Here is a 288,358-nt window from a genome sequence, read left to right as displayed (position 1 = left end):
TTTCAGTTACACACTATAGTATTATCACCTGTGGTCATCACATCACACTTTAGATCTTTAGCCCTCATTCATCTTATAGCTAAAAGTTTGTACCCTTTTACCAACCTCATCTCTCCCTGTTTTCCCCAACTCTCAGCCCCTGGCAACTAACTTTCTATTTTTTAAGATTCCACATATAGGTGATACACATAGTGTATTGCAGTCTTTCTCTTCTGGTTTATTCCATGTTGTCACAGTGGCTGGATTTCCTGTCACAAATGACAGGATTTCCTTCTTTTTGAAGGCATTTATCACATTTTCTTTATCCATTCCTCTGTTGGTGGAAACATTGATTGTTTTTGTGTCTTGGTTATTGTGAAGTCCTTTGATTGCCTTTTCATTTTGTTGATGGTTTTGCTTATTGAGCAGGAGCATTTTAGTTTGCTGTAGTCATACTTATTTATGTTTGCTTTTGTTGGCTGTGCTTGAGTGTCAAGTCCAAAAAAATCATTGCCAAGACCAGTGTTAAGGAGACTACACCTTATATTTTCCTCTATGAATTTTATGGTTTCAGGTCATGTTCAAGTCTTTAATTCATTTTGAATTGATATTTTTGTATAATAAAAAGTTTTGTGTCCAGTTTCATTCTTTTACATGTGGATGTCCAATTTTCCCTCTACCATTTATGAAAAGACTGTCTTTTCCCCATTGTACATTCTTGATGCTTTTGTCAAAAATTAATTGACCATATATGCATGGGTTTACTTCTTGACTCCCTATTCTGTTCCACTGATCTGTGTGTCTGTTCTTACAGCTTGATTGCTGTAGTTTTGTAATACAGTTTGAAATCAGGAAATGTGATACTTCAAGCTTTGTTCTTCTTTCTCAAGGTTCTTTGGTGCCTTTTGTAGTTCCATACGAATCTTAGGATTTTTTTTTTTATTTCTGTGAAAGATACCATTGGATTTTGATAGTTTTATAGTTTTAGTATGTAGATCTTTCACCTACTTGGTTAAATTTATTCCTAAGTATTTTATTCTTTTTAATGTAATTGTAAGTGGGATTATTTTCTTTTTTTCTTTTTTCTTTTTTTTGCTTTTTAGGGCTATACCCACAGCATATGGAGGTTCCTAGGCTAGGGGTCAAATTGGAGCTACAGCTGCTGGCCTACACCACAGCCATAGCAATGAGGGATCTGAGCCACATTTGCAACCTACACTATAGCTCATGACAATGCTGGATCCTTAACCCACTGAGCAAGACCAGGGATCGAACCCTCAACCTCATGGTTCCTAGTCCGATTCATTAACCACTGAGCCACAACGGGAACTCCCCTGGTTGCTTATTTTATGCATAACCTACTGAATGGAAGAAAATAATTGCAGATGATATGACTAATTAAGGGTTAATATCCCAACTTTATAAACAGCACATACAACTTAATATCATAAAAACAAACCAGTTAAAAATGGGCAGATGTGAATAGACATTTTTCTAAAGAAAATATATAAATGGCCAATAGGTACATGAAAAAAAGTTTAGCGTCACTAATTATTAGAGAAATGCAAGTCAAAACCACAATGAGCTATCACCTACAGCTTTCAAAATGGCTATCATCAAAAAGTACTCAAATAACAAATGCTGGCAAAGATGTGGAGAAAAGGAACCCTGTACACTGTTGGTGGGATTATAAATTGGCACAAGCACTATGGAAGACAGTATAGACGCTCCTTAGAAAACTGAAAATAGAACTACCATATGATCCATTAATGCCACTGATGAGTATTTATATGAAGAAAACAAAAACACCAGGTTGAAAAGATGCATGCACCCCAGTGTTCATGGCAGCATTATTTACAGTTGCCAAGATATGGAAGCAACCTAATTGCCCATCAACAGATGAATGAAGAAGATGTGATATATAATACAATGGAATATTATTTAGCTATAAAAAAGAATGAAATTCCACCATTTGTCACAACATGAATGGACCAAAGCAGTATTTTGCTTAGTGAAATAAATAAGACCGAGAAAGACAAATACTGTTGGGAGGTTTTTGATCACTGATTGAATCTCTTTATAATAATTTGTCCAGATTTTCTGTTTTGTAATGTTTCATCCTTGGTAAGTTGTATGTGTCCAGAAATCTATTTATTTTTTCTAGGTTATGTAAGTTGTTGACATATAATTATTCATCATAGTTTCTTATGATTCTCAGTATTTCTGTATTATCAATTGTAATGTCTCCCCTTTCATTTCTGAATTTAGTTATTTGAATCTTCTCTCTTAGTCTAAAGTGTTCTCAGTTTTGTTTACCTTTTATTTTTTTTTTCTTATTTTTTATTTTTTGTCTTTTTGCCATTTCTTGGGCTGCTCCCGCAGCATATGGAGGTTCCCAGGCTAGGGGTTGAATCGGAGCTGTAGCCACCGGCCTACGCCAGAGCCACAGCAATGCGGGATCCGAGCCGCGTCTGCAACCTACACCACAGCTCACGGCAACGCCAGATCATTAACCCACTGAGCAAGGTCAGGGACCGAACCCGCAACCTCATGGTTCCTAGTCGGATTCGTTAACCACTGCACCACGACGGGAACTCCGAGATCTTTCTGTTTCTTAATGTTAGTATTTATCACTATAAGTTTCTCTCTTAGAATTGCTTTTGCTGCATTCCATATGCTTTGTTCTGCTACATTTCCATTCTCATTTGTATCAAGGTATTTTTTGATTTCCCTTTTGAATTTTTCCTTGACCCATTGGTTGCTAAAAAAAAAAAAAAAGGCATTATTTAATCTCCATATATTTTTGAATTTTCTTGTACTTAATTTTTAGATTCATATAATTAGGGTCCAAAGGAACTGTGCTTTCAGCCTTTTAAATTTATTGACTTGTTTTACGGCCTATTATATCATCTATCCTGGAGAAAGTTCATGTGTTTGAGAAGAATGTGTGTTCTGCTGTTTTTGAATTGAATGTTCTCTAAGTGTCTGTTAAATCCATCTGGCCTAACATGTAAGTCCAGTGCTTCCTTAATGACTTTCTGTCTGGATGGTCTATGCTTTGTTGAAAGTGAGGTATTGAAGTCCCCTACTATTATTGTATTGCTTTTTATATCTCTCTCAGGTCTGTTATATCTACTTTGTATACTTACGTGCTCCTTGAGCACATAAATATTTACAAATGGTGTATCCTCTTGCTGATTTGGCCTTGCCATCATTATGTGGTGACTGTCTTTGTCTCTTATTACAGTCTTTGTCTTAAAAGTAGAAAAACTGACCTGTAAAAGTAAATATATGGCTAAATTCAGGATATTCAGGGACTGAAATAATAGACAGTAAATTAGTTATAACTTTATCTTTTCATGTTACTAGTTAGTGTTCTTTTTTTTCAGTTCGAAGAACACCCTTAATATATCTTGCAAGGCTGTTCTAATAATGAATTATTTCAGTTTTTGTTTATCTTGGAAGCACTTTATCTTTTCTTCAATTCTGGGAGACAACTTGATGGGTAGAGTATTCTTGGTTGGCAGTTTTCTGCCAGCTTAGCACTTTCTCCCCCTTAGCGCTTGAATATATCACTTCATTCCCTTCTGGCCTGTAAGGTTTCTACTGAAAGATCTTCTGTTGGCTTTGTGTGGATCCCTTGTACATAACAAGTTGCTTTCCTTTTGCTACTTTAAGATTATATCTTCGTTTTTAATTTTTGACAATTTAAGTATAATTTAAGTGTCTTGGTGTGGATCTCTTTGGATTCATCTTTTGTTATACTCTGTGCTTCCTGGATTTCTTTCCTCTGGTTAGGGAAGTTTTCAGCCATTATTTCTTTGAATAAGCTTTCCTCACTTTTCTCTCCCTCTTCTCTCTTTGGGGTGTGCAATGGGACATGAGCCTGGAGAACTAAATGTAGGGCAGGTGATGTGAATCTCCTTATATCTAGAAACCACTGACAAGTTTTTGAATCAGTGCAAGATAAGATCAAATCAGTGACCAAACACTGGCAGCCATGTGGAAGATGATTGAAGGCAGGATGAGGGGTGTGACTGGAAGCAGATGAACAAATTTGAACTTCATTATATTAGAACTCAGGAGTAATGAGGGCCTGTATCAAGCCTATAGAGAGAAGGATATTTAACATATATGAATGAGTGTAGGCTGACTACACATGGAGGCTAGTGGAGAAAAGAACTATCCATGGTAACTACAGGCTCATGACTAAGATACGTAAAGGGACTACGGTGCTATCATTGAGATTCAGGGACTAAGAGGAAGAGCAAGCAAGTTTGAAGGGAAAATATGGTGAGTTCAATTGTGAACCTGTTGAATTATAAGCACTTGTGAGATGCTCAATTATGTCTAATAGGCAAGTGAATATCAAGACTGAAATATAAAGGTGGGACTCTTTTGTGCATGGGTTGTATCTGAAGTCTTGAGGTGGTATGAAGCTACTGGAGGAAAATGTACAGCTGCACTGCCGAATAAGTAGCTACTATTAAGATGTGATTACTTAAATTTAACCTTGAATTAGTTAAAATTAAGTAAAATTTAAAATTCAATTTCTCAGTTGTACTAGCCATATTTCAATGCTCAAAGGCTGCATGTGACTTATGGCTATTATATTGGTTAAGCATAGATTATAGAACATTTCCATCATCATTAGAAAGTCCTATTGGACAGCAACATCATACAGAGTGAAAAGAGTATAGGCTTGAAATTTATTAGAACCCTAATATTATGGATATCTGTGTGGTCACTGAAAGAGCTCAACAAAAATAAACTCAGAAGAAGCCTCAATCCATTGAGTGACTTTTTTTTTTTTTTCCTTTTTAGCCGCCCTGCAGCATATCCCCGCATAATCCCCAGGCCAAGGATCAAATCTGAGCTGCAGTTGTGACCTATGCTGAAGTATGGCACTGCCATATCTTTTAACCCTCTGTACCAGGCCAACGTAGTGAGACATCACAGGGATCAAACCTGCGTCCTGGTGCAGCAGAGATGCTGCCGATCCTATTGTGCCACAGTGGGAACTCCCATTGAGTGAGTTGATGAACTAAGACTAGAGGCTTTCATGTGATCCTCAAACTGTTCTATAATTTTGGTAATATTAATTATTTTGATTGAGGCTTGTTAGGTTAATTTTCCCAAGATCCCAAGCTAGTAAGTGACAGAGCTGGAATTATAACCCGAGTACATGTAATACTTCAAATCCAATGATTTTTAGTTGCCCTAGGCTGCCTATCCTAAGAAAAAACAGAGACAGTGGTACTGAGGAAAAGGTAAAGAAAGAGGGAATTTCATGAGTGCATGAAATGATAAATGGCACCAAGAATTCAAATTATATCAGGTCAAAAAAGTTTTCATTGAATTGGAAGTTGTCACAAACTTTGTTGAGAACAATTTCAATATAGTGTAGGACTGCAAGCCGTGTCTTAGTGGATTGAGTATAGTTGTACAAGCTCTAGAGAGCACAAGCCATTTTAGCCTGTTCTTTTAGGAAAGGAGATGTAGGTGATTCTTCCTTTATTCAGAAGATGGCTCACTGACAGGACCTTACGAGTTTTGTTTTTTTTTTTTTCTTTAGATTTTATTTTATTTTATTTTCCCACTATACAGCAAGGGGATCAAGTTATCCTTACATGTATACATTACAATTACATTTTTTTCCCCACCCTTTGTTCTGTTGCAACATGAGTATCTAGACAAAGTTCTCAATGCTATTCAGCAGGATCTCCTTGTATTCTAAGTTGTGTCTGATAAGCCCCAGTTCCCAATCCCTCCCACTACCTCCCTCTCCCATCAGGCAGCCACAAATCTTTTCTCCAAGTCCATGATTTTCTTTTCTGAGGAGATGTTCATTTGTGCCGGATATTAGATTCCAGTTATAAGTGATATATGGTATTCGTCTTTGTATTTCTGGCTCATTTCACTCAGTATGAGATTCTCTAGTTCCATTCATGTTGCTGCAAATGGCATTATGTCATTCTTTTTTATGGCTGAGTAGTATTCCACTGTGTATATATACCACATCTTCCGAATCCACTCATTTGTCGATGGACATTTAGGTTGTTTCCATGTCCTGGCTATTGTGAATAGTGCTGCAATGAACATGCGGGTGCATGTGTCTCTTTTAAGTAGAGTTTTGTCCGGATAGATGCCCAAGAGTGGGATTGCGGGGTCATATGGAAGTTCTATGTATAGATTTCTAAGGTATCTCCAAACTGTTCTCCATAGTGGCTGTACCAGTTTACATTCCCACCAACAGTGTAGGAGGGTTCCCTTTTCTCCACAGCCCCTCCAGCACTTGTTATTTGTGGATTTATTAATGATGGCCATTCTGACTGGTGTGAGGTGGTATCTCATGGTAGTTTTGATTTGCATTTCTCTTATAACCAGCGATGTTGAGCATTTTTTCATGTGTTTGCTGGCCATCTGTATATCTTCCTTGGAGAAATGTCTATTCAGGTCTTTTGCCCATTTTTCCATTGTGTTGTTGGCTTTTTTGCTGTTGGGTTGTATAAGTTGTTTATATATTCTAGAGATTAAGCCCTTGTTGGTTATATCATTTGAAATTATTTTCTCCCATTCTGAAAGTTGTCTTTTTGTTTTCCTTTTGGTTTCCTTTGCTGTGCAAAAGCTTTTCAGTTTAATGAGGTCCCATGGGTTTATTTTTGCTCTAATTTCTATTGCTTTGGGAGACTGACCTGAGAAAATATTCATGATGTTGATGTCAGAGAGTGTTTTGCCTATGTTTTCTTCTAGGAGTTTGATGGTGTCCTGTCGTCTATTTAAGTTTTTCAGCCATTTTGAGTTTATTTTGGTGCATGGTGTGAGGGTGTGTTCTAGTTTCATTGCTTTGCATGCAGCTGTCCAGGTTTCCCAGCAATGCTTGCTGAATAGACTTTCTTTTTCCCATGTTATGTTCTTGCCTCCCTTGTCAAAGATTAATTGACTATAGGTGTCAGGGTTTATTTCTGGGTTCTCTATTCTGTTCCATTGGTCTGTCTGTCTGTTTTGATACCAGTACCACACTGTTTTGATGACTGTGGCTTTGTAGTATTTCTTGAAGTCTGGGAGAGTTACGTCTCCTGCTTGGTTTTTGTTTCTTAGGATTGCTTTGGCAATTCCGGGTCTTTTGTGGTTCCATATAAATGTTTGGATTGTTTGTTCTAGTTCTGTGAAAAATGTCATGGGTAATCTGATGGGGATTGCATTGACTCTGTAGATTGCTTTGGGTAGTATGGCTATTTTTACAATATTGATTTTTCCAATCCAGGAACATGGAATATCTTTCCATTTCTTTACATCTTTGATTTCTTTGATTAAAGTTTTATAGTTCTCGGCATATAAGGACCTTACAAGTTTTTACGGATTATACATTAAATGATCTAAGACTGCATCTTTTTTTTTTTTTTTCTTTTTAGGGTCACATCTGTGGCATATGGAAGTTCCCAGGCTAGGGGTTGAATTGGAGCTGCAGCTGCTGGCCTACACCACAGCCATAGCAACAGAGCATCCAAGCCACATTTGTGACCTACACTACGGCTCATGGCAATGCTGGAACCTCAACCCAATGAGCAAGGCCAGAGATTGAACCTGCATCCTCATGGATACTAGTTGGGTTCGTAACCTGATAAGCCACAACAGGAACTCCCTAACGCCACATTTTTTTTCATTGTCTAGTCAGAGACACTGAGTCCTGTGATCTGTTCCTTACTCCTTAATTACTAGATATCTGACCTTGGTCTAGGCACTGAGCTTTCCAAAACTTTTTTCTAGTCTGTGCAGTGGGGTTGGAAATACGTACCTTATTTATCTAATGGGGATTTTTGAGCAAAAATGAAATGAACTAATAGTGAATGGTGAAGTGATAGCTAATATAATATACTATTCCTAACTGATCAGACAAAAGTAATATTTAAACTCTGCAATTTACCCACAAAGTTTTATGCATCTAGTGGACATTTTCATTTAATATTATCAGCTCTATATTTCTATAGAAGAATAGAAAAATGCGTGAGCATTTGTTGAATTCCTTCAACCCAGCCTTCCAGCTTGACATTATACTTTTTGAAACCAAGACTTATAGGTTCCTGTAATTAAAATTTATGCCTTGGTTGATCCCATCAGAACTGGAAAAAAGAGAAGGGACAGCTTTTCTCCTCTGCAGGATCTTTAAAAGAAGAAAAAAATAGGAGTTCCCTGGTGGCCTAGCAGGTTAAGGATCCAGTGTTGTCACTGCATGCTGTTGGCACAGCCCCCCAAAAAAGGGAGAAGAGGAAAGTGATTGTGATTTCCTATCTACGAAAACTCAAAGCTTACACCTACGTGTTTCTAATTATTTTGTTAATTGGATAAGTCCCTGATATAGAACCTGATAAGATTGTGGAAACCTTAACATTAGTTCTCCAGGAAGCAAATCCCATTGATTACATTAACTGGGGAACTCATAGAATTGTTCGCTTTGGAGCTCTGCTGATGACTGGAGGCTAGAGCGTTGCTAGGAAGCACCTTGGTTTGGTTAAAGTGAAGATAAGCATGAGAGTATGTGTATTTGTCAGCAGACCATGGCATGCCTAAAAGGACTTCTCAGGTACTTCTCCCGACCCTAACCTCATCAGCTGAAAATATTTCCTGTCCAGCAAAAATAGTGCTGAAGCTTCTTAACTCCCAGGATTTGATTTAAAGCGTTACCACATCTATCCCAGCTATGTCTGAAGCAGCTCCAAGGAGAATCCTTGATATTTTTGGTTGTGATAAATCATAAGAGGAGTGTAAATTTTGTTGAAAAGTATTTCTTAGTATCCTCTGAAACTTTTCTAATTAGCCTTAAGGCATATGGAACCCACAGCAAGTTTACCGGAAACATCAGTTATTAAATAAACATCTTACCGTAATTGAATGTTAGTGTCACACAGTTCAGACCACAGGCCCTGGCAGCCCAGAGAAAGGGTTGCTTGTAGCAAATTGTGCATTGACAGGAAGCAAACTTCTCAGTACGTCCCACCACAGTGCTTCAGCCTTAAGTTGCAAGAGGGAAAAATTACCACTACCCCAGCTATTGCCACTGAATTGCTGTCATAGATATAATGTATTAGGGCCAGGTAGAATATGAAGAAAACAGAAGTCCTGGTGAGATTTTTTTAAGCCCATTAAACAATTTTTTTTTTTTTTGCTTGAGGTTTGTCATGTTACTGATAAACGGTCACAGTAAGGTGCAGAGGGAAATCCCCAACCTAAGTCGTTGGAGTAAGGCCATTCATTTGGACTCTGTTTACTGACATTTTAGTAGAAATGATATGAAATCCCTCCATTTTTCAGATGTGGTTTTAAATTCCCATCTAATGACCAAGAATCTATATAAGTTGGGTTTTAGTCTCCTGTCTCTCGGACAAATAGGAGAAATTTTTATTATCTATACCCAGTATAGGATATTGTTCATAAGATAGTGGCTGCAATCCTTGATCAGTGGCTAAATGTTCCACATCCTAGTAGCAAGATTGATTTATGCAGTGATGCTTAATTAGCCTTTGTGACAACCAGATTTCTACCTTTCGGTTTAAGGCAATCCTCTTGTCTGTGTGCTTCGCCTCACCTCTGACTTCCTTGAGATCATTTACAAATCATTCCTCTGATCTTCCAAGAGTGCTGTATTTTCCTCCATCATAAAATGAACAGAGAAAAAACAAACAAATGATCCTCCTACACATGTTCACTAACCTCCACTACTAGCATTGTAACTGTCACACCCAGGAACATCGTTCTCTAAGGAGAATGATTCTGTTTCACTTGTCAGACCCTGTATCCACTGTAGTAGTGTTTCACTGTATCAGAGATGAACCCTGAATGCTCTCATAGTCTTTGAGTCACAGGTTGACTTAACCTGATGTTAAGTAAGCCCAGAATGCAGACTTAAGCCTCTTCTTTGATCTTAGTCTGCATTACCTCTCTGGTGGCTCAGGGTCCCTTCTATGACTAGTAGCTCATTATAAATCCCAAATCCTGTAGGTATTAGAACTATAGAACCTTGATTAACTCTTGCAAGCCCTCTTTCCCTAGGTATGGATTTGAGTTTTACTTCTTGTGAGAATTTCTTTTACATGTGGACAGATTTCCTGGGCACATCATTGTCAGATTGGCTGTCACACATGCCATATGTACTATAGTTTCATATGTTGTGTCATGTCATATATCATCAAAGTAGTAACTACTATGTGTCTAAGGTTATTACTAAAAAAAGATAGTATTAGGCCTTCCAAGTTTTTGTTTCTGAGCCAAATGCTAAAGCAAGGAAATGATGAGTTTTGGCATTCACAGAAACTGCAGTCTTTTATCTACCCTTGCTAAAATTGCTAGATATGAATGGCCAAGCTATTGCCTTTTTATTTATTTTTGTCTTTTTTTTTTTTTTTTTTGGTCACTTTAGGGCTGCATCCGTGGCATGTGGAGGTTCCCAGGCTAGGGGTCGAATTGGAGCTGTAGCCACCGGCCTATGCCACAGCCACAGCAATGCAGTATCCTTAACCCTCTGAGCAAGGCCAGGGATTGAACACAAGTCCTCATGGATGCTAGTCGGGTTCATTAACCACTGAGCCACGACAGGAACTCCTGTTGCCATTTTAAAGAAAAAAAACGGTACTCTAGTTTCCTTTTTGGGAGCCCTACTCTGAACCTGGTCCAACTTGAAAGGGAGCAGGGCAATCTGCTTATTAGCTATTACTAGCCCTCAGCACTGGAGAGAACATTCCTTTATTTATTTATTTATTTTGTTGTTGTTGTTTTTTAGGGCCAAACTCAAGGCGTATGGAGGTTCCCAGGCTAGGGGTGGAATCGGAGCTATAGCTGTTGGCCTATGCCACAGCCACAGCAACACCAGATCCGAGCCATGCCTGTGACCTACACCACAGCTCACGGCAATGCTGGATCCTTAACCCACTGAGTGAGGCCAGGGATTGAACATGCATCCTCATGGATGCTTGTCAGGTTTGTTTCCGCTGAGCCACGATGGGAACTCCTATTCCTTTATTTTTATTATTATTCTTTTTCTTTCTTGGCCACATTCTTGGCACATGGAAGTTCCCATGCCAGGGATTGAATCTGGGCTGCAGCTCAACCTAGGCCACAGCTGTGGCTACCCTGGATCCTTAATCCACTGCGCTGGGCTGGGAATTGAATGGTGCTGCTGCAGATACAACACTGGATCCCTAACTCACTGTGCCACAGCGGGAATTCTGTAGAGAACATTCTTTTAAACCAAGTAGACCTTAAAACATCAATTTCACCACTCATTTCAATCTTAGCATTGTGGTGACTCCTGCTTTCTGGTTACCAGTGGGTTATTCTTGGCTGCTTTTTCATGTTGAAGTCAGTTTGGACTGCATTTGCTTTTGTCACGCATGTCGCTTTGTAATTATGATTTCGGGATACTGGCTGACTGCATGCCCAGGGTCATTCATAAGCTAGATTAGTCTCCACACCCTATGCCTACCCTTCCCTGTTTCCCTCTTCACCATGTATCCAGAAGGGGGGACAAGCCTATCTAGAGTATGGCCATTTCCTCTTCTAGGTTCAGCTTAGCATTAAAAAATGTGTAGAAAAAAAAACACTTCAATGAGAAAAGTTAAATGTAGTCATGGTGATGGTTAATCACTCAGAGAAGACATGTGGTTATCTGTTTTTAATGTGTCATAGTAACAATATAATAATAGCAATTAATGCTGGTAAATCACAAGTGCTGTGTAACTTTTGTGTACTGTTTCATGTGTTCTTCACTTGGCCTTAACCTACTATGCTCCGATTATCCTGTGCTATTCCTTGTTATGATTATCCATATTTTTCTTGTTTGGAGGAACTCAGGGAACTAAGTTGCTTCATCTAAGCCATAAATCAGCAAGCAGTGGAGTCAGGGCTTGGCTCTAATTTTGTTAGATTCTATTACCTAAATGAGCTCTTCTTCTACACTGTAATTCCCCCCTAAGTAAAGAAATGAAAAGGAGTCCTAGCGAATATGATGCTGGTTGGGTAAACAGAGCCATATAAATATCAGCCTGAGAAGCTGGTGTTTGATTCCATAGGCAGTAGGTAGTTCCCATAGATTTTTTGAGTTTGGGGTTAATGTAAATTTACTTTAGGAAGATTTATTGGCTTTTAATAGGAAAAACAAGCAGGTGAAAGTCAGAGGTACAAAGACTCATCTGAAAGTGTATTACAAAAAATATATATAAAGCCTGTTTGAGAAAGTTATAAAACCTTATATTTCAAGATATTAAAAAGACCTAAATAGAAGTTCCTGTGGTGGCTTAGCAGAAATGAATCCATCTAGTATCCATGAGGATTCAGGTTTGATCCCTGGCCTCACTCGGTGGGTCAGTGATCCAGCATTGCCATGAGCTGTGGTGTAGGTTGCAGACACAGCTCAGATCCTGCATTGCTTTGGCTGTGGTGTGGGCTGGCAGCTGTAGATCCAGTTCAACCCCTAGCCTGGGAACTTCCATATGCCATGGGTACAGCCCTAAAAAGCCAAAAAAAAAAAAAAAAAAAAACCCAAAACAAACCAAAAAACCCTAACAGAAACAACTCTAAATAAATGGAGAGATATACTGTGTTTTTAAACATTTATAGGCAAGAGGACTCACTATTTATTTGGCCACACCTGGGACATATGGAAGTTCTCAGGCTAGGGGTTGAATCGGAGCTGCCAGCCTGTGCCACAGCCACACCAGATCTGAGTTGCATCTGCAACTTATGCTACAGCTTGTGGCAACACTGGGTCCTTAATCCACTGAGAGAGGCCAGAAATGGAATGGTGTCCTGAACCCTCATGGACACTGTTTCAGGTTCTTAACCCCCTGAGCCACAATAGGAACTCCTTGACTCACCACTTTAAAGTCAGGCCTTCCTGAATTAATCTATAGAATCAATGAAATTCATTCAGTATCTCACAGAGTTTTGCTAATGAATCCTGACAGATTCTAAAATGAATGTGGCTAGTAGAACCAAGAAAAACCAAGACACTACTGAAGAACAACAACTAGGTGGGTTATTAGACATCAGGACTTACGAATATACCTGTGACCCTTGAACAACATAGCGATTAGGGGTGCCAACACACCCTGAAGTTGAAAATCAATGTATAACTTTATGGTTCACCCTGCATGTCCACAGTTTTTCATCCTTGGAGTCAGTCAACCTCAGATGTACTGTAATATGTATTTATTGAAAACAGTTCTTATGTAAGTGGACTCATATAGTTCAATTCTATGTTATTCAAGGATCAACTGTATAATAATGAAGACTGTGTTTTTTTGCATGGTGATACAGACCAACAGCAGAGAATGACGAGTCTAACAACAAACTAAAGTATATATGGAAAATTGATTAATTTATAGAGGTGGCATTTCAGATCACTGGGGAAAGGAGGAGATGTTCAAGAGATGGTGCTGGGACAATTGCTTATGTAGGAATTGGATTCTTAGTACATATTACACATAAAATTCTTTTGCAGATGAAATTAGGGCTTAAATGTGACAAACAGTGCTTTAAGCTCTTACAAGAAAATATAAGAGAAACATCACTATATGGTATGAAAGAATTTCTTAAATCCTAAATTTTTTTTTTTTTTTTTTTTTTTTTTAGGGCTGCACTGTGGCACATTGAGGTTCCCAGGCTAGGGGTGGAATTCAAGCTGTATCTGCTAGCCTGTGTCACAGCCACAGCAATGCCACATCCAAGTTGTGTCTGCAACCTACGTACTTAGCCCACTGAGCAAGGCCAGGGATCGAACCAGCAACTTCATGGTTGTTAGATTCGTTTCTGCTGAACCATGGCAGGAACTCCCTAAAATTCTTAAATAAAAGGATTAAATATTAAAAAGGGAAGGAACTTCTGTTTATCAGAGTTCACAGGAAAGTAAAAGGAAAGAATGTAACTGGGGAAAAGCTACTAGCTACAGTATTACCAATAAAACCTTGGTATCTCATGTATGTAAAGTACTTAAAATGATAAGGAAATAACTGCTCAGTAAATGAGCACAAGGAAAAAGTAGGTGTTTTTCAGAAGAAGAAATATTTGTGGTAAATCACCTATAGGGAGGAAAATAGATGCTTGATGTTATCAATAATCTGAAAAGGCAAGTTAGAACCACAGTGAGAAATCATTTTATATCCCTAATTTGGAAAAAACTAATAAGTCTGAAGGTACTAAATATTAGAGAAGATATATTTATTGGAGCAAGTGGCATAATCACTTTGGAAAGAAACTCAGCTTTTGTTTTGTAAAGCAATTCATATTCTGTGACCCAGAAATTATTCTCTAAGCACATGTTAGAGAAGTGGTTCTCAAATTTAACATTAATTTGAATCATTTGGTAGTATTGATAAAATACAGATTTGCATTCAGTTATCCAAAAAAGGATTACGTTTTAAAAATCCACAATTAGACACATTGTATAGAAACTGCAAAACATCATTTATTCAACTTATTATGTGCTAATTTTATAGCATTAAGAATGCAACAATGAGAAGTGTGTGATCTTTTTAATATATTTGGATTTGGTTTGCTAATATTTTATTAAGGATTTCTGCACCTATGTTCGTCAGTGATACTGGACTGTAATTTTCTTTTTTGTGGTATCCTTGTCTGGTTTTGGTATTATGGTGATGGTGGCCTCATAGAATGAGCTTGGGAGTGTTCCTTCCTCTGCTGTTTTTTTGGAAGAGTTTCAGAAGAATGTTACTAAGAAGGTGTTAACTCTTCTCTGAATGTTTGATAGAATTCTCCTGTGTAGCCATCAGGTCCTGGATTTTTGATTTTTTTTGGAAATATTTTGATCACATTTTCAATTTTAGTACTTGTGATTTGTCTACTCATATTTTCAATTTCTTCCTGGTTCAGTCTTGGTAGGTTGTACCTTTGTAAGAATCTGTCCATTTCCTCTAGGTTGTCCATTTTAGTGGCATATAGGTTGCTTATAGTAGTCTCTTATGATTCTTTGTATTTCTGTGGTGTCATTTATAATTTCTCCTTTTTCTTTTCTGATTTTATTGATTTGAACCCTCTCCCTTTTTTTCTTGATGAGTCTGGCTAAAGGTTTATCAATTTTGTTGATCTTTTCAAAGAACCAACTTTTGGTTTCATTGATCTTCTCTGTTGTTTTCTTTGTCTCTATTTCATTTATTTCTGCTCTGATCTTTATGATTTCTTCTGAAGAAGGAAAAACAAAACAGACCAAACCCATGACTGCATGGAGCTTACATTCTAGTGTGCATGTGGTGGGGGAGGGGTGTTAGACACTAAGTAAATAACTAATATACATAGTTTGATGATATGTCTAAATCTATGCAAAATATTTGACAGAGAAGGGAAGTGGGGAATTTTGGAGTAGTAGTTGTAATTTTTATCAGGGAAAGTCTTCCTAGGAAATGAAAATTGACTAAGGACCTAAAAGGGTGAGGGAGTGAGCCATGTGATTATTTGAGGGGCAAATGCATGTGCAAAGGTCCTGAGGAAGGCAGGGGGAAATGCTTTGTGTGATGGATTAATAGCAGGGACGTTACTGTGGCTAGATCTGGATAATTAAGGGAAAGAGACATAGACAAAATCATGGATATAGAAGGTGCCAGATCATTTAAGAGCCTTGTAGACCATTGAAGAGATTTTGGCTTTTACTCAGAGTCAAATGAAAAGCCTTTGGAGGGTGTTAAGTAGATGATACTAGTAGGGTGATACTGTGTGATTCACAGAAAATAGCATCATTCTGATTTCTGTGCTGAAAATAAACTAATTTGACACAGGCCAAGTATGAAAGCAGGGATAACAAGTAGGAAGCTGTTGTAATTAGCCAAAAGAAAGATGATGGGGGTGGCAAGACATGGATTTTGTATAATTTTTTTTTTTTAATGGTTGTACCTGTGGCATATGGAGGTTCCCAGGGTAGGGTTTGAATCAGAGCTGCAGCTGTGACTTATGCCACAGCCATGGCAATCCCAGGTCCAGCCACACCAGATCTAAGCCATATCTGTGACCTATGCCAGATCCTTAATCCACTGAGCAAGGCCAGAGGTCATACCCACATCCTCACAGAGACAATTTCAGGCCTTTAACACACTGAGCCACAATGGGAACTGTATATTTTATATAATATTTTGAATGTAGAAGAACTGAATGTACAGTCTAAAGAAAATGGTCACCTTTTGTCCCACAGTAATGGAAAAATAACTTTGCTATTTATTGAGGAAGGGAAGACTGCTGAAGAAGCATGCTTGGGAAAAAGTAAAAATGGGAGTTCCCATTGTGGCTCAGCAGTAACGAACCTGACTAATATCCATGAGGATGTGGGTTCAATCTCTGGCCTTGCTCCGTTAGTTAAAGGAACTGGCATTGCCATGAGCTGTGGTGTAGGTTGCAGACACGGCTTGGATCTCCCGTTGCTGTGGGCTGTGGAATAGGCTGGCAGCTACAGCTTGGATTTGACCCCTAGCCTGGGAACTTCCATATGCCTTGGATGTGGCCCTAAAAAAGTAAAAAAAAAAAAAATGGGGCATATTGTGTTTGAGGAGTTTTAAGAGGATGTGTTTTTAAATAGTTGGGTATGCCAAGTTTGGAGCGAGAGAGAGAGAGAGAGAGAGAGAGAGGTCTGGGTTGAACATGTCATTTTAGAAATTGTTACCATGTAAGTGATATATGAACCCATGAGACTGACCGAGATATCTAAGAGAGGGGGTGACAAGAGAAGGTGTGTATGGCCTGACCTCTGAGCATTCCAATGTTTAAAGCATATATCTTGAAGGCAAATAAAGAGAAAAGACAAACTGCCTACAAATCATCAACACTTACACTTATAGGTGACATTTCAAGAGCAACAGTGGAAGCCAGAAGAAATGGGGTAATATCTTTTTGCAAGAAAGCAATTGTATTTTCAAAATAAAAGTGAAATAACGACACTTTCAAGACAAGCTGAGAGAGTTTACCATCAGTAGACCACTCTCAATTAACATCTAAAGGATGCATTTCAGGAAGTAAGGAGTTGTTTCTCAGAAAGAACATCTAAAATGAAAGAATAGACTGATTGGGGAATAAAGGAAGACCTTCCAGGTTGGCTGGCACATGTCTCAACAGTGATACTTCAGATACCAACTGATATTTGGATGAAAGTGTTAATTTCTAGAGACAAGCTGTTGTCTGTGGTATGAGGGGCTACCTTATTGTAGTTTTGACTTGCACTTCCCTAATAATTAGTGATATTGAGCATTTTTTCATATGCCTGCTGGCCATCTGTATTTCTTCTTTGTAGAAATGTCTGTTTAGGTTTTCTGCTCATTTTTGGATTGGGTTTTTGTTGTTGTTGAGTTGTATGAGTTATTGGTATATTTTGGAAATTAAGCCCTTGTTGGTTGCATCATTTGCAACTATTTTTTTCCCATTCCAGAGGTGTCTTTTTGTTTTTTTCTTAGGATTTCCTTTGCTGTGTAAAAGCTTGTAAGCTTGATTAGGTCCCATTTGTTTATTTTTATTTCTATTGCCTTGGGAGACTGACCTAAGAAAATATGGTTTATGTCAGAGAATGTTTTGCTTATGTTCTTTTCTAGGAGTTTTATGGTGTCATGTATTATGTTTAAGTCTTGAGGCCATTTTGAGTTTATTTTTGTGCATGGTGTGAGGGTGTGTTCTAGTTTTATTGATTCACATGCAGCTGTCCAATTTTCCCAAAACCACTTGCTGTCTTTTTCCCATTTTATATTATTGCCTCCTTTGTCAAAGATTAATTGACTGTGGGTGTCTGGGTTTATTTCTGGGTTCTCTATTCTGTTCCATTGACCTACAGGTCCGTTTTTGTACCAGTACCACACTGTCTTGATTACTGTATCTTTGTAATATTGTCTGAAATCTCAGAGAGTTATGCATCCTGCCTGTGCTTTTTCCTCAGGATTGTTTTGACAATTCTGGGTCTTTTATGGTTCCATAAAAATTTTTGATTATTTGTTTTAGGTCTGTGAAAAATGTCATGAGTAATTTGATAGGGATTGTATTAAATATGTAGATTGTTTTGGGTAGTATGGCCATTTTAACGATATAATTTCTTCCAGTCCAGAAGCATGGGGTATCTTTCCATTTCTTTGAATCCTCTTTATTTTCCTTGATTAATGTTTTACAGTTCTTAGAATATAAGTCTATCACCTCCTTGGTCAGGTTTATTCCTAGATACTTAATTTTTTTGGTGTGATTTTTAAAAGGTATTTTAATATTCCTTTTCTAATACTTTATTGTTAATATTCAGAAATGCAACTGATTGCTGAATGTTAATCTTGTATTCTACTTCTGTGCTGAATTCATTGATCAGATTGAGTGGTTTTTGTGTGGACTCAGGGTTTTCTATATATAGTATCATGTCATCTGCATATAGTGATAATTTTACCTTTTTCTTCCAATTTGGATACCTTTTATGTCTTTTTTTTTTTTTTTGGTCTGATTGTTGTGGCTAGGACTCTTATTACTAAACTGTGTTAAAGTGATGAGGGTGGGCATCCTTCTCTTTTCCAGATTTTAGTGGGAATGCTTTCAGCTTTTCTATGTTGAGTATTATATTAAAAAAGATATAGGTATCCATCCCTATGTTCATTGTAGCACTATTCACAATAGCCAAGACATGGTAACAATCTAAATGTCCATTGACAGATGAATGGATTAAGATGTGGTACCTATATGCAATGGAGTACTACTCAGCCATAAAAAGAATGAAGTAATGACATTCATAAAGCAACCTGGATGTAGCTAGAGATAATTATACTAAGTGAGGTAAGTCAGAAAGAGAAAGACAAATACCATATGCTATCACCTATATGTGGAATCTAAAATATGGCACAGATGAACCTACAAAATAGAAACAGACACATAGACATAGAGCTCAGACTTGTGGTTGCCAAGGGGGAGGGGAGAGGGAGTGGGATGGACTGGGAGTTTGAGATTAGTAAATGCAAACTATTATATTTAGAATGGATAAGCAATGAGATCCTACTGTATAGCACAGGGAACTATATCTAATCTCTTGGGATAGCCTATGATGGAAGATAATATAAGAAAAGTAGGAGTTCTCTTTGCGGCTCAGTCGTTAATGAACCTGACTAGTATCCATGAGGATGCAGGTTCAGTCTCTGGCCTCACTCAGTGGGTTAAGGATCCAGGGTTGCCATGAGCTGTAGTGTAAGTCGTAGATATGGCTGGGATCCTCTGTTGCTGTGGCTGTGGCATAGGGCAGTGGCTACAGCTCTGATTCAACCCCTAGCCTGGGAACTTCCACATGCTGCAGGTGTGGCCCCAAAAACAAAAAAAACCTGCAAAAAAGAAAAGTAATATATATATATGTCTGTGACTAGGTCCCTTTGCTATACAGCAGAATTTGCCACAACATTGTAAGTCGATTATACTTTAATAAAAAATAAATTAAAAAATAAATAAACAACTGTATGTAATGTTTGAACATGGGAAAAATCAGTACAGTTGACCCTTGAATAACATGGATTTAAATTGCACCAGTCCACTTGTACGTGTATTTTTTTTCAGTAAATATATACCATGATACTACACCATCTGTGGTTGGTGGAATCTGTGGATGTAGAACCATGGATACGGAGGGCTGACTGTAAAGTTACGCACAGAGTCTTTTTCAGTAAATACAATATTACATGATCTGTGGTTTATTGACTCTGAAGATCTAGAACTATGGATTTGAAGGGCCAACTATGCGACTTGATCATGTGTGGATTTTGATATTTGCAAAGGGTTCTGATCCAATCACCAGCAGATGCTGAAGGACAACTGTACCTGTTTTTCTACTGCAGAGGGGTCCACATCCCCAACTCTTGGGTTGTTCAAGGGTCAACTATATTTTAAAGATGTCACTTCTACCCAAATTATGTTATGAATTCAGTACAGTCCCAATAAAAATTTTAAAAGAAGTTTTATGGAATTTTATAAGCTACTTCCAAAATTAATATCAAAGAATAAATGCATAAGAATAAACAAGGAAATTAAAAAAATAGTGAATATGAACAAAAAAGATGCCCCACCAGGAAGTAAAGTATTTAGCACACCTATGGTAGTAAAAATAATACGGTGTTTAAGTAGAAATAAAAACCAAAAAGATCAATGGGAATAGGATTAAGAGTCCAGGAATGAGCTGTGTGTATATGTGGGACAATTAGTCATCCTTTATAGAGAATACAATAAGATTATAACAACATTTAATGCCAGTGATAAAAAAATCCAAGTGGATTAAATAAATAAAATGTTAGAAGAAAATAATAGTCAAAGGTATGACTTTGTGGTGATATTCTAAAATACATATATGCACTAAGAATAAAATACATTTTTTTTTCAACAAATTACCAAACACCTGAATAACACAAAAGACCACACACACAAAAACCCATAGAAAACAGTGATAACTAGGAAAAAGTATTTGCAACATATCCAAGAGAAATGAACAACATTCAGAATTTATAAAGAACCAGTGATAATACGTAAGGAAAATGCAAACAGTCTGATTGAAAAATAGGCAAATGATTAAAAAAAGATTCACAAAAGAGGAGTTACAAATGGACCATAAAGATATAAGATGACTCTACTTCTGGTAATCAAGGAAGTGTAACCAACAGTGATGACGTTCGTTTACGGCATTGGAACATTTTTTAAGTTTGAGAAATTCTCTTTTTCCCTACAATGTAATAGTGTATTACAGTTAAAAACAGTGGAATAAATCTGTGCATATTGATAAAAAAGCTTTTCAAGGAAATTGTTAAGAAAGCTACTTAATGATGTGCACACCACATTAACATTTATGTAAAACTTGCTGTCATATGCATATAGGATACGTAGAATTTCTATAGGGTATATAGAAATATACTGTCTTAGTTGGATCCCATAGAAACAGATCCTGAGATAGTGATTCTTCAAGCAATTTATTGGGAAAGTGCTCTGGATAGGGGAGTGAGAAAAGCAGGATAGGATAGGGGAAGGAACAAAGCAGGAATGTGATCTTGGGTGGAAACCAGCTCAGTCTGATTCTGCCTTACATAAATTGCAGAGAGGTAGTTCCCCAACTTGAGGCTATTTTGTATCCATGTATCAGTCCGTTGTTGACCAAATGTGATCTACCTCCATACCCCCAGTGTAAGGGAATTATTTATTCTCCCTTTTGGCCAAGGATAACTCTCCAGAGAAAAGGGAAGCTCTGAGATACTGTCAGCCAACTCTAGCAGCAATAGAAAAGAGGAACTGGGCAGGGCAACAACAGCACCTACTACGCACATGTACAAACACATATACCTACACATACATGAGCACATATGTGCAAACATACAAACACAGGCAAAATACTCAGAGAATTAACAAAACTGCTAAGAAGCCTACTTCTACGGATAGGCCTAAGGTTTAGGGGTGTTATTAAGGTAGACTTTAGTTTTATATTTGCTTTTTAATTAATTGCAATAGGGAGTTCCCATTGTGGTGCAGTGGAAATGAATCCGACTAGTACCCATGAGGGTATGGGTTTGATCCCTGGCCTCCCTCAGTGGGTCAGGGATCTGGTGTTGCTATGAGCTGTGGTGTAGGTCGCAGACGGCTCGGATCTGGTGTTGCTGTAGCTGTGGCATAGACCGGCAGCTGTAGCTCCAATTCGACCCCTAGCCTGGGAACTTCCATATGCCCCAGGTGCAGCCCTAAAAAAAAAATAACTAAAAATCACGCTATGTTACATTCCTTACGTAATTAGAAAATAAGCTTTTTAAAAAGGTGAATTTTACTTTCTCACATAGGAAGTGACTCCATTATCCCGACTCATCCAGTATTTCTTGACATTCTCATACTTATTACAAGTAAAATTCATTAAAGGAACCACATTAAGATTCCAGTATGCTTTTTTCACCCTTGCATTTCATAGTTCTAGGCCAATTACAGTCTTTTTAAAGCAAATATTATTTCAGTTTTCTGCTTAACAGTAATAATAATGTGGTCATTCATAGTCCAATTTATGAACTATGAGAAATATACACATATATTTCCTAAAACAGAAATCTAATGAATGTAGCAGTCATTCTTCCAGTACTTAGTGACTATGATCAGAGTTTCCTATGCTGAATGGCTTGGTGAAAAGAGCAGACCACCAAAGTTGTTCATCGGTGTTCTTTTCTGCAAAAGGGGAAAGGGAATCTAATACTAATTCTTTACCTTTTGATTTAGATGCTGTGAAAACCCATTTCTCTGCCCTCTTACTTGTTTGGCCTGCTCATCTGCTAATTACCGATGTAAACAGGAAAGGCCCCCGACCTCTAAGCTAGGTTCCTCTTAATTTCTCTACCTAGCAGTTGGGCGTGATCTCACCCAGTCCCATAATTTTAGATACCATGTGTGGGCTGATGAGTCCCAGATATATATGACTCCACCTTGACCTTTTTCAAGAACTATATTAACTTCTCAAACTAAAGAGAACTCTTGATTCCCCTTCCATCCTCACCTCCTATACACCTGTTCCTCATCCATCTCAGTAAAAGTCATAATCGTTTATTCATTTGCTTAAGCCAAAAATCTGAGTAATCATTATTTCCTTCTTTTATCATTTCCCCCCAATCAATTCATTTAGAAAATTCTCTTGAAGATACTCCTAATGTCTCCTCTATCTATATTTCTCTCTGTTAATTCTGCTTTCATCCAAGAAACATAATCCTTCTTATGAACTATTACAATAACCTAATTATTCTTTTTTTTTGCTTTCTAATGCACATAAAATCTAGAGCAGTCTTTATTTTAAATTTTATTGAAGTATAGTTGATTTACAATGTTGTGATAATTTCTGCTATGCAACCGAGTGATTCAGTTATACATATACACACATCCATTCATTTTCAGATTCTTAAAAAATGTAGATTGGACCATGTTAATTTTCCTACATAAAACCCAGTGCTGCGTTTAGAATAAAATCCATGTGCCAAATTGTGGGTTCCAAAACCTTAAGGACTCTTTCCTGTTCTTCTCCCACCTCATTTTTATCATATTCCTCCTCTCCCACTGTGCTCTGGCCACACAGGGCCTCTGCTGTTTCCAGAGTACCTGCCAGCCCATTTAATCAATTGGTTTTGGTCATTCAGGTCTGTTAGCTATCACCTTCTCATGTCCCTGACAACCCAATTCAATGTAGCCACTCAATTTCTATCATATTACTCTATTTTAATTTTCTCTGTCATATTTGCCATCTCTGGTATTTTTCTTGTTCACTGTCTCATCTCATTCAAATTTAAGCCCTAAAAGAGTAGCGACTTCGTTCAGTCAATATCCTTAGCATATATGTAGAACAGATTCTTGCACATTTAGACTTGTGACATATAGGAGTTGAATGAATGGATAAATGAATGAGTGGCAGCATGGCCACTTCTGTAAAAGATATTGTGTGAAGTATATAATAGATGTAATAGTGGTCCCTGTTATATACACATGGAGGTTCCAATCTGCTTGGGTACCCAAACAATAGAGAGCTGCATGACTAAGCAGTGAGCTATGTGGTATTAACCATAAGTGAGCGAGGGGTTCAGAGAAGAGTGTGGGAAATGCAAGAGACCCAAGCTCTGGGCTTCTGTTCCAGTATTTGCAGACTGCTCCAGTATGCAAATCATTTAACTGAATGTATAGAATTTCAATTCTCATCAGTGTGGTTGTAGTAGGAGTTGAATGGTGCTAAACTGTCGGTAATAGTTTATGTCCCAACAGCCCATCCAGACAGTGGTTGGTTTTTTTCTTTTTTTTTTTTTCCCAATGCCTTCTCATTCAACGATGCTTTCAAAAGCAATATTTTGCAAAAGTTTTAAACCTTATCCAAACTGGGTAAATACCTTAGCAAAGTGCATTTTCTAAACACTGTGCAGTTTTAGGATGAATTTAAAGACTTTTGACATTAATTCTTAGGCAGTAAGTAAAGAGACATAGTGAAAACCTGATGACACCAACAGTATCAAAGGACATTTGGGTATTTTTTTTTTTCACTTAATTGGCTTTTTTGGTCTTTATTGATTTTATTACTTTGGCTTTTTGAAGCACAGTCTAACTTTCTTTAGAGTTTATTACTCATTTATTTACCAGACTGTTGGAATTAAAGCCTCAGTGGTATGTTTAGCCTATTAATGCTCTTGTCATTTTTCTGTGTGGAGCTTTTACTCACTTCCCAGGGAGTTCTTAAATATTTTCACAATAGATATGATAGTGAACATATTAATTCCGTGAATACCCCTAAAGGTTAAAAATGATTGTCTTAATTTCATAGTTTCCTGTGAAAAGTAAGGAAATAAAATTTAAAGAATCAGCCTGGGAGAAACAAGTCAGCAAGGAAGACAATGGAAAGAGAAGCTTAGTGTTTCTTTATCTTTTCTTCTCTTCCGGAGTAATCCTAATATTGTGAAGGCTTCAAAAATTTACTGACTTTGCTTTTCAAATAAATGACTTGGGTGTGAAAAGCAGAACATCCGCCTTGTGGTTGAGCATTTTTTTTCTGACTTAGCTTTGAACTTTTCTATAGTGGTGGGCTGGCGGCACTCCCCAGCTTCTCTTGGAGATTCCTTTTCACTCAGTTACTTTCAGTTTACTGAAAGACCCCACAGTGGCCCCAGGATGATTCCTCGTTTGTGACTGCAGACTGCAGAGATCACATCTTCAAAAGAAGAACTCTGTATTTAGGTAAATAGACCCATGTTCTATCAGGAAAATGAGATCCCAGTTTATCACATTTATAACTTCATACAATGAAACTTCCAGTAACTCAGCCCAATCTCAATCAATGTTTCACTCCCTAAATTCAGCCTTTAGGGAGAGAGTAGGATAGCAACTGTTTCATGAGTGTACTTATTTAAAGTGTTCTATTATGATATATAGCTGTAAAGTATAATGACTAGTTTTTAAAAATGAGACTCCAAACTTAGGTCCTCTGGTATTATGAGTGGGTTCCTCCCATCCTTCAGGGTTCTAAATAAGGGAAGATACACATGAGAATTATACTTGAATGAAAGTCAAGAGTATTAATCTATTAATATTAGCAAAAGCCCTATGATGCCTAAAATGGATAACTTCTAGTAAACAAATGAGGCACTTTAAAAATCAGTGTTTACTATTTTTGCAGGAGGAGGTACAGGCATAGGGTTAATGAGCAAGGTGGAATTGAGAGGGGCATAAGCTTGTGTTCACTTTTTTCCAACTCTCCAACCCTTCTCACACTTTTTAAAAAATATTTTTTAGTGGGTTGACGTTCCGGCGTTGCCGTGAGCTGTGGTGTAGGTTGCAGACTTGGCTTGGATCCCGCGTTGCTGTGGCTCTGGCGTAGGCCGGGGGCTACAGCTCCGATTCGACCCCTAGCCTGGGAACCTCCATATGCCGCGGGAGCGGCCCAAAGAAATAGCAAAAAGACAAAAAAAAAAATTTAAAGTAGCATTGCTTTATAACATTATGTGTATAGTGTGTATAACATTATTTTAGTATTTCTGTATACCCTACAGTGTGCTCACCACCATTCTTCACCATTCAGTTGGTCCTCTTTACCATGTCACCCCACCCCTTCCCCTCTGGCAGTCACTCCTCTGTTCTGTGTATCAACGTGTTTGGTTTGGTTTGGTTTATTCATTTATTTACTTATTTATTTTTCTTTTAATATTCCACGTTAGTGAAATCATATTTATCTTTCTTTGTCTGACTTAATTAACTTACTGTAACACATACATATACTTTTTTTTTCATTCAAATTGTAGAAAATACGCCTGCAGTGCTAACTTCGTGATTTTTTTCATTTAATTAGACATGAAAAGATGGTCGCTTCTTCCCATTTTTTTCCTCCTAATCAGGGAAGTCCCTGACCAGTTGTGCAGAAACCTGAAGCAGACTTACGGCTTCTGGGCAGAAAAAGGGCCTCCAATAAATGGAGGGTGATCTGATTTCAATAGTAAAATATGGAACAGTGTGTATTCAGCTCCAAATGCTTGAGAGTAGGGAAAGTAGGATTCCTGAGGGTGGCGGAGAGAGGTATTATGACACACAGAATTTTTCCACGAGTAGAACAAAGAGGCAGATCACCATCTATGGTGGTACAGGTTGTACACTGCACCACTGTAAGGTACAGAAGGGCTTCATTTGTATAGAACATGAGATCAGTATGTCCCTGAGGGTTGTGCAGTAACAGGGGAGAGTTTTAAAGATTCTTAGGGCCTGTATAAGAAACTGACTAGTTATGTTATTCTGACCAAATAATTTAACCCCCATTAGCCTCAGTTTCCTTGGTTAGGGACCACTATTTTCCTACTCAATTATCATTTCCCCACTTCTTTAGTAATAGATCCCTATATTGATAGGGAGAGATTTGTGTCCAGATTTTTAATAAAATATAAAGGACATTACCCAGCCTTCCTTGCAGATGGCTGTGGCCTATGGAAATCTCTGAGTGAAACTCAGCATGGAGATAAACACCCTTTCTCTTTCTCCCTCCTCCTGCCCAGAGAAAGATGTAAAGTTATCATGAGGTCACCTTGAGGAGGGAAGCTACTCACTGAAAATGATGAAGCAGAAAGAATCTATGTCCCTTATGTCAACGGAGCCACCAGATCACCTTACATTCCTAGGCTTCCTATTTACATTAGATAAAAATACAATGCTAATTTGATTAAGCTGTTGTTAGTTTTCTTTTATGTGTATTTAAACTAATCAATTGAAAAATAGTTTATCAGTAATAATACTTGTGTGGGTGAAGAGGAATAAGAGAGGAACTATTGGGAAACACTTCAACAATAAAATGCCACATTAATGTAATGGCCTTGTGAGAATATGGGCTCCGAAAGTGTTGCTCTGGGGCACTGATGACAAAGATTAACACAGAGTGGTGAAGTGGATCATTCCCTTCCTGCCCCCATCTTGCCCTAGATCTTAGTGTCACTTCCCCAGGGTACAGGATAGTCATTCCCTGAGGTCAGCTCTGCCTGATGTGGTGGCATTCTCTGCACCTGCAGCAGAGGCAGCCATGAGGTCCTTGCGAGGAGCTGGAGAGAGACCAAGTACAGGAATAGACTGATCCTGAGATCTGGGTTCCCTTCCCCTAGGGTTCCCTGCAGTAAGACTCAGAGCTCCAGGAGGTGCCAAGAGAGTTCTTGAAGCTGTGCTGATGAGACTAGAGCTGTAATGACTTCCTTGCATAACCTACAGGATCCTTGGATATTTAGATAGAGTAACTCAGTCATCTGATGAGTGAGGTACAAAAATGATCGAAAGTGAGCAAAGGAGAAAGCTTTATCTTTTCCTGGAAATAACAGGAAAGCTTCACTCATCCTTGGTCCTAAATGCTGGTCAAGAAATTAACTTGCCCTTGAAACAGAGGAAAAGGGTGTATTGGTGTGGCAGAAGGTTTGTCTCCAAGATATTGCCGAGGACAGGAGGAGATCAGGGCACACTGGAAGCAGTTACATGAATCTCTTCTTTTTTTGTTGTTGAAGCATGTAGTTTTACAATATTAGTTTCAGATAGACAGTATGGTGATTCAGTGTTTTTATAGTTTATACTTCATTAAAAGTTATTACAAGATGATAGCTATAATTCCATCTGCAATACAATATATCCTTGTTGCTTATCTATTTCATACATAATAATTTGTATCTCTTAACCCCATACCCCCAAATTGCCCCTCCTTCTTTCCCTCTCCCCAATGATAGGCACTAGTTTGTTTTCTGTATATGTGAGTCTGTTTCTATTTTGCTACATACATTCATTTGTTTTATTTTTTAGATTCTGCATATAAGTGATACCATAAAATATTTGTCTTCCATTCTTTTTTCATTTAAGCATAATATTCTCCAGGTCCATGTATATTTCTGCAAATGGCAGAGTTTCATTCTTTTTTTGGCTGTGTAATACTCCATTGTGTATATACACATCTTTATCCATCTGTCTTTTGATGGACACTTGGGTTGCTCCAATATATAGGCTGTTTTAAGTAGTGCTGCTATGAACATTGGGGTGTTTTTTGCTTTTTCTTGATATATACTCAGAAGTGGAATTGCTGGATCATATGATAGTTCTTTTTGAGTAACCTCCTGTTTTCCATAACACCTGCACCAATTTACATTCCCACCTAAATGTAAGACCTGAAATCATAAAACTCCTAGAAGAGAACACAGACAGAACACTCTTTGATGTAAATCATACATAAATATCTCTGCAATATCCTCCAAAAGCTGCCATCTAATCTCTTTTTGCAGTACCAACAAAGGTAAAGAGGTTAGGGAAGTCGAAGGATTTACTAGCCCTTTAAAGAGACTAGTCTGCTTTTGAGCTTCTTTCCTTTTGGTAAAATGTTCCTTCTTTATAATAAACCCCAAAGACCTTCTCTGCAGCTTCTACTAGAGATACGGATCTGTTTTTGAAGGCAACAAAGAAAGCCTGATCCTACCCATCTGTGAGCCTACCGGTAAAGCATTTGCAAGGAACTCTCACATCTTCCTGCAAGTCTTCTCTTATGGAAGCTTCATGTTAAAAAAAGAGAAAAATATAAAAAATACAAAACCTAGTTATTAAAATCAGTTTGGGGATAAAATACTACCTTTATTTTCCTAATAGCTATGTGACTTTTTAAATTTATATAACTTCTGAACTTCTTCACTCTTCTATAATGGAAATAATGGTTTCTGACTCTCGGAATTATAGGAGTGACAATAATGAAAATAAGAGCTAGCCCTTACTGGCTCTAGAACTGTATGTCAGACATATATATTGTTTCACTTAGTCCTAACAAGAACCTCCTAAAGTGGCTACCATTGTTAGCCCCATTTTTCAGATGAAGAAATTGAGGCAGAGAGGTTTAGTAACTTACTGATGGCCACACCGCTACACTTAACCACTAACCCACATAGGTTTCCTGTAAGATTGAGGGCCAGGTGGGACTGATCCTGCTAAGCTTCAGAGATCAGGTAAGATGAGCCTTTTTAGGGAGGTAAGGTTATAGAAAATAAATGAGCTAATGAATTTCAATGCCATGTACAGAGCTCAACATATCAATACATGTGAGTTCATTCTGCCTTTCCTCTCCTCTAGTTTAAGAACTCATGATTCCTCTGGATCAGCTTAAGTAATCAATTAATTAATTTGAGTACGAGTTAATTTCACTTATCCTAGTGGGGGGAAATCAAGATGATATTTCTGTCTTCAGGCCTCATGGTTACTCCTGAGTAACTCCAGCTAACTTTAAGGAGCCCCGATTATGTGTCAAGCTCTGTTCTAAGTGCTTTTTGCATCTATTAACTGGATTTCCACCCCAACCCTATGAAGTAGTATCATTATCCTTTCTTCCCACAGGCCCAAGAGGCACACAGACCTTTTCATTTTTGGTGGAGACCACCATTCCCTGGGCCTCCTGAAGTTCTTCACCTTCCCCTCAGCCTCTTTTCACTATACTGTGAAAAGGTATAGTTGCTCCAAAGAAAACCTCTCTTCATTTTAAGAATTACCATATTCATAGTAGAGAAATGTTGGAGGATAACGAAAGTAATGTGGGGCAACTAAAAAGCATATGAAACCTCGTCACACTTCTCCATGATGATGACCTTGTCTGATAGGGGCCAGGAGTGTAAGAGAAGCTCTAATGGACCTCTCCTCTTGGATTTGATTCTGGAGGGTACAGGTCTCTAAACTGTATCTGCTAAGGCAGTGCCCATGGAATTCTCAGGGAAAGCAGAGGCTGAACCACAGGTGGTCCCCACCTCACGAGGTGACTCTCATTTCTGGAAACCTCCAAATGATGCCCACTTCACTGAGTGTCCTTTTCAGAAAGCAGCATTCTCCTCTGGGTATTTCCTTATGTTAAGAGAGAGGTATTTGTAGTGGGCTACCCAGAAACCCAATTAACATTTATATAATACTATTTTTATAACAAAAATTTTGATATCTGAAAAGTTAATTTGCTTGCAAATGAGTGTTTGGAACTCAGATTTCTAAGTTGGGGCATTTATATGTGTTGAGTCACTGTGGACATTAAATTTTCTAGGTAGCATAATAACTATTTTTATTTCATGTATTATATGATCACCATTGTTTTATTTTGTTAAAAACATACCTGGTACTTTTGGGTAATAAGACTCAATCTTATGAAGAACTCATTTTATATACCCAGTTAGCCCATAGCTTTAGTGTAAAATAAAATTTTAACATTATTCTTTTCAGAACTGGACCATCTGTTTATTTTTTTGTTGGTCTTTTTTTTTGTTTTTTGTTTTGTTTTGTCTTTTTGCCATTTCTTGTGCCGCTCCCATGGCATATGGAGGTTCCCAGGCTAGGGGTCTAATTGGAGCTGTCCTGTAGCCACCGGCCTACGCCAGAGCCACAGCAACGCAGGATCCGAGCCACATCTGCAACCTACACCATAGCTCATAGCAATGCCGGATCTTTAACCCACTGAGCAAGGCCAGGGATCGAACCCGCAACCTCATGGTTCCTAGTCGTATTTGTTAACCACTGCACCACGGTGGGAACTCCTAGACCATCTGGTTTTTGAATTGCATTGGAAATTAAACAAGAGCCAGAATTAAACCCATGTGCCTACAGTGAACTAACCTATGACAAAGGAAGCAAGACTATATAGTGGAGAAAAGACAGTCCCCTCAATAAGTGGTGCTGAGGAAAACTGGATAGCTACATGTAAAAGAATGAAATTAGAACACTTCCTAACACCATACACAAAAATAAACTCAAAATGGATTAAAGACCTAAATATAAAACTGGATGCTATAAAACTCTTAGAAGAAGACATAGGCCAAACACTCTCTGACATAAGCCACAGCAATATCTTCTCAGATCCACCTCCTAGAGTAATGACAACAAAACCAAAAATAAACAAATGGGACCTAATTAAACTGAAAAGTTTTTGCACAGCAAAGGAAACCCTAAACAAAAGGAAAAGACAACCCACAGATTGGGAGAAAATATTTACAAATGAAGTGACTGATAAGGGATTAATCTCCAAAATACATGAATACCTCCTGCAGCTCAATACCAGAAAAACAAACAAGCCTATCGAAAAATGGGCAGAAGATCTAAACCGACAGTTCTCCAAAGACGACATACAGATGGCCAAGGAACACATGAAAAGATGTTCAGTATCACCAATTATTAGAGAAATGCAAATCAAAATTACCATGAGGTAGCTACCACCTTACACCAGCCAGAATGGCCATCTGCAAAAAGTCTGCAAACAAGAAATGCTGGAGAGAGTGTGGAGAAAAGGGAACCCTCTTATGCTGTTGGTGGGAATGTAAATTGGTGCAACCATGGTGGAAAACAGTATGGAGATTGCTCAGAAGACTAAAAATAGGTTTTTAAAATTTGATCCAGCAGTCCCACTCCTGGGCATCTATCCGGAGAAAACCATGACTTGAAAAGATGCATGTACTCCAGGGTTCATTGCAGCACTATTTACAGTAGCCAAGACGTGGAAACAACCTAAATGTCCATCAGCGGAAGAGTGGATAAAGAAGATGTGGTACACATACACAATGGACTATTACTCAGCCATCAAAAGGAAAGAAATGATGGCATTTGCAGCAACATGATGGACTTAGAAATTATCATGTTAAGTGAAGTTAGACAGACACCACCGTCATGTGCTGTCACTTACATGTGGAATCTAAAAAAAGCATACAATGAACTTAGCAGTACAGATGCTGACTCATAGACGTTGAAAAACTTATGGTTTCCAAAAGAGACAGGTTGGAGAGGGAAAGTGGAGAAGGCTGGGCTGGGGGGTTGGGATGGAAATGCTGTAAAATTGGGTCGTGATGATCATTATACAACTATAAATATAATAAAATTCATTCAGTTAAAAAAATAAATGATAAAAACATCAAGGAATATTCCAAAAAGAAAAAGGAAAAGAAAAATAATGGGAGAAGATCATTCCTAACAGATAGTAGAATTTTTTGATACCAATTATATATAAATAGTGCATAGAAACAAATTATTTGTTTAGTGAAGTGTAGTAGAGAGCTAATCAATATAATAGTACATCTTTGATTGAATTAAACTGTAGAAAACTTTATTAAATATTATAATAAGCTTATGGTAATATGGAGAAAAATTTAGTTAGAGCTATGTGCCAAAATAAGACATGGAAGAGTAAAATATTAAAATTTTTTAAAAGTAGAAAAAGAGTAACTCCCAGATATGTCAAAGAGATGGATGCTTTTGAGAGAATTAAAATACGAAACCATAGGGAAAAAGATGGACATTTTTAATTATGTAAAAATGTTTATAAAATTAAAACTAACAAAAAAAGAGGATTTGATAGAATGGAAAAAATGGAATCCTATAATGGGAAGGGAGGGGATCCAGGAGGGGTGGTTAAAGCATGAACTTGAAAGTTAGACTGAAAGCCTCTCTCTATCACATGTTCAAGCAATTTAATTCATCTGTGCCTCTCTTTCTTCTTTTGTCACGGGGGACTTGTAGCATTGTTGTAGATATGAGATGCATGAATATAAATAAAGCACTTAGAACAGTATCAGGTATGTAGTGGCTGTTAGTAATTGATAGGTCTATCTGTTAGGAGCTATGGCAGTGCTTCTTATCTTGGGGCAGTTTTACCTCCCAAGGACCCTTGGCAACTGGAGACATTTTTATTTGTTACAACTTGTGGGCAGGTGCTACTGGCATCTAGTTGGTAGAGACCTGTTCAACATCCTACAATCATAGGATAGAGTCCCAGCAAAGAATTATTTAGCCTCAATAATGCTAAGAGTGAGAAATTCTGCTCTGTGGTATGTGAAAAGCTCATACAACTTCATAAGAACTTCAACGGTATCTCAATAGATAACGTAAAAAGTGACATGGCAAATTAACTTAAAAAGTTTAGAAAATAAATATTTGTGGGAGCATTCAAATTTACCAGTAATTTTAAAAAAGATTAATTCAGAGAATGAGGAATTATTTTAAAATTTCAGGAGTTAATATTAAAATCAAAATCAGTAATTTTACAGGGAAATAGGTATATTCATCCTTTGTTGGTTGCTATGCAGATGGGTATCAGGCCTTGGGGAAGAATGTGGTGTTAAGGGCCAGAAAATATGCAGAACTTTTGACTTTTTGATATCAGTTCTGGAGATTTATTTTAAATTAATTATTCAGAACTTACTTATATAGGCTAATATGCCCAATGCATACCATAACACTTCTTACATTTTAAAAACCTGAGAGAAATTTAAATAAACACGCAAAGGAAACATTTAAGCAAATTATATGTTACAATGGAATGGACAATTTCATTACCTTTGCATTTATGCTAAAATAAAAAGAACTACATGGAAATATAATGTTCAAAGTCATATTAAATGAAAATGAGTAAAACATTTTTATTCCTTTATACTCTAAAATTACAACTATATAAAATTTATACAGATAAATAAGTATGAGATACAAATAAGCCCTCAGTGACAGATTGAATGAATTAAAAATAAGAACTAAGATGTTATAAGGGTGGTATGTGTGCATTTTTTCCTACTTAATTTGATGTTTTTTAATGTTGTTATAATGTTGTCTGAACATTTGGAAAAAGAAAAAACCTCCCTGGCATACCTACATTTTATGAATTAACGTTAAGTCAGCAGAATAGAGGCACACACGGATTGTGGTCTCCATATATTCACAGCTTATATTGCTGGTGACCTTCAGCAGATGGTGGGATTTCCAAGTTCACACATATCTCAGTTTTTTCTTTGTCAGTGTCTCCCAAAACTTTGCATTCAGCTTGGAGCAGAAACATTTTCATGGTACTTTTTCCCCATTTCAATTGGAATCTTAGGGGTGCTTAAAGAAAAGACGTAAACAAGTCATGTGATCTGTGAAACTGATTTTTACGGATTATAATAAAAGATAAAGTGTTTGTAATTGTATGAAGTTTGTCATGGAGAAAATCCATTTTAGGGAGTTTTTGAATAATGGTTCTTGAAAAAAATAATGCATTGGTTAATTATTTGTTAAGTTGCTGACTTTAAAAAATTGAAATACAGTTTTGATTAACAATATTATATTAAAGTCAGGTGTATGGCAGAGTGATTCAGTTTTTGACTTCGGTAAGAAGTCAAAGTTTTTGTTTTGATGACAGTTTTCTTTTTTAATCTGCTGTTTAAGTAGGTATCATAGTTTATTTACATATTTATAAATTTCCCAAGCTTTTTACCATTGAAAGAGACAGTTTATAGATAGGAAATACACGAAGTAACTTTGAAATTGGTTCTGCAAATCTATATAAGGAGAAATTGCTACTTGTACTGTTTTGCTCCATGCCTTCCTGCTGATTGAGGGTACATATCACACCATGTCACCATCTTCCAATCATTTCTTCCTGTGGATTATTTTTAGGTACAGTGAGCCATTGGTTTCCAGAAAGAAACTGCAGGAAAACTCTTGTGGTTTTTTTTTTAACAAAAAATTTCATCCTGGCTTCACCGAGGTTTTTTAGTAATCTTAAATCATTTAATCTTTTCACTTTTGGATATCCTAATTATAAAATAGGAATAAAATGTCTCTACCTGTGCTTCCCACCTCATTGAGATTTCAAGTCACAGAAGAGAAGTTGCTTATTTCCAAAAATGGGTTTATAACAATTGGAGAACCATTTGTAGGGAAAAAATGGACTCCATCTCACTCAGTCTGTACACCAAATAAAGTACAGCTGGATCAACATTTAAATGTATACAATAAAACTGTAAATTACCAGAAGATAAGACTGTTTTTATAGAGTGGCTATTGGGTTTTTAATATTGGGTTTTCATCTTTATTAACTTAAACTTGAATATGCATAGGAGGTGTTCTGGGTAGGAGAAAAATAATAAATAGTAAATAATAAATGGGATAGCTTACTTATCCTGGTTCTTACCTTAGGGGCGATGAGATGATAGGCAAGTTAAATGTGCTACAAGAGTAGCTGTAGGCTACCATGGATTTTTTCTGTTTGTGTACAGGAGAGAGATAGCTAAACCCCTTATCTCCTTAAAGAAGAGATAGAGGGAAAAAACTTTTTGCTCCTTATTGAGGTATGGAAAGAATTCTGGGTTCTGTAAAATTTTTTTGGAAGGTTATTATGTCTTTCCAAGGGCCAGAGAAACCATGGGTGTCTCCAGCTTTTATAACCTAGAGATGTGTCCAGAGTCTGGGTTTTGTCCCTTTTTGAACATAAATAGCTAGAGCTCCCCTCTTCTTGACTCCTTGAGAGCTACCCTGGGGACCTAGACCATGCTGTAGCCATTTGGATTAGAGCAACACTAGACAATTGGGTACCGAATCTAATTTTCTTGGTATGTGCAGAGTAAAATTCTTCTAGGGAAAGTGAAAATGAATATTCCCCGTCTTAGGAGACTTAGGACTTTTTACAAAGACACTGAGAAATCCAGGGAAATTTTGTTTCCTTATAGTAGAGAATATTTTCTAAAGGCCAGAAATCCCCCTCAAAATAACTGATAGATTTGATTGGGTAATAATGAAAAGAAAGTTGAGAAACTAATGATGAGCTGGAAAATCCCCCACATTTATGGCACGTATATACTAGGAACAGAATTAATCTCTGTTAACTCTTAGAAAAACAAACAAAAAAGACCTTTAAAAATTTTGCAAAGGATGTAGATTTTCTTCACAAAAGAAGAAAAAAATCTATTTATAGGAAAGTTGCTTAGGCCCTTTAGTAATCAAATAGGTGCAAATAAAGACCATATGTGATATCATTGTCCATTGACAAATTGACGGAATGAAGAAAAACAATGCCTAGAGCTAGGAAGTAGTGGTGAACAGTCCTTTTCATATTGTACTGGGAAGAATGTGATTTTTTTTTCTTTTTTTTTCTTTTTTTTGTCTTTTTGCCTTTTTCTAGGGCCATTCCCTCGGCATATGGAGGTTCCCAGGCTAGGGGTCTAATTGGAGCTGTAGCTGTCGGCCTATGCCAGAGCCACAGCAACTCAGCATCCGAGCCACGTCTGCAACCTACACCACAGCTCGCAGCAACGCCGGATCCTTAGCCCACTGAGCAAGGCCAGGGATTGAACCTGCAACCTCATGATTCTTAGTCGGCTTCATTAACCACTGAGCCACGACGGGAACTCTGAATGTGATATGTTTCTACAGGACACTTTGGCATTATGTATTATGAAAGGCAAACCAAAAGACCCAGAGATGTCCACATCCTAGCATCCAGAACCTGTGAATATATGTTACAGGGCAAAAGGGAATTACAGTTGCAGGTAGAACTGAGGTTGCTTATCAGCTGACCTTAAAGATATTATTTTGGTTTGCCCAGGTGGGCCCAGTGTCATCTCAAGAGTCCTCAAAAGTGGAAGAGGGAGGCAGAAGAAGAGGTTAGGGTGGCACAGTATGGGAGGGGCTTGATTTCTTTTTGCTGGTGTTTTGAAGATGGAGGAAGGAGATGGAAAAGGCAGAAGCTGGGATAGGCGAGGAAACAGGTTCTTCTCAAGAGCCCCCAGAAATGGAGATGATGTTGCTAACAGAGAGACATTGCAATGAGGCCTGTGTCAGACCATAAGGTTTTAATAAATTTAGGTTGTTTTAAGCCACTAAATTTGTGGTAATTTGTTACAGCAGTGATAGAAAACTGATGTATTTAGGCTTTAAAAAGGACTCAGTCTTTGAGATGCTAAGTCCATAAACCATCACTGAAATCTCTTAGCATTCAAGTTCAACTCTCTTGTCTCCAACTCTCCTTGTCATACTCATCTGGGAAAACCTCCCTCCCCTCTGGCAACCACCTGTTTATTTTCTGTATCAATGAGTTTGTTTCTATTTTGTTATGTTCATTTGTTTTGTTTTTGTTAGATTCCATATGTAAGTGAAATTATATGGTATTTGTCTCTATCTGTCTGACTTATTTCACTTAGCATAGTACTGTTTAAGTGAATCCATGTTGTCGAAAATGGAATGATTTCATTCTTTTTTTACAGCTGAATAAGATTCTGTTGTATATATATTCCACATCCTCTTTATCCATTCATCTATTGATGAATAATTAGGTTGCTTTCATATCTTGGCTATTGTAAACACTGCTGCTCTGAACATTGGGATGCATATATCTTTTCAAATTAGTGTTTTTGTTTTCTTCAGAAATATACCCAGAATGGCAGTTCTATTTTTAATTTTCTGAGGAACTTCCATACTGTTTTCCATGGTGGCCACACCATTTTACACTCCCACCAACAGTGTGTGAGGGTTCCCTTTTTTCTCTCCTTTTTTCTCTCCCTTTTTTCTTTTTTACTCACTATTTGTTGGTGTTTCCACAGTAGAACATCCTGTTTTGTCAGAGTCAGTTCATATTTGGCTTCTGTTACTTGAAAACAAACACACCTACAGAATAGTACAAGGTAGTAGTAGAAAGGATGAGGCGTAGCAGGATTCGTGGATGTAGGAAAATCTACATAATAGATTCCTGGGTGGAAAAGTATGTTGTGAATAAACATGATCCTAAAATGTAGACGAATATATATTTCAGGGATTCCTGTTGTGGTGCAGCAGAAATGAATCGGACTAGTATCCATGAGGATGCGGTTCGATCCCTGGCTTCTCTCAGTAGGTCAGGGATCCAGCGTTGCCCTGAGGTGTAGTGTAGGTCGCAGACATGGCTTGGATCCCCCGTTGCTGTGGCTGTGATGTAGGCCAGTGGCTGTAGCTCCGATTTGACCCCTAGCCTGGGAGCTTCATATGTTGTCCCTTAAAAAGACAAACAAAAAAGAGTATATATTTCAGATACATATATGCATTTAGAAGTGAATAAAAGGATATATGCCAAACTATGGTTAGTTTTGGGTGGTGAGATTTCTGAGTACTTTTCTTTCCTTTATCTTTTCTGTCTTTTTTGAATTTTCAGTAGTGAATATTATAAGGATAATAAATATTTATAACTACAAAAGAGTAGACATAACTTCTCTTTACCTAATATATTCTCCTGATACTTTCACTAAAAAAGCATTATATATAGCAGGGAAAAATTGTGAGATTATGCAAAATTTTTCTGGAATTTGACCCATTTACTCTCTTGCTTTAGTGATTTTGGCACTCACCATACTATGCCCCCAGCAACCACCATCACCAATTTACTAATGAAAAATTCAATTAAATGCAATTAGAAATGTGTTTTTTTTTCACTCATTTCTTTCTTCTCTTTTTAGAGCAAAAGACTACATGGGAATTTCTTATACTTAAAGAGATTGATTTTTTTTTCTTTTTTTTTTTGCCTTCTTAGGGCTGCAGCCGCAGCATATGGAAGTTCCCAGGCTAGGAGTTGAATTGGGAGCTGCAGCTGCCAGCCTACACCATGGCTGCAGCAACACCAGATCTGAGCTGCATGTGCATCCTACACCACAGCTCATAGCAATGACAGATCTTTAACCCACTGAGTGGGGCCAGATATTGAACCTGCATCCTCACGGATACTGATTGGGTTTTTTACTGCTCAGCCACAAAGGGAACTCCAGGGTAGTCTCTTTCTCTCTCTCTTTCTCTCTCTTTTTTTTTTTTTTTTTTTTTTTTTTGTGGCAGCCCTGCAGCATATGGAGTTCCCAGGCCAGGGATCAGATCTGAGCTGCATTTGCAACCTAAGCTGTGGCTGCAGCAACGCTGGATCCTTAACCCACTGTGCTGGGCAGGGTATTGAACCTGCAACACAGTGCTCCCAAGACACTGCCGATCCCATTACACCACAGTGAGAACTCTGGAAGAGATTAATTTTTTTTTCATGTTTCGGGTTGGGTATTAAGTGCAGGGGAAAAAAAAAGAATGTGAGATGCTGTGCTAGTTTTGTAGATAATCCAAAGAAGTATAGTCCTGCCCTCAAGAAGGTTAAAAAACCCTCATGGATTATAGTCCAGAAATACTTAAAAATAAAGTTACCTATGCCAGGTATGAATGCCCAGAACATGTACATTTCAGGCCTTCAGAAGAGGGACATGGCAGTTCTGGCAGGGATGGTCAGGGAAACTTTGTGGAAGAGGTTGGATTCAAGCAGGACAGGGAGGAAATAAAGGACATTCCAGATTTGCGTGTGTATGTGTGTGCGCACACATGGGAGGGTGTGTGCAAGTATGTGTGTGAATGTGTAGGAGGCGCTTGAGTCAGCACAGATGAGTATGTGAAAATAGCACAGAACACTTTAGGGATACCACTCCAGATGGAGCCAGAAGAGAGTATAGTTTGTGGCGAGATTGTAGGCCTTTTATGACAGTGTAAGTAATTTTTATTTTAGCTGTTAGTACAAGTTTACAAACCGTCGTTTTTAGTTCCTGGACAAACTCAGTTAGCAGTGGCTATTTGGAGTGCTTTGAGAAGGGTCATGAGGCAGTTCCTGGGGGAAAAAAAAAATCCCTCATCAATGAATGGTGTTTGTCCTGGGCATGCAAGGTGAGAACGACATCACTTGGGCTGGGCTGTGTTGAACTCTCCTAAAGACAGTGAGAAGCTGAGGCCTAGCTTTGTTTTATTTTATTTTATTTTTTTTTTTGTCTTTTTGTCTTTTTTGTTGTTGTTGTTGTTGTTGCTATTTCTTGGGCTGCTCCCGCGGCATATGGAGGTTCCCAGGCTAGGGGTTGAATCGGAGCTGTAGCCACCGGCCTACGCCAGAGCCACAGCAACTCGGGATCCGAGCCGTGTCTGCAACCTACACCACAGCTCACGGCAACGCCGGATCGTTAACCCACTGAGCAAGGGCAGAGACCGAACCCGCAACCTCATGGTTCCTAGTCGGATTCGTTAACCACTGCGCCACGACGGCAACTCCCTAGCTTTGTTTTATTCTCACTTTGCCTACTCCCTTAATTTTGATCTATGCTCATGAAGCACATGTTAGGTTCTCATGCAGGTTTACCTGTGTAGGTAGGAGGATGAAACTAGCTTTTTGTATTACTTGTGTTTCTAAGATGTGTTGTTCTATGAAGCTGCAATTTATTTTCACTGTTGTATGTTGTGTTGCTGAAACCAGGAAGCCCACCCTTCTGGCCAGGAATTCTTGTAAAAAGTCAGTAACAAGGCTTCTTATTATAATTTGACTTCCTGTGTAGTTCGCCTCTAGGTAAAGGATGTGCAGGTCATGCTCGATGAGCATGTCCAGTATGTGAGAGTTGTGGTTACACTTTGGCATTCTGATGTCTTTCTCTGGCTCATGGATGCTTTAGTGCATGAGTAAATTTCTCCTTGCTAGTCGAGAGCAGGTCTCCAGTACCTGAAAGTGGAAGGCTGGATACAGGCAGCCTTCCCTTAGAGGACATAGAATCTGTGCCATTTCCAGAAATGTTGCCTGTTCCCTACTGGTTTTAATCAACTGTTCTAGCTCTATTGGTTATCCCTTAAATGTTTTTATTGTGCAGTATTTGGTATACACAAAAGAATACAACATAATAATAAAACCTACACCCATGACCCCACCTCCCCAAAACAAAACAACATGTTACCAATGCACAAAGCACTTGTACCATGTGCTTTCCTTCTCCTGCCTCCCCTTAAAGGGTAACTGCTACTAAGTAAGGTGCAGGTATCATTCCCTTACCTCTCTTTTTGTTTTTCTTTTCTTTTTACGGCTGCACCTGTGGCATATGGAGGTTCCCAGGCTAGGGGTCAAACCGGAGCTACAACTGCTGGCCTACGCCACAGCCACAGCATCTCAGGATCCGAGCCTCGTCTGCAACCTACACGACATCTCACGGCAACGCTGGATCCTTAACCCACTGAGAGAGGCCAGGGATCAAACCTGCATCCTCATGGATACTAGTCAGGTTCGTAACCCAATGAGCCATAATGGGAACTCCTCCCTTATCTCTTTTAATTGATCGTTTTAGCACAGACGCATATATAACCATGTCATTTTGCTTGTTTTGACCTTTATTAAAATGGTATCATACTGTTTGTAGGCTACTGGAACTTGTTTTTCCTATATACAGGCATGCCTCAGAGATATTGCAGGTTTGGTTCCAGACCACGTCAATAAAATAAATATCACAATGAAGTGAATCACATGAATCTTTGCTTTCTCAGTGCAAATAGAAGTTATATTTAACTATACTTTAGTCTCTTAAGTGTGCAGAATCATTATGTCCAAAAAGACAGTGCACATACCTTAATTAAAAAATACTTTATTGCGGAGTTCCCATTGTGGCGCAGCAGAAATGAATCTGACTAGGAACCAGGAGGTTGGAGGTTTGATCCCTGGCCTCACTCAGTGGGTTAAGGATCCGGTGTTGCCGTGAGCTGTGGTGTAGGTGGCAGACACGGCTCAGATCTGCCATTGCTGTGGCTGTGGTATAGGCCAGCAGCAACAACTCTGATTGGACCCCTAGCCTGGGAACCTCCACATGCTGCCGGTGCGGCCCTAATAGGACAAAGGCAGAAAAACAAACAAACACTTTACTGCTAAAAAATGCTAACCATCAACTGAGCCTTCAATATGTTATAATATTTTTGCCAGTGGAGTCTTGCCTTGATTTTGATGGCTGATGATTGATCAGGGTGGTGGTTTCTAAAGGGTGGGATGGCTGAGGCAGTTTCTAAAATGAAAGAAGTTTGCTGAACCAGTTGATTCTTCCTTTTGTGAGCAGTTTCTCTGCAGCATGCAGTGATGTTTGATAGCGTTTTACCGACAGAACTTCTTTCGAAATTGGAATTGATCCTCTCAAACCCTGCCACTGCTCCATCAACCAAGTTTATGTAATATTCTAAATCCTTTGTTTTCATTTCAACAGTCTTCACAGCATCTTTACCAGGAGTAGGTTCCATCTCAAGAAACCACTTTTTTTTGCTTATTCATCAGAAGAAACTCCTCAGCCATTCAAGTTGTATTATGAGATTGCAGTAATGGAGTCACATCTTTGGGTTCCACTGCTGATTCTAATTTTCTTAATATTTCCAACATATCTGCAGCTATTTCCTCCACTGAAGTAACCCTCAAAGGGTCACCCCCTGAAGTTCCCTCAAAGGCATCTGTGAGGGTTAGAATCAACTTCTTCCAGGTTCCTGTTAATATTGATATTTTGATTTATTCCCATGAATCATGAATATTCTTAATAGCATTTAGGGATGAGTCCTTTCCAGAAAATTTTCAATTTACTTTGCCCAGATCCATCAGAGGAATCATTCTCTCTTGCAGCTATATAGCCTTACAGAATGTATTTCTGAAATACTAAGACTTGCAAGATGAAGTTACTGCTTGAACTATGGACTGCAGAATGGAGGCTGTGTTAGCAGGTGTGGAAACAACATTAATCGAGTAGTTGTGCCTCTCTGTCAGAGCCCATGGGTGACCAGGTGAATTGCCAATGAGCAGTAATATTTTTGGCAGAAATATTTTTTTCGGAGTGATTGGTCTCAGCAGTGGGCTTAAAATATTCAGTAAACCATGCTCTAAACAGATGTGCTATCATTCAGGCTTCATTGTTGTATTAATAGAGCATAGGCAGAGTAGATTTAGCATAATCTTAAGGACTCTATGGTTTTCAGAATGGTAAATGAGCATTGGCTTCAACTTAAAATCATCAGCTGCATTAGTCCCTTACAAGAGAGTCAGCCTGTCCTTTGATGCTTTGAAACCAGATGTTGACTTCTCCTCTCTAGCTATGAAAGTCCTAGATGGCACCTTCTTCCAATATATGACTGTTTTGTATACAGTGAACATCTGTTTATTGTAGCCACCCTTGCATGTTAAGGAGACAGCGTCTTTCCTTAAACTTCACGAACCAGCCACTGTTAGCTTCAGACTTTTATTCTTAAATTTCCTCACTTCTCTCAACCTTTATAGAATTGAAAAGTTAGAGCCTTGGTTTAAGGATTAGGCTTTGGCTTAAGGGAATATTATGGCTGGTTTGATCTTTTATCCAGACCCACTACACCTTTCTCTGTATCAGCAATAAGCCTGTTTTGCCTTTTTGTCATTCATGTGTTCACTGGAGTAGAACCTTCAATTTCCCTCAAGAACTTCTTTGCATGTTTAACTTGGCTAACTGTTGTAAGAGGCCTAGCTTTCAGCCTGTCTCAGCTTTTGACGTGCCTTCCTCACTAAGCTTAATCATGTCTAGCTTTTGATTTAAAGTGAGAGATATACGGCTCTTATTTTCATTTGAACACTTAGAGGCAAACTGGACAGTCACATGGAAAAGAATGAAATTAGAACACTCCCTAACACCATACACAAAAATAAACTCCAAATGGATTAAAGACCTAAGACCAGACACTATAAAACTCTTAGAGGAAAACATAGGCCAAACACTCTCTGACATAAATGACAGCAACATCTTCTCAGATCCACCTATCAGAGTATTGACAAGAAAAACAAAAATAAACAAATGGGACCTAATCAAACTTCAGAGTTTCTGCACAGCAAAGGAAATCCTAAACAACACAAAAAGACAACCCATAGAATGGGAGAAAATCTTTGCAAGTGAATTGACTGACAAGGGAATAATCTCCAAAATTTATAAACACCTTCTGCAGCTCCATACCAGAAAAATAAGCCTATCAAAAAATGGGCAGAAGATCTAAACAGTTCTCCAGAAAAGACATACAGATGGCCAAAAATACATGAAAAGATGTTCAACATCACTCATTATTAGAGAGATGCAAATCAAAACCACTCTGAGGTACCACCTTACACCAGCCGGAATGGCCATTATCCAAAAGTCTACAAACAGTAAGTGCTGGAGAGGGTGTGGAGAAAAAGGAACCCTAGTACTCTGTTGGTGGGATTGTAAATTGGTGCAACCACTGTGGAAAGCAGTATGGAGATTCCTCAGAAAACTAAACATAGAACTACCATTTGATCCAACAATCCCACTCCTGGGCATCTATCCAGAGAAAACCACGACTTGCAAAGACACATATACTCCAGTGTTCATTGCAGCACTATTTACAAAAGCCAAAACATGGATACAGCCTAAATGTCCATCGACAGAGGAGTGGATCCAGAAGATGTCCATATACACAATGGAATATTACTCAGCCATTAAAAAGAATGAAATACCAGCATTTTTAGCAACATGGATGGACCTAGAAACTATCATGCTAAGTGAAGTCAACCATACAATGAGACACCAACATCCAATACTTTCACTGACATGTGGAATCTGAAAAAAGGACAGACTGAACTTCTTTGCAGAACAGATGCTGACTCACAGACATTGAAAAACTTATGGTCTCTGGAGGAGACAGTTTGGGGGGTGGGGGGATATGCTTGGGCTGTGGGATGGAAATCCTGTGAAATCAGATTGTTATGATCATTATACAACTACAGATGTGATAAATTCATTTGAGTAATAAAAAAATGCTTAAAAAAAAAAAAACACTTAGAGGCCATTGTGGGGGTGTTAATTTGCTTCAATACTATTATGTCTCAGGGAATTGGAAAGCCTAAGGAGAGGGAGAGAGACAGGGAATGACTGGCCAGTGGAGCAATTAGAACATACGCAACATTTATATGGGTGTGGTTTGTGGTGCCTCAGAACAGAGACTAACATCAGAGATCACTATTCACAGATCACCATAAAAAATATAATAATGAAATAGTTTAATAATAATAATGAAAAAAATAATAATGAAAAAGTTTGAAATATTATGAGAATTACCAAGATGTGACACAGAGACATTGAGTGAGCAAATCTCAAGTCTCAACTAGCCAGTCTGGTCCTGGCTATCAGACTGGGAGACTACCGGCAGTGAGAAGGGCCAAAGCTGCAGTGGTTAAGTATGGTCCTGAGAAAACGAATGCCCTCACAAAAGTGGGTAGTGTTTTTATATAACTTCTAGATTCCAGGCTTCCTACTTGTTTCTTTAAATACCTTATAATACGGTTAGTATTATTTGTCCTATTTGCATGCTCGGAGAGCTTAAACAACTCTCCAAAAATCTTATTGCTAGTAAGTCTTTGAATCCAAAACTTATCTTACACTCACACCCTTTCCACTCCAATACTCACAGGTTCACAAAGGCAGCTAACGTGATGTAAGGGGATCCAATCCAGTGGACAAAGATTGGATCAGGAGAGCCTTGTGCCAGGAGATGTCCTGGTCTCTCTGATTAGTGTTCAGAATTCAGTGGTCCATCAGTGGGGTAGGTGAGTGGGTATGGAAAATTTTTGAAGATGCAGGCCCAGAGGCACTTGTGAGCAATTTAAGTTCCTTTTCCCCATAGTTGAGTTTACAATAGAAATTAAACATTTACTAAGGTTTAAGGCAAGTTAAATAACTTGAAAATGCATAATAGGCCACTGATAGGATATAGTTGAGTAAACAGGTGTGCAATCAGAAATTCTCTAGGTTTTACTAGATTGTATTAGAAAAGACATTAATTGCAGAGTGTTTAAATCCCTCTGTAATGTTTAATTGTCCTCACTTTTTTTTTTTTGTCTTTTGTCTTTTTAGGGCTGCACACAGGGCATGTGGAGGTTCCCAGGCTAGGGGTCAAATTGGAGCTGCAGCTGCCAGCCTATGCCACAGCCACAGCAATGTGGGATCCAAGCCGTATCTGCGATCTCCACCACAGCTCATGGCAATGTCAGGTCCTTAACCCACTGAGCAAGGCCCGGGATAGAAGCTGCATTCTCACGGTTACTAGTTGGGTTCGTTAACCGCTGAGCCACAACGAGAACTCCTGTCCTCGCATCTTAATGCAAGGTCTGGAGTCCCCGAAACAAGGCCTGATGGGCTCCCCACCAGCCTCATGGGAACCCTCAGGTGATGTGCTCAGAAATAAATCTGCTTACCTGGGACTGCTGCCTTTCTGGCATGCATCTGCAAGGTGTTGTCTCAGGAGATTCTCCTGGTCTCCTGGGTGTCACAGACTCTGTGGGCCTCCTGCCGCACACCACCATTGAGTCCTGGAGATTGATCGCAAAGTAGTCTAGGGATCTGTAAGGACACCCCACTGACATGGTTGAGGTACCAAGTCCCACCTCAGCTGGTTCCAGCTGGACTTGTTTCTGTGTTGGAATTCATTAAAAAAGAATAGAACTTCTAAAAGTTGTTTGAAGACTATTTCTCTGGGTTCTTCCTGGTGCCAGGATTCTGTGTGTTCCAGGGAAAAGTGGGAGAAGGCTCATTTTCCTGCTTGATGTAGAATTCTGTCACATGGGGGAACAAAGCATTGCTCTTCAGATTCTGATTCTCACGAAATTTCTCATTAAAATAATTTCTGCCATTTTGGGCTTCTAGCTCCTTTTTCCAGATGTGTCAGGCCTGGTGCCTGGGTTAGACTGGTAATAAACACTCCACCTGTTCTGGTCAGAGTTCTCAGTTGCAGCTAATTGAAAAATAGTGCGAGTAGAAAAGGAATTTACTAATGAATATAGGATTTCCCAGGGAGCTAGAAACCAGACAGGGAGGCTCCTCGGCCAGGATCAGTGCCCAGAATCACACTAAAGAATGGCTCTGCTAGAAACTACTCTGTTGCCTCTGCTGGTGCTGGGTCTTGGCTGGTGTGTGACCTTAGCCAGCCCTCCCTCTGAGAATTGGACTTACCTGTTGCCTTTCTCACCAGAGTAGACCCCAGGTGGCACTTGTTTCTCTGAAATGATTCAAAACCTTGCTCATGTGTATGTGTTTGTTGGGGCCTATAGTGTATCCCAGTGTTCTAGATGCCAGGAGGGGGGATTCCCCAAATGTAGGCAGCCAGTGCAATTGTGGTGAGCAGCCCAGAAGAGTGACAGCATGTTCACTTAGCCATTACACCTTCGCATTCCCTTCCTATCTCCACCCCCTACTTCCCCCACTCACCCCAACCACAGTCTTCTTTGTAGTCAGCCATTCAAAACCAAAAACTTCATTAGAATTGAACTCTGAGAGGCCTGTCACCACCAACTCACCTAACAAGCCCAAACATAGCTGAACCACAGTAGTGCAGATAACCAGCATCAAGCCGAAACCCCTTGAAGAGTATACACTGAAACAACCACTCATCCCCAACTATTCTATAAAACCACAGGATCCTAGGAAAGGATTGCCCATAGCTAAGAGGGAGCACAGACATGTTTGCATTATAGTGAAAGCAGAGCTTAGTTTATGCCACTTCCAATCAGAAAGGCCAGAAGGAGTCTGTTTTCTTTCTTTCTTTTTTTTTTTTAAATTCTCTATTCAATGATCAACATAGCTTTATTAAATGGATCTAAGTGCTGTTAATAAAAGCGATGAACAAAATTCAAACCCCCATCTATGAGGTATTTATATTCTGGAAGGAGAAGACCATGAGCAAGGAATCAAATATATAAATAACAATTTCAATAATAAGTATGATAAAAATACAGCAGGGTTAAGGGATAGGAAGTACTTATTTATGTGGGATGACCCAGGAGGTAGTATCCAAGCTGAGGTGTGAACAATGGGATAGAGCAGGTATGAAGAGATTTGGGAACAGAAGGCCCTGAAATGGAAACATCCCTCAACTACTGGAATTAGAGAAAGAAGGTCAGTGTGCATGTGGTGGAGAGAAGGCTGAAGATGAAAAGAGAAGGAGAAACAGGGGTCAGCATACAGACAGGCCACCATTAGAGCTGATGATGATAATCATCATTTAGTGTAATGATGATAGGAAGCCATCAGATGGTTTTTAGATGAGCAGTGTGAGGAGTTCCCTTTGTGGCCCAATGGATTAAGAGCCCATTATAGTATCTGTGAGGATGCGGGTTCAATTCCTGGCCTCACTCAGTGGGTTAAGGATCCAGCATTGTCACAAGCTACAGAGTAGGTCAAAGATGCCATTTGGATCTGGTGTTGCTGTGACTATGGTGTAGGCTGGTAGCTGCAGCTCCTATTCAGCCCCTAGCCTGGGAATGTGCCACAGATGCAGCCCTAAAAGGAAAGAAAGAAAGAAAGAAAGAAAAAGATGAGCAATGTGACATGATCAGGTTTCACTGGCTCCAGTATAAATAATACTGGGGCTAAATTGGAAGGGTGGAAGCCTCTCAGGAGACTTTGCTGTAATCTGGAGAGAGAAGCATGTTGACTTGGACTCAGGTGGGAGCTGTGAAATGAGATCAGATTAGTTTTAGAATGTATTTTGCCTCCAGACCTGTTAAGACTTGCTTTGCTTGTGAAAATGAGAGACAGGATCCCAGCTACCATCTGTAAGGAAATCCAGGTCACATAGAGAGGTCCACATGGAGGGAAAGTAAGGGCATTAGTGCTCAGCCTCAGCTAAGCACCCAGTCAGCAGCCAGTATCAACTGAGGTGAGTGGCCCACCTTGGAAGTGTGTTCCCAGATGAAAGTCTGCATCCTTCTCATTCCTCGAGTCACTGATTTTTGACTACGCTGGCATCTTGAACTGTTAGCAAATGTCAGGCTCTAAGTGGCCCTGAGCTCAGCCTCCATTTTTCAGGATTCATAGAAGCCTTCTTCCTGTTTGTTTGTTTGTTTCCTCATCAGACAGTACATCTTCTTTGATAACTTATGTGAATTTGGTTTTGTGTACTTCCACCTCCGTTCTTATTCCTTTGCTGCCCTCTTGGGGTCACAAACCTCATTGCCCCATTTAGATGCTTTGTGTGTGTGTGTGTGTGTGTTCTAGGCAAAAAGATAGTTGGAGCTTACTGCCTGGTGGGAACTATTCTAAACACTTCACATATACTTACTTCTGTATTTTTGACAATCCTCTGTGGTAGGTACTACTTTAAGCCTCTTTTTAAAAATGGCAAAACATAGTTAGAAGAAAGCTAGAAATCAAGATGTAAGGATCATGGTCCCACAATGGCCAGAGCTGAAATTTGAACCAAGAGTCAAGTGCTGCACTATGCTCCCCCCCCGCTCCCGCTTTGGTATGGCATAGTAGATCCATTAGGGATCCCTGTGAGACCTGTGTACTTCTGTAACTTGTAGAAATAAATTTGCTTTGCAACGTGGGTTTTCACCTCTTGACTGGGTGATAGCACTAGCTGCCTAAATAGACTCCCAACATTGCCAGTCATTCCCCACCTGGTCTGTTCTCCACACAGTAATCAGAGGAGTCTCTTAAAAAAAATGATGGATGAGTGCATAAGCTAAAGAATATCTTGTCTTTACACCTCTTCTCTCTACAGGAAAAATAGAAGAACCAGTCTTACCAAAGGGGTAGATTAGTCAGCTAAGCCAAAAGATAGCCTAACACCCTGAAACCACAATCTAAAATGAAGTCTATTGATGTGTGGTTTTAACATTTAATATGCAGTGTTTATCTCTAAATATATTTAGCCTTTATCTTATTCACCATCACACTTAACCTGCAAGGATGAAAGCACGTCTTCTCTACTTCATAATAGAAGAAATTCTACTGCACAAATAGTGCTCTGGCATAGATAGAGTAACACAATAAATATTGCTCAGGATGGTCACTATTATTTAGAGAAGAACTGTGATTCCAGAAACCTAAATGGTTTTAAAAACCCGAAGGAGGTGCATGAAGCGGACCCTTTAAATATAGTTTGAAACAGGAGGTTGATGTGTGAAGCATATGAAGTTGCTCCAGTTGCACAGGGGCAGTGAATGTGGTGTTCGCATGCTTGGCTATCTGTGAAAACTTTGGAAGTATAGCCAAAAGACCTCTTGGGCTCAGCTTCAAAAACATTCCTGGAAAGCATGTGTGGTGAAAAGCCATTATCAGCAGTGGAAATGGGGAGTCCAGAAGTTGCCAGTCCCAAATCCATAGTCAGTATTTGTACTCATTTCCAACATTCCAAACATTATTTCTGAGCACTCTAGGTTTCTTTGTGGAAGAAAGATAAAAATAAGAAATGTTGAAATTGACACAGTTATATTTACGACCTCATGTGGATGAGCAACAGAGTTGTATGCCTCCAAGACATGGCCTCCAGCTTTGCTGCCTTGCCTCTCCACTGATAGATGAATGTACTGTAGAAAAAATCCAAAGTGCAAGTGAAAAAACAGATTGTATATGTGTATATACATATATACATACATACATACATATGTATATGCTTTATATACATGCATATATACTCTGAATTGTATATTTATGCTTTGTATTATGAGATAGAGATTAAACAATTAAGCTTTTTTCCTAGGTGAATCAACAATCATAAGATCATTTATAAATGGACTGAATTTCCCCCACTAAATGGAAAATGTTAATTTTGTTACATATCAAGTTATAATAGTTAATTGAATCTTTTTTTGGCTGCTGCTGTTTTGTCTCTTTTTTTTTTCACTCGCATCACATTTACTCTGGTCACTGTACTTTTGTAGGCAGTATTAGTAGCCAAATAGTAAGTATTCTATCTTGCCTTGCTCAATTTCTTTTGTTTATGAAGATTTACAGGCAATCTCCTACATTTATTTTTATATTAATGTACAACTTTTAACTGTAATTTACAGCTTTTCCCTGTAATTAAAAAAACTAAAAGAATTTTCTGTAGTTAAAACTTCATTAAATATTAATTTGGGCAAGATTAATAATTTTATATACATGTCTTTTTGTTAACTGCCCCTCAGTATAATTTTTTAGGTTTTCTATACTCCCACCCCTGTTTCTCCTTTTGTTTTGTTACTTGTCGATGCTGCTTATATAAAGGAAAGAACATTCATTTCATTTATTTATTTTATATCAAGCACTTATTAAACCCTTATTTTTTTTTAAGGGTCACACTCATTAAATATGGAAGTTCCCCGGCTAGGGGTCATATTGGAGCTGCAGCTGCTGGCCTATGCCACAGCCATAGCAATGCCAGGTCTGAGCCATATTTGCGACCTATGCTACAGCTCACGGCAATGCTGGATACTTAACCCACTGATCGAGGCCAGGTATCAAACTCATGTCCTCATGGACACTAGTCAGGTTTGTTACTACTGAGCCACAATGGGAACTCCCCCTTATTTGTTCTGACTTTAAAAATGTTATGTTGATTCTTTTTCAGCTAGAGTTAGATACAGAAAGGATATAGTAAATGAAGGACATTCTTATAATCAAGTTCAAATTAGTTTTATTCTTCTTCATTATTGACACCATTCCTAACCTCTGAGGGAAGAAAGGAAAGGGGCATATAAGCCTTTATGTGACCAGGTCCTCCTGTTCTCACTCTGTCCAGGACACCATGATCACTACTCCTGAACTGGAAATTCTCCTGGTCAGCAGAGAGCTAAACCAGCAGCCGTTGCACAAGGCTTCACAGCCTTGTGGGGTCCTCTGTGTATTCTGTCAGGTGGATAGGAGCTGGAGAAGGTAGATTTACTTCACTTTTATAGAATTGATTTGAAACCAGCCTGACCTACTTCCATACTCTTCACTCCCCAGTTACAGTCAGGATCATAGTGACCTGACCCTGATGGTCATACATTCTACAAAACATCCTCACAAGATGGTACTCTATAAATAGGTTTGTTTTTTTTTTTCCAAAAAGAAAGATGTAAATGTAGTCAGTGTAGCTGGTTCAACAATTTTTGTGAACTAGTTTCAAAAGAAAGACCTTGATTTTATTTCTTACTATTTTATATAAGGTGGTGGAATGACAAGGAGAAACTCATTAATGGTTTTTAGCCCAGGCAGTGAAATAGAATATGGAGTTTTCTGTGACCCTTCATGAAACTTATTTTCCCCTAACCCCTGTGCTGAACTCTTGGCCCTTTGTGCCATCAGTATGTGTTTACCATTTATCATTCTATCCATCCATCCATCCATCCATAAAGTTTCCAGTGAATTGTCAAGAGTCCCCACCATAATACATTTTCAGTACTACCACCACCACCAAATTGTATAGAGGTGGAGTTATTTTACAGATATTTAAAACTATTAAAATAAACTTAGGGCAGAGTAGAAATACTGGAGCTCACCCTCTTTCATAAAAGCAATGAAATTACAGCCAACTGCTGAACAACCTTTTATCAAATAGACTGCAAACTATCAAAAAAGATTTCCTACTCCAGAAGACAAAGAAAAGGTCACATCAAGACAGTAGGAGGAGCAATTATGCCATATAAGCAACCCCATACCCACTGGGTGGGCATTCCATGGACTGGAAAGTAACCATATCACAGAGATGCACCTACAGGAGTGAGAGTTCTGAGCCCCATGTCAGGGGCAGGTCCCCATGCCTGGGGATCTGGCACTGGGAAAAGGAGCCCCCACAACATTTGGCATTGAAGGCCAGTGCGGCTTGTGCACAGGAGCTTTATGGGACTGGGGAAAATGGATACCCCATCCTTGAAAGCTGCACACAGGCTTTCATGTGCACTGGGTCCCAGGGAAAAGAAGAGACTCCATGGGAATCTGGGTCAGGATTGACTGCAGTTCTTGGAAGATCTCCTGGAAAACAGGGGGTGACTGTGGCTCATTGTGAGGGGAGGACATTGGAGGCAAAGGTCTCTGGAATAATCACCAGTGTGTGTTCCTTAGGTGACCATTTTGGAAGAATCTGGCCCCACCCATCAGTGCTGAGAAGCCTCAGGCCAAACAATAATCAAGGTGGGATCAGTGGGATCACAGCCCCACCCATCAGCAAACAGGCTGCCTAAAGAACCCCCCAGGCACACAGCCACCTCTAATCTCACCCAGAGACAAAGCCCCACCCAGCTGCACCACCAATGGCCAGGCACCAGTCCCCTCCCATCAAGAAGCCCCCATACCAGCTTCACCCACAAGAGGGGCAAACATAAGAAGCAAGAGAGGCTACAACTCTATTGTCTGCAAAAAGGAGACCACACCAAAAATCTATACGAAATGAAAAGGCAGAGAAGTATGACTCGGAGCAAGGAGAACCCCAGAAAAACAGCTAAGTGATCTGGAGATTATCAACCTCCATGAAAAAGACTTTAGACTGATGATAGTGAAGATGATTCAAGATATTCAAAATAAACTGGAGGCAAAGATTGATAAATTATAAGGAACATTGAGCAAAGAAATAAGAGATTTAAGGATTAAGCAAGAAGAAATGCAAAATGCAGTAACTGAAATAAAAAATTCATTAGAAGCAACCAGCAGCAAAATATAGGGGGCAGAAGAACAAATAAGTGAGGTGGAGAATAGAATTAGAACAGAAAAGAGAAAAAAGATGGAAAAGAATTGAAGACAGTCTAAGAGAACTCTGGGACAACGTTAAATGCACCAACAACCATGTTATAGGGGTGCCAGAAGGAGAACAGAGGGAGAAAGGGCCAGAAAAAATATTTGAAGAGATAATAGCCAGAAACTTCCCTAAAATGGGAAAGGAATCTAAATCAAAAAGCACAGGTACCATATAAAATAAACCCAAGGAGGAACACCCTTAGACAGATATTAATCAAACTGACCAAAATTAAAGACAGAGAAAATATTGAAGAACGTTAGGGAAAAGAAACAACGTACAAGGCAACCCCGATAAGGTTACCGGCAGATTTTTCAGCAGAAACTCTGCAGGCCAGAGGAGAGTGGCATGATATGCTTAAAGTGATGAAAGAAAAAAACTCCAACCAAGATTACTCTATCTAGCAAGGCTCTCATTCAGATTTGAAAGAAAAATCAAAAGCTTTACAAACAAGCAAAAGCTAAGAGAATTCAGCACTACTAAACCAGCTTTACAACAAATACTAAAGGAACTTCTCTAGGTAGAAAAGAAAAGGCCATGACTAGAAACAAATATATTACAAATAACAAGGCTTACCAGTAAAGATGTACATACAGTAAAGTTAGGAAATCATCCACATACAAATATGCTACAAAAATCAGAAATCATGAGAAGAGGAGGGTACAAATGCAGGACACTGGAGATATACTTGCAAATAAGAGATCAACAACTTAAAACAATTTGTATATATATAGGCTCCTCTATCAAAACTTCAGGGTAACTGCAAACCAAAAATCTACAATAGATACACAAATAAGAAAAAGCAACTCAAATACAACACTAAAGAGTAATAAAACCACAAGAGAAGAAAAGAAGGGAAGAAAAAAGAGCAACAAAAACAAATCCGAAACAGTTAATAAAATGGCAATAAGAACATACATATCGATAATTACCTTAAATGTAAATGGACTAAATGCCCCACTCAAAAGACATAGACAGCTGAATGGATACAAAAACAAGACCCATATATATGCTGTCTTCCAGAGACCCACTTTACTTCCGGGGACACGTACAAATCGAAAGTGAGAGGATAGAAGAAAAATATTCCATGAAAAATGGGAGTCAAAAGAAAGCTGGAGTAGCAATACTTGGATCAGACAAAATAGACCTTAAAATAAAGAATATTATAAGAGACAAAGAAGGATATTACATAATGGTCAAAGCATCTATCCAAGAAGATATAACAGTTGTAAATATATATGCACCCAACATAGGATCACCTAAATATATAAGGCAACTGCTAACAACCTTAAAAGAAGAAACTGACAACACTATAATAGCAGCAATGGACAGATCATCCAGACAGAAAATCAGCAAGGAAACACAGGCCCTGAGTGATGCATTAGACCAGATGGACTTAATAGATATTTATAGAACATTCCATCCAAAAGCAGCAGAATACACATTCTTCTCAAGTGCACACAGAACATTCTCTAGGACTGATCACATTCTAGGCCACAAATCAAGCCTTGGCAACTTTAAGAAAATTGACATCTTATCAAACATTTTTTCCGACCACAATGTTAAATGACTGGAAATCAACAAGAAAAAAACTGCAAAAAATGCAAACACGTGAAGACTAAACAACATGGTACTAAACAACCAATGGATCACTGAAGAAATCAAAGAGAATATTAAAAAATACCTAGAAGTAAACAACAACAAAGACACAACACTCCAAATTCTATGAGATGCAGCAAAAGCGGTTCTAAGAGGGAGGTTTATAACAATACAAGCAAAAAGCAAAACAAGAAAAAGCTCAAATAAACAACCTAACTTTACATCTAAAGCAACTAGAGAGAGAAGAACAGTTAAGACCTAAAATCAGCAGAAGGAAAGAATTATAAAGATCAGAGCAGAAATAAATAGAAATGAATAAAACCATAGAAAAGATCAATGAAATGAAAAGCTGGTTCTTTGAAAATATCAATAAAATTGATAAATTCTTAGCCAGACTTATCAAGAAAAAAAGAGGACTCAAATCAATAAAATTAGAAAAGAAAAACAAGTTAACAGAGGACATCACAGAAATACAAAGGATCATAAGAGACTACTACATGCAACTATATGCCAGTGAAACAAACAACCTAGAAGAAATGGACAGATTCTTAGAAAAGTGCAATCTTCCAAGACTAAACCAAGATGAAATAGAAAAGATGAATAGACCATTCACAAGTACTGAAATTTGGAGTTCCTGTCATGGCTCGGTGGAAATGAATCTGACTAGCATCCATGAGGATGCAGGTTCGATCCCTGGCCTTGCTCAGTGGGATGAGGATCCGGCGCTCCCTTGAGCTGTGGTGTGGGTCACAGATGCGGCTTGGATCCTGCGTTGCTGTGGCTGTGGTGTAGGCTGGCAGCTACAGCTCCAATTCAACCCCTAGCCTAGGAACCTCCATATGCTTCTGCTGGTGTGGCCCTAAAAAGACAAAAAAAAAAGGAGGCAAGAATATACAGTGGAGAAAAGACAGTCCCCTCAATAAGTGGTGCTGGGGAAAACTGGACAACTATGTATAAAAGAATGAAATTAGAACACATCCTAACACCATACACAAAAATAAACTCAAAATGGATTAAAGACCTAAATATAAAACTGGATGCTATAAAACTCTTAGAAGAAGACATAGGCCAAACACTCTCTGACATAAGCCACAGCAATATCTTCTCAGATCCACCTCCTAGAGTAATGACAACAAAACCAAAAATAAACAAATGGGACCTAATTAAACTGAAAAGTTTTTGCACAGCAAAGGAAACCCTAAACAAAAGGAAAAGACAACCCACAGATTGGGAGAAAATATTTACAAATGAAGTGACTGATAAGGGATTAATCTCCAAAATACATGAATACCTCCTGCAGCTCAATACCAGAAAAACAAACAAGCCTATCGAAAAATGGGCAGAAGATCTAAACCGACAGTTCTCCAAAGACGACATACAGATGGCCAAGGAACACATGAAAAGATGTTCAGTATCACCAATTATTAGAGAAATGCAAATCAAAATTACCATGAGGTAGCTACCACCTTACACCAGCCAGAATGGCCATCTGCAAAAAGTCTGCAAACAAGAAATGCTGGAGAGAGTGTGGAGAAAAGGGAACCCTCTTATGCTGTTGGTGGGAATGTAAATTGGTGCAACCATGGTGGAAAACAGTATGGAGATTGCTCAGAAGACTAAAAATAGGTTTTTAAAATTTGATCCAGCAGTCCCACTCCTGGGCATCTATCCGGAGAAAACCATGACTTGAAAAGATGCATGTACTCCAGGGTTCATTGCAGCACTATTTACAGTAGCCAAGACGTGGAAACAACCTAAATGTCCATCAGCGGAAGAGTGGATAAAGAAGATGTGGTACACATACACAATGGACTGTTACTCAGCCATCAAAAGGAAAGAAATGATGGCATTTGCAGCAACATGATGGACTTAGAAATTATCATGTTAAGTGAAGTTAGACAGACACCACCGTCATGTGCTGTCACTTACATGTGGAATCTAAAAAAAGCATACAATGAACTTAGCAGTACAGATGCTGACTCATAGACGTTGAAAAACTTATGGTTTCCAAAGGAGGTAGGTTGGGGTGGGGGTTGGGGATGGCTGGGCTGGGGGGTTGGGATGGAAATGCTGTAAAATTGGGTCGTGATGATCATTGTACAACTGTAAATGTAATAAAATTCATTGAGTAAACAAAAAGGAAAATAATAAGAGCTAATAGATTTTAAAAATGCAGGTGATTTTATTATCATTACTATTTTATCTCTTTAGGGCCGTACCTGCCGCACATGGACGTTCCTAGGCTAGGAGTCAATCAGAGCTGTAGCTGCTGGCCTATGCCACAGTCACAGCAGCGTGGGACCTGAACCATGTCTGCAACCTACACCACAGCTCATGGCAATGCCAGATCCTTAACCCATTGAGTAAGGCCAGGGATGGAACCTGCATCCTCGTGGATGCTAGTCAGATTTGTTTCTGCTGAGCCACAATGGGAACGCCACAAAATATAAGTGGTTATAAAGGATGGAAGATTTACTGTTATTCATTAGGATAATTGCATCAGGATACAATGTAAGCTTTATTCTGAAAGTAATATATTCTGTGACACTTACAAATTATTTTCTCACCCAGTTTTAAATAAAAGTTTAATAAATACCCACTCAGAAAAATAAAATAAAATAAACTTAAATGCCTCCATGAACTTTTTTAAAGAAAAGAGAAAAGGATGATAAAATTTTCCGAAGCACTTATCACACACATGATCCCCCTCTAGGCAGAGTTCCTAGTAATTCACTCACCTCGTCTCTTCAATCGCATTGCCTACAATTCTGTAGCATGTCTCTGCTGAATGTACATGTTTCACTTATTTTTTATAAATGTGTTTCCTATAAAAATTCTGATTTTGACTCATGATGTCAGAATAGCAATACCTACTTTGTTATTAAGCACTTCAAGCTGGTAGACAACTGCTGTTTCTCTACTCTCCTACCTCAGCAGATGCTGTTAGATGAAAATCACCCTTTTCCGCAGCTCTCAAGCAGACTCTTTGACAACATGCAGTGGGAGTAGATGCCTGTTGGCCCAGTGTATGGGATCATAAATTTACTTAAATTTGGGAAAGAGATTTTTAATACAGATATATATTGTCCCTCCCTTTTTCAGTTATAAGAGCAATAAGTCACCATTAGAGACATTAGAAAAATTCAGGATAAAAATAATGACAGCCACATTATCTAAACAGAAAGATTCTCCATTGTACCATCTCTGCATCTGCACTGAAGATTATTAGTTAGAAAAATACCATTTATATCAGCCAAACAGTGATACCTCAGTGTTATTTTATTTCTGCTACTAATAATGAATATATGTTTTCTGCGTTTATTGATTAGTTGTAAACTATAAATATAATTATTTTAAAATTCCCTTTTGTATTTAAAATTTTTTTTAATTAAAAAATTTTTTTTTTGTCTTTTTGCCATTTCTTGGGCCACTCCGGCTGCATATGGAGGTTCCCAGACTAGGGGTTGAATTGGAGCCATAGTCGCCGGCCTACACCACAGCCACAGCAACAGCAATGTGGGAACCGAACCTCTTCTGCAACCTACACCACAGCTCACGGCCACGCTGGATCCTTAACCTACTGAGCAAGGCCAAGGATTGAACCCGCAACCTCATGCCTCCTAGTAGGATTTGTTAATCACTGAGCCATGACGGGAACTCCCTGTATTTAGTTATATAAATATTTAATCTTTTTAAATAGTTATATAAATATTTAATCTTTTTGTGTTCCCCCCCCCCCGCCCCGCCCCCTGCTCTGTTTTTTTTCCTGTGAAGTGTTTGGTCAGGTAGGATAAGTCCATAATGTTATAAAGATACTAATGTTTTTAGTATTTTCTATAGGCATTTCCACAATTTGATATTATTCTCATGATTCTCAGATTTTATGTATGAAGTTTTGTATTTTCATATAGTGTAATCTTTCATTTTCTCCCTATGTCTTTTTTTTTTGTCTTTTGTCTTTTGAGGGCCGCACCCATGGCATGTGGAGGTTCCCAGGCTAGGGGTCAAATTGGAGCTGTAGCTGCCAGCCTGCACCACAACCACAGCAACACAGGACTGAGCTATATCTGCCACCTACACCCCAGCTATGGCAACGCTGGATCCTTAACCCACTGAGCGAGGCCAGGGATCAAACCTGCGTCCTCATGGATACTAGTCAGGTTTGTTAACCACTGAGCCAAGACAGGAACTCTGTTTATGTCTTTTATCATTTCTAAGCTTAGTAAATCATTTTGCCTCTAGACATTTGATACTCATTTTACATCGTTTTTTTCCAACTAATTTCGGTTTGATTTTGCATGTTTTCTTCCTTAATTTTTCTACAATTTATTTTGATTGTGTGCAATCAAATAAGGTTTTAAATAGATTTTTTTTCCCGGAGTTCCCCTCATGGCTCAGTAATAATGAACCCGACTAGTATCCATGAGGACGTGGGTTCAATCCCTGGCCTTGCTCAGTGGGTTAAGGATCTGGTGTTGCCTTGAGCTGTGGTGTAGGTTGCAGACTCAGCTTGGACCCCGCGTTGCTGTGGCTTTGCCATAGTCTGGCAGCTTTAGCTCTCATTTGACCCCTAGCCTGGAAACTCCCATATGCTGCAGGTGTGGCCCTAGAAAGACAAAAAAAAATTTTTATTTTCCAAATTGCTAGCTGGTCATTCACACAGCACTAATTGACTAAACCTTTACTCTCTTATTGATTAATGGTGTCTCCTTTATTGAATATCATGATGGTGTATATATATTAGGTTTTAGTTCTGGGCTATACCTTCTGTTTGTTTTTAGTCTAGTAATAAGTTATTTTTATTTAAGAGGCTATAGAACATATTATAATAGGTTGTACCTAAGAGAATTAGTCCAATCTTAGTTTTTGAACTAATTTTCTTTATTTTTTCATCTCTATTACTTTCCTGATTTATTTTATAACAGTTTGGTAATGGATGTGTGTGTGCGTGTCACTGAAATTTTGACAGGAATTATTTTGAACATAAAAAATTTATTTCAGGAGGATTAGGTGTTATAATAGTATAAGAAGAAAACCTTTAATCTTTCAGGCTGAACAAGTAGCATGGTATATGCTAGTACTTTCTCAGAGCACACTGAAGGGTTTAGAAATGGAAAATGCAAGCAGGTTGATTAATATAATAAATAGTTGGTTAGCACAGCCACATACGTGGACACTTTGGTCAAGTTCTACAGTAAGATCTTGTTTTGTCATCATTATAGTCACCATCAAAATTATATAATCACAAAATGATCACAACATTTTAAATCACAATCACAAGGTCAACAGGCTAAAATTAATTACTGGTTAGGTGCTAGGTGTTGGACTACCTAATGCAGAGGCTTTTTTTCAATATGGTTTAAGGCTTACCATGCTCTTTTATACCTCCAGGCTTTATTCCCTCTACTGAAATGTTAGTCTTTCTGTTCTCCCCTTTATAAATTCTTTCCAATCCATGAAGATTCAGGTCAAGATGCAGGTCACCAACACCTTTCTCTGTTGATCTTCAAAGAGCCTGGTAGTGAGACACTTCTTTTTCTTTCATCCCAAGTATTTTGTATTTCTCTGATCACCTTTACTCTTTGAATTGTAGCTATTTACATGTGGTTCTGTCCTTCACTAAATTAAAGTCTTTGAGTGCAGGAACCTAGGTTTTTCATTATAGTAAGCCGAGTGCTAGGTATTGAGGATAGACTTCACTGCATGTTTACTGTGTGAATATGTAAATGAATAGAAGAAAACATTTTTACTTCCCAAACATGTCTATAGTAAATTTATTGAAACAAATATTTCTCAGGAATTTCTAGTATGTTTCAAACATTCTGAAGCTATTTAATAGAACTCAGTGAAATTCAAAAATATTTTAAAAAGCGGTTGTGTGTATGTGTCTATGTGTCTTGTAGGCAGTAATTTCCTTCTAAGATTTCGGTATGACATGTGGGTTAGTTGGCTCATCACTTTTGTTTTCCAAATAATGCTCAGCTTTAGAAAACATCCCTCTGAAACACACAAGAGCCAATGGGTAACTTTGTGAGCAGGACGGAAATGTCATCGCTAAGCCGGACTTTCCCAGGTGGAAGGCCTGTGTGCTGAATAGAAACTGCAGAGTCTACCTGTGAAAAAAATGTGCATGTCAGCAGAACTGCCTTTATGTGTGGATGAGGTTGATAATTATCTGCCAGATATTTATTTCCTCTGAAATAAACTTCCCTGTCCACCTGCAAAGAGACCTAGCACTCTTACCATTATATTGTTCTTTTAGGAGTTTTAAAACAAATTAAATCTTTATGACCTAGAACATGAAATTAGTTAGGCATGTGATGGATTATGTATTTTTTTAAACCACTCAAGTGGCCATCCTGCCCCTGGGCATATTCCAAATTCTTTGTGAAAGAAAATTCTATTTTGTAATCCATGACCGTAACCTTGAACACAATTCTGATTCCAGCTCTCCTGGACCTGAGCTTACTGTTACCTCCTGGTGCCTTATATCTTGCACTTGATCTTTGGTTCCATTTTCCTGGTTATAGCCTTGGATCTTTTTTCTCAGTCTTTTTGGAAGCTTTAATTTGTCTCTGGTCATTGCAGATAAATCTCATGTCCAGTACTCCAGGCCTTGGGAACTTAGTGCCCTGTTGTGCTCAGCAGCAGATAGAGCTGCTTCTGGCTTACTCTGGCATAGCATGAGTTCAACCCTGCAGGGGTTCTCTACTCCCATCAATCATGAGAACAGTGGTATACTAAGAAGTTATTAGGAAAATGACTAAGTTATTGCAGTGGTTGATTTATTAATATTTGACTCACTTGTAGTTTACAAAATACTTTAATTTACAGACTGTTATTTGGTCTCTTTGATTCCATTCTTACTCTAATAAAATATGTTCTCAACAAAATAGGTTATTAAAACACATTCAGATGATGATGTATTTATTTACTCCCTTTGCTCAAAACCCTGTAATGGCTTCTCAAGTATCTCACTCAGATTAAAAGTCCAAGTCCTCACAGCAAGGTCGACAGTTCTCTCTGTTTTACTTTTCACTCGTCTTGCAAATCTTCCCTGTCTGTCTATGACAGGGTCTAGAATTCTCACCAATAGTATTGCCTGTTCAGTTCAGGGACATTAGAACTGTTTAGGTCAGGTGATCTGGAACATGTGCTCTTCCTTTACTCCTCAGATCTCAGCTCACTTTCCCAGCTCATTCAGTCTAGTTACCTGGTCTTTCTTGCTCTCTAACATGGTAGTTCTGGGATAAACCTCACCTGATTCTGAGCTATTATCCTTTTTATATATCATCATATCCAACTTGCTAAAGTTTTGTTAAGAATTTTTACATGCGTACTCTGGAGGGATATTGGTCTTTCGTTTTCATTACTGCCTTTGCTTGGTTTTGGTTTCAGAGTAATGCTAGCCTCAGAGAATGAGTTGGGGAATATTCCCGCTTGTTCAATTTTTTAGAAGAGTTTGTTTAGAATAGCTATTATATCTTGCTTAAATCTTTGGTAGAATTTGCTAGTGAAATCATCTGGTCCTAGACTTTTCTTTGTGGGAAAGATTTCCATTCACCTTCTTTAATAGACTGCATTTAAAAATAGATTACATTTCTGAATAGATAGGGGCTGTTTGCTATCTGTCACTTCTTGAATGTGCTATGGTAGCTCGCACTATTCCAGAAATTTGTGGTTTCATCAAGGTTGCCAAGTTTATTGGCATAAAGTTGTTCATAATATTTATTTTTCATTTAATATTGGTAGAATTTGTAGTGTCACTTCTCTCATTCATGATATTGGTAGTTTGTATTTTCTCTTTTTCTGATCTCATTTTTGAGAGGTTTGTCAGTTTTATTGATTTTTCTTAAGAATTAAGTTTTTAATTGATTTTCTCTTTTTTCTTGTTTTCTACTTCATTTTTTTCCACTCCAAACTTTATTCTGAATTTTCTTTTCCTTATTTTGAGCTTTAGTTGCTCTTTATCCCCTAGTTTCTTAAGGTGGAAGCTGAAGTCATTAGTTTCAAACCTTTATCCTTTTCTTTTCTCTCTTTTTTTTTTGTCTTTTAAGCGCTGCACCCCTGGCATATGGAGGTTCCCAGGCTAGGCGTTGGATCAGAGCTACAGCTGCTGGCCTGTGCCACAGCAACGTCAGATCTGAGCCTCGTCTGTGAACCTACACCACAGCTCACAGCAATGCTGGATCCTTAACCCACTTTGCGAGGCCAGGGATCAAACCTGTGTCCTCATGGATGCTAGTCAGATTTGTTTCTGCCGAGCCATGACTGGAACTTCCTTATTCTTTTCTAATATAGATGTTTTAGTTCTGTAAATTTCACTGCATTTTATAGGTTCTGGTATTTCGTGTTTTCAATTTCATTCAGTTTAAAATACTTCCTTGGAGTTCCCGTCGTGGCTCAGTGGTTAACGAATCTGACTAAGAACCATGAGGTCACAGGTTTGATCCCTGGCCTTGCTCAGTGGGTTAAAGATCTGACGTTGCTGTGAGCTGTGGTGTATACAGGTCGCAAATGCGGCTCGGATTCTGTGTTGCTGTGGCTCTGGTGTAGGCTACAGCTCCAATTCGACCCCTAGCCTGGGAACCTCCATATGCCATGAGAGCAGCCCAAGAAATGGAAAAAAGACAAAAATAAAATAAAATAAAATACTTCCTAATTCCTTTTGATTTCTTTGATCCATGGGTTGTTTAGAAGTGTTATTTAGTTTCTAAATATCTGGAGATTATCCAGACATGTTCTCTGTTACTTATTTTTATTAATTCAATTTATTTTTAATTTAATTTAGTGTGGTCTAAGAGCATACTTTGTATGATTTAAATCTTTTAAAATTTCCTGAGACTTTATTTTGTGGCCTAGAATATGTCTCAGGGCCTTTGCATTTGTTGTACCTTCTGCCCAGCAGGTTCTTACCCTCAACTCCTTTCTTCTCTATTCAAATATCATCATCTCATGGAATACTCAGCCATAAAAAAGAACAAAATAATGCCATTTGCAGCAACGTGGATGCAACTATAGACTCTCATACTAAGTGAAGTTAAGTCAGAAGGAGAAAGACAAATACCATATGATATCACTTATATCTGGAATCTAATATACAGCACAAATAAACCTTTCCACAGAAAGAAACTCATGGGCTTGGAGACTGTGGTTGCCAAGAGGGAGAGGGAGGTAGTGGGATGGACTGGGAATCTGGGGTTAATAGATGCAAACTATTGCCTTTGGAATGGATAAGCAATGAGATCCTGCAGTATAGCACTGGGAGCTATAGCTAGTCACTTATGATGAAGTGTGATAATGTGAGAAAAAGAATGTATACATGTATGTGTGACTGGGTCACTTTGCTGTACAATATAAAATTGACAGAACACTGTAAGCCAACTAAATTGGTAAAAATAAAAATCATTAAAAAAAAATCATCATGTCTGTGAGGCTTCCCTGTCCTTCAAATATAAAGCATGCATATGCATTGTAGCGTTGTACCAGATACTCTCCACCCTCCTTTTTTGATTTAGTTTTCTGGATTGCGCTCATTGTGTGTGTGTGTCTTAAGTGTATTTCCTTTACTAGAGCATGAATTCCATGAAGGCTGACATCTTTGTCTGTTTTACTCACTAATGTATTCCCAGCATCTGGGACAGTGACAAACACAGAGTGGTGCTTTATAAATATTAATGAATTCAATTTAAAAAAAACCCAATAACCCGTGAGATAGATAGGGTTAATTTTATTATCACCATTTTATCAGCATAGTAACCAACTAGGAAAATGTAAAACAAAGACACTTGATTCTCTCTGCTTTATAGAATAATTCCTGCCACTTAATGCCAGCTGCTGTTTTGTAGCCATTTTGAGCCAGGTATTGTGTAAGAGGCCAAACATTCCAACATGAATGAGTGTAACACTGGCGTTAAAAAGGTTATTTAGTGGTGGAGCTCCAGCTGCAGAGAGAGTAGCTAAAGGTGAAACTGAAGAATTGAAGGACCTTATACACCATACAAAATGCTTATGTTTTACCCAGGGAACAATAAAAAGTAGTTGAAGGTCTTGAGAAAGAAAGTGATATGATCAAATTTTCAAATTAGAATAATTGTTCTATTTTATAAAATATGGCATAAATTATTTTCATTCAACTAATATTTATTACGTCTATTTTGTGCCAAGGACTGTTCTCAGTATTGGAGGTACAGCAGGGAACAAGAAGCCTTCCTCAAGCTAGTAGGAAAGACTAACAATAAGCAACCAATAAAATACAAATACACTATAGTTTCAAGCAGTTGTAAATACTTTGAAGGAACATAGAGGAGGGTAAGAGAGTAGAGAGTCATGGGGAGGGGGGTGTATTTTATATAGAGAGGTCAGGAGAGTTTCTATTAAGTGTTACATTTGAACAGAGATAGACATAAAATGAAAAGGGGGAAGACAGTTCTACAAAGTTACAGACAGAAGGATGAGGACTACCACAGTGTAATGGTTGTGATGCAGAAATGAGCTTTGTTTGCTTTAAGAAAATCAAGGAGGCCAGAGTGACTGGAGTTAAGTGGGGAAGCATGAAGTACAGTAAGGACAGAGCAGTAAGGGATGGATGATGGTGGGTCAGGACTACACTTGGGTTTTATTCTAAGTGTAATGAGAAGCCATTAGAGTATTCAAATCAGAGAAGCAGTGATATGTGACTAACTTTTCTTTTTCTTTTTTTGCTTTTGAGGGCTGCGCCAGTGGCATTTGGAAGTTACCAGGCTACATCTGCTGGCCAGTACCACAGCTGCAACAATGTGGGATCCCAGCTGCATCTGTGACCTACCCCATAGCTCACAGCAATGCCGGATCCCTGACCCACTGAACGCTGCCAGGGATCAAACCCATATCCTTGTGGATACTAGTTGGATTTGTTTCCACTGCCTCACAGCAGAAACTCCCAATATGTGACTTACTTTTAAAGATACCTCTGATGAATATATGGAAAATAGACTGTGGTAGGGCAAGAAAGGGAGTGGGGCAGCCAGTTAAGAGGCTATTTCAGTAGAGAATGCATAAGATGGTGGTCCAAGCCAGAGTCTGTAGTGCAGGTGGTGGGATGTGGAATTGGCACATTGACAGAACTTGACAATGGGCTGGACATAGGGTGTGAGGAAAAGAGGAATCCTAAACGATTCCTAAGGTTTTGGTTTAAGCAGTTGGTCAGTGGTGATGCCATATCCTGAAATGAGGCAACATTATGAAAGAAGTTGTTAATGGACTGGATTGTGTCTTTCTCCCAGTTCCTATTTTGAAATCCTAATTCCCAGTGTGACTATTTGGAGATAGGGCCTTTAAGGAGGAAATTAAGGTGAAGTGAGGTCATAAGAGTTGGGTTCTAATCTATGATGGCTTGTGTCCTTATAAGAAGAGAAAGACATTAGCGATGTCTACTCAGAGAAAAGGCACATGAGGATGCAGAGAGAAGGTGGCTGTCTGCAAGCCAATGAGAGAGGCCTCAGGAGAAACCAACCAAGCTGGCACCTTATCTTAGACTTCCAGCCTCCAGAACTGTGAGAAAATAAATTTCTGTTGTTTAAGCCTCCTAGCCTATGGCACTTCACTATGGCATTTTACTATGGCAGCGGTAATACCCTAGGAAACCTAGCAAACTAACTGAAAAGTAAAGAGAATAGTGAAAAAAATCAAGATCTCTATGGGACATGTTGAGTTTGAAATACGTATTAGACTTCCAAGTAGATAGGCTGAGTAGGCAGGTGGACATATAAGTCTGAACCTGAGGGAAGAGCTTGAAGCTGGAGGTATAGTGGAAAGTCATTAAAATAAATTCATATTTGTTATAGGGAAAACATATTCCCCACTTTTTGTGTTCTACTGAGGATCCCCCATCAATGTCATGGTCCTGACTCCTTACTACTCTCTTAGTAACTCTTTCCCAGTGGAGGAGGGGTGACATAACTAATTGATCACTTTGGGAGAATGAATCCAGTATTCATGGTTCATTAATTTTCTTGTATCTTTTTGGGATGTCTGCCTTCAGAGAATATACATTTTCTTTTTTTACAGTTTTTAAAATTATAGTTTATTTACAACGTTCTGTCAATTTTTGCTATATAGCAAAGTGACCCAGTCATATATTATATGTATATAGACATTCTTTTTCTCACATTTTCTAATCTTCCATGCTGTGAGTTTTTCAAGAGTCAGTTTGCATTGGGAGAAGCCTGTGGTTGTCCAAATGTTCCTATGATTGAATGGGTTAGTTGGCAAAGTCTTAGCAAATCCAGTTACTCTATGACTCATACCATATTCTCTAACACAAATATGTTAAAAATCAGTAGCAAAGGTAACATTTTGATCTCCTCTTCTTGATTTTATATCTGTCATGCAGTTGATTCTTAACTTGAGAGTTTGCTCTATAAGGTCACCTGTCTGGTGGATTCTATTAGAGAAAAATCATAGGGTTAAACATAGAAAATTGCAGCTTTACAGCATTAAGGTATATGATGAAAGAGGAGTCATCAAAGGAGATTGAGAAATTAAGGTTAGAGAAAAATCAGAGTGTGAAGGCTAGAAACCAAGTGAAGACAATATTTTCAGAAGGAAGTGACAGTCATTTGTTTCAGAAGATGCTGGTAGATTTATTTTTTAACTTCTTTTAAAAGTTTTTATTAAAGTATAGTTGATTTACAATGTTCTTTCAGTTTATGTTGCATAGCAAAGTGACCCAGTCATACATATATGTACATTTTTTTCATACTATCTTCCATCATGTTCTAACCCAAGAGATTGAATGTAATTTCCTTTGCTATACAGTAGGACCCTATTGCTTATCCATTCCAAATGTAACAGATTGATTTAAATGAGGGTTTCAGAAATTGGTGGTATTATCACCTCTCTTTCTGGTTAATTTTGTAAGAGAAAGAGAAAAGCCAAAATTTGAACTGACTTCATTGGAGGCAGAACGTCAGCACAGCCTTCCACACTCAGTCATTTAGTTAAATCCTGTACCCTGTTGCTCTCTCAGGAAGACTTTCCAGTTGTCCTGGTTTGCCTGGGAGGGAGCAGTTTCCTGGGATGCAGGACTTCAAGTGCTAAAATAGGGAAAGTCTGGGGCAAACTGGAAGGAGTTGGTTGCCTATCCTCAAGCAGAACTTACCTCCTGCAAACACAGACACACACAGGCACTAACAGTCACACATAACCACAATTATACCAGTATGGCCAACTATCTTGCACCTCTCAAGGTCAGCTACTCTGCTGACAATGTATATCGTTCATGGTTGTAATGTAGACATGAACTGGGGAAAAGAAAAAGACAGTAGAAATAAAAAGTGACTGAGCCATCCAGTCACAGGTAAGGAGACTAGCAACAAGCCTGTTTGTAATTAAGATGGAATTAATGATATCCTGATGTAAGGCATGAAAGCATGGATTTTGTAGGATGTGGTTCTCATCAAATGTGGAGGTTTCTTCTTTGGGCATATAAGTAATTGATAATTATTTATCAAAGTAGGGAATGTGAGGTTTGTGAGAGAAAAGGATGAGTTTGGCTTTGAACATGTAAAGATTAGAGTGCCTGGGGGTAGTCACCTAAAGAGTGTAGTACAGCCTAGTATAGACTGTAAGGGCATAGACTTGAGCCTTCCTGCCTGAATTCATATCCTAGCTCCATCACCCATTACTAGCTCTGTGACCTTGAGTAGACTTAATTTACTGTACCTCAGCTTTCTCTGAGCAGAGTAATGGTTGTCAGTCTGATAAGCTGATGGTGAGAAATCAACAGTTTCTGGTACATAGTAAGTGATAGCTACTCTTCATAGACAAGAAAGTCTGGAAATAAGGGAATGGGACTAGTTCAAAGGACTGAACTGGAAATATTGTAGTATGGACACAGATAAATTAAAATCCCCAAAGAACATCTGAGTAGAGCAGGTAGGATATTGAATGTGTGTGTGTGTGTGTGTGTGTGTGTGTGTGTGTGTGTGTGTGTGTGTAGTAGTAGTAGTAGTAGTAGTAGTAGTAGTGGTAGCAGCAGCAGCACGAGGAGGAGCAATGGCAGTAGCAGCAGAAGGAGCAGCAGTAGTAGAATGGAATATACAAAGCTTTAATGGTTTAATGATGACTATTAGGACAGTATGTTGTATCATGATAATATAGAGAGACTGAGTTTCTTCTTGGTTTTTATTTGGAGTTTTATCAGTTAGCTATTTCTTTATGATAAATCTTGCCAAAACCTACTTAAAATTGTCTGCTCATAAATTTCTATGTTTTAGCAATTTGGGTAGAGAAGGTCTGAGATCTGAGAAGCCAGAGCTCAGCTGGGTGATTCTTTTGCTGGCCAGCCTGGGGTTACTGATAGGGCTGCAGTCATCTCACAACAACACAGCTGAGGCTTGAGGGTCCCATTCACATTTCTCAAGGTTGGTTCTACCCTTTGGCTGTAGCAGTCTCTATCCTCTTGGACACTGGTCACTCTCTCATGTGGTGGTCTCAGGCCAAGCAAGAACATGAAAGCAAAAGCTGGCCTTTGAGGCCAAGGCTCTGAGGTCATATGCTGTCCCTTCCATGGCCTTCTTCAAGTCTCAAGGCCAACTTATATTCAAGGAGAGGGGAAATGGACACTAAGTCTTAATGGGAGAGTGGCAAACTTGCATTCCAAAGAGACGTGTGCACAGATTTGGAAGAATTGTCTTAGCCATCCTTGTCTTAGCCATCCTCAGTCTGTAACAATCTCTCTACTTCCAATTATGCCCAGAGTAAACCTTGTGCATGGTATGATGCCCATGGTAAAGGTAGGGATGAATAAAGGTGCAAGTTGGTCCATAGTTTGTACTCTGATATATTATGCATTGTCAAACCCTCCTTTCATGAGAATCTGAGTAGCTGTGAAGTGGATTAAGTGAGCATAGGGATAGAACTTTTGTGTTTCTATCCCTAGAAACACAAAGCCTCAAAGGCCAGGACAGCATGGACACAGTACCTGTAGCACTCACAACTCAGTCCTCCTTTCCAGTGGGGTGTGCTGTGCTGGCTTACAGGACTCAAAGGAAGGCAGGTACTTACTGTGGTGGTTGACAGGGGGACTGGGTACCAAAGAACGGTGCTAGGCCTGAGGATGCCTTGTTCTCTGCTCCAGACTCCTCTGGGGCCATTGAGGTCATTCCTTCTCCCTCTTATCGTGTGCCAGTCACAGTCATTAGCTAACAGAAAGTGAGAGAAGAGTTCACGGCTTTGGTGAGGCGTGGATGTGTTTTCTGTTTGGTATGCTGCTTCTACTTACCACTTCTCTATCTACTTCACTCGCATTATCTTCAGATCTCAATAAGTGACAGCACATTAAGGTAGAAGCAACACAGTGAAAGCAGAGGTCCAGGAAGCTGCATGTTTCCTTTAGCGTCTAGGTCAAAGATGACCCTGTGCTATGGTGGGCCACAAAATCTTGTGGAGACTATGAAAAGATTGTTTCTCAAATTTTTAAGAAACCAAACCTTACTTGGTCCCAAATCTTGTCTGCAGTTCCTGCCTAGGGCCTCTGGTTTTCAAATTCCTTTTGGAATTTGAATTCAAAGAAGAAAATATATTAAAGGGTACATTGGATCACAACTCTGATATCAGACTGCCTGAGATCTTATGCTTACAGGCTTTGTGACGGTGGTAAAGATGATTAACCTGTGGTTCAGTTTTCCTGGAGTGTAAACTGAGGGCAATAACAGTATTGACCTCATGTAGTTGTTGTAATGATTAGTTGAGCGAATTCATGTACAGCTTTTGAAACAATGCTGAACACAGGGTAAGCATTCAACAAGTCTTAGCTCTTATTGGTACTATTGCTTTGCTGTCTTCATTTTTATTCGCCGCAGTGAAAATATTACGGAAATATACCCAAATATTCCCATTTTTAAATGCTTACAGTTAAATTGGAGAAACAAACTACCCATAAAATTAAGAATAGTTAAAAGGCCATGTCTAAGAAGAACACATGCTTACCCACATGAGAACCAAGGATGATCAGTATGGGGAATGATGTTCAATAATGGGACCTGTCATGTAAAGGAGGGTCTTGGAAGGGACCCTGAAGAAATGGTATTCAGTTTGGGATTATGTGGGAGAATGAATGACCAGCGTGGACAACCACATTAAATCAGCCAAGCTCCCGTGCCCCCAGGGCCAGATATGGATGGGGGAAGTGGTATGTTCTTTTCTATTCTTCAAACCCAATTCTTTTGAAACATCTTCTCACTCTGCTTTTTTGAGTCAGAAGTTCAGTAACTTGTCACCTTGACATAATACCAGTTTACTCATATTGGGTTGCAGTTTTCATTGTGATTTCAATAGTTAAGTTTTCCACAACACTATCAATTTCTCTTCAAGGAAATATGAGAACCGATTCAAAGAAAATTATTTTGGCTCTTCTTGGTGAAAAGTGCGGCTCTTCTCAAGCCCCGAACACTGTTTACTTCTTTGCTTACTTCGCCCACTCCATCCAGATTCCATTCTCTGGTGGAAATATGTACGTAATTCTACAATTACTTTTAAAATTTTATGTGGCAGTTTTGCTAACAACTACAATTTCTTAGTTTAATCTTCCTTAAGTGTGATAACAATTTATTTCCACTTCTGGAGCAGTGATAGATAGCATTTGGCCCTTCTCTCTCCAGGTTTTAATGTAGTGGCATATTTTGGTGCATATTTCAGTCCATCAGTGTAGAAGAAAACCAAATATTCCCTTATACTCCCTACCTCAGAATTGATCTCCATGATAGCTGTACTCTCTACTTTAATCCACACGCAACACTCCACAAATGGTCTTGCTAAAGCATGGATCTGATGTCCTTTCAGAAACTTGTGGTGGCTCCCTGTTGCACACAGAATGAAGTCCACATTCTGTTGTGTGACATTCAGTGCCCTTCAGAGCCTCTTCCCTGTCCAGCTTCCGAGGCCTCCTTCGTGCTTTCTGTTTTTCAGTGCTCACTCTTCTCTTACTCTGGGAGAAGAGAGTTCTCACGCCTCAGTGCCTTTGATCATGCAAATGCCTCTCCTCACATTGGCCTTCCTTCTTCTCTTCCCCACAGTGTTCTCATCTGGCTTCAGGAACTTTTCTAACTGGCCCCTCCGAGTCTAAATAATTGCTTTCCCTTGGGCTCTCCCAGCTTTTGACTCCTCCCTCTGGCTGGTTGTTGCCTTTTGGTGGGTTTCTGTTGGTAACAAAAGGCATGGTTTCCTTAGAAGTATTGCCTTCATAAACTAAGACTGCTTTCTGGATCAATTCATGTTTCAGAAAAGTACACTGCAAAGCCTCCAGTTTGTTCAGTCCAGCCGTAACATTTGCTGTTTTTGGACACTCTAGATAACTGATGTTTATTAGCATTTACCTAGAAATCTGATATATTATGAGCACTTAAGTTCTCAACTTGAAAATTAAAAGCCCCTGATCTAGTCTTTGGTCTCCAGGGTTCTACTTAACATCGTCCCTTTCAGGCTGCACTGGGGTTGGCCTCATTATACCCACTTTATAGCCAAGGAAACTTAAATTCTGAAAGCCATGCGATGTGCTCCCAAGGCACAGGAAGAGCAGGGAAATGCAGTGGATATGAGTGTGGTGTCTGGAGCCAGACTCCAGGGGTTCAAACCCTACACAGCCGGGGTTCGAATCCTGGCTCTGGTGTTAACTAGCTTGTACCAGTCACTCACTATTTCTATGACTGTTTCTTTCACTGTGAAATATAGATAGAAGTGTCTTCCTCATGGGTTTTATTTTTCTTAGGATTAAAATAAGCTAATATATGTAAAGCACTTAGAACAGAGTATGGCATGCAGTAAACACATATCAGTGTTAGTTATTATTATTATTGTTATTAGTAGCATTAACTTTAATGAGCACAGAACTAAAAAATGAATGCATCAGGATTTGGATACAGGTCTGTTTGTCTCCAAAAACTGTCTGCTTATACATGTCAGACTGCCTCCTGCCATGCCCATTTGCCCTGAGATTAAAGAATAGAGTAAAAAGTCCTTTTCATCTTTTCCCTCAGGGATCCAAACCCTTTATCAAGTTATTTTAGTTTCAGATGCATGACTAGTATCTCCTGCATACTTTCTGGAGATTGAAGGCTCCAGAGCGTTAGCATGAGTGCGATCAGATTCTGCTGTTGGTTTAGATTTTATTTTGGCTTAAAATGTACAACGATACACACGGATGCCTTCTGAAGGCTGCAGATGTATTAGCAAGTTTTGCTTCCATACAAGGGCTTGGTCTTCTTAGAAAAGTTCCGGGCTGATTCGCTCTGCCTGTAATGTTATTGGTGTTTGCCTACTGGTGTTTGGAGTGTCTGTACAAAGCCACAGGATTGCAGAGTACTCAAAACAGCCTGACATGCTTATTCCAGCACACGCAGCAGCTCTCTCTCATTAAAGAGGGAAGGAAGGTTTTTGTAAGGTTGTAGGAGTGTGTCTCTTCCTCCCCCAACCCCCTTTCCCCTTCTTCTGCTCCTCAGGCATGGGCCCCTCGTTGCCCAGGAAGAACGAAGCAGAGGTGAGAGTCAGATAAAAAAGGTGTTATGTTTGGCATGACTGGTTTAGGTTTAAGGTTGTGCCTGAATAGCCATTTAGGGTGAATTTTTTATATCTTTTGAGTGTAACTTGCTGTGTTTGCACCCATATGATACTGTGTAATTAAATGAGAGAGTTTGTGAAGATGCATTCCCTGAGGGTATCATGCTTTCAATTTAGCTTAATTCAGTTAAATCGTTCTGTGCTTCAGTCTATGACACCAGACTATGTTCTGTGGACATACATTTATATAAGATAGGGCTAGCTACTTTCAGGAGTTCTAAGCCTTGGTTAGGAGGCAGACAAACCAGTAAGTAATTATAATGCGAGGTGTTAAATTCTATGATCATGCAAGCAAGAGAAGTGGCCTAGATGATTGGCTGGGGTTGGTGGTGATATGGGGAGTAGTCAAGAAAGGCTATCTCTGAGGAGAACATAGGAAATCACAACACGGAAAAAGCAAAAGGAAGGACAAAAGCTTAGAGACATGAAGGCACATGGCTTATTCAATTGACTGAGCTAAATAAGGTTGGAAATGATGTTCCAAGTATTTTATAAGATTTACCATTACAACAGCCCCATGACATATGTTCTCTTGTTATTTCCATTTTACAGATGAGGAAACTGACTTGACTTGCCCAGTGATAAGATTTGAACAAGGCAAGCTACCTCCAAAGAAAGATACAATAATCAGCCATTAATTTACTACTCTCAGAGCCATTGTGGCTCAGTGGTAATGAACCTGACAAGTATCCATGAGGATGCAGGTTCGATCCCTGGCCTCTTTCAGTGGGTTAAAGGATCCGCCATAGCTCTGACTGTGATGTAGGCCAGCATCTGTGGCTCTGATTTGACCCCTAGCCTTGAGACTTCCACATGCTGCAGGTGTGGCCCTAGGAAAAAAAAAAACTTAACTGCTATTCTCTATACCACTCCTCTAAGGTTGGCTTTTCTCAACCAGAGCTAGCCGTCAGAATTACTTTGAAGATTTCTAGAAATATATAGATCCTGGGCTTTTCCTCTGAGAGTGATTCAGTATCTCTTCTTCATTACTGGCTCTATCAACCAGTTGCTCAAAGCTGAGCTTATGAGTAGTTCATAGCACCTCTTTATTTCCCATATCCAGTTCATCTCCAGATTTTTTCAATTCTCTACCAAAACTTATCTCAAACTCTTCCACTTGTGTGTCCACTTCCTTTTAAGCACCCAAATCCAAACCCTCCAAGCCTACTGATCTCTCAGTTTCTCCTCTAGCCTGCTTCTAATCCATTCTCCAAATCCACAGCCACAGTGACTGTAACATCTCTGGCTCAAAGTCCTCCAGTGGGCCCACGTTGCCCTTGGAATTCAGTGCAAACCTTCATCATGGTTTGCAAGGCTAAGGTCATGCCTGTTCTCCTGGCTCATTTACACTGCCCTTCCTCTTGACCGACCACACAGATTTTCCTTTATTTTCTATAGCGTGACAAGCTCTTTTCTACCTTAGGGTCTTCCACATGCTGTTGTTCTTCCTGTGGGAACGACTCTTTCTGTACCTGGCTTCTCTGGTCCTAGACCTTTCCAGACCCTTTTTGATAAAATATCCATTTTGTTATTTTCTTTTAAGGCATGCCATTCTTTTCTTTAATTGTACAATTTGTTAATATGCTTGTATGCCATTACTTACCTAAATCAATGCCCCAATGCAGGCTTGAAAGCTCCACAAGGGTAGGGATTGCACTTCCTGTATTCACCCTTGTATACCTTAAAAATACCCAGCGTATGGTCCAGAACAGATATACTATACCGTTTTAGTGAACAGTTGGTGGGCAGACTGGATACAAAGCTGAATGAGATCGAAAAAAGAGGTCACTGAATTTGGCGAGGAGGCCACTTGTGACACGCACTTGGCTGCTTTCAGTTGAATAACGGGAAAGAAACCAAACACCGTGAATTCTGAAGTTGGATGAGAACAAAGGGGAAATAAAGTTAATGTCATGTGAAGGAAATAATAATAATTACTATGTCCCAGACCTTGAACTTGGCACAATGCGTTCATTATTTAATCACTGCAGTGACTTTATGAGGTTCTATTATGAGATTTTGGTAAGGTAAAGAGTCTCGGAGAAGTTAAGTAATATGCCTTGTATCTAGGCTCCCATATCTAGAAGACGGCAAAACCAGTCCCAGGCCTGACTTCAGAATCCATTCTCCTAACTTAGAAGCTTTTGAATGTGCAGAGGAATTATGACAGTGGGTAGCTTATTAAAACCTGCTATCATCAAGAGATTGACATTCTGCTACTATCAAAAAATTGAAATTAAATAAGCCTGGGTGAAGGCACAGGAATTTTCAGTTTTGATAAGTGTTTTGAGTGATTATAAGGCTGATTAATTCGGGTATCCTGCTCTGTGGAGCATTATTCCATGCTATGCTTCATAAGAGAGTAGATTTGAGGTCATTTACAGCTTCTGAGCTAAGCCTTAGAGCCTCCAAGACTCCATTTCATCTATATATTGATAAAATGTTTTCTCACAAGTTTATGGTGATTAAATGAGATTATGGGGAGAGCGCTAAACTACAGTAGGTATGCATTATAAGTGTTAGTTTTCCCTCTCTCTCTAAACTTTTCTTTCAGGTATTTTCACTGGGTTAGGAATGGAGAAACAGCTAATAATTTGAAGTTGTATTAACTTGGGGGAAAGTTTTATGTTCCTCCCTATTCTCTCCATTCAAAAAATAGAAGAACAGAGACACAGAACAGTTAAGTAACTGTACTTAAGGCCACAGCTAGTAAGTAAGTGGCAGCCCTCTTAACATCCATGCCATGCTACTGGAGAAAGTAGATTTGGGAAGAAGTATGTAGTAAATACATGTTGAGTTGAATTTCAAACTTAGCTATTTTTCTGTTGCTTTTCTCTTAGAATATAATTTTCTCTTTCCTATTTATTTGTTGACTTTGTTTTTGGATTCTTCTTAAATGTATGCCCTTGTACTTTTATTTTAAATGTCACATTTTTTGGGGGAGACCACATAGTATTGAAATCAAATAAATATAGTTAATGAGCAAGGTGATGAGTGGACCATAAGCCCAGGTAAGGAGAGTTATAGTGTTTAGATACTGATGAATTGTTAATAGAAGCCATAAGAACTGTGGAGGCCAGCATGTGTAAAGGGAATGTGATGTCATCCTATCCCAAAGTACCAGGGTATGTTGACTTGCTCCTGGTAACTTGTCATACATTGGGTAAAAAGATCAGCAAGGATCCTGGGAGTTTTCTCAGGCCTTTCCCTTCCAGACCTTACACAGACCCTGTTTTAGGGTGGTATGTTTCCAGTTTTTCTCTGGCTGTGCCTTTCTCATGCAGAAGCACATGACCCCACCTGCCTCTTTCTGTGGCTCTACTTTTAGAGCATGAACACATCAGCCATTCCTGAGTTGAAGCCTCTGCCTGCCTGTCAACTTAAAGCTTCATGTCTGTCTTGCCTTAGATAAGACCTCAGGAAGAGTCTAGGATTTTTTTTCGTTTGATGTTTTGATCACTTACTTTTTATGTTCGTGCTTTTTTCTTTAAGATTCATTTTGGTTGTTTTGACATGTTTCACACTTAATCACAGTGCCTAGGTTTTTAACTGCCCTTTATCTCAAAATCTGTTTGTATAGCATATTAGAAATGTGTATGTTCCTAGTGCTCTTTTTATGATGAATCACAGTTATTCTGACTATCTGGAAATGACTCCATTCTGTTTTCCAAGTTCACATGAGTTTAATGCAGTTTCTGCAATTATGGAGGCTTGATGTTGTCCAAAATCTGATGGAGAAGGTCAGCAGACTGGAGACTCAGGAAAGAGTTGCAGTTTAAGTTCAAAGGCAGTTTGCTGGTGGAATTCCTTCTTGCTCGGGGGAAGTCAAGCCTTTTGTTCTATTCCGGCCTTTAACTGACTGGATGAGGCCCACCTCCATTGAGGAGGGCAATCTGCTTTACTTAAAGTCCATTAATTTAAATATAAATCTCATCCCAAAAAATCCTTACAGAAACTTTAATGACCAAATATTTGGGCCAAGTGACACATAAAATTAACCGTCACACTTAATGTTTTTCAAATTGGACTCTGACGAACAGTATTCTATGTGCTAATAAGTTAGCAGGAAGAAATGAAGGAGAGGAGTTCAATGATTAAATATTTGTGAAATGTATGTATTGTATTTGTATATTACACATTCATTTGTTGAAGACTTTGAAAATTGCAGAGGTCAAGACTGCCCTAACCATGTGGTGTTTCACTTGGCAGCACCCACCTCTACCAACACACTGGGAGGAAGAGGGGCTGGACTTTCATTGTTTCCCTATAAAGTCCTAAACCCTGGTTCTCAGATCTGAATTGTACAGAAATGTATGACTAAGTGCTAAAAATGTGTGCTATCAACTAATCAAATAAAATAGGACTACCATTTCATGTTCAGCTGTCCACAGGCTTTTGTGTAAAACAGGCAAAATGGTTAAGGCGTTTGTGCTGTGGTGAGACAAGATATCATGGACAGGGCTTGGCCATTCCAGTTCTCTCATAGGCTTCTTACTTGATAATTCTTTTTCATTTTGTTGTCACTTCTCTGCTCCATGCTATTTAACCTCTCTCTTTTGCCACTGTGTGTTTCTTCTCTATCCCCTAAGGAGCCCTAATCAGAACCAAAATGAGTTACCATGGAATGAGCAAAATGAGCACCATGGAAAGAGCAAAGCTGTCATTGTTTTTATGTAATGCATGCTGTTTTCCTTCTGCACTTGATGGCAAAGCCCCATTCACTCTGTATAACCATTGATAACTGTCTTTCCTAATTAAGCTGGAATTATGTTGTCTATGTGAAGTGATGATAATAGATGTTGTTAGTAGTGTATAAACATACACTTGTGGAATTGAATTGAGTTTGTAGACAATAAACTAACTGGAAGAATCCAGACTCTCAACCTCGTCAAACTACTGGCTCAGGTTAGGTGCATGGTTTTGGCATGACTTCCCTTGAAACCCTTTCAGGAGGAGAAAGCAGACTGCATATGCTCCTCTTGTTCCTGCTCTCCCCACCCCCATTTTAGGGAGAAGTGGAGGCAGCTTTCCCTTGGGTTAGCCTCTTCTACCCCCTTTCAATAGTAACTTCCTTGTTGGGTGGGCCTGACATATCTGTAAAGGCTTGTTTCTTTTCCCCATCCAGTGGCTGTCACTACCAAACTCAAGGTAACTCCTCTGACTCGAGGACCTCGGCATCTGTCTTGTGAGAAAACCTTTCTTCACAGCTCTGTCCATTGTTCTGGCTGTTCCAGTGCCAACAAGGGCAAATCATCCAGCCCTCATTCCTGATGGTTCCCATTTCTACACTGTAGCAACCACTACTGTGATCAGACCCTGCATCTGAAAACCAGCTAGAACTCTTCCATCTCAGAACTTTAAAATCCCACTCACTCATTGTAGGTTATTTTTCTTGCACCTATTTTTTCTTTAAACATTTAGATACTCCTAAATGGTTCGATGCTTCAAACTGTTCTCAGAGGGTAACTAATCATTCACTCTCCCTGATTCCAAAGTCCACCAGGAGAGGTAAAGAGATAACCATCATAGCCTTGCAGTAGAGACATCAGAACCTCTGCCTTCTTTCCCTCCCTGGCTGGGAAGGGGGTGGTGGAGGTGGATGCTGTTTAGAGGACCAAGGGATGTAAATAGCAAATAGCAGAACAGGGTTATATCTCCATAGGCATTGAAGCTAGAGAAGAGATCCTTTGGAGAGTTTGGGCTGGTGCATACATAGAGTTGGTGCAGCTTGGTGCTAGGGCAAAGGCAGAGCAGGAAGCCCTGCCTCTAAAGGCTGAAAGTACAGCACTGAAGGGGGGGAAGCAGGAGACTTGTGGTTTGTCAGTTCTTGGCTAAGGCTTAGGGAGAGAGGCTTAAGGGAGGGCTAGAGGCAAAGTAGGTTTCCTTCTGAGTTATTCTGTATAGTTCATTAGGGTAAACAGAAGGCAAGGATTCAAGACTAATGCTCTGCTCTGGAACCAAGTGTGTGCTAACTCTGGAGGATTCCAGAGGCAGCCTGGCAAGGTGGTTATAGTGGTTATACTGTGGACCACAGAGCCAGACAATCTTGTGTGACTTTGGGTGAAGGCCTTTACGTCTCTTGGCCTGAGTTTCCTCCTTTGTAAAATCAGAGTATAAGTAGTAACTAGTAGAGAAGCATTGAAACTCATCAAGTGCCATGGCCACTGTGTCTCTGCTTTCTTTCTGTCCTCTTAGGATGGTTCTGTATCCAAAGCAGGCACGCAATGAGTACCTGCTAAAGGAACCAAACAGTTTTATTTGATTGAAAGGATGGATGTAGACACAGACAAGTCACATTTTGTTTTCTTTTAACAAACATTGACATGAAGCATACAGTATTTCCAAAATATCAGTTTATTTCACATCTTTAATGATCAGACAAATGGCTTAGGGTTCCAGATAGAAGTAATTGCCAGGGGCACATGTCCAAGGTTCAAAGCCTCACATGTCAGGCACTCCTGAGATTCCTAATGGTTACTGCTACAAGGTTCAGAAAAGATGAGTCTCGAAAGACAGACTTTCTCTGAGAGATAGGTGGGAGGTAGTAGATTTACTCGTATGAGACCAGGGGCCTGGAGTCATGGAGGCAGGAGGAGAACACTACTGAAATCCACTACTCTAGGAGCATCCGCGAGAAGGCCTCACTCTGCACAAAGCATGAAGGTGGAACATTTGCAAAACCCTTTTTCCAGTCTTGGTAGGTGGCTAATACCAGCTTTCCCTGTTATTTCAAAAGTATTAGGGCTTTAGTTAAGAGGACTGCAGATAGTTGGCATGAAGAGTAAAACCAATTAAGAGAAAGAAAAAGCAAAACAAACTGGAAACCACAATCTAGCAACTGGGGCTAAGGGAGGCAGAAGAGAAATGTCAGAGTAGGATGTGCTACATTTCCACACTGCACCACTGAGAGCAAGAGTCTGGCTCTTTTTCTCTTCTGATGAATTGAACACCCCCACAAAAGGAACATCAAACCTTTCCCCACTCAAAACAGATCGTTTATTCTAACATCCCAGAGCAGCTGAAGGAGGCCTGTAAAACCCAACAGGAAACAGAAAGGCACCAGCTCACTCTTGCATTGGAATCTGGTGTATAAACCTTGACCAGTGGAAACGCCTCCTGCCTGGTAGACCGAGTAGGGTGTGGCTGGCAGGGCAGGGGTGACTCTTGGCTCCCCTAAGGTTGTACTGCACGTGTACCTTCTCACTTCAGCTACGTAGCGCAAGTGGTGGTAGGAACCACAGCCAGTGGGTGTCAGCTGACTGGTCTGACTGTCCTCTTGATACCAGCACTCCTGTGCTCAGGCTGCTTTTCTCTCCACTTGTTGAAAGGGAAGTAAGTAGTATAGATTATTTTGGAGCAGAATCAGGGCTTCAACAACAAACATGAGGGATGATGTCTGGAACATCATCTTGAGATCCATTCCGTGACCCCTCTTTAAAGCCACACCATTTGAGATATGGTGTTTGGGGGAATGTAACACCTATGCATTTGCAGGTTATTTGGAAGGAGTTACCGTGTGTATAAGACAGTGAGAAATAGCAGTGTTTCTGAGAGAGACCACAAAAGAAAGACTGCATTTATCGTGGTTGTTAAAACACTGTTTAAATTCTTAGTAATCAATTACTGAACAATTGAACCACAACCCACATTTTTATTAAACTAGGTCAGATTTAAGTTTGTGTTACTTGGTTTTGGGTAAAGTGGGCTCATGTGGCAAAGAGCCACCACAGAAGTGTTGCTGAAGAGAGCACATAATGGGACTATGATATTTGTGCTAAAGGTGCCTCTAGTCATAAAAATTTTCTGTTGTCACTATACTTTCAGAGGCAAGGAAATCAACTGAGTCAATATTACCTGGAAACGCTGAAGATCCAAGCACTATGCCCAGATTGATTGAGTCGCCTAACCTTCCCTTGTCTCAATTTCCTCATCTACAAATATGGGCATGCTATAAGACCTACTTCCTAGGGATGTTATAGGGCTTAAATTAGATAGTACATCTAACACTTAACAGAGACCCAGCCACATACTGAGGACCTAAAGAGACAGTGGCTATGATTTGATCCTGGGAACTTGTCATCATCTTCATTTCGCAGAAGTAGAAAAGGAAGCTGCAGTGCTCAAGTAATTTCCCAGGGGCACCAAGGTAATAAATGAAATGATGCCTGTGGGACTGGCACATGGAAGGTTCCCCCAATGTCCTCTTCCTCCCACCTCCCTGATAGGTGATCTAGCCAAGGCAAGTGCTCAGAAGAAGCAGGGGACCTACTGAGGTGAGAACATTGACCACCACCATTGTAAATGAAGCCCATGGGGGAAGGGGGGGGGCAGGCCTGATAGGTTTATCAGGTCAGCAAGAGTTCATAACTAGGGCAAGGTCTAAGGAGTAAACTTGAGTGGAATCAGGAAAGTCACATGGAGGGAGTCTTGTTCTCAGATGCTGATTTGGGAGGACAGCACCAAAAGTGTGAGAGTCTGCCAAGGGGGTAGGGGAAACGGGGTTTGAAACCAGGAAAGCTGGAAAATGGTAGAGAAACCAAGAAGATGGGGCACACAGGGACATATTTTCCTCTTAGTTATTTTGATTAGGAATAAATTCCTCCAGTTGGAATCTGAAGGCAAGAAGAGCATAGATACATTCTTGTGGCTTAGTGGAAATTATTGGAAAACAAGTCTGTACATAACTCACCTTCAGGAAGTGCTGAACAAGGATCATTCTCTGCTTCTAATAGATAACTTCATTGATTAGACAATGTCCTCATACTAATCCAGACTTCAGAATGACTCATAAATTAATCCTCCTAACTATACAGAATTCAGCTCATCCTTCATGGTATCACTGGATTCAAATGATAAGTACTGCACAGCTCAGGTCCACTTCTGGACCTGAATACTCTTGGACTTCCTTAGGTGTAGTGGTACAGATTTATATGTGGCAAAGTCAAATCTAAAAGTATATCAAACTCCCTGAATTGAAATACATGATAACAAGATTATTGAAATCTCAGCTTGAGAACTACTCTAGCAACATATTCAATCCCTTGGTATCTTAAGATTTCTTTTGCTTTATTCTTAGAGTAGTTTTTCTTTCTGTGAACATCAAATATTCTGTTATTGAGACATCTAACTCTCAGACCATATTACATACTCTATCACCAGTGTGTCTTGCTACACTGGATAAGATGGTGATAAAGCCCCAGGGTATGGCAGAGCCACCAGATAAAAAGAGACTGGATCTCAGAATGACCACCTGGAGGAGAGCTGCCCACTAACTGGAACACTTGCCCAGTATCTCTTACAAGAGCAAAAAAATCTTCTGTTGTGTTAAAATTCTGCTTTTTCACACCTCCTCAATCCAATAATTCAGTTGAAATAGTATATTTATTCTGATACTGCTGCATCTGATTTCTTAGCTCAAGTAGCAGAACTTGTTTCCCTTTCCTTCCAAACCAACAATGCAGTTAGAATAAAATATTTATGACTATTCATTAAGTGCCAGTGAGTATTCTAATGATTTTAATCATATTATCTTATTTCAATCTCATAAAAATCTTAAGATGTCAGATTTTAAAATTCTCACTTAAAAAGAACAGAAAAGATTGAGGCATAGAGAGGGGAGATATCTTGCCTAAGGTCAGACATCTGTGAGGTGACTAGGTTTGGGACCTAGATTATTTTGACTCAAAAATTATAGTTCACCTGTGAGTTTTCAACCATGTACCAGTTGTACATCAAAATCACACAGTGTGCAGAGGCTGATTCTTCTCGTTCACTGAAATCTGCTTCATCTTCTTACTGGCTCGACAGCTACACCCTGCCCCCTTCCTTGAAATTAGGGGTGGCCGTGTGACAGAGTTCTTCTGAGAAAGGGAAAAATCCAAGCCACTTTTAGTCTGGCCCATTACGCCTTTCTGCATGTGTTTCTCCATGCTGTTTCTCCTTCCATCCAGTAGAAATGAATACCAGTGAAACCGTACAATATGGGGGAGCCGCAAGATGGAAAGAGTCTTGGTTACTGAGTGAATGACTGCACAAAGAGGAGCCTCCCTTCAGCCTTACTCTGAGCCATTTTGTGGGCAAAGGAATTAATTTCTGCTGAGTTAATCTACTGACGTTTTGATATCTGTTGCTACAGCCTACCTTACCTTAATGAATACAGAGAAAAATACTGTTCCCTGGTCTGTACTCCAGACCTCCTAGGTCAAGTTCTCTATCAGGGAACCTAAGTATAGTTTTTTTGAAGTTCTCCCTTGTGATTCTGATGTATCTGGTCTTTGACAACAATATCCTTTGTTTCACAACTGACTTTTCCTTTCACCTGGCTAAATCCTTCTAATTGGGTATCTTGGGGAGTTTTTTTCCATTTCCAGTTTTGCTTAAATTTTTTTTTTGTCTTTTGTCTTTGTTGTTGTTGTTGTTGTTGTTGCTATTTCTTGGGCCGCTCCCGCGGCATATGGAGGTTCCCAGGCTAGGGGTTGAATCGGAGCTGTAGCCACCGGCCTACGCCAGAGCCATAGCAACGCGGGATCCGAGCCGCGTCTGCAGCCTACACCGCAGCTCATGGCAACGCCGGATCGTCAACCCACTGAGCAAGGGTAGGGACCGAACCCGCAACCTCATGGTTCCTAGTCGGATTCGTTAACCACTGCGCCACGATGGGAACTCCCTAAATTTAAAAAAAATGTTATGGCCAACATTTTTTATTGATTCAGAAAAGGCTTTGCTTATGTTTTGATATTTGAAAATATTTAAATCCATTTGACCCAGGGAATTAAAGATGTGTGTTCTGATGATCAGGATTCCAGCGGATCATTCCTTCCTTCTTTCCTTCCCTCTCTTCCTCTCATCCATCGAACAACCCAGCCATCCATTGTATCTACCTACTATCGATCTGTCGATGTATCGATCTATCTATTATCCATCATCTGTCTCTTCTGTACATCTGTACATTCATCAGTTTTTCTTCTGATCAGAGCAGAATAGCTTCTCCAAAAGTATTTTTCTTCGATTTTATTTTATAGATATAAAATTTTGCACTGTGTAATTCCTTGGAAGTAACATACAGCACCTACAACATAGGAGTTCCACTGTTACTCATGCATTTTGGTGATTACTTTGGAACTGACTGATCTCCAGATCTTGCGGGAGGGGGGGGCGTTAAGAGAGTTTGTAATTTAAAATTGAGATAATGTTTTCTTACATTGTTTTATCCTTTAATGTTTTTTTCTGAATGAATTCGATTATAGAATCCCAGCACAGTGATAATTTGACCTTTTTATAAAATGCCTTCAGTGTTAATAATAGGATGACTGTTAATTTGTTAAGAAGGTATGTGAAGAAAGCTTCTGATGGCTCTAGATCCATTGATAACTACTTACATCACATAAGGATAGCTAATGTCTTATAGTGTGCTTATTGCATGCCAGGTGCATGCATTCTAGGGACTTGGCATAAATTAAGTCCTTTAACCCTCAGAATAATCCTATAAGCTAAGCCTTATGTTTGTTTATCGTCATTTCATAATGAGGACATTGAGGCATGGAAGCGTGAAGGAACATGACAGAAGTTACACACCAATAGGCGGTGATTGCTGGGCATGAACCCATGTAACCTGGCTTTAGGCTCCATGTCTTTAACCATTGTCCACACTGCCTATTTTGATAGGCATATGATTTTCTTTACCATTCATATGGATATGTTAGTTTTCATTGCTTCATTACAAATTACTACATATTTCAGAGCTTAAAGCAACACATACTTATCTCACAGTTTCCATGATTCAGGGACACAGATTAGCTTAGCCGGGTCTGCTGCATAGGGTGTCACAGAACTGCAGTCAAAATATCAGCCAGGTCTGGAGTCTCATCAGAGTTTCAAATTCTTCTTCCAAGTTCATATAATTGTTGGCAGAATTCATTTCCTGGTGGCTGTAGAACTTATTATGACTTCTTCTTCAAAGCCAGCAAGAGACTCTCTTTCTGACCTCAGTGAAGACTGAAATCCTCTTAAAGGGCTTACAACTCGTTAAGTCAGGTTCACTGGAGATAATCTCCTTTTTGATGAAATTTTCAACTAATTACATCTGCAAAATTTCCTTAGTCATGGCATATAATGTAACCTAATCAGAGATGGAACCTAATCAAATTTATACCACCAGAGGCAGAGATCATGGGGGTTTACCTTAGAATTCTGCTATGAGATGGCATAATGGGTACATTTGATCCCTTCTTCCATGGGTGAAGGAGATAGATAAATACCATCATACAAGGAGATGATATTTCCCTTAGGGCTTGACTTAGCAACCTCAGCTTATAAAATATCAAGGATTTGTTTTAAAAACTCGTATGCATAAAAATTTCCTTCTTTAAGCCTTTCCTAGAATGCTTCACCTTGAAGGAAGGTTAATGATATAAATATTTTTTTTGTAATTATTGTAAATTTATTTGCTGATTAACTTTCTAGAACATTTCTTAAAATCACCTAGTTACTTTTGTCTTAAGATCAGCCATTGGGTGAAAATCAAACTCCACTGTGTGGCAAACCGAGATCCCTCCTGTACTAACCAAACAACCCAGGTTGCCCTCATCTCTTGTCACTGCCTTCTCCTCCCATCATTTTATTTCATGTCACTTTCATGCCTTTGGATCTCTGTATATGATGTGCCTATATGTAGTTGACCCTTGAACAACACACGTTTGAACTGCATGAGTCCACTTATTTGCAGTTTTTTTTTTTTTCAATAAATACATACTACAGCACTACCTGATCTGTCATTTGTTGAATCTGTGGATGTGGAGGGCTGACTATAAAGTTAAACTCAGATTTTCAGTTGTGATGAGGGTGGGTGTCCCTAACCCCTGCATTGTTCAAGGGTCAGCTGTACAATCTTAATTTTATCTGGAATACCCTTTATATCTCACTCCCATCCCCAACCAGAAAGATAATGCTGATTCGAACTCTTTATGAAGAGCCCTGTCTCATTTTGCAATTAAGTATGTTGAAGAGAAAAAAATATGTTAGAAGGAAATAAAATAGATTTAGGAAATCTAAGCTAAACTGGAAAATATGAATGTGGATTCTCAGCGTGTTCTATCACTGAAGAGGCTGAGCAGTAAACCAATGTGAGCTGTGTTCTCTAATGTCTGGGATTTTGCTCTCTCCTTTGACTCTCCACTGTGAAAGGAACCAGAGCTCTTTGAAGACTAGGTGAACATTTCATTCTTGTCTGAATGCAAAGATGCTTTTAAAATACCAGGAATAGTGCTGAAAGGACAGTGGAATCAGCTTTGAGATATTCAACTTGGAACCATTTGCACATTAAAAAATAATTATTCATGAACAAGTCGAGTTCATGATTCTGTGAATTCATAATGATATTCAAAATGGGAGAAGGGGAGTTCCCATGTGTCTCAGTGCGTTAAAAACCTGACATAGTGTCCATGAGGATGCAGGTTCAATCCCAGGCCTCACTCAGTGGGTTAAGGATCTGGTGTTGCCCTAGGTTGCGGATGCAACTTGACTCCAGCATTGCTGTGGCTGTGGTGTAGACTGGCAGTTGCAGCTCTGGTTTTACCACTAGCCCAGGAACTTCCATCTGCTGCAGGTGCAGCCATAAAAAGAAAAAAAAAAAAGATAAGAGGTGTAAAGTTCACAGAAGACTTAATACCTAACATTGACAAGTTTAAAAGACTGTTTTCCACCTCCTGATACAAGTGAAATGGATGTTTACGAGGCAGAATAGATCTACGATAGAAAATCAAGAAGCTGCATTTTCTTCATAAATCCAGGTAGTGTTTGGTGTTTCTGTCTCTGAGGGATGTGTTCAGGCCCACCCAGGTGTGGGGGTTGTGACCTCAGTGTCACATCAGATCCCTAGGGTGGAATGATTACCAGTACACCCAGCCTCCTGTTCTCAGATGTGAGCAAAGCCTGGCTGCCCTACAGACTCTTGCTACAAAAAACAAAAAAACAAACAAATGAACAAACAAACAAAAAAACCTAACATAGCCTCAGATATTCCTGAAAACAATATAATTCAGTGAGCATCAGATCAAGGGAGTCATTCAAGGCTGGGAAAGGAAGAATTCTATCTGACCTGAGTTCAGGAAGGGGACAATGTGATGAGAGATCCCTGACACAGAAAGGAGTGACTGAGGATGGGAAAGTGAATTCTGCTAAGCTCAGGACATGGTGTTTTTCTCTATATCGTTTCCACTATGGACTCACATAAGTTAGGTGCTCCATGCAAAATAATAGGGTCAGCTTCTAAGGGATCACAATGAGCAGGTCCTGGGTGAGTGACTCAAAACACAATGTATGCAGGTTTTTTCCCTGAAACCCATTCAACTCTATTAAAGCATAATTTGGCTTCCAAAGGTATCACAGCAATAAAAACAGAATTGGCAGATTCAAAAGACAATTTTCATGTATCAGCTGCAACTGGGGCTCAACAGCATTTATATCTAAAGAAGACCTAAATCATACAAGAAAATACATTGAAAAGCTAGAGAGGAGGAAGTCAAAATGAAATAATGAGCTATGTTAGGCAAAACAGACTTCAGTAATTTTAAGACAATGCAGAACATTTATGTAATACAGTTATTTCTGGGACTTTTCTGAAAAAGTAAAAAAAAAAACCCATTACACTTATCATAAACATACAGAATAATGTAAATAAACATTCAAAAGAATATTTATCTTCCCCAGCCTTTAGCCCTTGTATCCAGAATAATTACCTAGTATTCTGGCCAAATCATCAAGATGATTTTCTCAGCCCTCTAGTTGACTTTGACTTTTTAGAGAGATTGGGAAGCAGTGTGGGAACACGTGCAGTACACTGGTATTTCCAGCTGTACAAATGCAGTGTTGGTCACAACCATCCTCAGACCAACGAGGGCTGTTTTGGATACAGAAATAGCAGGTTGATTCTAAGTAATATGTACAGTTTTTCTCAAAATTTCTCATTTATGAAATGAGGACTGGGATTTTCATGCAGTGGAGAGGAAGTGAGCTCCTTGTAGTGGGTAAGGTGCCGTCTTCTGCAGAGTATAGGGATAGAGCATCTGGATCTGTTTTGAGTTCAATTGAATTCGATTCCAAGTAATTCAAGCTGTTTCAGAAAAACTGGTGGAAGAAGTGAAATCATTTTTTAAACCATTAAAATCAGTAATTCACCACCTCTTCCATGAATGCACCCTATCAAAGGGGAAAAAACAGCATTGTAGCGTACATAGGTGAGAAAGAAAATAGAAACGAGAAAAGGGAAGTTGGAAAAATGATGGTATGAAGAACAGTAGAAGTTTGCATTTTTTACTGCACAAGTAATTTCTAGTCTTAAGATTAAAATACTGTCCATTTGGTGGGAGATCTCATTGACTCACCATCAGTAGAAAGTGCACCTTGATTCCATTCTGTTCTTCGGTGTGGAGCTGGGTTGGGGCTGAGTCCTGCCTGTGCACATGCACTCTCTGTTCCTTTATGACTGGTGATGACTACTTGCTGGTTAGAGTGAGGGGGGTGCCTCTGATTTAGAGAGATGTTCACTGACCTATACACAAATTGAATGCAAGTGCTTGGCCTTATTGATTCTGGACCAGCTCATTCCTAATTTTCTAGATACGATTGCATTAACCAGGCAGTATTTTTCTCAAACATCACCAGGAGAGGAAACATCACAATTTATCACCGCCCGCCTATTTCAGTGTTTAATTGAATGTTTAACCCAAATCAATAATCTAATTAATAAATGTATGTAGGTGAGCACTTTTGGGAACATGGAGATTTCATTCTTATAAAAAATGTTAGTTTTTCCCTCTTAACCTTTTCCTATCCTCATTTGTACATTTCTTATTTGTTTTCTGAATTAGTTCATTTCAAATAGTTACCTAGAAATTCCAAACCATAAAATTAGAGAATCTCAGAAGCAAGTGAGCTTTGTTGCCCTGTTTCTTAATATCTTTTGCCCTCTAGTGGTAAAATCAGGAGACCTGTTGTATTTTCATTTGAATTCTCCAAAGCAAAATGTTTCATGAAAATAGAATGCAGAAGACATTCATCATAATTAGCTACTTCATCATTATTAGCTACTTCTTATTAAATATATACTTATTATGTATTTTAAGGAAATTAAAGTACTTCAGCATGGTCTATTTGATACTAAGAATGTGAAATAACCATAGTGAAGAATCTTGTTGTTGGCAGAATTGGTCTAACCTTTCTAGTCCCTTTATCCTATTCTCCATTTCTCCACCTTCCTTTTTCAAAACGAAAAGCAAACTTCGTAATTGCACATAGTACTTGTTACATGTGAGCCAAGTCTTCTTTGCTGCTAAATTACAGCTAATAGCTTGGGCAGAAATGGAACTCCCTGAAATCTGCCGCCTAGAACATTATACACTTAAAATTAGACTGTAAGACACTCAATATCCACTGGAGTCACATTATCACTAGGAGCTAATTTACAGAAAAATTACATCATTACCTGGATCATATCCTCTGAAAATATGAGCAATAGTTGGAAATTTAAAATAATGAGTTAGAGAAAGGGAACGTATTGATCTGGGGGAGAATTTATGTAAAGAATTATCTTTCCATGTACATATTTTAGCTTTTCATAAAGTAAAATGCATGCTTAACATTTTTGTCTTGAGAAGAAAATATCCTTTTATTTTGAGAAAGGGTTAAGTTGTTCCTTTTCCAGCAAAATATTTTAGCCATAGATGGCAGGGTTTTAAAATACCTTTTCTTTCTTTGTAGCAGTTTTAACTTTTCAAAACTTTATACTATGAAGTAATTTCAGGCTAATAAAAAACTGAAAAAAAATCTAAAATATGGTATAAAGTTCCCACATTCGCTTTACCCAGTTTTCCAGATGTTAACAACTTACTTAACTATAGTACAACTCTCAAAATTAGGAAATTAACATTGATACTATACTGTTAATTAATCTACAGACATTATTCAACTTTTGCCAATTATCTCTAATGCTGAATTATGATCTGAGATCCAGATTTGATTAAATTTGTAGGGTTATATTCATATTATACATACATAATAAAAGTACCATGGAAGTGATATTGTGGCCTTCTTAGTATGTTGTATATAGGGAGTCCATGATGTTGATAAATCTTATTATTGGTGATGTTAACTTTAATCATTTGGTTAAGGTAGTGTCTGCTGGATTTCTCCACTGTAAACTAACAGTTTTACTCTTTGTACTTATTAGTATCTTATATGAGATACTTTAAGACTGTTTGTTATCCTGTCTTGGCCCAATAATCGCCAATTGATGATATTTTAAATTTCCATCTTGCTTGACATTTATTAATTGGAATTCTGTAAAGAAGAGAACTTTCCCTTTCCCATTTATTGGTTATTCAAGTATTTATGTACATTGGTATGGAGCATGGATATTTATTTTATTCTCTATGTTATAACCCGTTATCATTATTTACTTGTTCTCCAAATTGGCTTAGATTTGACCATTGGGAGCTTCTTCTAGTTGACTTGTGTGTCCCTTCAATGTGTGTCTGCTGCTGCTGCTACTGCTGTTATTATTATTATTATTATTATTAGGTGCTTCTTTTCTTTCTTGTACCGTTCCAAGCTAATTTTATGCTTTTCCTGTCCTAGCCCTGGGATCAGGAATTTGTCCAAGAATCCCTCATTGATTAGAGAATTGTTTCTGGAAATCAAAATCTGCATGCTTGCTATATTCTTTGCTATTGGCATCATTAATTTTAGGCCTTCTCAGCAAGTAAAGCCAAAAAGAAACCATGCATATCTAAACAAGCACGCATACACATCATCTAAGTCGATCAATCTATCATCTATTATCTATCTACCTGTCTGTCTAACATCTGTCATCACCAGGAGTTCATACGTTTAATTCTAATCCAACACATAAAGTTTATTTTAGTCTTCCTCTTTTCTTCATTTGTAACTCCTTTCTCTGGCAGTAAGAAATCTGCCTCTAATTATTTAAAGTTTATTTACCTATTTGCACAATTCTAAAATATATATTGATTCACTTCCTAATTCTTAACCTATGCCATTCTAGGGGAGTGGAGGAACTTACTAACTAGTTTATGATGTTTGTTGTACATTTCTTTTCGTCTTAGAGTATGTAATCAAAATACTGTTTTTCAGACTTATTTAGGTTTGTTCTTTTCTTCCCTAGCCCCTTCAGTGTAGTTTGTAATAGAGTTAGGCTCCTTTGTTACTGTTTTTATTGTATTTCCTGTTCTCCCCTTATCCTGCTTGATTTTAATCATGTATTTATATTTTTGGTCTATGAAATATTATCATGGTTTCTAAAAGTCAGAAGAGCACAAACTCTTATACCCAGAGAAATGCTCCTTCCTCTGCCCCTATCATGCTTCCACCAATGCCTCTCTTCCTTATCTCTTATCTTATTAATTTCTGGGTTATCCTTTCAGTGTTTCTTTTGTCACAAACAAGTAGATAAATGTATAGTTCATTTCTCTTTTTTTTTTTTTTTGATCTTTTGTTGTTGTTGTTATTGTTGTTGTTGTTGTTGTTGCTATTTCTTGGGCCGCTCCCGCGGCATATGGAGGTTCCCAGGCTAGGGGTCCAATCGGAGCTGCAGCCACCAGCCTACGCCAGAGCCACAGCAACGCGGGATCCGAGCCGCGTCTGCAACCTACACCACAGCTCACAGCAACGCCAGATCGTTAACCCACTGAGCAAGGGCAGGGACCGAACCCGCAACCTTCTGGTTCCTAGTCGGATTCTTTAACCACTGCGCCACGACGGGGACTCCTCTCTTTTTTTTCTTTCATGAAAGGTGGCACATAACAGTTCCTCTTTTGCACTTTTTTGGGGGTCCTTTTTTAACTTAATGTATCCTGGAAAACAATCCTAAATTTTAGTCTTTTTCTGTTTTTCTCCTCCAGCTGTGCAGTTGTACATAACTTATTTAACCACTCTCCTATATTTGGACATTTATATTATTTCTAATATTTTGCAGTAGCAAACAGTATTGTACTTAGTCACCCTGTGCAAATGTATTTTTGTATTATTGGAGTATATATGGGTCAGTTCCTAGAATTGGACTTGGTGAGTTGAAAGGTAAGTGTATATGTAGTTTTCTTGCCAAATTTCCCTTCAAAACCTTTGCAAGAGTTTGCATTTCTTCCAAGCAGTGTATGAGAGTGCCTGTTTCCCTACAGAATGTGTTGTTACATACTTTTTAAATTGTTGCCAATCCAGTAACAATATCTCAGTATGGTTTTAATTTGCATTTCTCTAATTATGAGTAAAGTATCTTTTTCTGTCTTTAAAGATGATTTTTATAACTCTTTTTGTGATGGTCTGCTCATGTCTTTTCCTTATTTTAATGGATTTTAAAAATTGTTTTCCCCTCAAATTTTAAGAGTTCCTTATATAGTAGCAATGCTAGTACTTTATAGTTTTATCTATGTTAGACATTTTTTTTTAAGGATGTCAATTGTCTGACTGTTTTTGTCATGCAGGAAAAAATTTATTTTATATAGCTATGTATCAGGGTTTTTTTTTGTTTTTTTGTTTTTGTTTTTTTTTTTGGTCTTTTTGTCTTTTTAGGGCTGCACCTGTGGCATACAAAGGCTAGGGGTCAAATCAGAGCTGTAGCTCCTGGCCTACACCAGAGCCACAGCAATGTGGGATCTGAGCCGTGTCTGTGACCTACATCAACTACTCACGGCAATGCCAGATCCTTAACTCACTGAGCGAGGCCAGGGATTGAACCCACATGCTCATGGATACTAGTCAGATTTGTCAGCCATTGAGCCACAACGGGAACTCCCTATCAGTTTGTTTTAATTGCCTCTGGATGTTGAGTCATAGTTAGAAGTCTTTTCCTATACCAAGGTTAAAGAGGAATCCACCCATGTTTCCTTCTAGTACTTAAATTTTTTTTAAAAAAATTTAAATCCTGGTTCCATTTGGAGTTTATGCTTATGGGTGGTGTGAAGTATGGATCTAAATTTATTTTATTCCAAATAGTAATCCTGCTCTCCTGGGACCACCTATTAAAATTACTATATTTTTCTGGCAATTTGTGATGCTACCTTCTCATATACTAAATTTCTATGTGTTTGCATCTAATTCTGGGCTTTCTGATCTGTTCTCTTCATCTGTTTGTCTATTCATGTACCAGTGTCACCCTGTTTTAATTAAGAAAACTTTATGGCATGTTTTATATCTGATAGAGCTAATTTTTCTTTCTAGTCTTTCCTTTTTAGTGTGTTCTTGGCTATTCTTATTTTTCCCCCTGTTGTCGTCTTCTTTTGTTTTTGTTGTTGTTGTTTTGGCTTTGCACACAGCATAAAGAAGTTCCCAGGTCAGACATTGAATTTGAGCTGCAGCCTCAGCCTACACTGCAGCTGTGGCAATGCCAGATCCTTTAACTCCATTGCACTGGGCCAGGGATTGAACCCATGCCTCTGCAGTGACCCAAGCCACTGCATTCAGATTCTTAACCCACTGTGCCACAGTGGGCACTTCACATGATTTTTGATATGAACTAATCTACCTCCATAAAAAAGCTTATTAATGTTTTTGTTGGGATTGGGTTAAATTTTATATTAACTTAGAGAATTGACAATATATGGTATTGAGTCATTCTGTTAAAAAATTGGGGGTGTCTGTCATTTTATTCAGACCTCTTTTTATAGCTTTCAGGAAGGTTTTCCTCATAGAGTTTCTTCAACACCTTTCCTTTAAAGTTTATTCCAAAATATTTAAGCTTCTTTGTTGTTACTATAAGTTAATATTGTACTATTATTATTATGTCATCCAATTTCATATTATTTATATCTATGTAAAATAATTTCAAAAGTTCCCCAGTGGCCTAGAGGTTAAGGAACTGGCATTATCACTGCAGCGGCTTAGGTCACTGCTGTGGCTCAGGTTCACTCCCTGACTCCTGAACGTCCGCATGCTTCAGGCATGGACAAAAATAAATAAATAATAATTTTAGCATGTAATGCTTTTATCCTGCTACCTTTAACTTACTGTATCATTTTAGTTAATAATGCCTTTTCTTGACTTCGACCAAAAAAATTTTTATCATGTTAAGCCTTTGAGATTTGGTTTATTTATTTGCAAGCCAATTCTAATAAAAGGTAGACATTTTATTTGCCTATTAATAAAGAAACAGACCAGAGATAATGACAAATTTGCCCAGGGTCACAGAGAGAACAGTGAGAAAAACTGATTTTTTAATCAAGATTCTGTGCTTTTAATCACTACATAATAAGTCTCTCCTCAAGGATCTACATTTGGTTTCACTGAACTCTAAGGACAAAAAAGACTACCTAAGATTTTGTAACTATGAAATTAATAAAAGCTCAGCCCTGGTCTCCCTTCCAGGATGTTCCCAGGACATAATCAGTGTGATCTTTCAAAAATGAAGATAGTTTATGTCATCCCCCTTTCTTAAATCTTTCAGTGGATTGATGTTGGTCTCAGAATAGAGGCAGAACTCTTTCACACGGCCTCTGCCTTACTCTCTACATTCAGCTCCACTCCGTGCTTTTCACACTGGCAATGTAGCCCAGTGAAGTACCTGCCCCCTTCTTCCTCCCACATCCCATTCAGACAGCATCTCCTCCCAGATGTCCTTCCTGATTCACAGCTTTGTGTTCCTCTCCCATGCCTTCTGTAGTGTCTCTTACTAACCCTTGCCACATTGCATTTTAATCACTTATTTATTGACTGTCTTAAAAACTCTTGAGGGCATGGCCTATGTCATTTAATTTTAGATTCCAGATCATATCATCCCTCAGATGGTAGGCCTTAATATATGTTTGTTGAGTGAATTAATGAATAAATATTGTTTTCTTACTTAAAATTTTTGATTGCATACTGTATCTATTATGAATATTTTCTCCTTCCATGAATGGGAACTGATTTGCCTATATTCTTGGGATTGTCAGCATCATGAATGTGGGCTGTCATGAACTTTTCACATTTGAAGAGAAACCTCAAATCAGTTATCTAAGTTTTTTTTTTGAGAAAATAATCAGCTAACATTTTTTTTTTCTTACCACTTTCTTCTCCATATGGGAGTGATTTGTAGTTGTCATTGGGATGAATAATTCCCAACCTTTTATAAAATGCAAACCTGAAAAATGTTCTTTGAAATCTGACTGCCATTTCTAAAAGGCATCTCTTTCTGTCAAAAGCCTTCATCCCACTCTGGCAGTCATTATTTTACAAGTATCAGATGTATTTTCTGAAGTATTTTTCTTGGCATTTGCAGTAATAGGAAGATTGTTTGTTGAGCTCCCTCTGGATGTGAGGCACTGTCCTAAACATATTATATTCAGGTTGTTTATAAAGCAGATTTAATTTCACCATTCTACAGATGGAGAAACTGAGGCATACAGAAGTTATGTGACTTGTCCAGAGTACCTTAGATACACGTAGTAATAAAAGGAACTGAGATTGACTTTAAGGGGAGCTGATTACAAAGTCCCTATTCTTAAAATTGCCATAGACCACTTCTTTTATCTATATTTTAACCCTACTGCAGCTCGTGGAATATGTGGTGTTGTTTATGTGCTATATGTATGTCTGTTTTGCCTCCCAAATATGATCCTAAGATCTTTCTTCACAGGGAGTGTCTTACCTCTTTAGCCTCCATAATATCTAGCATCATATTACACACATTGCGTGATCACTTCATAAATATGTGTACAATTGCTTTGAAAATTTATTTAAATTCTCCTCTTGGTCTTAGGAAATTGTACCTAGGGGTTTTAACAAGTTTGGACAGAGCACATTTTTAAAAAAAATCTCAAAATTTTTGATTCACAAAATGAATTTATGATGGAAGAGATCCCCATGACATCACCCATCTACTGTCCCTCTTTTTGTATTTGGCTTCCAGATGGATATAATGATGTTTTGATGGACATTAATGAAACTGGGTACCTTGCAATCTATTTGCTTTGTAGCAACACTGGCTGATTCAGAATTCATTGAAAGCATTCCCTTTCATAGCTTCCTCTCTTGAGAGCCATGACTCTTCTCTGAGGGAGGGGTAGGAAGATTGTTGTCACTGTGTGAAGGTGTAACTGAGTTCTTCTTTAGCCTCAGGGTCACCCTTAACACAGCTGTGTACTGCAACTCTCCTGTAACAATGAATGCCTTCCCTAGCTGAAATGTTTCCCAATGGGACATTAAAATATTCCACCATGCCACAATGGATGGGGTTTGGGAAAGATCCCCAATCATCAACTCTCCTCCAAAATAATTTCATTACCAAGACCCTCTACCCTTCATGCAAATAGACTTCAGCATGGTACCAGACTTTCTTATACATGTCTGAATTTACAGAATGAATGTTTACAAGGTATATCTGGAAAGTTACAATTCTATTGTTATTCTCTCAAACCAAGTTAAACTCAAGAAAGCAAAAAGGAAAATTGTATATATTAAATTTCTTCATCAAAGCTTCTATTATAAGATCAAAATCTTCCTAGAACCTTTGTTGTATTATCTTTTTTTTTTCACCAGTAAGTGCTTTTTGTTCTAATCATATTGGATTACAGAAATTATATTTTCATGATAGAATTATTAAAAAGTAGAACTGTATTTTAAGTGTTTAATAATTCACAATCTCTTTACTCAAGATACTCACTGTTAATATTTTGGTATATTTTCTTTGTCTTGGTAGTTAGTTGGATAAATAGATTTCATAATGAAGCCATGACTGCTATTGATATGTGTATATCGACCTATAGTTTATTTCCACTGACTGAACATTATCTCATGAATATTTTTCATATCACTCAAGATTCTCCAATGACCTTTTACAAATGCTTTATAATGTCTATTGTAGAACTACATAATGTTCCATTTAATGATCTGACATTGTTGCATATTGTGATTCATTACTGAGATGAACACCAGATTGCGCTTACAAATCCTATCTGAATAAGAGAGGAAAGTACATTATGAACTGCATAAAAACCGGGAGATTTTCTAAAGGAATAAAGAAACGTTCGTCTGCCCAATAAAATCCTGGAATTAAAAAATAAAGAAAAATAAATTCTTTTTAAATAAGAGACCTCAGCCAGAATCTAGTTGCTTATCTGAGCTTTATCAAAGGGATTCAAGTCCGATGGAGCCCTTTTTGTGTCTGAAACCCCTCACCACTGTCCAAGGGCAGGAAAGTGACAAGAGGACAACTTTGTCAGATTTTTAGCTAGTTCCTTTTCTTAAGCCGAGCTGCAGCTTTCACAGATAGAACCTTACATGCAGTATTTTGGCTGTTTATGGTGGCTCTCAATGGGCAGGAGGACTAAGGAGAAAGAGAATTGGAGAAAAAACTAAGAGATATTTTCTGAGCCTTAAGATTGCCATAGTGAGATTACCTCTACTTCTGCAAATCATTTACCTTTTCTCTGTTACTGTAAGAAGCAAACACTTGCTTTGAGATATATTTACTTAGAGAAAAATGGTGACTAGTTTGTCAGCCAAAATATCAGGAACTAAAAGGAATTATATTAGTCCTAAAAGCAATTAGATGGGGAGTATGTAGCAAGAGAAATAAAAGAAAGACTTCACTTTAGTATTCTGTAAAATGGAGCATACAAGTCTTTATAGCATGGAAATACAAATTAAAATATTAAATACTATTTTATAGCTTTCCAGTTGAAAAGGTTTAAAATAGTGAGTATAGCCAAGGATGTGGATCAGTGGAAACTCTCACATACTCCTAAGGAAGCACAGGCCAGTTACATAATATCTTATAAAATGAAATGTATGCATGCCCTCCAGTGGAGTTCAGGGAAAGCCAGAGGATAATTAGGGTACTGCTTTGTTTTATTTTCTTACATGATGGAATATACATGATAATGAAACTTCAAGGTCAAATGTCCTTTATCCTAAGACTCAAGAGAGAGGTTCTGGAGCACTGGTGTACAAGGGCAGGGTAATGGCAGCATTTATCCTCTGCCCATGTAATAAGGGGTACATTGTCAGTAGAGCATGTAAAAACAAAATTATAACCAACTGAAAGTCAGTCTGCTTTCTTATTATCACCATATGCCAGTATTTCTGAGCAGTAGTCCTCCTTGGGAAAAAAAAAGGCTTTTGTTTTTCTAAGGTTTTGTTTTGTTTTTTAAATAGTTGCTGTGATTATTGCACATTTTAAAACTACTTTACTTATCCTTTGGTTATCATGTTTTCCACATGGAAGTTAATTCATGAACTTTTCAGTTATGAAGTCAATTCCCAGCAATCTGGGCTTGGCTACATTATACACCAGAGGATAATGGGATTGAAGGGGAGTTTTCTAGAACAGGGTATTTTTCACCAAATTGGTAGATGAAAGGAAGGATCCAGTGTAAAGGGAGGGACTAAATTAGAGAAGGGGTGGTATATAGTTCGTGCATCAAAGTCTGTAGGCTTCTGTAGTTGTGACTTGCTCTTGGGTGACTCTGGGCCTTACCATGACTTTGCTTGATGAATGGGATGAAAACCCTTGAGATGCAGAGACTTGTAAAGTGCTTGCACACAGGGACTTGCTGTCTTTTGTGGCCCTTGGGCGGTGGATCCTACAATTGCTAACATGTGAATGGGACTAAGCTAGACTTCTGGATGATGAATGACACATGGCCTAGCTACTTTTATTACCCTAGCTGATATCAGCCCAATATGCAGACATGTAAGGCCATTAGAGATCATTCAGTCCCAGACAAACCTCCAACTGGTCACTGAGGTATGAGTGAGTGAGTATGCTGAAATTAGCCAGCCTAGCTCATATGACCAGAAACATCCAGCTTACCTTTAGACTTGTGAGCTGTGATGTATGATTGTTGTTTTAAGACACTGAGTTTTGTCATGGTTTGTTACACAGTGAAAGCTAACTGATACAAACTCCTTGAGTAGGTGAGTGAGGATAGAATAGAAGTCAGAGGTAGAAGGGACAGATTAATCTTGGATATTACACACACACACATATATATATAATATGTAACTATATATAGTATATATCATATATAACTACTATACATATATATATATATATATAATATAAAACTATGTTCAAATTCCCCAGCCTACACACACACACACACACACACACACACACACACACGTACACGTACACACACTCATTCCCCTACTTCCCTTCAGGGTTAAAGAAATGATGTAGGCTCTGAGCTGAAACTACCTAAATTGAAATCCTTTCTTGGTTCTTTACTGGTTGCATGATCTCAGGCACATGTCATATTCATCTATAAAACAGAGACAATAGTATTTACCTCACAATGTTGAAAAAATTAACATATATGTAAGGACCCAGCTCATAATAAACACCTTTTAAATGCTAGCTGTATAGGTACCCAGATGAAGATACAACATAATTTGAGATGCATTGACAGGGAAAGTTGAGGGAATGTGTATCAGCTAACATCAAAATCCTCAAGAATGCAGATATAGGATGTCATCAGAGTGTAAAAGGTAGACAATAAGAATTTGAGGATAAAGAAAATTAATGGTGGTAAAAATTTAGGAAGGTGATTAGAGAGGAATTTTAAAAAAATGGTTGCATAGCGGTGATAGTCTAATTGAGGTTAAAAAGAACAAATTTATGGGGGATACACTCCATATCTTTTAATTTTCTAACATAGTGCTCTGTAGCTCAGGAGTAGAATTGGGGAGAACAAATAACGGGATTATTGGTGACAGATACAGAAATGATGGCACCAATGGAGGTAATATTAGAAATAGCTGCCATGGGGCCTGAGAGTTGTCTTGGAGGCAAGAGACTGTTTAGTTGAGAGAATGGAATGAGGTCAAAGGGCAAGGAGCAGACATCTTACAGACCTACTTGAAAGTAGGAAGCTACACTTTCTTAGTTGGAGGCTAGTATCATTTTATCCTTGGTGACTTGTTCCATTGCCTGTAGCCAATGACCTTATGATCATATGATTTTGTGTAGTTTTCTTTCAGGAAGACTTATTTTCTGAGGTTCTACAAGGGGACACCAAACTTTAAAAGAGAGCTCTGGCTTTAAAATTCAGCCCATCGTGGTAGCTATCCTCTAAGGAGGCTATGTCTGTTGGATCATCTGTCTCAGCTATTAAAACTTTTCTGCAAGCACCCATTATTATCCTTGCATGTCAAGATGTCAAAAACAGGATTTTCTCTAGCATTCAGGTGTGCTTCCAGGGGTACACGTGAATCTAGCCATATTGGAGCATCCCCTGCTCTCCGAGTAAGCCCGTGAACTCCTGCTCCCCCTCTCTGCCTTCTTAGGTTTTGTACATTTTCCACACACAGCTCATGCTCTCAGCCCCACAGTGCTTTCCAGTTTTTCCAGCCTGACATAATGTCTTCCTTCTCAGAACCATTATAGCAACTCATCTGACTCTTACTATGTTCTTTTATTCCAGTTTTTTTTTAAAACCAATGCTTAAGAAGTAATAGATTTTAAAGCTAGAAGCTTTCAGAGAACACGTAATTCAGCCTCCTCGTTTTGTCGACGAGGAAATTGAAACCCAGAGATATTTAGTAAGTGACAGAACCAAGCCTAGAATCCAGCCTGCCTTTGTCATTATTTGGTGATTTTTCTTTTGTTATCTTTATGTCCTAAGAGGACATCAAGTTCTTCAGAACAAGAACTTTTTTGAATCTATAGCGTTTACATGGTGGGATCCTTAATAGATGTTCATCCATAATGACATGGTGCTCTACCAAACAACATGAGACAGCTGAAAGAGAAAGCATTTCTTATGCAGGAAGATTTTACAGTTTAAAAAAATCACTATTGTTTTTCAATCCCTTAGATGTATAAAGTTTTCCAAATAAAAGAAAAAGAAAGTTTTTGTTTGTTATATACAGTTTTGTTCCCATAACTCCTGCTGCTAAGGGTGGTCTTCTTTAAGATGTATATGGACCAATTCTGACCAATTTAGGTTGGAATTCCAGCAGAAGAAAATTCCTCCGTTTAGCCCTTTAGTCAGTTAACTGGAAGAAGCTTACCTTTGTGGTTATTGATTTTAATTTCATTTCAGAAAGAGAGAATGTCAAGAAGTCAATTTAATAAACAAAAGCATTTATACAATTTAACTTAATTCAGCAATGTGGATGGGAAGAAAATGGAGCCTAATAAAAGCAAATATAAACACATATTGGGAACTGAACGAGTATTGCTACCGCAAGTTACTAATTCCCCCCATTTTTAATTATAAAAAACAAAAGCACCCTACAACCCAAGATTAGCCAGCACCTAGATGTGGCCTGGCACTCATCACCTTGAACTTCTTCACTGAATCCATTTGAAAACTGAGCATGGAGCCTGCATTCTCATTCCAACTAGTCCACCTGTGACCACTTTAAGAAGACATTCCCCAGAATGGCTCAAGCAAAGCTTGCTGTGAACACTATCACGATTTAATCAACACTCTACACATGCATTTCAAGGGGGCTCTTCTGAAATCCCGGGAAAGGTTTGTAAGCTTCCTGAAATAGAAAAATTCTTCTAGTAGTTCTCAGCTGGGGTATTCTGGCCATGTAGGCCTCCTTCCTTCTCTCCACCTCAGCTTTCCTCTTTCCTCTTCCTCCCTCCCTTAGGAGAAACGACAGACACTATCCACTTGCAATTAGTTCTCCTAATTTCACCCACAGGAGCTGAAAATCTAAAGAAAACACATTTATTTGTTTAAAAGGCAACTTGCAGACATCATTTTCACATAAAAATGTTCTCACCCTCTTGGTCCTAGTCCACTGTGTATTTTTCTTCCAGACTTGTTCTTCCCCAAATGACTACAGCTTTTGCTGGCATTTCTCTGAAAGTATCTTTAAGACCTCTTTTAGATGCACAAAAGCTACCTGAATTTGCAGGCAGCTTCCTGTTGGGCTCACGTTTTGCAGAATGCATGCTTGGTGTGCAGAAGGTGGGGAAGGTGTTTGAAAAAACAGGAAGCACCTGTGAATGTGTGACTTTATTCTTGGAAGCAGAAGGCTCCCTCTGAGATGGCTGTAGATGCTTCCTTCTGTTTCACCTATGAGCACTTTTGCAAACCATTTAGATACTCTAAAGACCATGAATGGGCTTCTGAATGGCACGATTATTTGCACAGTCTGGTGCATCCATTGGCATGGTGGAGATCCATAGTTTTTCTGCTTTTCCCTGTTCAGGTTTCTCTTTTTGCTGGGGATATTGATATGCATGGAATGTCTGCAAGGTAAGCTTTCAAAAATTATTGTTATTGTGGTAAAAAAAACACAAAGCACAGGCTCTACCTTCTTAAATTTTAAGTGTACTGTATGGTATTGTTATTATACAGCAGATCTCTAGGACTTTTTCATCTTGCACGACTAAAACTTGATACCCTCTTAACAACAATTCCCCATTTCCTTCTCCCCCAGCCCCTGGCATCACCATTCTACTTTCTGCTTCAGTTAAGTTTGATCACTTTAGGTATTTCATACAAGTGGAATCATGCAGTATTTGTCCTTCTGTGACTGACTTCTTTCACTTAGCATAATGTCTTCAAGGTTCATATATGTTGTAGCATATGACAGGAGTTCCTCCTCTTTATGGCTAACATTCCATTGTATGTATATACTACATTTTATTTACCCATTTATCTGTCAGTAAACATTTGGGTTGTTTCCGCTTATTTGCTATTGTGAATAATGGTGCATTGAATGTGGGAGTGCAAATATCTCTTCAAGATACTGAGTTCACTTTTTTCGACTGCTTTCTTAATATCTTCTTTGGATTATTCATTAGTAGTGTATAAAAATGCAGCTGATTTTTGTATGTTGATTTTTTTTTTTAATCCTGCAACTTTGGCTGAACTTGTGTATTTCTTTTAATAGGTTTTGTGTGTGTGTGTGTGTGTCTTTAGAGTTTCCTATATATAATATCATGTCATCTGTGAACAGAGATAATTTTACTTCTTTCTTTCCATTTGGAGGCCTTTCCTTTCTTTTTCTTGCCTAATTGTCCTTGTGAGGCCTTTCAGTACTGTGTTGAATAGAAAGAAGTAGCAGAAGTGGGCATCTTGCCTTGTTCCTGCTCTTAAGAAAAAAACTTTCAGTTTTTCATCTGTGAGTATGTTGGCTATGGGCTACTTATATGTAGCACTTTTATGTTGAGGTAATTTCCTGCTACCCACAGTTTTTTCCAGCGTTTTTATCATGAAGTGATGTTGAATTAGGTGCTTTCTTTGCATCTAAGAAAGGTATCTTGTGATTTTGGAGCTTTGTTCTGTTATTGTGGTGTATCATATTGATTATTTTTTTTTTGTATGTTGAACCATCTGTTCATCCCAGGGATAAATCCCACTTAGTCATGTATATGATTCTTTTGTGGTGCTGTTGAATTCAATTTGCTAGCGTTTAGTTGAGGAATTTTGCATCTATGTTAATCAGGGACATTGGTTTGTAGTTTTCTTTTGTAGTATCTCCTGGCTTTAGTATCAGAGTAATGCTGGCCTCATAAAATGAGACTGAAAGTATTTCCTCCTCCTCAATTTTTTGGGAAGAGTTTAAGAAGGGATGGTGTCATTCTTGATTAGCAGACATTTGGTTCTGTTCAAAACATTCATAAGACATTTGGTTCCTGTCAAAAGGTCCATGAGACATTTGGGCCATAAACCATTTGGTTCAAGACAAAGTATCTCCTCTTTTCATTTCTGATTTTGTTTATTTGAGTAGTCTTCTTTCTTTTATTTATAGTTAGTTTAGCTAAAGTGTTGTCAATTTTGTTGACTTAAAAAAAAACAACTCTTAGTTTCATTGTTTTTTCTGTTTTCTGTTTCATTTGTTTCTGCTCTAAACTCTATTATTTTCTTTCTTCTGCTTACTTTAGGTTTTTTTTGTTCTTTTTCTAGTTCCTTGAGGTGTGGATTTCGGTTTTTATTTGAGATCTTTGTACTTTTTTTAGTGTATTTACTACTATAAAATTCTCTGTTAGTACTCCTTTTGCTGAATCCCGTAAGTTTTAGTATGTTGTGTTTTTTCGCTTGCCTTAAGATATTTTCTAATTTCCTTTTTGATCCTCCATTTGGATTTCTAGCCATTATCGAAAGCAGAGTATTGAAATCTCCTATTATTGTATTGCTGTCTACTTCTCCCTTCAGTTTGGTCAATATTTTCTTCATATGTTTAGATGTCCTAATGTTGAGTGTATATATATTTATAACTGTTGTATCTCCCTGGTAAATTGACCCTTTTATCATTATATTATGTCTTTTTTGTCTCATGATAGTTTTTGACTTAATTTTGTCTGATATAAGTATGGCCATCTCTCCTCCTTTGGGTTGCATTTGCATGAGATATTTTTTCCATCCTTTCATTTTCAGCCTATGGGTGTTTTTTAAATCTAAAATGAGTTTCTTATAGATAGTATATAGTTTTTAAAAAATCCATTCAGCCACTGCTTGTCTTTTTTACTGAGGAGTTTAATCCATTGACATTTTAGGTAATTATTTATAGGAAAGAACTTGCTTTTAATATTTTAAAAATATTTTCTGTCTTATTTCTGGTTAAGAGATATGATAAGTTCCCTTACACTCAGTATTCAGATCACCAGTTCAATTCTGGGATCTACACTTTAGGAGAGGCAATTTTGTCAGAGAGGAAAAAACAACCAGTAAGGGAGGAAAGATCTAGACAGCATGATATTATAAGGAAAGGTTGGAAATGCTGAGGATATTTTGCTTGGAGAAAAGAGTACTCGTGAAGTATTACAGTTGTCTTCAAATAGTTGAAGTTTGAGGTAGAAAATTTATTTTCCTATGTAGTTACAAGTATGAATATTCAAGTAAATGGGCTAAAAATAAGTAGGGGGATAGATTTTTGCTGGGTATTTGGGAGAAGTTTCAGTATCTCTCTGAAGGCATGAACTACTTCTTGAGAGAATATGCTTCTTATCATGGAATACTCCAAGTATTATCTTGAGAGCCTCTTATAGGAGATTTTATAAGAAGGAATCATACATTGAATAAAAAGTTGAATTAAGTGGCTTTTAAGTTTCCTTTTATCTCAGATATTATGCTTCTAAACCATCAACTCAGTTTTTCGGTTCCCTTAATTATGTTCTTCCACACTTCAGTTTGTTTAAATCAAGACGCACTTGTAATATGGAGCAATATATATGCACTTGACGCAGTTGCAAATTCTCCAGACCCCTAGCAGGATCAATTTGGATTCAGGCTGACACTGTGCTCCTCTTCTGCAATCAAATTCAAATGCAGACAGCAGTGAGCTGGCAATGGAGCCGCACGTGGGGTTTCCACTCCTCTCTGGGAATAGAGGACATGCCACCAAACAGGTGGCTTCAATTAAGAGAGCGTCTGCTGCCAAGGGAAAACAGAGGGAAATAATCAAACCACCAAGGACACAATGACAGGTAGATGGGGTCAGTCTCGGAGTCCTCTGGAACCTCTCCAAAGAACGCAGTCCCACTAGGCCAGCACAGGGAAGAGTAATTGAAGAGAAGATCAGTAAAGCACTGTGTATTCTGTAGGTGTCTCTGTCTCTGGCAAAACTGAATTCCCCTTCAGAGCTTTAAAGCACAGTGGAAAAAAAGGGGGATACAGAGGAGGTTTCTACTTAATGAGATGGCAACAGAGATGTGCTTGAGATAATGACTTCCAAATTGTGCATGAGCCTGTTAAACTCATGAGCATAGCCCATTTGACTGTGCTTCGACAGTTCCCGGAGTGCTTTGGAGCTTTCCTGCCCCCATGCCTGCTAGAGCCTTTGCACGTCTGATTTATTTGCCGAAGTTAGCCTCCAATACAGCCTTGCTCTTTTTTAGAGCAGTGACAAAAGGGAATGTTCTCTTAGCACAAGGCCAGGGACAGACTGTTTTAAAAGCATCATGAGTTGATTTTAATAGAATGAGAGGAATGGACAAGGAAGGAAGGCAGGCCAGAACATCTCTAGTAGGCAGCCACTTTAATTTATTTCACATTAATACAGTTCTCTTCAGAGCTTCTGATTGCAGTAGCATTTCCAAAAGTCTTTTTTTTTTTTTTTTCCCCCCCCAGGCACATCCCATACAATCAAAGCACACAAAGATATTGTCTTAGTCCATTTGGGCCGCTATAAGAATACCACATACTGGGTGACTTCAAACCACAGAAATTCTTTTTCACAGTTCTGGGGGCTGGAAGACCAACATTGGTGGGCCAGCAAGATTGAGTTCTGATGAAGGCCCCCTTCCTGATTTGTAGATGGTGTCTTCTCACTGTGTGGGAAAAGGTGAGGGATGTTTCATATGCTGGAAAAGGATGAGGGTCTCTCTGGAGCTTCTTTTAAGGCACTAACCGCATTCATGAGGGCTCCCTGTCATGAATAAAGTACCTCCCAAAGCCTCATCTCCAAATGCCCTCACATTGGGGAATGGGATCTTAACCTATTAATTGGGGTGGGGGTGGGGGTGGGGGACAAACATTCAGACCACTGCAGGGGTGGTGACTTAGGAGCTGTGTCAGGCGGTTCTCCCTGTCTCCCTTGAACAATTAGAATTAAATAATTACCAAACCCTAACTCCACAAACCTGGTGTGCTAGATATGTACCGTCTCTGTTGTTTGTGATTAATAGTACAAAGAGTCTGTGAACCTGAGTACAACACTTCTTATCTTCTGAGGCAGATGGCCCCTCAGTTACTCTTAGCTCTAACTGAAACTTGAAGAGCTCCAGGGGAATGTAGGATGGTTCTGACTCCATTGCTTAGCATCACCATGCAGCCACAAAACACACCCATGTTCCCAAGCGGTCTTGAATACAGAACTCCACGCCTGTCACATTTTCCTTTCATGGAACTCACATGTTCAGAATACCCCTTTGTAAAACTTGAAGAGCAAGCACAAGAATTTCAGTTCCAGGATACAAGAATTTCTGATCACTTGTATTGGGATAAATATCAAAAAGGAGAAAATAATGATTGAGAATAGAAAATAAAAGAAAGCAAGAAAATTTTTGAGGAGAATCAGAAATTTAAGAGAGGAGATTCGAGAAGATGAGAAAACAAAGGCTTTAGTTGCCTATAATCTAATACCTTCTTTGAGGGCAGAGAGGTTATGAACTTTTTTTTATATATATAATGATTTTTACTTTTTCATTATAGCTGGTTTACAGTGTTCTGTCAGTTTTCTACTATAGAGCGTGGTGACCCAGTTACACATACATGTATAGATTCTTTTTTCTCACATTATCATGCCCCATCATCAGTGACTAGATACAGTTCCCAGTGCTCCTCAGCAGGATCTCATTGCTTATCCATTCCAAAGGCAATAGTCTGCATGGGTTAATAGGTTATGAACTTTGACCTGCAAGGTATTTTCAACATCAGAGATAATTCCCCTCTCTGAAATAAAACTGACTTCCTGTATTCTGATCACAATGACTGGAAAATTTCATGACCCCATGAAACAGAGAACAAAGAGTTTTGTTTGTTTTTCTGGCTTATTTTCTTGACCATTTGTTTATTATGAAAGGCAAGGCTAAGCTAAAGTCAGATATTATGCCCATTGCTTCCAGCCCTCTCCCAGTGAAAGAACTCATACTTTGAAAGAACTCAAAGTAGTCCAGGGTTCTTGACCTGTCGTGGCTTCTTTCTCAAGGAGGCAGGCATCAAGGAGCTGGCCCACTACTCATAGCTTAGCCCTGTAGACATGGTGGAGCTGTTATTTCAAAGGGGGAGATCTTCTCCCAGGCAGAACTTGAAGGCTCTTGGTTACATCATAAGCCATCTTACCTCACTTGTCTTAGGTTCAAAGGTGAAATCTAACCACCTTTCTTAATAGAATCACAAGAGGCAAACAAGTAGAATTGTACAAAGGGCTTTGCACTAGAGATTCTGTCTGAATGTTGTTTTTTCTCCTCCCCTGGTATGGTCCATCTTCTCAGAAAGAGGCACTCAGACGTTGGGCAATTTCCTTAAGAATAGCATGTAATATGTACCCTCTTAATTTTATGAGCTGCTCAGGAGAAAAAAAATTGCAAATAGAATATGAGGAGGTCTTTAAGATCATAACATAATACCTTTTATTTTTCTATTATAGAAATGTACTATGTGTCCATAGTGTAATATTTTAAAATAGAAAAACAGAAGAAGAAAATAAAAGTTACCCATACTTCCATCATTTAAGAGAAGTCAGAGTCAAACCCTGCCCATGGCCTGTTTTTGTAGGCCCTTGAGTGAGTTAAGAATGGTTTTTTACATTTTTAAAGGGTCGTAAACACCTTTACCTTGTGGACACGCAGAGGAACATGCAGCTGAGACCTTTTGTGGCCACCAATCCTAAAATATTTACTGTCCAGCCATTTATAAAACATTTTTGCCGACCCTTGGTCCAGAAGTAACCACTATTATTTTGGTGCCTTTTCCTACACCTCTGTTAAGTACCCGTACCCATTTTTAAGAATAATAAAAAAATCTGTGTTATGATTCTATTATTCTACATAATTTTGTATCTTGCTTCCTCGCTACACCTACTTTAATGCTACATAATGAGCATTTTCCCGTGTCATTATATTTTTTTTAATCAAAATGAATTGTAATTATATAAGCCAAACGTAAACAGCTATCTTTATGGAACAGGACTCTTTGTGGTTAGTCCTGTTTCCCCTAGAGTTAAAAAATTTAAAAGGATGAACATCTGTTCATCTTTTCAAAACCATTTTTGTGTTAACCCATAACATAAAATTTACCATTCTAAGAGTTTTTGAGCGTACAGTTCAGCGGCATTAATTAGGTTCACATTGTTGTGCAACCATCAATACCACTTACCTCCAGAATTCTTTTCATCTTGCAAAACTGAAACTCTGTATCAATTAAACAATAGCTCCTCACTCTTTTCGCCCCTGCCCCCTCCCCCCCAAAAATGATTTTTAATATTTATTTTGGTTTTATGGTCCCTGGCTTTTTTCATTTGGTATAATTTGTCAACATAGGGAATAAAAGCATTTCTTTGAGCCTTACTTTTTGAGTTAATGAAAGGAGAGTAACACAAGTATTGCAGAAAAATTGTCAACAGTGCTTATGACAGCAAACTTTTAAAATTTGGTTTATGCTAGAAGATCACTCGTTATTTAACTAAAGGTTAGTTTGCAGCTTAATAGAAAAATTTCAAAATATAGTTAAAATTCTGGTCCTGTGAAATATTTATTTAAGATTTAGAATTAGTTAACCACTCTGAGTCTCAAAGTTCTTATCTGAAAATGAAGGGTAATAAAACTGATAGGATTGGTGTGATATTTAAATGAGATAAAGTAGTGAAAATCATTTTAAATAACATAATGTGATGCAAGTATTAGTTATTACTATATTGTAAAGTCATTTGATATCAAACATAGTAATCACATATCAGAGAAAGAAATATTGGATTTTTTTTTGAACAGCAAGGTCATTATGTTGAAATAATAAGAACAGAGGGCAATTTCAGAAATGACTTTTAGCAGCTCAGTTTTTCCCTTGAAATTTACTATTGTCCTGGGACTATCACATGGTTCAAAAGCTGAGCACTTCTGCATGGAATTTAATTAAAATGAAGCCTGAACATGCTTGTGAAGAATTTTAAACAGTCTTGCTCAATATAAAATATGCCCAATGTCAGCATATTATGTCTTTTTTTTTTTTTTTTTCACTAATAGTTTCCCCATCAGGACATATTTGACAGTTGGTCTGTGAAACACATAGATTGCAATTTTGTAACTTTTAAAGTGCTTGTTAATATACTATCTCTGTTTTGTGATAAATTTATAATTACTGCTCATCCCATTTGCAAACGTCTAGGAGATATTTTTAAAAATATTGCCAGTCTCTATAAATTTGAGTTCTCAAGTTTCCAATGACATAAAATAGGATAAAATACTCTAAAAAAAATGTTTCTTTCACAAGTACTATTCTTTGAAGGCCTCCTACATGTAGACAAAGTTAAGTGAATAGACATAAAGAAATCTTTTGTTAAATATTAAACATTTGCTAGGTGGTCAATTATCCACATCAGTCCCCTCTGTTAATAAAGTGTACCAGATAACTATACAACTCAACTGCTCTTTGTGACTTCTTGTTTCTATACAGCAATGTAGAAATTAGAATTCAGTAATCAGATAGTGACAAAGGCCATTCAGATTTGCTAGGATTTCCTAGAAGAAATATGAAGCTGAATTTGTGGATCTTGAAGTTTATATCATTTTTTTTAGGAAAAAAAAAAAACTAAAAAAATATAGTGAATAGGAGTTCCTGTCATGGCTCAGTAGTTAACGAATCTGACTAGAAACCATGCGGTTGTAGGTTTGATCCCTGGCCTTGCTCAGTGGGTTAAGGATCCGGTGTTGCTGTGAGCTGTGGTGTAGGTCGCAGGCGCGGCTTGGATCTGGTGTTGCTGTGGCTCTGGCATAGGCCGGTGGCTACGGCTGATTAGACCCCTAGCCTGGGAACCTCCACATGCCACCGGTGTGGCCCTAGAAAAGACAGAAAGACAAAAAATAAAAAAATTAAAAATAATGAATACAAACATATAAGAGGTGAGGAACTCTGGAAGCTTCAGCCTCATAGTAAATCTGTCTTTGTCTAGGTACTAAAGGAGAGGCTTCCTTTCTTAGGTGGTGGAGGGAACAGGGGAGCTGGGCTCTAGCTCTCCCTCTGTGTGTCTTCCACCTACTTCTTGCCATAGTGTAAAGAATCCAGATGCTGGAGAGACAAACAAACAGTCTTGCTCCTAAAGAGCTTGCTGTCCTGCTAGAGCAAATGTTTTTAAGATTTCAGGCTGTGGTTGGGGAACAGAAAGCCAACTAAAAATTCATGCCACTTGTGCAAATAGAGCTTGGATCCAAGAGACATGGTTTCTTTCAGTGCAGATAGGAGAATCTGGCAGCCCATAGATTTACCACCAATTCTTGAGCTAATTCCTTATATCATGTGCAGATGTGACGGTGCTGGAAAAATATCAAGGTCACAGTTAGTAGCTTGATGCATTCGTGCTTGTGGTCTCTTTTGGGAGAGAATCAAGGAGTCTTTTTTTAGGAAAATTATGTCTGACTTGTTGAGTAGATTAACTTCCACCCTAGCTATGAAGCGAGAGAGCTTCAGTGAGCTATTTGGGTGACAAATTGCAGAGATAAGATGGCATATCTTTTCTGTCTGAGTGACAACATGCTGAGTGGCAGTCTGATTGTGTGGTAATGGCTGGACAGCTCTAAGTAGCAGGCTACTCTCCTTTGAAGCATATATAGCTAGTTTAGATATAAAATGACAGGAGTTATATAAACAAAGGACAGAGCTTACTAATAACTTTAAAACTGATGTATAAATTTTGCTGAAAGTTGTGTTTTTTTTAAAGTTTGCTTATTTACTGTTAATTTCTGGTGATGGATCTGAAGCAAAAATGTGAATCTATTCAGTATAAGAGTAAGATTGCATTTGGAGGGAAAATTTTAATATATATATTTTTTGTCTTTTCCAGGGCCACTCCTGCAGCATATGGAGGTTCCCAGGCTAGGAGTCTAATTGAAGCCGTAGCCACTGGCCTACGTCAGAGCCACAGCAACGCAGGATCCGAGCCACATCTGCAACCTACACCACAGCTCATGGCAACGCTGGAACCTTAACCTACTGAGCAAGGCCAGGGATCGAACCTGCAACCTCATGGTTCAATCCATGAGCCACAACGGGAACTCCCTGATATGTTTTTGTTTTGATTTAACTTCATAGTTCTTCTCAACTAAATTCTGACCTTCATAAATACCATCACCTAAAAGAGTCATGTCAGTATTCATTCAAAATCACCCACCCAAACTTGACTTGAGACTGTGTTGGACATTGTATAAAGGGTATATCAGGCAGAAAAATAGTAATAAACTAATAAGCAAAGTCTGTCTTTCCATATCCTCTGTTTCCTCCACTGGTCTCATTATTTATTTCTCCTTTCTGGGCTTCATACTCCTCCATCCCCTTACATGTCATCGCTCTCCCTGCGCCCACAGTCTTCTGCTATAGTGTCAGCTGACAAGGTATTTGTTCATTATCAATTAAGCTTAATTCTCCAATACACTTAGTAAACTTGTCAAAGTCTTTGCCATGTGAAAAAACAAAACCATTGTGATGGAATGACAGGCAGCAGGAGTTAAACCTGAAGAAAGAATTTCCTTACTTTCCTCTAAATAGAACCCTGGGATTAGCTTCCTGTTTTACTCTCTGGTCAGTCTGTTTCTATAGAGAACCTTTTTGGGAGGGAATACTCTATTATAAGCAATAAAATAGACTCAATATAGACAGAGGCAGCCAGACTGTAAGTCAGCTGAAGAATTAGACTTTCAGAGTTTAAAGGGTCCTTAGAGTTGGACTTGTCAAACCTGGATTTTCTTTATCGTAAAACTGAGCATTAGAGAAGGTAAGTGAATTACACACGGTTGTTCAGATAACTCATTGATAAATTCGGTACTAGAATTCAGATGTCATAAAATTTCTAGTCCAATGCTATTTTTAAATAATATCATGCCACTTCTCCAAAATATGCCATTCCAATAAAACATTAAGTGAAGGGGAACGTATTATCATGTTTTTATTTTTAACATGAAGTAGAATTTATGAGACCAGAGAATTAAGTTTTTTGAGTATATTGGGGAAATGTAGAGAGTTGGAAGACAAAGGAGTAAACTTTAAAAACAGAGTAGAATGTTCCTTCCTGAAGCCAGCTGGGAAGGGTCTGGGAAGAACATGATAGTGGATACAGATGGAGAATGAATATTCCCCACCTGTCACTCAAATCCCAATCCTCTTCCCCACCTTGGCCAAGGTAAATCAAAGTCATAACCAAAAGTCATATTGAATACATGTCTTTTCCATTTTACTATCAGCCTTAGTTACAGGAAGACAATTATAAATGATTTTATTTGAGGTACATTAATGGGGATTTATCATCAGAGAAAGAATAGTTTAGGTCTAGACCTAGATTTGGTGTCAGCAGGAAGGCGCATTTGTCTGTTAGGTGCTTAGAAAATGTCCCTTATTAGAGGCCAATGCAGTGACTATAACCATTCATTCAACACTTTGTAATAGCAGTTCATTACTTGAAGCAGATGCCCCACCCAAATCTTTAGAGCATACTAGCTATACTTCCAACTACCAATCATGCATTTCTTTTCCTGAGGTTTTTTTTTTTCTGATTGCTAAAGCCCAATTTACCTCTTATATGGTAGGCATATTTGCCAGGGAATTAATGGTCACCGGAGGAGTCATCAACTCATGCATGATAGGAATTGGTATGCTAATAATCCAGCTTCCTTATGGCTTCCTGAGGCTGTGTTTTCCATTGGTCTCTAGAGTTTCTCCTCAGTGGTAGTTATGTTGATGGTGCACTCTTTACTAGTGGCCTTCTCTTCTGTGTCTCACTTCCCTAACTTTACTGGTGTTCCCTTCATCTCTCAAATGAACTACTTGCATCCTAATTGTGGTCTCAGAGGCTACTTTGGAGTGAGCCCAAATGGAAACGTCGATATTGCTCATGCCATAGCAATGGAGTCTTACAACAAACCTTAGGAGAATCTAGCTATACCAGATATTCAGTTGCAAGGAAGAGCAAACCTGTTTTCAGAAATGTAAAAAAATAGGGCGTACTTTCTAGTTTCTTACAAAAATGCCAGTGGCAGATAGTTGATAGAGTGGATCCAGCTGCTCAGAGATCCTATCAAGGAACCCCATCCCTTCTATCTTTCTGTTTCATCATCTTTAGCTTTCATCCTCAGGCTTTTTGCTATATTACAACATATTTGCTGCATCTCAAGAACCAGAGCTAGGAGTTCCCATTGTGGCTCAGTGGAAACAAACCTGGCTAGTATCCATGAGGATACATGTTTGATCCCTGGCCTCACTCAGTGGGTTAAGGATCTGGTGTTGTGTGAGCTGTGGTGTAGGTTGCAGACATGGCTTGGATCCCACATTGCTGTGACTGTGGTGTAGACCAGCGGTTACAGCTCCAATTAGACCCCTGGCCTACAAACTTCTACGTGCCATGGGTATGGCCCTAAACAGACCAAAAAAAAAAAAAAAAAAAGAAGAAGAAGAAGAAAAGAAAAAAAAAAGAACCAGAACCATATTCCAGACAGAAAAAAAAAAGAAAGTCTAAGCTTTCCTTTACACAGAATTTTTTTTTTTTCTTTTAGGGCCTCAACCCTGGAGGATCCGAGCCATGTCTGCAACCCTACACCACAGCTCTCAGCAACACCAAAGCCTTAACCCACTGAGAGAGGTCAGGGATTGAACCTGCATCCTCATGGAGGCCAGTCAGGTTAGTTTCTGCTGAGCCACAGTGGGAACTCCTGAACTTTGTTTTTTTAGTCAGGCAAAGGAACCCTCTCTCAGCTTCTCCACATCTCATTAGCTAAACTAGATCACATGCCTACCATCAACCAGTTACATGCTAGTAGAATGAGATTAGAATGCCTAGTTTAGATCATTCATGGTTCATTCCCAGTGGAGGTCCCTACTCAACAAATCAGGAAACCATTAGCTGAGAAGAAAAAGCAGAAGTGGCTTGGGCGGGTAATGGACAGCATTTTCCACATCATCTCTCCATATCAAATTACTTTTCAGCACCAGTGTAAATATTTCATCTTCCTATTTCCAGTTGAACCATTCCAGCCCAATGGCATATGAGCAGTTATATACTTGAAGGCATGGAAGAATAGAGGCAGTGGGGCGTGGTCTTAACGTGCCTTTCTTAAAAGTCTGTCTCCTACTCTCTTTTATTGAGTTCTACATAATTTTAGCAACTATATTTCTGATTCAGTCCAGGCAAATAAAATTCTTTTTATAGCCTAAAAGCTGCAATACACAATAATCAACAATTGCCTATAAAAGGGATGCTGCTCAAATTAAGAGTCCTGTTTCTTCAGGTGTGAAAAGAGGACAGAATTCCAAACCATAAAGCTACCTGGAAACAACTTGTTAAATGAAATTCAAGGCTGAAAACACAAGAACAAAAATCTCTATTTAGTTACCATGGGAGTGTCCTTTAAAGATATATGTAAGGTGTCTTCTTGGGGAAAGGATAGTCTTTTCAACAAATGATGTTAGGAAAACTGGATATCCCCATGCGAAATAAAATTGGACCCTTTCCTTACACAATGTACAAAAATTAACTCAAATAGATTAAAAACAAGTATGGAGTTCCTGTTGTGGCACAGCAGAAATGAATCCGACTAGGAACCATGAGGTTGAGGGTTTGATCTCTGGCCTTGCTCAGTGGGTTAAGGATACAGTGTTGCCATGAGCTGTGGTGTAGGTCGCAGACATGGCTCGGATCTGGCATTGCTGTGGCTCTGGTGTAGGCTGGCAGCTGTAGCTCTGATTGGACCCCTGGTCTGGGAACCTCCATGTGCCGTGGTTGCGGCCCTAAAAAGACAAACAACAACAAATGTATATATTAGAACTGAAACTATAAAATGCCTAGAAGAAAAGGGGGAACCTTCATGTCATTGGTCTTAGTAATAACTTCATGAATTTGACACCAAAAGTAGAGGCAACAAAAACAAACATGAACAAGTGGGACTACGTCAAACTAAAAAACTTCTACACAGCAAAGTAAACAATCAACAGAATGAAAAGGCAACCTTCATAATGGGAGAAATTTTTTTTTTGGCCCAAAAAGGGCCACACCCACAGCACATGAAAGTTCCCAGGCTAGGGGTTGAATCAGAGCTACAGCTGCCAGTCTACACCACAGCCACAGCCACGCCAAATCCAAGTCACATCTGTGACCTACACCACAGCTCAAGACAACGCCAGATCCCCAACCCACTGAACACGGCCAGGGATCGAACCCATGTCCTCATGGATGCTGGTCAGGTTCGTAATTGCCAAGCCACAACGGGAACTCCTGGAAGAAAATATTTTCAAAACACGTATCTTATAAGGGTTAATTTCCAAAATATATAAGGAACTCCTACAACTTCGTAACAAAAACCTCTGATAATCCAGGTAAAAACTGGCCTAAGAACTTGAATAGACACTTCTCAAAGGATACATACAAATGACCAATAGGTATATGGAAAGATTTTTAACATCACTAATCTTCAGAGAAATACAACTCAAAACGACAATGGGTATTACCTCATACCTATTAAGATAGCTGTTATCAAAAAATCAAGACAAGGTGTGTTGGAGGATGTGGAGAAATTGAAACTCTCACAACATTGGTAGGAAGCAAAATGGTGCAGATGCTATGGAACAAAATATAAAAGCTTCTCAAAAAATAAAAAATAGAACTACCATATGACCCAGCATTTCACTTCTGAGCATTTATCCAAAATGATTGAAATTAAGATCTCAAGGAGATGCTATCACTCCATGTTGGTTGCAGCACTATTCACAATAACTAAGTTGTTAAAACAACCTAAATGTCCATCAGCTGATAAATGGATGAAAAAAGTATGATATATTCATATGGTGGAGTACTATTTAGCCTTTAAAAGGAAGGATGTTTTGTAAGATATGACAACATGATGGATTTTGAGGACATTTTGCTAGGTGAAATAAGCCAAACTCCTGAAAGACAAATACTGCATGACTCTACTTATTTCAGTATCTAAAATAGTCAAATTTCAGGAACTCCTGGTGTGGCATAGTGTGTTGAGAATCTGAATGCAGCAGCTGGCATTGCTGCAGAGGTGCGGGTTTGATCTCTGGCGTGGTGCAATGGGTTAAAGGACCCGATGTTGCTGTAGCTGTGGCTCAGATTCAATCCCTGGCCATTAAAAATAAATAAATAAAAATAAACAGTTATTAAAAGAATAAAAAATAGTCAAATTGTAAAATCAAAGACTAAAATGAGTGTTACCGGAGGCTACGGGAGAAGGAAGTGAGTTATTAATCAACAGGTGTGAAGCTTCAGTTTATTAAGATAAATGAGCTATAGAGATCTGCTATAAAACATGGTATGTATAGTTAACAATAATGCATTGTACACTTAAAGTTAGTTGAAAAGGTAGATCTTTTGAAAAGGTTCTTAGCAAAATAAAATTAAAAAAATTTTTTTAAAGTCTCCCTGGAGACAGCTTTAATTCTATTGTTGAACACTCTCTCCTAGAGAATGTAAGCATTAATCTTAAAACTCCGCATGCTAACAGGTTATTGTAGGAGAGTATATTCAAATCGGCATCTGAAAGTTCTAAAGAAATATAAAAATGTATTCTTTTGAGGTGACAAGAGCTTCAAACTTTATCCCTGTCCTTCTTTTCATTAGCCAAATGAGAAATTAATAAGTCACTGACTCTGAGGTATTTAATCTTAAAACTGCAAGGGTATTTTCTTTCTGCAAGAACAAAACTTCCTTGTTTGAAGCAGAATCTACTCACTTGAGGGCCAGAACTTGGGACTGTTGCCAATCACATGAATTGGGTCATTCCTGCTTTCTAGGGACTCATATAGAACAATTTAAGGAATTAAATGGAAATGGAAACTCACGAATTCACCCTAAGCTAGAATCTCTTCTCCTCCATGAAACTTTATGAAGCAGATGCAGGTAATTTGATAATTCCCTATCTTGTAATTTTGAAATCCTTTTGATTCCTCTTGGGAAATCAAAGTTAATCCAGAAAAATCCTATACTCTATTGTTACAGGCCAGGCATTTCTCAGGTGCCTTAGCTGAATTAACTCTTATCTTCTCAACAGTCCTAAAAAGTGAGTGCTTTTATTAGCATCCCCTTTTTATAGATAGGAAAAAAGAGGCACAGAAAGGTTAAACTGCCTATCCAAGATTGCATGGTAAGTACATGGCAGAAACAAGTTTCACTCCCAGGCCTATTAATTCTGGAGCCAACATTTTTTTTTTGTCTTTTGTCTTTTTGTTGTTGTTGTTGCTATTTCTTGGGCCGCTCCCGCGGCATATGGAGGTTCCCAGGCCAGGGGTCCAATCGGAGCTGTAGCCACCGGCCTACGCCAGAGCCACAGCAACGTAGGATCCGAGCTGCGTCTGCAACCTACACCACAGCTCACGGCAACGCCAGATAGTTAACCCACTGAGCAAGGGCAGGGACCGAACCCGCAACCTCATGGTTCCTAGTCGGATTCGTTAACCACTGCGCCACGACGGGAACTCCTGGAGCCAACATTTTTAACCACTTTAACTTACATGGAAGATTACTGGATGTGTATCCTGACTATGCCCTGAGTTGTGTGTCACTAAATCACAAATACATCAAGATTTGGAAGGAGGATCCTTCAAAAAATTACCTTGACATAAAGTTACTGTTTTTTTTTTTTTTGTCTTTTTAGCTATTTCTTGGGCCACTCCTGTGGCATATGGAGGTTCCCAGGCTAGGGGTCGAATTGGAGCTGCAGCCACCGGCCTACGCCAGAGCCACAGCAACGCGGGATCTGAGCCACGTCTGCAACCTACACCACAGCTCACGGCAAAACGCCGGATCGTTAACCCACTGAGCAAGGGCAGGGATCAAACCCGCACCCTCATGGTTCCTAGTCGGATTCGTTAACCACTGCGCCACGACGGGAACTCCAAGTTACTGTTTTTTAAAAGAAACTTTGTCATTTATTGAGTCTAACAGTAATTATGTTACTACAGAAAATAATAAAGTACATTTTATTAAACAGTCAGTCTCTACCAGAGTGGTTTAAAAGTTATCAAAATATTACTGTCCTAGAATCCCTATAATTCTTACTGCTTCAGTCTCATCAATTCCTGAAACATTCGTGAAAATAACCCTGCAGATGATCACATTCTGAAGGACAGTGTGTCTGATAACCTGGTTTTACAGGACTTTAACTGCTGTGGGATTATTAGAGCAAATTTACTATATTAAAAAGGGAACAGTGTTTTATTTAAAATTCTGAGAGTGCCCATTGTGGCTTAGTGGGTTAAGGACCTGACATAGTCTCTCCATGAGGATGGGGGTTTGGTCCCTGGCCACACTCAGTGGATTAAGGATTCGGCGTTGCTGCAAGCTGTGGTGTAGGTCGCAATTGCGGCTTGGATCCGGTGTTGCCATGGCTGTGGTGTAGGCCTCAGATGCAGCTCCAATTCCACCACTGGCCTGGGAACTTCCATATGCTGTAGGTGTGGCCATAAAAAGGAAAAAGTAAATTTTTTTAATTAAATAAAATTATGGAACAATGCATAGTTTGTACATGATATGGCACATAGGAGAAGTTTCTTGTAGATTATAGTTAAACTAGGGTAACTTTATTTTTACCTTTTACAAAGGTAAAATTAAGATGTATTAAGTGAGTCATGTCCACCAGTTTGAGATTCCTGAAGAGAAGAATGAACAGCAGGAGGAGGGGAATGAAGAGCAGGAGAAAGAAGGATTCTGAATGGATTAATTCATACTTCTAATAAAGGGAAAATAGAGATGTGATCTTGGTCTCCTCTGTTAAAAATCTTTTCTCAATGTGAACTTTTTTTTTGGATGGCTGGAGGCATATTTCCCCTATCTTTGGGTCCTGTCCATCTCAAAAAGGATAAAAATAGGCATTTTTTGTAAGCAGAAGATTAAGTTCATTATCTCAATTCAAGGGTAAATTTCATAGGTAAATGAGCCTACTCTTTAATAAGTTAAAGAAGAAAATGTTATAAATCAAATATTTCAAATAAAGTCATTATCTGTGATGATGTCATATAGCTTTAACCTACTGAATAGATACTCATTCATTGGTTCTGTCAGTCACTGATTGAGCAAGTATTTATTAATTATCTATTATGTCTCAGGTACCCTTTTAGGTACCGGGGAGGCAGCAATGGATGAAACAAAGTCCCTGTTCTCACAGAGCTTACAATCTAGTGGGGTAGGGATGGGGGTCTCCTAATCTACATATAGACAAGTAAAGGTGTGTGTTAGATGGTGACAAGTGCTGGGAAGAAAAGACAGCCAGAATGGGAGGGAAGTGGTCAGGAAAGGCCTTTCTGATAAAGTAGCAAAGAGCGAATGACCTTATTTGGTTTCCACAGTATACATTTGGTAAATGGTTCATCTTAGAGACCCTGCCTGGAAGTATCGTTGCTTAAAGTTAGGCAGTTCTGTGGGAGTGTTATTGATATTCTATGTAGCCAACGTAGTTGTCTACTTATATGAACCTTAAATTTTTTTCTAGTCTAAAATTACAAACATGATATAGAACTTCATGGCTTTGATTTTCCATTCATCTCTGGCTTAACGTGTTAAATAAATGTTTTCTAAGGAGAGTCATGGCCTAACATACAAATATTAATTTAATTCACTTCCAACTAGAGTTAAGAAACTTTCAAACTTGGTGGCTGTTCTTGTAAACACTTCTGTATTTTCAAGAGGAGCTCAGTTTTCTATTAAGGCAGATTTATTTGGCACACAAGAATAGCTGTGTTCTGGATACATGCCAAAGAATAAAACTGAACACTAATAATATTAAAACTGAACACTAATAGTATTGAGTACTTCTGGTTATTCTGACATGTTAAAACATTTTATGTCTATTTCTTTCACTTCATTATTACAGCTACCCTCTGAAACAAGTCTATTTATTTATTTATTTATTTTATTTAAAGAAAGGAAGTTCGGTACTTTTTGTTTGTTTTGGCTGTGCCTGTAGCATATATATATATATATATGACTGAATCACTATGCTATACAGAAGAAATTGACACAACATTGCAAATCAACTGTACTCTAATAAAAATAAAATATAAAAAAGTATAGTAACTAATGTTGTTCAATACCTATACAGCTCATAAAGGACTTTCACACTAGGGTTTATTCATTTACTATTATTAATATTAATATCAATTATAACATTTAAGGGAAATGCTTGGAACTTTGGGCGGATTACCTTAGTTAATTCTCAACACAATACTTTATAGCAAGAGTCAGTACATGCTATTTTACAAGTGAGGAAACAAAAGTTGACCTAGGTTAAGTATTGAAAAAAATATTCTGATTAATTAAAAATTTTAACGATATAGAAAAGGTTACAGTATTTCATGAGATGTTTGCATAATAGATTACTGAAAATTTGATGATCTTGGGAGGAAAATGTGGTGTGAATTTGGTTATAACTACTTATTTTTATGTAAGGTGTTTTGAACATAAGGACAGTTTCTGGAAACATGATGACCAGCCTGAATGCTTTTACTTCCCCTCCATTCTCAGTCCTAACTGTAGGATTTGAGCAGGAGGTCTTGGGTTCTAGGGGATGATTCTCCTCAGGAGACTGCTTTGGGGCTTTGTCTCTGAGGGTCAAGCCAGAGCCTCTAAACTCCTGTGGGGGAGCCCTAGGACAGGAATTAGAATCAGGAAGCCAGGGGTAAAACTGGCACTGTCTCCATATGAATACATCTGTTCTCTCTGGTCCCCAAGAAGAGGAGCAAAAACTGAGTACCTGGGCTAAGTCTGTACTGTGGAAGGAGACAGTAGAGTTGGGTGGCTTCTTCCTAGCTCTCTCCTCTGTCCCTTGGGCAGATAAAAGAAATGCTTTTCCTTCCTCTTAGTGGACCACGACCACTTAGGATACATCAGACTTGAGACTAAATGTGGCAACAACAACAGAAAAGGCAAGAGTTACAGCTTATGGAGTTCTGTTGTGGCGCAGTGGGTTAAGGATCTGGCATTGTCCCTGCAGCAGCTCAGGTCACTGATGTGGTGCTGGTTTGAGCCCTGGCCCGGGAACTTCAACATGCTGTAGGTGCAGCAAAAAAAAAAAAAAAAAAAAAAAAAAAACACACAAACAGAAACAACAACAACAAAAAAATAGTACAGGTATATGGTGCCATCATTCAAAGACCAAACCAAAGAGGTAGATGTAGCCTTCTGAGGATTCCAAAGATTTTTTTTGAAACTAAAATACCCAAACATTATTTTCAAATGAGCAAGCAATAGGTGACTTGAAGAAAAGAAGAGTTTGCTGATTTCTACATTAGAGACAAGAAATGTCAAATAAAAGAAATCATGCAAAGAGCAGAATGAAAAGAGAGAGGAGGAAAAGATGAAAGACAGACATGAATGGGTCCAGTAATTTAGCTCTTGAATAATGGTTTTTCCATAAGGATACAGATGTAAAAGATGAATGGGAGACAATCATTTTACAGGTAATTCTTGAATGTTTTTCTAGAATAAAGGCAAACCTGAGTTACTAGTTTGAAAGAAGATTTGAATTCCAAGCAGGCTTGGTAAGGAAAAAATAAGACAGAAAATATACCTGGGCATATTATAGTAAAATTCCTGAACTACAAGCATGAAAAGAAAAATTTTCATGCTTTCAGATAGAAAAAAATAAGATACCGTCCAAAAAGAAAAAGAATTAAACAGTTATTAGGGAGATGGCATATCATAGAGGTTAAGAAAAATGACTTGAGATGCACAGTCTAGTTTTGACTTCTGGTTTCTCCATTTACTGCCTATGAGACCTTGATTAACTTATTTAACTGTATTTCTGTTTTCTCATCTAGGATAGTGATAGTGATGCACTTAAACCATAAGATTTTATAAGGATTAAATTAACCAGTAGTTAATTGATATACAGTATTTAAAACTGTCCCTGGCATAGAGTAGTGATATTACTGATATTGCTATTACAGTTAGCAATTAGATTATTAGATTATTTCAAAGCTGCAAGCTGAAGATAGAAGAAAATGAACATCAGCAAAAAAGAACTGAATTCAGAGATTCAGTACCCAGCCAGTTGTCCTCTGTCTTCTTGCTCTCGCTGGATATCTGTGGCTATGCAAGAATTTAAAAAGTGTATTCATATACCCCATGAGAAGGATTTCTAAAAATGCTTGTTCCTTGTCTGAAAGGAATATGAAGAAGAGAGGAAATAGAGAGCTCCTTCATCTTACACCTAAGTGAAACGGACCTCACCTAGGCCCCAAGCTTTACAGGGCCTCTCAGGTCACAGACTGACCAAAATAAATTTACTTGCATTTGGATAGCCCCAGATCTAGATACCCCTAGATATCCAGAGCTAGTGCTCATAGCTGGCACAGTACAAACCATCACTGTAAATATCCACTCTTGAGATGAGCATTGCCCAGGGGCGTGCTTCTCCAGAGCTTTTCTAGGGCATGGGGGATGTGAGTAACACAGTACTTAGGTCAGAGAAAAATAACTGTAATTAATGTATCAGACCTTCTTCTCAGATAACATGAATGCAGTCCTTCTCCCATATTGAAGTGTCATTCTTTGCTAGTACCGAGGGTCAATTTTTTCTTTCTTCTCTTCTGTTCTAATTCCTGGCTTTGTAGGTACTAAGAATTAGCATGCTATTTTGTAGCAGTTGCACATTGAGGTGGAGGAATATTTTGCAGTATTAACAATGAAGATTACTTTTTTATTTGTGCATATGTTGATTAGACATAACATGGATGAAGCATGATAAGTATTTTGAAATCATTGGTAACTAGTTGGATACTGAATACTAAAATAGAGAATAGTTTTATTTTTGTAAAAGGTAAGATATAGTAAGTGTTTAAAATTATAAAAATATTACTTTTTAAAAATAAACTTGATTCAAAATTTCATTTTTTAATTATAAATTATATTTAATTTTAATTTTGATATTTTAAATATATTTGAAGGATATTTTTTAAATGCAAAAATAAAAATTTTGATTTTTGATGAAATTATATTCAATGCTTATATTTGTGATTACATTTTATTTTTAGTTTCAGGTAATTTTATAAGAATATCATTAGTAATTTTGTTTAAATGAAGGTAAAAATATAAATTTTATGGAGTAAAAATATAGTAATGTATGAATTATACAATTTTTATTTTATAAATATCACTGGTTTATCAGCAGAACCCTTAGACATGTGCAATAATTGGATTCAGTTGTTTTTTTATAGTTTATTAACTTGGAGTTTTTAAAAGCCATAGCTTTACCTATTTTTTTTTTTGCTGTTTTTTGTTTTGTTTTGTTTTGTTTTTTAGGGCCATGCCTGTGACCTATGGAAGTTCCTAGGCTAGGGGTTGAATTGGAGCTACAGCTGGCCTATGCCACAGCTATAGCAACGTGTGATCTGAGCCGTGTCTGCAACCTGTACCACAGCTCAAGGCAATTGCCGGATCCTTAACCCACTGAGCAAGGCCAGGGGTTGAACCCTCATCCTCATGGATACTAGTTGGGTTCATTACCACTGAGCCATGATGGGAACTCATACCTATACTTTTTGATTTTGTTATTTTACAGGTAGATATTTCCAACATTGAAACATATAGCATATTTTATTTAATAGTTTGTTAACTTGATTTATACAGGGACTTTCGAATGTGTATACATGAAGTGTGTGGACATTCATTTGTCCTCTTGTCCTGGTCCCACAAATTTAGGGTAAGCCTGGTAGGGAACAATGAAACTCAGTTAAACCACATAGATATTGATAGACTATTTGTAGTATTAGTACAGGTAAGAATGGTTAAATTTTGAGGGAAAAGCTTCAAGGAAAGTTCTAGTGCAAGCCTAGAACCATAACAATTAAACAATTTAAGCAAACCTAGGAGTTGTACATTGGGAAAGAAGGGGGAAATTAAGTAATTCTTAAAAGTCTCATCTTATAGGAGAATAATATTTGGTGTCTTATTTTTAAACATGTAGGGGAGTTTTCATCTGATTATGATAGATAGGGATGGAAATACATATTTAGAGGTAGAGTTTATACACACACTCATAGATACACATACAAAGATTTTAAAAGCATATCTGATTAAGATGCACTATTCATCAAACTGATTGCCACAAAACAATCTAACAGATAAGTATATACAGAAAAAAATTATAAATGCAAGGATCACATGACAAAAACACAGTTACAACAGTAGGCTTCAGTATATCTCATTCGGCTTTAGTTCTAATACCTCCAAATAGGTTAACAGTATAGAATGTATTGACTGATCAAGAGACTCAGATATGTGACAGTATGTTTGTTACTATGTTTATGAATCTTTGATAACAATTGGACATTCACTTGGCCATAAAGAAAACTTTAATTTAATGAATGTTTCAGCATATATATTATAGGCCAGAGTTCTGATTTTATTCAGTAAAATTAGAAATAAATATTTTTAAATGATTTTTATTTTTTCCATTATAGCTGGTTTGCAGTGTTCTGTCAATTTCTTCTGTACAGGAAAGTGACCCAGTCTCACATAGATATACATTCTTTTTCTCACATTATCCTCCATCATGTTCTATCATAAGTGACTAGATATAGTTCCCTGTGCTGTACAGCAGGATCTCATTGCTTATCCACTCCAAATGCAATAGTTTGCATCTATTAACCCCAGACTCTCAGTCCATTCTACTCCCTCTCCCTCCCCCTTGGCAACCACAAGTCTGTTCTCCAAGTCCATGAGTTTCTTTTCTGTGGAAAGGTTCATTTGTGCCGTATATTAGATTCCAGATGTAAGTGATATCATATGGTACTTGTCTTTTTCTTTCTGACTTACTTCACTTAGTATGAGAGTCCCTAGTTCCATCCATGTTCCTGCAAATGGCATTATTTTGTTCTTTTTTATGGCTAAGTAGTATTCCATTGTGTATATATACTACATCTTAATCCATTCATCTGTCAGTGGACATTCATCTGTCATTTCCATATCTTGGCTATTGTAAATAATGCTGCAATGGGAGTTCCCGTTGTGGTGCAGTGGTTAACGAATCAGTCTAGGAACCATGAGGTTGCGGGTTCGGTCCCTGCCCTTGCTCAGTGGGTTAACAATCCAGCATTGCCATGAGCTGTGGTGTAGGTTGCAGACGTGGCTCGGATCCCACATTGCTGTGGCTCTGGCGTAGGCCAGGTGCTACAGCTCCGATTCGACCCCTAGCCTGGAAAGCTCCATATGCCGCAGGAGCGGCCCAAGAAATGGCAAAAAGACAAAAAAAAAAAAAAGCTGCAATGAACATATGGGTGCATGTAGCATTTTCAAGGAAAGTTTTATCTGGATATGTGCCCAAGAGTGGGATTTCTGCGTCATATGATAGTTCTATATTTAGTTTTCTGAGGTACCTCCATACTGTTTTCCATAGTGGTTGTACTAATTTACATTGCCACCAACAGTGTAGGAGGGTACCCTTTTCTCCACACCCTCTCTAGCATTTGTTATTTGTTGACGTGTTAATGATGGCCATTCTGACTGGTGTGAGGTGGTACCTCACAGTAGTTTTGATTTGCATTTCTCTAATCAGTGATGTTGAGCATTTTTTCAGTGCCTGTTGGCCATCTGTATGCCTTCTTTGGAGAAATGTCTATTCAGGTCTTTTGCCCATTTTTCAATTGGGTTGTTATTTTTTTTTTTTTGCTGTTGAGTTGTATAAGTTGTTTGTATATTTTAGATATTAAGCCCTTGTCAGTTGCATTGTTTGAAACTATTTTCTCCCATTCTTTAGGATGTTTGTTTGTTTGGTTTTTTTTTTTGATGTGGTTTCCTTTGCTGTGCAAAAGCTTATAGGTTTGATTAGGTCCCATTGGTTTATTTTTGCTTTTAAGAAATAAATGTTTTTAAAATGACTAAGAAAATCCATAGTAGTTGTAAATGAACAAATATATTCCTGGTTAACCTTAATATCAAAGAAATAAAAAATAAAGGTAGAATTTATCTATGTAGCAGTCAGTTTAAAAAAATTAGATTTTTTTCATTAGCATAACATTCTAAAAGAGAGTTAAATTGGTTCCAAATTTTTAGCACCTTCTGGCTTTTAGAAGAAATAGATACATACACTCTCCATAGAAAATATATCCATGTTAACACCTGCAGAGTTCCTACACATTAAGACAAATAGAAGATTGCAATAAAAGATCACTAAGCTCACATGGAAACAAGACACCATAGGGAATAGTCAATGGAAACCACACATAACATAATTAAACCTCTAAGGACTTGAGATTTTGAAGCTTATGAAATAGTTTAAAAAAATAAAAGATCACAAATATGAACAAGCAGCAGAAAACTTCTTTATAGCAAAGCAGAATGCTATAATTGAATAAATATTTGTTAAAATAAAAAATAACAGGGAAAAAGTTAATGTGTAAATTATATGATATGCAATGGAGAAGTTATTGAACTAAAAAAAAAGAAGAAGAAATTATCCAGAAAGTGGCAAAGTGGGAGAAAAATACAAGGTATGGTTTAAAAGAAGGTAAAAGAAGGTAAGATTTATGGAATAAAAAAAATGATAATTTCTGACATACTTTATTAGTCTCAGAGGAAGAAGATAAAGAAGAGGAACATTTGAAGGGATTTGGCTTTGAATATCAGAGAATTACTCAGGATATTTAAGAACAAATGCACATCTAGACACATCATAATGAAAGGGATTATTATCAAAGGTAAAGAACAGCTAGAGGGAGTTCCTGTCATGGTGCAGGGGAAATGAATCCAACTAGGAACCATGACATTGCGGGTGGGGTCCCTGGCCTTGCTCAGTGGGTTAAGGATCCAGCATTGCTGTGGCTGTGGTGTAAGCTGGCAGCTGTAGCTCTGATTGGATATGCTGTGGGTAAAGCTTTAAAAAGACAAAAGACCAAAAAATAAACAAACAAATAAATAAAAGAAGAACAGCTAGAGAGAAAAGAACAATTGCCTCAAGGGAGCAACAATTAGACCAACAACAAAGTTTATAGCAACAATGGGAGCCAGGAGCCAATTGAATAATGTTTTCAAAATGTTTAGAGAAAATTGCTGTCAACCTAGAATAATATACCCATCAAAACTCTCTTTTAAGAGTGAAAGTGAGGAGTTCCCGTGGTGGCTTAGTGGTTAAGGAACCTGACTAGCATCCATGAGGACATGGGTTTGATCCTTGGCCTTGCTCAGTGGGTTAGGGATCTGGTGTTGCTGTGAGCTGTGGTGTAGGTTGCAGACTCAGCTCGGATCTGGCATTGCTGTAGCTGTGGAATGGGCCAGAGGCTACAGCTCCAATATGACCCCTAGCCTGGGAATCTTCATATGCCGCACGTGTGGCCCTAAAAAGACAAAAGACAAAAAAAAAGTGAAAGTGAAAGAAATGTATTTTCAGATAACAAAAGCTGAGTTTTATCACCAGATTGTATGAAAACACTTGTTGAGATACATACTCTAGGAAGAAGGAAAATGATGTATGGGATGGAAATAAAAAGGGTGAACAAAGAATGTGAGTATAGATACAAATCTAAAATAAACATTGCAAGTTAATTTGACAGGTTCAAATATGTACCTAAGTACTGGACAAGAACAGTCTGTAAATTGGAAATGGAATGGGAGTGAGAAGATTTAAAGTGTTTCAAGATTCTCCTATTACTTGGGAAGAGGGATAGTGTGGTGTTTAATTTTAGACCTTAAGTAAAACATACATTTGGTTAACCATTGGAAATATAAAATAAAACAAATGCAAATAGAATGTACAATAACCTAACCACAGGCAGGAAAAAAAGGGAAAGATCAAATCCTAAGAAAAGTACAATGCCTAGAAATCAACATGAGAAAGGATAGAAACACGTCTAACTGTATTAATTATCATAAGGAATATAATAAAACCATGGTAGTTAGTTAAAAGAAAGCTATATTGGGTTAAAAAATTTAGATCTCAATTGTTTTACAAGGGAAACAGCATGTTCTTAAACTGGCAGCGTTTCCTGAGAAGCAGATATAAGAAAGGGACCAGCTGTAGAAGAGATTTATTGGGAAAAATGTCTGAAAGATTTAGAGAAAGGGAGTAGAAATATGAGGAGAGAGCCTTCAAACAGCGAGGAAGGTCTGACACGTGTAAAGGGGAGGGAGGAAAGGAGAATTGAGTAGTAAGAGCCCTAGACAGCAGCATGGTTCTGAGAAAGCCAGACCAACGGAGTCCATGGCAAAGACTGACCATTAGAGTGATCTCTAGTACCCCTGCTGTTCTCAGTACGTAGCTGAGAGCATCCCAAGTGAAGCATGTCCCCCATGAGAAAACTGAGGTGGATTTGAAAGTGTAGCAACTGGAAATTGCCAGTGAGCTTACCTCTTGGCAGCAGATTCTGTTGAAGAAAGATTTGAGCAGTGCACAATTATGGTTGCCACACTCAGAAGTGGCAAAACTAAAAGAGGGGGAAAGATACACACAGCTAATACTAATTAAAATAAGGTGAAATGTCCATATTAAAAATAGAAAGAATAGACTTTTAAGACAAAAGGCTGTCTTCAAGAAAGTTAATCAATCTCATTTGTTTCTGGCTTACTTTTCTTATATTTCTCTTTGTAGATACATGTATATTTTTATTTCCCTTAAACAAAAGTTAACATACTATATTCTATTACTAGGTTAACATACTACATGTTATTATCTTATTAAGAACCATTATTCCTTTGTACTTTATATTTAATATCCCATAGAAATCATTCCATCAGTTGATAGAGATATTCCTCATTATTTTATACACTCACATGGTACTCTACTGTAGGATATAGCATGGTTTATTCAATGAATCTGTAATTTAAAAAAACATGGGAAGAACAAACCAGAACAGAGGTAGGCTATTTATATGAGTGGATGGGAAAAGAGTGGAGGATATGAGGTGAGAGATAGAGTAAATTTCTCTGCATGTGCCTTTTTATTTAATTTTGACTTTTGGAACATACTCAAAAATAATATCTAATTGCATCAACAAGGATGTGAAAAAACTCTTCAAAATGGAATATAAACAGAAACATATGAACTAGACTCTATTTCAAATTAGTAACAAAAGCACCCTGAGAGGAGAAAATGAATAACCAAGTAACTTTTGAGTATAGTACAATGACTTTGTGTCTTCAGTCTGAAGATAAAAAAGATTTATAAACAGATATGAATTCCAATTAGGTTTTTTTTTTTTTTTGCAATAGTATGGGATAACAATTTGAAAATTTGTGTAAAATGGAGATTGAACAAGTGAGTAAATATGTTGCAGAAACAGGAGCCAGTTTTTTCACTTTGAATAAAAGCAGCAACAGTATGGATGGAAGGATGATTGAACCATCTGGGGCTGAACTGCAATTGGAGGTATTAGCATAAACTAACAGATTTTAAGATAAATGATAAAAAGATATAAAAAATTAATATATGTGTGTGTGTATCTCTTGCCCCCCCTACCCCCAGTACACTAGGTTGTCTCCAGAAAGGGCCTAGAAATAGACATCCCAATAGCAATGAGCACACCTCTTTTGCTTACTAAATGCCATTGCCCTCAAAGAGGAAGTTGAGCTCCTTGGAATAATCTGATTCCAGGGCTGTGACAGGAAAAGTATAAGATGAGCCAGAAAAAGCAGAACATCCTTTGAAAGAAAACAATGGGACATGTCAAAAGGATTTAGGAGCCAGCTTGAAGGGGAGGGGAATTCCTAGGTTAGAAACTTACTCTATCTCTGGGAAAAACTCTCCATTGTTCTCTGTGGAGCCTGGCTTCATTTCCTGAAAAAATTCTTTTTTTACCCCTAATATTCTCCATGGCCCATGTGAAGTGGTATTTAGGAATTATCGAACAAGTCTGTAGAGTTTTCACTGCTTATTATTTTGGCCATGGAAGTTTGGGGTTCCAAGGGTTTTCAGACCTGAATAATAAGTGAACTATGATAGTGGTTTCTTTGGCAGCAAAGATCCCTCAGAAACATGGTAGGCTTTTGATCTGTTTGTTCGCTTTCAGTCCCATGTATTAAGAATCATATCGCAAATTCATTCCTAAAAGTCATATGGCTTAAACATATGACTATTTCTCTCCCCAAGTAACTATTTTTCAACTTAATGGTGTCTGCTTTGGATGTATTTAAAAGAATAGGATTGGGTGGGACTTCAATAGCATTATGCTGATTTTTGCTGTGGGACCAAATCACTGTATTTAACTTAGGATTCTTAACAGTCCTCTGTATCTCAAAGATTTTATTTTTCAGTTTTTTACTTTTTAGTTTTGTAGAAGTTAGCTTTTCATCCCTGTGATTTCCATCTGTGATTTCAAATCAGCCAAGTTTTGTGTAAGGTTGTTTCTTGTTTGCCTTGCAATACCTTGCTAAAAGGAGCAAGAAAAATCATCATGTGTTGATATTCTTTCCAACTACTTCTAGAGACACAGGCTCAGTAGGCATATAGTCTGACTTATGACAGGTGACAGTTTTACCAAATATTTTGCCTCTGTATAGTGTTGATTTCCACTTTTTCCAGCTAGTGTTGCCTATTTCCTCACTGCCTACACTTGCCCTCCAAGCCAATGTAATTGGGTCTTTGTTGTAACAGCACTCTACGTTAAGGGGCAACTTTCTGTATTAATTAAGATAGCACCGCATCACGGAAACCCTAACCTGTCCATTACACCTACCTAACATAATGGTCCAATGAATGCCCTAGTCAGTGGCAGTTTTCCTTTATATAGTAATTCAGGGCCTTAGATTCCTTCCATCTTATGCCTCTAGAGCCTTGGTGTCCTCACCTCCAACCGAAGGATGAGAAATGAGATCATGCAGCCTAGAAGTGACACACATCACTTGTGCTTGCATTCCATTGGTAAGAAGTGGTCACATAATCTCTGGCTGAGTGACAACTCCACAATCTGGAAGATGAAGCACAAGTTGTACGTGGAGAGGTGGCCTTCTCTACCACTGATTGCAGTAAGTACTACATAACTCTTTTGGTTAAACTTAGGTAATCAGCTGCACAAACCCTGACTTGCTTATCTGCTTTCTCTCCCATCATTGGTTAAATTTAACCTTTTTTTCTGCATAGTAAAGTCAAATCCTTAATGTAAAAATAAACATTTTATTGAGTGTAAGGCATTGCTTCTGTTCATGGAAGCATCTCTATTAAGATGGTAATAGTTTAAAGAACATATTTTATTGAATAAAACGGTGACAGAAAGTAGAAATAATGGTGTTTCGATGTGCTTTTTAGGATTCAATCTCTACTTTGTTGTGCTTTTCTGTTCAGAATAATTTGTTCTCTGTGCTCTCAAGGCTTCTATCACTCCCACATTCCTCAGAGGAGCAGCATAATAGTGTGTAGGCATGTTATGGATTGAACTGGGTTCACCAAAAAGATGTGTTGAAGTCCTAACCCCCATTACCTCAAAATGTGACCTTACTGGGAAATAGGGTCATTTCAGACATAATTAGCTAAGATGAGGTCCTTAGGGCACACCCTAATCCAATATGGCTGGTGTCCTTATAATAAAAGGGAAGTTGATGAGGAGACAGACCCACAGGAAAACAGCTGTGTAATGATGGAGGCAGATATTGGAGTGCTGCAGCTGCAGGCCTCCACCAGAAGCTAGGAAGAGGCAGGCAGGCCTCTTCCCAAAGTCTCAGAGGGAACATGGTCTTACTAACAGCTTGACTTTGGGTTTCTAGCATCTAGAGTATGAAGGGATACATTTCTGTTTTTATAAGCCCTTCGGTTGTGCTATTTTGTTATATCAGCCCAATCAATACATGTTTGTGAATTAAGCAGATCTGGGATTGAATACCATTTTTCTCACCCTCTGTATCATCCTGGGCAGGATGCATTACTTTTCAGAGCCTACTCTGTCAGCTGTAAAATTGGACAGAATATTTACCTTTTCAGGGCTCTTAGAATTTCAACCTTTAGCATAAGTCCTGTCACACTGTAAATGCTAAATTAAGGAGAAGTTATTGTGACATGTTTGTTGGCATATGGAGTAGCATAGGGTTTGGATATTCTTTCAGATACCAGTGGTATAGCTTGGAATCCAACTTTTTTTTTTTTTTTTTTTTGCCTGGTATGGATTTGTATACCAGATTATCTTTGTATTCTTTCACTCAGACAACAGTCATTCCATACACAGACAAAATGAGCTATTTAGCTTTGGCCTCAGAGCAGACAAACTCTTCTACAGGAAAAGATTAAGAAGGATACAATAGTTGGTTGGTTCATTAATTTAAGAAATGTTTACTGCCTAATTGGCATAGGCTCTGGCACTATGCCAAGCCCAGGTAATACAACAGGAAAAAGGTGACATCCTCTTACAGATGATTTATAGGCAGTGTCAGGTGATGAGTCTCTTGAGGGCAGCGTGGTGAGAGAGCTCAGGGAACTCATAGCAAGGGCATTTCTAGCAGCCTTGGGAGCCAGGCCAGGCTTTCTGTAGAGGCTGTTCCCTCAGCTGAGCCCCCACTGGGAGTACTCATATTCAGCTCATATTCCAATGATTGGGGATGTTTAGGGCACAGGTACTCCGGGCAGAGAGAGCAGACCAGGAGTAGAGGCCCTGTAATGAGTTAGCTTCCTGGGAATGTCTCAGCAATATCTCAGAGAAATTCTGTAGTCATATCTGCACATTCTTGTGTATTTGGAGCTAAAATTCCCCTAGGCTTGGAAACTAGAACTCATCTAAGACTACAGGGTCTTCCTTTACAAACTTGCCATCTATTCTGGTCTCAGTTCGCTCTGAAAAATGCTTTGACTGCACTTTCTTCAGTTGAAAAATAATTCTTCTGGATAAAATAATATAAAATGAAAGAAGCAGTACAGCCATTTGGTCTTCCCTTTGTTGTTAACAGGGTGCTTGCTATCTTGCCTAAACAGTAGATTGAGTCCTCCCTTGCTTGTTTTATTTTCCAAATGTAGCTTTAAAAAATCACTTTCACTTTTTTTCTTTAGCATTTTTTTAAACCTTGGTTCAGGAGTTCCTGTTGAGGCTCAGTAGGTTAAGAATCCAGCACAGTGTCCGTGAGAATGTGGGTTTGATCCCTGGCCTCACTCAGTGGGTTAAGTATACACCATTTCCATAAGCTGCAGTGTAGGTTGCAGATGTGGCTAGGATCCTCCAGCCTTGCTGTGGCTGTGTCATAGGCCTGCAGCTGCAGCTCCGATTTGATCCCTAGCCAGGGAACTTCTATGTGCTACAGGTGTGGCCATAAAAACAAACAAACAAAAACCATTGGTTCATGATGTGTCTCAGTTTTCTAAATGCTGCTTTTACAGACCTGTTTTCCTGTTTGCATTTGTGCTTGCTCATGCCCTCGTGGTATTGCAATGTATGTGTGTGTGACACTGTCCTATTCAAACATGAGTTCATCAGAGAGGCTCCCCCCATGACTACATTGCTCTCTTTAAATGCCACTCACCACCATCTTCATTTTGTTCTTTATTTAAACTTGAGCTTCGGCGTTTCACTTATTTTAGAGCTTTATATGTCCCTTGAGCCATTTATCCTTTTAAGACCTTTTACAAATTCATATCTATGCTTTTGAAACTTGCCTTCCTAAAATCTAAGGAACCATCCTAATAACTCCCAGAGTTTTTCATTGATTATTTTAGCCACAAAGATGTCCTAGAAATGTAGACACGGGGAGAAATTCTGTGGCATATGTAACAGAATATCGAATGCATGTTCTCCCATTGTCTTGAAGCTTGACCGAGGCCCCAAGGCTGCAAACAGCTGGTGATGTGTTCTCTTATATTCCAAAGGAAGGGACAGGTACCTCTGCTGAACATGCAAAGAATATGGTCCAAAGTGAGTTATGCCATGGAAGTTCTTCCCTTACCTTGTATAAGGCTGTATTAGATAAGACAAAAAACATCACTGAGATATTGAAGTAGCTGGTAGGGTAGTTCTCTTTGGTGAGAGTAGTCAGCGTGCTGAGAGTTTCCACCTAACTTTCCCATAAAATGAGAAAGGAAAGGCAGACTTTCCCTTCCTCAAGCCATTCCAAAAAACCAAACCAAAACAAAAAGCTTCAAGAGCTTAGCATGTGATCTGTAGCATACTGCTCTTGAGAGCCACGGACAGGGCAGTGTTGAGAATGGTCCAGATGCTGGTGAACCTGACATGGATCACAGGGAAGGGGAATGGGTGGTTTGTCTTGAGTTGAGAGGGTCTTTGTTCAAGACATTGCGGATTTGTGCAAAGTGACCTGGAGAGAGTGGGAACCAACAGCCAGGGGCTTGGAGGGAGTTATAATACCTACCAGAAGAGTTGCAGCCCACATCAGGAAAACTCTAGGCAAGAGATCACCAGCAATGCAAGCTCTAAAGAACTTTGGGCATTGCTGCATCCAAAGAGCACTAATGACAGATTTCAATTGAAATAATCAAGTAAGGGATTTTTGTCCCATATTTCCTCTCCTTCTTCCAGTCCAACCCTGAAGGAACCAAGTACAGGTAAGTGAATGGGGAATGAGAAGTAGAAGATGAGTAAATGGAGAAGCAGCAGTCATGTATGGGAAAGACAGCTGGAAGTCCATCATGGATTGTGCTCCCCTTCCATCGGTATGTCATGCAAGAAAGTCACTACACACCATGAGGTTACCTTTTCCAAAGGCAGTGTCCTTTGCTACATGAGGGCATGTGACTGAATTCTTCCCAGTGGAATGTGGATGAAAGTGATCTATGTTATGTGCTATCCTGGCCCACACTAACCTCCCATAAAATCTTCAATGTTTTCCCCTCCCTGCTTCTGTCACCTGGAGGGTGGCATCCAGGGTGTGGCACATGCTATAATGTGCTCTTAGCCCTTAATATTGAAGTGCACACTAACCGAAATTCTAGCTGCCTGCACCTGAGTCTCTACCTAAAGGCTTTCTCTAGCTGCTGGAAGTTCCTTTGCCCATATATATGGCAGGTGGAAATATCAAGGAATTAGCATCCCCCCCCCACAATATGTGAACAGTCCTAAGCCAGTGGTCATTTGGAGTTGGTGGATAAATACCCAAGTTTGCTTCTTCTTGGCTGATAGCACTGAGGTATATATTCTGTACTGGTTCTCAGCAAGATTAAGTTCTAGTTGCCCTCAGTTATAACTTGCATCATCATTTTTGTCTGATTTTATTTCTCTATCTCATTTCCTTTTTCTTTAGTGATTTACTTGATAGCCTCCCCAATAAAACTACTTTTATTCAAATCTTTATTTCAAGATATACTTCTGGGGAAACACAAACTAAGACCAGGGCAATTTTGGACTCTACATTATTTAAGATAGCAGAGCCTCCTCCTCCCACCAATACCACATTGCCTCAAACTCACCACAGCTGGATTCTGCTTTTTATGAGCAAAACCTAAATTTCCACTGTGTTAAACCACTGATATTTCAGGACTGTTATCATATCATCTGTTACAGAACCTCAACTAACATGCTGTGTATGCCCCACTTCCCCTCTGACAGGTTTCTAAATATAAAGCAGATCCAAGACAGGGAAAGGGAAAGGTTTTAAATTAGACAAGGAGTTCCCACCATGGTGTGATGGGATTAGTGGCATCTTGGGAGTGCTAGGATGCAGGTTCAGTCCCCAGCCCAGCATAGTGGGTTAAGGATCCGATGTTGGCCGGAGCTGTGGCTTAGTTGGCAACTGCAGCTCAGCTCTGATCCCCAGCCCAGGAATTCCATATGCTGTGGGGCAGCGAAAAAAAGAAAAAATATTAAAATAAATAAATTGAAGTTCCAATTGTGGCTCAGCAGAAATGAATCTGATTAGGAACCATGAGATTGAGGGTTTGGTCCCTGGCCTTGCTCAGTAGGTTAAGGATCCGGCAGTGCCCATGAGCTGTGGTGTAGGTTGCAGATGAGGCTCGGATCTGGCGTGGCTGTGGCTGTGGCTGTGGCTGTGGCCAGCAGCTGCAGCTCTGGTTAGACCGCTATCCTGGGAACCTCCATATGCCACCGGTGTGGCCGTAAAAAAAAGACAAAAGACAAAAAATTAAATAAATAAATTAGATGAGAGTTTGAATTTTTCATAGTACTCTCTGACTGGATTGTGTGTGTGTGTGTGTTGAAAATGAGAGTTACATTTGACATAAATGACCAAGGTTTCATCCAAGAGTAGGGAAGAAAAGTTGAGAGGTTATTTTTAAAAATAAACTTGCTTTCTGTCTGTGTCCCTTTCAATAAACTGGTTATAAGTTATGCATGTTTCTTTGATCCAGTAAAAGCAGCTACACTGATAGTTGAATGTGAGCTAACAAAACAATATACAAAATGTTTTACTTGGTCCAGTAAACATTGATGTGTTTAATTTTGTTAATTTTCCACTTGACCATGCATTGAAAGATATACCTATATGAATATATATTACGCTGGGATATTATCCTATCATCTTATTTTATGTCCATAAAGAGAAAGAATTATGAGTTATGAACTTTGAATTTGGAAGTTTTCATGAAAAATTCTAAGCCTCCTACTCCCTATACTTAGATGCTGTTTCCTCCTAGTTCAGTTGGTCTAAAAACTTTGGTTGAAATGGATGCTTTGCAGTCAGCTGAGGTTAGCTTCTGGGCACAGTCTCCAGTTTAACACGTGGTCTGTTATTCCTTCCCCAACCCATTATGTCACTAAGGCAGGGGTAGCAAAGTCACGCCCAGATGGAACCCTGTGGGGTCCCACATTCCTAGAATGGGAATCAAGATAGTAACTACAGTAAGAGAGCAAACTGAAAGAGGTTCTGAGTGCTCATGTGAGAGAACAAACAAAAGTACCCACAAACAAAATTTTAAAAGGAACAAAAACAGCTCTAGTTCATGAATACAAAATAGTAGAATGGCCAAGGTCAAAATGGAAGACAGCAATTTATGAGTCATAATTTTACCCTAAATATTTTCGTACTGCAAAAAGACACCTTCAAACTGAGGTGTCATTTTATCCACAAGATTAGATTAAAAACCTAAATTTCTTTAGATTAATAATAATAATATATTACATTTATTGAGAATCCACTGTGTGCCAGGGATTGTTCAAAGCACTGTGTATATTCTAATTCATTTAATCCTTACAATACCTTTGGCTAGGACTCTCTTTACATCCGTTTTATAGATAAAAAAGTAAGGAATTGAGAGGGCAACAAAATCATTCCAAGGCACATTGCTCAGAGGTGACGGAGTCTAGATTCGACTTCAGGCAGGCTGGATTCCAAGCCATAGTGTAAAGCACCGCTGCTTTTTTGAGCCCCTACACAGTGCCAGACAGAGCCAGGCATTTCACCTTGGTTTAACCCGCTTGGCAATCTTGAAGATAGCATTCTCAGTGTACAAATGAAGGTGCAAAGGCTCAGAGGTTAAGAACCCTGCCAAGTCTATAGTTATAATCTGATCCCCACAACACTCTTACTTATTTAACCTTAGAGGGTGATCTTAAAATGTAGTGTCTAAAGTCAGAGTATTTTTAAGAATGAAAAGGGACGTCGTTAACAATTATACTGGCACCATAGGCATAAACCAGGCCTCTTGCAGGCACACCCTCCTCTCTTCTGAAGCCCACTGGCTGATGATATGCTACCTCAGATCTCTAAAAAGTTCTTCAACATGACAGAAGAGAAAAGTGTTTCCCCAGGGTTTGTGAACCAATACCACCTTCTCTTCCCCTCTCCCTACATGTTTATTTCCTCTTCGGAAACCCTGTTTGACCACCTTCCTCTTCTCTCCCTCAAGTCTTAAAAAAAAAATAAAATAAAAGACCACATTTAGATCTTATAAAAGTATTTTCTTCAAGTGTGAAATGACAATGTACTGGGGCCCTGGAGAAAATAACATCCTTTCACCTAACAGAACAGAGCTGCACGAAATGGGAGGAAAGAACAGCAAGGACTAATAATTTAAAGAGAAATTTATAGGTCCGCTGCTCTCATGACTAAGAAATAATTTGCTGTCTGCAGCTTCAGGGGCAAGGGAATAGTGCTCAAAACCAGCTGTGCCTGGGAATCTCCTTAGGCATTAAAAATACAGATGCCCAAGCCTCATCCCCGATGTACTGAATCAGAGCTTTAGAGGAGTGAATTCTTCAGTGTCTCACCAGGGAATCTGACTCAGAGCCAGGGGGAACGAGTCAATATTAAATCCTGCTGACCCTGGCAGAAACATGGAAAATGCATATTCATATTCATCTTGCATGTTACAGTTACCAAACAGTTCATCCAGGGCCATCTCTGACATATTTTAGAATTTTTTGGGGGGGGAGGGGGTTGCTTTTCTAATCTAAAATGATCAAACCTCATCTTTCAGATCTCTTTCAAGTTTTTGCAGTTTTTCATGGTTCCTTTCTTTTATTCTTTAACATTTCTTCATTCTCCACATCTTCTAATACATATGTGCAAACATATGTATACATACATATGTACAAACATACATACATATACAGGCATATGTACACATGTGTATACATACAAAGATAATTCAGGTAAATACATTCACATATATAATTCAGATTTTTTTTCATTGAAAGTCATCCCGTGTTGAGTTTATTCATTGTCAGTATTAGGAAAGGCCTCTTGAAACTGCCTTTGATTTTTATTTAAGTTGTAGAAAATAAGTATCTGGTAAAACAATTTTGGAAAAATCCCATGCCTTAATAACATTTTTTTAATCAGAGAATTATTTTGTTTTGCTTCCCACTGACTCTTTTCCCCAGTATGTCACTAGGAAAACTTTAAAACATACAGCGTAGTTGAAAGGATTTTGAAGTAAACATCCGAGGACCCATCACCTCGATTCTACCCTGAAGAGTGTACACCACTTCCACTGTCACGTGTCTATTTATCTGTTATTCCTTTCATGGGTCTACTAATCCATCTTGGTTTTGAACCATTTTATAGTGTTTTTACACATTGATTTTAATAAATGTTGTTGTTGTCACTAATGTTGATAGTGACAGAATACTTCAACTGCATAATGTCATTTGGTCAAGCAGGTCTTTATTCAACATAATTCCATGGGAAAAGAGAGCACACAGATCAGATTCTGTTCTGAGGGAAATAAAACAGTCTTATCTTTTTCTGGTAAGGAGGCTTAAGGGTTGGTATTAAATCTCTGTATATTGTACTGTGTATTTTTATTTTAACATTAATGACTTTTGTAACACAACTTGAAAATGTCGGGCTTTTCACTAAAAATATTAATAAGCAATTACTCCTTGTCCAATATCATTTAGGGTAAAGCACCAGTTGAAAGTTGGGCTGTTAAGTATTAACATGTATCTGATTTTTGTCCTTGTATCCTTAAATGTTAAAAATATAAGTAACAGAAGGCTTTCATAAAGTAAAGACCTTTGGTATCAGTTTTATTTAAGGATACTACACAGTGCTTTTCTTCTCCCCCGGATAGTTCCCACACCTGCATGCAATCCCACTATCATGTTTCTTGGCTTTAGGGGAGGTCCTGTAAAAATGCCAACCATCCTCAGGGTCATTTTCTGCTTTCCTCAGTCCTCAACCCTCCGACCAGGACAGGGAAACACTTAATTCCCACACATCCCCAACAGGCAGAGGTCAGAATTGGTCTTTCTGCCTGGTATTTTGGTGTCTCAGGAACACTTAGATCCACCAAGGTGCCCACTAAATGAGCCTTTTGAAAGCCTCCATGTGCTTGATGCCTCCATGGCTAGGGCTGTCATACTAGTTTTCTGCCTAGAGGCTCCAGTTCCTTGAATCCCAAGTCGGATTGATGATGTATGGAGGAGGGCAATACTGATTCCTGCCTGTCCCTTCCCGGTTCCTCTGTATCAGTTGCCCCAAACCTGCATCTCACAATCCCAGTTCACTCTGGAGATGCCACTTCATACAGATATGCCCCTTGAGACCATGGCCCAGGTACTAGTATGAACTTGAGGTCAGCTTATGGTTGGACTGCGTTCCATTCCTCCACCCCCAGCCTCTGGATTAGATTTCCCTGCATGTAAATGCTGATGCTGGTTTGAATGGAGCCTGGGCTTGCAACAGTAGAGATTAGGTTTCTGCTTGCTGGCACTTTGGGAGCCAATCCCTGTATCATAATGTAAATGGTCTTGGTTCTTCCCTTCTCCTCTGATCCATGCGAGGGTCTGGACCAAGTCAATCTACTCAGCACATCCAGAGTATTAAGAACAGAGATGCTATAGTCAAATAGCGCCGGGTTCAAATTTCAGCTCTGCCACTTATCAACTTTGACATTTTGCCTGTCCCATAACCTCCTTAAATTTCAGTTTTTTCATCTGGAAGGTGAGGTTACCATAGCACCTTCCTCATTGCATGTTTATGACTTTTTACTAAGATAAATGCTTGAAAAGTACCTAGTGTATTACAGTCTACAGGAAGTTAAAGAAATAGAAATTTAAAACAAAGTAAGAAGAACCAGTATTGTTCCAGACACTTAAAGCCACTTCTCAAATGCAGTGAGTTTAAATTAAATAAATAAAGTGTATTTTTATTCATTAATGTGTTTTGACCTTTGGCTGTGTAAACAATATTCAGACACTTGACAAAGCCCGGTGAGGATGGTGCATGGGAAGATTAGGGACTATAAAACTGGAATAAGTTTATTTTATTCCTTCCTTATCCTCTTCCCCCTGCCATTTACTAACCATTTAATCAATATTTCAGTCATTTCTTTGTTCGTCTAAAAATATTTCTCACCAGGCACTGTACCAGCATTGGCATGAAGGCTGAGGTGATGGGACTGACAGTGGGGAGCTAGATTTTTCCTTCAGGTGACACGGAGCCATTGCAGAAACTTGATCCTGGAGAGACCTTCTTTTTGTTTGTATATTTGCAGGTTAAGAGGACCACTCAGGTGATATTATGGAGGCTGGATTGTAGGGGCCAGGCCCAGCAACAGGGAGGCCACTGGGCCTCATGTGTGATAGCCACACAGTGCTGATGCACGCCTTTGTGCCTCTGCTTTGCCTGGAATGCCTTTCCAATGATCCTTCCCCACCCTCTCTTACTCCAGGAACCCTTCCCAGACTCTTTCATAAACCAAGCGGTCCTGCTCTGTGCTTCTCAGAACTCTATGCTTACTCCAATCTTAGCATTTACTAGAACATGCCAGAATGACCAGTTTTCTTGTTTGTCTTTCATCCCAGATTATAAGCCCTTTGAGGAAAGGACGTGAATCTTATTCATCATTGTATCCCCAGGTCCCATCTCCATGCGCAGTGCGTACTAGATGCCTAATAAATATTTAATCAATAAATAGGATGGACTGGTGGGTGAAGGCTACATTACATGGCTCTACTCATGGAGGTTATGGTTTTAATAGAAAAGACAGATGCAATAACAAATTATTACAGTAACCGGGTTATGTGTGGCTAAGAGTAACTATGGAGGAAAGAAATGAGGGACAGATCCCCCAAAGAGGTGATAGTCTCTTGGCATCTGGAAGGTGAATAGCAGTATATTAGGTGAATACTTCAGACAGAAAGAAGAGCACTTAAAAGAATAGACGGGTGAAGACTGGGCAGTGTGCTGTCTGGAGTCTGGAAGTGAAGGGGCCCACAAAGCTTTTGAGCCTTAGAATCAAGGCTACTCAATACTGCATCATCTCTGAATTCCACCTTCAAGAGGCAAGTAGCTCCAATGTTTCAGATCAAGTTCACATGGCCCCAGAACCTTAAGGGCTTAACTTGTAGGTAATGAACCCCATTGTTGGAAAGGGAGCTAGACCATGGAAAGAAAGGGGAGACTCCTGCTTAAATTCTCAGCTCTAAAATTGTGTTGAGGATTCCCTGGTATGTTATCCTCAAAAATCTGTTCTAGTTTTTAAAATTGAATCCCATCCTTTAGCATTATTCCTGTTCTTTGTTTTTTCCAAGATTTATGGCAGCAGCTTCTCGTGTGAGTTCCCTCAGAACTCTAGGGTGGGATTGGTCTACAATTTACACCTTTAACTGAAAGCTATCACATGCACTCACGTTTTCTTCTAGTAGCTTGTTATACTTTTGTTCTTTAATTTTATTAATGACTATGGGTTTTGCCTTTTTAACCACTTTGCTAGATTAATTGGTTTTCTAAAAGGATATGCCAGAGGAGCAAATCACCACTTTATTTTTAGAGAAACACCAAATGTTGCTCTAAATGAGATTAATGTCCACCTCCCAAGACCTCCATTTTGTGGGAAAAACAGTTTGATGTGATGATAAGGTGGACAAAGAAAGGACAGAAATAACAGAGATTGAGAAGTGGGAAGGGCATTTTAGGATTTATGAAAAAAGCACCATTTCTTTTTGCTTAAAAAAATCTAAATTTGTATGAATCTTGGACTTCAAAATCATCATAACCTGGTTTATTCTCTAGTCTCAAATCTGAGTGGAAAAGACAAACAAAGTATTGAGTCTTACTTCCTTCAGACTGCCACAGGTTCTCATTACATCTTCTACATCAAGAGGGGGGTAGACTTACCTGTCTATTTCATGATATGAATGTAGTCATATAATAAATACCCTCATGACTGACCTTGGCTCCTCTGCGTTCTAACACACCCCTTCAACTTGAACTAGACATCACTTTCCCTCTCTCTCCCTCTTGTTCTTCTCTTTTTCTTGTTCTCTCTCTAATCAATTATATTTCAGGTCAGACTGCTTGTGTGGATTTGTTTTAGTATCTAGGGTTAGTCAAGGTTCTCTGGAGAAACAGAACCAATAAGTTATAGATATGGATATCACTATAGATCTGGAAAGATGTATTTTGAAGAATTGGCTCATGCAATTATGGAAACTGAGAAATCCCACCATCTGCTGTCTGCAAGCTGGAGGCCCAGAAGGGCCAGTGGTGTTAAGTCCAGCCTTTTTTGTTCTTACATAATGATTTTTATTTTTTTCATTCTAGATGGTTTATAGTGTTCTGTCAATTTTCTGCTGTACAGCACGGTGACCCAGTTACACATACACATATAGATTCTTTTTTTCTCCCATTATCATGCTCCATCATAAGTGACTAGATGTAGTTCCCAGTGCTACACAGCAGGATCTCATTGCTTATCCACCCCAAAGGCAATAGTTTGCATCTATTAACCCCAAGTTCCCAATCCATCCCACTCTCTCCCCCAACCCCTTGGCAACCACAAATCTATTCTCCAAGTCCATGTTTTTCTTTTCTGTAATTCCAGTCTTAAGTCTGAACGCCTGAAAACCAAGGGAGCTGATGGTATAAATCCCAGTCTAAGTGCTGGATATCAAGGTCCCAGCTCAAGCAGATAGGCAGAAAGCAAAAGGGGACAAATCCTCCTTCCTCTGCCTTTTGTTCTATTTAGGTCCTCAAGGAATGATGCTCATACCCTTCAGAGAGGGCTGTCTATTTACTCAAATGCTAATCTCATCAGAAACACTCTTGACACACATACCCAGTAATAATATTTGATTTAGGCATCTATTGGCCGAGCCAAGTTGACATATAAGATTAACCGTCGCATATCATTACAATGGGTTGAAAAGAAAACTTGGAATATGAGAGCTTTCTTGGACAAAGCATGAAGGTAGAGGCACAAAACTTCATGGTCAAAGTAGTCTTTGGTTCCAGTCTCCACCACTAGGTGTCGCTAAGTAATCTAATTAAATATCCAGTTTATGAATCCAACAAATAAGAAGATGCTGAGCTGAATGAGGCAGAAATAAAGATCAAGGTGATGGGTCTAAATAAAATCCTGTAGATTATCTGTAAAAGCTATTTAAAAATGGCACAGTTTGTCTCTGGACTATGAATTGGAAAATTCATAAATTAACAAAAGTATGTGGACAGGCTTAGTCTTTATTGGGGGAAGTGAATAAATCCTTTATAGCTTACATGTGCCTCCTTTTCCCTCTCCTATTAAATTGGTCGTCTTGCTGCCTGCATTTTCAGGAGCATAACTGGATTTTATGTGATCTAAATATACTGGCTAGGCTGTTAGCATCTGTTTAGGCAACTCTAATCCCGAATCCTTCATTGGCTCATGTATTTTATTGTTAAACTTTGCTATTAGAGACTCTTTTTGAGGGTGCTGACCCTGACCACCTATGAAGCAAGCTCAGTAAATGTAATACCTGTCCTTAGGAATAGCTTTGGGAGAACTATTCATCCTTCAATACTTGTATCAGATGTTTTCCAGTCTGTCACACCTGATCCTCAGGCAGCTCTTCCCTTTTATTCATTCCCATAGCACAGCTCTATATGTTCCAGAAAGTATTTCTCACCTTCCCTGGTAATTAACTGTTCATGTATAGGTCTTTTCCAGAGATGATGGGTTTCCTAAGGACAGGGACCAGTTTATGGAAGCCACCAGAAAACTTAGCACTGTTGCTACTGTTGCTGCTTTGCTTCTGGTTCATCTACTAATGTACGTGCATGACAAGTCAGTGGGCAATTACTGATTCCTTTCAGGACTTCCCTAAAATCTTCTCTCATGTCATTTCAGCAGGAGGGAAACTGTGCGCAGTCTGCCTTTTATGATCCTGTGTGCTTAGGAAGAATAATTAAGGGCTCACTAAATTGATGTGGAAAGAGGTTTTTGTTTTGTTTGAGTGGTGTCTTTAAATATTTGTAAAAGGAGTTGCTTATTATTCATCCATTGCCAGCCCATTTAAAAGAAGTTACACAGCAGAGAAGAGGGGATTATATTCAATAAGAGATGCTAAATCAATGTTTAATTTAAGGGGAAGTTTGTGAGCAAATTGCTTCATTTTTCCTTCCTAAGAGAAAACGTGAGATTAGGAAACAATTTTTCTGAAAGAGGTTAATGGACTTGCAAATTCAAACAGTTATTTCAAAGTGTTGCCAGTAGTTACGTCTAAATTTTTTACATATTCTTAATTTTATAAAATAAGTGTAAGTTCATTTAAGAAATTTATAGTGAAATTCAGCATGCATTTACTTAAGGCTTACTATGTAGCTGGTACTATGTTGAAGGGGGGAGTAGATCGCATGACTAATGTTTCCCCCTCCAGAAACCATGTAGGCAGTGAATAGAAATACAATTTGCTAAGAGCCAGAAACCACAAGATTTGATTAATCCCACAAAGGGGGCTGAGATAGTCAGGGAGACTTCCCCGAGAGGCATGACATTTGAACTGGAATTTTACCGTCTGTGAAATCAGCAAGCTTTACGGTTTCTACCTCATGGCTTAGCTACATCGAAGCACTAAGAGATTTAGGCAATACTTACATAGAGTTTTTAGAATTGCAATTTTATTAACGGATCGAATATATCTTTTAATCTACTTTAAAGATAAAATTATTAGAGTAAATCAAAACGACTATTTTCTGTCATTATATTGACATTGCCCTAACCTATTGGGTTTCAGGCTTTGGTGAACTTCCAGATTATCAGCAAGGTTGTCAAAATGCAGATTCCTCCCCAAACTTGCTGCATCCCAGTGTCCTAGTATAGGAAGGCAATGTGCTTTTAATCGGGCTTCCACATGATTCTGATTTAGGTACCATTATGTAAGCAGTTTGAGACGTCAGAGGTAAAACTTGACCTTGCAGGACCTTCTGTGGTTACTAATATTATCTTCTGATCTGACAAATGTTCCTCTTAAGGGGAGATGAGGAAACTTAACATTAGGCACTCTTTTTGTTTTAGGGATGCATATAGATCCTTTTTTTTTTTCCTTCCCCAAAATTACTATAGCACCAAACTTCCATTTTAGAGGTGAGAAAACTTAAGGTTTAGAGATATTAAGAGATCTGGTCATGGACACATTATCTAAGAAGTGGTGAAACTAGTAATGAATTGGCTGGCTCCTGCCTGTTGTCCACTTGCATGTATCCAGTTTATCTCTCTTATTGGGGAGATCAATGTTTAAAACTTTTTTCTACAGTATAACTAAGTCATTTCCATTAAGAATAAAAAAAAACACTATGGTGATTTTTCTCGATCCTGTGTTCTAACCTGGCTGAGGACACCTCAATTTCCAGAGAAGAAGAGAGCCAGTTTCTTGTTCACCTTCATCCAGTCCTCAGGCCTTTTGCTGTCCTTCCTGAGTCAGAGAGCAAACGTGGACAGATTTAAATCCATTGTGAACAGATCTAAACCCTAGCACTCACCATGCCTTGTACTGTGTTCCCTGGGGCAAGCATTTTAGAGGTGAGGCATCCTTGCAAGTAATCCATTTGCTGATAGAATCCATCAGTTCTGTTTCTACAGACCACTCCTTTTGCAAATAGACAATTGGGATTTAGCCAAATGCAAAGAGGAAAACTTCTGATGTACTTGATCCATTACTTTGGCTAGTCAGTTTATGCCTGAGGATGACCTTGGGTGTAACCAGGATGAAGCTTGGGAGCACAGTTCTTGCAGATCTCTAGAGAGTTAGGAGAACACCAGGACCTGAGATTGGTCAGCCGTGTTGAACCCTGAGATGACCCAAGGAACTAAAGGAACAGAATTTCTTTTTTTTTTTTTTAATAACTTTTTTTTTGGTCTTTTTTGTCTTTTTAGGGCCACACCCACGGCACAAGGAGGTTCCCAGGCTAGGGGTCTAATCTGCGCTGTAGCCGCCGGCCTACACCACAGCCACAGCAATGTGGTATCCAAGCCTCGTCTTCGACCTACACCATAGCTCATGGCAACGCCAGATCCTTAACCCACTGAGCGAGGCCAGGGATCAACCCCTCAACCTCATGATTCCTATTCGGATTCGTTTCTGCTGCACCACGACAGGAACTCCAAATCTTTTTTTTTTTTGTCTTTTCTAGGGCCGCACCCATGGCAAATGGAGGTTCCCAGGGTAGGGGTCCAATCAGAGCTGTAGCCGCTGGCCTACACCACAGCCACAGCAACTTGGGATCCTAGCTCATGGCAACATCGGATCCTTAACCCACAGAGGGGGGCCAGGGATTGAAGCCGCAATCTTATGGTTCCTAGTCGGATTCGTTAACCACTGAGCCATGACAGAAACTGGCACAGGATTTCCGATTCCTTAGATGACAGAGGCACCAAAAGCATTATCAGAGGTGGGTGATATTTTAAGTGTTGTTTTGTTTTGTATATTTTTACTTATATTGGCAATTGTAGTCTCTAAAAATCCTGAAGGACGTGAAGCAGGGTTTGCCCTGTTATTCCTTGAATAATGAGAACCCTTTAGTTCAAAAGTTGCTGTTCTTAAAAACACCCATGTTCATTTATCAAAAACGAGTAATAAATGAAGTTTAAAAATTCAGCAACTGACTTAAGTCAACATCATTGTTAGGCAAATTTAAGTGTTTGTGTCTTTTTGGAAAAATTGATAAACACTGTGGGTGTGTAATCAAATTTTTTTTTGTCCTTGCATTTGACTGCTTGAAAATGGGTCTGCTTTTGCACATGCATCAGTGTGTGTGAACACCTCACTTCCAGTAACAACAATTTACTGTGTCTATGTTCATAGAGTTACAGAGCAGTGTTCCCTCAATTCTGGGACAGAGGTCATGAGGGGGGTCCCATTGCCTCCTCCAAAAGATACCATGACAGATTCTCTGCTATATTTCTTCCCAGAAATCGCTTATTATAGACATATATTGTAGACAGAAATATATGTCTACATGATAGACAGAAATCTCTGTCTGTAATATGATCCATCATTTTCCTGAAAAGTAGAACCAATTTGCCAAGCTTTATTTTTCAACTTTTATGTTTGCGAAAGCTGCTATATCAGTAGCTGGAGAGGCTGATTTAGCTGGCAACTAAACAGCCTCCTCTCAACATACCATTTGGGGGAAGATAAACCAGGTGATTGAGTAAGAGCAGAAATCCCCCTACACGAGCAGTTCAGAAACTGGCAGAGGTGGCGGGAATTTTTCTGGGCAGCGCTCTGGATGGCCTATCCTGTCTGGCCTGTCTCTATTCCATTGTTCCCTAAGCTTGGCCTCTGTGCTCAAGCCTCTTTCCATGATGGGCTGCTCCCCCCAGCATGTACTATTTTTGAGAACTGACTTTGCGACAGGACCCAGAGGAAATGCTGATCCCCATCTGTTCTTCAGGAACCTCCTTGTGCAGGAACAAACTTGGATTATTAACTTTTATACTAGAACCTCAGTAGCGTTCCTGCATTGACACACACATGCACACACACACACACATTACACACACTTTCTCTCTCTCTCTCTCTCTCACACACACAATATTTGACTAGAAGATATTTTCTTTCTTAACCCTGTTCCTTTTTTTTTTTGCATTTGCTCATGAAAAATGGATCTGTTTTTGCATGGTGTGTGTGTGTGTTTAATAGGGTGATGGTCCTATTGTATTCAGAGAAATCCCTCAATTTTCTACTTATCTTTAGATCATTGGGGAAGAAAATTTGCTAATTCTTTTGTTCTCTTGTGGATACACTGGGGAGGGAGTCTTAACTCCCCTCCATCTTCTATTCTCTCCTTCTCACAGGATGAGATGTGGCTAGTCTGCCTCATTCCTTGCAGTTAGGGGTCGCCAGTGAAATGGAAACAAGTTATTGGGTGGGGTTCCCAGGGAACCTCTGATTCAGCTGGGAGGTCTGTGCTTTGCTCTAGCTCCTTCCTCTTTCCTGTTGTTTGGAACATGGATGAAATGTCTAGCGCTTCGGTGACCGTCTTGCAACTTCATGGTGACCTTGAAAATAGAAGCTCTAGGCTAAGGATATGGAGTTGAAAATAAACCCTCAGTCCCTGATGACTGTGGGGCATGTCCAGTCCTGGCTTACCTTTCTCCAAACAGGATTTAGGGGAAAGAAAAGTAAATGTGTATCTTTTGTTATTTGAAATTTGGCGCAATGCAGCCAAACCTAATTTGTTGTAAAAGATACACAAGTCACATACTCAACAATAGCTCCACCCTGCCTCTTCTCTTCCCCTTCTCCCTCCCACACGTCTCACCCCCAAGCTCTCCACATTTTTTTGCCTTCCTATTAGTTTATATCCAACTGGTAAACCCAGCACTTGATCTACTTAGCACACGAGAATTAGAAGCACAGAGGATGTCACCACTGTTGAGCACAGATGTCCAGCTTGTGTAAAGCCTAGACCTCCATTTGCCTTCAAGTGACACCAGGCTCCTGTGTCTTGACTTGAGGCAGATTCACCAATCAGATTTTTAATCACTTCTATTTCTTTAAGGAAGAGCAAAGAAAGAAAGAGGGATTGAGAAGGACAGATATTCCCTTGTGGTATCTCTTTCTTTCTTTCTTTCTTTCTTTCTTTTTTTTTTGTCTTTTTTGTTTTGTTTTGTTTTTTAGAGCCACACTTGTAGCATATGGAGGTTCCCAGGCTAGGGGTCGAATCAGAGCTACAGCTGCCGGCCTACACCACAGCCACAGCGACAGGGATCCGAGCCACGTCTGCGACCTACACCATAGCTCATGGCAATGCTGGATCCTTGACCCACTGAATGAGGCCAGGGATCAAACCCACAACCTTATGGTTCCTAGTTGGATTCGTTTCCACTGTGCCACAACGCAAACTCCCTTTGTGATATTTCTGAGAGAGTAGAGCTGGTAGAAATTCCTTCTTCTGTGGGTTAAGAGAGGAACATGGGAAGTAGAAATTTTCCCTAAGGACACAAATATTCAATTTCATCGTGTATGTTTAGATTTCCAGTCTCAGCCTGTCATTTCTACTTTTCTAGCTGTTTTTGTTTTGTTTTGTTTGGATTTGGTTTTTTTTGGTATTTAGAGCCGCACCCATGGCATGGAAGTTCCCAGGCTAAGAGTCGAATCAGAGCTACAGCTGCCAGCCTACACCACAGCCACAGCAACATGGATCTGAGCCACTCCTGTGACCTACACCACAACTCACGGCAACACCAGATCCTTAACCCACTGAACAAGGCTAGGGATCGAACCCATGTCCTCATAGATGAAGTGAAGAGATGGGCCGCTAGGTCCAGGGCTTTTCTGCCCAACATGCAGTTCGGATTTACCTCTCCTTTAGCTGGTGGCCTGAGGATAAATTAGGGGCTGTAGGAAGCAGGCCTGTGTTTCTCTGCCCAATGAGGGTACACATGCTCTCTCCCATGTGTGTCTGCAGAGCAGTGAGGGGCAGGGTGGCACCAAGGAGCTGTGTGGCGAGAGTGGACTGTGGTTCCGATCCCCTGCTTTGGGTTTTACACAGTCGGAATCCTGAACCCCTTTGTGTAAATCATGAATAAGGAGGAGGAAGATTCTTGTGTTAGAAATGTGAAATCTTTAATTGAAAATCTTTAATCCATTTATTTTACAATGAATTAAAGATAGGCAGCCAGGGTTTTTGATGACTGTTTGGAACTCAGGATTCAAGGCACAGCCCTTCCTAGACTGCCTCTCTCTTCTGTAGAAGGTTAAACTAATGATGTTTACTGTCTAGAAAATATCCTCATTTCAGTGTCTTATTCTTCCTGTCTACTGTCTTGAAAGAAATCTGAAGGAAGAGGATTGAGATGTTTTTAATTGCACCAAGAGTGATTTGGTGCTGCACCTCATAAGCCCCATTTTTCTTCCCAGCCAGAGGAAGAATGTTCTGTATTATTTTCTAAAAGAGTCATCACAGTTGACAATTTTGTCAAGATTATCTATTTTGAAAACAGACTATTCAGAACACCGTGATGATTGGAGTAATAACGTAGAGCTTGAATCTCAAGGCAGTGCGTGTGTGTGTGTGTGTGTGTGTGTGTGTGTGTGTGTGTGCACATTTGTATGTGTCTCATGCTTTGCCCTCAGGCTGATCCACTTAAAGCCACCTGGTATCATATGGGCCACTCCCTGGCTGTGGAAAATGAATGCCTGCCCATGTGTTTAAGATTCGACTGCCACATTGTGACTCTATTTAAAGTTACCTAGTGTTCACTGTTTCCTGTATTCGTTGCCTTCTATTCATATATCATCTTTTACTGGAAAACACAGGCTTTTGAAAAGTCTACTCACTCAGGTCTTATCACAAATGTGGGTGGCAGATGTTTCTTTCTTCCTTCTGATGAGGGAAATGAAGAAGCAGAAATGAATTATATGACTCATGTAAGCTCGCTAAAGCCTGTGTGACTTTCAGATTCCATTTGCCTTCAGCTTAATTTAGGATAATATGTTAAATCAGCAATGGATTTTCCTCCCATATAATTTTTTAGTTAAGATCTAATTCACATACCATAAATTCACCCCTTTAAAAGATTCCAGTTAGTGGTTTTTAATATATTCACGAAGTTGTACAACCACAACCACTAATTCCAGAGCATTTTTTATCATCCCCCCAAACCCCACCAAACTCTATACAGATTAGCAGCTAATTTCCATCCCTTTCATCCTCTAGTCCCCTGGCAGCCACTCATCTACTTTATGTCTCTATGATTTGCCTATTCTGGACATTTCTTATAAATTCAGTCATACAGTATGTGGCCTTCTGTGTGTGGTTTCTTTCATTCAGCATAATGTTTTCAAGGTTAAAACCTCACTTCTTTTTATGACTGAATCATATTCCGCTGTATGGATATGCCACTCTCTGTTGATCCATTCATTAGTTGATGGGCATGTGGGTTGCTTCCACTCTTTGGCTAGTATGAATACTGCTTCTGTGAACATTCATGCAGAAGCTTTTGTGTGTACCTAGTTCTCAGTTATCTTGAGCATATATCTAGGAGTGAAATTGTTAAGTCTCATGGTAAACCTGCATTCAACTTTTTGAGGAATCCCCAGTCTGTTTCACAAGGAGGCTGAACTGTTCTTATATCCCCATAGCAGTGTGTGGGCTTCCAGTTCCTCTGCATCCTTGCCAACACTTGTTATTTTCTATCATTGTGATTTTAACCATCCTAGTGAGTGTGGTAGCTGTTGGTTTTTAAACAGTAAGAAAGAGATGAAGCTAGAAATGTTGGGTCCCTTTCTAAACTGGGAGAGTGGCTTTTGTGGCCCATGGAATGAAAACCCTTTTCCTCACAAACGTCCCTCATTTTAATTATCCTGTTTCTTATCTGTGACAGGCATTCTGGGGTCTGCACTTCATAGGAGAGAGAAGCTGCTTGGAGCCTCAGCCCCTCTCTCCATTCCCAGAGTCCCATTCATGGGAGAGGACATGGAGGCTTTTCCAACTTCGACTTCCAACTGTACATAAAAGCTCTTTTGTCTTTAACCTCTAGCTCAGTATCATCATCGTCTTCAGCTCTTCTGGAAGACTCTTTACTTCCCCATTTGATGCCCTATGCATACTGATGGTGATACTCAATACCCAGTATTCCTACAACACTTACTATACACACTCTCATTTGACCCCGTAACAGCTCTGTGGTGCATGTTGTTATTGTCCCCCAAATTTTGGAGATGAGGAAATTGAAGATTAAGACAGTAAGGTCAGTTTCCTTGGCCCCACAGCCATTGATGGTAAATAGGACTAACCAGGGAGGGGTGTGCTATCTGATTTGCCTGCCCCGGGATCTGTTTCTTCTTGGCCTTTTCTCAGCTCTGAAAGTCTGAAAGACTCCCTCACACTGGGAAGTCCTGAAAAGTGGTTTCTTCTCTCTCCCTCCCTCAAATGCCACAGTAATCCTGGGGGGAATTATAGAGCTAAATAGGCTTGGGATGCCTTGGTTTTATTTAATTATAATTTTAATTATTCCATTAGGTCATGTGTGTCTCTAGAGTCAATTCTCCTCAGATGTTTTCTGATAATTAGAAAATAAATTTATAATTGTTTTCCTCATGATTTTAAGCAGGGTCCTTATCAACTGGGTCAGTTTAAGTTTAGGGTAATCTCTTGGCTTGGCCGATGAGAACAATCAAGGCGAACTCTATATACACAGCTTGACAATTATAATTTTTCTTGCTGATGAAACAGATTCCAGTACTGTCATTTCATACCAGGTGAAGGATGGCTCTCACTGAAAATATTCTCCCACCACACATTCTGTGCTTTTACTAGTTTGTAAAATGTATTATTTGGCAACAATGCTAGAGTGTACTCTCCATTTTTGATGCCACAATGCTGTTAAAAGGGAAAAGAGGAGTTCCCGTCGTGGCTCAGTGGTTAACGAATCTGACTAGGAACCATGAGGTTGCGGGTTTGATCCCTGGCCTCACTCAGTGGGTTGAGGATCCAGTGTTGCTGTGAGCTGTGGTGTAGGTTGCAGACATGGCTTGGATCCCATGCTGCTATGGTTCTGGCGTAGGCTGGCGGCTACCGCTCAGATTTGACCCTTAGCCTGGGAACCTCCATATTCTGCGGGAGCAGCCCAAGAACATGGCAAAAAGACAAAAAAAAAAAAAGGGAAAAGAGAATGCAAATCTTTTTTTTTTTTTTTGTCTTTTTAGGGCCATACCCACGGTTCCACATGAAGGTTCCCAGGCCTAGGGGTCGATTTGGAGCTACAGCTGCTGGCCAACACCACAGCCACAGCAACTTGGGATCTGAGCCTCAGCTGCAACCTACACCACAGCTTGCAGCAATGCCAGTTCCTTAACCCACTGAGCGAGGCCAGAGATCAAATCCACATCCTTGTGGATACTAATTGGGTTCGCTAACTGCTGAGCCATGAGAGAAACTCTGAGAATGCAAATCTTAATTCCACAAGGAATGGAAATAAAGGGGCCTCTATTTTTAAGGCTCTATTTAAATTGAAATAGTATCTCTCTTTTGATATTGAGCTTTGAGCCAAGTGTTTTCTTATAGTTTAAAATGCCAGAATGAAAGACTCAGGACCCCAAATCCTTTTAAAAACTATTCCAACTCCCTAACGCTCTTGAGAGCAAAAAAGAGGGATTGAGGGATCTTTTTATGTGGGGCTTGACCATTGTATCTCCATTGCAGAACAAGTAAGGCCAGCTTTTCCTTCTCATTTTTTGATCCTTCCTATCTGAAAACTAGAAGTCAGGCCTCTCAGTGATAGGATATAATGAAGGTGAAATGTTTTTTACATTTTTCCTCTGGAAAGGGAATGTGTGTGTGTGTGTGTGTGTGCACATGTGTACACGAGTGTGTGTGTGTGTGTGTGTGTTAGTGTGAATGTGCTTGAAAACCTTTAGGGGAAGACTAAAGAATAACTATAGAGAATAATAGGAAATTAGTTTTAATTAACATACTATAGTAAAGCCAACCCCTGAGAACTGTTCTTCTGAATGTTGACATAAGTAACACTCTATTCATTATATAGGCAACATGAGCTCAAAATAAATGAATCCATTGAAATTTGTTAGAAAGTCATTTAACCCAGGGTTTTATTCAGATTTGTTCCATTTCTTTAGAAAAAAACGCTCCCTTTTAACTCAGGAAATGTGTTCCTGAGTTTCAAGGATCTCTTACTGGAGATTTTTTTTCCGATGCTCATTCTTTGACACAAATGGTTTGACTTTGATTCTTATAACTGACACAGTTTTTAATTAAAGTGTACATAAATTGTTTTCCATTAAAAAATCTTAAATTAGCACACATATCAATGATTGAGACTTTTGGGTAGCTATTCAACCTTGAATACAACCTTATTGTACTTGTTAAAATACACAGAAACACCACAGCAGCCGTGGCCCACATTCATCCTTGTGCCTCTCCACTTGGACCTTGAGCTTACACTTGAACTGTCTGTTTCCAGCTCTTCTATTCTCAATGCTTCAGTAATCTCCAAGGGAGATAAATTCAATGGAAATAAAGTTGGAAAACCTGAAATGAATCTAAGCTCTATCATTTACTTATTTTTTGACTCTAGGTAAATTGACTTCTCTGAGGTAGTTGCTTCGTCTATAAAATTGGGAGAATGCTTGATATTTATTATTATTATTAGACCTTTAAATCTAACAGTCTATACTAGATTCATGATTCATGATTCATTTAGAATCAATGGTGGTTTGAAAATTATATATACCAGTAGTTTCCCTCTGGTCATTCCCCTCATGCCCCATCTCCACATTCACCATTGGTATCAATATTTGTCAGTGTTTAAACAAATTACAGTGATCACCGCCCCCTAAGAGATTTTACTATTTTTGTTGTTCTGTATTGACATTTTTCTGCTTCATGTCATTTTTGGCAGTGGGTGAATAATGAACAAAATGAGTAGTGATACATCCTTACAAAATAAATTGACCATTTTGTTTCAGAGAATAGTGCTAGAACACTCCACAGAGTTTCCTCAGAGGAGCCCTAGGAAAGACTTCATGGGTGAGATAGCTGCAGGAGAGGCAGAAGAAGGGTCAGGGAGTGGTGAGAGAGGGCCCAGTGACCACAAACTGCCCCAGTGAAAATGAGCTGTGAACAAGGGGCTAATCTTCATGGAAGAACACAGTGTCCTTGAATCTGTAGGACCCCAGAATTAATCTGGAAGGTCTCTGGAGCTACTGGATAGAGCTGAGAGTGCCCATGAAGAAGGATGATTACCCTAGGGTCCAGGAGAGGACTTGGGAGGAGAAGGCACTGAAGCTGCCTGCTGGCACAGGGCATCTTGGCCAGTAAGACCAGGGGCTTGGTGTGAGGCTCAGCCCAAGTTGGCCATGGAATGCCTGTAGTGAGGGTTGGAAGTTCATTGTCCCAACAGAAGTGATGCTGCCACTCAACTCGGCCCTGGTCTAGAATTATTTCAGCCACTTAAAGTAACAATATTCCTTGTGGGCCACTAAGACTCTGTAAAACATTTTATTCCTAACAAATGGCATGAGCTTAATAAATGTTTGTTGAGTTTATTCCTACATTTGTTCAGAAATATTTATGAAACTCCTGTTAGGCTCAACAGTGTTTTAGGTTGTAAGGATATAGTAAGGAACTGGATAGGTTTATAGCATTTATATTCCAGGAGGGAGAGCCAGACAAAAGACAGGTAAGGAAGTGAGGATAATATCAGATACCACTAAGTTCTGAGAAGACATATCTAGAGTGATGTTTTCAGTAGAGTGGTCTTTGAGGCCTCAATCACGAAAATTAGCCATCCATCCTGAGATCAATGCAAAGGGAACCTTTAGTGGATTTAATAGCATACAATTCTCACTGATTTTTTTCTGTTTCTTAGATAAACCTCACTTTAATATACTGTAATCAGAAAACATCATTCAAAATAACTCTTGAACAAGCTCTATATTTCACAAAATGTATTAGGTGCTGGGATATAAAAGTAAAAGCTGTGGCCTCTGCCTCCAAGGAGTTGACATGCTAGTGTGGAGAGCCAGCGGTAGAAACAATTACAATAAAAAAGTGAGAACTTTCATGAAGGCAGCATGGCTGGCATTCTACAGGAGACTTGTTGAAGAGAGGCCTTTATTGTTGTCAAAACAGCAAGACTAGTTCTGTGTTGGAGCAAAATTCTCCAAAAATCTCTTCGGTTTCTGTATGCCTTGTCAACAGAGAGACTGACTGCTTTTTGTTGACCTGTCTTGAACTATCTTCAAGGATGTTTATATCGCTAACAAACACATTGGGAACGATGGATAGTTTCTTCCTCCATGGTAGAGAGATTTGATTTTCTACTAGAATACTGAAGAAAATGTTTCCCTCCAGAGCAAACGTTAGGTGGGCTTCTTGCAGCCTCTTTAAAAGATTGGAATTTCCTAAATTAGAGTTTCCTCAGTGGTGATGCAAAGCCACTGTGTCGCAGCATCTCCGTGGACTATTCCTTGTTGCTGCTTAGGATTCAGAGGGAGAGGAGAACCAAGGGAACATGCTAAGCCATGAGTAACAGAGTCCTTTATCTCTTCTGCAAGAATCCATGCAACTGTACAGGCTACCTTGTTAGCTTGGAAAGAGGTAAAACCAAGAGTTCTTAACATGGTGGCAGTTCTTAACATTATTTATACTTTCTAACTATCTCTTGTTTTGTACAACACTGTTTATGCTTTCTTAGCCTTAATTTTCTCATTCGAAAACTTGGGATAAAAATTTTCACTGCAGAAATTCATGGTAACAATAAAATGTGTTGTCATATGAGTGGCAGAGACCAACAGCTATTCCTCGATGTCCACTCTCTTTCTCCTACACCATGTAGTGTAGCACTGGCCACCAGATTAGGAAAAAACATATATTCCAACCTCCTCCCCATGTAAATGTGATCAACAGCAAAGTTCACAGTGGGACACGAGCAGAAGCTTTAAACACGACTTTCAGATGATGCTCTTGGATGGATTCCCTTCCCTCCTCCATTGCCTAGAATGTAGACGTGAAGGTGAGCCATCTTGGATCACATGGATGGGAAGACACCTTACATATGGCCTAGGAATAAGATAGAAAGAGCCTGAGTCTCTATATTTTTGGAGGAACCATTCAAATTTTGGACTGCTAATCTTAGACAGATTGTAATATGAGAGAAAAATAAATTTCTTTGTTCAAGCCATTGTTACTTGGTTTCTCTGTTGCAGCAACAAACCTATTATTAGTGGAGGAGTGAGAGAATCAGTCATGCATTAGAAAGACCCTCCTGGTGATGGCAGAGAGGAGAGGCAGGGAACCTAGGCAAGAGACCACCTAGCTACCCAGTTATATGTTTCTTTCTCAGAGATTTTGAGTGTTGATAAGTCTTGCCTGGTCTATGGATTTTTAGAAGAATTTTGAACTTAAAAGTCAAATAAATTAGAGACATACTAAATAAGTTAAACATGATTCTTTATGGTAGGTGTGACAGGTGTTTTCAGCGCTATAGAATTTTATGCCACTTTATAAGAGAGGGCTGAAAATAAAGTGGTCCTCAAACTTTGAAAATGTGCCCTTTCATCATAAAACATCTAGTATTCATGGCTGCTAATGTTTAGGGAATGCAGTTCAGGAAATGTGATCCATTGCCTGTTAGATTTAAAGGCACCTGTCCAGCCCTGTTGAAAACTTGAACCTGAGATGATGTCCAATATAAATAGTCTGCAAAGCATTTCACAGAAGGATGTTTGACTCAGACGCAAGGACTCAATAAACTGTACACACGCCTTATTCTACAAACTACAACAAAAAGTTTCAGATACACTGAATACCATTTAGTATCAATTTTCCTCCATACATAGTTAAGCTTTCAGATCTGTTGCATGGTGTGAATTAATAGGACAGGGATGGAAAAAGATACAAGGAACTATCATGATTCTACTTGGGAAGATCTTTGGGAGGAAAGTCCTTACAGGACCATAAATGGCAAGACTAATTCTCATAGCAAAAGATTAAGTTACATGGTGGACTCCGTGCTCAGGGAGTTCCTGACAATCTGAGAGGCAAAATGAATGGAGGCAGAATAGAGCATGTAAAGTCAGAATCCTGTGACTTTGGCCTTCAGAGTGTTTGATCTGGCAGGAGTTATTTTCCATGAGTAACTGATTCCTGTATAGCACTTACGGGATCAAATGGCAGTATAAATTGGATCAACAGTTAACCTCCTAATTCTCTTCCATGACCAATGTAAGGAAAAGTAACTCTGTTTAAACTCTTCATAGAAAAATTCTTTGGGTGGAATCCCCAGGGAAAAAAATCTTAAATCCCAAGTCCATGCCAAATATCCCTACAATTTTCTCAGCAGTACAGCTAATCCTCTGTGCTGGCCAAAGCCAGTTTCCTTTCATTATTTTGGTCCATATTGGCAAAGGAGTTCTTAAGTGCAAAGGAAACACGCTGAAGTGTCACGCCATGCTTGACACTCTGACTGTGGTGACAGGCTTTCTCCAGCTGTCAGTTTCAGGAGCGTTTCATTTCATTGACGCTACACAGCTCCGTGATGAGAAGTGGCAGCCAAGCCCTTTTATCCTTTGTAATGTCTTCATTGGTAACAGCAGTAATGAATTATCTTGGAGAAAATTATCATACAGAATAAATGGTAAACATTATAAGCTAAGGTCTTTATGTGAATATCCTCTATTATTTCCTTCAGTTGGACTTGAATTCTTGAGTTAGGAGTTTTGAGTGCTGGAAAGGTAAGGAGAAGCTTCAATTTCTTCTCTGCCTGTTGATCACATAAGACATCCTCATCTTCAGGCACAGCTTCCTCATTCTTTTCTATGTGTTGGGTCATTACCCACCTAACAATCCAAAAAGCAAGTACAAATTGTGTCTCCAAATCTATACAACGAGAAGGTGACTTCTTTTTTAGGCCATGGAGAAATTCTCAAGATAAAAGGGAGTCTCTCTCAGAAACTATGATAATATGCATAGTGAAAAACTTTAGGGTTTCTTGATCAACTCTTAGTTTGAGGAACATGGTTTATGTACAGTTAGTTAGAGCCTTTAATAAGGTTTCTAGAGCTTTTAATAAGATGATGCTTCAAGGGGGAAAGAAAACATACTTTCCTAAGTTTATTTCATCCCAGGAACCTTTATTATGGGCCCAAATAGTTCCATGAAACATTGATTTTTGGAAAAGCCTATAGGAGTCAGTTAATTATCAGCTTTTATGTCTAAGGAGCACATATGTAGCAAAAACTAAAAGTTTTAAGGACATGTCCGGTAACCTGACAATCTGACCTAGGTCCACACTCTTAGTGAGGAGGTAGCTCTGACAGTGTTTTGGCAGAGAAGTAATCTCAGCCTTGGGACTGTTATGAATATAGCAGTAAAGGCTGCTCTGTCTCAGAGATAGGCTGCAGAATTTGATCAGTTCCCACCTCTCTGGTTGGAATTCTCCCTTCTCTCCTGTGTTAACAGAGGAAATGCAAGTGTACAAGAGTGACGTTAATACCAGGATAGAACTCACAATCATCTCTAAAAGGTGAGATGGTGATTCAGAAAGCTTATACTTTACTGTTTGTAAGACATCTTAAATTTTTGGTCATGCTTCAGAATGGCCCTGTTCATGATAATTAGTGGCCCAAAGGATCCTAGAATGGATTTGTAGAATTCCAGTGAGCTTTTGCTGTGAGTGTGTGTGTGTGTGTTGATGTTTATGTTCAGTCCACACACTCATGCAAAAGTGCTGGATTGGAGGCCAGGAGGAGAACCCAGAGAGGGGGAAGTAGACCCCACTCCTCCAAAGTCTCCAAAGCTAGTGAGCATCTCAGAAATGATAATTCTTTTGAAGTTTCTACATCACATTTTATGGGTTGTTGGTTTTCAGGTTATAGATTGTGGACACTAGGATCTGATCTTGTGAATTTTTGCCCTGTGCTGTAGAGAAGCATAGCACTTGATGTCTTAGATTTACTGCATCTTGGAAACTGTGACAAGCAGTTTTTGGTTATAAGGTCAACTAGGAGTAATACTTTGAAGAATATAAAATGAATGTGATAGGCACCTTAGCATAGTGATTAAGAACATGGATTCTAGAGTTGTCCTGAGTTTGAACCTAAGCTCTGTGCCCTTGGGCCAAATTGTTTATCTGGTCTGCGCCTCAGCTTCCTTGCCAGTAAAATGGGAGGGATCATAGTACCACCTCAGGGTACTCAGGTTGTCATAGGATGAAATGAGTTCATATTTGGAAAGCTCTTAGTGCCTGATACTTAATAAGTGTTTCTTATACTTCAAAATATTTTTAAAATGTGTTTCTCATTTTCTCTCTTGCACATCGTAGTACTTAGAAGTCATTCCATTTTACACGAGGCAGAACCCCTGGGGAAGCAGCAGAATGGATGGAGGAAACTGCTAGCCATCCGGAGAGATGTAGCCAGCCCTGGTGGAGAACAGCAGGAAGAGGGCAGGCAGGCTCAGAGGCCCATATTACAGCTGCCTCAGTAGGAAATTCTTGAAGGCGGGCTAAGAGTGGCAGATGAAAAACTAAGCAGAGGGCAGAGTGGAATTTTCCTTGTTTGCAGTTGGAGCCTGTGCAAGGAAGCAGTCTCCTAGAGGGCTCTCCTCCCCACTCACCAACACTGACGGGCCCCGGGTGCCCTGAAGTTCCAGGACCCTTGTGGAGGCATGTACAGGAGTCAGCTGAAGCACTAGAGGGCGAGTTTACTCGGGAGGTGGCTGTGGTGAGAATAAACAGAGAGATCCTGTAGCCAAGGGCTTCTGGCCAGGCCTCTTGAGCCAGGATTCAGCAGGTTACAGCAGGTGCCTCCTGCAGGGAACAGGGAATGGGGGCATCTGAAGACTGAATGTTGCCCTAAAGATGCTAGACCTGGTTACCAAAAGAGACTTCTAGTTATTTTATGTAACTGAGTTTATATCTGGATTTGTTTTTCAGAGGGATAAATGGTTACGAGGAAGATCAAATAAGCTATAGAAAAATAGAGAAACTGTGTATTTTCCCACATCTTAGGGCAGTGTGATTTAAATCTCTACAATAGGAAAATTTATTTAAAGAAATAAAGATGTTTCTTGATAGCCAACAGCATGTCAAGTATTGTGCTAAATGCTTAGAGGGCTAGAAAGTTGAGTCAAACGAAGGTCCTGGGTAAAGAAAAGGAGAGTCCAGAACTAAGGACATGGCTCAGCTCAGGTGTGGTGGTTAAACCCTGTGTCCACCAAAGAACCTGAAATGTAAGGCCTGAGTTCAGGAGAGAGAAGAGAGATGAAGACATTGGGAGCCCATCCCCCTAGAGGTGATGACTAAAGCCACACAATTTCTAAGAGAGTTGGAGAGAGAAAAGGGACCATCATTACATTCATTCATTTATTCAGTGAACACGCACCAGTCCCTTCTTGGTGCAACCAGTGTAAGGAGATGTGGAGAGTCAAATTAATTATGATATTGCCCAAGGAAAGGTCTAGAATCTCACTTTGTTGTGCCTCTATGTGGCAGAAACTACTTGGGCTGGCCAATTGCCAGGTTCTTCTCTTATTAAGCATCTGGCTGGACCACATTTTCCAGTCTCCCTTCCACTACATCGCCATATAACCAAATTCTGGCCAGTGGCACCAGAGTGTTTGCAATGTGGCCACTCCCAGACCCATATATATGTTTAAAAGTACAGTTGCTTTCTTTCCACAACTACTAGCTTAATAAAGAAGACACACATCAATAAAGGACTGAATTACTGTGTGAGGCAGAGTCCTGACCCACCCCAACCTGCAATGGATGTGAGGCTGTGGGTGAGGAATACACTTTTATTGTTAAGACACTAATATTTAGGGCATTTATTTCAGCAGCTTGTATTATTATTTACCTAGTGAATACAAACCAACATGGAGCCAACTCTCTAGCTCACACCAGAGAAGACCCATGAACTATGAGAATGCCCATTTATTCATTCAAATTGATGAGTGTATCTGTCAGACCAGGAATTCTCATGCTTGCAACATCCAAGCCTTCTCTCCCTGTCGCCAGGCTGTTTGGGAGCCAAACATAATCCAAAGTCACTTAGTCTACTTGCCAAGAGAGATCACTGCTTAATGACGAGAAGCACATCGAATTCATGCAGTACATCATCTTGGTCTATGTGAAGCTCCAGAGAGCAATGAGAACATTGTTTGGTAACCGTGGGAGACAAACAAGGACGCTTAGATGAAACAAAGTTCAGCAGCAAGGAGCTAAGAGACTCTGAAGCATCTATATCTTGAGAAAGCTTTCCCAGTGTGACTAAAAAGATTTGAAGCCCGATTACTAAGGTTCCCTATCAGACAGTTTTTGGATAGGTCTTGCCACTTCTCTTCTTATGCTTTCCTAGATGCCTCTTGTCCCCTCCCATCCCCACTGGAAGGACACACTCTTAGTATCTGTGTCCACAAACTTAATCGGGGCACCACTCCCTCTCTTCTCCTTCTGTGTTCATTTTACAGTCCCCTGGATTGCGGTTGAGTGGGAACAGCTAGAGAAACATTTTTAAGGCTTTCAGGAGGACCCACACCTGGCCCCACTTTAAGTGGAGAGGAATAAGGTGGGCTCTGGCCCTCCCAGGGATGACAGGGCAGTAGGGGACACACACAGATAAGCATATAAACACCCAGGTTACAGTGTGGTGCGGTAAGTGGGTACAAGGAATAGTTATAGCACAGAGGAAGGTGATTAACTCTTCTTGGTCCAAGGGCATAAGAGAAAATGAGGGCAGGCTTCCTGTAGGAGATGATAAGTGAGCCAGAACAGTGATGGAAGTGTTCCAGAAAGGAGAAATAACAAGGGAATAAGGCATAAAATGCCTGGAGTGTCTAGGAAATCATACCAGTTGTTTGGTGGGTGAAGAAGACGTATTAATAACAAAGTACGACGAAGTAGGTGGCATAAAACAACAGAAATGTATGGTCTCACATCTCTGGGGCTAGACATCCAAGATCAAGGTGTTGGCAGGGTCGGTTCCTACTGAGGGCCTTTAGGGAAGGATCTGTCCCAGGCCTTTCTTGTTGCTCCTGGTGGTTTGTTGGCAGTCTTTGGGGTCCCTTGGCTTGTAGAAGCATCACCCAGATCTCTATCTCCATCTTCACATCACGTTCTCCCTGTATGCATCTCTTTCCAAATGTCCCCTCTCTGGGTGGACCCCAGTCATATTGTATTAGGGCCTGCATCAATGACCTCATTTTAACTTCATTCTTCCTATGAAGACCGTGTCTCCAGGTAGGGTCACATTCTGAGGTGCTGGGGGTTAGGAATTCAACATATGGATTTTGCAGAGGGATAGAATTCAGCCTATAACATTTAAAGGGCAGGCTAAAGAAGAAGAACAAAAGGGCCAACCAAGAGAAGAGGAGACTGCAGTGTCAGAGGAAAGAAGGGGTGAAGCTGTTTGTTCCTTAGGGTGAGTAAGTGGAGGCACCATTCCCAGCTCTGCCTCGTACCTTTCACTTCGCTGAGTCTTGTTTTCCCATTTGCAAGATAGGGGTGATGCTGCCTCCTCAGAGGGTGCTGTGAAGATTAACTGGGATTATGTACATAAACACTTAGAATGTTACCATACATAAATGTTACTGTATCTCTAATTTAGTAATATATGGTAGCATTTTATATATAGTTATGTATAAATATTAATATCAATATTTTAAGTAAAACAGCATTCAATAAATAGTAAGTAGCATAAAAACTGGATGTAGTCACACATTAGTGACATCTTTAACATGAACATGCTACTTTATGCCAAAGGATTCTAGACTGTCTTCAGTTTCTTCCCTAGATATACAACGTCATTAAAAGCTGACACCTTGGGAGGCTATTCTTGCTTCCCACCCTGTGTACAGCTTGTCACATTCCAAATCTGCTTCATCTGACCAAAAACCTGTGGGAATATACAAGTGCAAAGAATGTGAATCGTGGCTGCAAAACAGGGTTTCAGGATATTCCCCTTTGTACTTTTCGTGGAAGTTAAACATCTGATTTGACACCTCATGAATCTTTTGCTCTGGGTTGTTTGCTTTGGATTTAACATGGTAACCGATCTGCCCAGGAGAGCCAAAGAAACACCTGCCTTGCTCTGTGCATCTAGTGGATGGGATAGCCAAGAGGCTAAACTCCTTTTCCTTCCATCGTTCCCACCACCAAAGTGATTCCACGATCCTTCATTTAGCACAGTGGCTGATTTCTTTCTCAGATGCAGTGTGAGAACTTGTTTGGATGCCACAAAAGCTCTATGGAAGTGACTTTCTGATGTTCATGGCACACTCTAAGGATTCTTAAAGTGACCATCTTTAACTTAGTTAGACCTAGAGAACTAACTAGGTCTAGGTTTTTTTTTTTTTCCCCAGTAAAAATTTATACAAAATTTATTTTTCCACATTTAAAATCCTCACTGTATTTTCCTTGAAGTGACAGTGATACATACAAAAACTCAAAGGATTAATGAAGAAATAACTGAAAGTCCTAATAAGTCAACAGATTTCATTATCAGCTGATCATGAAAGAGACACAAAGCATACCACCTGCTTCTCTTTTCAGAAACGACTATGGCCTCTTGAGCTGGTTTAATCCGATCTTTGAGACTCTGGCACTACCACTATTCTACAGGCATGGTTAAGAAGCTCATGAAGGAGTTCCTGCTGTTGAGTAGTGGGTGAAGAATCTAACTGCAGTGGCTCGGGTCACTGTGGAGGCGTGAGTTCAATCCTGGGCTGAAGTGGTGGGTTAAAGGATCCTGTGTTGCTGTAGCTATAGTGTAGGTCGCAGATGGGGCTCAGATTCAATCCCTGACTCAGAAACTTCCATATGCTCATGTGGCTATTAAAAAAAAAAAAAAGGAGGCTGTGAAAAGAGCCTTGTTCCTTCTGGTGAAATCCATTTAAGCGATGTTTCCGAAAGACCTAGAAGTTCTTAAACATGCCCATTGTTAAACATTGTGAGATATGGCACCCCACATACATTTTCTTTTCTTTGAAAACACTTAGTTTTCTATCAGCCCTAAATATTTTTTGTCTTACAAGTAGAACACCCCTTTAGCTTTACGCATTTTCAACTGCTTCCAAGCATATATACACGCAGCCTGTTTGGAACAAAGGGAAAATTCCCGGGTGCCACCAATCATCGTGAGTTGCCTCCAGACTGCTGCTGGTTTAATGTGTGGAGAGGACAAGTGCGTGGATAAAACCCTCCCTGCTGGCCTGTTTAGCTATGTCAGTGCAGGCTCATTTGTTTCTTCTATCACATGCCATCTTCCTCTAGCCCCACTCCTTCACAGGTGGGCCCTCCCTCCTCCTGCCTGGATTCTTGCAGCCTCCAAAGAGTCTCACTCTCTCCACATCTTTGTTATTTATTTATTTATTTATTTATTTTCCCTGCTGTACAGCATGGGGACCAAGTTGCACATACATGTATACATACTTTTTCCTCCCATTGTTGTGTTGTGATGTAAATATCTAGACATGGTTCTCAATGCTGCACAGCAGGATCTCATTGTAAATCCATTCCAAGAGCAATAGTTTGCATCCATTAATCCCAAGCTCCTGATCCCTCCCACTCCTTCCCTCTCCCCCCCCGGGCAGCTACAAGTCTATTCTCCAAGTCTATGATTTTCTTGTCTGTGGAAACATTCATTTGTGCTATATATTAGATTCCAGTTATAAGTGATATCATGTGGTATTTGTCTTCCTCTTTCTGATTTATTTCACTCAGTATGAGAGTCTCTAGTTCCATCCATGTTGCTGCAAATGGCATTATGTCGTTCTTTTTTATAGCTGAGTAGTATTCCATTGTGTATATATACCACATCTTCCGAATCCAATCATCTGTCGATGGACATTTGGGTTGTTTCCATGTCTTGGCTATTGTGAATAGTGCTGCAATGAACATGCGGGTGCATGTGTCTTTTTTTAAGGAAAGTTTTGTTTTGATATATGCCCAAGACTGGGACTGCTGGGTCATATGGTAGTTCTATGTATAGATTTCCAAGGTGCCTCCATACTGCTCTCCATAGTGGCTGTACCAGCTTACATTCCCACCAACAGTGCAGAAGGGTTCCCTTTTCTCCACAGCCCCTCCAACACTTATTTGTGGACTTATTAATGATGGCCATTCTTACTGGTGTGAGGTGGTACCTCATGGTGGTTTTGATTTGCATTTCTCTAATAATCAGGGATGTTGAGCACTTTTTCATGTGCTTGTTGGCCATCTATATATCTTCCTTGGAGAACAGTCTATTCAGGTCTTTTGCCCATTTTTCCACTGTGTTGTTGGCTTTTTTGCTGTTGAGGTGTATGTGTTGCTTGTATATTCTAGAGATTAAGCCCTTGTCCGTTGCATCGTTTGAAATTATTTTTCTCCCATTCTGAAAGTTGTCTTTTTGTTTTCTTTTTGGTTTCCTTTGCTGTGCAAAAGCTTGTCAGTTCGATTAGGTCCCATTGGTTTATTTTTGCTCTTATTTCTGTTGCCTTGGGAGAATGACCTGAGAAGATATTCATGAGGTTGATGTCAGAGAATGTTTTGCCTATGTTCTCTTCCAGGAGTTTGATGGTGTCTTGTCTTATATTTAAGTCTTTCAGCCATTGTGAGTTTATTTCTGTGCATGCTGTGAGGGTGTGTTCTAGTTTCATTTATTTGCATGCAGCTGTCCAGGCTTCCCAGCAATTCTTGCTGAATAGACTTTCTTCTTCCCATTTTATGCTCTTGCCTTCTTTGTCAAAGATTAATTAATATCTTTGTTAACTTAAACTCTAAAGGCTCAGCTTTTACCTCAGGCTTTTGGACCCTCGTTGTTCTCCATCACCCACAGAAGGAAGTCCAGATAGCCTCACCTATCTTTCAAGGTCCTTCAGATCTGTTTCCAAACTATATCCCCAGGCTCCTGTTCCTTGACCCTTCCCACTACCACTTGTCCTGGCCAGGTGGAACTGCATTTCCATGGGCACATGTACCTCCTTGTGTGCTTTGCTTATTCTCTTCCTATTCTCTTCAATCTGAGTGGAATGCAGCCTCCCACCTCCCTCAGGGCTCAGCCTGCCTCCTCCATGAAGCCTTCCTGACATCTCTACCTAGGAGTGCCTTCCCTCTCTGTGGATACCTGTAGCTCCTCCATCTTGCTGCCTCTTCTAGGGCTCATAGTGCTTTCTACTTGATACTGTTATTAAATGAACAGCAAGCCAAAATGCTGCTGAGATGCTGGAGGTTTGCGGCAGTGAAAAGGGTTTATTTACAAGGCAAGTGAGAAGATGGGAGAGTAAGTCTCAGATCAGCCTCCCTTTAAAGCAAAGAGTTCAGGGTGTTTACAGATGAGAAATAAAGCAGCAGGGTGGTTGGAGGCATGGGGAGTGTGGGGAAAAGTGATTGGGAAAAAAAGATGCAGTAATTGTGGTTTTGCACAGGTGCAACTAAGCTACAGGCCTCTGCACATCCAAACAGGGAGGGGCCTGGCACCATCTGAAGGTGGGGTTTTAGGGCCTCTGAAGTCAAAAGGTCACTGTGTGCAGACGCACAAATATCTCGTTGGAGCATCAGTGGTCCTATCCAGGCTTAACCAGCTCAGCTTAAATTAGACACGTTCATTCCAAGTTCATGGACAACAACTGGGGCAAACATCTGAATGTTGGGCTCTGTGCAGTGTGGAGGCCATGCCAGTCTTTTGAAGGAACAATTAAAAGGACCCTGATTAGTGAAGGCAGGTGAAATGGACTTGACTGATACCCATGGTTTCACTATCATATATACTTGTGCACCTGCTCAGCTCCCTCCTGGATCATGAACTTCTTGAAACCAGAGACACACCTGATTTATGCCCCCAAAGTATCTGGCGTAGCAAGCACCAGATCAGTGTCCACGAGTGACTGAGTGCCAGGCAGTGGGACAGGCATGACGATAAGCAAGCCTTACAAGAGACTTTTTCTGGCATCTTATCAAGCTTTTATATATTGTGTTTACTGAGTTTTCTCAGCTAAAATTAACCTGGAAACAGGAGTTTACAGAGCAAATGACTTTCCTATGAATTCAGACTTGCAGCTAGTGGATGCAGTAAAAACCTCAGAAATCTCTGTTGTGCACTGTCTACCCAGGTATAAGCTCCAACCACCCTTTTATAAGCAACACTGCCTGCCATGAAGATCTGCCAGATAATTTACCCCCCCCCCCCCCGTGACAGCCCTCTTTTCTCTCATATATTCTTAGCACAGTCCCCATGGTAATAGAAGCTTTCAACCATCTCTGAAAGCAAGACAGTTGTGTGGGGGAAGAAGGGAGGTGAGTGGTGTTTCTCTGTCTGACTAGTCCTGCTGTTGGTCCAAGTTCATTACTTGCATTTTGTCTTGGTTTTGATGAACTAAATTGCTTATTAAGTATCTTGTTTTCTGGAAGTTCTGCCGAAAAGCATTTGAAGGTAGCTCAGAGCTCTTGATGTTTGAGGCCCCAGAAATCTACCCTTATTTGGGATTCTCTGTGATTTTTCCCATGGAAGACAGAGGGGCCTCACTGAGTTTGTATTCCCTACTGTGAGCAACTAGGTTTCCAGGAATAGAGTTGTCCAAAAAGAACAGCAAACTGAGGCAAGCCCCCGGGTTATGTCTCTGTGCCTCTGTGTGTGTGTGTGTGTGTGTGAAGAGAGAGAGTATTGAACAAGAGACTGGGTGGTAATTGAACAACTATGGGTGGAGAAAGGAGGAGGCACTGTCAGCTGAGACTGAGAAAAGATCTGGGGTCTAGATAGCTCCCATCAACCCCCAGACATTACTCATGAAGTCAAAGTGAATGAAGCATGACCCTTAGCCACAACATTCTCAGACTACAGATTTGACTTGGTGACTTTCTTTCTCTTAATGTTTATTTTGGCCTTTGATATTCTTTATTACTTTTTCTCACTTGAAGTAATAGTCTTAAGAGAGAAGAAAGATATGCAATTTAATGCGGATACTCTTCCCTCTCCTCTCGTCTCTAACCACCTCCTAATGTTTAGGGCTGTTCTGCTAGGAAGAATTTCAGAATTTTCGCTTTGGTTTAGGTTCTGTCTCCTCTTTTTTTTTTTTTTTTTTTGTCTTTTTGCCTTTTCTAGGGTCGCTCTCGTGGCACATGGAGGTTCCCAGGTTAAGGGTCCAATGGGAGCTGTAGCCACGGCGTACACCACAGCCACACCAGATCTGAGCTGTGTCTTCAACCTACACCACAGCTCACAGCAACGCCAGATCCTTAACCCACTGAGCAAGGCCAGGGATCGAACCCAAAACCTCATGGCTCCTAGTCGGATTTGTTAACCATTGAGCCATGACGGTAACTCCTTCTGTCTCCTCTTTACCTCTCTGGGAATCTCTTTTAAAATGCTGAATGAATGAGTCACTGATTATCTACTCACAATTAATACAGTGTTCCAAAGTTTCTTGGCCTTTTTTTTTTTTGGAATTTTAGGGCCATACCTGTAGCATTTGGAGGTTCCCAGACTAGGCGTTAAATTGGTGCTATAGCCACCAGCCTACACCACAGCCACAGCAACTCGGGATCCAAGCCATTGTCTGCAACCTATACCACAGCTCACAGCAACGCTGGATCCTTAACCCACTGAGCTAGGCCAGGGGTCAAACCCACGTCCTCATGGATACTAGTCAGATTTGTTTCTGCTGCACCATGCCGGGAACACCCAATGTCTCTTCCATAGAGAAAACACCAGGTAAAATCTAGGTTACCAAGAATCCCCTGATCCTTGTGATCTTCCGTTTACAATGAGGCTGCTTACACTCTTGACTCATCTGTTGGTGATTGTAAAATGCTTGGAATTGAACACTCTTTCTTTGGCCCTCTCCCGCTTCAGTATGCCCAGTGTCCCGAGATTGCCTGAGGCCCCATGGCATGGCCATGTAGCGTCCCCAGGATGCTGTCCTGGTGAGTGCCCCATGCCTCAGATTTATTTCTCTCTCCTGTTTTCTCCCAGTCTCAGTGTCCTTGAATATAGTTCCATCTCCTTTAAGTTGACTGGACAGGAAGTCTGGTAAACTCATTCAAAATCTAATTCTGATTAATAATGAGTTGAGGACTTCCCTTTCACGTTAACTATGTATATAAATCAGGGATCTTCACTTAGTAAACTCCAAGTGATAGATTCTATCTGGACAGATTGTATGTGTGTGTGTGTGAGACAGAGAGACAGAGATGGAGACAGAGAAAGGGAGAGAAAAGACTCTTTGGCACCCTTTGAATTGGACCGCATCTATCATCATGCCACCTAACTTTATAACCTGTCATGGAAAGGCACTAGGTGGTAAGTATAGAGCCCTGTGTGATGATAAAATGGGGAAGTAAGAAATTGGTTAGAGGATCGTTGTGGTGCAGTGGAAATGAATCTGACTAGGAATCCTGAGGTTGCAGGTTCGATCCCTGGCCTTGCTCAGTGGGTTAAGGATCCGGCATTGCTGTGAGCTGTGGTGTAGGTTGCAGATGTGGCTTGGATCCTGTGTTGCTGTGGCTGTGGTGTAGGCCCACAGCTGTAGCTCCGATGGGACCCCTAGCTTGGGAACCTCTATATGCCTTGGGGTGCAGCCCTAAAAAAGCACACACATACACACAAAAAAGTGGTTAGAGACTCTGTAATCTATTTACAGTCTGAGGCACCCACACCTACTCTCACACCACGTTCCTCCAGGTACACGTCTGCTGATGCCATGGCCCCTGGAGCCAGGGCAGTAGTAGAAAGGGTGTTTGTGAATCTGCTAAATACTTACTCCTTTGCTAGTTGGTAGCATGTGTGTGTCATGTAGCATGTGTGTGAAAGAATTAACTTGTTCTTCAAAATTTAGTAGGGTTGCAAAGGATATATTGCAATATACCACTACCTTCTGTGAGGCTTTAGACTTTAGTCAAGATCCCCACAAAGCTTATTTAAAACCTCTTTCTTCCCAAATGGTGTAAAGCAAAATTTTTGTTTGTTAGTTTTGCAGTTTTTATAACTGAAGTCATGAGAAACATCTCTGAGATTAATTAGTGGCAGTGATGGAGGTGTGAGTGTGGCATTCTGTCTAGGTTGTTTACAAAAACAGAGTTTGGTACATTTTTAAAACATGATAGCTAAAACTAAAGCTAATGGTGTCAGCTTAAAATTAGAAGGCTAAAATTAAAAGATGCCTGTGGAAAAGACAGAGCTTATCACTCACACATCTTGAATCTCAAGCACCTAGATCTCAACATTTTAAAATATAAGAGTAGAGCAATGCCAAGTGATTCTTTCCTTTTGGTGTAATTTTTCACAAAAATTGTTCTAGTGAAAGTAACAACCATATTTTTTAAAAAGCCCTTGAAAGGTATTTTTTTCTAAAATAATGCCATGTTTTATACAGTTTAATATCATTTCGCAATTATTGCATATCAAATATATTATTTTGTCCTCATAGAGTTGCCTAAGACAGGTTTTCTCATCCCATTTGACATCAAGGAAATAGTTAACAGGTAGTAAAAAAAAAATAGGGCTAGAATCTAGATTTTTTTTGATTCCCCATTTTGCATTGCTTTTATTAGTTCATAAAAGAAGGGGAAAGGAAACAGTAATAGCTGAAAAGTCCTAGCAGAGGTCTGTGTTTCCTAAGTGTGGATAGATATGTTACTGGCACCAATGATAACTTAGGGGTTCAAAGTCAAATTAATTCTCTACTTTTAGGTAATTTTCTGGTCATAGTTTTGATAGTCTAACACAGTAATAAATGTTTTTAACTTAAAAATTCCTTTAATAAAGAAGGATAAGGGAGTTCCCTTCATGGCTCAGCAGTTAACAAACCCAACTAGGATCCATGAGGATGCGGGTTCGATCCCTGGCTTCACTCAGTGGGTTGAGGATCCAGCGTTGCTGTGAGCTGTAGTGTAGGTCACAGACTCAGCATGAATCCTGTGTTGCTGTGCTGTGGTGTAGGCCTATACCAGGCAGCTGTGGCTGCAATCTGACTCCTAGTCTGGGAACTTCCATATGCTGAGGGTGTGGCCCTAAAAAAGCAAAAACAAAAAAAGGATAAGAAAAATTTTTAGCAAATAAAATTTTACATAAATAAATGCCTAGCTATTCTTCGAGGATTACTGGATAACACTAATTTATTATCAATCAAAACTTAATTTAGACTTCAGCTTTTCTCCAGATTTTTATTAGAATTCCCCCTTTTGATCTATTTTTAATTCTAAATGAGGGGCATACTCCTTTTTAGGTTATCTCAGGGCTCTAATACTTGAGTTTACCTTAGCTTTAAGATTTTTCTTAAGATACATCAATGTCTTAGAATGGTAGAATTGTGAACTCTGAGGCGGTAGGCTTTTGAGTCTTTCTGTTTTCTTTTTTGTTTATTTGGAATTTTTTCATTTTTGCAATGAGAATGTATTTTTTAACAGAATATTTTTTATACCATTTTAGGTAAGCAAAATTATAAAAAGGGAAAAATAAGGAAGGAAGGAGAAAAGCGGTGGGAGGGAAGAAGATAAAAAGAAAACAAGACTCTAGCGTAGACCTTGAGAAGAACAAGAACATTGTTGGGCTGCTGTGATTATCTTTTTTTTTTTTTTTTTTGCTTTTTAGGGCTGCACCCGAAGCATATGGAGGTTCCCAGGCTAAGGGTCTAATCATAGCTACAGCTGCCAGCCTACACCATAGCCATAGCAATGCCAGATCCTTAACCCACTGAGCGAGGCCAGGAATCGAACCCTCAACCTCATATTTCCTAGTCAGATTTGTCTCCACTGCTCCATGATGGGAACTCCTGCTGTGATTATCTTGCTGCGATGATCCTGTTGAGGCCACAAGGCCAGACCACATCCTTGTGTGAAAGTGATGCTGCCATGTGGGAACAGGTGTTCCCACTGTTAGCTATCCTGAGAAGAGGCTAGTTCTGGATCTGGAAAGCTCCATTTGTGGGTGAAGCTGGAGGGTATATACATGCCAGAGAGTTCTGATTGATGGGAGTTGAGTTAGTCCAGACCACAGGGAGGAAGAAGCCTTGCTGTGACCTGGGTAGTATGGACTCAATTGCCACATCTAGTAGTAAATGAAAGGGGAAACCTGCAGAAGCCCATTGGCTGGGCTAGAATGAGGATATAGTCACTGGGGAGGGGTGATGTCATGAAGCTGGTGGGCTATGTGCACAACCAGGTGGCAAGGTGGGAAGTCAGTATTGAAACTGGAGGGGTGGGGCAGAGGGTAGGGGGGAGCATGTTTTGGGAAAGCAGCAGATTTGCCAGGAGAACCTGCCAGGAGACCACTCATGGCGGCTAATTTTTAGGGGTTAAGCTGGTTTGAGGTAGATGGGGGTGGGGTGGCTCACATCATAACAAGTTTGGTATAAAAAAGCAAGCATGACATTTTCTCATGCCTCAGACTTATGAGACCTGGGACTTTAAGTGGTAAGGGAATAGGCATGAGTAGAAAGATTGAGTGATAGGAAATACATCAAAATGTGGAATGGAAATATGTGTAATTGAATTAGGGGATGTTTCTTTTTCTTTGTTTTTCTCTGTAAGTTTCAAGTCATGTACATTTCTGCCACAATTAAAAAGATCATGCTATATAGCACATGAAACTATGTGTCTAATCACTAGTGATGGAACATGATGGAGGATAATGTGTGAAAAAGAATGTGTATATATATATATATGTATGACTGGGTCACTTGGCTGTACAGCAGAAATTGACAGAACATTGTAAATCAATCATAATAAAAATTTTTTTAAGAAAGAGCAACATGTGGAGTTTCCACTGTGGTGTAGTGGGTTAGGAATCTGACTGCAGCAGCTTGGGTCGCTGTGGAGGTTCGGGTTCAATTCCCTGCCCCACGCAGTGGATTAAAGGATCCAGTGTTGCCACAACTGTGGCATAGGTCGCAGTTGCGGCTCAGATTCAACCCCTGGCCCAGGAATTATTAATGTTTCTGTATGCTGCAGCTGCAGTCATTAAAAATAAAATAAAAACAGCAACATGTTATAAAAGTTATTTGTTGTATTTGGTTTCAGCCCCCAGGTACTGTTCAGCCGGTGGGGGAGGGGGGTCCTTGCTGCCTCTCCTAGTATTGCAGTTATGAAATTATTCCTGTTACGTCAGTATATGGCATCACTCCTTTGCCTGCTCTCAGGGGCTTGCTTCTAAGCTGACACTCTGTAGGCTCCAGCTCCTTTAAAGCCCTCGTTGCCCTCTTCTGCACAGAACAAAGGAGGCTAAATTACATCATATCTAAATACTCAGAAGAGGCAATACTGATTGTTATTTTGTGAAACAATCAGGGAGTAACTACTGACTGTACCCCTCAAAGGATCTAGAAACCTCTTAACTTGCACAACATAAAGATTCAATAAATATTTGTTGAATGAACAATATAGTCAATCATATAGTAATTAATTCTCTAAGTAATTGCACGCTAGATGTTACTTAGGATTTAAATATTAATTACTTTGTAGTAGTTCTGTAATACTAATATTTTTCAGTCCTATAGACTGAGGTTCACCAGGAAAGACATGTCACATGTTATAGAGTTATAGCGTTCAATATGGTAGCCACTAGTCACATTAAAATGCACGTAGAATGCATTAAGATGTGTTGTAAAATTCATACTAGATATAGATATATCGAATTATTAATGTTTTTTAAATTTTGGTCACCCGTTGAAATGATAGCCTCTGGGCATATAGGTTAAGTTGAAAATGTTATTAAAATCAGTTGCACTGGTATCTTTTTATTTTATAAAATCTGGCTAATAGAAAAATTTTAATTGTATATGTATCTCATAATATTTCTATTGGATAAGGCTATTGTAACACAAAACATTTTTTAAAGGGGAGAGATTTACCACATAGTTTCAATGTGATTTTATTGTAGTACTGAAAATCTCCTTTCTCATTCTTCTGCCACAGGGTCTATTGTAAATCCTGATTTTTTTTTTTCTTTTGGTAAAAGGTAATGATTATTTGATAGGAAGAGGATCTTAAGATCAGGCAGTAGTATAAAAGCAATGCCATCCACATTAACTGCAGGACCTGGGTTGGGTTAGAGGTTCAGGGACTAAAAGTACAAGAATTTCATTTAAAGTTGCTGAATGGAGGGTAATAAGCTCATGGGAACATAGAACACTTTTGAGTATCTGAACTCAGTGAGTCTCTGAATATATGCCTAGAAAAGAGGGACTATTTTTAAGAAAGTTTACTGTGAGATGGTACAGTGGATCCTTGTATTTTTCAGGTGTGATTTCACTGTTTGGTATCTTAACATCTTACAGGTTGGTTTTCAAACAAGGTAGGCCATCTGTACTTGAGGTCCTTTTCAGAAATCCCAATCCTAACTCTCAAAACCTTGGTAAAAACAAATGCCAAAGAGAATACTAACCATCCATCTGATAACATTCTAGTCAACAACTGTAGTACACTTGCATTATATAAGCCCGGTGCCTCACCCAAATGTTCTCACTTAAAGTTGGTTACATCCTATGATCTCTAATTTTTTTTTTTTTTTCAGGGCCGCAGCTTCATATGGAGGTTCCCAGGCTAGGGGTCTAAGCGCAGCTGTTGCTGCGGCCTACACCACAGCCACAGCAACGCCAGATCCGAGCCGTGTCTGTGACCTATACCGCAGCTCACAGCAATGCCGGATCCTTAACCCACTGAGCAAGGCCAGGGATCAGACCTGCAACCCCATGGTTCCCAGTCAGATTTGTTTCCGATGCACCACAACGGAAACTCCATATGATCTCTAATTTTAATCAAAAGTTGATATAAGAAATGTGAAGTAGGAGTTCCTGTTGTGGCTCAGCAGGTTAAGAACCTGACTAGTATCCATGAGGATGTGGGTTGGATCCCTGGCTTCACTCACTGGGTTAAGGATCCAGTGTGGCTGTGAGCTGCCGTGTAGGTTGCAGATGTGGTTCAGATCCTGTGTTGCTTGGCAGCTGTAGCTCTGATTCGACCCCTAGCCTGGAAACTTCCATATTAGGTGCAGCCCTAAAAAAATAAATAAGTGTGAAATAGTAAGTGAAATGTTTTTGCAAAAGTGATATTGTCCATTGGAGTTCTTCAAGTCTGTGATTAGGATCCATTTGAATAGTTTGTCCTTGATTTTAGAACCTGTAAAAAAACAAGTTCTCTCCTTAAAAACTCATCTATCCTTTTACTAGACAAAAAGGTCCCAGGACACTGTTCTTGTGCCTTGGGTAATCATAAGCTCAAAATTAATTTAGTACTTGTGATAATAGTTTAATTCCTGGTCCTTGATAAAATTATCTTTCGCTATCTCCTTCCCACTCTCTTATTTTTATTTGAAATGCCCTTGGTACCTAATTATAGAGGTGGCTCTTAGCAAGCTGGGGATCATGCTCAGATACCCTGACATTAAAAGGAGCCACCAACCACCCTGTACCCTCAATCCAGCCACACATGATCCCAGAGAAATCTTTCACTCTGCCCTCAGTTGGGGTTTGGCCATGTATGGATTTTTCTGATGGAGTATGTAGGGGATATCAGAAGGCAGAAAATAATGCAAATATATTAGAGTTGTTGACTAGGATGTCATCAGATGGATGGTTAGTATTCTCTTTGGCAGTTTGCAGGAAGCAGAGATAAAATACGTGAAGAGAAGCCTGAATATATTCCAGCCTTAATTCAAGGTAAGGGAAGAAGAGCCTTGTTTGTTTGTTTCTGTAAAGAATGACAGCCCTAAGGGGGGCATGTGGAAATCTCTCTGAACTAGTGATAGGAACAAGAAAGAATTACATAGTGAGAAAGGTGATAATTATATAAAACCTTGAATTCAAAGTCCAGTTGTGTAATGAAGCTGGGCCTGATAATTTATGCAAAACTCTAGTCTACAAGGCCCTATGTGATTGATTTCAGCCTCCCTCCTCTGCCACTCTTCTGCTACGGGCCTACTGACCTTTATGAAGCTCAACTGGGCCAACCACATTCTTGCCTTAAGACCTTTGTACTTACTAGCTATGACTTCTACCTGAACTACTCCCACTAGATCTTTGTATGTCTGACTCTTTATTGTTATACCAGTTTCAGCTCAGATGACACTTCATCAGAGAGACTTTTTCAGACCAACCCATTTGAAGAAGCCCTGGTACCTTCAGTCCCTCTATATCACATCACTCTGTTTTATTCATTGCACTCATCACTATCTGAAATTGTATTTGTCCATGTCCCCTCTTTATTTTTTTTTTTTTTTTGTCTTTTTGCCATTTCTGGGGCCATTCCCGTGGCATATAGAGGTTCCCAGGCTAGGGGTCTAAGCATAGCTGTAGCTGCCGGCCTTCACCACAGTGACAGCAACGTGGGATCTGAGCCTCGTCTGCAACCTACATCACAGCTCACGGCAACGCCAGATCCTTAACCCACTGAGTAAGGCCAGGGATTGAACCCGCAACCTCGAGGTTCCTAGTCAGATTCATTAACCACTGAGCCACGATGGGAACTCCCATGTCCCCTCTTTAGAAGAAAGCTGCCTGACTATAGATATTGTTTGTCTTGGTCACATCTCCATCCTCAGCACCTAGTGTTACTGAACCAAACATGGGTGTGCTCAATCCACTGACACTGAGTTGTGGTGAAGGAAAGTGCAGTGTTTATTGCAGGGCGCCAAGCAAGGCATCCAGGGCAGCACGTGTTCAAAACACCCGAATTCCCCGGTGGGTTCAGCAAAGCATTTTTAAAGAATATATTTATAAGACATTTAAAAAACAATTTAAACTTTTATTGAAGCATAGTTGATTTATAATGTGATAATTTCTGTTGTACAACAAAGTGATGCAGTACGCACATCCATTCTTTTTCAGATTCTTTTCCCATGTAGATTATCATAGAATATTGGGTAGAGTTCCCTGTGCTATAGAGCAAAGGATTTTTAAAGACAAGGTTGGGAGGGGTGGGGGAACCCCCTGGGGGGAAATCCCAGGCACAATTCTCTGATTGGTTATTGGTGCAGTCACAGGGCAGTGCCCCAGGGGTTAACATTATCAATCCTCAGGTGCCCTTAGGTCTGAGGCTCCATGCTCACGGTCAAGTAGTTCATTTCTTCCATTTGGTGGTGGTTTTAGCATCTTTAAAGCAACTCAGGTAATGTGCATCAGATACTGTTACCTAGGTGTTACTTCAGAGAGGCGCTAAAGCAAAAGATATCGGGGAGGGGTCTGTCCCAGAAGGTCTCAGAGGGTCCTGCTTGATTACATGATGGAGTCATAACAAAGCCTTAGTCAACCCCACAGGAAACTGGAGCTGGATGACCCTTCAGAGATGTTCCACCTTAAGTCAAGAGGGCAGGATCTTTATCCCAAAGGAAAGGGGAGGAAACCTTGGGCCACCCAGCTCTCTTTGGTCAGGGCACTCAGTCCTTGGTGTGAGACTCACTTGTAAGCAATCAGTCACCAATGCTCTGTCCTCAGGGGGAGGCAGAATGGAGGCTGCTCTCACACCACCGCAGTTCAGCACTTACTGTGAGCCAAGAGAGGGTGTAGATTAAGGAGCAGAACTCCCTGATGGATTGGAATCCCTGGGGCTTACATGCTGGTAGAGGAATGAGTCCATCATCTTTACGTACATTGTATCATAGCTTTCTCCTCACTTTAACAGCGCCTGTTTTGAACTGTAAACAGGGGAAGGGCCTTAATCCTGAAGGGGCATGGTAAAGAGGGAAAGCCCCTAAGTCCTTTGCTGGACGCCAGCGTAAGCTTGTCAGGGCCAAACTCCTTGCTGTTTGCAAAGGTGCTGGGGCCCCACTGCATCACACTATCTTATTGAAGTAACTTGACAGAGGGACTCCATGTGCTAATTGGTTAATTAACTGGGTAAGAGTTATCAGATGCCTTCTATGTGCCAACCACTGCCATGCGGTTTGAGAGGAGATTGTAAGATCAGCTACCCCCACCCCCAGCCCAGAAGTCAGCCTCACAAAACGTACCCGTGGATGATATGAAGGGCTGCACAGCAGCTGCAGTCAAAGGGGTGGGAATTTAGGAGCAATGCAGATACCCAGGAGGGGTCTGGAAGGTGATTTGCTAGCAGAGGGCAGCTTCCTAGAGAAAGAAGCATCTAAGTTGAAACTCGAAAGATGGCTGGCAGATATCAAGTCCTGTCTGTGGACCTCAGGCACTTCCTGATGTGTGAAGAAATGATGCTTTCTGAGAAGCGTTCTATAATTATGGCTCTAAACGTTTGTTCCTAACGGGAGAGGAGTCATCCGTTCACTGTCATGCTGCTATCACAAAGAGACCTGCTGCTTTTATTTTGTTTGCCAAGAACTAGAGGCCGGCTTCACAATCCCACTTGGAACTTGGCTATCATGCCCTCTTTCCTCTTACTATGAATACTCACGTGAAATCTTTGCATCTATTTTAGGTACTTTGGGTAGAATGGCCTTCTGTGTAATGCTGAGGCTCATTGTACTCTTACAGTGAGCTGATATGGCAACTTTCAGGGTGAAGTGCTTGCTAGTAATTAGATGCTGGTGACCAGTTAGGAGTGGAAGTATGCCAGGAGAGCAGAGCTCTGTAGAGGCTAAGTGTGCACTGGCATTGCAAATGTGACCAGTCACACATAGATTTGGCAGGCATCTCAGTCTCCGTGACCACCTCGGAGCACAGAGACTTTGGCATTGAGGGACGCTGTCAATGACATTGAGTGTTGTCAACAAGCAGCGGTCTCCCATCAGCAGGGAAATCCTGAGGCAATCCAGAATCATTTTTCAACACACACATCAAAGCCAAAGCGAGAAAGTCATTTCCAAAGTGAGAAATGTCTATTCTGTGTCATGGTTCCCAGACAAAGCCCTTTCTTGTATGATACCAGATGACAAACGATGCAGCTGCCCTTCTATTGGGCGTGTATACAAAACAGGCAGAGAGGAACAGTTGCTACAGATGCCACACATAATCCCTATCCCAATTGGCTCTGAGAACTGCTTTCTTTTCTATGTGTCATAAATCAGATGACATGGGAAAGTTATCTTAAAAATAGCCCCTGCATGGTAATGAATAAATTCAGTTATCTCAGGAAGCCAAGTGTTGGTTTCAATTTAAAAAACAAAACTATCACTACTTTATATGTGGTGTTAGGAAAAAGTGTGGCATTTGAATGTGATGAGATTTAGAATTCCAGAAATATTAGGCATTTTGAGTAACACGTGAATTAAGAGGTAAAGAATCTACTGGTCCTTTACTTACTGTTTTTAATAATACTACAGAAGTTGTAGATTCACACTCTCTGTTTCCCATTTTCTGGATGACTCTGATCATTCAGACAAGATCCATAAATTGGAAAACCAAGGACCAGACAAGTTGTCTCCACTCTCCCTACATGAGCCCTTGACATGCCCCAGGGTTCCAGCAAGTGTTCTCATGGTTTTCTCACTGTGAATGAATAATTCTTGATTGCCATTATTTCTGGCTCTTCTAGTTGGGGACACATTTGTAATAAACCTCTACCCTATAACTCATGTGACAGGTTTATATTAAATCAGCCCCATTATGTTGTAATCCCAACAACTGGTTTCCTGTCTAGTGCCTCTGTGCTTGGTCCCTGTGCTGGTTTGCTGCCTGTTAGTTAAGTTCTTTGGGGACTGGGATTCAGATTTACCCTCCTATTCATTTTAGAGATAGAGAAACTTACCCCCAACTCCTGACTGAAGCCCCTAACCTCCTGCTAGATTGCCTATGGACCCCTGTCTATACTCCAATTCTTTGGTCTCTGACCCTGTAGGGCTTCTTGGTCTCTGGGACAGGCTGTGTCTGACCCAGTCCCCTCATCCACCAAGCTGCAGTGTCAATGGCCAAGATTATAGGACACAAATACTTCCTTTGTTTTAACTGTTATTGCTAGATATTCTTTAAGCTTTATCTATCACCTTGCTACTTCCAATATTTATCTGTTCATTCGAAAACAATTAAAATGTCTATGTTTTGCCAGGCACTGAAGCTGATACAATAATAATAACAATAGTAATAAGGCATGATTCTTTCCTTGAATTCACAGTCTAAGGTAATTCTATATAATAATATCTTACATTTGTATAACACTTCAATGTTCACAAAGAACTTACACTTATTATTTCTTGATCGTTGTGCTTTAAGCATTAGATTGACTTTCCATATTCAAGACCACAACTATTCTCAGGAAGTCATGAAACTAGCTTTCCCATGATGTAATTCAGATTCATACTGGAGAGAAACTTTATAAAAGTAATGAATGTGGGAAAGTCTTCAGCCAGAATCAGCACCTTTTTCAACATACAGGAATTCATCTAGGAGAGAAATGCTGTAAATGTTTCATTGCCTGAGCAAACTGGTTTCTTGACCTATATTAGCTGGTGTATGTTTTATTTAAAGAGGTTTCCATTCAGGGCCATTTGGGGTTTTAATACCAACTTCACCTCATTTACATTGAGAATGTGCAATTTGTACTTGGGAACTAGGATTTGTATAAGTAGCTTAGCACAATCAATTGTCAGCCTGCAGAAAGTCCACTAGGCTCACATAATAATATTATTTTTTACACATTTTGGTGAAAGCTGACACATGGTAAATATTCACCGTGGTCAGATAAGGCATAGCTGTTCCATTGGAAAGTATCAAAACACATCAAAATGCTCTGTCATCTATTTGGTCAACTGAAAAACATACTTCTGAGAGTTGCAAGAAAAAGTTGTCTATGACATCTAGTGCCAGATCCATAAAGGTGTGATGACAGTGTCACATGATGGAGCTGCATTTCTTTAACTCAGATACTCTAGACTTTTATTTAGGTAATTCGCTATAATTTAGGGTGAGTTGCAGGCTGTGTGAGTGTGTTTGTGTGTGTGTGTGTGCGCGCGTGCATGTGCATGTGTGTGTATTCTATCTCCTTACGCTCAGCAAGCGGATGGCAAGAAGGAAAACAGAGAAACAAGATCAAAACACCTATTGCATCTTGGAAACCTGGGGATGTTCAGACCCCTCAAGACAACTTTGAAGTTGATTCTTCAAAAGCTAGAAAAATGTAATTGGCACCTGGATGGACACATTTATAAGAGCACCTTTGGTTGTCAGTCATAATCATAAATTGTCTTATTGTTCTGCTATGTATGTTAAAGTGAAAATTTTGAGATTATCCAATAAATTATTGCAGAATTTCATTTACTTTTTTACAGCTCTATCTTTAAAGATGGAGTTAGAAAATACTCAGGAAATAGCTCTTATCTTAACAAATACCTTAAAGAAGAGACATGTGAAAAAGCATAAACTTTGGTAAAAGGATCAAGAATTCAGATATTTCATACTGCCATTGTATCACTGGAGTTTCAATATAAATGTTCTCCCTCCCTGCCCTCCGCAAAATGTAAAGCTGTTTCAAATGCCTGCAGAGAGATGTGCCAACAGCACCAGAATGCTGTGCCTGATCACACGCAGTAATTCTGTGCTAGAATACGTGCCAGACTGCACACATCATTGTCCTGGGCACTGTTCTCTGTTCTCTTCTCTTTTATTACAATCTTAAGGGAGAGGTGTGAGTTGACTTTCAACTATATCCCAGCTGTTGAAATTCATGTTAAGGGAGTTCCCGTTGTGGCTCAGTGGTTAACGAATCCGACTAGGAACCATGAGGTTGTGGGTTCGATCCCTGACCTTTCCCAGTGGGTTAAGGATCCATTGTTGCCATGAGCTGTGGTGTAGGCTAGCAGCTACAGCTCCGATTAGACCCCTAGCCTGGGAACCTCCATATGCCCCAGGAGCTGCCCCAGAAAAGGCAAAAAGACCAAAAAAAAAAAGAAAATCATGTTAAAATATGTTGAATTCTGGGAGTTCCTGTTGTGGCTCAGCAGTAATGAACCCGACTAGTATCTAAGAGGATGCAGTTTCGATCCCTGGCCTCAGTCAATGGGTTAAGGATCAGGCATTGCTGTGAGCTGTGGTGTGGGTCGCAGAGTAGCTTGGATCTGGTGGTGTTGTAGCTGTGCCATAGGCTGGTAGCTGCAGCTCAGATTAGACCCCTAGCCTGGGAACTTCCATATGCTGAGGAAGGAAGGAAATTTTAGCTGAGGGACCAGCTCTCTGCAGCAATGAGACAGTAAGCAATTTGTTTCAGAAACATAAATGCAAGTGCAAAGCTCCTTAAATATACAGTAAATTGAAGCCAGCAGGACATTAACAAGTCAACGTCAAATTATGCAAAGGTATTTCAACATTGGCACATCTATCAGGGTAATTCACTAAGCAAGGTGATTATATCAGGAAAACTGAATAACAATTTCAATCAAATATAAAACCCATTCACGAAAAGGAGGAGGAAAAGCCTTTTAGGAACTAGAAATAGACGGAAATTTCCTTAACTTAATGTAGGCCATCTACAGCAGACAGCTTTAGCAAACATCTTATGTAAGAGGGAAATATTAGGGAGTTTCATCTGTGGCTCAGCAGGTTAAGAACCAGATTAGTATCCATGAGGATGTGGGTTTGATCCCTGGCCTCGCTCAGTGGGTTAAGGATCCTGCGTTGCCACAAACTACAGTATGGGCTGTAGATGCAGCTCAGATACCTTGACTGTGGTGTAGGCTGGCAGCTGCAGCTCTGATTCAACTCCTAGTCTGGGAACTTCATATGCTGTAGGTATGGCCCTCTAAAACAATAAAATAAAAATAAGAGGGAAATATTAGAGTCACTTTGGTTTAAGAGCAGTGTCATCTCTCAGGATATTATCCAACATTGTCCTGATGTCTGTGGCCAACAAAATAAGGCAAAAGAAATGAAGTATAATTATTGGAAAGAAAAAGATGGAATTTAGCAGATAATTGCCTACCTTCGAAATCTAAGACAATTGACTTACATTCAGTTACAACTTAAAATAGTTCATCAGGAGTTCCCTTCATGGCGCAGTGGTTAACGAATCCGACTAGGAACCATGAGGTTGTGGGTTCGATCCCTGCCCTTGCTCAGTGGGTTAAGGATCCGGCGTTGCCATGAGCTGTGGTGTAGGTCGAAGACGCAGCTCGGATCCTGCGTTGCTGTGGCTCTGGTGTAGGCTGGCAGCTACAGCTCCAATTAGATTCCTAGCCTGGGAACCTCCAAGAAATGGCAAAAAGACCAAAAAAAAAAAAAAATGTTTATCAAAGAGAGTTTGCAGTCAACATCTAAAAAAATAATTTTTCTTTGTTATTGTTTTATTTTTTAAAAGATTTGACATGAGACCTACCCTCTTAACAAATTATTAAATATGCAGCACATTATCATTGACTGTAAGTACATTTCTGTACAGTGGATTGCTAGAGCTTATTCGTCTTGCTCAACTGAAACTGTATGCCTGTTGATTGTAACTCCTCCCTTTCCCCTCCCTCCAGCCCCTGGTTACCACTGCTCCATTCTTTGCTTTTCTGAATTTGGATACTTACTTTGATAGTTCATATAAATGGAATCCTGCAGTATTTGTCTTCCTGTGACTGGCTTATTTCACTTAGCATAATATCTTCAAGGTTCATCCATACTGTTGCATGTTGCCGAATGTCCTTTTTAAAGACTGAAGAGTATTCATTTATGTATATGCCACATTTTCATTATGCATTCAACTGTAGATGGACATTTAGGTTTTTCTATGTGTTGGCTATTGTTTATAGTGCACTGAACATAGGGGTGCCAGCTTTTCTATCCACTAGCAAAAGCCATTAGAAAAATATAATTTTTAAAGGACAGTTAATGATTCACAATAGCCACAGCAACTGAAAAGTACTCAAGAATAAACTTAATACATGTACAAGAACTTTATAGGAAGAAAATAAATGTATACCAAAAGAAGTAAAAGAAAGTTTGGGTAAATGGAGAAAGACTTATAAATGTAAGTCTTATATTCATGTATATTCAGTGTTATGAAGATGAAAGTTCTTCCCAAATTTATCTTCAAATACAATGCATTTCCATTTAAGATTTCCACTGCATTTCTCCTAGAAGAGTATATGTGCAAAAATTGCCAAGATTTTCAAAATATATTATAAAGTATAATAATGAAAACTGTGTGATTTTGGCATAAAATTAGATAAATAGAACTGTGGAAGAGACTAGAAGGTCTAGATGGATGCACATATGTATGGCTGCATATGTAATTTTTGTATAAGGGGATAGAGTTTTGACTCATTGCAGAAGGGATGAACAGCTCACTTATGTTGGGATAACTGATTATTCACTCACAAAAATAAGTTCTTGATGGAGTAAAGAACTATGTATGTTTATGTGCATTATCTGTGCACACATGAATTGCACAGCTTTGCCTTGAGGAGTATCTGTACATGTGCACAAGGAAGCTTATACGAGGAGATTCATTGCATGATCATTTTAATAATTAAATACCCGAAACAATGTTCATTATTATTAGAATCATGGAACAAACTATGGCATATCCAGAGATGGAATGCCATGCAGTAGATAAAGTGCATGCATATGTAATCACACTGAAAGATTTACAAGTCATGCTTTTGAGAGCAAAACACAAATTGTAGAAAATGTTCAATATTATACCATTTATATAAATCAAGTAGGAAATTATTCCACACAAAACTCTACTGATTGATTCTGTCTACATATATATGTGTGTGCGCACAAAGCAAGGGAAAATGTTTTAATAGATATAAATTATTACATATTATACAAATACTTTTATACATTTAATATACTGTATATGTACACAGGTAGATAATTGACTGCAATGTTTTCTTTGAGGAGTGGGCTGATCAGAATTTTCAAGGCTGCATGACACACAATTACTTTGTGCTTCTGGTTTTAAGTAAACATGTCATATTGTATTATGACATTTCCTAAGTAGAGTGTTGTGAAGTGGATCTTATCTTCTCAGAAGAATCTCTGGAAATAAAAGATCAAAATATTGAGCACTAATGAATGAAATGATCTATGGAGGTTGAAAGGTTGAAATCCACTAATTTTCCATTACTTTCTAGTTAAATACTTTGAAAATATAAATGAGGGGTAAAAAGGAAAAAGGAAAGACTAATTATTTAATCACATTCCTGTAAAAGCCGTAGATTGTTCTAACGTAATCATTCACAATGTACTTCCCTACTGAATCAGGACATATGTTATTCTAAGGTTTAGATAGAATGCTGATTTCTTCTTAAAGATGGATCACACAAGTATACAGAGTATACTGTTTAGCTGGATCACAAAAGTATACAGTGGTTATACAGATTCTTTTGTTCTCGAAAGAAGTGTCAACTAATGCTTCATCCAGTGCAAATAGTCAAATGATGGATTGGTACAGTGTCTTTAGGTTAATTTACAGAGTTAAGTTTTTTTTTTTCAGGGCCACACCTGCAGCACATGGAAGTTCCCAGGCTAGGGGTCTAATCCGAGCTACAGCTGCCTGCCTATGCTACAGCCATAGCAATGCCAGATCCGAGCCACGTCTGCAACCTATACACAGCTCACTGCAATGTTTGATCCTTAACCTACTGAGCAAGGCCAGGGATCAAACCCGCAACCTTATGGTTCCTAGTCAGATTTGTTTCTGCTGCGCCACGGCAAGAACTCCCAGAGTTAAGATTTGATTAAGAGTTATTTCCCCAGCTATACAACTACTAAAGGGAAGAAGCTTGAACTACCCCACCACACCCCAGGAGATGCATCAAAGAAATTCTATATGCATTCTAAGTATATCCTGTAGAGTTCCCTTGTATACTGCAGACTGCCTCATATGGTGATAAGTGACCTAAGAACTTCTGATTTTGCACTGAATATTTATATATTGTATTGATCTCGCTATTAAACTCACCCACTCAGTGGAGGCATTTGTCAGATCTCCTGGTTAAGATTCATGGAAGCTGATTTCTGAAAGGATAGGGAGTAAGAAAAATTATAGCTCTGGCATTCCAGATAAATAAGCTCCCAGCAGTTGAACACCACTGAAGTTCCACTCTGAAATACAGACCTGTCTTGAAGACTTAACTACTGAATTGAGAAATGAACAAATACTGAAATACACTTCATACTGCTCAAAAGACACCCAGTTTCGCCAACCATCTTGTAGCAAGAAGGCTTTAAAACATTCAAGAAGCTGTTCTTGGTGTTAAATGAAAAATAATCCTGTAGCCTGCCTGCTGTGAACCATCTAGCTTGTTTTCTTGCAATAAAACAGCAAGGAGGTATTTGTTTTCAAACAGATCTCTCTCTATTCTTGCCTCCAAGATATTTGACATTTGGTTTATTTCCTCATCAATTTGTTAGGTCATCAGAACTCTTTCTAACACATTCCTCCCAAACTCTCATATTAACTAGGAAAAATGAACTTTTAATTTAAAAAGAAATAATGCAATTTTAGAGGTTACTTTCCATTAATAGGTATTACAAAATATTGGCTATATTCCCTGTTGTGCAATATATCCATGAGCCTGTCTAATACTCAACAGTTTGTTCCTCCCGTCCCCTACCCCCATGTTGGCCCTTCTCCACCCCTTCCACACTGGTAACTGCTAGTTATTCTCTATATGTGTGAGTCTGCTTTTTTTGTTTTTATTTTCACTAATTTGTTTTATTTTTAGATCCCACATGTAAGTGATATTATGCAGTATTTGTTTTTCTCTGCCTGACATTTCACTAAGCATAATGCCTTCTAGGTTCATCCACCTTGTTCCAAATGGCAAAATTTTGTTCTTTTTTATGACTGAGTAGTCTGCCTGTCTATCTGTCTATCTTGGCATATGGAGGTTCCCAGGCTAGGGGTCGAACCAGAGCTACAGCTGCCGGCCTACGCCACAGCCACAGCAATATGAGATCCGAGCCATGTTTGCAACATACAGCACAGCTCATGGCAATGCTGGATCCTTGACCCACTGCGTGAGGCCAGGGATTGAACCTGCGCCCTCATGGATGCTAGTCAGATTCGTTTGCACTGAGCCACAATGTGAACACCTGTCTAGCTAGCTAGCTAGCTTGCTAGCTTGCTAGCTTGCTTGCTTTCTGATCTGTCTATCCATCCTACCACATCTTTAGATCCATTCATCTGTTCATGGGCACGAGTTGCTTCCATGCCTTGGAAATTGTAAATAATGCTATTGTGAATATGGGGCGCATATATCTTTTTAAATTAGTATTTTTATTCCTTTTGGATATATACCCAGGAGTGGAATTGCTGCATCACATGGTAGTTCTGTTTTCAGTGTTTTGAGAAACCTCCATACTGTTTTTCACAGTGGTGACACCGACTTACATTCCCACCAACAGTGTAGTAGAGTTCTCTTTTCTTCACACCTTCACCAACATTTGTTATTTGTGGTCTTTTGTTGATAGCCATTCTGACAGGTGTAAGGTGAAATCTCCTCGTGGTTTTGATTTGCATTTCCCTGATGATTAGTGATGTTGAGCATCTTTTTCATGGGCCTGTTGGCCATGTGCATTTCCTCTTTGGAAAAATATCAATTCAGTTCTGCTGCACATTGTTTAATTAGATTGTTTGTTTTTTTATGTTGAGGTGTATGAGCTGTTTATATATGTTGGATATTAACCCTTTATCAGTCATATAATTTGCAAATATCGTCTCCTATTCAGTAGGTTCTTTTTTCATTTTATGGATTTTTTTTTTTTTTTTGCTGTGCAAAAGCTTTTATTAGGTCCCATTTGCTTTTGCTTTTATTTCCTTTATTTTAGAAGATGGATCCACAGAAAAATATTGCTGTGATTTATGTCAAAGAGTATTCTGCCTATATTTTCCTTTAGGAATATCTGGTCTTACATTTAGGTAGGACAAACTGATTTTTACGACATACATTTTCTGCCTTACTCATTGTCTAGCTAGTTTTACGGCAAATAGATTGGAGGTTTTGCAGCTCTTTTGTTGCATAGCATCCTGTTGGACACACTTGAGGTGCATCTCTTAGCTCTGATGATCCCGGTGTTAGAAACTTTCTTGGCTGTCCTTTAAATCCTCTACTACAAAACCTTTGTTTTCCAACATAGTACCTGCAATGGGCTACTCTTGTCATTTTCACTTGAACTTTTAATGTACATCAAAAATAAAAATGTCAAAAAAGAGCTCTTTCTTCACACTCTCCCCACCCCCATCAAACCAGCTCCTTTAGCATCTCCCATCTTAGCAAAGCCCACCAATGGGGCCTCAAGGGTAACTCAGGTCAATATTCTCAGAGTCATCCTGATCCTTTTCCCTCTTTCAAACCCCATATGCAGCTCTCAGGAAATCTTATTATCAAAATATCCTTGTGATATCATCCCTTCTCACCAGTTCCATGCTGGTCTGAGCCTCTGCCATCTCTCACCTGGCCCTCCTCATTGGTCTCACTATTTTTTACCTCTTGTAGTCTGTTCTCCAACTATTTGAAAGACTTTTAAAAAAAATTAATGAAATTTAATTTATCTGTTTTTTTTTTTCCTTTGGCTGTTTAACCTTCTTTTTTTTCTTTTTTTGGTCATACCCATGGCATGCAGAAGTTCCTGGGCCAGGGATTGAACCCACACCACAGCTGCAACCCATCTGAGCCACTTGCAGCCATCTGAGCCACTTGCAGGAGCCTTAACTGCTCAGCCACGAGAGAACTCCTGAAAGCCTCTTTTAAAATGTAAACCTGGAGTTCCCGTCGTGGCGCAGTGGTTAACGAATCCGACTAGGAACCATGAGGTTTCGGGTTCGGTCCCTGGCCTTGCTCAGTGGGTTAACGATCCGGCGTTGCCGTGAGCTGTGGTTTAGGTTGCAGACGTGGCTCGGATCCCGCGTTGCTGTGGCTCTGGGGTAGGCCGGTGGCTACAGCTCTGATTAGACCCCTAGCCTGGGAACCTCCATATGCCGCGGGAGCGGCCCAAGAAATAGCAACAACAACAACAACCAAAAAAATAAATAAATAAATAAAATGTAAACCTGATTGTGTCATTTCCCTGCCGAAATCCTTTCCATGGCTTCCCATCACACCTAGAACAAAATTCATAGGCCTTGCTATGGAAACCAAGACTTTGTATGACCTGGCTCCTGGCTTCTCCATCTTGAGTTTTTTCTCTCTTATTTCCCCCGCTCACTCATTCTACTTCAGTGACATTGCTGGCCTAGATTTTCCTCAGACAGAGGAGCATTTGTATGCTTTAGCCCCAGGGCCTTTGCACTTGCTACTCTTTTCCTTGAATACTCTTCCCCTAGTACTCATATAGTTCACTTCTTTACTTTATTTAAATATTACCTCCTTAGAGAGAATGTTCCTGGACCCCGTATCTAAAACAGCAGCCAGTCATTATTGTCTTACTAGGATAAGGCTCTATTACTCTATTTCTTCCCAAGCCCTTAGGTCACATACTTTGTCTGTCTTCCTTTCTAGCCTGGAAGCTCTTTGAAGGCAGAGACCTTGTTTCGTTATTCATCATAGTATCCTCAGTGCCTAGGACAGGACTGGGTTTGGCAGCATACAGTAATATTAGTTAAAATGAATGAATTATACACTTAAAATAGTTAAATTTTACAATATAAAAATTACACCTCAATAAAGCTGTTTTTTAAAAAAAGATGCCTCATTTAAAACTTGAGGGAGGTGTTCCTGCTGTGGCGCAGTGGGTTAAGGATCCAGCGTTGTCTACAGAGATGCAGGTTGGATCCCCAGCCTAGCTGCTGCAGCTGTGGCATGGGTTTTAGCTATGGCTCAGATTCAATCTCTGGCCCTGGAACTTCCATATGCTGTGGCTGAGGCCATTAAAAAAAAAAAGAAAGAAAAAAGAAAAAAAAATTGAGGGGAAAAAGTGGATTGAATGAATGACTGAAACTGGTAGTCAGCTTTAATTGGCTGTGCTTCCCAAAATAAAAAATATTGATCTATAGAAAGCAGTACTTATAGTTGTAGTGTCTGATTTTATCCAGCGAAAGTCTGTTTCTTTTTCTTTTTTTTTTTTTCGCCTTTTCTTGGGCCGCTCCTGTGGCATATGGAGGTTCCCAGGCTAGGGGTCTAATCAGAGCTGTAGCCACCAGCCTCCGCCAGAGCCACAGCAACGTGGGATCCGAGCCACGTCTGCAACCTACACCACAGCTCATGGCAATGCCAGATGCTTAACCCACTGAGCAAGGCCAGGGATCGAACCCGCAACTTCATGTTTCCTAGTCGGATTCATTAACCACTGCGCCACGATGGGAACTCCCTCTGTTTCTTTTTCAATGATCTACTTGGAAGTTTGAGACATCATAATATAATACTTAGCAAGAATTACAAATTTGAGCGTTTTCTAAGTGCCCAGAGACTGGGCTAGTTTGTACATAAATAAATTGCCTTACATACTCCTCTGAGGCAGGTACTATTACGGTCTCATAATGAGGAAGGTGTGGCTTAGAGAGTCTGTTTCTGGCCCAAGGTCACAGCTATTACATGATAGTGCTTGGATTTGAACCCAGGCATTTCCACAATGAATCCTTTTTAGAAACTGAGATAAAAGGAGGAAAAAAGCCAATGAGATGGATGTCAGACTGCCATTTTTCTGTAAGTGCTATGGGATCCCAGTATATTTTTATCTCATCCTGTCTTCTTCGCATCCTTTTTCATCCCTTCCACCCTGAGGGGCTGGGTCATGATGCCCAGCCCAGCCCAAGACCACCCTTTTCCAAGGAAGCTGTCTTCACATCCAAGTGCTACACTGTGATTCTGATAGGACTGCAGCCTCTTTTTGTCAGACAGTTCTTCTGACAAAAAGGGTCTCTACTAGAGTATAGGCTTTTATCCCAGACTCTCTTGAAATGTAAAGCGGTTTATAGGCTCTTCCCAAACAATCCAGCATTGTCCACTCCTGTCATCACGAGTCATTCTCAACCCTGAAATGCCTCCTCAAAAGAAGCATTGCCGTTGCCCTTACACCATGTCTGGACTTCCATCCCCATCCTCTCCCTTCTACACTGCCTTCTCTGGCATTTCCTTCTTTTTGCCTCTGTATTTTCAACCTCTCATATCTGGTATCACCAACCTTTCCTCACGTTCAATCACATGTTCTCAGACATCATTGTGTTCTGTGTTGAAACAAGAGCCTCTCTCAACAGTCGGAAACGAATCCGACTAGGAACCATGAGGTTGCGGGTTCAATCCCTGGGGTTCAACCCCAGTGGGTTAAGGATCTAGCGTTGCCAAGAACTATGGTGTAGGCTGCAGACACAGCTTGGATTCCGAATTGCTGTGGTTGTGGTGTAGGCCGGCAGCCGTAGCTCTGATTGGACCCCTAGCCTGGGAACCTCCATATGCCGCAGTGTGGCCCTAAAAAGAAAAAAAACAAAACCAAAAAAAACCCAGTGGACTGCCCTTATAATACTTTGCATTTATATTTTATGATTTTCAAAGGTCTTTCATGCACCTAATGTAACTAAAACCACTGATAATGCCGTTGCAATATGAGTGAAAAGGAAACTGAGTCACAGACCTTGTCCTTTGCCCCATACTACCCAGAAATGTAGAAATGGGAGTTAAATAACTTCTGTTTTTTTGTTTTTATTTCACCTTGCACATCACTTGTTAACTTACTGCAAAAAAATATAGTAGAATCGTACTGTCCATCATGGGGCTATTAGTCACATGTGGTTACTTGAATCGAAATTAATTAAAATGCGGAGTTCCCTGGTGGCCTGGCATTTGGGGATTCAGCGTTGTCACTACTGTGGCTCAGGTTGCTGCTGTGGCACAGGTTCCATCCCTGGCCTGGGAATTTTACATGCTGTGGTCACAGCCAAAAGAATAAAAAATAAATGTAAATTAACTGAAATGAAGCAAAGTTATAAATTCAGTTGCTAGTCACATTAGCTGCAACTTACGTGAACAGTAAACACTTTCGGAAAGTAGCTACTATGCTGACAGAGCAGATATTAACATGTCTCTCCTTGGAGAATGTTCTATTGGCCAGTGCTAGCTAGGTCCTTGTATCCTGTTGATGCTGAGAGAAAAGAATTGCCACTGCTTTCCATCTGCATTTGTACTGGGAAAGAATGTACACTGTGTTCCCGGGAGATATGGGACTGTCTCATCCCAAGGGGCACCCCGTTTATGTTTTCCCAATTTGGGCAGATCATCAGAATTACAGATTCCTGATCCATTAATTCTTAAATGAATCTATGGTGCTTAGAGATGGATTATTAACTCCTAATCTGCTGTTAAGGATCAGAGACTCAGAGAAGGTGAACTGGGAGTTCCTGTCGTGGCACAGCAGAAAGGAATCCGACTGGGAACCATGAGGTTGAGGGTTTGATCCCTGGCCTCACTCAGTGGGTTAAGGATCCGGCATTGCTGTGAGCTGTGATGCAGGTCACAGACGCGACTCGGATCTGGCGTTGCTGTGGCTGTGGCATAGGCCAGCAGCAACAGCTTCAATGAGACCCCTAGCCTGGGAACCTCCATATGCCACCGGTGTGGCCCTAAAAGGACAAAAGACAAAAAAAGAAAAGGTAACCTGACCCCTGGTCCCCACAGACATGATCAATTGCAATCTTCTTATTTTATTGCAGAAACTGAAGTCCACAGAGATAAAGCAACTTTTCCAAAGTCTCCCACTTAATAGCAGAGCCAAGAACAACATATGCATTTCACATTTCCTGTCTAGTGTTCTTTTCTCTGAACCACGCTACTTTCCTGAACATTTGTAATTTACCAGACCCTGTCCTAGATGATAATTGGGAAAGGAAGTTGAAGGGCAGCTGCTTCTTTACTCATGCCTTTGCTTCTGCTGTCATTAAAAATGGAGGGGTTGTTTTCCTAAGTCTGTGTCAAAAAGGAGCAGCCATATAAGGCTCCCAAGACAGCTGGCCAACAGGATTACCCAGCCTCGCCTTGGATAATGAGGCGATGTCTCAGACCATACCTCACACGACTTGTTCCAGAATATGTGCCGAGAACACCTGCCACATCACCCTTCCTCCAGCAACCATTGCACCCCACCCTGAGCTCCTTTCCATGAGAAATAAGTCAGCACTGGGGAGCTGGAGAAACATCCACAGCTTCTTGCCGACTAAGTCATAACACAACAGCTGGGTGTGAAAATATAACCCCTGTCACTTTTCCAAAAAGCATGAGACCTGGTCTGTAGGGGCCCCAAGGAAGTTCTTGGGCACGTTGTAATTCACGGCTGCTGCCTGCAGGAACATCCTCCCTCCCTTGAGGTTTCGGGTGGCAGAGGGTTGGGGTATTTTTCAAGTGCTGTTTTTTTTTCCTTCTGATCCTTGTATCCACACACCCCTGGGCATTTGCTCCCTCTGGTCTTAAATGCTTATATGTGATTGGGTGCGAATGTCAGTAACTTTGGGAGCATAATAATCCTGAAGCTACTTTTTCAGTACTCCTAGAAGGAAAGATGAGATTTGTCAAGCAGAAGGCAGAGTAAGCACCGAGCTCTTGGATTGACAATCTTTTGTGATCAAAAACACCAGCTTGCTAAATTTGGTTGCCATTTCTTTCTTTCTTTTTTTTTTCAGGGTAATGCAAAAGTCTGAATTTCCCATGCAGAGAAATAGCATTAACCAAAGGTGATGCTTATTTGCATTTCTTTCCCTAGCGTCCACTCTGTTGCCACTTCTGATTTGATTTCTCACTCATGTATAATGAATAATTGTGGGGCAGAATGGATTATGAGTTTTCTTAAGGCAAAGCAGAACTGAATAGTTAGTAGCAGAAATCCAGCAGCTGCCCGTGTTCATTTTTATCTTAGGGATCTGATGAACAGAAACAGGAATGAATATGTTTTAAGCAAACAGCCCCTGTTAGGAAGGGACCCTGATGTAGGGAATGAAATAGAGCCTTGGTCCAACTGAGCTCTTTAATCAGCAAACCCGCCACCATCTGTCAAGGCTGGTCTCTCCCTCGGGCTCTGGCTCCAGGGACCCAGCTGACAGACGGACATCATTAGCTGGCGCGTGCTCTGGGTCACCCCACCGAGCCAGGTCACCTTGTGTCTTTGGGGTGTTTTATTCCCCCCTGTTCCCCATTCTGATCCTGAGAAAGGAAAATTGAATTTTAGTCTTACGATTAAATGATGACAGTATGCAATCTGTCAGCTCCTTGCTGGTAGCTAAGCAGGTTTGCTAAATCAAGAAGAAGGGGGAAAAGATGGGCCCAACTCCTCTTCCCTCAGTCCTCAGGGATCAGAAGCCAGGGAACCCTGCCTGCCTACAGCCCATTTAAATGCAGACACTTCCTAGAGGCTTCTTGCCTTTACAGTGGTGTGTGGATTAAAGAGTAGGCATGGAGATTTTGTATATTCTGGCTAAAATGCAGTGGAAATGAGAGAACCTGGCATGACTGGAGAATCAAAGAGACTTAACAAGCTGGTATTAGTGGCAGATCCAGCAGGGAACCCCTTAGAGGCATCGAGAGAAAAATGAATGGAAGCCAAGGGCACACACTCTGCCCCCCACCTCCTAATTTTTTTCAAATCAGTCATCTACTTTAACACTTCGTTCAGTTGCACAGCCTTACCTTCACAGTTTTTTTCCATGTCTTTTCTTTTTCCCTTTACCCTACGCAATACTGTGAGCCCTGCACGTTCTCCGCTTTCTCTAGAGGCAGCTGTCAGTTGCTAATCTCTCCCACTGAAGGAAACCCCTGGCCCTGGCTTCTTGACCCTGGAGCTGAACTCATACTTGTTTTCTCTTTCTTCTCTTGGTTTCTGAGGGCTTTCATGTGAGTGACAGTGACCTAGTTCTGCACCTCACTTTAGATGATTTCTGGCAAGAATTTTTTATTCCTCAAATCTTCAATGTAATCAATATTCTCTTCTGAGATAACTCAATTAAGTCTCTTAATAAAGAAAGACACATTTGGGACAGGGATTATAGTTACGAAGTCAGCTGCATTTTAATTTGGGAGAAGGAGAATGCTTGTTAGAGCCCAAAGATACATGAAGGAGAATCTTCTGTGTTTCACTTGTGTAAAGAATGGTGCAAGTGGCCCCTTCTCTGGGACCTGCTCTCAGTGGTCCACCTAGTGAATCTCCCTGCAGCATGAGTGGATTTTAGTTTAAGGATCATAAAGTCTTTTATATCATATTTTTTAGAAATCTTACAAAACACACTGAGGACTTGGCCTTCTCTTCTGATGTCTCAAACCCTGGAGGAAATCATACAACCATGCTGGCTGAAGCCTCTGCACACTTGGTCTTTGAATCTCAGCTGTTCCATCCCTGTGCAAGTCCTGGTTGAGTTTCTTCTCCGTTGCCTCCCAATACTGATTTCAGATCTTCAGGCAATGCACTCACGTTGGACCCTTCTGAAGCTATGGGTAATCAACAGTCAAACCGATTCCACCTGTGACCTGTCTTTACTAATCAAGGTCCTTTTAATTGTTGCTACAAAACACTGGCCCCCAAGCTGCATGGAACCTAAACAAGATGTTTGCCCCAGTTGTTGTTCAAGAACTTGGGGGTAGCTGTGTCTAGTTCCAACTGAGCTGGTTAAGACCAGATAGGACCACTGAGCCTCCAATTGGGCATGTGCAGGGGTGGCTTGGTGACCTTTTGCCGAAAACTCCACGCAGCACCTCCCTGTTCCAACAGGCAGAGGCATGTAGCTTAGTTGCACCTGCACAGAACCACGATTACCAATTACCATGCCTTTTTCCAATCACCTTTCCCCACGCTCCCACGCCCGCCTTGCCTCGGACCGCCCTGCTGCCTTATCCTTATCCCATAAATACCCTGCCCACCCGCCCCCTCACCTCTGGGAGGCAGGACGCAAGACCTTCTCCCGTCTCGTCTCCTCGCTGGGCTGTCTTGGGAGCCAGCCCTCTCTGCCGCAAGCCTTGGCGTTCCCATGTTTGACTTGCTGGCCCTCAGCAGAACAAATCTCCAACCTCACAGAGAGGTTGGGGGGACTTGGGGGGGACATTTATCTCCTTCAACACCCAGCCCCAACATACTAAAGGCCTGGGCTCCCGTCCTCACCTCCTTCCAGCCCTCGGTGGAAGTGGTGGCTCCTCTATTCCTGTTGCATCCCAGCCTGCTTTCTTCAGACTGGGGGTCTTCTCTCTGTTAATCATATTTCTGTCGGTTCCTACCTCTCAGTCTAAAACCCGAATTTGTCTACTCTTGCCTTTCTTAAATTTTCACCTCATTAAGAAATGAAGACTTAAGCTTACTCTCTAGACTTTTTCAACTTTCATGCACTCCTGTGACTTTCCACTGTGCTCAACCTTCCTCTGACAAAGACTATCACCAGGGGATTTCAAAGTGAAAAGGGTTGGGGGTAGAGGGGCCTCCCCTTTTCTTGATCTTGTGAAGCCCACCGAGATCAGTGTGGACACAGAACACTCTCTCTCTGAATCTGCTAAATGTGAAGAGACAGGTCTGGGTTTGAATACCCCCTCTGACTTCTCTGGTTATCTTTGGGAAAATATTTTTAGCCACAAATTTTTACAGCTCTGTCTTTAAATAGCTGCCAAGGATTGAAGACTTACAATTGGGCAGGGGCAGGGCTGGTTCTTCCTAAGCATTAGCAACTCTATTTCCAAGTTAAGGAAGTGGAGGCAGAAAGGTTAAGCAATTTGCCCCTCTAGTCACTCGATAAGTGGTGACACTTAAGCCTGTTTCTATCTATCTCCAAGCCTCTGTCAACTCAGTAGGTAAAACAAATTTCTGTACCAGGAAGATCTTTTCTCATGAATGTCTCAAACCATAAGCATTACTTTTCTGTGACTCCCTAGCATAGTTAACAGGCCAAATTCCCGTCTTGAGAAACCTAAGAGACCATCTAGGTTCCTTTCTGTACCTTCCAAAATTCAGCTCTGCTGGCCCTGTGTACAGCTCAGGCCCTACTCACGCCTCTCTCCTCTCATACCAGTTTCCCCACTGCTGCATTTGCCTTGGGTCTTGCTTTGTTCTAGCTGATCCTTTGGACTACTTCAAAAAGCATTTTTAAAAATACAGATAGAGTCCTGCCCCTACTAACTCTGCAAACAAGAGACACAGAGGTTAGTCACCTGCTCAAGTCCTAAGATGCAAGAATCTGAATCTTTAAGTCTAGGGAAGGGTGAATCAAAAACCTGCACTCTTAACCATTTACCAGCCTTGCCTCTCAAAGTGAAAGGGTCACCGCACTACCTGTGCCCTCCACCAAGGATGTCCTCAGACCTTCTACCAGGATCTTTTGCCTGCCGATTTTTGACTCGCCGTCAGTTATACTCCAACCACAAAACAACACAGCAAATCCACCAATATCTACTGAGCTTTTTCTTATTCAAGCGTCTGTTCACCCAGGGGTGTGTGTGCTAGAGTCAATGTAATAGATTTCCTGCAAACACTATTTTGTCAAATCAGGATACTTTGGTGGGGGGGGGGGAGCGGGAAACGGTGAAAACTGAGACCATCTGATTTAACTTACTGTGAAGGCATCCTAGATCACTTAAAGTAAAAAGAGGAAACATGTCAGTTCACCTTGAAACTGTTTTATAAAACCTATCGCTTCCTGGCACAGATCTTATTTCCTGGTATCGGAGGGTTCCCAGTGTGAACCAGAATCTTGTGCTTGTTTATTTTGCCCTACACAAAATGTCTCGACACTATTGCTTTTCCTGTCGTTTTGATGGATTGGTTTCTTCTCTCATTGTTATCCAACATTTCTGCTTTCAGCTGTGTGACTTTAAAAAAAATCCTTTTTCTCTCTTTGCAATCACTTCTAGTTTGCTTTTAAAGTTTAAAAACTTTTGCTAAAACAAAAGCGAATAGTTCCTGAGGGGTACCCTAAGACCCCCTCTCCTGTGAGTAGGCGTATAAGAGAGCATGCAGCTTACAACATTTCAGTTGCTCATGCATCACTTTGATGGCTTCTTGCTGCTTTCTTAGCTCTCCTCCACACCATTGAGATCAATTCTGGGGAAGTGAGCTAATATATCACATCTTGAACGTACTATCTTAATAAAATTTACTATTGGTCATGTTACAGCCTCAACCAAATTAAGTGCTGTGGCATTTTTTTTTGTGGCAAAAAACAAATTAGTGGTTTATCTTCTAAATAATGCACATGTGATCAGTTCTATGATCTAAAGCCTCATTGCCATCATCTGAGAATTGGGCACAGTGGTTTTCCTTTAGCTTAATTGAGAAATTCTCCCGCATGTAAGGGGCTCGGTGGGACAGATTTTGTCTTAGCGTTTTGGTGTCTGTGGGACACGTAGAGGTGGTGATGTCTGGATATAATTTCCCATCCTTACACCTAAATCCTTATCAGTGAAACCATTAGATTTTTTTTCCTTTTTGTCTTCCCCCAAAAGTTGCACGTATTTCAAGCATTCTCAGTCGGATGCAGTTTTTTTTTTCCTGGCCCATTCTCATGGAAACAGGAGTCCTCCATCATGGGCAGGGTTGGGGCCAAATTCTGGAGGAAGCTCTTTTGAGCTGTTATTTTCAGACCCAGCTGCATCTGGGAGAAGGGTGGCTGGATTCAAAACAAGGTGTTTGTTTTTAAACTCTCAAATCTTCCTTAGGCTTTGTCCTGGTTGCCTCTGTGACATCCCAAAGCATTCACACGTGAGAGGAGGCCAGCTGGGTGCCATTAGGGAAATTCCACAGGGACAGATTGTTTCCATAGCTTAGAATTTTTCCACATGAGCGCCTGATAACCTGAGACAGGTTGTTCCTAATTCAGAGTGGGAGAAGGCTCAGGGAGGGAGAGTTACTGGGTTCTCAGGTTATAAATAAAACTCTCGACTCACCTTTTATTGATCTCAAGCCTGCTGACTATTTTATTCTTCTGTAAATGGAAATGAATAGCTCCCAAGTCGTTTCAGTTCATCAGTAACAAACACCTCTGTTAATTACATGAGTGAACGTTCAGCCTGAGATTTCGCCTGTTTATCAATTAAATATTGTGTAGAATTAAAGGGAGGCCTATTTCAGTTCCTTAAAACTATATACTCCCTATTCTTTAACCACACCTAAAGTCTTGCCAAATTTGATGACATACCTATCAGGTTCATTTTTTAACGAAATGTAACTAGTTTATTTCCAACCCCATTGCCAGTTTGTGGACCACCTGCTTGAAGAGGTGCTCAATTTTGACACCGAGTTACAATCAGGGCAGTGTCCTGATGGATTATTAACACCCAGGATGAATGGAGTTACTAGGAAACTTTCCAGCATGGCTTTTTAAAGCAATAACAAATGCATCTGGGGCTCTCCAGAAATGGTGTCGTGCTCCAGCGTATTACCTATCAACTGTCCCTAGCTTTCTATGTGACACAACACAGCCATGAAAACCGGACTCTATTTTTGAGTTATCCAAACACCAGTAACCTCTAAAAATAGCAGTAACTATATATTAATAACCAATTAAGGCATTAGTCTGTGCTCACAGTATGCTTATACCTTCATCCTCTGTCAGCCTGGCAAACTGGATTGTATTTGAATAACAAGAGAGAAAGAGCCTGCTGTTTTTCATGTGTGTGTGGTTTTTTTTTTTTTTTAAAAAAAGCAGCTGACTCTGGGTAACAAAAGGAGATTTTTCTCACAAGGCCTCAGAATAGATAGCTGTCCACTTTTCCCTTTGGTATCCGAATAGAGTGTGTGGCTGGTCTAGTACTCATGACCGCTTTAAGAGCAATTAGCTTAGAAGAAAATCCTATAGTTACCAGTTCCTAGAAAATACTCTCCCATTGTTGAGTATTTCTCCTCTTACCCTCTGACAGCCTCATTCCTCCTTCCCTTTCTTCAGTTTCCAAAGGAGACTTAGCATCAAGTGTTTCACTTGGCTTAGCCCTGAGTCCGTTGGGTTATCACCTAAGGGTTTAATCCAGAAAAGTGCCTGTTTTGACTGTTCCCCCCTTTGGTAGAAGGGGAGAAAACTTCTTTAGTTGGATTACAACTGAACCCTAGTAGGGGATAAGAAAGGAACAATGATTTCTCCTTCCATGTCTAGCTTTCTAGGGCTCTATCAGATCATGGTCTTAAGGACGAGGTGAAGACAGGTTGGCAGGAAGAAGAGGTGAATTACCACTGGCACGTGTATCTAGGGCTTTCTTGACCTCAGCATCTTCATCTCCATGAACTCTGTTCACAACAATCCTGCAAAAATGATCCTCATTTGAAAGAGGAAACTCATGAGGTTCAAAGTCCAAGCAACTTGTACAGGGGCACCCAGCTCATAAATTGCAGAGTCAGAGTTTGAAACCAGGTCTGTGATTTAGTGGTCAGCTGCTTTCTTATCAGGGCCCCATCCACAGAGAATAGGGGTGAGGAGGGGAGATGCCCACACCACCAGCTCTCCTCCCCCTGGAGATTCAGATTGAGGCAGAATCAACAAACTAGGATCCAGGGCATCCGTGAAAACATTGTGTGCCCAGCTGCTTTCCTTTGCAGATGCAACGCACTTTCCCAACAGGACATATCTCTTTACCTAGAGGGGAGGGTACCAACATTCAGATATAAAGAGATGACTGCTTCTTGCCAAGCATATATTTTTAGAAAGCATTTGGGGGCAAAATTTAATCAAGTGATCTTGCCATCACTTAAGTTTGTGAGACAGTTGCTTTTGGTAATCACAAAAGTAAAAACAGCTGCCATTCATTGAGTACAAACTATGATCTAGGACCTCATTTCTAATTACTGCTAACAACACTAGGAGGTAGATTCTATATCTCCATTTTATGGATGAGAAAATTGAGGCTCTGAAGAGTCAAGGAAATGCTTAAAGTCACAAACAGCAAGAAGATAGCTGAGAAGTAACAGGCAGCCAGGTCTGTGAACACCCAAAACTCAGGCTGTCTCGTACACACAGCTGTTCCTTCCTGGTGCATGCCAGGCTGGAAGGTGGCCTGGGAAATTTGCCTTGAATGTCCCTACATGGAAGCAATCAAGTTTTCATCCATGATCAAACTGAATCATGGAAAATTGTTGTTTCATTCTTATACCTAAGTTTGATCGCAAACCATCCTGCCCTCCTTTTTGCAGTGTAAGCTTTCAATGGCTGCTCATAATCTGAAATTAGATGCCCAGTGCTTCTGTTGGAAATGTTAAAGCTTCCGCAGTCTGACCTCAGCCCACTTTCCTATGCTATCCCTGGCCACTTTTGCACTAAATCTCTGGTCCAATGGAACGGACTCACTTTCTTTACAAAATACCATGTGTATGGCCACTGCCCACTTCTACCCGAAAAGCTGCCTCTTGCCTTCCTACTGAGCCCACTCAAATTTTACCTCTTAAATCACCCAGAAAAGTTGGACTGAAGGACTTTTACTTCTTAATTTAATAGTAATTGTCAATATAAATCAGTTGCCAATTTGGGTAACTTAGAGGCATGTCTACTTCAGGACCTGGATACACCCTTGAAAACTTGAGTGGTATTTCTTTTATTTGATCCTAGTTAGGAATCCTGTACTGCTTCGTAGCTTCATAACACCTGTGCCACACAAATCTAGTGCTTGGTACAGAGGGCACAGAAGAGCTTGGGCATCTTCTAAGGACAAGCTCCATAGCACAAGCATGTGCACTCACACCAAGGTGTGTTTGTGGTATCATGTCAATGGCATCAGCGGAGATAACCCTCTGCTGGTTGTTTGACCTGGATGAAAGTCGTGTCACTGATGTGGTGCTTTCACCTCACCTTGAAAGGATGAGAATGAAAAAGGTAAGCTATCAACACTAAGAACGAAAACGAAATTTGACTTAGAAATGAGTCACCTTTTCTATGTTTTACTTACATCATGCCATTTTCACATCAGCCTCTGTCTTTGTATTATCGCCAAAAGGGTCAGAGGAGGGACTCAAATGTGAGGTTAAACGAATTCCTTTAAACTTTGGTGTTCTTGGTGAACTGCCACCCTGAAAAAATATTTTACCTTCAGGAGCAGCCAGCCACCACACGGAAGCTATAAACAAACTGGGCTTGTGACTGCCTTTGATGTTTGTTTGTTTGCTCACCTGCTTGAGTCAGCGGTGGGGAAAAAATGGCTCCAGTGCTGGAGGGTGGTCACCTCATTTGCCTGTGACTCTGACCCCAAAGTTCCTTTCATCTTGGATAGATGATGTCAGAAGAACAGTAAACTCAACCCAAAAGAGTGGAAAAAAGTCTCTCCTTCCCAAAGACTATTCATCTGTATCGCATTCCTTTCACCCTTCTCTAGAAAGTGAGAGGATAAGAGCCCTCATGGATGAGAACGCTAATTATAGTCACTACCTAGAGTAACAAATCTTTCCTGACAAGGGCCAAAGCTGTCAGACATGAAGACTAAAGTTCTGTGTTCCTGTTTGGTACAAATTACTTTCCTGTTCCCTTTGACAAATGCCTCAATTTTCATCTCAAAGTTGCTCTTAGAATGAACATGTAATTACCCGGTCTTGTTTACAGCAACAAAGGTCAGGTTCTTTAGCAGATATTAATAACCACTGTGCTAAGAGCATTCTTCCAGCTCACTCCACATGCTGAGCTTTGCCCTGGTTTCAACCTTGTGAAATGTTCATGATGCCCATTTCGCACCCTACCAACCTTTTATGCCTGCATATCTGTAGTGATAACCGCTCTCAGCCAAATCTCTTATTAAACCCGATCATTATGCATTAAAAAAATAGTAACTTGTTCTATAGGGTTAACAGCCTGTCGGAATAATAACATGTATCTAATTTTCTCAGACCTCCCAAGGCTTGAGAGCTCTGAAAGAGCATGACAAAGAAGTTAGATAATTCAAGAAGACCTTAGTGGCAGCGTCATTTCTGAGGTCAAATTCAAGCTAGCAAAGAGAACTGACATAGTTCCAAACAGAAAGCACAGTAGAGCACCAGAATAATTGTTTTCTTTGGCTATTTTGGATCTAAAGTGGAGCCAGTTATTCAATTTTATACCTACTTCCATACTTTCTAGGCTGTGCTAATATTCATCATATTCTAGACACTGTTCAAGTGTCAATTATGCATAACAGTCTTACAGTGTAGCTACCAGTATTGTTCCCATTCTACAGCTAGAGAAACTGAGGCACAGGAAATTCCCCAGCCCATGTAGGTAATACATGGTAGAAATGGGATTGGAACCCAGGCAGTCTGGCTCTAGATACTAAGAGCTTAATCACCACATGCTTTTGACTTCCCAACCTAATCCATGATTGCCAGGGTCTAAGTCCTCCAAGCTGGAGAACTCTAGCAAGGAGAAAATTTTGACCATGTTTTATTTCCCTTTGGGCTCACAGTCCTTACATAGAAGCACAGTTTGATTCATTCAACATTGGGGGCAAGGATCAGCATCACTGCAGGCCTGAGAGATCTGTTCTGATCCTACATCTAAGGGGATAGTTAATTCTCTAAGGAAAGGGAAACAAAAGCTGTTATTTATCGCTTCACAACTCTATTAAATAGAATTTCTTACACCTATTCATCTTTTGCAGATGAACAACCAGAAAAGTTAGCAAAGTTACCTAAGGCCAGATAAGATGCAAAAGGTAAAACTCATTTTATCATGCTTTGTTCCTAAAGCAGCAGTGCCTAAAGTATTTTAAATATTACATGAAACAATGACCAAAAAAGAGGAGGGTGGACAAGGAAGGAAGGGAAGTTTCTATGTGCCAAAGAGTTTGGGAAACCCAGCTTGATCAAAATGTAAGACTTCTTAGAACCTTTTAATGTGCCTTGTAAGCATACCTTCACTCAATTTTTGCAAGACATCATGGAACAATAAGTACATTTTGAGAAATGCTACTCTAGATGACATTCTAGGCAAAAATAGGAGGTGGTAGTAGTGCAGAAAATGTGTTCTTGTCTTTGGGACAAAGACCAGGACATTACAAAATGGGAGACCCAGCCTAGTTGAGCTTGGATTTTCCTCATCAGGACTAGGTTAGAAGCATAAAAAGTGTTTGGGGCAAGGGTAGACTGAAGCAAAGACTACTTTTAGACAAGTGTATTAAACTCTAATTTGTATCTAATGCTGTGCACTTAGCATTTCTTCTCTAATTTACTATTTGTGCATGTATGTCTGATTCTGTTTAAAATGCCCGAAGAGTGTAAATTATTTCATATCATGGATTATGTCCTGTTTTGTTATCATTTACTACATTCTTTGCCCAGAGTAAGCATGCATATGTTTAATTGACTAATTTGAGCTAGACCTTTAACTTTTCTAGGTAAATGATCCAGTTGACAATCTATTGGGGTTTTATGATCAAACTCATTAATATGCTTATATTCTATTCCCATCAAAATGCTCACAATACTTCAAACTTCTGGGAATTTCTGCCACCGACTATAAATAAGGAGCTGGATTTAAAATTTGCCCCATTTCTTGACAATTCTTCTGTCTTCAAGCCCTGTTTTGACAACATGGGACAGGTCTGAGATTTGTGAGTGGTTTTTCCACACCGGTTTGAAAGTCTTGAGTCCGTTTGCTCTTATAGTTGGCCAGTTGCTAGCCTTTTGGGCTTGTCTGTTCCTTTCACTCACTCTTGTCTTCTTATATGTGTATTTGGTCTTCCCAACTGGATTTCAAGCTCCTTTAAGCCTAAAGACCATGAACTATCTTCTTTGTACACCTCTGGTCCAGTTCTGTTGCTATATAACAGTTTCATCCCCACACTTACTGGCTTAAGACAACAGCCACTTCATTATATTTCATGGTCCCTGAGTCAGAAATTTAGGGAGCACTTGGTGTGGCAGCTCTGGCTTAGGGTCTATCATGAAGCCACAGTCGGATGGCAGGTGGAGCTGGGACAGTGGGAATTGGGGACCAGAGCCGCTGGGCGCTGGCTGGCATCTGTGGAACTTAATGTAGTCTTGGGGCTTCTCGTCGTGGTCTCCCCACATGAGCTAGTTTGGGCTTCCTCCCAGCATGGAGGCCTCAGTGCCATTAAACTGCTTACATGGCAGCTAAAAACTGTGAGAGAAGTCCAATAAGCAAGGTAGAAGCTGTCTCACTTATTGTGACCTAGCCTCAGAAGTTTGTGTCACCTCCACTATCCTCTGATCATAAGAGTCACAAGTCCACCCAGTTGCAAGGAGGAGGGGATATAGACCACATTTCCCAATAGGAGTGTTGCATTTTAAGAAGGCACGTGGGGTGGGAGTTAATTCCCCATCAGAATTTTTGACATGGTGGTTTTTCTCAGTAAATATTTGTCAAATTAGTAAAATAAAAGGAATCTGCCTAAAAATAGTTTAAAAGACCAACCCAATGAATTTAGTTAAAAAGGTTTGACAGCATACCCTAGGAAACAAGTACTCTTGCCATTTCAAAGCTTTAAAGGAAAGATATCACTAGTTGATCTGCCCTGCTAACAACTCTAAGGTGACCCTAAGTGGTGGTATTTGCATTGTGCAAACAATGTACAAGGTTGTGGAGGAATCTGTCCTTTTCTGTTTAAGTGTTTGCATTGGATGTTGGATAAGTTGATCTCTCTCCTTTGCCTTGTCCCATGTCCCCAAACCTTCTCTAAAGTCTTAGAGACCACACTAATAGGGCGTTCACATGTGCTAATTGTAGCTTTCATTGGCTTTGGAAATAGGAGTCCTACCTCTGCAGAGATGAAGGGGTGATTTATTACCCCAGTACATTCCCACTTTGGGATAGAAACAGTGGTGTTCAATTAACAGAAAGTAGCACCCAAAGAGATCATTAAATAGACAAAACCTCTACCCAGAACAGAGCAGATTCATAGGACTTTGGACTTTGTGCAGTACCAGTCTTGGAAATGCTCAGTGAAAAATCTCCCTTAAGGAAGAAGAAATAACTTGATGTGACTGAATTTGCAAAGTGGGCTAGTGCTGTTCTGTTTAATGCTGTCTTGAATTTTCTTAATAGTAAATAAACTTAAGGCCAGGGGGAAACAACTCAAGGAAGAATATCTGAATTATGAAAACTGTGCCATGGTAGATTTCAGTGATAATTCTAGGTGGTCCATGGAAGTGTAATTATTGTATAAGAAAAGGGCTCTAAGCCATGCTGAGCCAAACATAGATACAGGTGCTTTTACTATGAGACTTCTTAGTGCCTTTAGTCAACTAACATTTACTAGGAATTTAAAGGATAGTCAAGGAGGTATTTCTCAACCGCAGCCTTTTATTCGAAAGTATTCCTTAGGTCTGGCATATTACAGAAAAAGCTTTGAAAAACTCTGAAATCTGCCCCCTCCCAATAACATTAAGATTTCAGTTTTGAGGTGTGCCACAGCCAAAGCAAGAACTATGCGAGGGGCTTAAAAGGCTGTTCAAGCAGCTCTCGGTCAGCATCTCTTTCAAATGATACTTTTCTCCTTTTTCCCCTATGGACATAATGGGTTGGTCAACTAAGTCTGTATAAGGACATCAGCTTTCCTGAATTAGAATGTTTTGTGGTAAAATATGTGTTCTAGAGCTTAGTGTTGTAGTCAATTGGAAAATTATAAACCATTTAGAGAAATTCTGATCATGGAGTTAAAATCCTTCCTGTTTTCTTAGTTGTCAGGTATAGTACCTCAAGTAAAATCCACACTGTCAGCATTAGAAGATTTAACACTTAAAAGGAACCAAGAAGATCAACTGCATGAAGAAATGTATCCTTCCAAAAGTATCGCAAATTTGAACCCCATGTGTTGTGAGCCTGGGAGTATGAGATCACTTAAGATGATGTGTCTTGTCAACTACTGGATGAGGCACCTACAACTCAGCAGACTCTTGATTTTATGTATAGCTGATAGCTGATTTATCTGCCCCTATAAAATACACTGATTGTAAAGCTCTGCCACTCAAAGCTGAATGCAATCTTGGATTAGTGAAGTAAAATGATTTTTGCTTACATAGCAAAGAGTCTGGAGGTAGTGAAGTCCATTTCACCTGCCCTCACTAATCAAGGTGTCTTAATTGTTCATGCAAAAGACTTGCATGGCCTCCAAGCTGCATGTAGCCTAAATAAGATGTTTGCCCTAGCTGTTTTCCAAGAACTTAGAGTCGTTTAGGTCTAATGCAAGCTGAGCTGGGATCATCAACCCTCTAAATAGTCAGGCGTGAGTGTCTGCTTCGTGACCTTTTGAACTCAAAGGGTCACAAGTTCCACCTACAGATCAGGCTCAGCATCTCTGTGCAGAGGCCTGTAGCTTCGTTGCACCTGTGCAGAGCCATGATTAAACAATTACCACACCTTTTCCCAATCACCTTTCCCCACACTCGGCTCGCTCCCTACGCCTCAGACCGCTCTGCTGCTTCATTCCACAAATATACTCCAAGCCCCTCACCCTTGGGGAGGTGGATCTGAGACTTTCTTCTGTCTCCTAGCTTCGTGGCCTTGCAAGTGAGCCCTCTTCTTTGCTATAAATCTCAGCATCTCAGCGTTTCGGCCTGCTATGGGTCAGGCAAAACAAACCTGGCTCTTCAGTAACGGTAGTAGCCCACAGCCAGTCGTGGTTTAGGGATTCCATCAGGGCCCCGGGGTTTTCCTTTTGTCTTCACCACCTTTAGGAAGTAGATTTTTCTCCTACGGTCACAAGATGGCTGCTGCATCTGCAGACATTAACTGTATTCCGGACAAGCAAAATGGGAAAGGCCTAAAGATGAGCAAAGGCAGATGTCATTTAAGTTTATTCCCCCACTTGAAAAAATCAGGTAATTGCATGTTTTTTAAAAGCCCAACCATAGATTTCATCTTTCATCTCGTTGGTCATTGCTTTGTCATAGAGCCACTGCATTCTAGGTTACCTAAAAGTTTAGTTTTCTGGCTTTTATCTGTGTCAAAGCTGAGGATGCTGCTGCACCCAGAAGGATATGTATGTGGTTAAAAGTCCCATTCTGGTCTGATGGATGGTTACGATTGTTCAAACCTTTCTTCAGTAGTCTCAGTAACTCAGGTGTTCACTATGCTTGTGAGACACCTGAAAGTCTAAGCGCCTCTGCCAGCATCCCCCAGTTGGTCTTAGGCTCTCATTCTGTTAGTGTATTTTTTTGTCATATCATTGATTAGGCCTTTCTCACAATGCATGCTCTTGTAAAGCTGAGGGTCAGAACTAAGACACAATTTATTTCATTTCCCTGGTAATTCTAGAAGTACATTTCGAAGGAGTCCAAAATTTTCCATGCTTCTGTGAGTCCCAATAATTAGCTTGTAATCATTTATAAGCACCGGCTAGTTGTACTGTGCTAAGAACTACACTGAGAGAAAAAGAAAGTAAGATGAGAACAGAAGGATGGTGGGGCAGAAGTATCAAGTCACCATTCAACGTGTGTGACCTATGCACCTCTGGCTTCTGCCAGGGTTCCCACCCTGGGAGGGAAGTGTCAGAGGTACCAAATGGGGAAGAATAAGGAGGTGGAAGTGGAGGAAAATATGCTTTCTTCAGTCATCACTGGAAATCTCTAAAGAGATTGAGGATATTTCTATCTTGAAGTCCCAGAAGACCATTAATGTTTAGTTGGGACCCGTGCTTTCTCTTAGATGTGTTTGAGAAAGGGAAAGAGGAACATATGTTATTCTCAAGTGTCTTTCCTACTTTCGCTGCTGTTTTCCCATTCCCTTCACAAGGAGAGGTAGAAGGGAAATCATGAAAGTGTGAATTCTAGATATAGCTGCCAATACCTTCCTGTGGGTGTGACCCGGGAAAGTGATGCATCACCTCTCTAGGTTTATCTGTTGCTAATTAACAACATTAACCCCAAAGTTAAACAACAATCATCTCAGTCTCCTTGGCTCAAGAATCAAGGTGAGATCTAGCTTTTGATTCATGATCTTTAGGGAGTTACAGCCATGTTATTGGCCAGAGCTATGGTCTCATCTGGAGGCTTGACCAAGGGATGATCTAACTCATGTGGTTGATGGCTGGATCCAGTTGCTTGTGGCCTATCTGGACTGAAGGTCTTAGCTCTTCCCTGGCCCTACCCCCTCAGTTCCTTGTCTAGAGGCCCTCCCCCAGGGCAGCTCACAACATGGCAGCTTGCCTCCCTCCAGAGCACAGGCTCTAAGAGAGACAAAGGATAAGATCTTTCTGTCACCTAATCTTGGAAATGGCATCCCATCATTTTTGTTTTCTGTTGTGAGAAGCCAGTTACTAGGTCTTCTTCTGGAGTGGGGATACCAGCTTGTGACTGCTCTATATGTAGTTGTTATCCTTCGGGGAGAAAATGCAGCCTGTCGTTGTCATTGCTCTTTCTGTATCGTAACTCACCATTCAGTCAATACTTAAGCATTTACTACATAATTGGATAACTTTTTTAGCATCCAGGATACAGGGTGAACAGGGCGGACACACTTCCTGTCTTCCTGGTGTTTGTGAACTATGGTAAAATAAATCCTTTCAAAATGTATTGCCTGGTGAATTAAGCTGTGTAGCTTAGAAATTGACACAATAGTCTCCCTAATTAGGGTTCTTAATCCTAAACAGTGGAAACTAATTCTTCCAGCTATAAGGAGAAAAGGAATTGATTGAATTGACATTAGGTGGCTCACAGAGGCAACAGGAAGGCTGGAGAGCCAGATTGGACAGAAGGGAGGCCAGGTCAGTGCTCCCACTGGAGACAGAACCCTGGAAGTGTCCATGGCAGTTGCTTACCCTTCCTTCCCCCATCGGCGCCTGAGCTATTATAGCTGCCACCTGCTACCGTCAAGGCACATTTCCCCATGCTGCCCCTCTGTGACTGTGGCTTCTGACTATCTGACTGAGCCTGGGTCACATGGCCACCCTAGCCACAAGGGAGCCTGGGAGACAAAAGATCTACAGGTTCTGTACCCACAATGCCTCTGCATCCCAAATAGACCTATAAACTAAGGAACTTCCCAAATACAATGTAGTGAAGTTGATGGACAGTCTAAAAATAACGGTAAATGCCTATTTCACTGCCCTTTGTTGAAGGTGATTCTCTACCAGGCACTGTGGGATACATGGTTTCACATAATCTTCATAACACACGTAACTCTTCTTACAGATGAGGAAGCTGAGACTTAGGGAGGTTAGTCTCCACGGGTGCATAGACAAGTATGTTCCAGAGCTGAGCTTTTCATCCAGTTGAGTCTGACCAGAGCCCACGCCTGACCTCGGCACACACTGTCTTCTCCCTGCTGCCTTTGCTACGTTTAGACTTAGGGGGTCTTTCTTGCCTAGTAGAATAGGGTCATCACTCAAACTTTGTATGGGATATTTTAAATTATCCTTAAGATTCAGGAAGACTCCTTTCAAATCATCAACATAATCTAATGTGCTGATGGTTGGTTAATGCAGACAGATTATTACTGGCAATGTGTATTACTCTCACAACCCTTTGAGATCCCATCTTCTTGGCTTGCTTAATTTCAGTCACAAATGAATTTCCAGAAATGTCCTTTTAATCCATGATACATCATCCTTAACTCCCAGCCAGGAGGATGTAACAGGAAAAGAAAGTATAACCTAGGGTAAAACACATGCATGCAAAGGCACAAATGTGATACATTAAAGTACATCCCAGTTCTTCAGCTAATCCTTTTCCAGGACAGCCATTTAAACTCTTGCCGAGCCTAAGATTCTAGAAATGACTGTCTCCTGTCTAGGTTGCACCTATGGAAAAAACCACACATAATCCTGACGATTGTAAAAATAAAGGGAACTTTCACAACCAAAATGGAAAAATAAAGGCAGCTTTGAAAGCAATACTGAAAAAGTTTGATGGTACAGAAACCAAGGTGGCAGGAAGTTCTTTCAGAGAACTTCCAGGACAGGCTGAGGCAACCAAGGGCTATAGTTATAACCTGGGGGTCCTAACACAGAAGGCATTTGCAGTGACCTTTCAGGCCTGTGGCTCTGGGACAAAGAACCATGTGTCAGGTAACTCGGATGGATCCAGGGAAAATATGAAGAGGAAAATGAAATGAAGGCTGTGAAATGGCAAAGGAGACTGGCAGATGTGTGAAACACGGTCTCACCCACATAGCCACATCTTAAAGCACAGGCAGCATCATTAGTATGTCACATGGTTTTATTGTATGGCTATTTTAGTACTTTATTATGTAGTTTTTAGTAAGACTGTACAAATGGAAGCAAGTTTACATTGCCGCAAGAACGTTGGTTTAAGTAGTTCTCATTTTTAACAGCATAGTTTCTCTCTGTTCAATGCCCTAAGGATATTTGTGCACCTCATTTCCCTAAGAAGGTAATTTGACTTTATCACTTTGGGTTTTGTTCCAGAGGGACAGCTGCCAATCAGTCACTACCACAAGTAACCTTGGGTGGGGGCATGTGTGAAAATTTGAGAACCAAATTCATGTTAAACTATTTCTGCCCAAAGAAATCCTGTTAAGTGTACATTGTGCAAGAAATTTTCTGGGCTCTGCAAATCAAACTGAGTCTAAATTTTCCTTGGGGTGCACTGACATGTGTTTAAGGCTGGGCAATAAATCAGGATGGGATAACCAGGGAGGTTATTCAACATGAGGAAGGCAGCCCTTCCCATCCCAGGGTGTTTTTCTAAACACATGGTGCTCACTGTTAAGAGGTCACCCATTGAAACTGGAAGTCTGTGACAAACACTGGCACATTTCCTTTGGCATTTTCCACATCCCGACCTGTAGGATGTTAGGAAACCACGTGTAAAGTTTCTTTTCATCTGGATCAGTCTACCTTTGATTTTTGCTTCCACAGTACAGAAAACATTTCGGCTTATTCTTGCAACATTGTACCCTATGTAACCAAACGTCCTCAGGCACCACCAAAAAGTGGCTATGAATGAAATCATTTTAATACTCATGAAATTTCCTGTTCTTGCCCACAGTTGCTAGTTCTGGCCCTTCCACTGTTCTCCCTCCTAGCCATCACCAAGGGATCCTGTGAGTTCCCAGGTATCTCATATGTGCTGTGAACAAGTTGGGAGCTCTGAACCCTAGGTCATGTGGTTTTCCTTTTTCTTTAGTCCCTCTTGTCCTCTTCCCATAAAATCATTTATGAACTCCCCTTTGCTGCCAAGGTTAATGGTGCCCACCAACACCTGCCACATCTAGGCCAAAGCCATGAGTTGTTGCAGCTCGCAAAGCCAGCAGTTCTAGTATGTCAGGATTTTGTTTGTCCATCAGGTAGCCCACTCTTGTCCAGACCCTTTGTAGGCACCCTTCCCATCTTTGCAACATACTTTGCCACTTGGGCCTCCAGGTGATACTACTTGAGCTGAGTATTTTGGAAAGGTCTTGATGAAACCACTTTCATTTTGACTTGTAATTCACTGAGCAGAGATTCAAAGCCTGTCCAGCAGCCAAGACAGAGGAGAAAATTATTCAGCCCCTTCTCTTCCATAAGGAGCCCTTCCAAGCAAACTAACAAACATTTTATTCTTTTCCTAGAAAGTGCAAATCAATGCACGTTCATTGAAGCAAACTGTCAGAAAGGTCATAAACCCGCCAGTTTCAGGAATAGGCGAGTTCTCCTAGTCTTTGTGCAGCTATGACATTCTGCTGTGCAGTTCTATTAGCATAAAGAGTTCTTCACTTTCCTACAAGATAACCATTAATTTAAGAACTTGTCAACTTTCTCTTCCTTCCCCACACAGTACCTAAAATAGTGTCTTCCATATTATTTAACTGAACTGATGATGACCTTGCATGTGTAACCTCAGGAAATCCCAAGGGATATGACTGACTCCCTCTCTTCATGGAGTCACAGTCAAAGGAAACACGTTGGTCTGCATAACTTGAGGAAAAAATAGATTCACTATTGGTAAGGTATGAGTTTGGCATCATGCATTTGCTGTCAGGAATTTCCCAGAAGGCCTGTCTTGGTTATTATCTCTTCTCATCACTTCTGTCACTCCTCTCATACCCACAGCCATGACAAAAACCCAACAAGCCAGTGATTAAACCATGAGCCTCTTCTACTTTTATTCTTTGCCCATGTGGCCCTGGGGTACACACCCCCACCTTGTGATAGCTCATTCTCTGCTCCCCTTCCTCCACCCTCTCACTGTGGAAAAAGTATAGTTTCATTTCTCATTTTGCTAACTTTTTTAATGAAAATCATCAACCTGGAGGGAAAGGGGGGACCGTTCAGGAGCTAGCTGACTTGGAAATAAGTCAATGAGAATGATGTAGTAATGTTTCCTCATTTAAAAACAAAGACACTGTTAATCTTTATATTTTTAAAACTAGAAAAGTTTGAACTGAAATCTTTCAGATCTTTCTGGCAATATTCTCTAAAAAATGAAGTTCTGACACAAAATGAGTGTCTATAGAAGGTATTTTTCTGCAGTATTTTGACAAGCTATTCTTGTCCTTTTAAAACTACTGTGAATTCAGTCAGCATAGAATTGTCAGAGGGAACCTGAACAAATTTTAAGTACTGTAGTCCTCTTATGTTTAGGAAACCAATATAAACTGCAGAGTGTGCCATCTGGATCCCTTTCTGTACACTATCCGTCTATTACTGTGATCCTCTATTACATAAAAAACCACTGCAAAATGTATTGGCTTTAAGTAACAACCATTTTATTATCATGATTTTGTGGGTTGACTAGGCTCAGCTGGGCAGTTCTGCTCCTGGGATCTGGGTCAGGGCTGTAGGCATCCAAGGACTTGACTGTTCTGCAGTGTCCAAGTTGGTTCAGCGGCACATCTGGTGCCTTGACAGGCACATTTCAAAGGCTGATGCTTTCCATCTAAATCTTATCTGAACTTGGATGCTGAGTGTCCTCCTTTCTCTTAGTCGTGAGGGTCTCTCCTACCCTCTGCATGACTTTTCCAACAGAATATCCATGGAGACCCAGGGCTCCCAAAAGCGCTAGAAGCTGCCAGGCCTACTTTAGACTCAGTGTAGAACTTCCACATTCTGTTGGTGAAAGCAATAGATGGGGCCAGTTCAGAATTAATATGGAAGGGAATGAATATAGAAGGTGTGATTCACTGGGAACCATCTCTGGAGACTGGCTGCCTCTACCACGTGCAAGTCACTAGAACAATTCAATGTCCCTTTTTGATAGCATTTTATTCTGAGATCATTGCTTTAACCTGATAATTCTTTTTTGTTGTTTCTGTTGAACATTTCCCCAAAGTGTCCACTGGCATAGCTTTGGAGTCATTACAAATGACGATGACTGAACTGTGTGTGCTTTCCTATAGATACGCCAAAATTTACTATTTAGATGATGTAAAAAACTAGAGGCCTGAAATTAAAGCTTAACTAATGATTACTAAATGAGAAAACTCTGATAAAGTGCAATTAAACACTTAAACCTAGTGACATAAAGCAGATTTTCCTAAAGAATGTTCTATAACATCGGTGCTACAGGTTATAAATGCTATTATATGGATAAGGAGTTTGAAGGAAATGCTAGGTTAAACAAAGTTGAGATTTTTTTAATGGAGGGACTTTGTTAGATCTTTAGTATGAAAAGTGGGATAGAATGTTTTGTTTCCTTGTTTGAACATGAACCTTTTTGTCTTATAACCTCCCTGAGGACTAAAGTTCCACTAAACACTCTGGGAAAATGATTCTTTAAAGCATTATGTGCTGTGAAGAACAGTGAAAACCCAGTGCCCTTTATGCTTTATACTTTAAAAAATATTGGTGTAAAATATCCTTTAAAGCATGGGAGTAACATTATGATAAAAGATAACGCAATTGAGCATTTATGTGCCACATGATGTGCTAAGTACTTCATATCCACCAAGTGTGTATTACACATCATCCCTTTTAATCCTCCCAGTAGATGCACAAAATTCCCATTTTATAGATGAGGAAACTGAGTTGTAAGAAGACACATAATTAAGGGGTAGAATGGTGACTTGAACCTGTTTGTGTGACTCTGTAGTCCATAAGCTCTGTACTCCCCTTCTCCATATCAAATCACTTCTAGTTTCTAAATAATGCTTTAGTTTACTTTGAGATTCCGTCACTTCAGCGGAAACTGATATTTATCAAGCACTTATGTGCCAGTCCTTATGTTTTTATACATATTAGGTGGTTTAGTCCTTAAAACAACCATGGAAGAAAAGTATTGAACATTTGGGGGGAGGGGGAATAAACTCCCTTACTTTGATATTGAATGTTTTGCCAACATAGGAGATAAGCATCTCATCACTTCAGCTGATACCTCAGGAACTCACTCAATTCTGAAGTAGAAACTATCATCCCTTGCATTCCTTGAAAGAAATTCTTCACTGAAGTACCCAGAAGATTCAAACTGATTTGACCTTTACCGAGGTGTAATTGACATATGTTACTGTATGTTTAATGTATATCGAGTCATCACATTTTATACATGTGTTATGAACTGATCACCACGGTAAGGTTGGTTAACACATTGCACCTACCAAAATATCTGTGTGTGCATATATATATATATACCTTATATATGTATGTATATATATAGTATAAATATATAATGCCATTAAAAGAAACCAAGAACAACAAAAAGAGCTCTTTGGTATTAAACATGACTTCTGAAAACTCAAAATTTAAAAGAAGATTGGAAGTTAAAATCAAGGAGACTTTACAGGATGTAAAGCATGACAATAAGACGGAAAACTGAGGGATGGGGGAAGAAAGCCTTTAGAGGGCCAATTAATAGGAATTTAACATAAACCAAAAGGTTCTAGTGGAAAAAAAAGTGGTGGTCCAAGGATATAGCAAGGATTAGGTTGGAAAAGCCATCACATGACTGAGGAAGGGTTTCCTGATGCAGATTGAGAGGCTCAGAGAAGGGGAACGCTGCTCACAGCCCTAGGGAACTGCCGGATACTAAAGCCACAGAAAAGATCCTGAAATGAAAGCCCAGAGAGAGAAGTTATGTTAACAAGCAACAAAGCAGATTAGAATGAGCAACCCTAGATGCTGAAAGACGCCACCATGCTTGCCGGTAGTGGGTGGGTGTGCCAGTTGGATGGCCTTCGTGAGCTACACCAGCCTAGACATACAAATAAGATCAGAAGGGTAATAGTTTTTCTTTTGGCTTGGCCCTCTTCAGCAAGAACTCCAACTGGTCTTGAAATTCCTCCAGAGTATTGTAGGATTTCTCCAGCCTGCCCTGCAAATTTGTCATCATGGCTCCAAGAGGTAGCAGCACAACCCCATGCAGTGTCACCAGAGGGTCTGCTATCAATAACTGTCTGGAGCGAGGTGGCTGTCACTGTACTTCACAGCCCATGTCAGCATTCTGCCTGGACTCGAATCGCAGCCCCATCATGTACTGAAGTGTAACCTTGGCTTCTCTGGACCTCAGATCTAACATCTGTAAATTGGGGATAATAGTATTTATACCACCCACCATGCTTTTGAAATAATAATAGAATCCCATTTTAAGAATGTAGCCCAATGCCTAGCACAGATTTAGTGTCTGATAAAGTTCCCATACATGAGCCAAAACAAAACCTCACATGACAGGCCATTGAGACCCACTAGGGTACACCCAAGATGCTGTTGCCTGTGCATTGTACCAGCTCCTGTTAGTACCAAAGCTGTTGGTGCCGGGGTAACGTTTCAACTTAAGTGAGCCGCCAGCATAATTCTCTTAATTTTATGACTCCGTTTACCTTCCAGTTTAAGCATCCATTCTGAGTGGTGATAGAAATGCAGTGAAGTTAGAGCCCTGTTCCCACTTCCCAGGTAGCATGTAGCTTTTGGGGATCAGGCCACCTTTGTGTTGTCTAGGGGTGGGGTGACACCCAGTCCTTGGGTCCCCCTCCATGATGTACTTTCATCATCAACAAAGTTAGCCGCTGTTTCTCCCCTGACTCCCAATCTAATGGCCTTTCGGATCGAGGTTTCTCTGATGGGATCTGCATGTCATTCTAAAGCCTTGAAGAATTTTCCAGGGTTGCCTCTGACCTTTCACCGTCACTGGTCCCAGTGCGAGTGCAGGGGAAACTGTTCTGTGGACAACCTGGCCACCCAGGCAGGTCTCTTGACTCTTGCTCATTTCTCAAGCTGTGAGAATGGGCACAGATGCCTTTTCATTGTCTGGATTGTTCTATTTTCTCCTCCTTTGAGAACTCTGGCTAAGAGTTAAGAGGGAAAGGTGCAGATCCCTTTGAATGACCACATCCATCTCCATTACTTCCTTCCAGCCCTTCTCCATATCTTACTCTGGGAAGAACTTGTCTTGACGTGGAGGAGGAGAAACAGCTATGACTGTAGTAGGTATGCTCTTTGCCTGGAGGCCCTCGAGGGCCTATTGCGTTTGGCTTCTCAGCCATGATATCCCTGGTTGGAAATGTAAAAGAGAGTGCAGAGAAGGGCAAGGATATGCAAAAATACAAAAAAAAGATGTAGGAAAGTTATTATCTGCCACGATTTTGATAACTCATAAGCTAGTCCCAGGCATCATATATTGAAGACTTACTAGATGCCAGGTATTCTTCTAAGGACTCTGGGTATATTAACTCATTTATTGTAACAACCTAGGAGACAGGTAGGATTGTAGTCCCCCTTTTACAGATGAAAAATGGAGGCTTGGACAAGTTTGAAGTAACTTGCCCAAGGTCAGTGACGTGTCCATGGGAAAGGTAGAATTCTAGCCCAGGTGGTGTGGTTTCATAGCTCAGGCCTCCACCTCCTCAATCCCGCTACTCACTTCTTCCAGATGATGAATGAAACAGCCCTGTGTTTTCCCCTCCATCTCTTACTGCAGCACAGGATGTGAGTCTGTGCTCTGGGGCAGAGGACTGTTGGAACAACAGGCATGTAAGGGTCACCCACCATGGCTCCCTGTCCTTAATAGCCAGTGCGCCCCCTGCACCTCTCCCTTGTTTTCTGTGGAGTTACTCACTATGTGCATCCCTCTTAGATGACAAGTTGCTCTTTCTCATCTTTGTCATTGGGCTAGGCTGTGATGCCCTCCTAGAAAAGCAGGATATGGTCTAATGGAAAATACAGCTTCAACCACCACTCTACCATTATAGCTATGAGATAGCGATCAAATTTATTATCTCTGATTTCATCTCTAAAATGGGGCTAATAACTTCCATCAAAATTGTCATTAAAGGTGTGAAGGGCTTAGCACAGTGCCTGGTACAAGGAAGGCAAAATGGATTTTCATTTAACCCCTTCTTTCATCTGAGTTCAAAGCGCAAAGCTGCATTCTAACCTGTAGTGGCCTATTCCAGTTGCTCTGTGTGAAGCCCTCTGCTTTGAAGTCCTTTTTCCTAGAGGGAAAAAGGTTATGTACATGTCTGGTTATGTGCATGTGAGAAGCAATACATTGAAAGAGCCTTAGCAAAGCTTTCTTCCCTTAGTGATCTATTGGTTATAATCAGGGTTAAATCAATTAATTTTTCCCTGAAGGAATTGAACACATTATCTTAAATTATGCACTTAATATTAATAATTACTATTTAAAACAAGTCTATATACAACACAGAAATAGACTCACAGACATAGAAAATAAACTTATGGTTACTAAAGGGGAAAGAGAAGTATGAATTAATAATGGAATTATCATATAAAAACTACTATGTATAAAATAAGCCACAAAAATTTACTGTATAGCACAGGGAATAATACCCAGTATCTTGTGATAACCTATCATGGAATATAATCTGAAAAAAGATAACTGAATTACTTTGTCGATGGGACAGCATTGTAAATCAACTACAATAAAATAACAGCTATGAGCCAAGTAATATACTACAAATCTGATTAAATTTTTACAGTCTTGTGATAAAAGTCTTATACCCATTTTACAGAACAGATCACTGAAATTTAGAGGTTATGTAACTTGTCTAAAGTCAAACTAGCACATGGCAGAAGTAGACTCTGAACAGGGCTGTGTCTGTCCAAATGCAAAGTGCTCCCCACAACTGCTTTAAAATAGTAGTAATAACAAGAGTATAATGAGAAACTTAGCTTTTATACTTTGTTTCCCAACAAATTACATATTAATCTAAGTCATATGTTCTATTAAGCTTTGTTATATGAAGGCAGTGACAATACCACTGGTCTTAGTAGAACTCTTTACAAGATCAAGGAAAAGAGTCCTAAGAATTTCTGATGATTTCCACATGTACTGAATTTTTTGGAAAAGGATGCATACAGGAAATTATTGAAATTGGGTTTGCTGGTTTTATTTAAATTACCAATGAATAGATTCACTGAGCCTCTCCAGCACAGTGATAAGAGATAGTCCCCAGTCAACATTTAAATTAAAAAGTCAAATTTTCTAATGTAGATTTATTCCTCCATTGGTGTTTGCTGAAATACCCAGTAATATGAATTCATTTGGCCCATTTCCCATGGGGCTTCAGTTAGCAAACTTCCGGGGTGGGGGGAATTTTGGAAATTAAAAAATAACAAATTGGATTCAGCAGCTAAGTGATACATGGCTGTTCAGAAACTTTTATGGCTTTAATGGAAAATGGAAACCAACACCCACACCCTTTTATAGACCTGATTAACAGGAAATTTTCTCCAAGTAGATGGAGCATGAAAATTGCTGCCCCTTGGAATCGGTTATCTAACTGAGTTTAATATTTTCATTTGGTTTTCCACTGTTGTTATTATTGCCATTTTAACTTATGCATTATAGCCATAGCATATGCCTCTGGGTACAAGAGGAAGGACAAATTCAATTTTAGTGTTTGTCTTCCTTGCACTTTACTTGAAGCAATTTAGATTGCCACATGGAGTGAATAAAGCTGTCATGTTGTGTTTTTTTTTTTTTTCCCAAAAACACGATAACCATAATGGATGATGCGTTCATTACTGAGTAGATTAATTTTTTTCATCAAAAGGCATAAGGGGATAATTTCAAACTGAATTGTTCTGGTGAATCATGATGCACACTTGGAACTGAAGCGTATGACAGGTCCCAGGTTTTCTACCAGTGTTTTCCCTTGGAGATAATGCAGGCTTGGTTCCAAACCACTGCAATAAAGTGAATCACATTGTTTAGTTTCTTAGTGCATGTGAAAGTTAAGTTTACACTATATGTTAGTCTATTAAGTGAGACATAGTATTATGTCTAAAAAATGTACATAATTTAAAATTTTTTGCTAGAAAATGCTAATGATCATCTGAACCTTCAGTGAATCCTGATATTTTTGCTGATGGATGGTCTTGCCTCAATGTCAATGGCTGCTGACGAATCAGGGTGGTAGTTGCTGAAAGTTGGGGTGGCTGTGGCAGTTTAACAGAGGAGAACAATGATGTCTGCCTCATTGATTCTTCCTTTCACAAATGATTTCTCTGTAACATCGATGCTGTTGGGTAGCATTTTGCCCACAGTAGAGCTTTCAAAATTGGATGCAGTCTTCTCAAACCCTGCTGCTGCTTTATCAGCTAAGTTTATGTATTATTCTAAATCCTTTGTCATTTCACCAGGAGTAGATTCCATCTCCAGAAACCTTTTCTTCATCCATTTGTAAGAAGCAACTCCTCTTGGCTCAAGTTTTATCATGAGATTGCAGCAACTCGATCCCTTTTTCAGGCTCCACTTCTAATTCTAGTTGTCTTGCTATTTCCACCACATCTGCAGTTCTTTCCTTCCCTGAAGTCTTGAAGCCCTCCAGGTCATCCCTGAGGGTAGGAATTAACTTCTTCCAAAGTCCTATTCATGTTGATATTTTGACCTCTTCTATGAATCACAAATGTTCTTAATGACAACTAGAATTGTGGATCCTTTCCAGCAGGTTTTCAGTTGACTTTGCCTATGTTCATCAGAGGAATCACTATAGCCTTAGGAAATGTATTCCTTAAATAAGACCTGAAAGTCAGAATTGCTTCTTGATACATGAGCTATAAAGTGGATGTTGTTAGTAGGCATGAAAACAACACGTATCTTTTACATGCCCATCAGAGCTCTTGGGCAACCAGGTACATTGTCAGTGAACAGTAGTATTTTGAAAGGAATCTTTTTTTTCCCCCCTGCGCAGTAGGTCTCAACAGTAGTCTTAAAATATTCGGGAACCATGTTGTCAACAGATATGCTGTCATCCAGGCTTTGTTCCATTTATAGAGCACCGGCAGAGTAGATTTCACATAATTCTTAAGGGCCCTAAGATTTTTCAAAATGGTAAATAGCATTGGCTTCAACTTCAAGTCATCAGCTGTATGAGCTCCTAACAAGAGAGTCAGCCTGTCCTTTGAAGTTTCGAAGCCAGGAATTGACTTCCTCTCCAGCTATGAAGGTCCTAGATGGCATCTTCTTCCAGCATAAGACTGTTTGATCTACATTGAAAATCTGTGCATGGCGTTGCCGTTGTGGCTCGGTGGTAATGAACCTGACATTATCTGTGAGGACTCAGGTTTGATCTCTGGCCTTGCTCAGTGGGTTAAGTATCTGGCATTGCTGTGAGCTGTGGGTAGGTCACAGATGCAACTTGAATCATGTGTTGCTGTGTCTGTGGCACAGCCAGCAGCTACAGCTCCGATTCAACTCCTGGCCTAGGAGCCTCCATGTGCCGCAGGGCGGCCCTTTTAAAGAAAAAACAGAAAAAAAAAATCCTATGCAACTTGCTTTAATGATCTTAAGCTAAATTTTCTGGATGACTTGCTGCAGCTCCCATATCAGCACTTGGTGCTTCACCTTGAACTTCTATGTTAGAGAAATGTCTGTTATGTTATCGAAATGACTTCTTTCCTTAAACCCCAGGAACCAACCTCTGCTAGCTTCAAATTTTTATTCTGCAGCTTCCTCACCTCTCTCACCCTTCAAAGAATTGAAGAGCATTAGGGCCTGGATTAGGTTTTGGTTTAAACCAGCCACAACATTTCCTTAATCTTCTATCCAGACCACTATGACTTTACCCAAATCATCAATAAAGTTCTTTCGCTTTTGTGTCATTTGTGTTCATTGGAGTAGCACTTAATTTCCTTCAATAAATTTTCCTTTGTGTTTGCAACTTGGCTAACAGTTGGGCCATAAGCTAGGTCTCTTAAGTCAGTCTTGGCTTTCAACATGCCCACCTCACTAAGCTTCATCATTGCTAGCTTTTGATTCAAAGTAAAAGATGTACAACTCTTCATTTGAACACTTAGGCCAATTAATAATCTTACAATGTCTTTTAATTTCAATGGGTCTCAGAACACGGAGGCCTGAGAAGAGGAAGAGAAATTGGGGAACAGGAGGTCAGTGGAGCAGCCAGCATATACACATTTATAATAAGATTTAGTTCCCTGTCTTAATGTGTTTCATTGTGCCCCAAAACAATGACAGTGGTAACATCAAAGATCACAGATCACCATAACAAATATAATGAAAAAGTTTGAAATATTGCAAGAATTATCCAAATGGGACACAGATACAAAGTGAGCAAATGCTGTTGGAAAAATGGTGCCTGTAGACTTCCGCAAGGCAGGGTTGCCACAGACCTTCAATTTGCAAAAATACTGTATCTGTGAAATAAAATGAAGCACAATATCACAAGGTATGGCTGTACTCAGGATGCAATAAAAAGATGGTTTCTGGCATATATAGTATACATATATACACAACTTTCTGCAGGGAAATCTAAATTAAAATATAACATTTGACTCCCAGAAAGTACTGTTAGATATTTGGCTTTTGCCCTTTTTGGGGACTTGAATTTTTTTCTAACATTATCTCCTTTACATTCTCAGCCAACATCTAGCTATTACCATATCCTTCTTCATATGTTAGAGATTTTTGGCTGTGTTTATACCGGGGTTCTGACATGCTTGGCTTGGCCTGGAGGTTCATTGTGGTTGATCCCTTGAAGCTCTGTCTAGGAAGTACAGAAGATCCCCTAGGGAGACAGCTTATTAGGAGAGAGTGGAGGGCGATGTGTTTATTTCAAGACAATGAGACAGGCCTTGGAGGATAGGGTCATTTGGGAAAAATGATCACTCAGATCATTTATTCCCCTATTCAGTCCCCCTGGGAGTGGGGAACTTAAAAAAACTATTTGACTAAAAATACCTTTAGAGCACAAAGAAGCATCTTTGGTAGCATAGGTAGCAGATGGCAGTAATACTTATTGTACTCTTCCTAATCATGAAACACAATCAAATACATAATCATCACAGTGATCCTGTGGTATGGTCATTAGTTTCTTTATAAAATGAAAAAAAAAATAAGGCTTAGAAGGGATGTATGCATCTTGTCTGTAGACATGCAGCTAAAAAGTCACAGCTCCAGGAGTCTAACTCCAGTCTGTCTGATTTTTAAAATCTACACTCACTCACATTGTAATACTGTCTTCCACCAAGACCAACCAGAATGGATTGGCACAGAACAGAACCTGTAGCCTGAGAAGTCATTCGTGTCCGCCGACGTTTTTGGTTAAGATGGGAGAGTAAAGGCATTAATGCACACTTGGTTTGGGGTCTGACACCTTCCAGCCCAAGTCACCAGCCTCTTGTTGGCTCCTGGACCACCTCTTAGATGCTGGGTAAGACAGGAGGAAAGTGGCTCCTGGCAGATAGGACCTAGATGACTGCCTTGAGAAGATAAGTGAAAAAACTCCTGGGTTTCCAGAATGATTAGGGGGAATTCAAAAGCAATTGAAGTTCTGATAGAGTCAACTGGGAACAGAATAAAGGAATTCTGTTCTGTGACTGTTTTTTGACTATATTCTTAACCTTGGGCTGGTTAGGTCTAGAGAAATGGTTATGTAAGAACTCCCCAAGTCAGGATTAATCTGGTAATGAAACAAGGAAAATGACCCCTCATTTTTACCTTTTGATGCTTTTTCATGTGACTTCAGGAAGAGAGAACAACTTCAGTTTCCTGTTTTCTTCCCATTGAGCTTGTTGAGGAAAAGGACCATTTCTGCCTCTTTTCTCCCTAACCTCAATTACTATTCAAAAACTACCTCCAGGTACACATTCCTTACTAAATGAGAAAGTGCTCAACTGCAATCATACTTGGAACACTGACTCTGCACAAGTGGCACAGAGCAAGGTCCTGGTTCATGGCTCTTAATCAATTTCACTCTCATGAAGGGAGTCAGACAGATGTATATAACGTACCACACACAAGACAAAATAAAACGACTCCGCAAAAGTGGAGGCAAAGTAACAAAATGCTAGGGGACTTTAGGCATGGAGCGCCATCCCTGTGTGGAGGGCTTTGCCCCTGTTCTCCATCCATCCTGGCTACGTTTTGGGTAGGCACTATTTTGCATGATTCTTCCTGGCCTTGTGACTCTCCCTTCAGTTATTTCATCCATCGTGGGCTCTCTACAGACACTTCCTTTTTCCTCTTCCAAATCTTTTTTCAGACACCTGGTGAACTTACTGAGCTCCTCAGAACCACCATCAGATCAAGCTACTAACACACTCTTGCCAACCCTTACTCTTGAGGTCCATCTGTTTTGTCTGCTCAGAAGGGTGCAAAAGTATTTCTAGATCTTTCACAGTCTTTAAGCCACATGGGGGAAATGCACTGAAACCAGTCAGTAAGACCACGACTAGGGGCAAAGCACTAAGATCAACTTTGAAATACCCAATTACCACCTTAGATGTCAACTGTGCACCAGGGAGTTCTTAATGAGGTATGGGAGAGCATCTTTGAAATGCTTTGGCCTTTTCTCTTTGCTTTATAACCTCTATTCTACTGAACAAGTAACTACAAAATGCAGAACAGGAAGGAACATCTAAGGAAAAACCTTCATGATAGCCAGGGTTTGTCTGTGTTCACTGCTCTGTCTCCACTACCTAACACATAGAACCAAATGAATATTTGCTAAGAGAAGGAGAGAGAGAATTAAACACTGGACTTGGCTTGTACTAGATGAACTTTAAGGTCCATTCTTTCTGAGATTTTATGATCCTGAGGAGGGAGAACTTAAACTTGAAAAAGCTACATTAAACTCATCAGGTTGCATTGTTTTCTAACCCATCCTCTCTGTATATACAGATTGCTAAGCAATATGATAGCCAACATTGAGATCAAGTAAGGGAGAATAGAACCAAGGCAACAGAAAGAATTTCAAAAGGCCATTTATTTTATCCCCAGTTGGCAACTACATCATCCCATAAAAGGATGGAGGATGATATAATGGAAAGAGCACAGGCTTTGGAGCCAAACAGAGCTGGGTTTGAATTCCTGTTCTGCTGCTCACAGACTGCATGTCTTTGCGCAATTTAACAACTTTGAGCCTCTGTTTCCTCTTATAAAGCATAAGAAAATATCTTAGAGGGTTTTTGTGCCTTGTACAGAATGACACATAGAAGGACCTTGAATTATGTTCATTCCATTTCTCCCCAAAAAGCTATATGCATATGATCAAATATTTTTTTAAAAAGGCATGCCTCAGTTTCCATTTGGATATGAGCATCTTACAAATTTCTGGTCTTTTAATTCTACAAATTCTGTAATTTTGGCCTTGTGTTTTGAAATGTTTTACTTAGTTGGAACATTCATTGAAAAATATCACTACTGCCAAATCCCCATTTGAACGATAAGTCTTCATAAGCTCAATGATCATTGTCAAGTCCCCTGTTGTAAAACCCAGGCCTCACATTGCCTCACTTGTCAGAGATCTTTGAATAAAAGAATTCATTTATACACTTGGAGTATCACAAGGTCTTAACCTGCACTGAGACAGGAAGTAGTTTTCACTCCACCAGGCAGAACCTGAAACAGTAATAGGAATTCTAACTATGGAAGAAATATCAGTGCTGGAGTAAAAGAAAACATGTATTATCTCCTAAGTGAAGATTAAATTCTGTGCAAAGACGTAAGTTTAAAATGGTTACTGTGCAGCCAATGGACTTGCGAAGTGACTGGAGACAGAGGAATCTTTGCCTCCAGTGGGAAGTGTTCTAAAATGGAGTAAAATCTTCTAGACGAGTCTTAATTCTTGGTGATTCTCAGGGACCAGGTCACGCCTGGTACCCATTACTAATAAATCTATTATGCCAGGTTAGAATAAATTTGTCACCTCCGTGAAATCTATAAGACTATGCAGAAGTCCTATTAAATAGAAAGCTAGAGAATATAAAAGTCAAACCTAATATTAATATTGTAATTTTCTTTTTGCCTTTTTCTAGGGCGGCTCCCACGGCATATGGAGGTTCCCAGGCTAGGGGTCTAATCAGAGCTGTAGCCGCCAGCCTACGCCACAGCCAAAGCAATGCGGGATCTGTGCCGTGTCTGTGAGCTACACCACAGCTCATGGCAACGGCAGATCCTTAACCCACTGAGCAAGGCCAGGGATCGAACCCGCAGTCTCATGGTCAGATTCGTTAACCACTGTGCTACGACGGGAACTCCTTAATATTGTAATTATTTTTAAGGTGATCCTACTCTTAAGAGTGTTGCCCTTTTAAAGCAAAGAATACCACTTTATTTTTTTAAAAACTATTTAAAAATATTTCACAGGCTATATCAGTTCTGGGCCATAAACCATGATCTCTTTTCTGGCTCCAATTAAAAATAACTCCCAAGACTGGCCAACACTGACTTGTCCCTGTGGAATAGATTCATTCCCCTCCACGGCTGCCTTCAGTAGACAAGAGCCGTTCTACCCTGTTTGCTCCAGAGCTGCTGTTCTCTTTGATGGACATTCATTCATGTATATGTAGCAATGCACAGATTTCATAAACACCTGAGGGAAACTTAAGACATAAAATTATCCAAAAGCACCAAAATCCTGTCGTGCAACTTGGTTCATAATGCCAGTAACGATGCTATAGGGTTGCAGTGCAGTGTAAATGGGACAGTGAACAGAGGTCACTTGTAAATGGGTTGTTGAACAGAAGTTCCTCAACCTGTGCCTGGGACATGGAAGAGAGTTGGCACCAAATGAATGTTAGGAATGGTCATAGGAGCAGTAGTAGTGAAGACAAGATGTTCATCTCTCAGGCAGGCCTGAGTTCAAATCCAAGCTCAAACACTTTACAGCTATGTAACTGGGGGCAGGTTTTTTTAATGCCACTTACAAAAGCTGGACACTCATGGCATGTACCTCAAAGCAGTTTTGAGAGGATTGAATGAGACGATCCATTAAAAGAACTCAGCACAATGTATGTTGCTTGGTATGTATACAGTAAACAGTTATTATCACCATAATCATTAATAATAAATCTTGTACTTTTCTCCAGGAGAAAATAGTTAATTATAAATCAAGAAAAATACTCAGTAAAATACTAACATACCGTGTCTGAAAACATCAGGTAGTTTTAGCAGTATAAATAATTTTTTTATACTTTGAGGTGTAGTTGACTTACTACTTTCAGGTATACAACAGAGTGACAGTGATTCAGTATTTTTATAGATAAGTAATTATAAAATATTGGCTCTATTACAACCTTGCATCTTACATATAATAGTCTGTACCTCTTAATCCTTTTCACCAATCTTGCACCCCTCTCCCCACTGATGATCACTAGTTCTCTGCATCTGTGAGTCTCTTTGTTGTATTTGTTCATTTATTTTTTAGATGTCCACATAGAGGAAAACAGTTTTCACTTATATCTGTTTTATTTCACTAATGATGACTTAGTGTTTTATTTCACTAATTAGTGACTTATTTTACTAATGTCTTTCACTGACTTATTTCACTCATGTTGTTGCAAATGCTGAAATTCATTTTTATAGCTTAGTGACATTCCTCTGTGTGTGTGTGTCTCATCTTTATCAATTCATCTGTTGATGGGTGGACAGTTAAGTTGCTTCTATAACTTGTCTGTTATAAGTGAAGCCCCTATAAACATTGGGGGTAAATATCTTTTTGAATTAGTGTATTTCTTTTCTTCATATATATACCCAGGAGTGGAATTGTTAGAGCATATGATAATTCTATTTTTAGCTTTTTAAGGAACCAGTAATGTTCTATTTCTTGACCTGAGGACATAATTAAGTTATTATCCTTAATACTCATGGGCATGTTATAAAATCACATAATACAACAAAATCCTATCATATTCTACTTTCCTGAAGTTCATCTTTGGTACAGAAAATGTAGCAATGTACTGATTCTGTCCATTTAACGTGGAGGGAATTGTTGAATGAACTGGTATGCCGTGTAGCCCCACAAAACCTGCACTCAAAGATACATCTACTTCCCCCAACTGTAACTCATTTGTATGACCAATGATGAGACTTGGTTCCACAGCCCTCAAAAACTCTTGAAGTTTATGCATCGTATATTTCATCTTCGGAACTCTCAGATATCTTAAAAAATCGCTCACATTACCCCCTCAGTTTGAGAACTGATGAGTAGGTTATTAGTGACATTTTAAGGCCCCAGGCTCCACTTTAACTTAGATTGTGGAAGGCTGCTCTTTAAGTATCACTACTCCATTCTCAGGTTTCCCCTTTGTGATAGGACAGCTGCAACAGCCTCACAACATGCTCCATTTAAGTACAACCCTCCAAAACACGCTTGTCTCACTTCTGAAAGTTGTAAGAAATATTTCAATGGCATCAATTCAATGGCATCAATTCAATGGTCACATGCCTATTTCTAACCCAGTCACTGTGGACGGGAGAATATGAGGCTTTGTTTGGCCGAGGTGGCTCAGATAACTGTCCTTAGATCAGTGTTGAATGCAGCACCACTAAGACCATATATGGTGAGAGCAGCAAGTAATGGCTTCCCAGTCACAACTGGGGATGGACTGGATTCTGATTTGCCCAAAACTAACAAATGTCTACTACTTTAGGGAAGGTCAACGAGCCATTGGAAGATAGAATAACAAGACTGGGACTCTTTAAGTTAATTGGAACTGAGAAACTGCCTACTGGAAATCTTTAAAACTATAAACATGAGAATGAACGTCAGACTCTTAATTTTATTATAATAAAAGTACCAGTTCTGAAATTTTGAAGGTTATTTCAGTAGCGAGAAGCGGGAAACATCCCAAACTCCCATGACCTCTTTTGAAATCTGAGCTGTGTGACATGCTAATGCTGTCTGTGTTTCCTGAGCCTGGGTAGCCCACCACCTCAGTAGTCTCAACTCAATGAACATGACGGGAATGGGTTTACATGCAGTTTTAAATCCCTGGGGAAGGTTAGGGATTGAGCAAAGTAGAAAGACATAGTTCGACTACAGAGAAAAAATGTTTTCCATTATTTCATTTCCACATCCAACAGAGAAAAGAAAATGCAGCTGTAATCTGCAGTCACGAATCAAGTGAGGAAAATATGTTTTAAAACTCCAGGAAATTTTGCTCAAGACTAAAACCAAACCAGACAAACAAATGTTTGTGTGTTAGAGCTGAACATTTGTATTCAAATGTTTGTGTTTTAATTTTCAATTATAACACAAAATATACATTAGATGATATAAAATATTATGTATTATACATAGCCTCCTAGTTGATAACTGACTACTTGATAAGCAGTTTTGCTTCCTTTTCACCTGGTTCTCCTGAAACAAAAAGTTTGATTCATTCACTCTAGGTTATTTTCTCAAAAAAGCTAGGAATTCTTAACAATGTAAATATGTCCGTTGGGCAGCCTTTTATTATCTTTTCTTTTTTGCTAGAGTATTATCATGCTTTCCCGGTGACTTGGCCACTGAGGAATGATAAAACGAATGATCTGTTTCAAAGATTCGTGGCTCATTATGGGCACTGAGGGAGAAAGTTGAAATAAGTCACAATGAGATTTGTTCTTTGTGTTCTGTCACAGGAATAAAGGCACACCTTGGAAAAGGTACTGTATAGAAATGGGACTTTCCTTTGTAAGTTATGCAAAATGTCTTCAATGTGTTAAGGTTCCAAACTGTGCCAAGAAAATCTGAAACAAAAGCTTTTTAAAGATATATGGATACTGCATTTCTAGAAGTTTAGGATCTAGGAACCCAGGGTACAATTTTGTTTTCATGTGTTTGGGGTCAGAGTGGGGTAGTCACTGACTGCTACTCACTTATGCCCACTGACCTGATCAAAGGTGTTATGACAAGGGTAAAACCATATACAGAGTCGCTCACCGCACAATTGTCTGTGGGACTCATTCTCTGCGTCAGAAATACAACACTGAACAAGAGAAAGCCTTTGCCTAGTGGAAAGTCTAGTGGGAAGACAAGTTAAATAAACTACTAAACTGTGATTATGGTAAGACACAATATACGCAAGAGTGCGACTCAAGTGTCCCACTTGGATATGAGAGTGGCTTGGGGTAGAAGGAAGGGGCATCAAGTTGCATCTTGAGGTAAGTCAGTGGAGGTAGCAAGGGAGCACGAAGAGAGAGGACTGCTATTTTAAGCAGAGGGAACTGCATTTCTGGGATGGGAACACCGTGTGTTCCATGAGCTAAAGGACCCAGGGGAAAAAGGCAGGGTGAAGACTGAAACTGAAGAAGTAAGCAGAGGCAGAATACATGGTGTCTTGAAGGTGCAAGGCTCTGAAGCTTTAGAAGCTAAACTCTCCCATGGATTTACATTGTTGTTAAGTGCATGTCATTGTCACATGTGAAAGAGCCTCTTTTTCACAGTTTGGAACTTGGCTGGAGAGGTAAGAGTATAGATATAGGGAGACCATTTGTGTTTCTTATGGTCCATGAGCAGATGATGGTGACTTTGCCCACCAGTGATGACAAAGTTGATAGAAATAGAAAGCTATTTAGGAGGCAGGGTCAATAGTAGGTGAAAGTGACTCTTGTGTTTCTAGACTGAATGGAGATGGGCAGGGTAATCCTTAACACTGGGACCTCTGAAGGCTGAGGATGTTTTAGGAGAGATTGAATTCGGTTCTGGAGATGCTGTTTTGTGTCATATCCAGATGAGTTACCATCTGGGCCTGGAATACAGTGGAAATTTGCAAATTTAATAAACACTCTCAAATGCCCACCAATTACCAGTCACTATTAAGGCACTTTATAAATATCCAATTGTTCAATCTTCCTAAAAGCCCTCTGAGACAAGTACGACTGTTAAAAATTCATTTCATCTATGAGGAAAAACCTAGGCCCAGAATTAAAGTCACCCAGCAGGTCCATGCAGAGCCAGAATTCAGACCTGGCATGATCTGGCTCCAGAGTCCACACTCCTAACCGCGAGGCTTCCGGACTGAGCCCAGGAAATAGAGTAGGTGTGGGTACAACTACAGAGTAATAAGAGGAGAGTAATGGAGCCCCGAGGAACTCAGCTATTAAAATAGGTCAGGAGAGGGAAGTGAACTGGCAAAAGAGACCTATCATCCATGAATCCATAAGGCCCCTTTGTCCCAGCAGGTTTGTCCAGATACCACTCTGAATTCAGCAGAGCCCCCAGGGGAGTCGGGTGATCCTCATCTCCATCAGTCTGGACACGTTCCCCACCAGCCACAAAGTCTGGCATTCATCCTGCTTGAGAAACCAGGACCTAGCAACCACGCCACTTTCTAAACTCTGCACAACTGGTGTTCCTCCAAGGCGGACTCTTTTGCCAATAACTTGACTTGTATTATTTTTAGTGAAATGCCATGTAGCAAGCTGCTCCTAAAATATTTCCAGTCTGGAATGATGTAAAAGACAAAAATCAAAAAAGAAAACTGGGAGTGGAGGGCAACAGTGGAAAGAGAAGGAGAATAATGAAAGAGCACAGGCTTTGGAACCAGCACAGTGTGTGTGAGTTCTGCCTGTGTGCTAAATGTGTGGCTTCAGGAAGTGAGTTATCTGTGGCCTCAGTTTCCTCATCTGTAAAATGGGGATGAATACTCAAGCATTCATTAACCTTATTTTTACTATTAGAGGGTCCAGTGCTCTTCAGATGCCTATAGCAACATGATTCCATGGTATTTTCAAGAGAACCAAGGTACCATATTAATAGTTAGTCATGGTCACAAACCGTTAAAGGAGGGTTTTTAAACTTGAGTGTTTCAAGTTGAATTACTCTCAACTATTGTTTGTATTAGGGAACATTCAATCAGAAGTAGAAATATTGTGTGTGTGCACATACACATCACATGCATGTGTGTGGACAGAAAGAGACAAAGATACTTGACATAGAGAGTTCACTGTATGTACCTGTGGGATCTGGTTCATCAGTCTATGTAAACCTTTCTCTTCCCGTCTGACACTGGAGCTTGAAGCCAGAACAGGCCATCAGGAAGGAACAGTGGGTGGAGGGTGAGGGGAGAGCAAGGACAGTCTAGAACCCACAAATATGAGCTGAAACCCTCAAGGACAGACCAAGACTTACCTCAGTTCTCCTTACCCCTGTCCTACAGCAGTGGGGCCCCTCAGTCATGGGACACACAGAAAGTCCGGGAGTCAGATAAGCTAAAGGCAAGCCACAGGAGAAGGTAGGCAGTTGTAGCTGCACCTGCAGCTTCATTGCCCACAAGGTGAGAAAGCAAACTGATGACAATGTACATAAACTATAAGATGATGGTTGCCTCGTTTTGCCCTCCAAATATCCCACTAAAATCTCTTCTGTGGCCACCCTCAAAGGAGAGGGGATTCTGGGAAATGTCATTCCGCTGAGCCAATTGTCAGCACTTTACAAAACCACTGGAGTGTTATTATTACCATAGGTGTTTACTAACCTGACATGTGCCCAGCACAGTGCCAACTGCTTTACCTTACTTATTTCATCTCTTTTCACACCACCCCACAAGTCCGTCTATCACAGGTGAGGAAACTGAGGACAAGAATTCTTTTTGGGTAACTTTACCAAAGTCAAATGAGATTTATTTATAAGTGATGCACAGCTAAGTTTTGGAGCTTGTGTCTATAGAAATGAGATTTTCTATAGCAATAGAATTCCTCTCTAAAACAGCTTAGATGATAACTGCAGCAGATAATCATCATGAAGCTCCTATTCCTGCTCTTGTTAAAAAAAAATAGGGCAAGATTGGCCCAAGTCACTGATGTACCTGGCAATATTACACTCCTGGAATCCTATGAAAGTGAAATAATTTTCAGGTACTGTTTATATATAAATATTACTTAAGAATAAAATAGGTATCAACACCAAATGGAATTATTCCTTAGGCTCATTTCATTTCAAAAGCTATACATTAATTTTAGTTCTAAATGTAAGTCATAGCAAGTATACCTTCATCTTATATGTGGGCATGCAATTTGCATCCATTTGCACTGAATTTAATAAGAATTTCAATGGAAATCCTCACTGCCACTTAGTTAAGAGTAATCAATACTGGGAGGCTGAGATCCCTGCAGGCAACCATGGGATGCCACCCACACAGGCAAAAATCCCAACTTACTAGTTAAAAGCTGGCTATAAAGAAAATGTGAGGTAATTGCTGAGTAAGATACAGATCCTGCTGCAGATAATAGCTATAAAATCTGGACATAATGTAAAAAATAGGTAGCTAAAGTCACTAAAGTGTGAAGTGATATAACCTGTTCTTACGGGGAGTTCATGCTCATAAGAAAGGAGTTCGAAGTGAGTTTCCATTATTGTCCTTTTAGCCTGGGACCAGGTATGGTCAGTAGGGATTCAGTGACAGTGGGAGCACAGGTGAAAAAGCTGCAGTCTTTTTGTCCTTGGAATTCAAAAGACCAAATCTGAGGAAACCAGTCACTGAAGAGAGATGGGGAGGCTTATCAAAAAATGGTCAGAGAGGGATTCTCCAAATTCTGTTTGGCTCTTGCTCTTAATCTTAAACCATTCTTGTGCAGAACAGATGCCAAACAGATTGGCTAGGACGAAAGAGATTAACTGAGTTTGGACCTGCTACATTTAAAAAAAAAAAAGTTTTTACTTCTAGTACAAACCAAGACAATTTTGTAAACCACACTTATCAGAGAAAAGTACTAGAATCCACTCTTTACAACTTAACATTCATAATGTCCTGGTTATAATCAACATTACCTGACTGAAGAAGAAAAATGGAATGCATTTTTTTCTTTTTAAAAACAAGACTATTTTTTTCAAACAGTGAGTGTGTTAATGGTACAATGGTATTTTTTTTTTAAACCCATACTCCTAAGCAAACATACTCTTAAGAGAAAATAAAATTAGCCCTAACTTAATCCAGATGTTGGATTTAGCATACAAGGATTTTAAAGCAGTGATTATGACTCTGAAGTTCTTTATAAAAAAAATGTTCATAATGAAAGGATAGGAAATTTCAGTGAAGATATTAAATCAACAAAAAGAACTAAATGGAAATTCAAAAACTGAAAAATACAATATCTGAAATAAAAAATTATCAGATGGACTCCAGAGCAGCGTGGCAATGACAGAGAAAAGGGTAAGTGAACCTGAAGTTAGATCAACAGAAATTATGCAAAATATCAGAAAAAAAGGATTTTTAAATGAACAAAACTTCGAAGGCCTAGTAAAATTGTATCGAATGGTCTAATATACATGTAACTAGAACCCCATAAGGAAAGAAGAGGGAAAACCAGGCAAGAAAAACAAAATTTGAAAAAAATAATGGCCAAATGTAATGAAATATAAATGTACAACTCAGTGTGCTCAAAAAATGCCAAGCATGACAAACATCAGGAGGCTTTGTTTTGGAACATCATAATCAAACTATTGAAACCTGAATATAAAGAGCCAAACTTGAAAAAGCAAGAGAAGAATGACAGTTGACACACAGGGAACACACTGGGTATCAGGCAGGACATTCTGAGGGCTTGGAGATCACCTCACAGGAGCCAAGGGCAAAGGCCAGACTTCTCCTAGAGCAAGACTAAGTCATTACTGCTCATTGTCTAAAGCCAAAATGTAATGTTGTGGTGTTGACAATGGATATAGATGCAGCCTAGAAGAAAAAGATATATATCTATGGGTTGAAAGGGTGCTGTGTTTTATATGAAATAGTATAAGGTTAGTTGTAATGTGGTCTATAAAAAGCTCAAGATATACTGTAATCCATAAAACAGCCAAAAGATGCAAAGAAGTATAGTTTAAAAACTGGTGTGAACATTCAAATGAAGTTCTAAAAAACTTCAAATAATCCCAAAAATACAAAGTGAAATAAACCCTATTTTCAAGAGCATCAGAAAAATAAAATATTTAGGAATGAATGCAATAATAGTTAGACCTATACAGTAAGAATTAGAGAACATTTTGAAGGAAATTAAAGATCTAAAAGAATGAAAGGTTTCCATATTCAGCAATTAGACTTATTGTCAAGATTCTTACCCAAATTATCTATAGATTCAATGTAATTTCATTGAAAATCCCATCAGACTTATTTTGAAGAAACTGACAAACTAAATTTTATTTTTATTTTTTTTAGGGCTGTGGCATATGGAGGGGTCCAATCAGAGCTGTAGCTGCTGGCCTACACCACAGCTTCAGCAATGTTAGATCCAAGCCATGTCTGCAACCTACACCACACAGCTCATGGCAACACTGGATCTTTAACCCACTGAGTGAGGCCAGGGATCGAACCTGTGTCTTATGGATGCTAGTCAGATTTGTTTCCGCTGAGCCACAACAGGAACTCTTAATTTTAAATTTTATATGGAGGGTTTCCTGTTGTGACTCAGCAGATTAGGAACCCGGCTAAGTATCCATGAGGTTGTGGGTTTGATCCCTGGCCTTGCTCAGTGGGTTAAGGATCCAGTGTTGCCGTGAGCTGTGGCATAGGATGCAGATCCAGCTTGGATCCTGTGTTGCTGTGGCGTAGGTCAGCAGCTGCAGCTCCAATCTGACCCCACCCCGGGAACTTCCATATGTTGCAGGAGCAGCCCTAAAAAGGAAGGAAAAAAAATTTATATGGAAAAGCAATGGACCCAGAATACCTAAAACAGTTTCGAGGACTTAAATGTTTGGAGGACTTACACCATCTGATTTCAACACTTAATGTAAAACTGCTGTCATCTGTACAGTGTAGTGTTGGCATAAGGGTAAAACATATAACGTCAATGGAACAGAACAGTGAGCTGAGAAATCTGTAACTTCTAAGGTCAATTGATATTTTTTTTTAAACCAAAATGTCAAGGTAATTTAGTGGAAAAAATGATAGTCATTTCAACTAATAGTGCTGAAGCAAATGGGTGTCTGTATGCACACACACAAAAAATACCCCAACTCTTACCTCACAACAAACACAAGAATTAACTCACTGAATCATAGAGTGTAAGTGCTGAAGTTAGAAAACTTTTAAAAACACAATTTTTGCTGAAATTGGATTAGGCAAGGATTTCTTAAGCAGCAGCAGAAAAACATAAAAATAGAAGAAAATGAGATGAAATGGACTTCAATTTTTTTAATGTTAACTTTTGGAAAATGCATTTGAAGTAGTGAGAAAGCAAGTCACAGACTAGGAGAAAAGGTTTGCAAATTTTAGGGCTTGTAGCCAGTATATATAGAACTCTTACAAATAAAAAGGCAAAGAATAAAATTTTAAATGGGCAAAATATTTGAATGGGCACTCTATAAGAGAAGATATACATATGGCCAAAAAGCAAGTGAAAAAAATGTTCAGTGTCATGAATCATCAGGGAAAATTACAAATTAAAACCACCTCGAGAAACTACTAGACAACCTAGCAGAATGGCTTGAGCTTAGAAGACTGAAAGTAAAAAGTTGTGATAATACTGTGAATCAGTCAGAACTGCCGTACATTGCTGGTGGGACTACCAAGTGGTACAGCCACTTTGGAAAAGTTTGTCTGTTTTTCAAAAAGTTAAACATATATATATGACTGAACGATCCTACTCCTAAGTGTTTGCCCAAGATGAATGAAAAATATATGATCACAAAATAACTTGTGCATGAATACTTATAGCAGCAGTGCTCATAATCACCCCCAAACTGAAAACCACCCAAGTTTTCATCAGCTGATCAATGAGCAAACAAATTGTGGTATATATGCACCAAGAAATACTACCCCACTAGGAAAAGAATGAAACATCGACATGCAACAAAATGAGTGAATCTCTAGAGCATTACGTTATATGAAAGAAGTCAAATAAGACCACGTAGTGTTTGATTCCATTTATATAACTTCTATAAAAGGCAAAATTCTAGTGACAGAAAGCAGATCAGTGGTTGCCTGGATGGCAGGGCTTGGGGAAGGGAATCAACTGCAAAGGGGGATGTGGATACTTTCTGGAGCCATAGAAATGTTCAATGTTGTGACTGAAGGTGGTCACATGACCGTATACACTTGCCAAACCCATCAAACTGTATACTTTAAATGGGTGAGTTTCTTTAAAAGTAAACTATGCCTCAATAAAGCTGGAGAATAAAAATAAGCAATAAAAATAGAACACGTAGGATCATTCCAGGACCTACTCATAAAATATGACCATAGGGTCTGCTGGTGATGCTTATGAAATAAGATATCATGCAAAAGAAAACAGGATTTAACTCAGATCCCTGGAACTAGGGGTATGAGATTTGTACCCAATTCTCTTAGAAATTTCTTTTCTCAAGAGACAATTTCTCTGGATCTCAGTTTCTTCCTCCAAAAGGAGGACTATATTCAGACGGTCTCTAACATCACCTACAACAAATGACCAGCTCCTGTGCTGCTTCTGTTGTATTTCTTGCTCACAATCACTTGCTCAATCACTAGTTGGTCATGGCCAAACTCTTGTGGAGCCCAGAAGAGTTTGGGCTCCAATACAGCAATCCAGGCAACCAGTAGCAACTGCTGAATATGAGTTGTGAGAAACTGTATGTGCTATTGCTTCTCTAGAAAATAAGTTTATAATCAATCTGAACAGGTCTTAGGATCATACCTCAATTGACACTTTATCATAGTAGTAAATAGTTCCATTAAGCCAGCTCAAGATGGAGAATGACTAGCAATTTCTATCTGATAAGCTAGTGTAGAGCAAACCATGGTGCAAGGAAGATGGAAGAAAGGCTCTAAGTTTGCATTGAAGTCCACCTTCAGAAAAGTGATCCCAACGTGGAATTCAGATAAACCCTACCAACATCTTATGGGCTCATGCTCATGCCCATCCTCCTGCATGAAGGTTTTCTTTTCTGATTACTGCACACATAGCAATTTACCATCTCTGAAATCCTTGCTATTTCTGATCATTCATGTAGCATGATTGATACTATCTTATGGTAAAAATCACTTTCATAGGTATCACTCCCAAGCTGGGTCTAGCTTGGAAAATTGTGCCATGATCAATCAATGATGTCTGCATAGGCAAGAAGACTGTGCCATGTGCCACCCTGCCCCTCCTCCCATTTTCTGAGCAAGCTTAAGTGGTTTACAACTTTATCGCATTGATTCCTCATAGCAACGCTCTGAAGTAGATATCCTCTCCATTTTGAAGATGGGAAAACTGAATTTGAGAGCGAGGTTGTCTAACTTTCCCAAAGCCCACCTCCTATCAGCCCCCACCACTATAGATGATAAAATTTGAGCTTCAAAACCTGAACTTTCTCCACCATTCCATGCTATGTTTCTCTAACAGCTCCCACTCACTCAGTTTTTCTAGCAAGGGCCTAACACAAAACAGGTCCTTAGTAAACGTCTTCACAGCCTTAATAAATGGGAGATAGGCCAGCCTGGCACACAGCAGCCTAAACGGGGGGGCGGGGAGGGTGGTGTTATTTTTTAGACAGCTGTGAAGCTGAGGGCAAGTCTGAATCACAATGACAGACTTTTTAAAATGGCAGCCACGTTGGGAAATAAAGTATTTACACATCTATAGGTCACAGGGGGCTGTGGCTAAGTAAACGTGTCTTCAAGCGATTCCCAGGAGCGTCTTTTTCAGTACACTCAAGATAACAATGTTAAGGTCCATGTGATGATTAATCTATCATATTTTTCAGGACAAAAATTGTCAGAAGGAAATTTTCCCCATATTACTCTGTGCTTAAAAGTTTTTCTTGGGTTGTGTCCACAGCTCAGTCCTAAGTGGTTTCCATGGTCAGACCAATATCTTTACCCTTAGCCCCATCCCTACATTCGTTCACCTGCCCAGCTTCACCCCAGTCACATTGAGTTACCTAGCACATTCACGTACCAGGCAGCTTTATATCTTCTCTTCTCTCTTTCTCCCTGAAATGTCCTCTACTCTTTATTGTCTGATGCTAATTTAAAGCTTCACATCTTCTTGCAACTCCTCTGACCCCTCTGAGCCTAGGTAAGGTCCCTCTTAGAGTGGAATGCTGGATTCATCATAATACCTTTTATATTCTAATTGTTACTGCATTTTTACTCTTCTATCTGACCATAAGCTCTTTGAAAATATAGATCACATCTGATTTTATAGCTGTACCACCCAGCGTAGTGTCTGGCACATAACAGGAGCTCAGTGATTACTGTTTTAATAATCTGTTCCTGGATGGTACATGGTTGAAAGGACATAAGCAATGAACAGCTATTTGTCATTGGGGGTGGGTGGGGGAAGGCCTGTTTCTAGGAGATGCAGCAACTTATCTCCAAGTTTCTATTAGCCAATCTGGTAAAGACTAGCATTCACCAAGTTACATTTCCCAGTCTCACTTGAAGTTCGGTTGGTTGCATGATGAGTTATGGACGATGGAATATACATAGGAATGATATAAGCCACTTTCAGCAAGAGTGAGAAAAATGTCCCACGTGTAATCTCCCATCCTTGTGGTCTTCCTCCTATCTGCCGTTGGGTGATGCTAGAGGGGCTTTGAAACCTCAATACAGTGGAGCCACAAGATGAAAGGAGCCTGGGTCGCTGAATCACTGCTTGGGTGAGCAGAGCCGCCCAATTAGCAACATCCCATGCTGAATGTTACGTAGCTGAGATTTGGAGGTTATTCATTAAATGACAAGAGCTTATGTCATTTATCATGACATACAAAGTCAAATAGGAATTCTATTTGTGCCTATGTTTCTCTTCCACAGTATTCTACATATATCTGAAAATGAAGCTTTTAAGATCTTAAGGGAGAATCATTCAATTAAGTAGCACTTATTAAAATCTTCTCAGTGTAACGTGTTCACAAAAGAGAAACTGGAAATAGCAAAGGGAAAGATTTCAGAATAGAGCAGGTGGGATGCACCCCCGGGGCAGCAGAGGGGCTGAGATGTGTGTGTGCTGTCAGAGGTATGTCTGCAGAGGGATTTTTGAGCCAGCTGCTTTACTATCCCCTTTGGGCTGGCATAACAGAAATACAGCTTGCTTGGCTCTTTTAGTGACCAGCTAAGGAGAGGACAAAGTTAAGACCGTAATCTACTTGACTCTTGAGACTGTTGTGGGTAGAGAAGCCAGGGAGAAGTGTATGTGGCTGGGGAGGGGAACTCTCCTTGGAATATTGCCCAAAAGGGGCCTCTTCTTTCCAACATTGTGCCCTTTCCTGATTCTCCCTTCCTCCAACTCCTTTCTCCTCTGCTCATGATAGTGTTTCTTCCACTAAAGCCACACTCTGCCTGTTGAAGTAGCAGCCAAAGCCACTTAGAGCTATGGTTCCTGGCAAATAAGAAAGTGGAGAAAACCTGTGAGTGAGTACACTTATACAAGCAAACGACCTAAGGCTGTTCCCTTTAGGCATCATTACCCAACAGATGACTTTCCTGTGATACTGTTGGAGACATCTGGTTCAACTCTCTTTCACTTGCATAGGATCTTAAAATAGATGTGACAAAACAGGATAATGCAAAGATGAATGGATATTGTAGGAACTTGGGAATTACTGGGTATGATCAGACTCATGGCTTGGTATCAAGAGAGCCCCTAACAGAGTCATCACTCAGTTGTCAAGTTTGTCTCAAAAGGCTAATGCAATATGACACCTCTTGGGATGACCCTTCAGTTCTCTGCAATCCTCTTTTATTGAGGAACATCTCTGTGACAGCCATGAAGACGTACCACTCAGATCTGCTGTGAGGATATAAGTGATGGGTGGCCCCAGTCCATCGCAACATTCATGCCCAAGGCCACCCTTCCCCATGGGCTGCTCTGAGCCACTGACTGAGTCTGAGAGGGATACTAAGGCAAGCTACTTACAAGGTTGCAAGAATTTTCTGATGCTTGACTTTCACTGAAGGACTCCCAGTGGCTTGGCTGAATCTTAATGCTGCTGTCTTAGATTCTGCCAATCCAACCTTGCTTTATTCCTTCCCTTTATCACAAGGATTAGATCTTGATGAATGATGTCCTCTGTTCCTCCTCTTTATTCTTCTTAGTAATTTCTTGCATGTCTAATGCTGTCTTGATATCTGCTCTTTAGAAGGCGCAAAATAAGCAAGATCACCTCTACAGGTGGGGCTCCAAGAATGAGTATCTGTCCCCGGATCCTGCCATAATTGCCATAGGACTAGACAACTGACCAAAATGGGACCATGAGCTACCCACTTCCAGGAACTTGGGGTGCAAAGGACAGAGCCAAGAAGACTGGGGTCCATGGAACTCAGGCGTATTCAAGAGCTCCTTAGGAAGTCTGTAGGTTCAAATGTCAAGATTCTGAAGCTGCCTTCATGCCTTTTTCTTGTATATTTTGTTTTTTTTTAACAATTCCTGTATATTTGGTGGTTCTTCAATTTCTTTTCCGTGAATTCCCTTTTCCCCTTTTCTCAAGGTAGTCAGACTTGATTTCCGTCACTTGTAACCAGACGAGTCTGAAGGACACTGTGAAGCATGTACCACTTGCTTCTTTTATGGTGCTGCAAACTTTATGAATCAGTCCTCTGATGCCATGACTGTGGTATTAAGTTTTGCCTTCTGTGTGAAGTAGGCTTTATTTTTAACTTGTGAAAAATCTTTGTTTTTCCAGAGTATTGGACATAAATCTAAAACTCCCAAAGTGAAATTAAAAAAAAAAAATGACTCTCAGAAAGGGCAGCTTAATAGTTAGAAGTTATGAGAAAGGATTTGTCAATCATCATTTGCTAAGTCTCACACATTCAGAGAAGGTGCTCAGAAACTATAAAAAGGGGGTATCCTGTCCTACATCAAGCAGCTAGTGAGGAAGCTCAGAGAATAAGAATACTAAAAGCAAGATATTTGTTTGGGTCTCAGATTTTTTACCTTTGAATGTTGAACCCCTAAATAAAGTAGAAAAGATTTTGGACAACAGGGAAAGGAAAAACAAAACAAAACCTACTGCAAGACACAAAATGAAGCAAAAACAGAAGATGATTACAGATTATGTTCTTTGAAAACACTTGATACTTGCCCACAGCTTTTTGTCTGGCAAGATCAGCATATTTCTAAATGCCCCATCCATGAGGATGGAACTTGCCAATGTGCAAATGACAAAATGCACTAAATTGTATCGCTTGTTCACTGTTAACCCAGGAATCGCCATCAGAGCTTAGATTAGCAGCCCAGCATTCCACAAACTACCAGAGACATCCATGTGCTAAACCAGGTCACACCACCTCTGAAAGTACAGCTGCTCTGTGTTTTCAGTTTTATGAGAAAAGTTCACATTTCTTCCCTTGGTTTTCTGAGTGATTCAGAAACAGATGGCAGAACTCTTAAGGATTGTTTGTAAAGACTCCAGAAATCTCCCCCCCTCCCCGCCCCCCCGCTTTCTTTCTTCTTGGTCAAATACCAGTCCATTAACAATACTTTAGTGGGAAAAATACGAAAAAAGTTATGTAAGTGTAACATACAGTTAGAGACATGGAGTCTTTGTTAAATGATGTCTAGATTTTCACTCTAAAGAATCAGGTGATATGCTGAGAATCTCCTTGGCCTCAAGAGTTCCCAAATATGTTTGCTGCTCAGCCCAGGAATGTTGAGTTTGTCTGGTGTTTGGAAAGTCTAGATACATCATGACATGAGTACAGCACCCCGAGGCTCTCCTGGGTAATTTCAAAAGCTTTTTATTTGGTTTGGAAACAGAAGAAGACAGATGATTAGTCATCATCTGCTTAAGCTCCAATGACAGAATTAAAGCGCACAATTTTATTTCTGGCCCGACTTACTTGTGTCTTCATCTTTTTAGAAGCAGAGGAAAGATGGCAATCGTGCTGTGGAACATTCCTTCCTGTGTACTCTGAGATCAAAGCATACCTTTCCCTCAGAGGTCCAGTGACATATTTTCCTCCACGGAGGATCTGGAGCAAGGTGAGGTCGCTGCCTCATCTGTGTGTGGCTAGGATGTCAGCCCTGACTCTACTAAGTCTCCTAAAATTATTTGATATTGGCAGATAAGGTCGGTCTAAATCACAAAGGTCCCCTCCCTTCCCCTGCTCAATCGTAGGAGTCCCAATTTTACCTGAACCCTTCAGTGACTTGGGGCAGTCTCCAGGGAATGCTTCAGTGTTTTACAAATTCGATTTGTTTTGTACTTGGCCATTCACTAACTCTGGGCTGCTGAGTTCCTCTCCTTATTAGGTATGCAGTTCAGGTAACAGGTCTACTCTGCCAGCCAAGGGGCTCCGTGGTCTTTCCTCCCAGGCTTCTATTAGCCATTGCCTGAACAAAAAAGCCTTTCCAGGGACAAGCAATAATTGGTAATCCATTTAAATGTCAGCCTGAATCCAGAGGAAGAAGAGATGCACCTACCCACAGTAACAAATGAGTCAGCATTTAGAGGGCTTCCTATAAGCCACTTCTTTTTATTCTTGCCACAACCCTGAGCCATAGTCTACTCTTAACATCAATTGATGGATGAACAAACTGAGGCACGAGAGAAGTTTCAAAAAAAGTGTTAAATTCACAATATCTTAGTCAGGGGTGGAGCTGAGTCTTGAGTTCAGGCCAGCTGGTTGAAAATGCCAGTGCTCTTCACCATGATGCTGCATTTCTTCTCTGCCTTCTAGTTAAGTAAACACATTCTGCAAAGATGCATCTTTGTCTGTTGTTAAAATAACACAGGGCATTATCTTTTCAAACCTTTTGGCCTCTTGGATCTCAAACTTTTCCCCTCCAGAGTCTTCTCACGTGCGTATCTGAGAGAAACTGTAGGGATGGTCTGCTCCAAAGAGAAAGTCTTCGGCTCTTGGTGAAATGTGAACTATTCTGCCCAGAATTCTGAAATTACAAGGTTTTGATCTTATCGTCTTGTTCATGTCTAGTTATGTTGGTTTGCAGCATCTGCCCGCTATAGCTAAAGAAGGGGCCTGACTCCTCCCTGTACAAGAGAAAGCTATTGGTCCATAAGGCAAGGGTCCCACCCCCACTCCAGTGAACTTGCTTTCAGGTTTTTAAATCCCTTCTTGACCATCCTTCCTTGGTGGAGAATACTCAAGGTCAGTTCCTGCAGCCATGGGTAATATGCATGCTTCCTCCAACTTAGGTAGCCCCCCTATCTTCCGACTTGTTTGTACATCTTTGAACTCTTCTTGGTTTTATCTTCTGTCCTAGGAGCCCATTTTTGGTCTTCCCACTCTGACTATAGAGAGAACAACATGCAAATGTTTCCCAAGCCTGTTTTGAATTTCTACCTCTTCCCTGAATTCTTCTGTACACTAAACTGCCTTTAGGCTATCTCTGCTTGGATGCCCCAAGGTCACCTCAAATACAGCACAACCATCTCAGGGCATTGCACTGGCTCTTTCTGTGCCCTGGAGTGATCTTCCACTGGACATCTCAGGCTCTTTCCCTCACAGCCTTCCCTGACCCCCTCTTTAAAGCAGTAGCACCCCATCTCCCACTCTGTGTCTGTCCCCCTACACTAGAATGTAAGTTCTATCAGAGCGTTTCATTTTGTTCAATATTGTACCCTCGGCATCTCAGAATGGTGCTTGGGTATTATGGGACTTAATACATGTTGGAAGGGAGAGAGGAGAGGGAGGAAGGAGAGAAGGACTAAATAATGAACAAACCACCTCCTTGTTCCCCTCTCAAGATCTGGCCTGCCCCAGCCACTCTGCTGCCATTGCAAAGACCTAAAATGCATATCTGGTCATGTAGGTCATAATTTTAAATCCTTCAAATCCCTCCTGTACCTACAAACACTTCACATGCTCTTGGATTTACATTCTTCCCTCAGCATCCTCACCAGCCTCATTTCTGACCAGTGTCTCTTACGCATCTTGTGCTCTACCAGCATGTTCCAAATAAATGGGCCATGCACACATGTTCCTGTGGCCAAAGAAATCTGGGCAGCTCATTGTACTGTAAAAGACTGAGGCCTAAACAAAAATTTTGAGAATTGATTTGAGCAAAAATCAATTCCTATCGGGCAGTATGAATCAGAAGGAGCCAGGGCCAAGATTTTTTTCTAGAGAAGACAGGGAAGCAAAACATGGAAATTATTTGATTGGCTCTGGCTTCAGCAGTTGCACTGTTTGGGACAGCCTAGCCTAGCTGTCTGATTGGTTGGTTTTCTTACCCTTGAGGCATGTGCCAAGAATGACTCTGGCATGGCTACCTTTGCTTAGGTAGATAAGCAAGGCGTTAGAGCCACCTCAGGGTACTGGCCTTCTTGTTGGCTTTCTTTAAGGAGACTCTTGTCTTCCTTTCCAAGAATCATGAAGCACCAGGGCATATTAAGAAAATCACATCATTAATAAATCAAATCAAGTAAGCATTTAAAAAGGAAAGCTGTTTAAACTTGTTAGTCCACATTTCTCAAACTTTTTTGTCCAGGGGCCCCTTTTTCTAAGGAACTGCAATGAACAGGCTCTCATGGAACACAGTTTGGGAGCAACTGCTCTCTATGACCCCTTCACAGCTCCCTGAACACCCCCAGCTTTCTCTTTCTTCCAAGCTTTACTTTTGTAGCTATTGCGTTGAGAAGGCTCATCTCACTTTTGATGCCTGAAGAATTCTATAATTTCTCTAAGCTCATCCTACAGAGCTGAATGCAAGCTTACATCCTCTCTCAAAAAAAAATCCCCCTAAGGAGAATGAATCATTCTGTCCTCTGGCTCCCCATTGTACCTGGTACCCTGCTTTACCACACCACTCACCTTGTTTGTTGTCTCTACTTATTCTTCTGAATCTCCCATGTGGCCATGGATTACTAAGGTCAGGGGTCATTGACCTTTACACCCTGCCACCACCTGTTACAGCATGTGAAACACTGTAAGTGCTTGGAAGTGTGTGACAAAGAAATAGCCCATTCAAGGGACATGCCGTTGAAACTTACTTCCACGGGATCAGACATGAGGATGGGGAAAACCATGAGGGATGTATAAAGAAATATTTACTCTGATTCAATTACATGGAAAGTGTTTTCACCTTCCTTTGTGGGAAGGAATAGAGGAAATAAAAGGCACAGCCCAACAGGAGGTGGTCTGGCTAGGACCTGCCTCCTTCACTCCCCACCCCCAGATTAAAATGCACTCGATGCTCTGAAAGTGACTTAATGAGTAGTCAGGAATCAGTCAGTAATTTCCATTGTTGCCATTGCCAGACTCTAGTGACAGGAAATAAACAGCCCATCGCCAGCCCACATAAAACACAGATGCCTCCCAAACCACAAGTTTGCCCTGGAAACCGGTCTTAGCCATGCCAGCTGCCTGTGTTGTTACTTTCCACCGATTCTATCCACAGACAGGGTGACTTTACCATGGTAGAAAAACACAGCCTAAGGAAGCAAGCAAAAAATAAACATAGGAGCTTTTCCAATTGAATAATGAAAAATGTGAACATTTATTTCAAATTTCACATAAAATGGGAAGTCAGGGAGTTTGGGTCATTCAACCTCATACCAGCCAGCATCCATTGTAAACTGTGAAACATAGCAAGCGCTCAAAAATGTGAGATGAATAAATTTCTGGAAAATATATCAGATTAAAAGATTTCAAGAGGTACATAAAGCAAGGCTAGAAACCAGTTATGTTGGTTTCTAAGTTCTCTTAATGAGAACTAGCCCTGGCTTTTGGTCAAGAAAGGAAAGACTGAGTAGATTAGTGTTTCTAAATTTGTTAGTCTTCTATTGGATCAGCAGACAAGGCCACGCGGAAGAGGGTGGAGCTTGCTAGACTAAAGTCTCTTGCCATTCAACTGACTAATAAGCCACCTTACTGTACAACCAGCCTGAAAGCTATATATTTCTGTGCAAAAGTTACCCCTTCCCTCTTGCTTTGAGCAATGCCCGTTCTCCAGGGTCTAAGGTAAACATAAAAAGGCCAATCATTTCTAGGTCCTCCAAAGCAACTTAGTCTGCTGTCTAAAGAACTAGATGGGGGATAGTGACAGCTCACCAAATAGTGTTTAACATTAAAAAAAAAAAAAATTTCGAGTGAGAGGAACACTTACTTTCCTAGTGTTGCCCAGGAAACGGTTCTGTCCTATAATTGGACCCAGATCAGTATTCTGCTCTTCTCTGTTCTCTGTTCTGGAAGGCTCACCCCTTGACTTTATCACCTGGGCTTGTCTGCCCTCTGGCTTCCAGTTTTGTTTAGTCAGCAAGAGGCACAAGCAGGAGATCAAAAGGTGGGAGATAGGAGTCAGGGCATTGCTTCCTGGCCCTACCAGCTGCACTGTGATTATGGCAATGGCCACTGACTGTTTGACTACACATCTCCTTCCCTCTGTTGGCCTCAGGGTGGAATTCCACAGTCCTTGTCACTGGATGCCCCATCATTGCTTCTCGCTTCCCTTAAATCCTTTCCCACTGATGCAATAGTTTCTTCAAGAATTATTTTGTGTTAAACCCTATAAGGGTGCCTTCTGACAGTTCCACCATGTCAAACAGTTTCATTTTTATCTTAGGTATATTGGGAAATCATTGAAATATTTTAAGCATTGGGGGAGGAATGTGAGAGAAAAGCCATGATTAAATTTGAATTTCAAAAATATAATTCCAGCTTTGGTTAGGGAAATGTATTGGAAAAAGGCAAGAGTACATGTGGGTATATCAGTTAAGAGATTACTGTAGTGGTCCAGAGAAGATGTGAAGCTGGCTTGGACCATGGTGTTGGTAAAGGTGGAGATGGAGGATTCAGGAAATGTTTGTAAAGTCAAGAGAACCTAGTGATGGATTCAACGTGGGGGGAGGGAGATGAGAGATTGAAATGTCAAAAGTCACTCCTTGGTTTGGAGGCTTTGATCACTTTATATATATGTAGCATTTGAAGATTTTTAGAATCATGTTCATGATTTTGGTATAGGACATGTTCATTCTGAATGGTCTTTAAGATACCTAAGTAGACAAATCATTGCATAAGTGTAGCAGAGTAAAGGTAGACTTGAGATTTGCATTTGAGAGTTGCCTCTGCTGGTGTTAATTAACCCCATGAAGGAGAACCCCTGGGAATGAGAAGTGCTTTCAGTTTCCCAGATAGCAATCTTCTGAAGACTCAAGAGGGACCCTGAAAATGAAGACAAATGAATGAGTATGTGAAGTGAACCTGACAATTGTTTTATTGCCCAAATCAGACAGAAACATCTTAATACAAGCATCAAACCTTTAAGATAATAAAAAGCTATCTTTTATTAAGCACATATATCTTTTCATTACCCAAATCTGATGAAAATGTTTTAATGTCTCATGAGAGGATGCATGCTAAATGAACAAAGTGATATACTTCTCAAAAAGCATATTTTTTTTTACCCCAAAGTGTTAGGACTTTATATCACACACATTTAAGTGGAGTTTTCCTGGTGATTAACCGCAGAGGTATTGCTATCATTATTTGTGCCATTCCTTGTCCCAGCAGTATGGCCTGGGTCCCTTCCATCTCATCCATACCAAATTTGAAAAATAATCTCTTCCCCATCCAGAGTTCTTTCTTCAGCAATTTCCAGAAAAAAACTGTCTTAGATTCTTATTTCTGTAACCTCTAAGCATATTCACTCTGATCATGCTATAGGATCCTATCTTTATCCATCTTATAATCAAAATGGCTAACCTGAGGAACAAAAATACCCATTTTTGTAGATGCGACCAAACCAACAGGGCTACCTTTTTGGCAGAACAAAAGACATTGTTTTAATTATAAACATACATATGTGTCCATACAGATACACATGTATACTGAAACACCTAAAACAATGCTTACTTGCCATCTACAGTCTACTCTGAAATGTTCTGTTCTCTCCTACTTAGGTTTTTTAAAAAATGCTAATTGAGGTCCACCAGCTTGATTTCATTATCCACTCTTGGGTTATGACCTCCAGGTCAGAAAACATTCTCTAAATTCTGGCTCCTCCAATGATGTCGTAGTTCTGTTTACACCATCAATGCATCCTTGGACTCTCATAATGACCGAGTGGTTGTCATTGACTTTTGCTGATTTCTGGCCCAGAGTCACTAGGTGGAGAAAGGACTAGTGATGTGAACAGCTACATGAGGATGCAGGTATGTGTGTGTGAATATACATGCACATACACGTATGTATTCTTAAAATCCCAGGGAACTCACCATTTGGTCTGCTCTAAGGGAGCGATTTTGACGATTTTGTTTATTATATCAGACAGGCACATTGAGGAGAAATTCTCTCCTGGGTTTAATTACAAGAGAAGTTGTGCTTCTGCTGAGCAATTGGGCATGTTTAACTTAAGGGCACAGTGTGATCTGAGGATGACCACCTTGCCACTTTCTTGTTGGCTGCCAGAAACCTTCAAGCTCAACACAGGTGTCCATTCTCTTCATTGCTAGATCCAAGTTCCATTCTTATTTCGCCCTCGTCCCTAGCTATTTGCCATTTTGTATTTTATATTTCTCTGAAAGCCATCTCCAGGTTCTCTCTGGAATGTGTCCGTATGTTGAGGACTATAAAGAAAGCTGGGAAGCACTTCAACGAGATGGTTAAGATTGTGAGCTCTGGAATCCAGTGGCTTGAGTTTTGTAGGCATATTACTTGACTTCTTTATATGCTGGTTTCCTCATCAGCTAATAAAGGAAATGAGAATATCTTCCTCAGAGGTTTGAGGATTAGGACAGAGTGCATGTGAAGTACTTAGCAGAGTTAATCATGGATGGTAAGGACTCAATATTAGCTACTGTAGAAATAACTATATTTAAGTTAATATGTGGCTGTTTTTGGACACACAAATGCACGCAAATATACATGCACACATCCCACTAGAAAACACAGACATGTGGTATAAAGAAACATTAAAAAAAACTCTTTATTTATCTGAAATTAGTGGAATGAGTGAACAAACGGCATTTTCATGATGTCCTAGTGCCTTCAAAATGTTCACATGAAATTTTTGCTAGGTAGCTGTTTATCAGTTCGGGCTGCCTTAACAGAATACCATAGGCTGGGTGACTTAAACACAGACATGGATTTTTCTCACACTTCTGAAGCCTAGTAATCCAAGATCAAGGTGCTAGTAAGTTCCCTTTCTCCTGAAACCTCTGATGCTGGCTGGTAGACAGCCACCTTGTCATTGTGTCCTCAGTGGCCTCTTAATATGCACATGGAGCAAAAGATGTTTGGAGTCTCTCTCTCCCTTCTTAAAAGGACAAAAAGGACACCAGTTCTATGGGATTGGGGCCTTCTGACCTCATGTAACCTTTAGCACCTCCTTAAAGACCCCATTTCTTAATATAGGGCCTCAGCTTATTAATTGGGGGTTGGGAACAGACCCAATGTGGTCCCTAACTGTAGAAGCATAGGAACTACCAAGGGGAGAGGAAAAGAACAACAAAATCCTAGAGAAGGAAACTTTTTCCAGCATGGAAAGGGGAGGAGACGGAGAGGGAAAGGGGTCATGTTAGGGAGGCCCTCATTCACCAGAACAGTCTGGCGGAGGGCAGGGCTGCTTGCTGACACTGCTATAGAGGCTCTGCTGGAAAAGCCCTGACTCTCCTGTGCTTGAGAATCTCAGCTTCAGATGATGTGAGCTAAGCTGGGGCATTTCAGGAGAACAAGGCATTTTCCCATGCCTTAGGGAACTATAGCTGGTTGGGCTGGAACTGCCATGGGAACCGTGTCCTAGTGACCCTGCTTGCCTTGGGACCAGAGTGTTCGGTGTCCTCAGACAGTCCCTCAGCACCTTGCTGTTTTCTCTTGACCAGTCATCATTAACAAGGGCATTTTTTCAGATTTCATTTGTAAAAGTCTCTAGGTCATGCCCTTTAGATGAAACTACAGTGGGCAGCAGGTAATGACTGAGTTAACAATTACCAACTCTTGGAGTTCCCGTCGTGGCACAGCAGAAACAAATCCGATTAGGAACCATGAGGTTGCGGGTTCGATCCTCAGTGGGTTAAGGATCCGGGATTACTGTGAACTGTGGTGTAGGTCACAGACATGGCTCGGATCTGGTGTTGCTGAGGCTCTGGTGAAGGCTGGCAGCTGTAGCTCTGATTGGACCCCTAGCCTGGGAACCTCCATATACCATGGGCGCAGCCCTGAAAAGACAAAAAAAAAAAAAATTACCAACTCTTACAGGACTAGGGAAGCGACTGTGTGTGTGTGTGTGTGTGTTTGTGTGTACAAGTAACAGTTAAGTTGTAGTATAAGAGAATCCTCAAACCAGTCACTTTACCTAAAATGAGCTGATAAGAAAGTTGATATGAAAACTCTTGACTTTAAAATGTCCTTCTCTTTAAACTCCAGCCAACACTAAGATGAACTGGGATTAAGATGGGACAACAACCAAATCTGTCCAAATCTTACATGAATATCGCACAATTTAGCTTATTGCCACCTTTACCAACAATTAAAAATGTACAGGAAATGAAGATAGAAGTGGCAGAGGAGAAATGGGGAATGGGAGAGGGATGAAGAAGGGGGAGTTGGAGGAGGGGAGGGGAAGAGGAAGGATGGAGAGTTCCAGGTCCAAGTGTCACCCTTGAACTTAGTCTTTGAACTCAAGTGTGACTATTTTCCATGTTTATGGGTCTTGGTTTCTTTCTCTGCATACTCATGGGCTGTTTCATTTCAGCGGTCTTGAAAGCTTTGTAGTTTATTCCTGTCGTTCTTTTGTGGCTCTTTTTGGCAATGAAATTCCTGTTACTAAGCGAAAGGTTATAGATACACAATATGAAATTCAGACAAGAGCTGAGCCCCTGGGAATGTAGAAGTGGGTGCAGAGCTCACTGCCTCCCTTAGGCAGCTGCTGTTCCGAGGGACCCCCAGACAACACCGGCAGAAGTCTGGATGCTGGTATCTAAGCTGTCTGCAACCTGACTCTGCCACTCTTGTTATTGTCCTTCACCACCTCCCTACCAGAAGTTCCACTGTGATGCCATCCACAGAGCCCACGCTGCAAGCCTGCTTTACAGTGAACTCTGCTGCCTACGTGAACTTCTGTGGGTGCTCGAGGATTGATATTTTTTTCAACAGGAATCAGCCCACTCTAGACCAAATTTTACTCTCTAAGAAACAGCAAGATTATAGTGCAATTTCAAATGCTGCCCAAAATTAACAAAGTAAGATTTCTATCCTTGGACATTAAGATGCCCCCAGTGTGGGAGATGCTGCGTGTCATCAGGCAGTGGCAGGACTCCAGTCATAGCGCAGGTTCAGGCTGCTCCACACTAGCTTTCTGCCCCAGCATGGCCTGACTCACCGCCATGTAGAAGACCCACACTGAAAAATCTGGCTTGAAATCGCTGCTGGAGCAGTCCTGGGAACTCTTCCACTACCACCATCATGCATATGCACAGCCTCTGCAAAGGCTAATCTGAATACACAAGGCTGCAAGGAAGAGCCCAAGAATTCTGTAACTCAAATCTCGGTCCCAGAGCCAACCCATTTAACCCACTGGCATGAGATAGCTCAGAAAATGACCTAAATTTAGAACGTCCAAGTAAGCACTGAAGTTCTTCCCTTAACGTTTGGGTCCAAAGAGCTATTCTGCATCATGCCATTAGACAAAGCCATGTAACTGACAGGCAGCAATGGCCAAAGTGATTTCCGTTTTGGACATGACTGAGGCTTCTCCATGGATTAGGCCTACAGCTGTCACTCACTGGCCAGCAACAGAGCCAGACTGTATCAGTCAACACACATTTTGCGGGTGACTTCAGAACTCCCCACATTTGGCTACTTTTGGTCACAGATCTTCAGATATAGTCTACTTTGCTCATTTTTTTTTTAATACTACATCAGATTCAAACATCATTCTCCAGCAATTCGATCCCAGAACAAGGTATTTACAAATAAAGAGCAATTATGAAGACACTCTACCATTAGGCCGCAGAAAAGAGAGTAAACATTTGATGTATTTAAATAATCAGGCCTGTATGTCTCTTCTGTTAGCCTAAAGCAACTTTCCACCCCAGCCAGCACCAGGCAGCTAGAGAAAGAGCATTTGCAAGAAATGCTTACAGAAAGAATATGGTTCCCCAAGATAAGACTGCAGAGGCCAACCCATACGTCAAGGGTCTTTGCTTTAGAATGGAATTATCCTCCAAATGGAGTAAATATTCTTTTTAAATCTCATGCTGATTCAGTGTTTTGATTAGCAGTTTATCTAAGTCTTTGATTAAAAGAAAACAATTTTTTTTCCTACCAAATGTAGTTTGGTAGATTGTATCTTTTCAAACATGGGACCCAGGAGGGCACAATAATAAAAGGAGTCCTTGAGGATGAAAATACAGGAAACTACTGAGAAGGTATTCTAAGGAAATAATTAAGGCATGTGGCCACATATGCACAAAAAAATCATCCCAACCCTGACTGTGATAAGTTTAAAGCAATATGAAAGACAAGTAATAGATTTAATAAATCGACGACTCACATATTATATAGTGCAAATACTAAGCCATCATTAAAAGAGGCTGCAGATGTGAATTTATTGAAAAGGAAAAATGCACATAATATATTACTAAGTGTAAAAGAACAGGTTATAAAGCAGTTTAATGATGAGGGTAAACCCCAAAGAGGGGTTGTCTCTAGATGGGAGGATTGCATGTATTTTATAGTTTTCATTTGATCATCTGTAATTTCTAACTTTTCTGGTTTTGTAGTAAGAAAAAAAAAGTGAAAGGTAAAACAATAAATGTCCCAATTAACAAAGGGGAAATTATGATGCTGAAAAACAGATAGCTTTTGCATCAAAAATGCAAAAGAAATAGAATAGAAGGTTGTGGAAATATAGAGCCAATCTAAGAATGTCGAAGTATTGAATCAGAATGACCCCTATCTTCGCTCCTCTGGTCAAGAATTTCTTCCCCACAGCCCACATCTACTCTCAGATGTATAAAGCTTTCTCTTATCTATCCCTGCTTTTGAAAGAAAATTCCTTTGTACTAATTTTCAGAATCATGTTTAAGATTTTACCTTTACCTTTCAAGTGGCTGCATTTAGTTTTGTACTTGTGTTAGCCCTTTTTTTCCTAGTTTGTTCCTTCCCCTCCCCCACCTTATTCTCCAACTACTTTAAAATCCTTTGTGCCCAGGAAATATCCTGACAGTTTTGTTTGTTTCTGTGGGCCTTCTCTCCCCTTGGGTCTCACCACACTATGGAACATAACCAGTCCAGCACCTGGTGAATAGTATACATTCAGTAAATCCCCATCACAGTTGTCTGTGATCTTTTATTTTTTTTTTTTCAGACTGTAAATTTCTTGTGGGCTGGGTCATGTCCTGCTTATCTTTGTACCTCCTTTAATGCCTTATGGTAACATATGAACACAACAGGAGCTCCGGAAGTATTGGTGAACGAATTGCATGACCAAATTATGAGGCCTGGCTCTGGCTTCTCTGTGGACACTAAATAATTCTAAGCCATTTCTGTCTCCCTTTAGCTCAGAAGTTCTCGATGAGGGGCCAGTTCTGCTCTCCAGGGGACATTTGGCCATGTCTAGAGACATTTTGGAATGGCGTGACTCGAGGGAGGGGAGATATTACTGGCACCTAATGGGTAGAGACTGGGGATGATGTCAAATGTCCTACAAGGCAGAATTATCCAGCCCAAATGTCAGTAGTGCCGAGGTAGAGAAATCTGCTTTCACTGTCTATGTATTTTTTAAAGTCATCAGCACACTTATTTTTTTCCCTCCCCTTTTCCTCCCCTCTACACACACACACACACATACCTTTTAGAGAAAGAGTCTCCAAGACTAAGATGGAAATCTGCAAGCCTAGCTGGGCCCAGTTTTTTCACCTATTTACGGATGGATAAAAGCTGCCCTACCTCTTTCAGGGTTATTGTGAAGGTAATATAAAGGAATCAATCTTCAAATGCTTTCAGAAGCAGATGGAGTATATTAGTAATCTTTGCCAAGATATATATGGGAGGAGGAAACGGGAGATTGAGTAGAACATGAATCTCACTCCCTCATCAATAAACATATTTATTTTCTATTCTGAGTCATCCAATAAGCATTTATTAAGCACCATCCATATAGAATAAAACATGCTACTGGGTTTTTGATAGAAACCATGCAATTTTAAAACATGAAAGTAAAATTGTAATCATTTCTGGGCACTAGGCAACTAGAAATATTTTTAAACTGGAAGATGCTTTCCTTATTTTTCTATATGGGCATGAAGCAAAATTGAAGAAAGTGTGACTGAGTGAAACCCAGGACTCATTACCATGCCCACGTAATCATACAGGGATCCTCTTTGTTGAAGATTTTGCTGACGTTTTAATGTATCCTTTGGTGTGGCTGCCAACATGGAAAGCTCAAAATTCTGATCTGTAGATCACACATGTTGGGAGCTCAATTACAAAGAGCTTCCCAAAGAAAACATCAGAAACTTCCAAATGGAGGAACTTCGCACAACTTAGAAATTTAGATCTCAAACAGAACATTACAATGTTGAAAGGCATGAGCAATTGTTTTAAAATAAGCCAGGTAACACTGACTCTTTGGTCAGGCTCCAAATAGTTGATCTGATCTGTCACAATGGTCTAAAACATGCTTATGTCTTGGGGAGCCTCATGCCCACTGCTCCAGGAACAACAAAACCATGATTTTATGTACATGCTTAAGAGACATGTTGTGTTTTCCCATTTTTTTCCCTAAATTTATGACCTTGGTTTTGCAAATTGGGTACCTATGAGAATATGAGCCAGTTAGGGACCTCTGGAGGAGGAATAGCTGTTTTAAAATGTCTACAAGAAAACAAAATGTCAAACACACTTATGACAATTTTGAGGCAAAAGTGTAGCTTTGTGAATTGATAACTGTCATCTGTTCAATGAATATTTATAGAATGACTTATGTAAATATGGCACAAGTAAGGATTTGTTAGAGGCAAAGGAGAGCTTGCATTATATCTGGAAATACACATGCATGAAAATATGTCATCCAAGATATGTCATCAGACACTGAATGAGACATGCCAAGTGAGCAGCAAGGCCAATGATTTCTATAGGTGAAAAGAAAGATAGGATAGAGTGACAGAAGAGATTCAGAGGGGATAAAAGAATTGGCCTTGAGTTATGGGTAGACTGGTCAGGTGGCAAAGGAAGGGAAAATATTTTTGAGAGGAGCAGTAATGAGAGAAAAGATGCAGAGATGGCAGTTCATTGATCCATTCAAAATAACCATCACTCAGTCGCGTTTCTCTCCCAGGGGCAATGCTAACATCTGTGGGTCTGAAACAATCAACCAGGCACTGTATATACCCTTATACAGTACACAGTCAAGTTTAAGGACATAATTCCAAACACCAGGATTAGAATGTGGTCCTCCCCACAATGACGTGCAAACTCTCCAGGGAATGTACAAGGTGATCTGTTGGGGTACAGAAGAAAATAACAGATTTTTCTAATTATATTTATTTTAATGTAATCATTTCAATTTGCATATGTATAAAAATGTACTACTACAATAGTTTACATACTTCATAAATAACCCTACATATATTAAAGACAAGTGCTCCAAAATATTTGCTGGGATTAGCACAAGATCAAAAACTACTAGTGGAGGCCTGCTGTGATGTTATAACTGTCCTGCTGGAAGAGGAAACCCCTTCTCCGGGAATCGAAATCCCTTAGGTTGGACCATGTCCATGGAGGAGTGGGGAGGATGAAGGGAGGGAAAATGGTCAGGGATTATGGAAAAGAAGGGCAGAAGCTGAACTACATTTGGGCAGTCTTGAGTAACCTAATCTCCCAAGAGCAGAGAGACATTATAGGTGAGCTGTGGGAATCTAAATTAGGCTGTGCAAAGGCAGATTTTCACCTGCAGAAGAGTAACATTTCATTCAAGAACTCCACAGAAATCCTAGCTAGAGAAGAACTAGATGACGAAAAAGGCCGAGATGGTCTGCTTTGTGCAACTTTGCTGATTCACGACTAGGTATAAGTCTCACCCTTTACAGTAAGTTAACCACTTGTGGCTCATACTCTTTCGGAGGTTATACCCACAGACCATTTTCTATTCAAGAAAGTGGACTTCCTTTAAGAAAACCACATATGGATGAACTCCTCTAGCCTGTTACTTCCAAATTAGCCACACTCTGAACAGATGTCACTGCCAAGGTTAAATCATCCCTGCTGTTTACCAGTGTCTCCTGGACATTCCCCAGCAAAGACTACAGACATATTATTCCTCATCCCTTAGGCTCCACTTAGGTGTTCAAATGGAATTTCAAGTCTCCCATATCCCTGATTTAACCCTAATGCATATGTGGATGAAAGTCAGCTTACAAAATATTGCATCCAAATTCAGAGGAAACACTACTCAAACCCCTTTGTTTTGTTACCATGGGCTATGAGAAGAATTGCTAGAAATGAGCCCTGGAGACAAAAAGCATATAGTTGAAGCCTTGTAATTATATTTCCTAATATACTATTGGGTGTTAGGACACAGAAAGAAACCTATGTCACTTGTGGCTGCTGGTTTTCATGGGCTGCTAATGTAGTCAATGCATTATGTTCATTGTCCTTTAATTCCAACCCAAACCTACAAACCTCATAAGCACAATTAGAATACAGACTATCACCAAGAAGGTGCTTTAACTCGCTTCTATGCTATGAAATTATTTTGGCCACTTGTAAGGAAAAGATACTCCTCTTCCAAAAGCTTTAGGTTGCTAAGTATCTGTGCTCTCAGGAAGCAAAATGTTAACAGGGAGGAAACTCCAAATTATTCTAGAATGAATCCTTGACTTTTCATGGCCTGTCATAAAAAGGAAATAATTTCCTAAGAAAATTTGAAATGTTAACAAATGCTTGATCCTCACTGTAACACAGGTAAAACTTTTCCACAAAGAAGTACCAGAGTTCTCCTAAGATCCTCCTCATCACGCCTCGCAATGACAAGCGCTCTGAAGGTCATCCAAGGTCCCTGTAAGAAAAGCGGTTCTGGTGGACTGACTTCATTTCTCAGTTTAAACTGGAGTGAGCTGGTCAGACTGCACTGGGGAAAAGTAGAAAACAGGACAAACTAGATTTCAAAGCTGGATTAGAGATGCTTCAAATTATTCGTGTAAGATGGATCTCTACAAATAGAAGAAAATTACAGCATGGAGAATTATTTAATTCAAAATTAAACAAAATGATCCATCATCTTTCAAATTTAGCACCAAATTTTTAAAAAATAAGCAAAAATATGTAAATCAAAATGCTTTTGCTATGTATCTCCCAGTGAGAAGATGGGGAAAGAATCATTTATACTTTCTCTCCCCTCAGATATTACTCTTGCTTCATCTATCACCTGTCGGAAATTTCTTGAATGCCTTTCTCTAAGTGATAACAGGAATCCATTGGAGTATCTCAAAGACAGCTGGGCCACCCTAATAATCTAGGGGACTCAAAAGTTATATTTAATCAAATGTAACCTCAGTTGGAAAAGTTTAAGTTTTGCATTTAGAGCATGTAATAAAAAGCTAGAATCTGGCACTTCCCTTAAGTGGGACTTGGATACTGTAATTTCCTTTTTCCTTCTAGCCTCAAAGCAGTTTCTTAGACTTCAGGATGCTGATCTTGGTTTGGGGCTGCAATTGTCTAGGCTGGTTGTGCAATTACTAGCTATTTGAGGAGGCTACACTGTTCTGTTCAATATATAACAGTGTCATAAGGTACATTTACTGGGATGGAGAAAACTGATGGAGAACCTAGAGAGAGATGAATAAATCCCATAAGAAGCATGATTATTTGTACACTTACCAATAAATGGACACCTGCAAACTCACTGTGTACATACGAAAGGTAGTGATCAGTAATAATGGGTATCCAACAGCAAAGGATCTCAGCCTTCACTTTCCCTGATTCACTTAATTTAATCCCCACTTGAACTGAAATTTATCTGAAACAGTGATTTACATTTTACACAAATACAGCTCTGAAACACTGTAATGTAGATGACTGTATTATAACCGGTCCATATTTTTTCTAAACCTATCTTTGATGAATGAAAATGTAATGCCGTTTAGCCATGGGATGAGAAAACAGAAATCCACCACAGGCTATTAATAGTTAAGTGTGTACTGTCTGTGGAAGCTATGAGCTGGAAATATCTTTGGAGATAATCTTGTCTAAAGTCCCACCCAATGCAGAAATTCCCAGTTAAACAGCCTGGACAGATGGTTATCCTGTCTGCCCAAACCTACCAGCAACCAGGAAATAGCTTAGAACGCAGCTCATCACTGTACAAGTCTGTTTTCTCAAAACTTTCTTTCTGGTGGGATGTGCATTCTTGTAATGTCTTAGTCACCTTCCAGGCTACTAGTCTGTGAAACTGTTCTTTAAGGGACCCAGGCTTGGATCTAGCGGTTACCTTTCTCTCAAGTGCCCTCCATTCATTAGACAGGACAAGAACAAGATGGGAGAGTCAAAATCCTGGATATCAAAATTATCACCCCAAAGATGTTAGAGTCTTATAAGGCATGTTGCTTTTAACACTGTGCCATTTAAGATGAATAAATGCAGAACTGTGACACAATTCAATAAACTAGTTGCTTAATCAATGATAGAAGAGACTGAGCAGAAACATGTGTTTAAAAAAAAAAAACAAAACACTGCTGCTTCTCTTTCCCTTCTGACTTCAAATACTGAAATTGCACCTAATTAAAAATAACTAATGAGAAACTACATGTGAGTCAATAGTGTCATCACCAAAAACATCTGATATTAATCTTAGCTTTATTAATAGAAATATAATTTTCTTGAAGGAGGGAAGTAAGATTATCACTTTTTTAAATCATGGTCAAAACACATCCTTGAGGTCTGCCTTAGAGGCTTTTTGGACAAGCTGAACATGTCCAGAAGAGAGGGGTCAGGATGGCAAAGGGCCTGGAAACTAGATCAGACATGAAAAGGGAAGTGCAGTGGTTTAGGCTAGAGAAGGCAGACTCAAGACTATCTGGCCCAGGAATAGAGACTCAGGGACACAGATGAAAACAACAGGGAGTCAGATTCCAGCTTACCGATTAAAAAAAAAAAAAATTCAAATGCAGAAGCTGCTTGGAGACGAGCGGGATGTTTTTTTATCAAGTGCAAGGAGTGTCCAAACATCAGCGGGTTCTCAGGCGCTATCAGATGTACTGGTGATGGACATGTGGTCAAAGGAAAGCAAGGACTGTAAACGGAACCAGATGTTTATTGAATGCCTATTATTTGCTGTTTCTCAGCATCCAGCCCTCACTAAATAAGACAGATATGCCTACTGTATTGTTTATCATCTAATTCGAAGGGGCTTTGACTAGTTTTTAAATTTCCTTTTAGTTCTGAGTTTCTAGGATACTATTACTCTAATATGATCTATTATACAGAATATTATACAGAACTGGGAAAATATGTCAAATGTGACTTTACAAATACTTTTGGGGGAGAAAGCTTTTTATAACCTTTGTTCTTTGCCTGAACATTTTACTGGGTACCAATTATGTCTTGGGTATTGCAGTGCCCCGTAAAGAATAACCTCTGCCCTAAAGCAGGTCACAATCTGTAATTTTAACCACCCTTTATTTAAAGACTGTTTCCTCCAGGACTTTGGCCAGTTCAGAGTCACAACACCAGTATGTAAGATGACCACCTAATCTAGCTTCCAAAAGTGAAAAGGGTGCTATTAATAACTTCATCAAGACAACAGGTGTAAGAAAGGACCAGCCAGACAAACTAGGACACCTGGTCACCCTATTAATAAGCCTCTAGAACAGAGGGAAGCCCAAACCTTCTGAGAGTAATAATTCATCTTTGAAGTTGAAGGTGTAGACTGGGCATGCTGGTTTGTCAACCCAGCTTCTCCCCCAACACCTGGAAAGCCGCCCTCCTCACTTTGCCCACTCCAGAAATGTGATTCGTCATCACCCTTGATTCATCCACAGGTGGGCACCAGACCAAGTCAGTCTGTCCCTGGGGTGTTTTGAGCTCTCACCCTCTCTGGTAGTGAGAACCACGAGATAGCAGACTTGTGTGGTTGATGAGCGAGGCTCTCTATGATCAGAGAATGAAGTCAACTTGGATTGGTGATTGAGAAAGGATCTCGGCAGAGGTGACTCCCCAGTTTCATTTCCCCTGATGCTCTCTCTACTTTGCACCAGGGTTTCCTGTGATTTTTGTTGTTTTGTTTTTGAGAGAGATGCCAATATTCTTCTAATATTTATCCCCTTTTTACTTAGTTTGACTTGGGTTTCTGGTACTTTTAATCCAAATGCACTGACTAATCCAGATGCAAAGAAGTAATTTAGGAAGAAAAGATGGCTCCCCCAAAGCTAGTCATTTGCCTCTCTCCTATAGGACTTGGCAGGTTCCAGTTCCCAGCAAAGATGTTGCAGCCATTCTGAGGCTTGGTATCAATTCACCTCTGATCTTCACTCACCCTCCACTTTGAACACATTTTTGAAAAACATGCTCACACTTGGCCTCTAAGACCCTGTTCATCTTTGCCACCGAGTTGTGTTGCTGGACGTCTTTCTTGATCCCTGTTCTTAAGTCTCTGTTCTGGTAATTTGCGCTCATCACAGGTCTCTCAGGCCAGAGCCCCTGCCATGACTTTGTCCATTTCTTTCTCTAGGGACTCCTTCAGTGGTGGATATGGCCCTGACACCTGGAAAGGATGCTTATTAGTCTTTATGTACTTGACCTCTCAGTGGCATTGATGCTGCTAGCTGTGTTTGCTTTCTTGAATTTGTCTTTTCTTTTGAATTCTCTTACATCAGTTACTTCCCATGCTTATCTCAATGTTCTAAGCACTTCTCAGTGTTTTCTGGAACCATCTCTTTGTCCACAGAAAACATGTTGGAGACCTTGGAAGATCCAAGAAGAGGATCCCTCTTCTCCTCCTTAGACAATTTGATTGAATTTCATGGGATCAACCACCAATAATAAGCTGATCACTCTCAATTATATTTTTCTAGGCCAAGTTTTTCTTGAGCTCCTGATTCATAAAATCACACTGTCTCTTGAATATCTTCTACTGGGTGACCCAAACTCAAAGCCTCTAAAACTGAACTCACCTTTTTCACAATACTGCTCCATTTCTGATATTCTCATTGCCTTTAAATAGCATTACTATCTGCCCAGCACCTAAAATAGAAAGGACCATCCTTGCTCCTTCCACTCCTTGGCATCACTTTGTAGAAATCACCATGTCCTGTTAATTCTACCTCCTAGTAACTCTTGGAGCTATCCCTGTCTGTCAGTTCTCACTGCCAGTGCCTTAGTTAAGGTCTTTGTCCTTTCCTTCTTTAACTGTTACAATGGTATCTGAAATGGATTTTCTTTCATCAGTTCTACCTCTTTCAAACAGCCTTCTTTCATGCTGCCTTCATAGTATTTCTATAATACTCTCAAAGTCAATTTTTTCCATTGATAAATCTCTAATTTTCTACAAAACAGTGCACAAACTTCCCTTAAGGCATGTGAAGTCACTTTTGATCTGGCCCTGCCATACTTCCTGGACTCTTGTTCCAACATTTCACCAGCCATTAATGGAGCCACACTGAACACTTTGTCTTTTTCTTAATGGGCCACACCCTACTATCTGTTTGGGCAGGTCATAAAATCCATGTGGCTCTGTCTGGTTCTTTTGGAATGTTGACTCTGTTTCCTCTTAAAACTCACATTTTGAGAATCTCAAGTTACATGGAGAAGCCCCATGTAGGTGCTATGGTTTCCTCTAAGCCCAGCCCAGGTGACAAACTTACTCATGTAGAAGCTTCTGGATGATTCTGGCACCAACTGGCTGAGTCACTCTGGCCATCCCAGCCAAGGCCCCAGACATCATGAGGAAAACAAACCATCCCTGCTATGCCTTCTCTGAATTCTTGGCCCCTAGAATCAATGACCATAGGTAGTATCACAATAGTGTTTTACATCCCTAAGTTTGGGCGAGTTTGTTATGCAGCCATAGGTAACTGAAACACCCTGTTATAATTTCATTTTGTTATCTGGATTATTTAATTCTAAGATACTTCTGTCTTCAAGAGTTTGTGCCTCAGTTACAGTACATTCCCCAGTGTTGCTTCATAAAGAGTGTGTTCTGTTACTTTTTTGCCCAGTGCCTAGTACCCAGAATATTTGCAGTAATTGTTTTGACAGGATCCCCGAGACGTCTTTCTATCTAGTTACTCAGTACTGTGTCAGAAACACCCCATGGAACCTTCCCCCACTCTACATTTTAATCTCAAGTGCTGAGAGTGGCTGATAGGATCACCTTTTGCCTCTCAAGATAAGTCCTTCAGCAATCACAGTTCCAGCAGCTCACCCAGACCCTTGCCTCTTACAGAAGTCAGTGTGGTTTCACCTCAGCTTCTTCTCAGTGAGCTCGAAGTAATTATGGAAGGCTTGGCAGGGGTCCTCAGAAGTGCCATGGATCCATGTCTGCTGGTACACATAAGAAAAAGTGGAGGAAAAAGACGTTCATCTTCTGAATACCACCTGTGTGTCAGGATCTCTGATAGAAGGGCTTCGCTCCATATATTATCTGACTGAATCCTTTCGGCAACCCTGTGAAATAGACATTTCAGTTTCCATTTTACAGCGATGTCCAGGGATCTACATAAAGACCACTTCGTTGGCAGAGTGAAGGATCAACCCAAGCCTGCTTGCTCCAAGCCGATGTAGTTCCCAAGCCATGCATTCTGGAGACTTTCCCGTGAGAAGGCTGATGGGTAAAATTTCACAAGTCAAATTTTATTTCCATGACTTTAAACCCAAAGAGGACCTACTCTCTGATCAAATATTAAACATCTAAAAAACAACATAATAACTAGAATCAATAATACTTCAGGATGCCTGTGTTTATTCAAGGGCAGGTCTGACTGAGGAGGAGGATCAGGGAAGGGAGAGGAAGGAAGCTAGAGCGCACAGAGGGCCTGAGGGGGAGGAAGGAGTTGTCTCGAGGTGAAGTCAGGGGGCAACTGCAGAAGGGAAGGCCTGGAATCTAAGACAAAAGGCCTTTCCCTGGAGACTCGGGTGGGTCGTGTCCTGGGGAAGATCAGAGGATTTAAGACATCCTTTTGTATAATACAGACAGGAAACTGAAAACTTCTTTTACCTCTAAGCAGAGGAGCTTTAAAACTTAAACAAAAGGCTGCAAAGAAACATCCCCAAAGTAAACTTCATTGGTAGAATTCTATTTTTCAATTCTCATTCATGTTCTTTTTATCATTCTTTTTTACTTACACATTGATTTTTTAAATTTTTATGGTTGTCAAGATTCATGCACAAAAAGTTCTGATCAGGATCAATTTCTATTTCTTTTTCATTAGATCAGTATACTTTAATGAAGAAAAATTAATATTGGGGGGAAGGACTTCTTTCTCTAGGTATTATTGATCTATGTCCAAGACAAAGAATTACCAAAAGCTAGTCTGTTTTTCTTGTTGAGTACATCCTGGGATCTTTGATGCCATTAGAAAACCAAATGAGTGCATTTGGGCAATCTATAGTGTACCTAGCATCCCCTACCTGTAAACATATAAGCAACCTTACATGTATGTGCATGAGAGTCTAGGAAACAAGATCATGTTTTTGAAATCTGGTTTTTTAAGCAAGAAGCTTAGAGGTTGCTTGAGCAGACCTGGTTATACAAAGTTAGTGGGTTTCCCTTTAAATGCAGATTCATTCCTCTCTCTCTCCCTCTGAATTGAAGTTATAGTTATGCCAGTGAGCCTGCTGGGTCTTGTTCTATAGCTGAGGGAAGATGTGATAATCTATTTTAAGGCACAGACACAAAACATAGACTTCCACAAAGTTCCTTTAAATGCTATATAAAGTATGTCAGAGAGCAAAGACTCCAGTGCTAAGTCATCCAGGTGGAGCCACACCAGCTTCTAGGACTCATGTCTGTCCCTTGCTACATTCCACAAGCAAACAACTCTGGAAATATTACGATGACTTGGTCCAAGAAGAAAGAATTCCATCTCATGTACTTTGTATCATTCTCTCACCCAACAAAGATTTATGAAGCTTCTTTGATGTGGTAGGGACTTTATCATACTCTGGAGATGGAGAGGTAAGAAAGATTGAGCTGATCCCCTGCTCTTATAAACTTTACATTCTAGTGGGGGAGCCATGACCCTAAGAGAAGCAAATAATTGACTTGATAACACAATTCCAGATTATGATCATTGCCATGAAGAACATGGGCAGAATTAACAGGGAGTGAATGTAGAGGGGGGAGGGTGTCTATTTTAGACACAAGGGACTAGGGAAGGCATCTTTGGGAAGATGCCAGGTGAAATGACCCTGAGGTAGAAGGAGGAGCCAGAGTGGAGCATTCTGGTCTGAGACTGGCGTGTGCAAAGGCCCTCAGGCAGGATACACCATGGCATGCTTTAGAAACTAAGAAAAAAAAAGGATAAAGTGCAGGAGTTCCCATTGTAGTGCAGCAGAAACGAATCCAACTAATAACCATGAGGATGCGGATTTGATTCCTGGCCTCACTCAGTGGCTCAGGGATCCAGCATTGCCCTGAGCTGTGGTGTAGGTTGCAGACGTGGCTCGGATATGGCGTTGCGGTGGCTGTGGTGTAGGCTGGCGGCTATAGCGCTGATCCAACCCCTAGCCCAGGAACTTCCATATGCCACAGGTATGGCCCTAAAAATCCAAAAAAAAAAAAAAATCCAAAAAAAAAAGATGATGTGAAGACTTCAAAATACATGAAGCAAAAAACTTATGAAATAGGTAAACCCACAAATCAGAGTTGGAGATTTTAACACAAAACAAATTACCATTCACCTTAGCAGCCTAAGATAGCAAGTATCTATGCTCTGTATTCTATGTATTCTGTAAGGCAGGTATTCGGAAGCAACTTAGCTGGGTGGTTCTAGGTCAGAGGCTCCCATGAGGTGGTCAACCAGACATCACCTGAGGCTGCAGTCTTCTGAGGGCTTGGCCCGGGTGGGAAAATCTACTTTTACTCTCATAGCCTAACCCTCAACGTTGTGAGCAAGAGGCCCCGGTTTCTCACCACATGGACTTTCCCACGAGGTGGCTTAAGTGTCTTTAGGACAAGAAGCTTCTAGAGTAAAAAAAGACTCTAAAAAAGAGAAGCTGCAGCTTTTTTCATCTGGTTTCAGAAGACACCCACCATCACTTCCACCATATTCTGTTCACTAGAAGCAAGTCGCTAAGTCCAGCTCTCATTCAATGAGAGGGAAAGAAGGACTCTCAAAAAATGGGGGGTATTTTTTTCGAAACTACCACAAGCCTGCTAGTTTAGATACATAGCGAGTGGTGAGACCAAGTAAGTGGTCTTCCTAGTGGGAAATGCTAGTCTAAATGAGGAAAGGGGTCCAAGCAGGAAAGACACATTTGACAATCATCAGCATGAATGGGGGAGATGCGGGTTTGAAGGTGACTAGCATCCATGGGGTAGCAGATTGGGGGGATGGAGAACATCATCTAGGGACAAAGTGCAGAGGAAAGAAGGCCTAGCACTGGACTCTGGGGCCCCCTCCAACATTTAGTTGTCAGATAAAGGAGGAAGAGCCAGTGAAGGAGAGAGAAGATTAGCCAGTGAGGTAAGAGGAAGCCATAAACATGTGGTATCATGGAGGCAGAGGGAGAGTGCTTCCATAGCAATAGTTGTTAGTACAAGAGTAATGGCAAATAGCCAGTACTTACTGAGTACCATCTATTGTCCTAGCATTTCATTACTATATGTGTATGAACTTTTGGTCTTAATAATGGAAGGTAGACACTTTATTTGTAGTTAGACACCCTATTTGTAGTTAGAAAAACTGAAACACAATTTTTTCTAAAGCTTGAAGAAAATGGGAAGCTGGGAGAATGAAGTGGTTGCTAGGTGAAACCAAACCCTGATTAAATCCAGTTCTCTGCCAGTTGGGTGCCCGCACCCAGGTGACTAAAAGGTTTTTAGGTTTTCTCTATCCTTATCTTACTCAACCTGTTGACAGTTGAGCAAATATCTATTTGGGGCCAGGCACTCTTCTGGGTCCTGCAGATATGGAGGCGAGTGGAACATTTTAAAAGATCCCTGCCCTTTGGAGCTTACCTTTCAGTGAGAGAGACAGATCATAAGATAAATAGATAACACTTACTGCTCTTTTATATACTGTTTATTTTAAGGTGAAAGACAAAGCTGGGGAAGGAACAGGGGGAGGTGGCAGTGTGGGCAATTTTAGACAGGCTGGTCGAGGAAGACCTCTCAAGAGCAAAATGACATCTCTGTAAGATCCTTCGGTGAGAGATGAGCCATGCAGATATCCGGGGAGCTTTCCAGGCAGAGGGGAAATTAATTTAAAAGGCCCTGAGGCAAGAGTGTGCCTGGCATGTGAACGAAGAGCAAGGAAGCCAGAGTGGTGGAAGTGGAGGAAACGAGAAGGGTATCGGGGAGAGCAGAGGAGGAATGGGGTCAGACAGGGAGGGTCTTGTAGACAGAGCATGAATTTTGACTTTTGTCCTGAGTGATATGGTTGGAAGGTTTTGAGTAGATCATTTACATGACCTGATTTGAGTTTCAAACGGTTCACTCTGGCTGCTGTGTTAATCAACTATGTGGAAGCAAGAATAGAAGCAGAGGCCAAAACACCAAACCAGAGTAGAGACCAGTTAGGAAGCTATTGCAATAACCCAGGCTGTAAGTGATGATGGCTCCACCAGATAATTAACAGTGAGGTGGTAAGAAGTGGTTGGACTGGAAATATTTAAGGGGTGGAGCCAACTGGTTTTGCTAATGAATTGGATGTGGGATGTGAGAGAAAAAGAGAGTCAAGGATGACTTCAAGATTTTTTGGTCTGAGAAACTTAAAAAATGGAGTTGTCCTTTATTGAGATGAAGACTATAGAAGCTGTGCATTTGGGGAGGAGAAAATGAATTCAGTTTTGGATTTGCTAATCTTGAAGTGCTTATTAAATATCTCCATGAGGAAGCTGTGTCAGCATTTGGACACACAAACGAATCCAGAGTTCAGGGAAAATAACCAGGTGTAAGACAGGGAATAGGAAGTAATCAGAGCACATGTATGAAATTTAAAACCATGAGACTGGATGAACCCACTAAGACATAAGTGTAGAAAGAAGAGATTAGGTGTACACAGATCCCTGGTCCTCTCCAACATCTAAGGCTATGAGGAAGAACCAGAAAAGGAGCCTGACGGGAGCATCCAGAGAGGCAGGTGGGACACCAGGCAAGCACGACATCCTGGCTGCCAGGTAAAGCAAGTGTTTCAAGGAGAAGGGCAATCGAATGCTGCTGATATGCCAAAAAAGAGAATTGACCTTCCAACTTAACAGAGAGCGATTGGCTGATCTCATTAAGATGCATTTTCTTGGAGAAGATCAGAAGAGATTCATGAGGTAAAAGCTTGAGTGCAATGGATTCAGGAGAGAATGGGAGGAGTGAATCTAGAGACATCAAGTGTAGCCTCCTCTTTGGAGAAACTGGTTGTAAAAGTGAAACTGTGGGTACCTCTCAGCCAAACCCATTTCACCTACAATCTGCCTTTACTAATCAAGGTGATTTTAATGGTTGCTACAAAAGACTTGCATGTCCTCCAAACAACACAAAGCCTAAACAGTATTTTTGCTCAAGTTCTCTTCTTTCTCAAACTTGCAGCCGTGGGTGTCTAGCTCAGGGGAGCCAGCATTCAGCTCTGGCTATTTGGAGCTGAGCTGCATAGGACTGGCTAGGACCACGACGCTCCAACTGCGCATGCCTGAGTGTCCCCTTGGTGACCTTTTGACGTCAGAGGACCAAAAGCTCCACCCTCAGGTGATGCTGAGCACCACCTTCTTTGAGATGCGCAGAGGCTTGTAATTTGGTTGCACCTGTGCAGAACCTTGATACCCACCACCCCTTCTTCTAATCATCCTCTGCCCCGCTTCCCACGCCCCCAACACCTCAGACTCCCTGCTGCTTCATCCCCCATCCCATAAGTACCCCTACCCTGAGCACCTCACCTCCAGGAGGTGAATTTGTGATTTTTCTCCTGTTTCCTTTTAGGCTGCATTTTGACAAAACCCCCTCTTTGCTGCAGACTTTGGCATCTCAGCCTTTTTGGCTTGCCGCACTTTGGGCAAAATGAACCTAATTCACCTGGTTCAGTAATAAATGGAAGAGAAAGGAATGGAAATGGTAACTGGAGGAGAGCTGGGGCCAAGCGAAGTTTTTGTTCTCACCATGTTGCTGCTGTTTTTTGCAGGAGAAGTGACGTATTTTGTAGGGTGCTGAGGATAATAGAGAAACGGTGATACCAGAGGACAGGGCAGAGTTAACCAGGACAGTCAATGAGTAGGGGAGAGCAGAGGGGATCCAGTGCACACATGGAGGGGTCGACCTTCACAAGGACCACGGGCACCTTAGTTAATGAGACAGGTGGGACACCCGTACGAGTGATGGGTCCATTCAGCTGCATGCACTGAAGTTCCCTTCAAACTGTTTCAGTTTCTGTAAAACTGAAAAGTGGGAAGCAAGGTCATCTACTAGAGTGACAATGGAAAAGTGGTGAAGGTCTGAGAAAAGTGTAAAATACTCAAGGACTGGGAGTGTGGCCTCTGGGCAGCATTAAGGACCCGTTTGTAGGAATCACCAATTTGAAGTCCCATCAGTCAGCCTCGGCGTGTGGTTTTCTCCAAACCGTCTTTGCTGTAATGGAGTTGTTTCAGTGGAATGATGTGGGAAGAAGCCAAGTCAGGAAGACTTAAAGAGGAGATGTGAGGAGGTAGAGAGTCCAGATTTAGACAGTGTATCCCAGAAGGAAGTCTTACTGTAAAACTCGGCTCAGAAATTATGCCACATGTGGAGGGGGATGAGGGATGGGGAAAGGCAAGGTCTTCTTTTAAAGGTGGGAGACACTAAAGCATGTTTATACAATATGGACTGAGCCAAGTAGAGAAGAGATTGTTGATGGAGAAAATAAGGGGGGAAATCAAGGCTGGGGAAAGTCCTGAAGCAGGTAACAGGACGGAGAGCATGGGACGCAGGTGCAGGAGCTGACCACTGATGGACACAGGTAGAGCGGGTTTATGGAGAAGACTAGCAGGAAGGTCAGGTTTCCCACTCTGAAGGTTTCTGTCTTATGATAAGATGAGGTCACTTAGTTGAGAAGAGGCAGGTGTGGGAAGTTGGAGCAGAGGAGAGAGTGTGAAACAACTCTGGAAGAAGACCTAAGTGCACTTCCTATGGAAGCATAGTAGGATTCCTAGCCATTGGCAAGTGCCCATTTGAGGTTTTTATCTAAAACTTGAAGAGTCAGTCTGGTTCTGTGATTTTGCTTTAGCTACTGAGAAAGTGGGGAGTTGGGTTCATCAGGGAAACCTACAAGTTGACAGAGCTTCATCCACCAAAAAAAAAAAAAAAGCCTATAGCTAGAACCAAGGGAGGGTAAAAGAAAGGGGAACCAGAGGGTGACACGGCATGTGTTATTCTGACCGCTGATCCCTTTAAATGAGTTTCTATTTTAAGAGCCTGGATGTCAATAGCGCTTAATTTAATCAGCTTCTTGCAGGTTAAAAGGAAATTGAAAATCTTTGTGAGTCCTGGAACAAGTTTTCATTAGAAGCTCAGGTTAACATGCTAAGGGTGTTGTAGGGCAAAGGAAGATGGCTTATCTATTTATTTCAAAAGACAGTTATGACCCTGCAGGACAAATTCTTTGGCTGGGATCCTGTTTACCTGATTCTTATCTGGTTATGCTAGTTGCTTAATTCATGGTTTCTCCTTTACCCCAAGCTATGATTTCTAGCATAGCCTACAGAATATCCCTGGGATCATTCCTGACCTTAGTACAAGGACATTTTAGGGGCTCTAGTTCAAAACTCAATGGACCTTAACCTCCTTACTCTGGGATGTAAGGTGTTTTATTACATGGCTTCAGCCTTCTTTCCTAGTTCATATCCTACCACTCCACCTATACCAGGCTGCTTAGAGACCCCTGATGATCCAAGCAATTCCCCCTCTCTACCTGGAGTATCCTTCATTGCCTGTCAACCTATTATTGGGAGCTATTATTGTTCCCTCAAGAGTCATTAAAAATTGCCTCTTCTAGTTTTCTCTGGTTCTTTTCATCTTTAACTTAGTAGATAATATCTGGCTCTGTAAGCACTTAACTACATCATGCTGTGATTTATGTATTGCCCATCACAATACTCCTTGAGGGACTGTGCCAAGTTTATCTCTGTGGGCCCAGCACTTAGCCCAATGCCTTAAGATAAGACCAGAAAGAAAGAAATGAATAAAGAAAAATCCAACTTACAGAGTGAAAAAAATAGTTCTAGAAACAGCTTCCACGTTTTTAAACTAAAATCAAGCCCTAAACTTGTTTCAAGATCTCTAGCATTTGGGGAGTCAGTATGATGAAGTCAAGTTTTGGGGTTCTAGCCAGAGACCAGGATTTAAATCTCTACTCCTCAATTAACCGAATGCCTCTTTGTGCCTCACTTTCCCCATATATTTAATGATGAGAATAAGAGAATCGGCTCCATGGGGTCACTATAAAAATTACACCACAAGCCTGGTGTATAACTTTGTGCTTAGCTCACTGTTTTCCATGCTTGGCACATAATGGGTAATAAACATTAGTTATCATAATCATTATTATGAACTCTAATTACCTAGAAGCTAGATTCTTGCTGATCTGTCTCTGCCTGAACCTTTGTCTTGAAACCTCAAGTATTTTATTTCCTCTTTGAATAATCTCTGGCTTGTGATCCCTGCCTCCTCTCCCCCTACCTCTTCCAAACTACCACCCCACCCAAGGATGCCTGTCCCTCTAGAGGCAGAAGAGCCCTGACACCTGCATACCCCACCTCTAACACTGCCTCCCCAGGGTCCCCATACCACATGACCCCCTCCTTACTCTGCAGGCACTGGTGTCTCTGATAGAGGCTTGTCCTGACTCCAGCCTCTGCCAGGGCCCCTTTTCTTCTTCCATTAACTCTGCTTCCCTCCCCAGTACCTGCCCCACCCCTGCTTTTCCAGGCCCCTCTGGGTCTGCACGGAAGGGCCAGGGTTAATTCTCTTTTAAGGCATATCTGGCCAAAATGCACATCTTACATCTGCTGTGTGCAGTTTTGCTGAACAATAATGATCCGTCCTCCAACTGCACACACAAGACTATGCTGCTGACCCAGTTAAATTCTTTGCTTACAAGGATCCCCATTGTCCTTCTGCCGTATCAAAAGGGGCTTCAATTTGCCAGATTGTTGACAGTTCTAACTGAAATCTCACATCTTAGATTATGCTAGTTTATTAGTTTCAACCTGAGCCATCTAAATGGCCCAATCATTCCACCCCAGCTGGAGCTCTGAAGCAAACGCCTTCCAGCTGTAGAAGATGGTGGTTCCTCTTGCTATGACTGTGGCTTTTTATTCACATGAATTTCCCAACCAGAAACGTCAGGTTTGTGGAATATTTTGACTAGGACCCTGCGCCCAACCACCACAAAATCTGAGGAAATTTGTGGGTTTTGTAGCAGATGCAAATATATGGAAATAAGAAGAATCCCATATTCTATTCCCAAGCCTCACAGTTAGAAATGACCTTGGCCAAATCTATTTGTGTAAAGTCTCAGTGAATTGAAATGGCAAATTTAAGCAGGGAGAAGAGGCGGGGGGAAGGGGAGAGAGAGAGGGCACACAAAACTACCCCAGAAACTGATGGTTCCGGATAAACTACTCTTAAAATGGAGCTACTGTTATAAGTCAATTAAACAGGGCACTCACTTCCATATTATCAAAACTATCTTTCATAAATTTTAACTCTCCTTGAATGTGACTGTATTATGTAAGTTTCTATAGACTTATAAGAACTCAATTCCTATATGATTGTGTTCTATTTATACAATTATATTGTATAAAGGAAGACATATTTTTAGACCCAGGGGCTTCTGTAATGTGAAATAAAATCTTTTCAGTACCAAAAATACATTTCCTGCAAAACCAAAGAGAGGCAATTCCTTTGATTTATTTCCTAAGTTGAGACATCCTAAGGCAATAAAATTATTCCACACATCTATTAGTGTTGAGTTAACCCGAGACGGGAGAAGAGGTAAGGGCTGGAGGGAGAAACCATTGGTGACAACATTTTGAGTCGATGGTTCATTCAACAAATCATGACTCCTTTCGTCCTGGTTCAAAAAGCGGCGGATGAAAGGGACTGACTTCTTTTTCCTCCCTGCCCTGGAAAAGTTGCCTCCCAAACAGTATGGAGGAGGTGCAGGGAGAAAGAACCTGGCTCTTTTCCAGGGCCTGAGCCTGAAGCCTCCATGGAGAGAAGAGAGTGTCACTACATAGTTTCAGTCCCACAGCCCACTCCCCCTTGGAGCTGCTAGTCCCCAGGGCCTGTTACTAAATATAGCGCCTGCCTCTCAGCAGAAGGGACTGGAGCATTCCTGCTGTGTCCAGGGAGCCAAATCCTCACTTCACACACTCCTAATACAGTGAGCCCTGCAGCCTATCAGCAGGGCTGGCCCGACACTTGCCTTAAGGTTAACCCTTTTATGGGAAGGCAGAAGGGAAGTGAGCTAGACCACTGCTCACTGCAGATTCTCCACATACAGAGGATGCAGAAACCAGAATCCTGTCCCCCTTGCAAATAGCAGTGTTTGTGGACAGTAAGCATTAGATCAAGGAAAGGGGACGAAATAAACTGCCTCATCCCACAAGGGTCACAGAAATAAAATAAAAATCAAGGAAAAAAAAAAAGGAGTAGTCTCAGGAGAGTGAGAAAGGCAGTAGGAAAGAGGAGGATGGCAGAGGGGCTAGTAAGTGTGTGCCTCCCCCTCCCCTCCCTGTAGATCAAGTGCGTCACTGTCACAGCAGCTGCGCTCCCAGCAAAGAGGCCAGCAGGTGTCCGTGCCTGGCTTTTGATAACAGACAAAATAGGGAGTGAGGGCTGCAGAGCACAGGTTTCCCCCCCACCCACTGGCTGATGTTCCCTGCCTGCTGGAAACCCTGCCCTCCCAAGGGCAAGGCCATTCAGCGTGTTCTGTAGAGGTGTCTCCCAAAAGCCAGAGAACTATGGCCCTTGCAGAAATAATAGGAGGCAGCCAGTGGTTAGACAGTGTCCCTAATAATTTGTTTAAGTGTTAGGGTGAAATACGAAAAGCTGCTTCCCCTTTCTCCATGGGGGGTAGGGAGGATGAGGGGAGGAAAACCACCACTGGGGCAGCTTCCCACTAAGAGGGCTCTGAGGATTGGTGAACTCCTTTTTGGGAGGGAGTAATGGGTTAGAGAACAGAGGGAAGTTTCAGGATTTATATCCTCATCAGGGGCCCATCGCTGCCACCTCTCAGTGTCCGGCTGGCTTACACACTTTGGAGGAGAGAGCTGTGAGCCTCCCAAGCCCAGGGGGAGGGTATGCCCTCTTCTAAGCCATGTAAAGCATTTACTCCCTCGAGGGTCAAGTGTGGACTGGCCCCGCTCCTCACTGTGGGCACTGATGACAGTGTCAGTAGCTGGCTATGGATGTGGGCTTATTTACCTCGTGGAGTCCCACATTATATAAACTGTTTTCTCAATTTATTTTGTCAAGAGCAGAGTCCCCGAGAAGGACATTACAGGAGGTTTCTAAGTTAGATGAGACAGTTGTTGGGCTTATTGTGACGAAAAGCAGGGACCCAAACTCCCCGCCAGCTACTGTCTCCTGCCTAGTGATATGAGGTATGTATTTAGACTGAATCCCCACTCCCAGCCCCACCCAGGTATGTGTTTGAGGGCACCAAGGACCTCACCTTATGTGCCCAGAGTGGCTGTCACATGGGATTGTTAGATAGGTGCTCTGCTAAGTCTCAGGGTGCAGAATGACCTGCTGCGGAGGCCGAGCTCCAGGCAGCTTATGGAGGAAGGTCCCTCTCCTGACACAGGGGAGCCCCGCTCACGGCCCTTCCCTTGGGAAACCAATAAAGAGATGGCCACCCATAGCTTAGTGTGGCTTCTCTGTGGCCACTATCTGTCCTCTGTTAGCTCTGCACTCTCTCCTCTCTCCCTGGACCCCCAAGCCTGGCCCTTTCCTGTCACGTCCCACCTAAATGTCTGTGCTCCAAGAAGGGCTGGGGTAACTGGGCCAAATCTCTACTCCTTGTCCTTAGCATCTCCCTCTGTTTTCCTTTCCAAGCTCTGTGATTACATAAACTCCTAAGTGGGATGCTCGGTCCCCCTCAGAACCTTTGCTTTTGATCCAAAAGAAACCCCGTCAGTAACTAGTTCCTAATACAAGAACCAGTTTAGGATGTTTGAAGGGCAGAAATAAACCTGCAATGGTTTTTGGCTACAATAAGCCTAATTATCCTGTATCAAAGTGTCATGAAATGTGGAAACGAAAGAAAAGCATACCAATTAATATATAAGATCTGATCTTACATGAGTTGAAATATCTGTAGACTGTTACAAAAGGAAGAGGTGATAGCCAGTTGGCAGAAAAGAAATACTGAAATCTTAAAAAGCATTACTTAATTTTCAATAAAACATAGATTAAAATTCTTTATTGGAACTATTATCACTGGCCATCTTTGCACTCAAATGGGAAAAAAAAAAAAGAGGAAGGTGGACCCGTCTCCAGAGTTCTTCTTTCAGTTGTCAGGGTTCACTAATACATAAAACTACAACTTAACTCCAGGCACCTGCCCCACCAGGCTTGAGGAAGATGCCTTACAGCAAAGCGGGGCACTGCTGTGATTCTTTGCATCTCAGTAGACTTAGGCCCTAAGAAGATGTGGACCATGAACCTAACATTCTCATAATCACAAGTGATTTATACTAGGAATTAATATTAATCATTAGGATACACTTACTTCATTCTGTCCTTCACTGTTCTTGCTGATGGAGATACTGCAGGGACTGAGACAGAGATCCTACCTTTGGGAGCTTTTAGTGAAGGAAACAGACACACATAAAACCAGAAGGATATCATGATTGTCCTCATTAGTATGAAAGAAAGAAATGGGGTGCTGTGGTGAGTAAGAGTACATGCAATATAGGCACTATTTTAGAAGGCATGGGCTGAGCAGGAAGACCTCTAAGAAATGGACATTTTGAGTTGACAGACCTGGAAATGTAAGGGGTTGATGGGAGAAGCAGTTTAGGATGCTTGAAGGACAGGTGAAAACAGAGCATGGCTTGAGCCTAGTGAAACAGGAGAAAAGAGATGAGAATGATATCAGTCAATACAGAGGGATCAGAAAAAGCTGTGAAGAAGTTGGGAGTTTTACTCTAATTTTAATGGGACAGTAGAGAAGGGATTGTAGGTGGGAATGGATGGGCTCTGATTTCCAGATTAAATGACAATTTCTAAATTCTTGCTCTAACAATTAATAACTACACCTTTATCATCAAAGAGGTGACAACACAGATACCCAGATACCCACCAGTATCTATGCATCATCTAAACAACTCAGGAGGCTCTTGCAATTTCAGCCTCTTGAGTTTGAAGATTCTGTATCACCAGGAATCTGAGACATTACAGGAGTGGATCCATATCCCAGAAGATGCAGAGTAGGGATCTTTTTTTTTACCCCCCTCCGGGTCAGGAACCAGCAGGATCTTCCTCTCTGATTATACCCAAGAACATTAACAGCTCCTGCCACCAACCCAGATAGATGAACCACCTACCCATCAAGTTCTAGAGAAGGACTGTTCCCCTAACCTTGGTACCACATATGAGGTTCTAGATTTGCAGGAAGAAAGCCAGACTGGGAAAGACCAGCTCGTTTCCTGCCTCAGACCTCAGGCCTGGAAAAGGACAAATAAGACAACACATGAAGAATTCAGTGACTTCAGCAGCTGTACTTGGGATGTTGTTTCTTCCCTCTGTTTTTGGCTGTCGTGTTGAGGGTTTCCTTATAGCTTCTGACAGCACAGCTCATCAGCACGTCTGAGGGTGGGAGTCGGGGTTGGGGCGTCAAGGGAAAGGAGACCAAGTGCATTTAATATGGGAGGAGCCGAAGAGTTTTGTCGGTGGAGATCCTTTCTTCAAGGTTGAACACCTAAACTTTCCAGAGCTACAAATAGAGGTGACATGACTCCCAGGTCACAGTAAGGCCTTAAGGGTCCCAATAAAACATCATTTAATATTGATGAGGCTTTCACACAAGCCTTCCTTAGTCTCAAGCCACAAAGAGAGTGAGTCAGAGGCGCTTATGAAGCGCCCTTCGAAGAACAGAAGCATAAATCCCAGGTCTAATTAGTAATGCTATTCGGCTTTCAGATGAGCTGACATACCCTTTGTAGGGCTTTGGGTTGCTGAAGCCTGTGGATCAATATTCGTTTAAAGGTGGTTTCTCCCTGTTCACCCCAGGAACACAATAAAGAAAAGGGTTCTTCCTGGGAAACAGCAGAGAGATGTGTTTCTTCAAAACGGGCAAAGAGGTAGACGATGACCGTTCTTCACAACAAACATTAGATGAACCATTACATTTTTTTAAACCACAGATTTATTGGGTAGGTTGTGTGAATGTGTGCCTTTGGCACAATTCTCAAGGGCTGTCATTTTCATAAATGACACACAAAGCCAAGGCCAAGGAAGCTATTTCAGCTATGAAAGGAACTGCTATGGCCCATAATCTAACCCATGAAATAACTGTAGCCAGAGCCAGAAAATGCAGTGTTCGGCAAGGCTTTGGCAAGAACCAGCCTGTAGCAAGGGACACCCCCTACCCCAGATAACTGTGCTTTCATCTTTATCCCACTACAGGAAAATGACCTTAGGATGACTTTCAAGTCCTAAATTTTTCTATGAAGGAAAATATTAACAAGGCATAAGAAAATTATAGACAGGCCCTAAAAATTGAATAGAAGGGGACATTCTTCTGAGTTTACTTAGAGAGGAAATCATTAAATTCTTTTGAAATGAACTTTTCAAGTACCACAGAAGGACTTGGGGAGGGGAGGGACCCCAGGCAGGGACACACACGGTCAGCTCAGGTCTTCACAGCCAATTCCGGAAATAGATTAATTTAAAAGCTAGGATTGAATTAGGTCACCCTGGCACTTTGATCAGGGAGACCACTTACCAAATGTGATGCTGCTCAATATTTGGCTGTTACAACTGAAGGAAGAAAAGGATTGATCGTTGTATCAGCCACTGCGGGGGCACATGCAGACAGAGCGTCTAATGGGCAGGTGGGCAGGAGGGCTGGTCTGTGGGCTCTAGATCCTGCATGCACCATCCTCCAGCTCCTGTCTCTGTCCCTGCTCTGTACCCCAGGTCCAAGCTCTCCTCTCTCCCAAGTAGCTAACTTCTGGCTGGGTTTGAGGCTAGAGCATGAGGGAGGGGGCTGCCTGCGGGGGTTATTTCCTCTGTGCCCTGCCCTTCTCCTTGCCTTCCCTCCCACAGGCAGCATCTGGTCAGGTCGCTGCCTTCAGGATTGCCCATCTCAATGGGCTCTGGGAGCAAATCCCCCCTCCCCTTGCCCTTCAGCCCTGGAGGTGATAATGGCTTTCAGCTCTCTAATCTCTGGCCGTTCACCATCCATGGTTGGCTCTGTTCTTGCTACCCCACGACTCACAATAGCCCCATCACTACATTCTCTTCCCTTAAACCACTTGAGTGGCACTGAATTCCCTGCTAGGACACGAAGCCACACAGCCCTGGATACATGTTCATAAAAAAAAGATCCCAACTCTCTTCTAAGGCAAATGTTATGGTGTACCATTGGTACCTCATTTATTTCAATGCACTAATGTGGGAAATATGTTAAGTTAGTAGAGAACTTAGATGGCAGGCTCACTGTTTCCTTCAGGTGTTTTCAGCAGGATGCTCCTGTCTTTTATATATACATTATAGGAAGTCTGATCCAGAGTCCCTAAATATACTTACCCACTGTCAGATTTACATTATGGAGGACCCAGCAAGAAGTACAGGCCAGCTGAGGTTAGCTGCTGCAAGTTTTCCTAAAGGTGTTAAGAGAGCTTAGGGCTCTAGAAATATCCCCCAATGTATAAAGGGATAGACATATTTTGCATTTGTTGTTGTTCTTGACTGTGATAGGTGGTCAAGGTGAGAGAAAGATGAGAGACACAGAAAAGGAGAGGAAGTGGGGGGTGGGGAGAAGAAGAAGAAAAAAGAGAATGCTACTAGTTCTTTCTTCGATTTCAGCTAGGGCCAAATAAAGTCTCTTTTTTTAGAAAACTAAATTTTACTTGCAGAATTAATGCCAAGAGTTTGGCTTGGAAAAAAGGGCCAGCCTACATAGATACTTAATTTACAACCTGGAGCTCAGCCGTCCTTCACAAACCCCCTATCTGAAAGAGCCCCTCTTCCATAACCCAGTGCCTCATGGTGTGTTTTATTCTCTCATGGCACTGGGCACCAGCCATGACATTATAGGACTTAGGTGTGTCTTGTCAGCCCTGCCCCCTGGTGTGTCAGCTCCAGGGGTGCTGTGTGTTCCTTCCCAGTGCCAGGGAGTGAGCGGGCACCAAGACCGCCATGACTGTGGGCTTCCAGTGAGTCCGGAACCTCCAATGACCATTTCTCCTGCAAGGCAGATGACTGGGTGGTGGTCACCCAGGGAACAACAGTGATGACACTTGGTCGTAGGAAATCTAAATCAGGGAGGCTTCCTTGGTCAAGAGCAATTCTCTCCCCACATTACTTTTTGTGAAAACCTGATTCATAGGCTATTGGTAGCAGAGAACGAAGTGTCCCTTTTTCTCTGCTGTGGTGCTGGATTTTTCTTCCTATGAAAATAAGGAGGAAAAGACTCCAAATGGAAAACCTCACATTGTCGGCAGATTTAGAAAAACTCCCCTGGAATGTGTCTTGCTGATGCAGTTTGGTGCAGACTGACAAGTGAGTAATCTTCCATCTTATTGCTTTAATTTCAGGCTGCAGAGATGCCTGGCTCTGTTCAAAGAGTTTTATTAAAAAGTTGCAAGGAGGGAAAAGAAGTCTCTCTGGGCCCATCGGATTTCGTTCTCCCTGACACAGGGGGGCCCTCTGTGGTGCTGGGGGCAATCGAAGGATCTGGAACCCCCCAGTGCTGGATCACAGACAGGATCTCTCACACAATTGCGAGAATCTCAATATACAACCAAGCGCGTGCTTCTCAGTCACCAAACCACCTGCATTCTAGTCAGAAGACAAACACCCACCGATCCCCAACCTGTAACTTGTCCCCTTAGTCTAACTTCTGCTGTTGCTCTTCTCATGAGCGAAATTCCATTCCCTGATCATTTTCTCTATGGGTCCAGATCGAGTGACAAAATGCCAGCCGTTCCTCTGTGGCTCTGATGCATGGATCCTGCATTCCACAAAGAGTGGATGCTGCCATTCAGATTGCGATCTAGACATGGGAACCCTCCAAAGTCTAGGTACAGATCTGATGATATCCTGAAAGGCAGGGATTTGCCTGATGGCACCAACTAAAACAGAACCCCGTGGAAAGGACAGACCAGCTTGTGTGTTCATTAGGAAGGAGCAGTAAGTCACACGAAAGTAGTCATCACAGCCAGACGCAACTGCCTTCTCTCACATGGATTTTTCTTGTTGCCAAGAGAAGTCTCCAGCCTCAAGGGCAGCCCTGTTTGAAAGATGCCCAGTGGAGTTTTGAGAAGGTTTGGGAAGAAGAGTAAGGGAGTGTACCGGCAACACGAATGGACACATAGAAAGTGAAGAGCCCCTGGCAGGCTGTCCGGAGTCCAGCTCACTCCCTGGCTTCGTCATAGCATTTCTCAACCCCAGATAAACTTTAGGATCAGCTGACAGCATTTTAAAAGTACTGGTGCCTGGGCAGACCCTCAAAACAATGGAAATAGGATCAAATCAATTTCTCTCCCCACCTTAAAGTTCTAGAGGAGTGAATAAGGGTATAAAACATTTGTAAAAACCTTAAGTGCAGAAACACAAAGTTAATACCAAGGCTGAGTGACTTTGGTTCCTCTGGCCTGACTCTGACTCTTGACAGGTGGGGTGAGCATTGCCAAAGCCAAGGGGGTCACCGCCAAAGAGGACAGTAGATGAAGGAGAACCCAGGAGAGGGAGGGCCACCTCCGCTGCTGGGGCCCCAGTGCTCTGAACTGTGCACAGGCAGGCTAGGACCTGGTGGCCTAGCTGCTTCAGGAACCTTGGAAATTTCCGGGCCGATGCCCAGGGCTAGAGAACCCACCATGCCTGTCTAAGGCCCAAGCATCTACGTTTGATGCTTTAATAATTACACCACTGAGGATAAAAAGATTCTTCCCTCTCTCTGCCGTGACCCTTCCAGGTTACCTCAGAATTTGGTCCCTCCTCAACCTACTTCCCCTGCTCACAGGAGAAATGAGGGTAGATCTTTTTTCTGCCATATGAGGGGCCTGTGTTAGACTTGGCAATAGGCCTGACTTGACTCACAGCCCTATCCAGTGGGGTTGCACAGTCTGTACAACTGAAGGCGATGACCCTGAGGAGGCCGTGACTAGACAAACATGCCACAGACACAAACGTGCAAATGACTGAACACATGCTCGCTCTCATACACACACACGGCATGGCAAAGAAAGGAAAATAGCAACAATAAAACCAGGAGAAGACTCATTTTAACCTAGACAGTGTTTCAAGGGTTCCATGTAAACTGTGATTTTAGTGGCTTCTTCCTCAGCCCCAGAAATTACGCTTTCCTTTGAAGAGCTGACATAGCACGCTAAATGATACCTTCAGTACTGGAATTCCATGTTCTGTTTCTCTCTAGGGTGGTAACAGAGACGGGATACACATCCTAGGGTCTAATTCTCAAGTTACATAATTAGTAACTGCATAACCAATTAAAAAAAAAAATCCTGCTATAAGATAGCATCTCCTAGGAGGCAAAGCTGTTCCACAGGTTTAGTTTTTTTTTTTTTTTTTTTTTTTAAGTTCTAAGGCTGCTTTTAGCCCCAAGTCGTCATTACCTGTTTCTTCATCATTACTGCTATTATTATTACTATTTGACCTCTGTTAAGAGAATGCTCGTCTAGAAAGTTGAGTGTTGGAGGGAAGGGGGGAGAAGGAATAGGACACTGAAGTTATCTCAAAACTGCAGCTCTCTGGCCTCTCCTGAGAAGCTTCTCCGGGTGCGGGGAGGAGGGCAGTCTTCTCTACTTCTCATGCTGGTGATTTCTATCTCGGAGATGAGGGTTTCTCTAATTTTTATGAGACCCCAGTGCCTATCATGCTTCATTTGTTGGCAAATAACTGTGTGGAGGGCGGGACAGACCAAAGGAAAGAGGAAATCAAATTACATTAATTAGGAGGCACGAAGTCTCTAGCAGGATAAATCAACTATCTCTTCTTTTTTGGTTCTTCAGTGATGTAATTATTTTGTATCCACAGACTCAATCTACCTTCTCCCAGAATATGTGCTCATACAGTTCACTTATTAGGGCCGGACCTTAGGTCTCTATCTAAAAGGTTGGTTTCTGCTCACTGACCACCTCAGGAGACCCACAGAGGTCTGCTTACAGGTGGGTCCCAGTTAGGGACTGACTTGGACACCGCCTGGAGTCCGCATCTTTTTAAAACTGCATTTTCCCTCAACAAAGAGTTGTGCCTGTTGGTGAAAGGCATCTCAGCAGAGCTAACAGTTGAGGTTGATCGCTTGCTTTCTTTGGGGCATTTTATCTGCAAAGTACCAAGGAGCTCCTGTCACCGCCCCACTCCTCCACCCTCGCCTCTCACGCGCTCTTTGCTGCGCACACACACACACACACACACACACACTTGATTCAAGCTTGTCCTCTGTGGGGGATGTCCTTTTTCTTTGGCACACAGAGAAAATGAGAATAGTGTCACATCAACTGACACGTCTCTTAAACTTTGAGGAGCAGTGTTGGCAACTGCAACCACAACAAAGAGTCCGCATGGAGGGCCCACAGTTCTGCCCCGAACACCAGAATGCAGGCCAATTCAAATATTTCGGAAACACCTCTCAGAGCCAAACGCTCAGCTCGGTGCACTTCAGGGGCAAACACTCCAGCCCTCCTCTCGGGAAGCTGTTTTAAACGGCCTTCCGCGTTAGTGTTTGGGTTCGGCTTATGTCGAGAAGATCAACACTTCACAGATTTCTAGTTACCTCTAGATCTAGTCTCTGAGATTTGGGGTTGTGCCAAGTCTAAGCCACAGCTGTGTCAGTGGTTGCAGTCCAGTGCTAACAGTAATTAGCATTTAATAGAACCAAACAGTATACAAGTTGCTTTTGCACCCACTGTATCGGATACAGTGTGAGCGAGGCACAGACAAATGTAAAATTACATAATTTTTTAGAGAGTAAAATGGTCCATCAATGCTGAGGGAAAAAGACAACTAGGACTCTCCCTGGGTGTTATAGAGCCACACTTTCCAGAAGAAATTTCCAAACATCCATGCTTATGGCAACATTCCTTCCAGATTTTCCAAAACAGTTCTAATTTCTATCAATTTGCCCTCTCATTGACATAAATATCCTTGTACTTGTCATACTGGGTACTGTGTATTTTTGGTTTGTAGTCAGCACAATGAAAACTCACTGCAATTTTTGGTGCATATCCAGGCCACTTAACCATAGGTCATTCTCTCATTTGGAGGCTACAAGCACGCACACGCGCATATGCATACGCACATATATACACATGTATATATTTAAAGACACCAAATCAGGGTTACCAAAGTTGTGGTATGATTTAGATATTGGCATTTGACAATTATAATACCTGTAACCACCCCCATACCATGTAATATAATTGTTCTGTTCACAAGAAATTATAATTGCGTGGCTGAGCATGTGAGCACACACACACCCTGTGTCTGGTGTGGGTTTCAGTCTTATCCTTGGATCCCCTTATCTCTGACCCAAAGCCTATCTGGCGGTCATGTTAAATATCTAAATGAAAGGTGGTTTTTGTGACTTTGATCCTGCAGGGTAGGAAAAAAGTAATTTATCCTCTAGTTTTCTAAGTTCTTGGCTGGGGCCCCTGGAACAGAAGATGGATTACCAAGAGAGAGACAAGTATAAGTTTATTAACATGTATACCTCACATACAGGGAGGACAGCCAGGGAGACACCAGAAAAATGCGTAATTCAGGCAGGTGGTTTAGAATTTAGGCTGAAATACGACCTTCAGCTCAAAGAAAAGGCGGGGTGGAGAGGGGGAAAGTCAAGTGTGCGAGGGTGACCAGGAACTTAAACCTTGTAAACAGAATAAACTTCAGTATGCAGATTTCAGGCTGTGCCTTCTTTGTGGATAAACCTCTTCTGACTTAGAGCTCTGCTTCTCTTCCTAGTCCAGAAAGGGAGACCTTCCCCCCACCCCCTTACAAGCAGAGATTTCCTTCACAAGTATAAATTTCCCTTCCATAAAGGGCAACTTTTATTCTCTTTCCAGAGCTTCTCTTATGTCTGCTGTTTCTCAAAACAATCCTTCTGTTTAGAGGCATATTTGGGGGTGCCGTATGCTGGTGTCCTCCAATAATAGGAAATGCCCTTCTGGCCTCCAAGTGAGAGGTTTTGGGGTGAACACTCATAAAGCGGCCCTGAAAATGAGCACAGGCCCCAATAAACATGGCCATGGGCCTGATGGGAGAACACCAGTCCCCAGAATCCGGGCGGGAGCTCTATCCTCCTCAGTCTGGGAAGATCTGGGTAAAGCCCTGTGGCCTGGAAACAATTTCACAGGTGGATACACTTTTGAAACCAACTGCAGGGTTGTTAGAGCTCCAACTCGGCCCTCTTTGCTCCAGTGCTTTCAGGGGAGCAACATGGAAAGCTCAGACAGGATCAGCTTTCCTAGGCTATCTATCTAGCTTCCCACCTGCCGCTGTGGACACCCTGGTGTAAACGGGGGGCAGCTGCCCTGCAGGTGGGAGAGGATGCTCTCCCTCACCACCAAGTCCCCCCCACCCCCCAGGAGAAAACTTGTTAAAAGCAAAAAGAAATCTTCCCATGGAGCCATTATTTGCTATCTCAGCTCGGAACAGGACGCCAGTGCTGAGATTAGGGGACGTTGTTTTAAAACACAGAAATGGAAAGTTTTACCTGTGTGTTTGCACCAGCATCCGAAATCTCTGTCCTCATCGGCTCTATTCTGGAGGCATCGGCATTAACAAAAGTTGTGGTCTAACGCTTCCTACTAAATTAAGGGAAAAATACAAGATGGCAACAGATCAGAAGTAAGATAGAGGCATCATCCCTGTTTGTTCCTCCTTTCGCATCAATCCCTCCTCACGAGTAGGGATCAGGGCTGGTTTCATGGAATATCCTCTCTTGATTTTGACCTCAGCCCCTCCCCCCATGACTCTGTCCTTCTAAGAGCCATCCAGGATCTGGGGCTCTTCATTAGGTGAAAACTTAGGTCAACTGTATGTCTGACCCTTAACTCCCCATTTATTCCAGAGATTAAAGAATGGAAGGGGTGGGAGGCAAGGGTTACTCAGGGTTTAAATATTGTCTCAGATCCTTTGCCCCAGGTAGCATTGAAAAGCCTAAAACTCAACTGCTGTACAGGCCATGCAGCCTGTGTCTGTGGGCTTTCAGTCTTGGGCCTGCTGAGGGGCAAATAAAATTGCCAAGGGGTTAACAATTACAACGGCATTTATTCAGCATGCATTACATGCTGGACATAGAACTGAATGCTTCTACTACATGAAATTATTTAATTCCCTCAACTCCTGGGAGTTTTATATTTCTCCCCTTTCTTCAAGAGAAGAAACTAAAGCTTAGAAAGGGCTAGTCTCTTGTCCAAGGTCATACAGTGAGGGTTGGTGAACACGGGGTCAGAACCATCCCTAACTTCAAGCAAGGTGACAGGGAAAAATGCACTTCAGAAATTCTCAGAGTATTTACCAAGCATCCCAGTCATTTGAAACTTCACAGAATCGAAATTGTTGCATCAATCCTCATTTCAGGTTTTATAATCCAGCTAAGACTGCAAATTCCTTGAGGTCAAAACTTCATTTTCAACTTCTCTGTGTTTTTCAAAGTGCCTAACATAGGAATTAGCACAAAAAACAGGCAATTTAAAAATATGTATTAGCAAATCTAAACATGGCGAGGTAAATTACTAATTATCAAGTGAGTTGAAAAAAAGGAAAATGAGCCTTCCAAAACAAAAATGGATGAGGGTGTGTCTTCCCCATCTCCAAGAATGTGGGTCACTCTTAAAAGGCCAATTTTCAGTGTATCTCAAGTTCCAAAGGAGAGAAAGAGCCTAGGTTAATTAACTTTCTGAGATAGCTGCGTTGTGAATGAAGGGGGTTGGAAGCCTCCAGCAGCTTCCCGAATGTCAGCGGGAAGGGATCCCAGCTAAGCTCCAGCGTAAATCAAGCTGGGTTCCCCTAAGCCCCAGATGCTCATGACTTCAGAGGCGCATCCTTTCATCTTTTCATTCTTTCCTGAGGGCTTATAACTTCTGCAGTGGCCGGAGGGCAGGAGTCACAGAAACTCAGCCCTGGTGCCCACGAGAGCAGAAGAGGGGCTGTGTACCATCCTGAGCGAGAAAGATAAGCAGCAAAATCCTTTAAGCAAGGACCCGGGGGGCAGAAATGCCAGGAACCGAGGTCCTGGAATGTTTAGAGATTCCAATCTGCAAAGAGAGAGGAGCCTTCTCACAGCACCGCCCAAAAGAAAGCCAAATAAAGGGGCCATGCTGCTTTCCTCTCACCTGCACTGCGTCGTCTGCACTGAGTCCTTCTGCGCAGCATCTCCGCCTCCTACGTGCATGTGCACTTACAACTGTCCTGACTGTGCGCCATGCCCTCTCTTCTTTACCAAAGCACACAGCTGTGATTCTTCTCGACGTGCGTGAGGCCAGGCCATCTCCTCTCCCGGGGGGCAGCTGCACACAGGACAGTATAAACCGAGGACAGTAACACTAATACTTTCAAATGAATAAAATGCCCCTGTTCTTGGTCCTCTTTTAATTCAGCAGTGTCTGTCACTTAGATT

This window comes from Phacochoerus africanus, chromosome 7, assembly GCF_016906955.1.
Source record: "Phacochoerus africanus isolate WHEZ1 chromosome 7, ROS_Pafr_v1, whole genome shotgun sequence".
NCBI lineage: Eukaryota > Metazoa > Chordata > Mammalia > Artiodactyla > Suidae > Phacochoerus > Phacochoerus africanus.
The sequence above is the reverse complement of the archived record's forward strand: the minus strand, read 5'-3'. Positions refer to the sequence as shown.